This window comes from Botryllus schlosseri, chromosome 13 (genome assembly GCF_051294905.1).
Source record: "Botryllus schlosseri isolate E-star chromosome 13, Bs_hap1, whole genome shotgun sequence".
Taxonomy (NCBI): Eukaryota; Metazoa; Chordata; class Ascidiacea; order Stolidobranchia; family Styelidae; genus Botryllus; species Botryllus schlosseri.
In genome coordinates, this window is record NC_137248.1 from 9,022,969 (window position 1) to 9,281,688 (window position 258,720).

General features: G+C 40.6%; 14 protein-coding genes, 2 long non-coding RNA genes and 1 other non-coding gene across 26 annotated transcripts; 9 read left to right on the plus strand and 8 right to left on the minus strand.

Moving 5' to 3' along the window:
- Positions 1 to 9,870: 9,870 nt before the first annotated feature.
- On the plus strand, positions 9,871 to 22,893 carry LOC145454057 (mini-chromosome maintenance complex-binding protein-like). The gene is made up of 16 exons (XM_080332042.1): positions 9,871 to 10,000; positions 10,147 to 10,229; positions 10,831 to 10,971; positions 11,028 to 11,069; positions 11,435 to 11,530; positions 12,315 to 12,420; positions 13,585 to 13,644; positions 13,715 to 13,821; positions 13,883 to 13,961; positions 14,026 to 14,163; positions 15,109 to 15,220; positions 15,281 to 15,401; positions 18,975 to 19,157; positions 19,240 to 19,368; positions 20,005 to 20,160; positions 22,604 to 22,893. Exons 1-16 carry the CDS (start codon positions 9,943 to 9,945, stop codon positions 22,808 to 22,810), a joined length of 1,818 nt encoding a protein of 605 aa, XP_080188168.1. The 5' UTR covers positions 9,871 to 9,942; the 3' UTR covers positions 22,811 to 22,893.
- Positions 22,894 to 25,734: 2,841 nt separating this feature from the next.
- On the plus strand, positions 25,735 to 75,638 carry LOC145454542 (uncharacterized). Its single transcript, XM_080332519.1, has 33 exons — positions 25,735 to 25,992; positions 29,243 to 29,521; positions 35,469 to 35,867; positions 36,660 to 36,842; positions 38,629 to 38,808; positions 44,222 to 44,407; positions 44,469 to 44,645; positions 46,595 to 46,768; positions 47,850 to 48,023; positions 48,091 to 48,282; positions 48,774 to 48,950; positions 49,609 to 49,785; positions 52,005 to 52,181; positions 53,698 to 53,874; positions 56,407 to 56,586; positions 57,374 to 57,553; positions 58,709 to 58,888; positions 65,362 to 65,643; positions 66,422 to 66,632; positions 67,303 to 67,459; positions 67,524 to 67,608; positions 68,589 to 68,665; positions 68,728 to 68,862; positions 69,030 to 69,155; positions 69,219 to 69,385; positions 69,576 to 69,711; positions 71,017 to 71,163; positions 71,238 to 71,331; positions 71,389 to 71,465; positions 72,216 to 72,509; positions 73,330 to 73,454; positions 74,128 to 74,263; positions 74,326 to 75,638. The coding sequence occupies exons 1-33, from the start codon at positions 25,866 to 25,868 to the stop codon at positions 74,398 to 74,400; spliced, it is 5,643 nt and encodes a 1,880-aa protein (XP_080188645.1). The 5' UTR covers positions 25,735 to 25,865; the 3' UTR covers positions 74,401 to 75,638.
- A 1,369-nt stretch (positions 75,639 to 77,007) lies between these two features.
- Positions 77,008 to 77,089, plus strand: Trnas-cga (transfer RNA serine (anticodon CGA)). The gene has a single exon. It is a non-coding gene; the product is annotated as a tRNA-Ser (tRNA).
- A 13,921-nt stretch (positions 77,090 to 91,010) lies between these two features.
- On the minus strand, positions 91,011 to 92,744 carry LOC145453743 (ATP synthase subunit beta, mitochondrial-like). The gene has a single exon (XM_080331726.1). It carries the CDS (start codon positions 92,670 to 92,672, stop codon positions 91,128 to 91,130), a length of 1,545 nt encoding a protein of 514 aa, XP_080187852.1. The 5' UTR covers positions 92,673 to 92,744; the 3' UTR covers positions 91,011 to 91,127.
- Positions 92,745 to 95,894: 3,150 nt separating this feature from the next.
- LOC145453411 (protein GrpE-like) lies at positions 95,895 to 98,203 on the minus strand. The gene is made up of 3 exons (XM_080331385.1): positions 97,995 to 98,203; positions 97,210 to 97,366; positions 95,895 to 96,888 (listed from the first exon to the last, which is right to left on the minus strand). Exons 1-3 carry the CDS (start codon positions 98,066 to 98,068, stop codon positions 96,457 to 96,459), a joined length of 663 nt encoding a protein of 220 aa, XP_080187511.1. The 5' UTR covers positions 98,069 to 98,203; the 3' UTR covers positions 95,895 to 96,456.
- Positions 98,204 to 106,318: 8,115 nt separating this feature from the next.
- Positions 106,319 to 111,056, minus strand: LOC145453413 (protein phosphatase 1 regulatory subunit 3B-like). Its single transcript, XM_080331386.1, has 4 exons — positions 110,613 to 111,056; positions 108,352 to 108,465; positions 106,563 to 106,627; positions 106,319 to 106,506 (listed from the first exon to the last, which is right to left on the minus strand). Exons 1-4 carry the CDS (start codon positions 110,846 to 110,848, stop codon positions 106,463 to 106,465), a joined length of 459 nt encoding a protein of 152 aa, XP_080187512.1. The 5' UTR covers positions 110,849 to 111,056; the 3' UTR covers positions 106,319 to 106,462.
- Positions 111,057 to 111,367: 311 nt separating this feature from the next.
- Positions 111,368 to 117,772, plus strand: LOC145453402 (uncharacterized). Its single transcript, XM_080331377.1, has 4 exons — positions 111,368 to 111,735; positions 112,180 to 112,972; positions 114,338 to 114,753; positions 116,374 to 117,772. The coding sequence occupies exons 1-4, from the start codon at positions 111,508 to 111,510 to the stop codon at positions 116,803 to 116,805; spliced, it is 1,869 nt and encodes a 622-aa protein (XP_080187503.1). The 5' UTR covers positions 111,368 to 111,507; the 3' UTR covers positions 116,806 to 117,772.
- A 3,058-nt stretch (positions 117,773 to 120,830) lies between these two features.
- LOC145453409 (uncharacterized) lies at positions 120,831 to 123,625 on the plus strand. Its single transcript, XM_080331383.1, has 6 exons — positions 120,831 to 121,119; positions 121,524 to 121,700; positions 121,825 to 121,963; positions 122,115 to 122,176; positions 122,420 to 122,495; positions 122,929 to 123,625. Exons 1-6 carry the CDS (start codon positions 121,019 to 121,021, stop codon positions 123,097 to 123,099), a joined length of 726 nt encoding a protein of 241 aa, XP_080187509.1. The 5' UTR covers positions 120,831 to 121,018; the 3' UTR covers positions 123,100 to 123,625.
- A 42-nt stretch (positions 123,626 to 123,667) lies between these two features.
- Positions 123,668 to 127,303, plus strand: LOC145453414 (uncharacterized). Its single transcript, XR_013919754.1, has 2 exons — positions 123,668 to 125,125; positions 125,475 to 127,303. It is a non-coding gene; the product is annotated as an uncharacterized LOC145453414 (long non-coding RNA).
- LOC145453393 (ATP-dependent translocase ABCB1-like) lies at positions 126,925 to 158,485 on the minus strand. Of its 5 annotated transcripts, none has more exons than XM_080331359.1 (25): positions 158,275 to 158,485; positions 151,042 to 151,117; positions 150,523 to 150,728; positions 147,833 to 147,941; positions 146,996 to 147,129; positions 146,766 to 146,937; positions 146,574 to 146,698; positions 144,718 to 144,931; positions 143,897 to 144,079; positions 143,720 to 143,836; positions 141,657 to 141,869; positions 141,414 to 141,594; positions 140,044 to 140,220; positions 139,907 to 139,942; positions 133,695 to 133,874; positions 133,453 to 133,631; positions 132,570 to 132,780; positions 132,010 to 132,125; positions 131,657 to 131,796; positions 131,455 to 131,595; positions 130,662 to 130,818; positions 129,731 to 129,928; positions 128,857 to 129,063; positions 128,102 to 128,248; positions 126,925 to 127,709 (listed from the first exon to the last, which is right to left on the minus strand). In XM_080331359.1, the coding sequence occupies exons 1-25, from the start codon at positions 158,400 to 158,402 to the stop codon at positions 127,500 to 127,502; spliced, it is 3,957 nt and encodes a 1,318-aa protein (XP_080187485.1). In that variant the 5' UTR covers positions 158,403 to 158,485; the 3' UTR covers positions 126,925 to 127,499. The 5 variants fall into 5 exon arrangements, with proteins under 5 accessions (XP_080187485.1, XP_080187484.1, XP_080187483.1 ...); XM_080331358.1 differs by lacking the exon at positions 144,718 to 144,931 and adding an exon at positions 145,791 to 146,004; XM_080331357.1 differs by lacking the exon at positions 147,833 to 147,941 and adding an exon at positions 148,703 to 148,817.
- An 11,772-nt stretch (positions 158,486 to 170,257) lies between these two features.
- On the minus strand, positions 170,258 to 174,939 carry LOC145454175 (phosphatidylcholine translocator ABCB4-like). The gene is made up of 5 exons (XM_080332193.1): positions 174,868 to 174,939; positions 173,566 to 173,763; positions 173,046 to 173,252; positions 171,161 to 171,307; positions 170,258 to 170,737 (listed from the first exon to the last, which is right to left on the minus strand). The coding sequence occupies exons 1-5, from the start codon at positions 174,937 to 174,939 to the stop codon at positions 170,528 to 170,530; spliced, it is 834 nt and encodes a 277-aa protein (XP_080188319.1). The 3' UTR covers positions 170,258 to 170,527.
- Positions 174,940 to 176,260: 1,321 nt separating this feature from the next.
- Positions 176,261 to 181,448, minus strand: LOC145454526 (protein phosphatase 1 regulatory subunit 3B-like). The gene is made up of 4 exons (XM_080332512.1): positions 181,213 to 181,448; positions 177,634 to 177,747; positions 177,094 to 177,158; positions 176,261 to 176,622 (listed from the first exon to the last, which is right to left on the minus strand). The coding sequence occupies exons 1-4, from the start codon at positions 181,446 to 181,448 to the stop codon at positions 176,579 to 176,581; spliced, it is 459 nt and encodes a 152-aa protein (XP_080188638.1). The 3' UTR covers positions 176,261 to 176,578.
- A 1,557-nt stretch (positions 181,449 to 183,005) lies between these two features.
- On the minus strand, positions 183,006 to 184,118 carry LOC145454390 (uncharacterized). Its single transcript, XR_013920111.1, has 5 exons — positions 183,710 to 184,118; positions 183,491 to 183,650; positions 183,362 to 183,423; positions 183,229 to 183,289; positions 183,006 to 183,141 (listed from the first exon to the last, which is right to left on the minus strand). It is a non-coding gene; the product is annotated as an uncharacterized LOC145454390 (long non-coding RNA).
- A 54-nt stretch (positions 184,119 to 184,172) lies between these two features.
- Positions 184,173 to 205,158, plus strand: LOC145454389 (uncharacterized). The gene is made up of 4 exons (XM_080332387.1): positions 184,173 to 184,913; positions 185,351 to 186,137; positions 188,524 to 188,939; positions 204,125 to 205,158. Exons 1-4 carry the CDS (start codon positions 184,686 to 184,688, stop codon positions 204,554 to 204,556), a joined length of 1,863 nt encoding a protein of 620 aa, XP_080188513.1. The 5' UTR covers positions 184,173 to 184,685; the 3' UTR covers positions 204,557 to 205,158.
- Positions 205,159 to 210,517: 5,359 nt separating this feature from the next.
- LOC145453407 (uncharacterized) lies at positions 210,518 to 215,539 on the plus strand. The gene is made up of 6 exons (XM_080331381.1): positions 210,518 to 210,723; positions 213,513 to 213,689; positions 213,811 to 213,949; positions 214,094 to 214,155; positions 214,424 to 214,499; positions 214,920 to 215,539. The coding sequence occupies exons 1-6, from the start codon at positions 210,623 to 210,625 to the stop codon at positions 215,088 to 215,090; spliced, it is 726 nt and encodes a 241-aa protein (XP_080187507.1). The 5' UTR covers positions 210,518 to 210,622; the 3' UTR covers positions 215,091 to 215,539.
- Positions 215,540 to 216,279: 740 nt separating this feature from the next.
- LOC145453394 (ATP-dependent translocase ABCB1-like) lies at positions 216,280 to 240,701 on the minus strand. 5 transcript variants are annotated; one of them, XM_080331365.1, is made up of 25 exons: positions 240,501 to 240,701; positions 234,575 to 234,650; positions 234,056 to 234,261; positions 231,943 to 232,051; positions 231,103 to 231,236; positions 230,873 to 231,044; positions 230,681 to 230,805; positions 228,836 to 229,049; positions 228,004 to 228,186; positions 227,813 to 227,929; positions 225,634 to 225,846; positions 225,391 to 225,571; positions 223,921 to 224,097; positions 223,784 to 223,819; positions 221,924 to 222,103; positions 221,682 to 221,860; positions 221,071 to 221,281; positions 220,526 to 220,641; positions 220,200 to 220,339; positions 219,998 to 220,138; positions 219,191 to 219,347; positions 218,271 to 218,468; positions 217,427 to 217,633; positions 217,076 to 217,222; positions 216,280 to 216,646 (listed from the first exon to the last, which is right to left on the minus strand). In XM_080331365.1, exons 1-25 carry the CDS (start codon positions 240,626 to 240,628, stop codon positions 216,437 to 216,439), a joined length of 3,957 nt encoding a protein of 1,318 aa, XP_080187491.1. In that variant the 5' UTR covers positions 240,629 to 240,701; the 3' UTR covers positions 216,280 to 216,436. The 5 variants fall into 5 exon arrangements, with proteins under 5 accessions (XP_080187491.1, XP_080187489.1, XP_080187490.1 ...); XM_080331363.1 differs by lacking the exon at positions 231,943 to 232,051 and adding an exon at positions 232,810 to 232,924; XM_080331364.1 differs by lacking the exon at positions 228,836 to 229,049 and adding an exon at positions 229,897 to 230,110 and having other exon boundaries at positions 240,501 to 240,700.
- Positions 240,702 to 250,121: 9,420 nt separating this feature from the next.
- On the plus strand, positions 250,122 to 254,450 carry LOC145453191 (insulin-degrading enzyme-like). 2 transcript variants are annotated; one of them, XM_080331169.1, is made up of 5 exons: positions 250,122 to 250,320; positions 252,426 to 252,494; positions 252,561 to 252,697; positions 254,071 to 254,174; positions 254,238 to 254,450. In XM_080331169.1, the coding sequence occupies exons 2-5, from the start codon at positions 252,460 to 252,462 to the stop codon at positions 254,349 to 254,351; spliced, it is 390 nt and encodes a 129-aa protein (XP_080187295.1). In that variant the 5' UTR covers positions 250,122 to 250,320; positions 252,426 to 252,459; the 3' UTR covers positions 254,352 to 254,450. The 2 variants fall into 2 exon arrangements, with proteins under 2 accessions (XP_080187295.1, XP_080187294.1); XM_080331168.1 differs by having other exon boundaries at positions 250,122 to 250,309; positions 254,238 to 254,446.
- Positions 254,451 to 258,720: the final 4,270 nt, after the last annotated feature.

Consider the following 258,720-nt stretch of genomic DNA (forward strand, 5'->3'; position numbering starts at 1 on the left):
AATTTTACAGCAGGCCGATACTCTTTATTTTATTCCGCATTTATCGGCCGCACGGCCCATTTCTAGGCGCCTAGATAAAGCACCAATCTCGCCACGCTAGTGTTCTATATAGCCTTGTGTTATTGACGCTGAGATACGACTGATCTGACCGAGGTTTCGAGCACCCAGCCGTAAAAATAAATTAACTTTGTTGAAATATTGCACCTTGTTGTAGAGCAGGGGGTCTGAAACTTTTCTGATCGTGGACCCCTTACACTTACAGCATGGTTCTCAACCGGTGTGCCGATTGGACTGCCCAGGGGTGTCGCGAGAAAATGTGACCAATGCCGACGTGTATCAAAAATTAAGGATTCCAAATTCTGGTCGTGACATAATATAGGTGGTTCTAATATTTTTACCCGCTCAATACACACAATGTAGCCTATAATGCGATTTAGTGAACAGGTAGGCCTATAGGAAGATTTTGAAATCTGCATCCCCTCAGCATAATCTCCAACGTTACAGTCTTCGATATTTATCTTCCTAATTTAGAGATTCTCGCTCTTTCCGTTCTCTTCCTTGAAATTGTATTTCATCGGGTCTTTCTAGGGTAGTGATTCTCAACCATTTTGTCTTCGCGGACCCCCTTTGAACCGTTACGGACCTCCACTGATCCCCCAAGTTTTAGTTCAAATTTAGCTCTATTATCTGTCTTGTGCAAATATTAACTGTAGTCTATGGTGATAAACAGCAACAAAATGACCCTTCATGAAAATATTATCATACTATTTATGTAGAAGCTTGAAAGGAAACTTTATATTATTTGAAACCGATTTCTGTAGATGCATTTCTTGAAATACACTGCCGTGTCTCGAAAATCCACGCCGTCGATTTGACATGAACGAGTGCCAAAAATCCATTAATTTCCACAATGATAGGTGGTTGCGAATAAAATAATAACGCATAACGCTGCCGACGACACCTTTGGGTCTGATCGCAACATGTATGGAACTAATGGTAATGTCCAGCCTAGTCATTTCTATCTAGCAGCTCATCTTGAAGTTATTCTGGAATAGCTGAAGAAAATGGGGAAAATGGATTTTTCTGCAAGCGAATTTGTTCCAAAACCACAACAAAAGATCTCTAAACATCAGCAGAGGTGGTCAGTAACGAAGTACTTCTACTTTTTGTAAATACTCAACTAGTTTTCTTCTACTTCTGATACTTACTCAAGTATATCTGATTTTCTCTACTTCTACTTCTTCCTCGTAATATTTTGTGATCTACTTACTTACTTTTCGCTATTTTCAGTTGATCAAGTAGAAGTAGTTTAATACCCCAATACGAAAGATTGGCTGACTAGTCCCGGGGCTGCTTTCACAGAGTACCAACATTTAATATTCATAAAAATCATGTAAAGCCCAGAAATATTGTTGCGCTTCGCGCACAGTAGTTATGGACTGACAAATATGTTTTCATGAAAGTATGAGTGAATATAATTTAGGTACCGGATTTCTTGGTTCCGCTCACACCACATTGTCGTCCATATCAAATATTTCGTCACAGTGACTATGGCCCACCACAACGTTTGAAACTACCGTTTCGCAATCTAGCAATTATCTATCATTTCGTAATCTAGCAGCCCATGACGTGTCCTGCCAATCTAAAAAAAATCCGGCTTTTTTTAACATTACGCCTGTTTTAGCAGATCACCTTTGAAGCTTTATGTACAAGAGACATGAAATATATTTTCCGCTTTTTAGAAGTGGTATTTGAATTTCACTTTCAATTCCGAGTAGGTGAGTATCATACTTTCAGTTCTAATTACTTTCACTTGAAGCATAAAAGCAAGTGTTGTAATGCCTCTATTTCCGAAGATAAAGCTACATTAAATATAACTTTTACGATCCACACTATTTGTTATTAACGTTTACGCAGCGCAAAGTGTTGAAACCGTATCCGATACATCTTTTCCGTATTACTCTTCGCCTAAACTGGGGCCTTATAATATGGGGTAGGGCGCCATGCCATGATATTCTCTAAAACGGGGTCGGTCTTCTAGTAAACAAAGGGTTAATATCGCATTTTCATATCAAAACTATAATTTGCATCCCATGATGCGAATGAATGCTTATTCTGCCGAAAATTGATACCTCCTGGGATGCATCAATACGAATCAAGCTCTCTGCACCTGTCGCATAGCTCAATTTGCAGCTTTTGACAGTCCATGCAAACGAATTAAGACTGTTTTCAAAAGTACTTACTCACTATAGTAGATTTAAAGTCAGTCAATTCTACTTCTACTTCAAGTAGTTTTAGGTGGCTTATGGAAGAAGTACTTCTACTCGTACTTGAGTAGCTTTTTTGTCACTAGTTCTACTTCTACTTGAGTAGCTTTCTTGACCACTTTGACCACCTCTGTGTATCAGAGGCTATTGGTAATTTGACGATTAAATAGAGTTTGCATAGAAGAATATTTCACCTCAGAGGGCCACTCTGTTTACGTGAGTCCCAGAGCTTTCGCATTTATTAAGTCAAACTGCTTCGTGAGTTCTCTAATTAGAACAAGTACAAATTAGGTTAACACACATTATGAAAATTTAGAGATTTCGCGGACCACCTGAAATTCCTTCGCGGACTTCCGGTTGAGAACCACTGTTCTTGGGAATTTTATTTTGTAACGGCGCTGCGAGCACAGCAACGTAGGGGAGGAGAACCTCATATAAACCTCAGATAATTAGGAACTTGCTACTGCTGAGAATCATATTCGCATATTTTGCACTCAGGGTAGCCTATATAGCCTACTCGTTGCTTATATATTACTCATGACATTTCGATATCCATGGTCATTTTACACCAGAACGATAATTCCTCAGATGCCAACTTATAGCGCGGCCCACTTTCGCTCCGCACTTTTTGTAAGACACCGATTACGCAGACGGGTGGCGAAGAGGAGCCTAGTTAAAACCACTGTAAACTCTGGAAGGGATTACGGTGTCGACATCGGTCGGACTGGTACTCCCGACGCATTTGTGTTGCAGCGGTGTAACGTACCCGCACACGCTATGCTCGCAGGGTTGGATTTAAACAAATGGTTGTTTAAAAAACTTTGTTTAGTATTGCATTTCCATATCAATACTATCATGTATCATTTACATCCAATGATGTGGACGACTGCTCATTCTGTCAAAGATTGACTCCTCCCGGGATGCATCAATATGAATCAAGCTATTTACACCTTTGTGTAGCTTCATTTGCAGCTTTTGACATTCGTCCATGTGAAAGAATTACGATCGTTTTCACATCTACATACTTACTTGAGTAGATTTAAAGTCAGTCAATTCTACTTTCACTTCAAGTAGTTTTAGGTTGCTTACGTAAGAAGTACTTCTACTTGTACTTGAGTAGATTTTGTCGTCGCTACTTCTATTTCGAAGGTTTATTGCTTATAAAGGCCTAGTGCAGTATACAGTGCTGTGCTAGATCGGTCACAGGCCCTCCTAACACACATGTAAGTGACTATAGTCCTAAGCATGCCTTATTCGCTTTCGTTTTGCAAGAGCATGGGAAAAGCTTAACCCATAATTCGCGTCGGATTCTTTGGGGCTTCGTCACCCTTTCGGGCAATTCATCGTCTATAACGCGGCCTTCGAGCAATTCCGGAGGTCTGGGACTGTCATGTCCACAGATTTGATCAGTTCTTCCGCGCTTCTCACGTCCCAGGATCCTCTCCAGTCCAGCACTATACCGGCGACACGTATCTCCTCCATCTTTGTTCGTGATTTTACCCATTGCACGATATGTGTAGTCTGGTATTTCTCCACTTTGCCTTTCCGCTACAGAAGTACTTGAGTAGCTTTCTTGACTACTTTGACCACCTCTGATTGCGAGTGACCCATTTGTAACGCTGAAAGTGCCAAATACCACCGGGTTTACCGGATTCGGACATGCCCTGGAAGAGTATTAACAACGATTTTATCCACTGCGCACTAGTCACTCTCTGTCGATTTGCCCTCTACATCTTTATTCCAATGAAATTACAATACGGAATTCTTTGCCGGGGTGCTGTCAGTAAGGATGCCATTGGTCCACTGCAAAAACTACAACATGTGGTTCTCCATATAATTGCCAAGGCCCCAAAAGGGCGTGGATATGCAATTGAGAAATCGCTACTCAAAATATTTGATGTAGATATAGAAGATGAGGAAGCAAAAAATTGCAAATCTTATGTATCAGTTCCATTACGAGGACTGTGTCTGTCCTAAAAATTTCAACGATCAATTCACCTCGTAATTTAATCCGCATGTAGCCTACAACACGTGCGCGTGTATGCCCGTTGTAGCCATGTTCGTCCACGTGGTTGCGAGATAGCGTAGTCGTATAATCCACAGCCACAATACCAATGGGTTGTGGATTCGAGTGCGACCGAGGTCGACTTCAGAATTCCAACCTAAGTGTTGGAGGTTTATAGGCTTCTCCTCGCCATCTCATCCGCTTACGCGGTGCCTAGAAGTGGGTCGTGCTACAAGCAGAGGTGTCACATATAAGTAAGTAGGTATTATACGCCCAATTTTGCCTAAAAACTGAAACCTGTCAAGTAAGAGTATAAGTAGTCTAAAATCATAATTACTTAATAAGTAGCTCAGTGTGAGTAGGCAAAATCTACTTCAAGTAATTCAAAAAGTAGAAGTACTTCGTTACTGACCACCTCTGGCTAGAAGTCGGCAGTTACGGAATAAAAAATATAAGGAATATCGGCATATGGTGTAAATGAGAGAGAGAGAGAGAGATATGATATTCTTTTTCGCCTGCACCACCGAGATGCTTTGACGACGGAGTTGCGATACGGCCCCATGAGGTCATCTAGTCTGCGCACCCGTTTTTTTTCTCCTCCATGCTATCCGTGATTGCTGAGCGCCTATAGCAGGATAGCTGCGGATACCAATTTTCGAGTCCTTGGTATGACCCGGCCGGGGATCGAACCCACGACCTACCGCACGAGAAGCCGGACGCACAACCATTACACTATCTCGCACGTTCATAAACGACCATTGTGGTCGACAAAGACCATGGATACCACAAACGACAACAATAATGTTCGTCCACGTCGTCAAACTACCATATGGCAGACAAAAAATATCATCGCTCTATCAAATATGCCGGACCTGATTTGTGGAACAGATCTCGCCCGCTATACGAGAGTCATCGAGCATGTTCAAGTTAAAGTTCAAGTTTATTCATAAAATTTCATCACTTCAAAACATCACAAGACTGAAATACAATGAATGATAGGAAGATGCCAAAACGACTAGGAATAGTCTTAAGATCAGACACCCACCTGGGCCTAGGCGATGTAAAGAGGAGGCATATGTACACTGAATGAAAGTAAAAGAATATAATATATAGTAGCTAGGCTTACCATATTTTGGAAATCTAAAAAGAGGAAACTTTTTCAGAAATTTGAGACTTGCAAAACCGGAGAAGAATTCTCAAAAATCGGTGAATTTTTCCCACTTTGTGATCGGTTGACTAAAAAAAAGGTCAACTTTCCCGCTCGGAGCCCGAAATACCGTTTCTTCCTCCACGTTGCCGGGTGGTTGACTAATAAAAAAAATAGGTCATCTTTGCGCTCAGAGCTCAATTTGCGGCATCTCACTCGCATTTTGCTCTAAATATAGCCTAAATTTTCAAAAAAGAGGACAAAATCTCAAAAAAGAGGACAAAAGGGCGTCCTCCGAGGACACTTTCAAAAAAGTCAAAAAAGAGGACAAATCCACGTATGGTAACCCTAATATCTATAGTTGCAAGAGGCGGAAGGCGAGATCGATATGTCAGGTCGTGGTCCAGTAAATGGTGATAGGGCTGACTAGTATTCATTCAGCAGAAATTGCTTGTATTTCGACTTGAATGTGGACATGCTCGACGACTGTCAGATAGCCGGCGACTTCCACACTTCAGGTCCGGCATATTTGATAGAGCGATGATCTTTTTTGTCAACCATAAGATAGTTGGACGACGTGGACGCGCGTGTGTCTAACTTATGCACTTTTGATCAGGGCTGTGGAGTCGGAGTCGGAGTCGGTGGAGTCGGAGTCGGAGTCTGGGTAATTTTCGCTTGATGGAGTCGGAGTCGGAGTCGTAAAAACTGTAATAGATGGAGTCGGAGTCGGAGTCGGAGTCGGTGGGAAAATACTGACTGGAGTCGGAGTCGGAGTTTGTGAGAATGACCGTGACTTCGACTCCGACTCCGACTCCAACTTCTCTATCATGAAAACATTTGCTTTCAAATAATTTTCAATAGAATTTTTATGTACCACCAATCACTGTTATTAATGACCATACAGATCAGGTGCGGCCAGCCCGTGGCACACAGGCCAAACTTGGCACATGAGAAGGTTAGGTGTGGCCTGCGAGGTAATTCTCGAAATTATTTATCACATCAGGTACAATTGCAAGGTCAACCGAAATTTAATTAGCATGACCACGAAATTTGATGATGACGAAAACAACAGTTATGACGCATTGACGTATCCAGGGGCCAGCCCCATTTATCCCAAATCTTCGTATATGACCATAAAGTAGAATATTTCATAGCAGATGTATTTGACTTGAAATTATTCTCCGTACTTCGCATGATTCATTGTCACTAGATTTCTTGCATTCAGTATTTGAGCCCCCTTCTGAAAATTATAAATACCTAGGCTATTATTCACAGAATTGAGTCTAACTATATTCGCAATTAGGAGATAACGTGTCGTCCAACAAGCGACTTCGCTTGTGCACTCGTAGCGAGATCGTCGACAAAACATTTGCACAAAATGATAGAGGCATGTTCACTGATACCGTCGATTTTGCTGTGTCTAAACGTCGAATAATCCTGTCCTTGCCAAATGAGCCCAGTGGTATACGGATGCGACCCCCAATGTATGTTAGCAACATATTTATTGATATAATTCAGTCATTATCTTACAAAAAAATTTCGCGCTTCGCGCGACCAGAACCTGAGGCTATACACTGCACAGTTGCATGACATATTGTTATCAATTTTAGAGCGTATCAATATAAGTCTTGTTTGCAATGTTACCTAATTCGGTTCGCTTCTATCAGACGACTAAAAAAGGTTATCAACATTCCAGTTGCCCGCGCAATGGTTCGTAAATCTCATGTGTCCCTTTGGCCGAAAAAGTTGCCCACCCCTGATATAGATAAAATTAGACATTACTTGCAAATTAAAACTCAGTTGCAGAGGGGAAGAAAATCGCAATATGCGTTTTCGCGATGCAGTCAAAATTGATGCAATTTTTGGAATTATACCATGATACTGTGACAGAGCAAACGCATCGGCTGGTTTTGTAAAATTGCAAAAATGATGTAAATATGACCAAACGGTGCTTCCCACTTGACAAAATTAAAAATATTAGTTGTGTAGCTTAGCTGTTTGGGTCGAACAAATGATTAAGAAAGACTGCAAGTCCCAATCCTTGAATACTTGATTAAGTACATGTAGACTAGACATAGGCTATGGTCTTTGACTACTTAACTAAATTCCATTTATGACCAATGTCTATTAGTAGTAAGAGTGTGTGTGCTTGTAATCAGGACAGTGTGCAATGACAAAATTAGTAAGTTCATTCTCTTTATTAGTTGCTGAATCATACACAAGAGCTACACTAGGATTTTTTATCTACATTTTTATTATGCAGGATTGGATATCTGCCATATATGAATGATTCATACATTTCAGTATATTAGAGAGTCCATGTTATAAAAACTTGAAAAGGAAGGATATTTAGCAAATCTTTATTTCATGTTAATTGCATAGTGGATAATTCGAGCTGTTCCACAATGAAACAATTTAGCATCCCACCGTTAATCATATGTTTGCATATGTTTAATGGTTGTATGATAGTCATTCAACCGACAATGTGGCATATAATTTTCGAAGTAAATTGGTAATAATGCTGGAGTCGGAGTCGGGAGTCGGAGTCGGAGTCGGTACGTTTAAAGACCCTGGAGTCGGAGTCGGAGTCAGAGTCGGTGCGTTCAAAGACTGAGGAGTTGGAGTCGGAGTCGGTATATTGAAAATGTGTGGAGTCGGAGTCGGAGCCGGAGTCGGTGGTAAAATTTACCGACTCCACAGCCCTGCTTTTGATACCGAGGTTAAGAAGTCATTGAAGTTTTCGTTTCGCAGCAGTGACTGCAGTGGAACTGATACATAAACTTTGCAATTTCTAGTTTCCGCATATCTTTTATGTTTAGGACAGCGAATTTTTTGAGCAGTGATTTCTTGGACACACATGTCCACATTCAAGTCGAAATACAAGCAATTTCTACTGAATAAATACTAGGAAATCCTCTAGTTTACCGGCCACGACCTGACATATCGATCTCGCCTTCTGACAACCGACACTTGCCACCTTTTTTGTCACCTATCCTTTTATATTATCTTCTTTTGCTTTTCATTCAGTGTGCATGCTATAACGCAGAGCGAATGTTTGTAGTTGTATAATTGACTCCAGAAGGTTGCGTTTACAATTCGCTGCGTGTTTCTTCTTTCGTTCGACGGACCGGCGTAACCGCGCCTTACGGCCTTGTTGGCTGACGTACCACGACCTGTCTATTGCACACGTATTCGATGGATCACACTGACGAATATATTTTGTTTCTGTCTCCACGACTTGTAACTTTATTGAATCACGTACGGCAATGCAATGAACTTCCGAATCAGCGAATAATCATGAATGAATTGAATGAATATCTCTACGTGGTATTACCTACGCATATCTCTCATATCCACGAGAGAGAGTACATGCCCAAATTGTTATCTACGTTCACACGACAAAATATACAACTCACAAAGGTCTTATCGGGTCTCAGTTCAAGGAATTACGTAAGGTCTACCAACTCCTTATTTAATATTATTAAAATGGCGTTATACCAATATACTTCGTTAAACATGCCTCCTTTTTGACATCGCCTCTGCCTGGTGGGTCTCTGATTCTGATGAATACTCAAGACGTTTCGACACCTTCCTATCTCTCATTGTATCGCAGTCTTTCGGTGTATTGAAATGATGAAAATTGTAGCAATAAATTGAATTGAATCTTGATCATTCTTTCTGATGCGCTCCTTGCCTTCGTTGGTTTATCTGTGTGTGGATTTCGTGGACTCAGAATGTCAATAGATTTAATTCCAGGTATTTCCTAATGTTTTCATGGTCTAATATATCTTGAGCAATGCATGTTTTCGCGCTGCATAGCATGTACTTCTACCTACTTTTCCCCCTGACGGATTTTCCCGCCAAAACTGTCACCTGTATTATGTAATGTCATCTTATTTGGCAGATTGTTGACGCCCATTTTGTCAATGGAAGGTATAAATGCATGTATTTTATGCACTAGGTATAAATACAAGTTTTGAAATTTATTATGCATTCATTCTGCAAGAACATTGTACACACAGCTTGAATTTTGATAATACAGCAGATATGATTGGTATAAAATCACATGCTATTAGCTTGGCAATATGGCAAGAAATAACTGGTATAAATTGTTTTGATTGATGTCCGTAGACTGCCTACTCGCCGTGAAGCCAAATATTTCTGCAAAGTGCAGGACTAGGAGGGAGTGTGGATAGTAGGTGTTGAATAAATTCACACGTATCGGTAGATATGTGCCTGGGTCCACAGTCTACACGCGTTGTGTGTGACGGAGCGTAGCCGAACTACTGTAAGCAGAAGCTACTCATAGATTTGATTTGAATGAACTCATGAGTCATAAATCAGTTTCATTAATATTTCCATCATTTCAAAATATCACAAGACTGCGAAACAATGGAAAGATAGAAAATTGTCGAAACAACTTGGAGTACGGTAGTGTAGTAGAGTCGTGATCATTTAATGTCAATCTCTTTTTCACAGCTGTTATTACCGTATTTCTGTGAAAATTTAGCGATATCCACACCATGCCCTCTACTGATAGTTGGCAAGAACGACCTTTGGCTTTGGTGCAGCACATTTTTGGTTAGTTACTCTATTCCTACTTATTAAAAACTTGGATTTCCTCAATTTGTCTTCTACTTATAATACTCAAATTCTGTAAAGTGTATATGTGTATGCGTAATACGTATATCATTTACCTGAATATGAATACTAATGTATCTCTTCAGACACACAAAACGGCAATGACTGGATGAAGGCTGCGTTAGGTGAATTTGAATCGAAATTGAATTCACAAGAAGTGTTATCTGCTGTAAGTAAGCCGGTAGCCTCAGCTCAGGGTACTGATTCAGTAAATAAAAACTCAAACGCGTAAACTATAACAATGCGACTGATAAATTGTAAAGACTTCTTACCAGTGAGCCTGTATGGAATCAGTGTCCTGTGCTCACACTATGTTTTATTTTTTAATTATTTTTTATTGAATTACTTTAACTTGGAAAATCATCGCTGCTCACGTGTTATATATATCAGGCTCATAGATTCAGTAGCAGTGAGCAAGTGGCAGTGAGTGAGTGAGTGAGTTGATCATCTCATCTGCTCATCTGCAGGCTGATTGAATGTTTCGGTTACTAAACCGCATTGGTCATGTATGCGGAATGCTTCTTGATGTGGTACTTAGTAATTAGGAAGTACCAGTAAGCAAAACTGAAATGGAAGGGCTATTGATTCATGTTACATGTAACTTTGCTATACGATTACGATTAACTTATTGTTCAAGTACTATAGTGCATGGCATATTTTTGATTTGCATCTTTGGGATAGAACTTGATGGCTTACTTCATATTTCGGTACCAGTCTTGCAGCATGGTATTATTGTCATGGCCAATTCGAATTATATCTTATCGACACAGATTCCTTCATTGAATAATTATCCAATTCATGAGCTGTCGCCCAATAGTCTCGTACGGTTCCGGTGCATGGTTCAGGACTCCTACGATAATGAGTTATTTATGGAAAATTACATTCTGCTCAATCATAATACTGGTGAAACGGTGGGTACTATTAAACATTTGTCATGATTAGCTTTAAATATTCATTCTGAATTTAGATTCGAAAAACATCTTCTTTCAAGGATGTCATAGACTGTCCGGTAAGGCCTTGCTGTTAGATCAAAATGTGATAGCAATATTTCTTTACGCTACCTTGAGATTCATTTTTTGTGTTAGCACATTGCCATTAAACATGTCTCACAATCACAGTGATTCCAAGTTTATTGATTGTTTTTGTGCTGCTAATTTTTGATTGGAATTGATATAGTGATAATGATTGAAATCCAGCCTTCGGGCTTCGTGCACGGATGTGTAGCCAGAAAAAAATATGGAATAAATTAACAAGAATAAGAGTCGATGTCATGACTTTATTGTGATACCAGACCTCTCAATCTATAATTTTATTGGTGTTAAATCCAATTCTCACAATCAATGTTTTTGTTCATTCATAGCATATAATTTGCAGAATGACTTCGAAATACAGCAAGATTCATCAAAGTTAGCAATGCGTCAAATTCTGTACTGCGTATCTGTTCCTGCAGAATGTGAATGGACCCAGAAAGTGAGAGAATTCGTTAGTGTTCTTGATCTTGTAAGCTATCTAATGAATTACAAAATGATTAGCTAAAAATAGTACATTCATCTTAAGCGATATCATATTTGGTATTGGTGATGTGATTGTCATCCATTGTCCTTTTCCAATTCTCTACTAGATGCTGACGATTACCCCTGGCGAGTGTCAGCCAAAAATATTCGGGTTCATTTCAATACAAATGTGATCATTATATGACGATCATTACATGGAAAATCTCATGCCATACATCCCATCCCACAATAGGCCCATCACCCATGTAATAGGTAAGATCTTAATCTGTAATAAACATTCAAACTAATATGCAAACCTTGTACAGTTAACTGTTGTTGCTTTTCCTTTCCATCTTCCATTATCAGTTTATAACATCATTTGTGAAGATTTGTTTTCAAGTATAAGACATTAGCATAATGTGATGCTAATTAAACGAAAAATTGAACAAAACATTGAATTATTCTGAAAGCTCCTACTTCCAGGAATCAAATATAAATAATAACATCGCTATTAAGATAAATAACGTTGGTTTAGTAAAATTGCGGTTGTGTGCCAATGAGTGTGCCTTCAGTAGGACTATGGGTATTTTGTTATTGAGGATCACCTCTTGATTGAGAAACAACAATTAATTATTTTCCGCTATGGTTATTGACCATGATACACACAAGCAATGATATATCAACCGAACATTAATAGATGTTTTTGCCAAATATCGCAGTCATTGCTGAAGATGTATGAATGATTCATTTATATATTGCAGGGATGGAAAGATGCAGGAACATTAAAACTTAATAAAATAGCCGATAATACGCCTACGTCAAAACGAAAACGTACAGCCGATGACGATATGGAAATTCCAGCCTGTGGTATGTGTGCACACTGCACAGTGCACCTGATGAAATTTTTGGTGTATTACTGTTGTCTTATATTTGACATCCTCATCCTGGGTCTAAGTTTGAGATAGTTTGGTTGACAATCCTTGGTAAGTTGGCAACATTTGTTTTTAGGGAAAATAATCAACACTCAACAGGTCATTGATTGCCTAAAAAACACCCCCCCCCCCGAAGTTGTCAAGCCGATATCAAATAGTTATATAGAATGTTATCACAGTTGATGATTACCAACATACTTCAATATCTACTCGAGATGACTTAACAGATGTGTATTTTATCGACTGTGAATTTTAATGTAAGTCGGGTTAGTGCAGTATTTTCTTCTCAAAATCTCACTAAACGCTGCTCAGTGCTCATGCTCTTGTGTGAGCATATATATTATCACTGATTCCCTCACTTTGACCCTCTGAAATCCCACCGAACCACGGGGAAATAGTGACGCCTTGATGTTAATGTATATGTATGCTAGTCTATATCAAATTCAAAAAATTTTTTGTAAATATTTCACTTTCTGTTAATCGTAATAGTAACGTCATTTATGAATTCAAGTGCCACTGCGATTGTCGGTACGTAGAGAGAACTTCCAAACGGTTGCGGGACCGTATTAAAGAACACGTCCCACCGTCTGTCAAATCTTGCTCGAAATCGCAGCATAACAATCCGCTTGTTCTCGAACATAACCAGGCCATGGGTCAAAAATGTTCTATCGGCAAACATTTACTAGAAAATCATACATGTGCTGCTAACTACCACGAGGACATGTTCTCTATATTGGCTGAGGGTCGCAATTTATTTCATTTGTCTGTTCTTGAGTCCACCATCATCACTATGAGTAAACCTAGTCTATGCCAACAGAAAGAATTTGTGTATCATTTGAAAATCGCGCATTAACTTGTTTTGCTTCGCTATCTCCATGCCAACGCTTCAGTTCTCTCATTTTCCTAACTTTGTATATTTTGTGTGTGACGTCATAATTAGCGATATATATTGTTGTTGAGCATAGTTATTCCAATTCTCGCAATATTGCTGACGATATCCCTTGACGAGGGTCAGCCGAAAAGCTTCGGGAACAAATATGAATATTTTATTCAAATGTGTTATAACACTGATTTTCCATTCATTTTTGTGTGTTGATAGGGAATTCATCCGATCGAGTTGAAAAAGAAGAAGGTAAAAGAACAAAGTTCACACATCAGAGTTAGTAATTGTTTTGTGGCAAAATCCGTGAGTACACGGATCCGGTATTTACCTTCACCATGTCATTCAGGTCAATCCAATCAGCCGGAAACTGTGTTCAACAAAAACCATCCGTTACCCAATGAATCGGGTCCCGTATGCCTTGTAAAAGTCTACGATGAGTCTGCCACTTTCAAGGTTAATTTTCTCCATCGCAATACCATCTGCATGTGTGCGCTCATCTTCTTGTGAACTGCAGGTCAACAATTTGTACGAGTTTTACGGGATTCTGTCCGTCGATCCGTTTCTTTCTGATGTCTACGACACAAATGACAACGGTAGGCGCAGGCGGTCTGCTCTGGTCTTCCGTCGACTAGATCACGCCCTGGTGCTTTTATTAAGAAATGGACGTGGTGGATTCGGAAGAAAGAAAAGCCCATCACCCCCCTGCTTCTATTGTGCCACGGTTGCATGTTGTCTCCTTGAAGCATCTTGATCACGTCAATCCATTTGTCAAGCAAGATATTTCTGCAGGTCTTGGTAAGTTTATTCTATATTTCATATCGCAATGTGTCTTTTATAGTGAAATTCGTGAGAAACGGAGGCTACGGCATAGTCACTGCTATGTTGAATTGTACCCATTTACTATCCAGCACTGCGTAGACAATGTGCCACCATGTAGAGCAGTGGTTCTCAACCTTTTTAGCTTAGTGAGCTGGTATAATTTCAAAACAACTTGTTACAAACATGTGAACCTTGAAAATTAACACAAAATGTAATTATGACAAATGTATGTAACTCGAGCAAATAATGGAATGTAATCCATTTAATGAGCAATATCGGTGCTGATATTCTAAATTTCTTGGTCCATTTAAAATTCATTGTGCGATTTCTCTAATGGAGAAGCTTCGGAATCTTGCAATTGAGTTGTAAAACTGTGATATATGTGGTGAACCAGCAGGAAAATTGACGCGGACTTGTCTCCATCCTCATTTTGCTAGATAGCCTTCTGAATTATAATCAATGTACGATTCCTCTGTGACTGAGTGCTCTCTTGATGCCTCGTTAGCTGGCATCCCGAACATAATGCCGTAGGTTAGGTACATCAACATTTTTGGCACAATACCAGCACAGCTAATAAAACTCGAATATTAATGGGTATATAATAAAATAATCTTATTAACAATAATTTTTCAGTTGCTAATTTAGCAACTCAATCTTGACAAGATCAGACAACATCTTCATTTTAATGGCATGAGCTTGTGCACTTTAATTGGTCATTTCTCTTGCGTAAGGGATATTTAGAGGTGCTGCTCGAACGCTTGACAAGGCAAGTACTACTCGACACCAAATAGTACACCGCATTCATTTGAATATACGCAATCCTTGACAACCTTGAAGTTATTTGTAGGCTGCAGATATTTATTGAAAGGAAAGTCTGATTCATTCACATTCTAACATCTCGTATATTCGAACTATGTACAGACACTGGATGTGCTCTTTCCTCAACCAGAGATTGTCTCTTGGAGATACTGGAGAAGGCAACTCTGGGGGACTCACTCGTGGCAGAATACCTGCTGATGCATTTACTGTCAAGGTGATGTTTATGCGGGTGTTGTTTGCAACTGCATCACTTTTCATGTGTTTCAAATCTCAGGGTTTATATGCGACGGCCCGCGCTTCCTTTGGGCAAGTTCTCACTGAATATTTGCGGTATTCCGCCTGGGTCCGATTATCCGAGAGTACTTTGTAAATTTCTGCAAGACTTGGTGACGAAGGTACTGTGACAATCTATTCTACATGGCTATTTCTGCCGCTCACTTCCCCACAACATTGGTTTGATATCAGGCAAATCCAGAGGTGGTCAGTAACGAAGTACTTCTACTTTTTGAAGTACTTGAAGTAGATTTTTTCTACCCACACTACTTTTTGAATTACTTGAAGTAGATTTTTTTCTACCCACACTACTTTTTAAGTAGTTATGATTTTAGACTACTTCTACTTCTACTTGACAGTTTTCAGTTTTGTAGGCACAAATAAGCGTAAAATACCTACTTACTTACTTGTGAACCACCACTTCTACTTCTACTTGAGTAGAAATTCCGGCGTTACTTCTATTTCGAAGGTTTATTGCTTATAAAGGCCTAGTGCAGTATACAGTGCTGTGCTAGCTCGGTCACAGGCCCTCCTAACACACATGTAAATGACTATAGTCCTAAGCGTGCCTTATTCGCTTTCATTCTGCAAGAGCATGGAAAAAGCTTAACCCACAATTCGCATCGGAGCCTTCGGGGCTTCGTCACCCTTTCGGGCAATTCATCGTCTATAACGCGGCCTTCGAGCAATGCGGTAAGTCGACTTGCTCCACATGATGGAAACCTCCCTCGCATACAATAGCTGCGATTTTCCGGAGGTCTGGGACTGTCATGTCCACAGATTTGATCAGTTCTTCCGCGCTTCTCACGTCCCAGGATCCTCCCCAGTCCAGCACTATACCGGCGACACGTATCTCCTCCATCTTTGTTCGTGATTTTACCCATTGCACGATATGTGGAGTCTGGTATTTCTCCACTTTGCCTTTCTGCTCTTTATCCAATTCGGTGCTGTCAGACACCATGGTGACATCCATTATCGTTGCCACTTTTGCATTCCGGTTCACAACTATTAGATCAGGTCTCTGTCTCTGATGTCTTGATTGTGGTCTCGACCCAGACCTCGCAGCCTTTGCGTTCAGCTGTGCTTTTCACGTAACTGACAACCCGATTGTGCCTTTTAATGCGAGTGCCATAGGTACGTGGACATACTTGTAAAATATGCCCCAGCGAAGCTATATTCCCACAGCATTCGCGCCTGGGGTTCGTGTTCGGCCTCCCCCTTGATTTTCATGATGGGGTAGGCATCAGATTACCTCTGATTTTAATTGCGCCGATATAGTTTCGGCCATCTCTGAGCAAATCACGATAAATAACAATGATATATTGTAACATGATTAACGCCTGCTGACAAGGGAATCTGTATCTTTGTTGCATTCCAGGTTTAAATGTTATCGGTAGTTTTTTAGATCAATATTGATACCAAATTACCTCACTCCCTTCCTCTTAGAGCAGGGGTCGCCAACTCAAAACGGGTCGCGGGCCACTTTTCAAATTTCGTAGCGGCCGCGGGCCGCACGAACTCAATATCCATATAAATAGGCAATCGCGGTCTAAAACTCTACTTCGGCACAACTATGGGCTACCTAACAACAGCATAGTGACCCTAAAGAAGTAATATTTTGTTGAAGGAATACAAATATTTTTGATGCGATTGTTGATATACAATGTTCTTTCCATTTCTCTACTAGTTGCTAAGGATGGTGTGAACGTGAGGTTCACGTTCGCGTTCTGTGTGTGAACCTCATAAATTTAGAGGTTCACGTTCACAAACGAACCTTGATAGGTTCTGCACTGTGAACCTTTTTGATATATTACAATTTTCACTTCATTATATAACATCTTTGGTTGAAATTTATTGCATTTCAACTGCGGCCACTCTATGCATGGCACTGGAAGCATAGAAAATCAACACTAGACTACTAAACGAGCATGCACCTTGATCATCTCAAAAAGTTTACTTGCTTTGTTACAAAAGTTTGCTCGAAATATCCAGCTTTCCGTTCGTGAATATTTAGTGACTCTCGGCTGTAAGCTTAACCCGCAATCACACAACATCAATAATACTCAGACGCCGAATACATTGTCCGGTCTGGCCTAGACCGTTAAGGCGTAAGCTTATATTCCGTTGCAAGTCCTCGTCGAAATTGTTGGCAAAGCGACGGAAGAAATTGATTTTCTGGGATGATTATATCAATTGATAGCCCCAGTTGATACATGTGTAGAGGTTTAAAACGTCAATATGTACTTGAGCAATGCTGCAGTATGTGGCCCGAGTCGTCGCTACGTATCGCAAGGCTACCTCTTCACTGAAATGTAGAGTTGTAATTAGCAACACGTGACGTCATGAGGTTCACACCATCCCTACGTAGTTGCTGACGATTACCCCTGACGAGTGTCAGCCGAAAATATTCGGGTTCATTTCAATATGAATATACTATTCAAATGTATACTGAAGTTCTGTACCACCAAGAAGCTCTTCAAATATAACAGAAAATCATTATCATCAATTTTATTTTGAACTCTGCGCTGTGCAGGATACCTGGACACGCTTTTCAGCTACTAAGGAATCGATATTTGGGTCAGCAAGATACGTTACTTGCTGAAAGACTATCTCCACATAAAGCTTGAAATTGTGGGGAAGCCCGCAGCCAGTGGTTCTCAAACTTTTTTAGACAGCCCCCATTTGTGATACTGAAACAATTCGTGCCCCCCCTTATCGTCATATCACAAAATGCAACCAGAATGCTAGCAATCCCAACGAATAGTTTGACGGCACGGAAGGGACTGTTGATGAGAGTTCTATAATATGAATTCTGGACTATACACAGAGCAACAACTACGAAAATGAGGTAAATCGCGCGAAAACAAATTCAGCTGGGCGTGGCTCCGTCAGAGGCTTTCACGCTCCCACAAGGGGTATGCGTCCCTAGCTTAAGAACCACTGCCCTAAGCCGTTTTCTAAGTGACTCGGTCTTGCCAGTGTTTGGGCCATTGCACGTCAATGCAATAGCTCATTCATATCACCTGATTCTCCCTCGATGGAATGATGTTGCCATCACCACAGCCATTTTAGCTATAGTGACGGATAGTGATGTTGGGCAACGGAGAATAGCTTATTTGGAAACAACAAAAACTGCAATTTGTTGAACGGTAGTCAATTTCAAAATGGTTTTCTTAGATTTCTTCCGAAATCTCAAATCAAGTCGCGGGCCGCGTGTTGGTGACCCCTGTCTTAGAGTATTCTCAGATAGTAAGAGATGTAATCTATATTTTCATCCAAGCGAAATACATACAGAATAAAAAGCATAAATGATGACACGGAAGAAAAACTCATGCAGTATTTGGTAGGGTTACTATGTTTTGAAATCCAAAACGGGGGACACTCTTTATAAGTCACAAAATATCTAACAGCTGACAAGACAATGGGTAATTTGAAAAAATCACTACCATTGAAATCCAGATTTTGCATCATTTATTGTGTATTTTTCGTACTCCCTGTACAATTGTCTTGCTCACAAAGCTATAAAGGAGGACATATGTCAACCCTATTATTTGGTATCAGATTATAATCATCAATATGACCTTATACGTCAGCTATTCTGATCACTACATGAACTTGAAACATTGTTAATAAAAATTGAATAATAAGTACACTATGCAACAGAGTTTACATTGCAGTACCTGCTTTTACTTTAGATGCATTATTTGCCGATGTCTTTGGACACTTTCAACTCGGGAAACTTTATTCCGACAAAGAATTACAACACAAACCGCCTCGATACCGGGATCTTACAGCTATCGGACGGGACTCATCTTTTTCTGGATGAGACTACTCTAAAAGCCGGAAATTTGAACGAGCACGGCGTGAAAAATATTAAGGTGAGGGAAATTATTTTCGTGGCCGCTCACTACGTACGGCTTTGAGTGATGCGTTAATTTGTAACACTTGCCTGTTGTTTAGGCGTTGAAAGACGTGATGTCGTTCCAAAAGGTGGACTACAACTTTCAATTCAGCGAAGTCTCATTTGAAACCGATATTGCCTTTATTGTTCTGTCGGAAGGAAAGTCCATTCTACCCTGCGACTGTCAGGTCAGAAGGTTAAGTGTTACGTCTTACGTGTAAGAATAACCAAAAGAAAGAGAGAGAGAGAGAGACTTTATTTTCATCCAACCGAAATACATAACATACAAACTGTACAATTATAGTACAAAAACACAAACACAGTATTGTATGCAGCACTGTTTTACGCATTGGGTAAGAATGATAGATGATATTTTGTGGTCAACCAGCCTGATCCAAAGTCTGAAAAATGTTGCAGATGAATTTCGAATTTAGTGTCCGAAAATATCCAACTATTATCCTGCAACATCCTGCTAATTTTTATACTTTTTTCCAATTTTCAATAATCCACATACCAACTTTCGAGGTTGATTGCGGAACATTTTCAAATTGTAAATGTGGTCACAAACATAAAAAGGTTGGGGACCACCGCCATATACACGAACTGACTGTATCATTGTTAGTATGAAGTTGAATAATAATAATGCTGTCCTGTGAAATGGCTAGTAGCAAGTATATAAAATTGGGAGTGACGAATCGCTGCAGCATTAATATTTTCGCTCTCTATTTACGATGTCGCAATCAAACATTGTCATCGAATCATTGTAGATAACTAGTGTTTCATTTGATTTGATTATATTTTTACCGTAATATATATTGCCTCAGATCAAATTGAAGCCTACATCAGAGATCCCGAAGGATGTCGAATCTTATTTTTCATCGTTTTGTTCGGCGGTTTCGACGGAATTACTGAACAAGTGTCGGTGTTACATCACGGCGTGCAAGTTTTCTGAATATGAACTCGGCGACGAGATGACTAAGGTGCGTTTCTCTTCGATTTCGTTTGACTCGGTTTGTAGTAGGGATATGCGGCAAGCCGCTTCATATCACAGATATCATCTGCCAACCATGTATCAGTTTTAACGGATTATCTGGTTGGTCGGTTCATGGTCTGTGGACATAGGGTGGAGTGAAAATGACTTTTTTTTTTCAAATCGAAAAAAGGGCTTCCTCAATCCTGACAAATGACCTAAAACTTCAATAAAAAGTGACTTTAGGGTATTCCCCCCATTTTCCAGCCGGCAACCCCCCAATTTCTGCGCGTGGGGGGGTAAAATGGCCCATCTCGGCAACCGCTGATCGTAGAGTCATGATATATAGCTCAAAATTTGCGGAAACATCATGTTTCTATCTGTCTTAAGAAGAAAGTTTTCTCTATTGTGAACACAAAATGAGTTATAGCCAAAAAACTGATATACGCACATTTTTGTTGAAATTCAGCATTTATTCGGACGAATTGTGATCTGTCATCAGTTTTTTTTGAAAAGAAATGTAACACACTGACAATAGTGAATATTGGGCCCATAATACAAATATATTCACAACACAGTCCTTTTAAAATCGGTTCAGAACATCATAATGAAACACTCACATTTAACGACTTATTGATTATGCGCTTTTGTGTCAAATTTTTTAATCAGTTTACGAGACTTAATTTTTTGGCGAATGAGGCCATCTCGTCTTTCAAATCCCAAAACTTGCGCTGATCCTTCTGCTACGAGCTTTACATGTCGTTCCATTGTTCGATTGTGGCATGGATGGAACAAAATCAGAGGCTTCTCGCGGCATTCTTTCAACTCTGCATCAGTTAAGTGCTCAATCGCAGGAGGAAGTATAGTTTATAAGGTTCAATATCAACCTAATCGTGGTATGCATTTGGTTCCAAGTTGAACTTTGGGACACAGAATAAACGAATAGGACCGCAGTTCAATTGGTTGGAACTGCTATGACTTTCAATGTCCGTAAGTGAATTTTGTTCAGCGGCATGTTTTCGAATCGCAAGCACCTTGGTCACACCCAATTGGAAAAAAACTACATGGAAGTGTATCTTATTGGCCAGTTACTCAATTCAGAAAGCTCTCGCCACCACTTTTGACTTTTCCAAAGCTCCCATCCGAAGTTGTGAATGACTCAAGTACGGACCAGTTATATACTTATAAAATGTCCTGGGCAATTATTCAAGTAAATGTTGATGATGATCTGGCTTATTGGGAGGTTGGACCAGTTGTGCATTCAAGATTGCTAACTTTGGGATGCAGATTTACTGTATTATGTGACAGTTGATGAACCGCCTTTGAACCTGGAGATTCTGGTTCGTTTTTGCCTTGAAGTATATTTTCCGACTTGGTTTGAGATCAAGCTAAACAAACATATGACACATGGATCAAGAAACTTCTTCAATTTGATTCAACGGGTTTTGAATTTCTTTGACCAAAACGTTCGGAAAATTGCTTTGAATGTGGTGATAAGAAACGGTTATTTCGCACACCCCGAAAATATTATGATTGCAATGCTGGCAGATGATAATGAAGGCATACGAAATAAGGGTGTGACCAAGGTGTTTGCGATTCGAAAACATGCCGCTGAACAAAATTCACTTGTGGACATGCAGTGATAGCAGTCATGTCAGTATGATATGTAGTCATAGCAGTTCCAACCAATTGAACTGCGGTCCTATTCGTTTATTCTGTGTCCCAAAGTTCAACTTGGAAGCAAAGGCATACCACGAGTTGGTTGATATCGAACCTTATCAACTACTTCCTCCAGCGATTGAGCACTTAACTGATGCAGAGTTGGAAGGATGCCGCGAGAAGCCTCTGATTTTGTTCCATCCATGCCACAATCGAACAATGGAACGACATGTCAGGTGTCAGCATGCAAGACTTAGGCATGTGGGTTAGGGTTAGTGTTGTCGTCTGGGTTAGATTTCAGGTGATAAAAGTCACATAAAGGCAAGTATAGAATATAGTAATATATGTTGGAATGTCTGGCAACCATGAAATATACATCCAAATGTTTTTACAAGTCCAAGTCAGTGAGTAGAGGGGCGAGTCCGAGTCATGGTGTTCACTGTTCAGTTTTGAGTTCCACCCACTTTTTTCAACTCTGCTCTAGTGATATAGAATGGCTCGCATTCATAATATCGTAATTTTACTCATTCCTAACAGTTTCTGGCCCTATTTTCCAAGTATCAGGACTGATAAACGAAAGAACAATGATGTGGTGACTTTACTATTCTTCAAAGTTACAATAAAACTTTTGTCTTGGCCGTCCCAGTCTCGAGTCATGCACAATGACTCGTGTACAAGTCAAGTCACCAAAAATCGTGACTCCGTTCAGACTCTAGTCGAGTCATTACAGCCCTGCGACATGTTATATGTCAAATGCTTATGTTGTAATATGTCTGCCACTGGATGTGTCTTAGGTTATTCAAGAGGATTTTGTGTCGGAGCGAAGACGCAATGCGGAGGTGACTGCGGAAGACCTGCATTCGTGGCTGGTGTTGGCTCGATTGATGAACGCGAGCTTCTGCAAGTCGAACCTCACGAAACAGACGTGGGACCGCGTGAAAGCGACGGAGACGCGCCGTAAGGCGAGGTTTTCCGTTCCTGCGATGCAAAATGGTCACTGACTGCAGTATGTTTCAGTTTGCGGAGTTTTGATACTGGGTTGCTGAAATTTTCCGAAACCTAATAAAATTTGTACTTCGTTCAATTGTCTCACATGTTGTCGGCTCAGCAATTGTCAAATGTCAGCATTCGTGTGTATCGGCTGGGATGCGTCAATGCACGTGTAAGGCTGAGGGCTTGAGGACAGATTGCAGGGCTTTTATCGCAATCGTCTGCTTTAGAGGTACTTACACGGGGAATTGGTGTTGTGGTGAAATTGTCAGCCATCCACGCTGACGTTTCTGGTTTGATTTTCGCCAGTAGCTGAAGAGTCGGTAGTTTATCTGGGCCCCATCATTGCGATGGCATAAAGACCCGATGAGTGAAATGAGAAAGAGCGTCTAACTCTAAAGAAAGACAGTCCGAAAGATGAAGATAGAACACAGTTAGAACTGGCACCAGGCCGAGATCGGTACCAGACCAATGCCATCTTGGTGGTCTCAGTATCCTATCTGTACATTATATCGCATTGTGTCTTGTGCATCTTCATGATGACCGGTTTCGGCGATCTCAGGTTCACGCACGGTGCATATGTGCGTTGGTAGGGCTGGGCCGGACGGGGTGCGTGCACAGCACATCTCCATCGAGCCACAATTTTGGGCTTGCGGAGACTCATGTCAGCCCGGCTGTAATTGCGCAATGCGCACTCTTACATTATCGAATGTGACATGACATGTCACATTCGGTACTTACATGCTTTGCTTTTCATTCATTTGTCTGTTCCTTTAATCCAGGGGCGGGCAACTTCTCCAATCTCCAGTTGGCGGGCCGGATATAGGAAAATGAAGTACTAGGCGGGCCGGATTCCTAAATCGATACAGTAATCGTGTGTATTTTTTCACCTATACATGAAATAAATCGTATATAATGCGAATTTAAAGTTGAAAGCATGGATGCCAACAAACAGTATTTAATGAATACATTAACGTAAATGCTTGAATAGCTGTTTAAGTAGGCTTACCATACGTCCTCTTTTAAGAGGATTTGTCCTCTTTTTTGACTTTTTTGAAAGTGTCCTCGGAGGACGCCCTTTTGTCCTCTTTTTTGAGATTTTGTCCTCTTTTTTAGGATTTAGAGCAGATTTAGAGCAAATTGCGAGTGATATGCCACATATTAGCACAGACGTGAAGCTCCGACGGGTGAAAAACGGTGATTTTAGCTCTGAGCGAAAAGATGACCTTTTTTTTTTTAGTCATCCACCTGGCGATGTGGAGTAAAAAACGTTATTTTGAGATCTGAGCGGAAGAGATGACCTTTTTTTTTTAGTTAACCAGTCACAAAGTGGGAAAAATTAACCGGTTTTTGAGAATTCTACTCCGATTTTGAAAGTTGGAAATTTATGAAAAAGTGTCCTCTTTTTAGATTTCCAAAATATGGTAAGCCTAGTTTAGTTTAAGTCAATGTGTTCTGTGATCGATCAAAGTTGTCGACAAGTTCCTTGAACTCTGGTTGCATGTCGAACGTAGAAACCCTCGGTAATGACTGCACGTTAGCATAAGTTGGATTGGAAAGCAGCTTTGTCTGTTCATTTTCATGGTCGAAATACTCGCAAATGTATGTGAACCCGAACAGAACAACTATTTTTATGACCACCTTTCTCCGCCCGGTGGCCGCATTATCATGTAAGACCGGAAACTCTCTGCGGGCCGCTTAAAATCCCTTCATGGGCCGTATGTTGCGAGTTGCCCGCTACTGCTTTAATCCTTTCAATCACAAGGATGTGGCCGCATGTGAAGATGCGAAGAAGTCGTAAGGAACATATATGCCAGTTTGTTTGCTCAGCATGCTTAATAAATTGAAAGATTTATGTAAACATAAAGACGAAGGCTGAATGACATGTTCGAATCACGTCCAAGTCGTCCATGTCCTGTCCAATGTCCATCCGTTTTGATAGATCGTTCTGGCCGCTGGTGGGGCTAAAGTACTGCAAGACAAGATTATCAACTGGATAGTGGATACTATACTAATAGTCGCAATAAGCATTCAAGTAGAATGTGGATGGGGGTATTCAGTATCGAGGAATCCTGTGGAAAGCTCGTTGTGCGAGACAACTGGTAGTGGTAATTAGTATCGCTGTATCGAGTGGTCATGTGGAAAGCGTAGCTCACCCAGAACATAGCTAATTGCGGTGTTTAATTGGAATATATGGTGCACCGCATGAATGAAGGTTTGCTGAATCGACCATACAGATATTTTAGTATATGAAGACAAGTGAAAGATATACCTTTCATATGGAGATTTGCTACGACGGATTTCTAATTCTAGAAATCCAATTCAAGGTTCAGCGCTAAACGGTTCGCTCGTGATGATACTATTCCCTATATACATACAGTCGAGCGTTATGGATTACATAACACTATAACAGTCTGATAAGTACTTCGACTGATTCTATGTTAAACAATCGTATTTATACAGGTCAGATCAGAAGAAACCTATTCGTGGTACCAGTGATAGGTTGAACTGACATGGGAAGCAGCATGTTAATACATCATAGTATTTTGAGTATTGACAATTTAAACTATTATATTTGGCAATCGAGGATGATTTGTTGCAAGTGCGACTTTATGTCGATATAGGAAACTCGTAATTAGGGGACCTACGTCTCAATCTACATATTGATTTCCCGATTTGATATGTGTTTTTAGATGAATATAATCATATTAGACCTATGATTGTACTTGATTTGATAGCTTGAAATTATCTTTTAATCCGTATGTACTTTGTCAAATGATATTGACGTTAATGAGGTAGTCTACATAGTGATGGTGCAAGTGTGAGTGCAGTATAGGGGCATGTAGGGGTGAAATACTAATAGTAACCCTTCGATATTTCCTCTGCACCAAACAATATTGCTTCATAAGAATAGGCTATAAATTGTACATGTTTTAAGAAGTATATTGATGTATTTCAGCGAAGTTTTCAGTTTTTTTGACAGTTGTTATGAAACTTATTTAGAGAGATATGGTGTGAAGGTAGCAGATGATTCAACCATCGAGGGATTGAAGTTTCCACGCCAAAATGGAGTATCAAGATAGGAATAAAATGATGAAATTTTGGACATTACTTTTACTGTTTCATTATACTCGGGAAGCCGTTGGACAATCAATTAAAACTAACGTCCCCAATGAAATGGATATTCCTCCTGGTAAGTTACTTTTGTTTGTTCCGGACGGACTGAATTAGGCCTACATCATATCTCAATGATTTTATGCAATTCACCATCTGTAGCCCTCGTGATGACATTCAGAACCCCCATATGATGCACAATTGCACACTGCACAGTGAAGAAAAATGTTTTAGAGCTATGAAACGTTGATTACTAACGAAAACTGGAAAGTTCTCTTTTATGTGACCTTATTACCTGAAAATAAAATTCACCCCATGACTCTGCAACGAATCGCCGGCTATGGTCAAGCACTGTTGATTCATATTAGCTTTGAAAAGGTTGTGGATGTGGACCTTATGCAGTAAACCAATAGCCTAAAATTTGCAATGTTGATTAGGCCTATCCCATGTGCGCAATTGGAGTGCAACAGGGCGATAGAAAGTTATGATTCCGTGATTTGTGTGGATCAATTAGATTCCACAAAATTTATAAATGTACACCATTAGGCTATATCATATCCATGTGTCTACATCAGGGGTTCTCAACCCGCGGCATCTTTCGATATAATCACTGCTGGCCCTGTATTGTTATGGAAGACCGATGTGTCACATTTATCGAAGAACGGTTGTTGTAACAAAGCCTAGAAGCTTGAAATGATAGCACGATAGTTTCATCTGGAGTTATACATATCAAACGTTGCTAGCTTGGTTTCAAGCCCAGCAATCCATATTTCGAATCATTTTTAAAATTGCCGACGACGTGACGGACGCATTGTTCAAAACTGCTTGGAATATCGCTAAACCCAAGAATCTGCTAGAGAAGGTATGACTTCAATAAAACTTTAACGCACTGTGCGAATATTCGCTGTTTCCGGAACTTAGCAGCAAGTCCTACATCACCTGACAAATTTCGAAGCTACAGTTGTCTGATTCAACACTCACCAGAAGAGTAACAGCGATCTCAGTCAATCTTTTATCGCATGTTCTGTAACACGTTGCCGCGTAGACTACTTTAGCCTAGCATTGGACCTATCCAGCGATGCACACAATGCACACACATTGCATAGCTAATTATCCAGGTGATTTTTATCAGAGTGGGCATGGGCATATTTCCAGAGGAAATGCTGACGGGGCAAACGTGGGAAGGGGACCAGGGCATCAATTTGACAAAGCTGACTTCTGTAACTTTTGGTGTAGGGCTCCTGCCATGGAAGGAAAAGAGAAGAGTCGATTGATTTGCTCAGAAATGACCCCTAATGTCTCAATTCTTCTCATATCACTGAGAGCTCAAAGTGATAATGACCTCAGTAACGAAAAAGTCACCGTAATTTTATAATTGCTCGCTCACGCATTGACACAGAGAGTTTGGTTCTCTGGTGGTGGAAGGGTTTGAAGGGTGCATATACTATACCGACATGGCAACGGATGGAATGTACGCTCCATGAAGGGATTTACTTGCGCCACTTGATGATCAATATTCTCACAAAAAACAGCAACTGCATATTCTCACAAAAAACAGCAACTGCAAACTTACGAACGCTCTCCATTAAAGCTTTAGAATACATAGAAATGTACCAAATGCCCGAATAAGACTGATAAATAGGCATAAATTTAATAGTAGCCTACAAATACATGGTGATAATGTTCTGCGGCCCGCAGCGTCTTTTAGTGTGAAAATGCGGCCCGTTATACGAGGGAAGTTGAGAACCCCTGGTCTACATAATGGTGCTTTTACTCTGAAGTTGTGTATCATGTAAACAATATTAGGGTTGCAAAATAGTGTTATTACCTGGTGCAATTGATGCTGAATTACATAGTGTCACAATTCTTTGAATAAAAACACTGGCATGAATTACACTCTGTCTTCTTTACTGCTATGCTGTCTATTTGCAATTTATTTTACTTGCTTGTAAAATCGGGCAGTTGCAATGAATCACATTCACTGTCTGCTTAGTCAACAATAATTCTGATACTGAAAGCTTGCAATGGGTAGTTTCACGTAGTAATCTCAATAGTTAACACATTTGCCAAAGTGCTGCTTCTACTTGGAAATTATGGTCATGTCTTGCCACCAGTATTCAGTTTATTTTTAAATGAGCTAAAATAATTGTCAGTTGTTTGAAATGTGCATGATTTCAAGAGAGAAGAAGCAATAAATATGGAATTTTGAGGTTTTTGTGACTATGTGAAGGTGGACAAATTGTTTTATAACTTCAACTTATATTATATTGAATGTCATATTTGCACGAATGCAGGCGTCAATAGAAATATATTTTCTTCAAGTTACAAATTCTATGGCGATTTAATGCCATGTATCCAAAATTTCACTGTTAATTCTAATTTACTTCAAAGCATGGTGCACTTCAAGGTACTGTGCTATTATGATATTTAATTACATCATAGACCTAGAAAATTGCCAGAGAAAAGTTGAACCCATTCCCAAAAAGAAAGTGAATGCGTCATTTTTAAAACTTACCATTATCATTTTATCGTTGCAATACATAGTATGTTACTTATTAGTGTGTAAATTGCAATTTCCATTTTGTATTCGGTTGAAAGAAGAACCCGCGTTATTTGAAAGTAAATGTAAGATTCTATATCCCTGGATTGAGCAGCTCTAATCCCCGCTGAACCTAATCTCGTTCACTGGCTTGTTAACTTCTCCCAGGTAACATTTTGTTATGTTGGCAATACTCTGCCAAACCAGTTCACAATGCTTAACATTTGTAGATATAATTATCATAGTTTTCACGCTCAACCTTAAATGTTTTCAAGGGTACTTGATGTGGTAGGTCTATAAGATGTGGTTCTATACCAATACCGAGAAAACCATTACCGAGAACGGACATTACCGAGAATACCATTACCGAGAATGGACATTACCGAGAACGGACATTACCGAGAATGGTCATTACCGAGAATGGACACCACCGAGAATGGACATTACCGAGAATGGCCAATGTCAAGAATATAGCTTACTGGGACTGACGTTGTCGAGAAATTGATACCTGAGCATCGATACCGAATGTGGCAACGCCGTGATGCACTCGCACGGCCTGTGCATATGCATAACATGCCTGCATGGCATATATTGCATTCTCGGTAATGTCCATTCTCGGTGGTGTCCATTCTCGGTAATGTCCATTCTCTGTGGTGTCCATTCTCGGTAATGTCCATTCTCGGTGGTGTCCATTCTCGGTAATGGCATTCTCGGTAATGGTTTTCTCGGTATTGTCCGGACACCATAAGATGTACCACTTCCATATTCAATGATTATGTGTTTTATTCAGGCAAGGAAAAATGTGTGTGTTCTTGGTCGGAATGGATGAATGCAGGCGGAGTATCAGAGGATGGTAGCGAGGACGAAACCTACACCGTGCTTCGAGGAGAAGGATATAAGTTTTGCAAATCCCCAGTGGATATACAGTGTTACAATCATGAGTTAGAGCGACTTGTGGAGTCTACCAGCAACATTATATGCGACGTAAATTTGGGAGCCAAATGCACTTTTCTCTGTGATGATGTCTCCGTACGAGTTGCATGCTGCTATTGCCCACCAGATACTATAGGTAAGGTCTCATTTTTGCCATCACGGGTTTGAGATCCAAAGTAGGCCTAATGACATGAACGTTCGCACCCAATCATTTATTGTAACAAGGCCAAGTTTGTATACAATCGTTACGTGCAATAGAGATCAATAGATATTTTCAAAATTGCAAGAGCAGTTCAAATTGATGGCTGCAGCGAGAATGGCCTCCTAATTGCAATAACTTTTTATTGCACCCGCTTATCATTCCTGTGAGTTATTATAAGCCTTCTAGCAATCATTACTGCCCAGATGATAATTTTAGTAATTTGCAGGTGGCGAAGTATTGATTGCCAGATATTACCTGGTGCTGGGAACTATTGACTCAATTACACATATGTTTGTAATTGTACTGGGTCAGTCCTAGGGATAGGTGTCACACTTTATGATATAGGTAAACCCTATGAAACAGTTCAAATGAATTGTCTCATATTTGTAAGGTTTGATTGGTGCAGTTTATCAATTGCCGATGCAGACAGTGGGGGCACTTTGTGCCCTTAAGCCTATTGAATAATGCATACACGGCAAATGCTCTCGAAATCTGGTTTATTATGCCCATATCGCAATAGTATTTCTGTTTGAGCCATATCGAACATTCCAGTTCTCTTGATCGGATTTATGAGAGTAATAATAGCGACACTTACCGTCTCAAACATTGTGGTGTTGGGGGCGTAGAAATCGGCGCCTAAGCAGTTGTCATCGGTCATATCACGTTGCAAAGATCGCACTATTCGCCATCGCACGGTACCTTACGAAAGCCGCAATCATTTTGATTCGTATCAAGTCCCGCCGCGATCTAATTATCCAGCTGTCACTATGAAATAGTTTATTCCATGCGTCGTTTATGCTATTTTGTCGCCGCTGTCGGTGGGTAGTAAAGAGGTCACCCAGTTGCGGAAATGGTCCTCTCCTATTTCGCACAGCAAGACGCCATGTAACAATAAAGCATCGCTGAAATTCTCGAAATATCGTTTTTTGGCTGGTACGGATATGATTCCTTTATGCTTTCGATTGTAAACGGAAGAGTATTCTAATATCCTATCGGCGGGTATGTTTCTTCAGCTGGGTTCTTATGGTGACTTTGTGAGATTACAATCGCGGCGCGTTGTGATTTCGAGTTAAGGCAGTCGTAATGTTGTAGTACTGGACGGTTGTCGGACGATCAATAGTTTTCCTGAATTTGTAGTCTTAAGCCGGTGTTTATACGGAGTTTTTGTGTAAGTTTACGCCGCGGTTACGCCATCTCTTGAAAGCGATCGTGATTCACGGACATATTCCTACGGGCGGCTTTGCGATGAATGCCCGGAGTATTGTGAGGCGTAAAATCCTGCCTGTAGCATTTAATTTGACCCGCCAACCGTGTCGCACGAAACGCTGCCCGTACGCCAATATCAATACGAGCCGTACGCAGAACAAATACATCGGCGAATTATCGCCGCTGGTCTGAAATCAGCTTATAATATATCCGAGATGAAGTTTTGTGTTTACATCCGTAAGTTCTATCTCGAGTGCTATACGCCCGCCGAGTTGTGGCGCGTAAGAGATCACTTCACGTTTTTGAATAGGCCCGCTCGTAAACTTTGTCGCCGTTTCCCGATCCACGCCCGTCGGCCAAGTGATTTTCGATGATAACCGTGCGTGCAGTATGCATGGATTATAACACCAGCGCTGCTGTGCCGGGATATTCGATGACGGATCGTGTCCTAATTTTCAACGTTCGCCTTGTACGTTCGTGTTTGTGGTTGTGGTGACGTAAATAGATGGAGCACACGTTTCAACGTCCTCGCGCTTGCAACGATTCATCATAATTTGGCCGAAGTCTGCCGATTAATTTTCGCGCGGATTATGCCCCCGTGTTCTAGTGGTCTGCGTTGGGCTAGTAATTACGGCCTGGCAAAATCGAATGTTCGAGGATCACTGAACATAGCGCCATAACGGTAATAAAGACTTGATAAGTTCAAACATGTATACTTCTCTTTTGTGGCCACAACCAAAATGATGTAAGTTTCACGATGTCCTAAATAACTTCGCGCTTTTGAACCATGACTTGCGCATCGCTTTATGGCCGTTGTGAGGTTCGACCAATACTATCGCTCCGTGAATATTCGTAACATGTTTTTAGAGACTAATTAAATATTTCTCTTGGCTTAAACCCGTATATTTTCGAGTATCGAGTTTATCACGCTCTTCATATCAAATATACTTTATTACTTTCTTCCCGTCGTGGGAGGCTTTGAGGTTGGAAGTTGGAACCTCGAACCACGGCATCCAAAACATTTAGCATGAGGCTACGAAAATTCGTCTGATATTTGATTCATTTTCGTCTGTTATTTGGGAGACATCAACCCGATACGCGGTAGAAAGGCCTTTGGGCATCAAGAGACCTTTGAAATCATTAGTCGAAACTCTCGTTAAACATAATGCAGTCACCAACATCATGACGTCGTCTTTGAACACTTGAACAGTTACGTATTCTCGTTGCTGAAATATTACGGTGCGCCTCCAATCTCCATGTTTTCCTATGGCTGCTCTGAGCTACTCAATACCGTTATCGCCGTGAAGTTATCTGTTTCCTATCGTGTTTCGAACATCGGAAATTTATCGCGGTCATTAATTTCCGGGCGAGGAAGGCAATTAACCGGTCGGCGATGGAATATTTGCGTTTGCAAGCTCGCAACTCCCCGGAATTTCTCGATTTGTCGCGTAAATCGCGTTCGCTCATTTTCGCGAAACGGTGCGATTTGTCGAGCACTCTCTGCGACAGAATCAACGCTGATTAAGAGGTCGAAAGTGAATTCGGTATATGAATTTGGCGCCGGCTAAATTCGACACTTGGTAAAATTGAAACTTTGTGAGTTCGGCATTTTTAAAATTCGGCACTTGGCGAGTTTGGGTCACCTTCGGATCTGTGATGACCTCCTTATATCACAATTCACGCTATGAAGAGACTCTATGACTTACATAACTTCAATATACAATTGAGTACCGTAATATATTCATATTGAGATATACCCGAATATTTTCGCTTGTCAGGGGTAATCATCAGCTCTCACGCTCGCGTTCAGTGAAACATTCACTTGTAATTCATTATTACAATATTGATGCATCGCTCTCGTACATTTATAATGACGAATCGAACACATGCAGTCAATACACAAAAAGTGTCGAGTCCCGAATTCAACATGCCGTAGTCACCAAATGCAGTATCTCACATATTCAGTCAAAATGTTCATTTTCGAATTTTTCCATACAACATTGATGTATCATATTCATTATAATAAGAGTTATTACATTTCTAATGACGAATCTACCAACTGCCGCATTCACTGGCGACCGTTTCAGTACGTCAATTCCGGTTGTTTGCATTGATTTCCATCCGCACGGCCTCGGTCGTTGACCTGGTGGCTTCGCGACTTTAAATCCCGCCGAGAACAATGCAGTTTAGGCCAGTTTGACCGCCGCATCGAAAGCCAACTTCCGGAATTAGCGAGTCACCGCGTCGCTATTTTCCGCGTCGAGTTCCGCTCGGTCTGACCGCGCAACGCGACGAGTTCACGCGAAGTAGCGGGCGACAAGGTTTTCGCCCGTCGTCAGACGCCAGTCCATCGTAAACCGCCGTTCACGATCGCGATATTTGTTGCGTGGGAAATGTATGTTAGGCCACCAGTGAATTTGGCACTACAAATGACACGGATTCCATTATTTTTGAAGGGATGCATTGAGTTGATAAACTCGAGAATGAATGTTTTACTGAATATGAGCGTAAATTTTGATATACGTCACTTGATGAATTCAGCAAGTGGTATGTATGTATTAATTAATGTGTTTGGGGCATTGGTTAGGGTCGGATTAGATTAGTATTAGCATTAGTGGCCGCCAATTGTCGAATTCAACAGTAAACTTTGACAACGAATCATTCCCGTTTTGCGGTGTTCGACTTATTTTCAAGGAAAAGTCAAGTATCTGTGTGATTCGAGTATGGAGTATCACTTATTACGACGCAATAACAGTGATATTTACTTTACTTGTTCCAAGATGTATATCTTTTCTTTGGGCCACACGCCATGCAAAATCAATTTGTATTTCTAGAGCATGACTATTTCGTAGCGCTATGTGGTCGATCTTTGCTATACGGAAATGTCGTTCCGTGAATATTCGCAACCTTGTCCTACATGTTTGTCGGCGCTGAGATGCGGTTGACCGAGGTTTCGAGGCTCCCACGGCGGAACTAAACTTTTTGAACTACATTTCTCGCCGTTAAAGTACCGGTACTATTGGTGTGAAACCGTGTATTTTCGTTACTCGCAAAAGTATTCACTCTAGTACTCAATAGTTGTTCGCAGCCCTCATTTTAAGCTTGTTTCGTTTTCGTGCGTTCCGCGCGACACGATGCCGTCCTGTTACGCGGCGTTGCTTTTTCGACAAAGGCCTGTCTGGGAATGAACGCGGCATGAAATATCAGTTGGCTATCGCCGGATAGCTCCGATTTCCGCCCATATCCAACTCTCCGCATGCGGTACTTGCGGTTGAGTCGTGATTCCTTCACTTTTCACACCCGCGATCAATCCACGGCCTCCACAATAGCGCTTTGTGTGTCTACGTCAGAACCTCCTTTGTTAAATTTGCGTTGGAAATATCGCGCTTCTGGCCGAGCCGTTAGATTACACCGACGCGTATTACTTATCGACGGGAAACGGCGTTAATCGCGAGTCCGATAAATCCCACTGTGGAAGACTCCGCAGATTATGACCGCGGGACGCAGATTATGTGGCACACTGCGACTTGTTGATGGCGCTGATCAAAGCGGGATTATTCTCATTACGAGTATGGCCGCTGGTTTTTCAGCTACAAGGAATATGATCCTCGGTAACGCCCTATCTTTGCGATTGACAATGTGTTGCGCTATGTAGCAGTGTTGTGATCTATTTCCTTGGTCGGCTTTTCAGTGACACGGATAACGTCCTTATAAATGCTTTCAAAACAGTGGGCACATGGGTTACTAAAATAGGTCCATTCAAGTTGAGAGTCCCTGTATTTTCCAATAATCTTCTTCCATAGGGCAGTGCGGTGCAGGTTTGGGAATAATCTATTTATACATGAAACAATGGAATTGCAGTATCCCATCATCCAATTCTTTCAAAGTTGATCAATTACAATTTGCGATATTTCATTCTTGAGGTATCGTAAGCAGACACTAAAGAATAGCTGTGCTTGGTTGGCCAAATCTGTGTCACCTGGATGCAAATTTTGCATGTCTGAATCTAAATTTCTGCTCAACCTCGCGGGGTATACAATTTCAATTTATGATAGGGATACGGTATTAGTTAGGTACGGTGCCGTGAATAGAGCGAATTGAACACTCCCCTTCAATTTGTCACCTTTTTTCCACTCTCAATGAAATGTAGGTTCTAGTGTGACTTTGTATTGGAAAATTGATTCAAAATAGAGCATGTAGCTTCCTCAGAAGCAAATGAGGCAGAGTGAAACTCCCAGTATCATATTAGATTGACAAGTTACGAACATTATTCCGTTAAAGGGCTTGAATATATTGTCACTCATTCAAATTTTCTTTTTTATACTACACATTCACACTTACATAGCGCCGATTCAAATAAAACACAATTCGGCCCTGGTATGACGGCTTCAACTACAGCAGTAGCCGACTGACAAATCAGCGCAGAATATATGTCCTAGAAATTTCCGGACCGAAACACTGGACATTGATGTGTAAATTCCCATTGTCCGCATAGATGCGGGTAACTCGCAAAATGACTCAAATTCCTATAGTTGTTGGAAGATCCTTGAATGTCTTCCCCCAATTTACTGTTTCATAGCCTGTATCAGATTGACTTGAAATGAGATTTTCCTGAAGATAAATTGTACCTGATATAGCCGCAGTTAAGTTTTTCACATTTTCCTACTTACCACAGGTCCTGAATTTCTTATCGCTTCACGGTCCTCCTCCGGTGGATGTTTGTCGGCGCCTCCTTACGGAAACACGTCAGCCGTCGTGGTCGCTGACGATTGTGATATAAATAACAAGAAACAGCAGTGGGCTTGGGTTTCGAGCAAGTCTATAAAAAACGTGGCGACCCAGCAGTGCTTGGCCTTCGTCGACAATGGTGTTTCGCTGCAAAACTGTGAAACTGGCTCTCGGACACAAAAATGGAAATACATTGATCGGAACTCGCTCATTCAAATATACGACCGCTCAGGGTCTTACCTTCATAAGTCCGGAGGCTCTGTCGCCATGATGTCAAGCCGAGATCAGGACAGCAAATGGATCGCGCGAGTGGCGGAGGGTGAAACCGGCCTAAAGAATATGCGCTGTGAGTGTGACTGGGTGTCTTGAATTGAATAAAGTCTGCAGATTGATATCATTTGACTCGACCACTGTTTTAACTCTATGTGGTAGGCCAACAGACTGTTTAAATGCATAATGCAGTATTTTGAAATCAGATTTTTCATCCAGTAAATTCACAATGGATATCATACTATTGCAGGGGTTTTCAGCTTTTTTATGGTAGCGACCCAACTTCCAATTTGAAAATGTTGATCGACCCACTTCTAAAGATGTTGGAAAAAGAGAATCAGCACCTTTGCCAAGACCAAGTATTTGGTGGGAAGCTGATTAATAAAAACAAAAATCAGCACCTCTGCGACCCCCAGGTTGACAACCACTCTTCTAGCGGACTTGTAATGAATTTTTGTTCCGTCAATTCAAAGTCTACTTGCCCTGGTACGCGGCTAATTTTATTTCACTTGCATTTGCAAGCAACATCTGTTCCTTTCCTGGTGAAATAAAGACGGCACAGGTAGCGTTAATTCAATTAATAGTAGGCTTTATCAACCATAATATTGGGATTTTCAAAGGTTTTCGCTGCTTGATGTGACTGCATGAAAGATCATCGTTGCTGTTAGCGTAGTTGATTCTAAAACCGGGGGGGCCATTACGTCAACGTTTTCATTGACCTTCTCTGTTGTTCTCATCGTATCTTCTCAAAAGTTCACAGACGTCCATTAAAACGATGACGGTAGTTGCGACCATGTCATATCTCGTCTATTGCATGTCAATTGCCTTGTATTACTTCCTCTGTGACGGTTATCAATTACTTGTTCAGATCCGAAGTGTGCTTCTCTCACGAAGCCGACTGACGGCAACTATTCATGCACTTTGGGAGATCACGTGTCGTCTGAATGCACATTTATATGCGATTATGGATATCGCTTACCGGAAGGTGCACCGGCTGCGTCGGAATGTACCGAGGACGGTTTCTTTCCGGAAGAGCCTTCCAACTGCAAAAGTAAAAATGAATTCATCATTTAATGTATTCGTTTTAATATCGTGTGTCAAGTTATCGCACTCGTGGCAATTTCCAGTTTCTAGATGAATAGTTTGAAATTTTGCAGTGTTGAGTTAAAGTAGAAGTATAAAATGATGCATAGGTCATAAGTTTCATGGTCAAGTCGTTTCAGATCATGCGATGCTGGCTTGTGCTCTGCAAATGTCAGCAACGATGTTCGGAAATATTTGTGATTAACAGGAATAGTGCCACAAAGATTATTTTTGATTATTTTCTATCTCAGTGAAATGGAAGAGCTCTATGATGAGTAGTTGCCATGGTAACAACACCCATCAAGGCCGCTGATTATCTTTGACTAAATTATCTTTCACTTCATCAAATCAGACAAAATGATAACTGGGTGCCTAAATCCGGAAATTGGATGAAATAAAATAATGCACTAGTCAAAGATAGTTGCACCAGCAGTAGAAATGCAAGTTAATTGCTATATTACTTTGTCCTGGGTTGCTAATATTGTATGTGAAGAGCTTCTTGGAGGTACAGAACTTCAATATACAATTGAATGATATATTGATATTGAAATGAACCCGAATATTTTCGGCTGACACTCGTCAAGGGTAATCGTCAGAAACTAGTAGAGAATTGGAAAGAACATTGTATATCAACAATCTATTACAAAGTATGACATCACAGCCCACCGGCATGAAGTTTTGAAATAATCATAATCGAGGCGAAGAGAGCGCTAAAGCTCTATGTACTATTTTCGGGTGGTACAAGAAGTCCTTCTGTTGGCACAGACTAAGTAGGCTTATTTTGATAAGAGTCTATTCCAAGGCACCCAAATGAAAGTGAATGAACTAATATGTGAATGAATGAATGTTAGAGTACTGGTATATGATTGTTTACTTACTTCATGGAATATTTGTAATCATCAGGGATATTCATAGTGTTGCATAACTTTGACTACTGACATGAAGGTGTTTATCATTAGTAGGCCTACCAGTATGCATTTGTTCTTTCGTCTCATGAACGTTTGATCCAATGAATTCAGTGCTAAGCTCACAAATGGAAGTCTAATGTAAAGAGGTGGTTTTCCCCTCTCAGTTCTGCTCTGGTGCCTGCTGTTTTGTGAACAAGTTAATATTTGCTAAAGCTATAGGGGTACAGGTACATAAATGCAAGCTGTGGAAATTGGTTGTTATACACAGCCAGCGATGGAGTGTCAAAATATACATAGTAATTTCAATGTTTGACTTTTGAAATCACCGTATGTGGAAGTGGCAGAATATCTTGTGATAATATCAGGACATGCTGTCTAGTATGATGTCATGTGCAAAAAATCAGATCTACTGTAGATAATGTTGCTAGGTCACTACATTCAGGGCTATATAACAAGGGAGAGTTAATATCTTTGCAATATTTATCGTCCATCATTATCCATGAAGGCAGGGGATTAATATTATCATCCTTGCTGGGTTACTGGTGAATATGATAATCTCCACCTAATCACTTTGTAGGTGTAGTGGGTGTGTTGTACCTCTTTGTCCCTAGTAATAAGGCAGGCTTGGTTAACATTCCACAGATTTTTAGAGTTTATACCGCTCTCTGATCGTTTCTACACCATTGTATGCATGGCGACTGAATTCTTTGTGAAAAGAAGTTCAGTATATTGGATACTTTGCTTTTTCTGGCGAATGCTCAGACATTCTGTACATCAATATTTATTGCCAAACAAACACTAAATTCTTAAAGACGCTGTATCTGATTCATTTGTTTGCTTTTGAAGGAATCGAATGTCTGCCGAACGTCGACACTGTCGAACATGGTTCGGTGACATGCTCGAAGAAAAACCACTTGGATTCCGTCTGCACCTTCAGCTGCGGTGAAGGTTATGCTCATATTGGAAGCCAGGAAATTACTTGCAAGCAGGATGGTCAATGGAACCAGCCGATGCCCATCTGTAAACGTAAGTTCCTTGACTTCCGTGCAAATCTTGTCGAAAACTCCGTTTGTCACTGTAAAACATGACTACTTGAGTGCTTGTGAAAAGTAGAATTGCTTTCGTTTTGCCAGAATCAGTTGTTTTTCCTACAAAACAGAAAGTCAATAGACAAGTTAAACTAAGTTGCTTATCTCAATGGTACTTTCCTCAGCCTGGTGTTCTAGGATTAGTGAGTCAACCAAAGATTAACATCTTTGGAAATCCTGAAGGTGTTTGATGTTGTCTTAATATAGTATTATGTCATAGGGTATTTTATGTGTGTGTGTTTAATATATATGTTACTTACTTTTGATTTAGTATGTTATACTGACTTTTGGTATGAACTGCATTAAGCTTTGGCTTATTAGTTGTTAAGTACCTAAATATGACACTGTCATTGTTTTACTGTATAAAACAATTGAGAGAAATTGTAGATTGGTAGAATGCTAAGCATCCATGCTTCTGAAACATTTGAAGTGAATGGGAGTTGGAAGCATTTGGAATCGTCTTCATAACTGTATGTTTGAAATTTGAATGAACATGTACAAATATTACATTTACGAAAAAATTCGCAAATCAAGAACTCTGCTTTCCATTCGTTCTTACCTTTTCGAAGCATCGATGTTTTATCGATGATTTCATATTTTGCACAGCTTTTTTTTACTCAACAAGACAGTATACAATATAATCAAACAACACAACACATTAATGAATCCAGTCTACCTTGGTATGAATGGGTTGTAATTTAGAAATACTGTTTTTGTATTGATCACGATCAAATATCAATATTCAAAGTTACCCCACAAGTAACGGTAGACCGTAGTACCAGGAGGCCACAAGTCCAGAACTCGGGACTAGAGCATTGTGCACCACATGTTGGCTTCAACATAACACAATTTTTGTTCAAAAGTCATAGAAACAATTTTTCAAGGATGTGTTAGTAAAGTGGAATAGAGTTTAATCTAGAAATGTTGTCCTTATTATATGAAGTTACTGATGTCAATATGACGTACCTAACTTGAAATGTAAAGCAACTGATGTCCTGTAATATGCTCCAGGGCATTCTTAATGAAACATTGTATTCCCATCAAAGTACAAGTAGATGCTTTCATAGATTACAACAAGTCTGAATAGGTCTACTTCCGATATGTGTCAGATATAATCTACCGCACAATCACAGTGTCCGCTCAATTTGTATGTGTAATTGTTTGGTCTTGTTGCAATGATTGTAAGATATGCAAGGCCCACAGAAAAGTTGTGGGAATTTATAGCAACAAGGGCATCAAGAAGAGTACCTTTTTATTCAACTTAGTGGATCTTGTGTCAACAACTTGAATGCATCCGGTTGGGTTGCTCTGTTGTATCGGTGGAGGAATTTGCTTGAAGAGTCTGTACACTGCATGCTTGAGTGTACTTGTTCAAGAAACGATATACAGCGAGTCAATAAATAATCTTAAAACCGTGAATCACACTCACCTGTTTGAGTTGACCCGTGTAAAAGCGGGAATTGAAGTCGGTGGTTGCAGAGTAAATGAGCCTGCTGATTTTACTTGTTGTGGTTGGCTAATATTTCCTGCCGTTACTGAACACAGTGAACAGAATGAAAAATTCTGCTGTACACATTTTTGTATATTCAACAGTAGGCTACCATCAAATGTTATTCACAATGTGTGTTTTATTGTGTTGGCAGCATTGTAAGCAAGTTTGTTCGTACCATGAATGTATTCTGTTGATAGCACCTGAATTGGTTTATATTTTTTAACTGTGCCATTAAATGGTGGAAGAGTAATGTATTTTCAACAGTTACTTTATTCATTTTATCAATATATACTAGTTAAGATATTGGGTAGCTTCTTTTGTGACATTATACTTCAGCTGTTCTTGTGGCTTAGTAAATAGGTGATCGGTTGAAAGTCTTTCATTTGCGTAAGGGAAATCTGTTGATATCTTTCCTGCATGGTGTTGGAAAATATATCGGAATCAACCACATTGCAGAGATAACAAGCTCCTATCATAGAGCTATGTGTTATTAATTCTCAAACAGTCTAAAATACGTATATACTTGAATTAGATGTGATATACCCATTGAAACGCATCGCATGTCTACGTGACTTGACCATGTATCAAAACTACTTTGACATGCTCCAAAGCTATATCCTGGACTTGTTAGTACTGAAAAAGCATGATATATAATTAATTTATGTATAATTATTATGAACTCATGATCAAAGATTGTACTGTGCAGCACCCACTGACTACACTCTGAAACTCAAGCACCTGCAAATGTCATGATTATTCAGAAGGGGATCAGATAATATTTCTATTTTTCTATGGTAATCATAAAATTCTGAGTGACGGGAATGAACAGAATTTAGAGCTGACAATAAGCCATGTTGCTTTCGTTTTATGCAGAGATCATGGGTGAATTTTGATTCTTGTCACGCACACACACAACATGATATTGTTACCAGTGTTAGGCCTATCCAAGACCTCACTCTGTCCATTGACGATTGTTATGATGGAGTCTTCGCTTCTCTGAGATAGATGGCTAGGAATGGACAGAATCGAGTGCCTGGGAATTTCATTCTGGAATTGTTAAATGTATCGACTCGAGACAGTAACCTATTTATGGAATTGTCTCTCATTCATTAAATACCGATAAGGGCCATTGCTGTATTACATTGATGCAGTTGATTGTTTCCGTACATATAAATATATAATCTTAATACTGTTGTTATGTGAAACACAACAGTCGGTGGGGGTAGCCTGCATAAAAGACTTGATTCGGCCATTCATGAATTAAATATTTATCTGGTATCGTTGTTAATTTGTCACAAACCTTCCGTCGAGACAAACTAATCTAAAGAACTATGGAATCCGATACTGGATTGAGGCGATCATAAGAAACAATACCAGCATGTTATTGTAACCTACTTGACAAGGCGTATTCAAGAGCAATGTCCGTGTTTGCCACTCCCGATAGTTACCTCTCAGTAGGTATGTTACAAGCACTAAATTGCCTACTAGACCCATTGTATGCATGAAATGTAGGTACGCTTTGATGGTTCCCTTATTTTTGTATCACAACTATTGTTTATTTAGTTGCTAATAGATTCAGTGTGGTAGTATCCTTTCTTGTCCCGAAATGGAAAATATGCTATTGATAGGTAACTGTGTGAAGTCATTGTTCCTCTAAAATCATTACCACTAATTAAATTGATTGTGTTTCTGTGATATTCTATTTTAAGAAGCCATGCTCTGTTAGGCCACAACTCAGCAACCCTGTTGCTTCCTTCCCATTACCGCAGACCGTTGATAGATTAGGCTGGGCTTTTCACACTATGTCGCAATTACATCACACAATTCTGGTCGATCCAAAGTTTGCTTTGTCTCAATACACCTTCTGACCGACTCTGTCTTCATTTGTTTTGTAAAGTAAACATTATTATCCAAGCGATCCAGAGTTTACCATGCATGTGGTTGTAACCATTTTCGCGGTTATTGGAGGACATAGTAGTTACCGATTTGGTAAATTTGGTTTCTGGTAAATTGCAATTCCATTTTTCGATATCATTAATGCCAGATAGTGTCTTGATACTCAATACGATGCGTCAATTGTCTGTAGATTTTATGGCAAACACTGATCATAACTAATAATTGCTTGGCGACTAGCACCAAACCCAATCATACACAATTAGCCATTCTTATCAGTCTTCGCATTCCTTGTTGTTGGCACGGACGTATAGGATAGGAAGATTTATTGACATGAGGCTATCTCAAGACAGGATTCATGCTTGGCGGCATATACAAAATTTGACTTTACCCGTCAATTTTCAGTTGCTGAATCATCGTTATCTTGTAAAATTTCTTGCTACTAGTTTTAGAGCGATTCTCTTGGTAGCCTAGGGTAGATAACACACTCTTCAACACATTATCCAGTGATGGAAGCTCCAGTCATAACATGGATTGATTGAATCTCTTCCAGTGAGTTCCACCCACCTTTGATGATGCAATTTCGTGCCTACATCTTCAACGTTGCTGAACATTCGTATGTGTTTTCATCTAGCTGTATATCTTCACAAACTATTGTCTATTTGCTTCTTGTTTAATGACACGATGTGTAACTTGTGAAACATTAATTCCACACATGCATTCCGGGATCGGTATCCAGAAAATGTCTTCAAATACGGTATTTGAGAGTTGTAAAATCTTTCACATCACAGGTCGTTACATAGTTTAACGATAACTGATACAATCTCACTTTGACTTCTGTAGAGGGGCTTCAAAATAGAATATTGTTATATGTGGGATGCTACTGTGAGGTAAATCTATCGTTCAAGTAGTTATAAAGAGACGCTTGGGAGTACAGAACTTCATGACACATTTGAATAAAATATTCATTTTATTCCCGAAGCTTTTCGGCTGACCCTCGTCAGGGGGAATATCGTCAGCAATAATACGAGAATTCGAATAACTATGTTCAGCAACAATATGTATCGCTAATTATGACGTCACAGAGATAATATACAAAGTTGGGAAAACGAGAGAACTGCAGCGTTGGCATGGAGATAGATATCATTACTATGAGCAAACCTAGTCTATGCCAACAGAAAGAATTTGTGTATCATTTGAAAATCGCGCATTAACTTGTTTTGCTTCGCTATCTCCATGCCAACGGCAGGTAGATAGATAGATAGATACTTATAAGTTACAAAAACTGGGGAAATGTGATCGATTGCTAGATTTTGAGTTGTATTCATTATTGCTTAAGTGCAAAACACATGTATAAAAACCATAATGATTACTAGAAAGATGCTACAGGCTTATTAATAGGCATTTGGAACCACCAAATCATGTACAAAGATTGTGGTCCAGATACTTTTAAGCCTCTTGCTTCTGTTTTTCTACCTCTTTGTTGACTAAATAATATTATCTTCTAGTTAGCAGTACCACGTTCACGCTCCATATGTCGCCTCTCTAAACCATAGATTCCTTATCTTAAAGATTTTCTGTAACCTGCACTCTGCGACTCACTCTGGTATGCCCGACGTCATTTGATACAGGGTTACGTTGCTTGTTTAGGCATTTTAAATGCCAATGCCCGTTCCCTGAAGATTCGGTCTGTCTGACTAAAGGGCATCATGGATTCATGGTTACTATTGTTTGTGAACATTCGGACTTCCCGTGATACTTTTGAAATATTTTCGAAATTACTGCTAAAGGCGCTATAATGTACTTTTCCAACAACGTAGACCAGGAATTTTATTGATGTTTTAAATGTGTATTAACATGGACCGTGAATTGAATTGTGCACACATCTGTCAGGTTTGGTATCTTATAATGTGTAATCGCGACTTTTGTTCAAATCCCATCGTAAAAGTATATATGTATATTCCAGGTGTACGTTGCGCGCCAGATTTGAAGAATTCTGGTATTGAAAATGGCTCGGTGAACTGCACGGACGGTGTGTACTATCGATCGAGATGTAGCTACATGTGTCAAGAAGGTTATGAAATGATCGGAAGCGAAACTACCACTTGTCAAATCGACGAGACATGGGATCAGGACAAGCCTGTTTGCAACAGTATGTTTGCGTTGGTACTTGGTGTAATGCTCAGTTTACCTTGACCTCATGCTTTTTACAGAAATTCGATGTCCGGCCATCACGCCGAGTAGACACAGTCTTATGACATGCTCGAAAGGAAATGATTATGCTTCTGTCTGTGAATTTTCATGCTCTGAAGGCTATGATATGATCGGAACCCCGACTGCGACGTGTGCCGAGAGTAAAGTGTGGAGTAGCGATGTGCCCAAGTGTGAAAGTAAGCTTTCATCGTCAAAGAAAGTGATTTAAATATAGGTTTAGTCGGATAGGCCAGCACTCTGTGTATTAGGTAGATCGGTTAATCCAATGATAGCTAATTACTTGCAAGTCAATTTTTAAAATGTGAATTTGTGGAACCCGTTGGATTGTGAAACGTGTGCTGTGCATCCTGTATACAGGATCAGCGAATATATCCATTCAAATACATTACAACTATTTCTATGTAGCTTTCCGCCAATGTTTATTCGCTTATGTCATTTAGACTGTGTGCGAGGGTAGGGTTGACATGCATGAACGGGAAAATTTGGTTTGTAATAAATGTGAACATTGTGTGTGACCATCAAATTTTATGAGGTTTGATGTTATGGTTGAGCGATTTATGATATTTGATGTCAAGCATATTCATAGCCTCGTGACATTCTCCGGAGTGGTTAATTCCTTTTAATGCAAATCCCTGGAAATATTGCGACATCATCCACTGCCCACTGGTTATGAATCATCAAATCCATCTATGAGTTACACCAACGATTTAGTGCCTTGTATAGTGTGTGATGGATTTCTTGAAAGAATTTTCTCCTAACATTCATGGCATTGTCAATATATCATTGTTATTTTGTTTAGTACAAGATTTATATTCACCTTTACTTGATGATTATGATTATTCAGTACAGCCTTTCGTTGGTTACAATCATTCCCAGAGACTATATCCCAAATAAAGTTCAAGTCATTAAGCTTTGTCTCTTGGGAATGGGGATCCATGATAGTGAAGGTTTTAATCAATGCTGTTGAGGCCTACAGCCATCCCTGCGGAGCTCGACTACCACCTGTAATTTGTGAATTGTGTCATAATCTGCGAGAAGTTGCTCCCAACGGCTTGCTAGCTTACTGACTTTTCCACCTGCCTTGTGATAGACGAGACTTGTAACACGTGTCACGATATGGGAAAGGTATATGCTGCCATAGCTTCGTAAGTGCCACCAGTGAAGTTGGACTACTGTCTATTGTTGCAGTATGTAGTCTGACCGTAAGGCTTGTAATGCTACGTTTTTTACTCTAAAAGAGCTTCTTCGAGGTACAGTACTTCAATATACAATTGAATAGTATATTCATACTGAAATGAACCTGAATATTTTCGGCTGACACTCGTCAGGGGTAATTGTCGGCAACTAGTAGAGAATTGGAAAGAACATCCTATATCAACGATCGTATCACAAAATATGACGTCACAAGCCAATACCTTTGTTGGAATTCATTTAGTCCTTGACGCAGAAAAATCAACCTCGTAGGCACCGTTGTGCATAGAGCATTGATGATATGTTAGCGTAACAAACTGAGTTTAGAACTTGACAACATCCGCAACATCTTACTTGATAACGGTTACCCTGAACACGTCATCAACCGCGGTATAGAGAAGAAATTAACGCAATTCAGCGCAAAAAATCAAACACAACCCACCGAACGAACAACCAAAGCTGTTTATAGCCTATCCATCTACCTTCGATTGGTCCTATTTCCACCCGCTTTGAAAAACAATTGCTTTCAACGGTCAGTAAGTGTTATGACACAGTGAAAACTAACTTGATTTTTAAGACAACGCAACTGCTCCCTTCAACATGTAAAGACGTGCTTGCTGCACTTCAACAAAGCAATTTTTTACTCTACGAGACAAGACCACAGTCTTCATTCGTGTCAATACGTTTATGTTTTGTTGCACAGATTTTTAATTGCGATCTAAGGGGTTCATTTAATTGCTACCTTAATTGTCACTGGTTGTTTGACGTTGAGATCTGTTTTACAATATAAATTATCAAGGGGTATCGACAAATAACTATCATTCTTTTGTGTTGCATCTCTCTCAGTACATATTGTCTACTTAATTTTATAGTGTGCCTACTGTAAATATCGTCATTCTGGCTTCAAACCCTGAAATTACCGTTTGTAATGCAGGGAAGACGTGCAACTCGCTTGGATTCCCGGAAAATGGAGGTATGTCGTGCAACGACAGCCACTTCTACGACTCTCGATGTTCCTTTACGTGCGACCGAGGCTACAACTTGGAAGGAGAAAGGTCGCTGAAATGCACCGGTGAAGGATGGGACTATGGCGCTCCGACCTGCAAACGTACGATCCATATTTTTCCAGGCTTATGGTTGGCACGTGCAGGACGCAAATATAATCTCTCGGGGTTTTAGTCGAAAGTTTTTAGGGACAAACTTGATAGAGTAAATGCTCAACAAAGTACGGATCGCTAAAACGTGTAAAACATAGTGTTGGTTTGTCAATAATTACAAATATGGAAGACTGATTTATTGCCCGGTTCAAAGAAATTATCAAATACCTATGGACTATGGTGTAATTGATGGAAAAGGCTTTTTTGCAATGTTTTTAAGCATACTTTTCTAGACCTTTACAGCCCGGATTGAGACAGAAACCAATAATCTCAATTCCGTCCTATCTGAATCTCTTCAAATCTTCATAAAGCCACATTTTGACCGTTCAGTGTTCGTATTAATTATCATTACGTTGAGTGGATGACCAATTTTGCCACACCGCAATACAGTTCTAATTAAAGTAAAAAATGTGGCGTACCGCATTCGGTTGTTATATATACCTTTCGATCTTCGACAAGTCATTATGAGTTCCGTTTGTGCTTAACTCCACGCCTACTGACCCCGAGGCATCAAATCGGACTGATGTTTTGTGTTCAAAGCCTCGCGATTTCGCGTTAAAGTATACCTCGTCTTTAGCAAACTATTGCAGTCACAAATTTATGCCCTTCGTGTCGACAGCAGATTTATCGCGTTTTGTCAAGAATATTGTGTTTTGAAAAAATAATGCCGCACTGAGTTTCAACACGTGGGATATTATGACATCTTCCAAGGTCGTCCTCTGCTTATTTTAAGATAACACAGGCTAAAACCAGAAAGGGGAGTCATGTGAAACACCGGGCCTTATTACTTACCAAGTAAATTCATGGAATGCGGCGTACTGTATTATCTCCTTAACACAGTGGCCGATACCAAGTCTGGATACATCTGATCCACAGTCTTGTAGTAATGAGTGATGCGATCAATTCCGTAATTGGTGCTCAATCACTGTGAAATCGCAAGCGCATTTCGTAGACTTCTTAATGAATTTACAACCTCGTAAAATTGTTGTCATAAATGACATACTTACGCAGTCCGTGCTCTTTTGTCTTTAGAAATCACGTGCAGCAGAATCGGCAGTGTCGTAAACGGCAATCTGAATTGCTCAGATGGAGAGGTGTACGGATCAAAGTGTTCATTTTCATGCGCTCGTGGGTATTCGTTGAACGGAGATGAATCGATTCAATGCATAAACACCGGCTGGTCTAAATCCATCCCCACGTGCAAACGTAAGTCAATTAAACGAAGATATTTTATGTGTTTCCAAATTTGTACTATGTCTATCTTGTTTTTAAGAAATCACCTGCCCGGCTATTTCAAATCCAAGAAACGGCAATGTGATTTGCTCTCAAGGCAATGCGTACGGTTCTGCCTGCTATATGATGTGTCAAACGGGCTTTACGGTGTCGAATCGACTTCAGGGCGTCCCAATCATGTGCCAAATTGACGGCACGTGGTCTGTGGATGTCGATAATTTACACTGTAAAAGTATGTGTCTTCTGCGTGAGAATAATGCTGTGCGTATGGGTTCTCAGGGATTATTCGATCGTGATCCCAAACTTGCTCTTGAATTAAGCTGATCGAATCAGTCTGATCCTAGATTAGGTTTGTGAATTCGAATGTTCTTATCTGAAATTTGAGATCATAGTTCAAACCAGCACCATTGCTATGATATCTGAGTTTTGTCATGCAGAATGTTGGTGTCTATGTGACCGGCACTGATGCTAATTAGTGCAAGAGCTTACATTGTATATAAACGTATTATATGAGTACGTTTGCATACGAGTATTGTTAACCAGATATGGATTAATGCGGATTCACAGAGAATCTGTAGGTAGCTATTTGAAAATTTGCTTTACGTCCGTGTCAGCCTGCTATGTATTCCGATTGTGAAAATTATTACTATGACCTCTCGAGCCTGAAGTGGATTGCGTCGGTAGCGTACATACGTACACTGACCTATCGATTTATACTGACAGAATTTCAATGCCGCCCGATAATAAATGTGAACCATGGATTCATCTCGTGCACGTCGCTAGATTATGAGTTTAATTCGTCGTGCAACTTCACGTGCAAGAAAGGTTACAACCTTCTTGGCTCGCCGGAGACCGTCTGCACTATGAACGGATGGAACTCACAGTCTCCGACTTGCAGTCGTGAGTATAACATCGACCTCTATTAGTGATGCTACATTTTGTTTAGGATTCCCTTAGACACCATTTAGTAGGAGGAGAAAACATGTGTCGGCACTGTCGCAGGCCTGGTTTTCTCCAGTACATAGCATTGATTGTCTGGATTGTGATTCCTCGACTTCGAGTCTGTAGTGTTCAGCAAATTCACCCTGAGTCTGGGTTATTCTAGTGCAGTGGTTCCCAAACTTTTTATGTTTGCGATCCAATTTTCAATTTGAAAAGTTTTCATGACCCTCCTAAAAATTTCCATATACATCTTCCCGGGTAGCACCTACAGCTAGTTTAGCCAATTCTCAAGTGTTTTACACAGTAGAAATAATAAGACAAGCTTTTATCGCAATGTATCAATGCATCAATGTTGTTGGTTTAAACCAGTGGTTCCCAAAGTAGGCCTCAGCTACAAATTGGGCAATTGTTGAGTGCTTCGTCGCTAGCTGTCGTGCTCCTATGCATAGGTGGTACCTGGTCCGCTGTGTAAAATAACTTTTGATACGGGAAACACTGGTTTCAACAGGCCTGCGAAACGACAAAAATTTTCACACAAGCGATACGCTGCCCATGTATGACTAGGGATTAAGCCTATCGGACATTGCCTACCTCATTTATGACCCGCCTATTTCAGGACAAACGTGCTCCCCGCCGCTGGCAAGGCCTTCGAACGGAAAGATCAAATGCGAAAGCGACGGTCCGCCTGTTTGCACGTTCTCGTGCGACAAAGGCTACGAGCTGAGCGGCGAGTCTGTCAGCCGGTGTCAACCCAACGAGAGGTGGAGCGTTGAGGAAATTCCAATATGTTCCAGTGAGTTTTGAATTGCATGTGTCGGCGTAGGTGGTCAGTAACGAAGTAGGCTACTTTTTTTTCTGACTACAACTACTTACCCAAGTGGTTATGACTTTGTAGTACTTCTACTTCTACAACCACAGTTTTCAGTTTTTAGACAAAACTAGGCCTAGAATACTTAAAAACCGCTACTTCTACTGACGAACATATTTCAACGTGTACTTGAGTACCTACAATGACTACCAATTAGGTCTGTCGGACAATATACCTAACTCGGTTTTGTGGCTTGGTACAAAATATGCACGACAAGCTCATTACCTTACTGAGGTGATGTAACTGTGTTGGTCAAAACACTATGAGCTAGTTTTCCGGGCCATGGCAGAGTTGAGCAACACCTCTGTGTTGAAATCGCCAAACAAATAGTATTCAACAGAACAACGTTGGCTGCATCAGTCTTGCAGTGAATCGCCATCATGATATTGATAGACACCGTACTCGTATGGTATTGGTCCTTGTGACGTTCAATACAGTTTTTTAATCGAAAAGCCAAGATCACTGATAATCGGGACATCTATTCTTATGCTACTTTTCACGTAGTAAGATCTCTCTGATATCAGCATGGAGGGCATTTCCAGTCTCTTAAGAATTTCGGGAACATATTAGAGACGTCATAGAGCCCCTAGAGCAGGGGTCACCAACCTTTTTGCAACCAAGGGCTACTTTTGGGTACTGATTGAAGCGACGGGCTACCATTTACTCCCACCGTTTATCCGTGTCAGACACAATTTCCGCTTTGATATTCATAGCATTGGGCAGGTATCGCATAGCGGTAAGACTTCTAAGAGATTCTTTTAAATAAAAACATCTCATTTCAACCAGCTAGCCACTAAGACTTTTTAAGAAATCACGAATTACTTCGCACCGTGTTTATATAAATTATATAACAACTGTAAGCTCAGATTTTAAAATAAATATCGTCACACGTTATACTGGACATCGTGTTATCTGTTTCTAAACCAGTCAGTGGGAGGCCTGGCATTGCATGCTATCAACTAGTGCGCTGTATACTCTTGTATGTAACTTACACTGCAACTCTGAGTGAGTGTTCCGGATGTGCATTAGTGAGGCGTGTTCTGTGTTTGTTATTTGATGAATGTCATGTCCGCAAAGGCTGATTCACAACGATAAGTTGAACCAAACACGCTTGCAACCTTCATAGCTGCTGCGCATTCACTACTGTACTTTTCCGTGTCAACAAGGCACCAAAAGTTTGCTGCAGCCTTGTGGGCTTTGAGGTGGAGGTGATTTTGCAGTGGTACAATTTCAATCTCTAACTGTTCAGCATCCAGACATGACAGATTTCATTATACCCGACAACAGCATCGATTACAGAAAGTTAGATACATGGTACTATAAATTGCGTTGAGTGTAAAAGAGACAAGCTGTGTCAAAATATGCAATACACATTGGCCATACTGCATCTTCTAGTACGTCACCGCCATTTGCTACCGGATAGTAATGTTGTTTACTACTTTGGCATTGTCCGGGACGTCGAGCTACCATAATGAAACCCCCCACCCTTTCAAGAAGACCGTGGATCGCATGCCGTCATATCGCCCGTATGGGCAGTACGCAGTAGTGCTATTCTACCTCTTCGATATCTTGTTATTCTACTACATCTTGGTATATTACTAATTGTAATTGGGGATATTTGATATCATCATTTTAAGTGTTTATATATATGTATTGTCATTTCTAAGTCACATGTTATAGTGTGATTTAAACAACAATAGCTAAATCACTCAATTTATCTATTTAAAAGCTCACTGGTGATAATCTGACGAACATTGGCAAATGCTGCTATTCGATCTATTTTTAGAACAGGCTCGCGGGCACCACATCTGGACCTCGTGGGCTACCTGGTGCCCGCGGGCACCAGGTTGGTGACCCCTGCCCTAGAGGGTTTCGCATATATTTTATCAATATTATAACTATGTACCGGTATACATCTGGTGACCAGTATGTGCACAGTTCAGAGCGTAGGATATTAAGATTACTTTGAAATTCACTATGATTATAAATATTCATCGGAATAAAGCCCAGGGACACGTATTGGAGTCGTTTTCATGTTAAGTTTCTTCTCTCGGGGGAATTGCAACTGGCGAAATGCCAAGGGGATAATTATTCCGAGCAATCCCCTCATCTATATTTCACGATGCGATGTTATCTCGTTTCAGTTGTGAGATGCCCGAAGGATCCGGACATTCCGCGGCACGGGAATATGTCTTGCACCGGTAAGACGTACGAGTCGCAGTGTCGGTTCAAGTGCGAGATCGGGTACAATTTGGTGGGGAGTGAAACCACGACGTGTGCGGAACTGCGGACTTGGGACCAGGAGTCACCCACTTGTCAAAGTATGTCCATGAGTTATTTCGACCAAGCATTCACTTATCAAAGCGTAATGGTGGAGCATCCGATTTCTTGATCGGTAGGTCCTGGGTTTAATCCCCGGCCGGGTCAGACCAAAGACCTCATTAGTAACACTGGTATCCATGACTTCCCCACTTAGCGCTCAGCATTACTGGGATAGCATGGAGGGGTAGTGCAAGACTTAAAAGGCCTTACAAGACTATATCTGTACCTTCCGTATTCAGCGGCATATGCATAACATGCACTCGTGGTATATATATATATGCACAGATCGTGGCCTTCAGATCGTGGAACTAGGCCCAGAATACTAGTCTCTTTACAAGTTCAGTACAAGTCTTTTAGCTACTGGGAAATTGGTACCTTTTCCTTGCTTATTCCAACAATGAAAAGTTTGACTTATTTTCAATGAAAATGATAGCACTGACAAGTGATAAATTCAAGGATGCTAGATGCCATGCCTATGATGCCTGTGCCTATGCAATGCATAATAATGAATAACAAAATAAATGCAACAAATAACTAAGAATATTGGTACCAGCAATATGCAATGGATTGTGTCGGTCAATATATTTTTCGGTAATAATAACACTGGAGTAATACCACTATTGTCGTGATTAGAATATGACATTTACGAGACTATATCTGTACCTTCCGTATTCAGCGGCATATGCATAACATGCACTCGTGGTATATATATATATGCACAGATCGTGGCCTTCAGATCGTGGAACTAGGCCCAGAATACTAGTCTCTTTACAAGTTCAGTACAAGTCTTTTAGCTACTGGGAAATTGGTACCTTTTCCTTGCTTATTCCAACAATGAAAAGTTTGACTTATTTTCAATGAAAATGATAGCACTGACAAGTGATAAATTCAAGGATGCTAGATGCCATGCCTATGATGCCTGTGCCTATGCAATGCATAATAATGAATAACAAAATAAATGCAACAAATAACTAAGAATATTGGTACCAGCAATATGCAATGGATTGTGTCGGTCAATATATTTTTCGGTAATAATAACACTGGAGTAATACCACTATTGTCGTGATTAGAATATGACATTTACGAGTAAGAGAAACAAACATAATGATAGTAATCGGTATAACAGTTCCTATGTGTTTGCTCTGTGGCAGTGGCGTTTGTTTACTTTGGCCGATGGTTCAACTGGTGAGTGCAATTTTTTGAAACAATATTCCACGCTCGTGAGACAGGGCGCTTCGTAGTTATGATATGATATCTACGCTGGTAAAATGTGACGCAAATCTGTCCAAAATGTATTGCCACTTAGCCAGTCAAAGTTTTGAAACTTGAATATAACTGGTAGGTGCTTTGGTTTCGAACAGTGCCATAGTGGAAGGGGCGGTTAAACAAAATTAGTACCGAGCAGTGAGAAAATATTTAATCTGCAATGGAAATGAAAATGATTTTACAGTCTGTTTTTATAGCTAATAGTTATATTATTACGAACTAAAGTAAATGTTCATCAATTTTTCACAGAAATATCATGCCCTCCTCTGGAGAAGGTGGAATTCGGCAAGGTTACTTGTTCGGAGGACTACAATTATAAATCGGAATGTCGGTTCGAATGCGACAGCGGATACAAGTTAATCGGAAATGCAAAGTTGCAATGCCGTCACAACGCGACGTGGGACGTGTCTCCGCCATATTGTGAAAGTACGTCTAACAGCTTTGTGTCACTTATTGTTTGGATATGACAATGCAGAGTGTTCTATTGTGAAAATGATACTGCATTTGTTCCGGAGCTACAGTGTCGGCCCTACATACCGTATATTAAATTTAGATTTGAGATTTTTTTGTCACCCTGTGATTTGTGACACCAAATTATGAAGTGTCCTAGTTAAAGACCCTGCTCTTTGAGAGATGGCTCCTATGTGAACTTCAAGATTACAGTAATTAACAAAACGGCCCCACCAAGTGTCCTAGTTAACGACCTCTTTCGAAGCTAGTTCTTACGCAAACTTCAAGATCACGTTTATTAACAAAACAGTCCCACCACACTCTACACATATATCAGTGTAAGGAAAGTAGAGGACGTTATGTATTTTTGTCCTTGATGTTTTTGCGGCATATACACCTTTACTTTCGCAGAAGCAATCTGCTTGAGCTAGCAATCTTCATACTTGAACCACAATTCTGTGCCAAAAAGTCGAGGTTCCTTTCTAGATCGTAAACCCTTCGTGATCAATATCAATGAGGTAGTCACTCTCGAAAAGGCAGGGAGCATCTTTTGTGACTTCTCACATGACTACTAATGGCACTACAAATAGGTGCAATTTTCGTAAATGTAGGCTGTTTATAGGGGGCTTTTTCACCCATTTGTTATAACAACATCGCTCATAAAACGTGTGCAGACATATGAAGAAAATTACTTTCCAAGCTGCATAAATCAAAACACCTTTTTTGCTAAAATATTGTTACCAAGTAATGGACATCGTCTAAATCAGAGGCCTCAAACACGCGGCCCGCGACGGCATTTTGGAATTTCAGGTATTCGACAATATATTCCAGTGCCACATAATATCTTTTTTAGATATAAGAACTTGAAGTTCACTCTAAAACTATTATAAAGCACTGAAATCTCAACAAACTACACTATCACATCACTTTTAAAAGCTGCCATGCGGTAAAAGATCAGCTATTACGTCGCATTTCTAGTTCAATATGATAAAACATGACCCGTTGATGACTCGTGACTGAAAACTGTGATTTGGTTTTGTGTGATCTTTGATAAAATTACTCGATTTCGCATTGACTGGGTGATTAAATAAAAATGACTCGAGTTGAGTCGAGTCAAACGTTAAAATCAGAGAAGGACTTGTGACTCGGAATGGTGACTTGACAATCCTACGGATGCAACAATCTATAAAACTGTCATGGGGAATAGTAATATATCAAAAAGTCGTAGCTTGCGTTGCGTAGGGTATATAATATATAGCTATCTCATCAGGTCAGGAATGCAACCATCGGCGTTATGTGACTCCCGTGACGTATAGTTGGTTACATGCTGGGTGTTGCCTGATCTCTTTATCCATGTTATTATCGGTGGTGAGGAAGGTAGTAGTACGCTCCAAAGCTGTAACACCATTGAATTCATCGGTGACTGGACAAGTGGACATTTCTATTCCAGGGGTTCTTAATCAGGGTACTTAGACCCTTTCGGGGTACGGAGCACAACATCATGGCGAACGAGATGCATTGTGGAGTTAAGCCTAGATGCTGTGGAATATTTTTTTGACCAATTTATCCAACTGGAAAATGGTCTTCGCGCTACGTGCGATTTTACGTGTATGGGCTTTCTAATTTTATCATAGGTACAATCAGAAATTGTGTTGAAAATGAACAGCTGGGCTACAAGAAATTTTCGTGGAAGCACGAGGGGTGCGATCACTAAGGTTAAGAAACAATGCTATTACTATGGCTCAATCATGATTATATTCAAGTTGTTATTGATATGTTCCAATAATAATCGAAGGCAAAATCTGACGCTGATTTAATTTGACTTTGGCAATGACATAGTAACAATAGCCTACTTATCACGACTATATCATAACCTGGATTAGGCTACACCGCTCAAATGCTCTGACATCAGATCAATCTTCAGCAGATTTTAAAATATTCTACATAAAATTGTGGTACGTCAAAGGTCCACTAGCTGCAATATTATAACTCGACAGTTTGACGATGTCATGACTCATGACGCAATCCTCTCGCATGGTGTCTATAACTCATTATTTGAACAAATAATGTCCATAAAAACAATTTTATTCAAATATTTGAAAACATGAATTTTTTTTCAGTGTCAAGCGTGAATAGTACAATAGTAAATTACCTTTTCATGGTGTTTGTGGAATGCCTGTCCTCAAGCTCCCGTCAAATAAGGCATACTTGGAAATTCTTCGTTGAATATCCATTGGTGGTGCGGCCCGCGGCGTCATCAAAACTAAGAAATTGGCCCGCGAGCACATTTGAGTTTGAGACCTCTGGTCTAAATATATAACCAGTCTGTAAGTTGTCCAAAGTACGCAAAACATACTTGAGTACTGTGAAAAAACGGAAGTACAAGCACAAGCAATTGTGTTGTCCAAGTCGTTAGGTAGGTCACCGGCCTGCACCTGCATACTCATCGCTACCGTCTTGCATGTAGCTTGTCAAAGCCCGTGAAAGCATGTCTTATTTATTCGACAGGAATCACTTGCGCTACGAGTTTCTCGAATCCCAGCAACGGACGGGTCCAATGCACGGACGAAAATAACTACAAGTCGGTCTGTTCTTTCTCGTGCGAAGACGGATTTTACTTGGAAGGCAGCGAAAGGTCAAAGTGCACCGAGACGGGTTGGACGAAGGAAAGCGCTCCCATGTGCAAACGTGAGTGCTTTAGCTTCTCTTTTCCATGTTGACCGGTTGTGGTCAAAGCAGTCTTCGTTGGTACTCACTGTCACCTTGTTTCGAGGTCACGACGCTATGACACGGTACAGAGACGCTCAATCGCTTACATGGTAAACACAGCTGGGAAACTCCCTCGGTTGATTTGAGAGCAAAAGCTTATCTTGGTTCCGCCAGGAACACTGTGATATTAAATTTTTACTATTATATGGCAACGCGTCTTTTCCACTCAGACAGTTATGTCGATAAACATGGCTTTATTAGAATAGGCTTTGTTCCATTAACATAATCAAGTTTGTAAGATATCAATAATAATTTTTCATATTATAACGAATGGTTGACTAGCTGTACTAAACTTGAATATTACTTTCAGGACTACATTCATTGCAGTAATTGCCTATTGTCGATTAGCGATTCATAAAATTTTTGTAAAGAACATATGAAAAATCTCACGGCCACACCTGATCACCAGTTAGAGTACAATTATTAGTGTTCGTATCGTCAGTGACGCTATCGTGAACTGTGGTGAGCACTGAAAATATGGACCATGGATCTTATATATAAGGACAGTGTAATTAGTTTTATAGTTTATAGCTATAGTCTCAACATTGGCCTTACACGGACCCCTGAACGTCTGATCGAGGGCTTAATGGATTGTAGCTTGCGAACGTCTCGTTTGCACGTTGAGCTGAATAACACGCCTTGCTTGGCTCATGCGGGTAGCCCACCTGCGTACCCTTACTTAAACCGCTTCCGTATTTTGCTTCAGAAATCACGTGCCCGCTGGAAGCAGAAGGAATTCCAAACGGGGCTCGGGCGTGCGACAGATCAAATTCTTACAAGTCGATGTGCTCCTATTCCTGCAACAACGGCTACGAGTTGAAGGGCTCTCACATTATAAACTGTACCAATTCGGGCACGTGGAGCAGCAAGACGCCAAAGTGCACAGGTATTGTACGCATATTCAGCCTTTCTGTTGTGAAATGAGCCGTGTCTCTAATGCCTGTAAAAGGTGTTGAGCGTTTCAAATCTTGACATTGAAAGGAGTGTTTATACAGAGGTGGGAACTCAATAATTTCAAACAGTGCACCGCACCTATTCGCATTGTCACCAATCACTTTTTATTGGCCGCGACGGTACATCTTTCAATTCAAAGGTAGCCTCCTGCGATTGACTACAAAAAGTATGCAACACCGCAACCAAAACTACTTTCTGGAACTGCTTACACGAGTGCTTTTGAGTTGTACTCGAGGCATTTTTGTACGTGTTGGAAATTGCTGCTTCAACTTGTACGTCAGTGACTATTTATGGTAGCACTACTTCTACCTCTGCGTATATATCGTTGGTGTGGTGTTCTTGGCAAAACTTCTAGTGTGAAACATGTCATTTCCGGGGATTATGTTTTAAAATTCCAACCTTGGAGGTATGCGTAGCTATATAATCACAAAGATTTATCGGAGCGTGGTAAAAACGAAATAATTTTGATGAAAATACCTGTGAATATTACTCGAGCGTGTCTGTCGATTTCGCGGAGCTGTACTCTTCCAAAGATGCTTTGTGTTTATAACACCATTCAACTAAGCCTGTGTTGTTGATTCGCGTGCGAAAAATCACCAGTAACCTTGTTGATTCGGCAATTTCCGGTGTTCAGAAGCAAAGGTGGTCAGCAACATTACTTTTTTATTTTTTGAGATTACCGTAGTGGTTATGTTTCAGACTACTTTCACTTCTATTGGAAGAGTATTAGAGCACAGCTACTTGCTATTCACAATTTGGATTTTGAAAAGTAAACAGTAGTTTGGTATCAGTTTGCATCATCACTTATGCATGAAATTGTCATAAGAACAGGTCAAATAGCCCCTGTATCACGGTAGCTGAATAAATTCATCGAAGATCCCACCTGTATGTAGTGTCGTTAGTGATTTTGTCTTAGTCGTGAAGATACATCTTGTGATATCAAAATAGCCTCCTGCGATTAGACACTGAAAGTAGGCGGCCCCTCGACCAAATATATTTTCTGAAACTACTTCCCCTCAAGTATTTTTCAGGCCTTTCATTTTCATGCTTGAGTAGCAACGCTGACTGCTTTGCCGTCTCTGTTCAGAAATCGAGTGTCCCGAGATACCGGAGATTCAACACGGGCTGGTGAAATGCGACAAGGCCAACCTTTACAATTCGGAATGCGAGTTTCAATGCGACGAAGGCTTTCATAAGAGCAACGAAGTGCGAACCGTGACTTGCATGTCCAATCAGAGGTGGCGACCTGCCGGGTTTCCCACATGTGGTAAGTGCTATTTTCTTATCAATAAACGGGGGCTAGCGGGGTATCGTTCGGGCTGGGCGTAATTGAGTATCCGAGTGATTCGATTCCAAATTGAGTATCGAGTTTTCAGTCGAGTATCACCGATTATGACGTTTTAACAGGATATGCTACTTTAAATTTTCGAATCATGTCACTGTATAATCAAAGTAGCCTAATGCTCATTTTACAGATTTCGACAAAATTAACTTAATGCGAAGTTGCCATATCTTGGCCGGGGTTAACTTTGAAACAACGTGAAACATAAAAAGGGCCGAAAAAATATGAAAATTTCAGACACACTCAATTTTATATCAATTTGAAAAATGGATCTCGAAATTTGAACAAATGGACATCAGCTACTTTGATTCCACCGCGACGATATATGCACCTTATATGCAACTGTAAAGTAATTCATGCTATAGTTACGTCTCATAAATAATACTGTGATCTTTTGTGATAATGCTTTGTGAGGATGGCTATTTCTCTTCGCACGTGTGTCGTGTGTGTCTTTTTTCTACAAGTTTCTGAGGCTGTTTCACCTATGAAAATATTCCTGTCTGTAGGTGTCGCTCAAGAGCCTGTTTTTGGGTGTATTCTGTCAATATGTTGTGGCGGTAAGTTTAGGTGGAAAAGTAAACTGAGTCACGGCACGTAGAGAAGGAGAATGGACCGAATATTTTGTTAATTTCCCGATGATCTAGCGCTGAAAACAGCGTTATTATCGGTGTAGGGAGGTTTAAGGATTTGTCCAAGATTTTCGATCAGGCAACGCGATTAGGTATCACAGTCAGGTCTTCGACATTTGGAAAGTTGCCCTGTGCCGATGGTCAGTCATAGCTGCAGAAGATCGACATGCTCATGTTCCCGGCTGATTGTGAATTCATTTATTCAGGCGAGCCGCGAGGGTAGACAGAGGAAATATCAGTACTTTAGTGATGTCACCATTTCAAGGTTATGTCATGTCATCGGAGTACCGGTGTAGTGGTGGATTTTCTCTAATTGACTATTGAGCAGAGGTGGTTGTTGGTCGTGGTGTTCGTTTGTACTCGAGCAGAATTAGCTTCGTATATTTCTACCTAGGTTTAAGTAAGAGAAGCTAATTCCAAGTGCAGTAATTGAAAACTAAGTAAGAAAGGCGTAGCTTTGCCTGCAAAACTGAACACTGTTACTTAAAAGTGTCAAAACCTAGTTGTGTACTCCGAGAAAGTACTTCGTTACTGACCAACTCTGTGTATGGTTGGTTTTCTCGCAATGTCTAACGAGACGGATACCCCGTGACTTAACAATTTCTATGAAAATCACCGCGGTAAGTGATCAACTCATGTTAATTGGCCCAAGGTGATCTTCGTGGCGTGATCCATGCCGTGGAATCCAGCGAACACGCGTAGAAACGATAAATCTTTCTGTTATTTGCTGGTTTTCAAGTGGCGCTAGACTATCGCTGATCGCTTCGATGGGATTATCGTAGGCAAACATGTAGATTGGTGGTTACTTTGCCGGGCAAGTTTTAATTCAGTCGGATATTTCAGTTTCGGCAGCCCATGCCTCGATTTGTGTTTCGTTCTGTCGTTTTGAAACGATAACTTTGGTATGGTCTGGATTTTGTCTAAGCACGAGGCAGTGAATTTACAACAGTGGCTCTTGATCTTAACCACGGGTCCCGCCAATTGTATTTCAATTTTATTCTCAATTGCAAAATGTACGAGATGAATGCTTATCCCTTAATTAGAAAAGTCAAACACCAAATTTTATACCGATTTAGAGCGTAATTCAGAATGCTGTTTGACGTGGTGTAGACTGTAGAGTTCCTGGTCAACTTTCGGTATATCATACATCACAATACTTCAAATGTTGTACCGAGGAATATAAAAGCAGCCCATAACTCGTTTAAGATCAGTCATGTGCGGAAAAGCTAAGTCTTTCTTAACGAAATTTTAAGGAATTCCACTGTACGATTTATCGGCTTTGACAGTATAATTGAATGTTACAAACAGCGAAGTCGAATTTCTTTCAAAAGAGACCCAACAGTCAGAAACTTCAATAGAACCACGCGTTACATGTGTGTTGTCGAAACGACAGTGGCATATTTATAATTGAAATAAAGTTTCAATTCTTTGTTTCGAGTCGCGTGCTTTTGTCGTATTACATTCTGGGTGGATTCTGATTTTTGAAAGTTGATTTGAAATCTTAGTGGTCCGCAAGCGGGAAAGGTTGAAAACCACTGATTCTGTAGTGCATTTTAGGCATTTCTGACGTCACAATATCGCCACGAGCTCGGATGTTCAAAATGTAGAATTTGCTAGGTTCAATACCGCGGAGATCTCAAGCTGGACGTCTGCAGTGGCGTCCCTTTCCTTCTCAATCGAATCGACCATCTTGTCAACCCATCAGTCGGCACCGTGTGCATTCGCAGTGCCGCTAATTAGAAACGGCATCCGGGTTTATTTGAGCCTGTTTCTAATTAGCATCTCGCCCGCGTTGAACCGAGAATATCGATCGGCAAATTTGACACCTAGGCGCGTTTTGTAATTGAGCCGCGGCCGTAATAGAGATTTGCTGCAGTACGACGGGGCGATTTTGCTCCCGACGCAGTACAAGATGGTCCTGCCGTTACGATTATATACAGAGGCTGTCATATTAGTGGTCGTTAGCGCCCTTATCGTAGAAAGTACAAATTGAAATAGCGATTTCGAAGTTAAGTAAAACGTTAAATATTGTAGGCCTAGTTTTTGCCATAAAACCGAAGACTGTTAGCGATTTTGAAGTAGATTAGTAAATATTGTAGGCCTAGTTTTGGCCTAAAAACTGAAACTATTGGCGGTTTTAAAGTTGGTAATAAATAAAATATTGTAAGCCTAGTTTTTGCCTACAAACTGAAAACCGTTAAGTAGAAGTGGACGTATTCTAAAGTTATAACATCTTGAGCAACTATTGCTTGTAGGTAAAAAACCTGCTTGTGTACTCCGTTACAGACCGCCTCTGGTTTTATGGCGTTTGAAAACCACCGACTTTGTACGTACATGTTGTTATTCGCGCATGCAAAATTCATATCGCTCTGTTAATGTTTGACGACGGTTTGTTTAGCCGCGACTGAACGTCGTGATTGCGCGTTTTAAGTTACAAGCCGTAACGACACTTTGGATTAGATAGTTTTTCGGAAAGCGGTCTTTCTCGGGCTTTTTGTCGGGATATACGCCGAGACGCTATGAATATCACGACTCCAGGTGAGTTTGAGATTGTCTTCTGATTTGTACGTTGTGATATCCTTGTAATGCGATTGCGCAAGTTGGCTTTGGAAATTATGTGTTGGTTTGTAGTCTGCCAGTGTCACGCGAGTCAAAATAGCTGGATTGCGAGCTAGTTTGGACTCGCAGATTTCGCTTGATCGCATGTGCGAATATCAGTGTCATTCGCCGTGATATACTAGACTGGTTGAACTGTCGGGGTCATTTTCGATCTCGATAAGCGAATATTACAAGTTCGCAGGCTGGTGTTTTTTCGCTGTGATACGGACGCTAATTTATGTGCCTTCAGCTTGACCGCATGATGTCGCATGCTAAAAGTAACATTGTATCTTTCTACTCAAGTACGTCTAGTAGTAGACCTTTTCAAGTACGCAAAAATTTCGTATTCTAGGCATAAGAATGTAACTGTATACTGAAGTTAGTACCTCTAAGAAGCTCTTCAAGTAGAATTGCACCTACTTCGTTACTGCCCACCTCCGGTCGCCTGTGACGTCACAGTGAGTCCGTGGGTTGATTTAATGAAATGGTAGTATCCCTTTGAGTGATGTAAACGCTTATGGTTTCAAAAATAAGTCGCGTCCGGTTTCAGCGGTCAGCTGTTTGCGTCGAATAATTAGGCACCCTTGAACGATGTGTCGATATATCGAGAAATATGACAGTCGCGAAAGAACAGCCCGGTGATGATTTTATAAGCGCAGCGGACATCTGCCGTCTATCCGTATTGTATGCGTAGTAATCGATAAAGCTGGCGTCGGAAAATCGTTTTCGCCGAGGCCCGGAACAGATTCAGGAATTTCGCAACGGCGTGCGGTCGACTCTCGAAGTTCAACTCGTCTCGTGTGTGTTTGTATTTCCGCGGGGTATGGCTTTCTCGAGCGATAGAAGTGCTGGCACTGCGCTGCTGTGATTTGTTTTTGTACACTTTTAATATTAGAGTGTACGGCTTGGTCACGGACAGGCGGTGAGTGGCGTTGAAAGGGATCGGGTTATTCCTTGTGTTGTTGTGGAGTACCTAGTTAGCGCAATGTGAATTGGTGTCTCTCGATTAATGTCAGTGTAATATCTGGTGGCTGTTAGGCGAAACTGAGCCTTCATATGCGAGCAGGGTTATTTCGTGTCTGCGTTTATATTGATTTTAGATTCGATCTTGTCAGAACATGGTAGGCTAGTTTGCTGAAGTCGACCCATTACCCTCGTGTGTAACAGCGTGAAGTATAGTCGTGTTTGCGGCTGTGGTAAACAGCCAGGTGTTGACATAATCGGTAATCGCGCTAGTAACACCGTTGGTCGTGAACCATATTTGGTTTATTGAGGGTTTTTTCGAAGGGGATTGGAAGCTATTCCTGCCTAGCTAAATGAGGATTTGATGCGATGTGGATCGATTGTTATTTTGATACGAGTGATTTGAAATGGATCAATCTTAACTGCCCGTGGCTTCGTAATTGTTCTTATTAGTCATGATGGTGTAGCGTCACAATCAAATCTGCCTTGCGTCGTCAATTTTGATAGGTCTTGTTTAATTTAGTATCATGTACCTAATTTCAATGCCACCGGATTTAAATCTCGAAGATTTTAGTGAGATATTGTGGTTTAAACGAAATTTGTAACACTCTATCGGATGTAGTGGATATTTATTTCTCTTTGAGTGATTCAAACCGGCGCAAACACATTTGATGTGTTTGGAATATATTGGATACTTCTTGATCACGCAGTAATCTTGTAAATCTATATTTGGCGAGCCTGGAGACATTTCCAAATGAGTGACGCGTTCGATATGATGGAAACCTAAATAGTGTCTTTTGAAATTGCATATCCGCCCCTATCGAGCGAGACGCCAATCCCTCGCGAAGTTATGAAAGTGAAATTTTGTTTTCCCGAAAACAACGATCACCGAAGCGATCGGCAGCCTGTGTTCGAACACGAGTATTTTTGATATGCGTTGTCTGTTAAGGCTTCGCGGGGGCATCTTCGTAAGAACTTATATCATTGCAGGCTTCAGTTGTTTTAGCTGGTGGAAAGCCGAGGTTTCGAGGAGGTGTTCATTACGCAGCGCTGAGACATCGTCGTTGCTAACGATAACGCGTGATTTTGCGTCGAGATATGCGCGTTTGTTACGAGATATTGTGAGAAATGGCTGTCGCCTGATATAATCGCGGTGGGATTTTAGAAATGATTGTGTTTCAAGGCGTTGCTTTGCAGACGCGGTACCGGGTCGCCGTAAGTTGAATATTATAACAGAACAATCCTACATATGTAATCCTCCTGTCGTATCATTGCCGCTTCCGACAAAGAAATATTTTTCTTATTGCTGGCTCTGTCGATAGCCCCCGAATCCCTCTAACATACCGCACAAATAACGGGCGCCTATAAGTCGGGAATATTCGACTGAATCGGCCGGCTGATGAACTTGATGCTATGTTTGTTGTGGCGACCGATCGGGTTGTTTACAAATTGAAATGCTCGTTTCATCAGATGATCGATATCTTTAGAAATGGAGGCGAGGTTAGGACGAAGCATACGCAGCTCGATCGATTAAGTGTTGGTGATATATATCAGAAATGAGTTGATAATTATCGTATTAGCCGAATGTCAAGGATTGTATGTAATTAAAATTATTTTTTTCTGGATGTGAAATGTCAATCTTATAGTTAGCCTGCTAGAGTCGATGCTGTGAGCTGTGTAGTTGTTGAAGTGTATTTCCAATGTATCTATTCGTACCATCGCTATAGTCATCGTCATTTTGTTGAAATATTTATCAAATCAATACACCACAAGATTGCAATATGGTGAAAAGATAGGAGGGTGTTGAAACGACTTGGAGTGGTCTTTTAGTCAGACACCCACCGTGGCCTACAGTATGTAAATAACAGGCATGCACACTGGATTTAAGAAAGGATAATGTAAAAGGAAACGACGAAAATGAATGCGGCATGTGTCGTTAGGCGAGGTCGATATGTCAGATTCTGGTCCGGTAATCTTGAGGGCTGACTAGTATTGCTTCAGTAGAAATTGCTTGTATTTCGATTTGATTGTGGATATGCTCGATGACTTTCGGATAGCCGGCGAGATGCTGTCCCACACTACAGGTCCGGCATCCTTGATTTAGCGATGCATTCTTGTATTCCGTCCTGATCATATGGTAGTTGTTCTTCGAGGACGCGCGTGTGTTGTAGCTGTGCTCTTTTGCTGAAATCCATGCATTTCGTTTAGAACCTGATAATGCCACGGTGCTGTCCACGCTTAAAAGTACCACGACTACAACAACGGTGAAGCCGTCAACCGCCGTATCGTCGACGGAGGCGCCGACAACCCCGTTGAAGCCAACTACCACTTCAACGAGTGCACCTACTACTACATCAACCACAGAAGCTACAACAACTCCAAAATCAGTGGTACAGACCACCGCCGCCAAGCCCATGACCTTCAAACCCCCGTTGGAGTTTTGGTCCACAAAAAAACCTACAGCAACCACAATCATGACGACCACAACGGGTATGCATTGAAATCGTTGTCATAGCTTTCCGCTATTGTCAATTCTGCTTTGAATATTTAGCCTTGTTATGTCACCTTTGTGCATATAGTTCTAGTATAGTGTAGTTCTATGTAGTAGAAATTGGATATTAAACTGAGGTGGTCAGAGTAGACTCATCGTTTTAACTCAAGAAGAAGTAGAATAACATAAGTTTCCACTTAAGTACAAGTAGAAATAGCCTTTAGCCTTCTTATGTCACCTTTATGCATATAGTTCTAGTAAACTGTAGTTCTATGTAGTAGAAAATGGATATTCAACTGAGGTTGTCAAAGTATACTCATCGTTGTTACTCAAGAAGAAGTTGAATAACATAAATTTCCACGCAAGTGCAAGTAGAAATAGCAATTTCCGAGCAGGCCAAGTAAAAAAGTAAGAATTCTAGGTCTAGTTCTGCCTAAAAAAACTGAAACCTGTTAAGTAGGCTACACGTAAAAGTAGTCTAAAATCAAAATTTATTTAGTAAGCAGAGCAGTGCAAGTAAGGTAAACCTACTTGGAATACTTCAAAAATCAGAAGTATTTCGTTATCTACCACCTCTAATAATAAACAAGTGTTGATTAGCCTGCACGTCATCAGAACGAAGTCGGGATTCTGTGTGATCTTATCTATGATTGTAATATTTTTATTTAGGAACTGCCGGGCAAAGGTGCGTCTCCTCTGTTGCTTGTGATAATTGTCACAAGCGTGTGTCATTTGAACGAAGTGTTGCCCTATTTTATTTGACGGTATCATTTACAGCTAAGCCGAAATCTACGGGCGGCTTGACATTCCCGGATGGCAACTCTGGTAAAAACGAGCCCGCTACCGGCGGGATACCGCTTTTTGTGTTTATCGCCATTGGTGTGGGCGTGGTTATCGTGCTGGTTGCTATCATCGTTTTCGTCGTGTGGAGGAAGAAATCGCGTCAGAAAACGAAGTATCGCAATGGAACGCTTGCACCGTACAAAATGTGAGTTTACTAAGACTGTCGACTGGGGAAAATCCAGTATCTGATTGATTCGATTCCAAATTGAGTATTAGACCTCGAGTCGAATATTTTATTACTACTCATGGCATCGTCACATCGATAATGATTATGTCAGTTCAAATATGCTCTTACTATGCAACAACAAAGAAAATAATGCCAGTAAGAGTATCTCTAGAGACTCTTGGAGGTACAGAACTTCTATATACAAATGAATAATGTATTCATATTGAAATATATCTGAATCGGTTAACACTCGTAAGGGTTAATCCTCAGCAACTAGTAGACAGACAGACATTGTTGCTGACAATTACCCATGAGGAGTGTCAGCCGAATATATTTGAGTTTATTCCAAAATGAATATGTTATTCAATTGTAGATGCCATTGGCAAACTTGAAATTATGTTTGATTGAGTTTAACTGGCATTATTTACTTATGACCGAACAAAGTGTACGTGTTTGAACTCTTGAATTCTATCTTTCTGCCATGTCGCCATGATGAAAAGTATTGGAATACTCTCCACTCAAAGAATAGCACTCTATTCAAAATAGAATGACCCAGGTTCTCGATTTTGTCCAGCCCAAGCTGTAATGCCGCGACACAAAAATTTACCAATATTATGCGCCATCTTGTGACGCCTGTTGTATTCCGTAGGAGCAGCAGGGCTGACCACACTGAGCTCGGCCCACTGATACCGAACGGGCACAACACGGGCCCCAAGAAATTCGGCTCCATATCCATGGACCGACTGGAGATGGAATACAATCGGAAGCACGCAGACGACGATAAGCTGTTCCGAGAAGAATACCACGTAGGGCGTCTCTTGTTTTGAGACGCAGCGATTGCTTGTGACGCGTGATGCTTTTTTTCGACAGGCTCTGGCTGACGGTACGGGCAGCAAGGAGGCCGGTTGCAGGGCGAAAAATAAAAACAAGAATCGATACACCAACATTCTTCCATGTAATTATGTTGCTGCGCTTATTGAATCCTTACTAGGCTGCGTGTGATTATGATAATCTGTCTTTAGTCTTGGGTTTCAAGTTGCAGTAATACAGCTATTGTACGGTCAATTACATTACTATTAGAATTACATTCCCAAATTTTCAATTAATATAATAATTGCAGAACTTTTTTCAATCCAATTCTAATTACAAATACGTGAATTTTTTGCAGTCGCTTACGATAAATTACTTTGCAATATATAGTATCCGAGGTCTTCGGTTTTCGTCCGGCTTTAGATGCACTGCTGTTTTTAAAGTAAGAATGCTATTCAGTGTTCTACATGATGCTAGTATACAAGATGTTTGTCATTAGATATCTGTGTTTGTGATCCAATGCGCAGCAGATGGATGTGCGGCACAAGTGCATTGCAAGACTATGGGATAATTATTATAGTCCAACCCAAGGTTTGCGGGTGATGTACTTACAATGGAGCTCAGTAGGCAAATCTTCATTTTCCTATGATAAACAAGCTTATTAGATTTGCCATTGTGAACCCTCCTGAGAGTATACTAAAATTCAGCCTAGATTTACTTGAAATTCCAACTTCCATTATTTCTATACATCGCGTTAACGGAATAAGAAAAATCCATTATCACTTGAAACTAATATTCAGGAAGTCGCTTTTGGAGATGGATAAATACATCACCAGTGACGTGCAGTAGATGCGAGTAACTCATTGCTTATCTTGTGTATATATTCTGCGCTGGTGGTTCTCGTCCTGAAATTGTCCCCTCGCACTGGCCTTCCACTTGTGTACCCCCTTGTCTAACAGAATAAAATTTAGTGACGTTGTTTCCACAAAAATAGCAAATGAAACGTATATTCTTCTTGAAATGAACCCCATAAGACAGTATTCGACTTTGACTCTGCAAAAATAGCTCTAAAATCTTAATAATTTAAACAGCACTACTAATGTCTCGCTTGTATTTTATTTTCAGTCGACCACTCCAGAGTCATTCTGCCGAAAGTGGGAATCGACGCAGACTCCGATTACATCAACGCTTCCTTCGTCGACGTACGTCTCACGCTCGGTTATCAGTTTTCGTGTCAATATTCAATTCCGTCGCCCGTTCTCAGGGCTACAAGCACAAGGGCAAATTTATCGCGGCGCAAGGACCGAAAGAGAACACCATCGACGATTTCTGGAGGATGATCTGGGAGCAGAACGTATCGACCATAGTTATGGCCACGAATTTAGAGGAGAGGAAAGAGGTACCACGCATTTGTGTTGGGTTAGAAAAATAGGATTTTCACTGTTTTTCCATTTGTGAAGTCAATAGCTCCTATGCTGCAAAATAAAGCGGAAGTACTCTGTTACTGACTACTTTTCGGTATCTCAAGGTGACCAATCACCATTGATCTCTGGCTGCCTATTCCAGCTCAAGTGCGCGAAATACTGGCCGTCGGGCACCAGTGAAAATTACGGAGAACTGATGGTCCATACGCTGGGAGAGAATCACCTGGTCGACTTTACGATAAGGAAGTTTACGATACAGCGGGTCGCGGTACGTACCTCACTGGCTCTGCCTTGAATGCTTCTTAGCTATTATCCTGCTCCATTTCTTCAGGCAAACGTGGAAGCCAGTCTTAGCGTGAAGCGTAACGTAACGCAGTACCATTTCACGAGTTGGCCCGACTTTGGGGTGCCAAAGTCGCCATCCGGCATACTGAAGTTCTTGCGAAAAATCAAACACAGTAGTCCGACTGGGTTTGGTCCGATTGTTGTCCACTGCAGGTAACTGGCGGCTTCGTTTGATTTTTCAAAATATGAAGGGAAAGGATAGTAGCTTCCCCTTAAAAACTGTTAAGTAGAAATGAAACTAGTTTAAAGTATAATGTTGCTAGAAGATAAAAACCTACTTCGAAAATGTGTGACATACCTCTGTGTATTCGCGGAATTAATGCGTACGTTTTTGCTTGCGCAGTGCGGGCGTCGGCCGGACCGGCACTTTCATCTGCATCGACGGCATGATGGACATGATATCGCGAGAGAACAAAATCGACGTGTTCTCGTTTTCCTCGCAAATGCGTCAGCAGAGGCCGGAAATGGTGCAGACCGAGGTGAGGCTCGTGTGCGATAAGAAAGTTTGCTTGCGCGGATCGTCGCTTCCTAAAATTCAGAGTTTTGGACATTGTTACGCAGCAAATTACTAGAGGTGGTCGAAGCATTCAGCTCTGCCACTCAAGTAGAAGTGGAAGTACAGTCCTGAGTCCTGACTTAGACCTAATATCCAATGGCTAGGAACGTAGAATGCCGAGTCCAATATTACTTTAATGTTAGCGACACATAAAACGAATAAGGAATACTCGTACCAACGACCGCGTTGCAATATAAGGTAACGTGATAATAATTTAGTTTTACCTAAATAACAGGAGGTTTTTTTTTTGAAAAAATCAAATACTCAAATACAATACGCAAAAATTTTGACTTCTTTTTACCTTGAAAAACTTAATTTCGACCTCATGCATGCAAATTAGGTGTTTTCGCACATACTGTTAGAATCGTACTACTTATGTTCGTTTCTGGTTGGAACTGTCTCTCCTTACGAAATAGTTTATCCTGAAAAAAACTTTGACTTGAAAACTGACAAATTTTTACATCGAAAAAACTTTATTTTATCGAAATTTTTACCTATGAAGAATTCCAGCAGTTACGTCACACATTTTGGTAGAAATACTTAAAATTTGTTGTAGTACAACAAGAGATACGTTCCTACATTCTAGGGTAGAAAGTGTCTATCTTTACTAAGCATCTTGCCAAGCATGGTGAAAGAACGTTCAACAACAGCAGTTGTTGGCTTCATTCTGTCAATGTTGTCTACATCACAATTTTTCGTCATGCGCTCCTTGATATAAGAGCCAATGCCACACAGTCTTGCTTCAGTTAGGATATTGTGGTACGTTCAGCATAACAACATGTCAACCTATTCGTTTCATTTGAGCGTTTATGATTCACAATGAGCTGACAATGGGCTGTCTACAATGGTACGCCTATATAGTAGGCTACAAGCTGTAAAATGTCAAATGATAAGTTCACCGACAGTGCAAACATCTACGACACAAACGAAATGCAGGTTGCAAAAACATTTTGACTTTGCAAACAATTTTGCCAATTTTTTAACCTAACGCTACAATTTTGACATGTCCAAAACAGAATCGCCCTACTGATAACTCCTCCTCCGATTAACTTCCTAAAGTATTTGACGCCTAGACCAAATCAAGTTTTCGAAACTGTTTTGAGTACTTTCATTTCCTACCTTTACATGAGTAGCATTGCCGACTACTTTGACTGGCTTTGATTCTCGGTGGATTCCACGTAAGCCTAATATGAAAACGCGCTTTAATCTTATTTCTCAAACATCACAGCAACAATACATCTTCATATACCAAGCCGTACTCGAGCACCACCTGTACGGCGATACAGAAGTGGAGGCGTCCGAAGTGTCGGCTCACATAGAAGAGCTGATGCAGAGGCTGCCCGGTAACGTAACGGGCATGGAACACGAATTTAAGGTAAGATTCCACGTCTCTGTGCCTGGGTTTCGGGCAGGTTAATTCTTACATCGCATTTCGTGTCTCTCTCTCAGAAATTAACGTCAATCCAAATTCAAAAGGAGCACATGCGTGCCGGCAATCATCCCGCGAATATGCGCAAGAATCGAGTTTTGTTAATTTTTCCATGTGAGTCGGTTTGGATTTTCTCTCGTCGACCCGTTTGCAAATGCTTGCTTCTTGCAGATGATTGGAACAGGGTTATGCTGCCCATGAAGAGGGGGCAAGAAAACACAGACTACATCAACGCTTCATATATTGACGTGAGTGTATTTTGTGTTCAATACAATGTAATTTCTATTGTGTCTGAGTAGGAATCGCGAATTTTTATATCCTCGATCAGCAACAATGGGTGTGGTTCTCAATTCAGCAAACTGTAATCTAAATATTCGTTCTGCAGCAGACTCCGGCAATTTATTTATCTTTCAAGTTGTTTTCAATAGAATATGGTGCTCAAAATACGGTAACCTAAGCGTGAGGCACTTGGTTTATCGCTGCAGACTACTTTATATGCAGAGGTGAGCAAAGTAGCCTGCGTTGCTCCTTGACCAGAAGTAGAAGTTACTCCATAAATTTGTGCTCGGTTACATGTAGAAATAGCGATTTGCAAGACACGTCAAAACCGCTTCAAGGGGTGGCAGAAAATGAATTGAAAAGTTGGTGCATTTGGTCGAGACGTTTCATACTTGTAGCATATTATCTTAGATGGGTAATCTGGAAATTTTTAGATGCGTCTTCAATGCAAAATGACTAACGAGGCTGCAAATAGGTGCGATCTTCAAAAATATATCCACTTATCATGACACAGGGTTATTTCACTGCAAACTTATCCCATAACTACTTTCTATTAATCAAAATCCTGAGTGAGACAAAAATAAATGTTTTGCAAGAAGATCTAGTAGACAAAACCTGGGTCTGTACTATTCCGCAAGAGTAAAAGTACTTCATTGCTGACTAAGTCTGTTTGTATGCGCTCTTCAATTTGACAATGTCTCCAAATTACATCGCTGCAGGGTTACCGACAGAAAGACGCCTACATCGCGACGCAAGGTCCTCTGCCGCACACAACGGAAGATTTCTGGCGGATGATCTGGCATTACGAATGCGCGTCTATCGTCATGCTTACCGAGACGGTGGAGCGAGGCCAGGTGAAATGCGCGCAGTACTGGCCCAACGAAGGCGTCTCCACGTTCGGGGACATCGACGTCGAACTGGTGACGAGTTACGAGAACGAGTATTATACCGAGAGAGATTTTAAAGTCACGAACTTATCTTCAACGGAACGTAAGGAGCTCATTGTGAAACAGGTAAGGGAAGTGTGCGTCGAAGGCTTACGAAAGCTGATGGTTTGGATGTGTGATTTGTTCAGAGGTCAAAGTCAGAGTTGTAACCAAGTCACAAGTCCATCTAACTTTTTAGTTTTGACTCGAGTCAAGTCCAAGTCAGTTAGTAGAGGGTCGAGTCCAAGTCATTGTGTTCGCTGTTCAGTTTTGAGTTGAATTCACTTTTTTCCACTCTGCTCGAGTGATATAGAATGGCTCGCATTCATAATGTAGTATTTTTCCTCCATTTACACAGTTTCTGGTCTATTCTGCAAACGCCAGTAATGATAGACGAAATACCAATAATGTGGTACCTTTAATATTCTTCGAAGTTACTATGAAATGTCTGTCTTTGCCGTCCTTGTCTCGAGTCATATGACTTGGTTCGAGTCATGCACAATGACTCGAGTACAAGTCGATTCTATACAAAAATTGACTCGAGTCAAGTCGAGTCACCGGAAAATCGCGACTCGAGTCTGACTCAAGTTGAGTCATTACAACCCTGGTCAAAGTAGCCATTGTATGTCCTCTAGTACAAGTGCTAGTGGAAATAGCAATTTCCAAGTAAGTAAAAGGTTCAGAGGAGGCAACATAGTCATCGTCGGCACGTAAGTAGAAGTAAAAGTAACCTTGTAAAATTTTACTCAGGTACAAGTAAAAGAATCTTATCTTTAAATGTGCCACGAGTTAGAGAGTTTACCGGCGAAATGTAGTCTCCACTGCCCTGCCCTGCATAGATCAAGTCCCAGTCCATGTCCCATTCATTCTGTTGAGGCGATATTTGAATTCTATTCCGCGTTTGCAGTTCCACTATCACGACTGGCCGGAAGTGGGCGCTCCTGTTTCCGGGTACAGCATGATCGAATTAGTGGACGCCGTCCAGAAACAACAACAAAACTCCGGCAATCACCCGATCGTTGTGCACTGCAGGTGAAGTATACAGGATTTTACATCATGTTGATAGACATTACGACTGGTCACCATGGCCGTATCCTCATAACAAGCATCTGCAACTCAGCTCAACAGCGGTACCATTACTTTGGCTTGAATCGTTTCATTTGGATTCGCTGGCAAAACAAGGCCAAATTTAGATTTTATCTTGTGTCGTTTTTCCGAACTTTATGACCTATCTGTTTTAACTGTTAATACTGTTTATCTGTGGTCACTCCTCGCGTTACTTCCCAAGTGGGTATCTGATTTCAAGTCATTTCGTCGCCTTCCCCTCTTTTCATTGCATCGCAGTCTTGTAGTGTTTGGAAATGATGAAATTCTTAGTAATCTAATACTCCTGTGAATTAAATTGTCATAACAGATAGACGAAGCAGCCTCGATATCACTGTAACTGAAATATATTTTTGACAATTGACTAAATCTAGTTTTAACTATGCGAGTACTTTTTAGACGGTTTATTTTTTTCTGCATCCACTCGACATGTGTTAGAAATTACGACATTGCAACTACTTCTACTTGAGTACCAACGTTGATTAGAGTGTGGCAGCGTAGATGGCGATATATACAAAACCGTTCTGTCAAAGTGGCCCTATATATTTTCAAATTTTGCGCATCACCGTATTTTTGGTAATGATGATTTCCGTGATTACAGTGCTGGCGGTGGCAGGACAGGTGCGTTCTGTGCGCTGTCGACTGCCCTCGAACAAGTCAAAGCCGAAGGCGTCTTGGACATGTTCCAAATCGTGAAGTGCCTGCGCATGCAACGGCCGCATATGGTGCAAGACTTAGTGAGTGCCACCGGCAGGATTGAGCTGGTCACAAATTTCATGAACTGTCTTCTTTTCAACAGGATCAGTACGAATTTTGTTACCGAGCCGTGCAGGAATATATTGATTCCATGAGTGAATATTACAACTTCAAATGACGAAACGCGAGAAAAAGAGAATAAGTTCAGTGTGTGAAACGCGGGCCGCGCGACGACACAAATCCAGCTACGCCGGCGTCGCACAGAGTGGTACTCGTGAAAATATCGTCGCAACCCCGATTTCCAGTGTTCGTGTTATCGTGCAGAACATGTGTTATTGCGAATCTTGCCCAATCGGGAACTATCCGATTGTGACACGACTATGGTACCGTTATTTGTTATCATGATTGGCAACTTCTGTTTTCGGCATACTTCAATTTCGAACAATCCAGAAAATCTCGGCCTACGCAATGTACAATAATGTACCAACATCCAAAGTATCGAGAGTCTCTCTACGTTCACGTTATACTGTGGTAATAGCGAGGGGGTTTGTTTTTCTGCACTTAATCGAAGAGTTGATCCGATTGTGAAGTTCTGCCAAACTATATATGATGAGAGGATGGTTGATTTTTACGGCGTATCGCCCTTTTCCTTTGTCGAATTTACAGCGTTTTATTGTGTGCGTTGGGCGCTCGCTTCTTTGCAAGCATTTTTCTTGGTGTGCGTGTTACTATCCTACTTCATCGCGATCATGTTTATGAATTTGTTTTCGAACACTGCCGTGAAGAAGCTCTTTCTGGGGCGGTCAGCAGTGTACTTCCACTCAAATTCAAGTACTCGAATATTTTGTCTCTTGTACTAGATGAATGAATGAATTTCTACCAGAGTTCTTCTAATGCTAATGTTATCTGTGGGTTTATATTGATTTTACCCAGGACTGGGTATTCGCACAAATTTTCATTTGACTCTGACTCCAACAAATTGAAAACTCCTACTTCAAACCCTGTTTTAAGAGTGAAAGTGACTTTGCAATAACTCCTTGGGTACATGAAGTTGTCCACTTCATAAAGTGGTTTCGGCCACCTTTGCGATCACTACCTCTACTTAGTGACATGAGCGTTTACTCTCACCATCTCTGGTCTCGATTAGGGACGAACTGATTTATATGCACGTCTTGTTTGGATCTGGGTTCTTATATGCCGGAAAACGGATGGTATTTGATAGCATATAATAGTGGAGTTTTTAAATATGATTGCGTCTATCCCCTGTTATTTTGTAAAGATGTTAAAGTTTTTATGGAATGGTGCCATTTTCCTAACCTTGCATACATATTTTTTCTCTTGCTTTTATTTCCTATTTCTCATCACTTCTAATAACTAAGTGTATTGAATGAATTAATACAATTTCTCTTTCGTAAATTCTGTTCCGCGGTGTGGATGGTAGTAGTCAGAAATGCCAGATTAACAAGTCAAAAACTGCAGGCAGATAAAATACAAGGATATGCTTTAACCCGCAGCCTCGTCCTACACGCGCGTGTTCGTATCTCCATTACGCAGTGATTCGACCAATCGAGGCCACGGTATTAGTATGGCACTGGGACCAATCGACCCAAATGTATTGTTTGTGGTATTTATGGTGATATTCTACTATAATGGTCTTTTTTATGACTCCGTAGCTGCCGACTTGAAGCACCTCCCGCTTCTAGGCTCTTCTAAGAAGATATGATTAGATAATCTGAACAAGACACACACAGTGCGATGAAATGAACAGGTAGGAAGATGCCGAACGACCAGTTGCGGTCTCTTAAAATGGCATACACCTCGTCCTAGTGTCCGATGTCACAGATATTTCTTCGGTGTTTGTCCCTATTCGACGGCTCTTTGTTGCCCTTCCCGTTTCTTGTAAGTGCGCTCTTTCATCGGGTATTTATCTGGGCCTTTTTGTCACCGTAAGAACAGCAACGCGACGGAAGATGAGCCCAGAATAACCTCCGTCGCGGAATCGAACCCCGGGCGTCAGGCGCTTATCGTCACCACTACACTATCTCCCCCGTAGACACCGCTTCCGCAGATCAGATAGCGAGGAGGAGCTTAGATAAACCTCCAACACTTAGGAAAGGAGTCGGACTCGAACCCGGACACAATAGTGTTGCAGCTGTGGCTCATACCACTACGGACTAAGCGCTACCTCGCCACTAACCCAAATGTGTATTGCATGGTACAACGAAGGTAGCGTACTAGAAACTAATTGTAAGGCACGAAAAAAATCCGTGATACGAGTAACAATAAAGTCATCCACCGTACCAATTCGCTAGCTGCTGAGGAATTGCAGCCCAATAAACAATCATACTCCAATGGTGATGCGTCCGGCCTTTTGATCGGTAGGTCGGGGGTTCAATTCCCGGTCGGGTCAGACCGAAGACTCGAAAACTGGCATACGCGTAGCCTGTATGTATGTTCCATAGAGCCTGGAGCTACTGTACAGTGTACACTACCAGTATTGGCTACCGAGCATTTCAAAACTATTGCCTATCCTAATTATAGGCACCTTTCGTGGCTAATGTGTAATATTTCCGAGCCAACAAAAACAATTTTGCCATGATTCGTCCTAGGTTTCAGTCCAGTTCGGTTAATCAAAAATTTGATCATTTCTAAGGCGAGCATGAATCGAAAATTTATTCTAAGGTATACCCTATACAAGTATACAGTGTTAATATTGTTCAGTTGCACGTGAAATAGTTGCACATAGTCGACATAATGAACACCCCAACTTTTACCCATGCGACGTGCTGCGATGGCCGAGTGGTTAAGGCGTTGGACTCGAAATCCAATGGGATATTCCCGCGCAGGTTCGAATCCTGCTCGCAGCGTATATTCTTTTAACCTAATTTCGAATATAAAATACTAATAAACCAAGAAGTCACGTACGTGTGTACATTAGTACTAGTTAACCAGAACAACGCTCACTCCATGCAGTGTTCCCGTCACGACAGAGCTCTGTAAAGAAAGATTGTTGGGTCCGTATTCAAAGACACGCCTCGGACTCAAACTAGAGATCGAGATCTCTGCATTCCTGTTCGGCCACGAAAAAAAGGTGGAATATGCCAAGCTGATACAAACAAAAGAGATGGGAGGATTGGGCCTGGTAGACATACCGACGCTGACGGATTTCGCATTCATTAAACCGGCGCTACAATACATATGCAGAGAAAAAGGGATACCAGAAGATGACTGGTCAAGAACACTGGAGAATCAGCTGGCACTAATACTTAAAAGGTATGTCCACGATCCAATTAAGAATAACATACCACATGCATTTCAGCCGCTAACACACTGGCGCGAAAGCAACAACGCAATGAAAGATCTCGGGGTAACGTCGAGCAACAAGAAAATCAAGCCAAAAGACCGGTACCGCATGGTGGTTGCGAGCAACAATGCGAGGGAGGTGGCGTCAATGCAGGGCCTTATAGCTGGAACAACATTAACCATCGATTCCTTACAAACAAACAACGAGAAACCAATTGGAATATCGCCCACCGAACGTTGCCAACGAACGATAGACTACAGGCGTGAGCTGCAGCAAAAACCAGAGACAGCGAGATGTGTCAGCTAAGAATTGAAACTCACGAACATTTATTCGTAAATTGCAAAATTGCCAAAACTGTCATGTCTTACATTCTAGAAACGTGGAGCAAAGCAACGGGACAAGAGGAACAAGAACCATCCATAAGAACCATCATGAGTATGGACCCAAAGGGAACGCTCCCCGAAGATGCAAACTCCACGTTAATGAAGTTGTTGTCGATCGCAAAAGAGGCCATCTGGACTGGAAGGAATCTGCGAAAACATGAAAAAAGGAACATCGAGACAGAATGGGTACTCCGATCATGTGTCCTGAGATTGGAAAGAAGAAGAAGAAGCGACCAAGATCCGCGAGCAGAAGCAATGCTAGACGAAATCATAAAAACGATGAAGTAAGCAAAAGATTACGAAAACCTTTATTTTGAGCAGAACTTCAACTGCCAGGACAGTAGAGGGAAACTGAAACTGCCGGCGAAGAAGCTATGCGACCAATATCAAATGTTGACTCAAACTCAAGTGTAGTCATCAGCTGCTCAGGCTAAGACGAACTCCATTCGAGGGGGCGTTTGGTATTCGGTGAAGATTCCGAGCAATGCTCATTGCTCGGTTTTGAGTCTGTATAGCCTACTCAATACTAGGGTTACCACACGTCCTCTTTTAAGCAGACATGCCACTACTGGGTTTTTCCACCCAGATCTGGGTTTTTCGAGCATCACCTGGGTTTCTGCGTTTTTGTCCTTGAAATCTGGGTTTTTTCATAATCATGTTCGCCAGGTTAATTTTATGTTCGAAAATCAATTATATTAGATCAGTAAGATCATAATGTTTAAAAATGCACGCGAGCTTCAGTAGTCGATTGACTGCTTGATGATTGCTGCATTGTCGAGGAATTTTGTTATAGTGACCGCAGAGTCTCGAGAAACGGTTTGGAAGGCCGTGAGGTGATGAAGCGTTTTCTTACAATTTATATCGATTCAAGACTTGACTGCTAGTATCAATAAATAAAATAAGATCTTGATTGCTTTCACAGCTTATTTAACGTCCACTTGCCAAGTGAAAATTTTATTTATCACATGAGCTTACGGAGCAACGCGCACCAATTATTTTCCAAGCAATGCGTCAAAAAGAAAACAACGCATATTTTTTCATATTTGCATTGTTAACCGAGCAAAATGTATAGTATGAACTGTTATAGTTTCAATATCAAGGGCTAAGACTTGGTTCTATGTATATGACTGTGTTTCCATTTTCTCAGCTTTCGCACAGGAATTTGAGTGAAATATAGGATCTGGGTTTTTTAACGTCCACGTCTGGGTTTTTCCGAGATATCCCAGTGGCATCTCTGCTTTTAAGGGGATTTGTCCTATTTTTTGACTTTCTTGAAAGTGTCCTCGGAGGACGCCCAAATTTTGTCCTCTTTTTTAAAGGTAAAATTCGACTGAGATACAGTAAATCAGCACTGAAGTAACGCTCCAGCGGCTATTTCGGGAGCTGAGCCGGAAAGTTGACCTATCTTAGTCAAACAACGGAGATTTCGGCAACAGTGTGAATTTCAGGAGCCGAGTCATAAAAACGACCTTTTTTTAGTCAACCAACCATAAAGTCGGGAAAATTTACCATTTTTTTCCGGATTTTACTCAAGTATTGTAAGCAGGGCTTTGAAGCCGGAGCCCGGAGCCGGAGCCCTGGAGCCGTGCATTTTTACCGGAGCTGGAGCCGGAGCCGGAACTCTACATAAAGTTCAGCCGGAGCCGGAGCTGGAGCCAGTTATTTCAGGGGTAGCTCCGGCTCCGACGTATTTCATAACATGTTATTATATATGCAACAACCATATCTGCTGAGTTCAGATAATTCAACAGCAGGCCTTCGTGAAATTAAGAATCTTTTCCTCTTTGGCGCTACCTTTTCCGACTAACCATGTTCCTGGGGATTTAACATCAGAGCAGCCACATGTACAATGTTCAATTTTCATACATGAGTGCCGAACCTCGGTATGCTAAATATGCGTGTGAATATTGTGGGTATTCGACATAGGCCTACCCGCAATTTCATCATCACCACAACCTTGTTGGCCAATTGTACGGTTCGAAAATAATGATCACTATGTATTACGCGAAATGGGAGATAGGATAAAAACGTGATTTTGTTGCACATGTCGATATGACGAGCACGAGCCGAGAAATTCCATCTCATCGTTGCTATCAATCGGGTGAGCAAATACTCGTTCTTTCGTGATTGTTCTTTAATCGGGCCCCGAAATTGGACAGTGTTATTGTGTATGCAATTATGCATGCGAATTGGAATTCATTACTGCGCATGATCGTCATTCACTCCTATGAGGATTTTCGAGCGTAAATAGGGGTGGAAGAAGAGTAGACCAAAACGCCGTTACACTCAGCAAACAATTGTCGCGGTGCGAGCTACTCAATGCGATGTCAGGACCCCGTGGTATCTTATGTTGGAGACAAAATTACTGATTTGATACGCTATTTCCAATTTGTAATCATCTGTTTCGTAAATTCATTCTTGATGTCTGCTTGATACTCTAGTATTCCCGGATTATCGCGCACTGTGACTTGTAAATGTGCAATGTAGATTGTACATGCTGCATAGTGTAATTCGTTATGGGCATGGCGCAATGTGCATGACACAGTGTTTAATTCGATTTTTCGATTCGTTTAAAAGGGAGAATATTATATTCCGATATACTTGATCGACACCGGATGGACTGGTCGCGAGTGCACCATTACTAGGCCGTGTTATTTTTGGCATTTCAGGAGCCAGATGCTAAAACTGCCAAAAATAAAAATTTGAAAATGCCAAAAATAACTAATTTTTGGCATAAGCCAAAAATAACACGGCCTGCCAATAGTGTATTTCTTTGATGGTGTTGTGTTAACAGGACCGCATTACAAGCGAGAAGAGCGTGTGTGAAGGGCAGGTTTCTTACTCTATGGGTCCAGCCCACCCATTAGGGGAGAAAGCATGGTGTCCTAAATGGTGTGGGCACAGCGAGATTGAACGACTGACTGCATTTGGTTTACGTCATACTTTCCATTTGTCCAAAGGCAATTTTACGGCCATTTTTGACCGGCTTGTCGAGCGCTAAATTTGATAAAACGGGTATCAATGGAAAGCTGCCGCTGTACTGATTACTAAAATAGAAATTGTATTCTGCTCATGGATCTGGAACCCCCAAATTCAGTCACGATTTTTGCATTGTGATCGAGTTGAACATTGTGACACAGCAAACAGTCCGGCTATTTCTGAGCTGCAGTCTCGTTTTGCCAGACAGTCTTGTTGCGTTAATGTTCTTAAACAAGCTAACCTTCCCAGGACTCTTCCATGTGAGTTGGTAATATTAAAGCCATCTGACGTGACAAAAGTCCTCCTAAAATATATCGGTAGACTGATGGAGATGGGATGGTCGCGCTACAAAATAGAATGTGTTGAGAGACAACAAAGGGAATTCCTGGAAAAGTATCGGGAAGAAAATTCTTTCCGCGATGAGATCGATGGCACTAGCGCAGTGATCTCTTTTTATGATGCTTAGAAGACGGATCTGCCCTCCGAAATTTTGAAGCTCTGAAAACCTTTTGTGGAGGAATGGCAACATTCTTTCCCTCAACGGCTACTGTTGAAGCCGATATATCCCAGATTCGTTGCGCGAAAAATTAATTCAGGAAAAACTTTGCTGACCTGAGTTTGGAAGCACTGTTACATTGCAAACAATTTAAGTCTATTCAAAAGCTGTAACAATTAGGTGTTGAACGTGTTTGTTCTCATTCTTTTTGCTTATTGGCACCGATTCCGAATGGATACTGCACATTTTGTGGTTTCGTTTGATATTATTAACCTATGTAATCGCTAGGTTTTTTCTTCTTATTATGGTTTGTTGGTACTGATTATAAGTGGATGCTGCACATTTTTGGTCTCTATTGATAAACTGACTCAAATAAAGCGTTTTTATGACTAATTCGAGTCTGAAAATATCTACTTAGAGGTCGATGCCAAAACTGCCAAAAATAAAAATTTAAAAATGCCAAAAATATGCTATTTTTGGCAGTTTTGGCATATGCCAAAAATAACACGGCCTGACCATTACCGAACGTTAAACCATTGGCCATTTGGTGCAAATCGAATTTGTATTGATGAGGTCGTGATATCTGCCCATATTGCTCTTACTACAGTTACAGTTGAATAACAATCGCACATTTAAAGATTGAATTGAGCTGTATCGCACGAGTGCAGCGCCAGTGTTAAAACACCGCATCAGAATTTTAATGCTGTACACAGCAACGGCCTGGATTAAAGTGCGTTCTAGTAGGGATGGTGTGAACGTGAGGTTCACGTTCGCGTTCTGTGTGTGAACCTCGCAAATTTGGAGTTTCACGTTCACAAACGAATCTCGGTAGGTTCTGCACTGTGAACCTTTTTCATAGATTACAATTTTCCCTTCATTATAACATCTTTGCATGAAATTTATTGCATTTCAACTGCGGTCCACTTTGTGCATGGCGCTGGCAGCATAAAAAATTAACACTTGACGAGCATGCACCTTGACAATCTCAAAGATTTTATTTGCTTTGTTGCTAAAGATTGCTCGAGATATTTAGCTTTCCGCTTGTGAATATGTAGTGACTCTCTGCTGTGGGATGGACCTGAAATCACACATCATCAAGACCGAAATACACTACATGCAGTCAGCGAATTATGCTTATTCAATCAATCAATCAATGAAATTGATATCGTTGTCTGATGTAAAAAATCTAGCAGGCGTACAGGGTCAATCTTGACTTTATATGTTTATTGTATCATAAAAAACAAATCCGTTCGATTGGGTTGTTGGTTACTGCTGTATAACTTGTTAATGGGGTAAAATATAGGTAGTAAGTACAGAAACACGTTTTACACTCTGCTCAATATCAACGTAGCAATACTCAGACGCCGAATACATTGTCCTGTCTGGCCTAGACCGTTGAGGCGTAAGCTTATATTCTCTTGCAAGTCGTCGTCGAAATTGTTGGCAAAGCGACGGAAGATATTGATTTTAAGGGATTAATATATCATTTGATTACCCCAGTTGATACATTTGGCGACTTTTAAAATGTCAATATGTACTTCAGCAGTGTGGCATCATGCGGCAAGAGTCGTCGATAGGTATAGCGTACTGTACGTTGATATATGCCAGTGGTTCTTAACCTTGCCTCCAGCGCCCCCCAAGGGGCGCTGGCGATTTTGAAGGGGGCGGAAACGCTCAGGGGGCGATATGGGGGGGCACTGGGCTCAGGGGGGCGCTGGCGAAAAATGGCTTCGCAGTAGATGATGTGGTAGTAGGACATATCCTTAATGAGTATTCAGAGCGAATTAACACCGAAAACCTCCTTATATATAGCCTATACAAAAGACATATAGGTTTAATTGTCCATAGGCGCCTAAATGACTGGCACCGAATGTTCCTGTCTTGGCAATCTGAACCTCAGAAGACGAATTCCATCTGGCAGGGAAAAATAATATGCCAGTGAAGAACTACCAATTTGAAATCGTGTGCGTCTTTTAGTTAAGTACAATTGGACGACAGGGATATATAGAACTAGATATCCCCGTTGGGCGATATCCCTGTTGGGCGGTTCTATATTTTTTGATATAGCAGACAGAAGGTCACGAAATAACATCATGCTACGAAGTCATATCAACGGGTCCGCCCGCCCGACTATGTTTAATTATTACTTACGGGCCCTACAGTTTCCAAGACACCTCACAATGTTCCCTCTACGTTTTGACGAGTCTGCGCACACTCACAAACTCAATCCGCAGACCCTTGGACAACAGTGCGTAACGACTAAAAAAAGGTCATAACTTCGGATTTGTTGTGCGCAACGTATATTTTCTGTGCGCAGAGACCGTGTCCGCACTGCGCACGTGCGCAACTTAGAGGGAACATTGCACCTCACTCAGCTCTACCGGTAAATCTGGTAACGTGAGCAGAGAGGACAAGAAATTGATAGCAATATATATGCAATTCCCGATCTTATTGACCGATTTTATCATGAATTATCGAAAACTTTCGCGCTTCGCACTGGCTCGCTAAACAGTACAGCTGATTTCGTGGCAAAAGCAAACAACGTGATGGGGGGCGGTCGGTTTATCACCCGATGGGAGCCCAAGACTCAAGTTCTTTTTGGCGGGCCTGACGAAGTGTCGTTTCGTTCCTGCCAACAGGTATACGCCCGAAGATGTATAATTATTATTGAGGGGTCCTACATTTTCAATCACACATCACTCAGCTCTACCGGTAAATCTGTTTACGTGAGCAGAGAGAGGATAAAAATTGATATCAATATATATGCAGTTCCCGATCATATTGACATATTCAATCAATAATTATTGAAATTTTTCGCGCTTCGCGCGTCTAGGCGAGAATAGCTGGCTCAGTAAATGCATAGTTGCACACCCAATGTAGATGACCAGTATCAACAAATAGCGGACAACCGAAGGGGGTTCTGGGGGCGAAGCCCCCCGGAAGTTTGGTTTATCACCCTACGGGCGGCCAAAGACCTACGTTTTTTGGGGGGCTGACGAAGTGCTGTTACGGCCCTGGTAACGAATTAATTGTACCTACGAGCACGCCCGAATATGTTTATTATTAATTACGTGCCCTTTATTTTCCAATACAACAGCTCACTCAGCGCTACTGGTAAATATGATTACGTGGGCTGAGAGGATAAAATGTTTATAGCGACATATATATGTAATTACCATCTATTCATTCATGCATTATAGAATATTTTGGCACCTAGGGCGACCAGACCTAGGTCACACAAAATTTGCTGACCATCGAAATCACGCTACGGGGTTCTTGGGGCGAAGCCCTCGGAAGTTTGGTTTATCACGCTATGGGTGCGCAAGGCAATCGTTTTTAGGGGGTTGACGAAGTGCTGTTACGGCCCTCCCTCTTACTCATTGTCTTTGTTACATTCCTTACAATATGAGGTTGGGGGGCGATGGAGCACGATAATCTTTGAAAGGGGGCGCTGGAGGAAAAAAGGTTAAGAACCACTGATATAGGCTATCACTTCACTGAAATGTAGGGTTGGAATTAGCAATATGACGTCACGTGACGTCATGAGGTTCACGTTCGCGTTCACACAGAACCTTTCAAAAAGGTTCGTGTTCACACTAACCTGAACCTTTCATAGGTTCACACCATCCCTGGTTCTAGTGCAACTAGCCAACTATGATGTTGTATTCATTATGACGTCACAGGTCGGCACGGCGGCACCTATGTCTTCGTTGCTGCATCCGATGCTACAGACTCTAGGGGCCGAGGCCAATTCCTCTCCTTAACAAAGCAGTCCTTAAGTGCGATTCTCTACTCAACTAAGTGCAGATCGATACTCAATCTTAAGTGCGCGTCAATTCTTGTCACTTAGTTGAGTAACGATTTTCAGACGTCATTTTCGAGAATCGTGTTGCCAGATTTTATTTACTTCGAACCTGATATGCTTGATTGGTTTCGTCATGACAACAGGAGGCTGTCGTCCGAAAATCGCCACCACAGCGTATGGTGGGCTACACACAGATACAACGAATCAGCAATATCGCTGTGCTTGGGCAGTGTTGACTGTTAGCATACGTTTCGCTAGCAGCTGTCGGCGAACGTAGTGCAACTCTCAACGAAACTCCTGGTACATGTACCAATCCAAGGACCCTAGGCTCTCACAGTACCTCATATTGCAGCAATCTGCAATCTCACTTTTTAACGATACCCTGTTATCAAAACTTTCAGCAAGTAATAGTGTACACCTGTATTTATCAAAATGAACTTCAACGAATGTGAAGATCCAATTGAAATTCTGGAAATACTCGAACAGCGAAACCGCCACCACACTCCACAGAATTATTTGAAAGATGTTCACAATCCATTAGAAATATATACAGACAAGAAGTTTTACAAGCGCTACCGCTTTTCCAAAGATTCCGCTATCGATATTTTCAGGATTATCAAACATGAACAGTCATTATCTGTCCGACCCCAATGCCTGCCCCCACTGCTCCAATTCCTTACGGCGTTACGTTTTTTTGCCAAAGGTCACATACAGCAATCGGATGCAGACTTGATGGGTGTGTCACGCAGCACAGCAAGGCGCAGCATTCACAGAGTAGCCTACGCCATCGCCACTCAGAAGCCTTCCTTCATCCAGTATGAAGACTGTGAAAGCCTCTTGGACCATATAATAACCAATTTAAGTGACATAGAGCTGTCTCCAGCCATACTATGCCATGATATCTCTGACCATTTTCCTATCTTATGTGAATTTGGTTTAAAACCTATTACATCTCGTCCATCTCATGCACTGCAAAGAGACTTGAGTAACCTGAACAACGACAACCTCTTGCAAGATACATATGAAAAATTTGAGCAAGCGGCTACAACACCATGTGTCAACAGTAACGAATTGAACAAGAAATTCAGTAACTTTATTGAGGAAATCAAGAATGTGTTTGATTCACACGCTCCTATCAAAAGACTTTCTCAACGACAGAAAAAAATCAAATTAAAACCATGGCTCACACCTGGCATTCTTCAAGCAATAAAAACTAGAAATTTTTTGTATCAGAAGTTTATTAGAACAAAAAATGTGCAAGATATGCTACGTCACAAAGAGTATGCCAAAAAGTTGTGCTCAATCAAGAAAAAAGCAAAAGAAGCATATTTCCGAAAATTATTTTCAAGCTGTCATGGAAATCAAAGAGATACTTGGAAGATCATAAAAGGGCTAATCAATAACAGCAAAACTTCTGCATCCCCATATCTGAAATGTGATGTAAATGGTAGTACCATCAAAGAACCAAAGAAGGTAGCGAACGAGTTCAACGGCTTCTTCGCATCAATTGGTCCAAAGTTGGCTTCTGCTGTTCCACCATCCGCAACAAAAGCGCAAGATTACTTGCGAAGAAATACGTCGTCAATGTTCCTGGAGCCATCAACAGCAGATGAAGTGAAACGTACCATACATACTCTTAAATCTGCTAAAGCAACGGGACATGATCAAGTACCAAATAACCTCCTTAAGATAATTGCAGGTCCACTGAGTGTTCCATTATCATATTACTTCAACAAATCGCTGGAACTCGGATGCTTTCCGAACTCCCTCAAAATAGGTAAAATAACCCCTGTCTACAAAGGAGGTTCAAGGTTCACGACAAACAACTATAGGCCTATTTCAGTTCTACCTAGTCTAGCAATTGTATTTGAGAAACTTTTACAAAGTAGGCTCATTGACCTCAAAAAGGCATTTGATACTGTCGACCACTCATTACTAATTGATAAGCTAGAATGTTATGGTGTACGCGGTACTGCTCTCGAAATATTTCGTAATTATCTTACTGACCGACAACAATATACAGTCATCGGTCAAGAGAAATCTGACTATCGTGCTGTCTCCTGCGGTATACCACAGGGGTCAGTTTTGGGGCCAACTTTGTTCCTATTGTATATTAATGATATAACTGCCTGTTCACAATTTGCCACTACCCTTTTTGCAGATGACACACACTTACTGCTATCCTCATCCAATAGTCAAAATCTGATGATATCATATATAGCTCAGTGATATCAACTGACAGCCAACTTGAACTTATCAGCAACTGGCTCACATGTAACAAATTGTCCATAAATGCTAGTAAGAGCCAAGTGTTACCCATAGGTAAAGAAAAAAGGAGAACAGAACTCTCCAATATTAATCACAAATTAATGATGGCTGGTCAAGTGATGTGCTTTTGCAAATCAATGAAATATCTAGGAATATTTATTGACAATGACCTCAGTTGGAATACCCATACAAGTCATGTTTCGTCGAAGATCTCTCGCAATACTGGTGTCCTGTGGCGACTGAATAGAATTGTTCCTAGGCCTATGCTCAGAAGTCTTTATTTCTCCATCGTTCACTGCCATTTGCAATATGGTATTATTATGTGGGGATCTGCAACCCAAACTATTTTGAAGGCACTGCAAGTACTGCAGAATAAAGCCATTCGGGCTATTGCTGGACTGTCCATCTATCATCGCTTATCTCCATATTATAAGAAACTTCGCATTCTTAAAGTTGAGGACATATATATTTTTGAAGTAGCAAAGTTCATGTATAAGTTTAACAAACAAGAAGTTCCAAATTCACTTGTAAACTACTTTGAATACTGCATGCATATACACAGCTACGGTACTCGATCTAAGAGCTCTTCCAACCTATTTATGTCTAATTCCGACAATGCTTTTCCTCCCTTGAAGCGTGCTGGAATTGATGTGTGGAATAAATTACCCCCGCGACTGAAAAGTATGAGCTTTCCGTCATTCAAGGCGGAGTTCCTTGACCTACTTCTCAGTAAGTACTAATCACCATCGGATGTATTCCCCATCTGCTATCGCATCAAGGCATCCACTGTGTAGTTCGTTGTTGTTTTTCTGTTTTCGTTTTTTTACAAACCACCATATCTAGTAAGCATGATTGTATGTATCTATATACTTGTTTCTAATCTCCTAGGTTCCGGCTTGACATGAAGATCGTAAGGATCATATCGCCGGCACCCGTCTATACCGTTATAGAGGCAATTACACACTATTATTACTGTGTATGTGTTTTTCATGCTTACTCATTCTGTTTATTCCGGTTGACGAAGAAATAAATCTCTCTCTCTCTCTTATTCTTATGCTGACGCTCAAAAGATCAAGGAAGGCTTCTATAAAATTGCTGGTTTTCCTGGAGTAGTGGGGGCAATCGATTGCACTCACATACCTATAATGTCACCAGGAGGTAGCGAGGCCGAAATATTCCGGAACAGGAAAGGATACATGTCGATTAATGTACAAGTTATATGTGACAGTGATCGCAAAATCTTGAACATAGTTGCAAGGTGGCCCGGCTCCACTCACGACTCGCGCATATTCAACAACAGTGCATGTGCAATCAAGAGTGATTTCGAGGAAGGCGTGATTGACGGGATCCTTCTCGGTGACAACGGCTATGCCTGCCTCCCATATTTAATGACACCATTAATGAATCCAACATCAACACAGGAAAAGCGATATAATAAGAAGCACATCTCCACGAGATCCCGCGTTGAGCATTGCTTTAGAGTGCTGAAACGGAGATTTCTGGCGCTGAGCATTCCTTTGCGCACAAGGTTGGACAATAGCCTCACCATAATCATCGCCATCGCTTGTCTGCACAATGCAGCGATCACCCGCAATCAGATCCTGGAAGAGGAATTCCAAGAAACTATCAACGAGCCTCATGTTGATGCAGGAGATACAGCTTCAGGGAGGGCGGTAAGGCAGAGCTTCATCGCGAGATTTTGAGCTTTGCCTTGAAAAATTGTGCCACAGTTTAGGACAGCGGCGGGCAACATACGGCCCGCAAGGGGATTTTGTCCGGTTTGCATTCCAAGCGCGTTACGAAAGCAAGGTCATATGAAGATGCCGAAAACATGATTTTACAGGTCAATTTCACATCAGCAACCGAGTTTTAGGTTACAATGCAACGCTGCCATCCATGCTCTAGTTCGGAATCTAGATATGGCTCCATTTTGTCCACTAATCTGGTGTTGCTTCCCAGGCTGAATGAAGCACGATATCGACATACGACGTCGAACCAACCCTTCCCCGAGTATCAGCTGTATGCTATTGTTGATCCAGACATTGAACGGCCCGTAGCCCATCGCGATGGAACAGTCCCACAAAACTGGGACTGAAGAATACTGTAATACCCTTTCATTTTAAGCTCTAGCTTTTAAGCTATTACCATTAAGTGGAAAACTGCAGATAAGTTTGGAACTATTCAGCTAGTGTGACCGAAAGGGGCATTAAAGGCAGCAAATAGCCAAACATTCGCTTGTCATGTGACCAAGAAATGACGCAATCGACTAAGGTTACATCACAAGGCTAGAACACCAACCCGATCATAGCAACATTCATTTCACGCGACCTGGTTTCAGTCAACGCGCCATCTAACCGCGTTACGCACTGCCAATGATCGAAAAGCGACCTTGACGTCGGCGAACGGAGAGTAGTCGTCCTAGCACCCAGCATATACAATCAAATTCCCAGTGAAATACTGGATGTTGCCTATATCTCTATCCCCTAAATACCCATAGAATGCTTATTCTGCCACAGGACATCACCATTGAATCTGCTTTCCTGCTTCTATACCAGTGGTTCTCAACCTTTTTGTCTTCACGGCCCCCATGAAGATTTAGTTCAAATTTAGCTCAATTATCGTGCAATCGTCATAAGTCTTGTGCAAATGATAACTGTAGGCTTAGCGATAAACAGCAACAAAATGACTTTTCTTGAAAATAAGATCATTTCCACAAATATAGTGGGGCGAATGTAATAATATCGCGTAACGCTTCCTACGACACAATTGGGTATGATCGCAACTAATATGGCACCAAAATTGACAAAAAACATTTTCAATGAACATATAACGTCAAGCCTGGTCATTTCTATCTAGCACAGCGGTTCTCATAACTTTTTAGACACGCCCTCTATGATAGTGAAATATTTCGCGCCCCCCTTATCGTCATATCGCAAATTGCAACCAGAATGTTAGCAATCCCCCATAGACATATTGACGGCACGGACGGTTGATGAGATAATTCTCAAATATGAAATTCGGACACTACACAGAGCAAAATCGATGAAATATCGGTAAATCGCGCTAATTTCAGTTTACCGCAGCTTCACGCCCCCCAGTTTGAGAACCACTGATCTAGCAGCTTATCTCAAGTTATTATGGAAAAAGGGTTATGCATATCACATGAGAAAATGGATTTTTGTAAACATTTCGAAGCCACCGTGATTGACCTTACTCATCCAGCTTTTCTTTTCCACAATCGCCAACACAACATCTCTAAAGAGCAAAATGTTTGTATCAGTAGGCTATCGGCAATTTAGCAATTGAAATGAGTCTGCACAGTAGGATATTTCATCTCAGACGGCCATTCTGTTGATGTGAGCTCTGGAGCTTTGCAAGTAATGAAGCGAAACTGTACCTCGACAATTTCCGAATTAAAAAAAATAAGAATTAGGTTATCCACTATTTTGAGGCTTCGCGGATACCCTGAAAATGCTTCGCGGACCCCCGGTCGAGAACCACTGTTCTATACAATTCTGCCAACCCACGTACAAACACCAAATCAACCACATCATAAATTCAAATAATCGATGTTGCTCGAACCCAGTTCTGGACTTACATCAACAGCAGGTATATCGTAATAAACATGTTACCGAAATCAAATTTGACTATATTCAACACATCATTCAATTTATTCCGCGGTGTCGATTGCGAGTTGCTCGGCCTTCGCTTGGACTTCGTCAATGTCTCCAACCATGTAAAAAGCAATCTCCGGAATGTGGTCCATTTCCCCGGCCAAAATCATATTAAAGCCTTTGATGGCGTCTTTCAAGGACACAAGCTTGCCTGGTGTTCCAGTGAAGGTCTCGGCAACGGTGAAAGGCTGGGTCAAGAATCTTTGGATCTTCCTAGCGCGGGTTACGGTCAGTTTTTCCTCCTGCGACAACTCGCCCATTCCCAAGATAGCGATAATATCCTGGAGAGATTTCAAATCTTGAAGAATCTTCTTCACTCGACGGGCACAATCGTAGTGTTCGATTCCTACGATGTTAGGATCCATAATACGAGACGAGGACTCGAGTGGGTCCACAGCTGGGTAGAAACCCAATTCGGATACCTGTCGGGACAACACAGTGGTGGCGTCCAAGTGAGAGAAAGTGGTGGCTGGGCTAGGATCAGTCAAGTCATCAGCAGGTACGTAGATGGCTTGTACCGAAGTGATGGAACCTTTCTTTGTGGTGGTAATTCGTTCCTGCATAGTACCCATGTCAGTAGCCAAAGTAGGTTGGTAACCCACAGCAGATGGAATACGACCTAGCAAAGCGGATACTTCCGAACCGGCTTGGGTGAATCTGAAAATGTTGTCAATGAAGAGCAGCACATCTTGGCCTTCTTGATCACGGAAATATTCAGCGACGGTCAATCCGGTCAAAGCAACACGGGCTCTGGCACCTGGGGGTTCGTTCATTTGACCGTATACAAGCGCTACTTTCGAGGTCTTGTCCTTGAGGGAAATAACACCGGATTCTATCATTTCATGATACAAATCATTACCTTCTCTGGTACGTTCACCGACACCAGCGAAAACGGAATAACCACCATGAGCTTTAGCTACGTTGTTGATCAGTTCCATGATGAACACGGTCTTTCCAACACCGGCACCACCGAACAATCCAATTTTACCACCCCTAGCATAAGGAGCAAGGACATCGACCACCTTGATTCCAGTTTCCATAATTTCCTGGGCGCCTCCAGTTTCGATCAGTTCAGGGGGGGACGCATGGATAGACGAATACGTTTTGGTCTCAACCGGACCCCTCTCGTCAATCGGTTGGCCGATAACATTGATGATTCTACCTAAGGTTCCTGGTCCGACAGGTACTCTGATAGAATCTCCGGTGTCAACGCATTTTTGGCCACGAATCAATCGCTCGGTTGAATCCATAGCAATGGTGCGGACGGTGTTTTGTCCAAGATGCTGCGCTACTTCAAGAACCAATCTCGACTCTCGGCCTTCCACTTCCAAGGCGTTAAGAATCGGAGGTCGGCCATCTTCAAACTGGACATCGACTACAGGGCCAATGACAGCAACAATCTCGCCGACTAATCCAGTTGGGCTTTTGGATGCTGGCGCATCGCCCGCATACCCTCTTTGGCTACCGACCGCCGAAACTTGGGCGACATTGTTTCTTGCGGACTGCAAAGCCCTCAAACAGAAACGCGCAGGATTAATCATGTTTCTCAGCCAAAATCAAAACCGTATTGAATCAAACCACGCGAAGACAGCTAAGTTTGAGCAGCAGAAGGTGACAGAAGGACGAAAGGAAACGTGTCGCACCTTCAAGTGGTCACCTTTTACCCTTTGCCGGTTGGTTGGCGTCGTCCATCTTAGCTAAAAAATATCTGACGAATATCGCACCCGTGTGACATGTTAATCACTTTGGTCGTTGGCTGCTTGTCAAGAATAACGACAGAACCATGTAACATATTGCATTCCACTGCCAATGGATGTATATGTAGCTGCATCTAAGCCGCGCCCTTGCTTTGCGGTGGTGTCTGATTTCAAAGACTACTCCAACAAATCGTTTCGACACCTTCCCCTCTTTTGATTGTATCCCAGCTTTGTGGTGTTTTGAAATAATGAAAATATTAATAAACTGATACTGAAGCTTGACAGCTGTAACTTGCTGTCGTGCAACGCGATACCCGCGCAGGTATCAAAGTTTGTCAAGCATATATTTGTGAAATACCGTATGAATGGGTATGGCGATTGGTTGTTCAACCCAATTTTGCGTCAGTATTCTTTTAAATTTAGTTCCTACTTTCGAATATATATATATATAATCGATGCATAAACTACTTACCTCTATCGGGAATTCACAAATCTCTAATTCCCGTATAAAACTGCAATTCTACATCGGTAGCAATTAGCAAACACTGGATTTCCAATGTAGGTGCAGCAGAAGTTTTCTACAATTTTTTGGTTAACGTGACTCCTCGAGTCGATAGATCGGTTGTTCCTAAACTAGTGTTGGAATGATTCGAGTTATGATGGCTAGACGATCGAGACAGTCTCATCTAATCAGTTGACTCGACTGGAGTCGCTGGCATGCCCTAAAATGGCTTGACTCGGATGCGACGTATGAAAGATGTGAGATGACTCGTGACTTAGCTATATTAGACCTCACAGCCGCCTGAAATGTTCACCTCATAAATACTAATCCATTTACGTTTTCAATATGTCAGCAGCTTCGTCGGGATAGAGTAGTGGTATGATCCACAGCTTCAACACTAATGGGTGGCGGTTTCGAAATTCCTACCTAATAAGGGTTGGAAGTTTATCTTGGTTTCTCATCGCGATCTGCTCCGTGTAAGCCAGTGGTTCTCAACCTTTTGGCTTCGCGGACCCCTTTTGACCGTCACGGACTCTTGCGGACCCCCTCAAGATTTAGTTCAATTTTAGCTCTATATGGTGCAACCTTCATCTGTTTTGTGCAAATATGAACTGTAGGCTTGTGATAAACAGCAAAATAATAATTATTCTTGAAAATAACATGATGCTATTTATGTAGAAATTGGTAGCCTTTTATTATTTTATTAATTTTGCTGCTGTATTTCTTGAAGTAGCCTACGTGGTCGTATCTTGAAAATCCGCGTCTTCGTTTTGATATGAACGAGGAGTGCCGGAAACCATTTCCGCAAAGATAGATGGAGGCTAATGCAATATTAACTCATAGCGCTTCCGAAGATACTTTTGATGTGATCGCAACATTTATGGCACCAAAATGAGGAAACATATATTTTATGAACATATCACACCCAGCATCTAGCGCAGCGACGGGTAACATTCGGCCCGCGACGGCATTTTGATCGACCCACAGAGAGTTTCTACCGTCAAAGTGAAATCCTAATCTAAAAGTATAGACAAATTTTATGCGCCAAAGAATGGATCCAAGTTTTCCAACCTGAGAAAGACTGTCATGAAACGACTTGTTCTGTTCGGGTTTACATATATATATTTACGAGGAAACATTTTCGACCATGATAACAATTAAACATTAACAAGACAAGGCTGCATACCAATATAACTGGTGATATGAATGACAGGGTTGGAGCGTAATGCTTTGATAGCAACGAAACACTCCTTGTTCATCAAAAAACCAGCCTTGTCGATAGGGCATCCGCAATAAGAATGCACCAAATCTGATAGCCAAGCTTCAAGAGCTGGTATATCATTGTCCGATTTATGACGAATGTCAGCCGAAAATATTCGGGCTCATTTCACTATGAATATATTCAATAGTATATTGAAGTTCTGTACCTCCAAGAAGCTGTTCAAATAGTGGTTATGTATATTACAGGATATGATGGGTTTGGTGGCGAGGTTTCAATTCCGGCAATGGGACAAATTAGGGAAATGCTTCGGACATTTTTATTTCAAGCCACTGTTCACTAATTTGATAAGACTGACAACTTCAAATCGAGAAGGTTTCGCAGACATTACAAAGTCACCCTGATTGACGTTACTATCTCCATATTTTTATTTTTTCCACAAACCCCAACAAAGCGTCTCTAAACAGCAATATGTTTCTATCAGCAGGTTATTGGAAAATTGGCAATGAAAATGAATTTCGACACTACGATAGTTCATGTCAGACGATTATGATGATGATATGAGTCATGAGGTTTTAGCAGTTGTGGTGCGAAACTGCCTCATGCTTTCTCAAATTAAAAAAATAAAATAAAAATTAGGTTATCAACCATTCTAAAAATTTAGAGGTCTCGCGGACCCCCTGAAATTGCTTCGCGGACCCCCGGTTGAGAACCGCTGGTGTAAGCGGTGTCTTGAAGTACCATAGAAGTGGGCCGTCGTATTAATCGGAAGATATGGAATTATAGTAGGGTTACCATATTTTGGAAATATGAAGAGGACACTTTCAAAATTTTCAGACTTACAATACTAGAGTAAAATCCGGAAAATATGGTAAATTTTTCCCGACTGGTTGGTTGACAAAAGAAAAAAAAGGTCAACTTTTCGGCTCTACTCCCGAAATACCCGCCGGAACGTTACTTGAGTACTGATTCACTATATCTCAGTCGAATTCCAAACCAGAATTTCCAAAAAAAAGAGGACATTTGGGCGTTCTCCGAGGACACTTTCAAAAAAGAGGACCGAGGACGTATGGTAACCCTAAATTATAGTACAGAATATGTCTGGTGTAAATGACCACTGTAGTCGAAAAATTTCATTAATACCACAAATAACGACTTCAGCCTGCCCTTAGCTGCCGTCATAATAACTTCAACTAGCATTTTTCAAATTGCAACGCCGCTGTTGTTGATATCGCTTTGCGGTTAGTATTAGGCAAATGCCAATCGCGCAATTAATGGTGATCGCTGGACACCCATTTTCCATGATTTCCCGAGCAATTAGTATTATGAAACGACGACGACAGTATTGCAAATGAGAGATTTATTGGTCACTATTCTAAGGAAACATAAACTGTGTCATAGACGATAGACTGAGCTCCGTGAGGATGGAAAATCCATACCAGAGGCCTCATGGACATAGGTTAATTAAGGAAGCTTACTTAAGACCGGTCTCACTCCAACGTCTCCCAAGTAGGGGAACACTGATACATCAAAACCATTACAAATCATTAATTGATGCTATAGATTAGAAACATTCTCCTTCGTGACTCGCATCTAGTTATTTTATTGGTAACATAATTCATAATCATCAAACAATGTGAAGTACAACATCAATACGTCTTAAATTTAGAAATTGTGATTCAAATCTGAAATTCCATGACCAGATCAAGTACGTTGCACAGCAGAGAACTCGGATCTGTAAAGTGTAAATGCACACTCATTGCACAGACATGAATCATCAATTACAAACAGTCCGGCATCTTCTACATCTGGAGGAACGATTCTCTACAAATCACCAGGTTGGATTTGTGATATTCAGTTGTCATGCCACACACCACACAGGTGGCAGTCTTAGTAGATTGGTCGGCCTACTTTGAGACACCAACTTGGGCTGGTCTGAGCGTTCTGTCGTGCAGTAAGTAGCCAGATGTTTGAACATGAGCAATAAGGCCAGGTTGAAGATCTGGAACTGGGGCTTGAAACATCGCTTCATGTATATTTGGATCGAATTTGTCACCCTTTTCAGGAGTGAATTGTACCAAACCGTGTCTCTTGAAAACTGATAACAACTCTTGCTTCGTCATTTTGACGCCATCATAAAAATCGTTCCACATTTTATCGTTTTCGGTGCTTGTCGATATATCTTTTGGAACTGTGTCTACCGCAGTTGACAATATGTCAGCAACTGTCAGAAGATCCTTACAGAAGCCTTGAACGGCAAATAACTTGGAGTCACTTATTTCCTTCCTCAAACGCTTCCGCACATTTTCATTCTCCGCTAGTGATCGTTGGTACTTGTCCTGTCAAATCACAAGATAATAAGGAGTTTAACCACAACAAAATAGTGAAAATTGGATAGAACACTGCTTACTGCTCCAAGATAAATACCCCATTACAGGATATATTTGCCTTGCATAGGCCTATGGATTATTAGAATCAACAAAGCATCACACGCATTTTCAAACTGTAGCAAATGGTATCATCATGTTATATACATCAAGACTTATCAATGGATAAAGTTGTGTAGCATGAAAGAATTTCATCAGTCAAATTACATCACAATTCTTTCGTGATGTCACTACTAAAATATGATTGAAACATCCAGAATTTGTGTCGACTACCTTCATATCTTTCAGTGCATCGTTCAGCTTCAGAAGTTCTTCATTCTCTTCTGTTTTTACACTGTCGCCCTTAAGCTCTGCTGCACTATCAACTTCAGATTTGCCTTCATCATTTTTGTCCGGTGATACAGATGCAAATGATCGTTTGAAGAGTATCCTGGATATGAAGTAGCTATTCAGAGTTCAGACCATAACAAAAGGGAAGGAATATGAATGCTTTTATTCTTTCTCAACACGTTTCGGATGCTGTGACGTAACCAATCAGGGTTTTCAAGTGGGAGAAAGTGGGAAGAAAATATCGAAACTATATCTTGGTAATGATGTAACTCAATGGTTGGAAGGGCAAATAATTTGTGGAAAGTCGTCGAGACAAGAACACAAGACATAACTAGCTTAATGAGACACTTTTTGAAGCTTCAGTTCTTGGTTCAAGACGTATTTTGCTAATCAAGAAACATTATGGTCCATTGTCTTGAAAACAAGTTGTCATGAGATAAGAACATAAGACACAAGTGGCTAATTGAGACAATTTTTGAGGCATCAGTTTTTTCGGACAAGATTGTGTTCGAAACGAATTTGGCTACTAAGCAAATAAACGTAATTGTCTGTTACCTTAAAATCAGACCAGAAAGTCGTCATGATCCAGCTAGGAGCACAACTGCACAAGACATAACTAGCTTGTTGAGACTAATTGGTATATATACAAACTAAGCATGTCAATTCCACACTTGAATTACAAACCAATAACAAATACATACGAATACGGGAATGCCTATATACTGTACCTTCGAGAAATTGGAATTATGTCACCTTGTAGCTGGAAAAGACGCCGCGAAAGCCGACTTATCACTCCACTCATAATACTATATGTCAGGCGACTCCACTCTGGCAAAACAATGTCTTCTAGTTTATCTTGTAATTGTGATTCTGTCGGTACCCAAATATCAACATACAAAATGCAAAGCACAGTACACACGGTCAAGCGGTCACGCTACTTTTGATTTTGCAAGGATGTCGCAATCGTTCACTTCTACCACAACATAATTTACACTGCGCGCATCGAGCTCGCATTCAGAATTTCCATAAGGTACTTTATTTTTTCTTGGACTTCTGATAGATGGTTGCGGTGTATCTATTCAATACTCGATAAAATATTGATTACTATTATGAATTCAGTTCTCACTTCACCAACTTAACCATACTAGTGGTGAGCCTGTGGCAGTGAAAGTACTAGCGTAGAAGCAGTGCAAGTAGCGAGGCATAATTCCAATTAAGTAGGGGTATAAATAGTTTTTTTCGAAGAAGCATAAAACTGCTTCAAGTATAAGTTCACGTTGAATTTGTTGGCTTCGACAACTATTGAAGTGAGGAAATAGTTTTGGAATGCAGTCATAGACTTTCGTGGACCACCGAGACCCGGGAACTGACATAGGCAGAGAGCTCTACTGCTCTAGGTTCGTGTTGCTACAGCCGACGAGATATATATTTTCATTAGTATTCGACGCATCATGTCATATAAAAATTAGCTTTGCTATAAAATAGTGGGGAGGATCGCAATGGTGATGCGTCCGGCTTCTTGATCGGTAGGTTGTGGGCAAGACCGTAACAGCAATTCGTCACCCCCCCCCCCCCCCCCGAAAAAAAATACGTTGGATTCGGGTCATTCGGGTCCACTTAAAAAAGAAATTTGAAATTTTACTGGCAACCCCAGGAAATTGTCCAGTTGTCTACGAAAGCGATACAAAAGAAATTTGACGAAATTCCGACCGCAAGCGAAGTTAATGGAGTTTTTTATTGATAGTTCTGGGATTTCCCACCATCAATGCTATTTTTGCAATTTCAAGGGTTTCAACTGCAATAACTTCGCTTCTACCGGTTGGAAGTCAGCAAAACTTGTTATGCATCGTTCTTTTAAGATTTCATGGGGGTGACAGTAAATTTTGAAACAATTTTTTATTTTTTTTTCTAATAATTAATAAATTTTCAATAGGCTCAGCGGCGGTTTGTACTGGTTGGAATTTAGCCAAATTTGGTGTGCAGCGTTTTGTTTTAGGCAATCAGCGGATCTCCGGAATCCGAAAGAAAAGTTATTTTTGAACAAACCTATGAGCACTAGGGCTGTTCAAAAATAACTTTTTCCTCCGAATTCCAGCCATTCACTTATTAAATTGTCAGGTTACCCTAAAAATCGCTGTACACCAAATTTGGTTCAATTCTAACAAGTATAGGACTCCGCAGATCCTATTAAAATTTTCAATTTATCAGAAAAAATCGAAAAAAAAATAATTTCTAATTCTTCTGCCAACCCCATGAAATTGTTGAGCTGTCAGTAGTATAGTAGATCGGTCGTGAGGTGGCAGGGGTTCTTATGGGCCCGCTGGTGACTCGCCGCGAAACTCGTGTTGGTGATTCGCCCTTTTCGAGCGTGCGACCAATACTCAATTACATCCACACTCTCTGTCGTAGGCGCTAAATGTAAAAACATTACAAGGTTACACTTCAAGGCTTTTATCACCACAGAAGCGATCTGGAATATCTTCAATGGGTGCACCTTATTCTACTACACTTGGATAATATACAAAACTCATAGCGGTATTAAAATCGAAATATGTCCTACACTGAAATCTATAAAAATCTGTTTGTTTTGTCGTTCATAGTAGTGATACCGATTTGAACCGCCTAAAATAATTGTCATCATCTAACCAGACTACTGAAAGTCGTTGTCATCACAAAAACAATTCGCATGCCGTTTGCTAAATGTGTCCTATAGCTAGGCGTACTAGAATTATTTGTAAAACACACACACACGATCAGAGAAATTAGAAATCTTCCTATTGTCATTCGTCAAAGTAGATGTAATTACTGTCACTAAAAGACCTCACTTGTATGTGATATAATCCCTAGCAATTACCCCACTAAACCGGATTTCAAAGAAATTTTACTCACTCGACGGATATGAAACAGCGTCGCGTAATCGGTGTAGATCGTTTTTCTAAAGGTAAATCATATATGTCCAGCAGAAAACAATTTTCACTCACCCGGAAAGAAACCGAAGTGTGGGTCTTCATTCAATATTTTGTTTGTGTCAAATACTTTGCAATGAACACATTTGAGTGATTGAGCTTCACATCATCAGGCTGTCATCTGTAAATCACGGTTACATCATTCTTGTAACTGTATCGTTTACCTAACCGAGTTGTATGCACAGTTTGATATTTTTGCCATTTAGTGATTGTTGAACATACCACTTCGAAATACTCCATTGATTTTAATTCCCTTTGTCGTGATAACCGAAGTACATTTTTTTTTCGAATTCGTAACAACCGACTATGACATGACGAATTTTTGAAAAGTTTTACTCAGAAGGTTGGTTGCATATCGCGAAAAATAATATACCACTCATATTGATACTGATTCTCACCGAACTCGATTGTGATCAATGTATGCTTTATGCGTTCGGATTCATTTCGGTATGGTTAAACATTCAACCTCGATAGATACGAATTGACACCCGCCCAGCTAATGTCATACCAAGTAGTTATTTACAACAACCAAGACACAGAAATTTGTTTTGTCCGTTTCGATTTGTTTACTAGAGGTAGCCTACTCATCACTTCGGTTAATACGATCTAAATTTAAACTCCGTCTATAGTTTCGCTGGATAAGAATTATGTTAGTGTAAATAATTTTCACTCTCTTGGATTATGGACTCAATGTGTTAGCGCACATTCAATATTTTGTTGTATCAACTAGTTACTTTGTAGGATACGAATGATCATCCCTACAACTCTTACAAAAGTACGAAGTATATTTAGATCACACAAAGTAATCAACTTTACTCGATATCCTCACACTACGAAACTAAATGTTTGGTTACACTCTACAAACTGTTTTGATGTCACAAGAACTTTTTTTACATGAATGGTCACGCATCTAAATATTCAAATAATCCAACACACCTTACAGAAATATCATAGTTCTTGTAACAAAGTTGTATAAGTATAATGTTTATCGTGAGTCCTACACGTTCATGATATATGTCGAGTTTGACTTTTAGAAATTATTATATCGATATCGCGACATCTTTCAAAAACAAATCCATGGCCACTGCTTGAGAGACCTACCAATGTCATCGCAGTAATCTTGTTACTTCCGCAAAAGACTGTGTATTCGACTCATGTTCCACAAATCTAACGCACAAAACAATCTACTTTGCTACCGAAAAGTCCTGAGTCATCACATGATTGTCCTCACAACAAAACAACCAGTAGATGGAGCTGTATTAAAATTTTCCTAACCCTTTGCACACCAGTGACAAATTGTTTAGTGAATCGAGTTGTTGTTCAGCGTCATGTCTCCATGCTGAAGCGTACATTAAAACAGCGCAATTCAATTAAAACCACGAATCTATTGTCATTTCCTCACAAACTGCAACATACAGAAAAATGAATTTTATTTTCCCAAAACATACTTGTAACCAATTGCTTTCATTAAACACACAACACCATAAAAGTATTTACTTTCTGCAACATAGACATTCCGATGTAATCAAGAAATATTTATATTATTCAAAATCATCAACTTCTGTTTACGGCGTTAGTGTGTGCATGTCATACATGTGGGGGCCCGTATTGAAATGGACACGACACGACTGAATGTAAGGAGATAGAAGTCTATCGCATGGATCGGGACCGAACAAGTTAGTTAATGTATTCACGGTCATGATTGTGTTTGTCATATACGAATGATAGGGTTACTGTCAAATCTACATACAACAACCTTCTGGCACTCATAATAACAATTTCATTATCCCCCTCCGTAATTGCATACTCACGACAAGTATATTGTACAACTCGACAGCTACGTTTAACAAGACCAACGACACTGAACCCACGACGTTTACCTATGTAAAATTACCACTTTCACTTGGCAGTCCGTCGTTTACCTGAGTAAACATATCATTTTCCTTTGGAGATCTGTCGTTTACCCAGAATGGCAATACATTTTTACTTGGAAATATATTTTCCCCCCGAGCAACAAATCATTTTCACTTGGAAATATATTTTTTCCCAGAATAACAAACCTTTTTCACTTGAAAATATATTTTTTCCCTGAGCAACAAACCATTTTCACTTGGTGGTCCGTCGTTTACCTGAGTAAAAATATCATTTTCCTTTGGGGGATCTGGCGTTTACCCAGTGTAACAAAACCATTTTCATTTGGAAATCTGACAAACACACCTGACAATTTAGTATTTGTTGTATTGACGACAGTTTGAAATAGATTACAACGAACAGTGACAAAATATACACCAACAACGACTCCGATACATTTGTGTAATCGCGTATTCACTTGTTCTGGTGCATCCCATCAAAATCATCGGTTGTCCACATGCAATGTGCTCTTGTATATCGAAATGCATGTTTGGGAAATTGGACAATAGGTTTCGATAGGTCTGTGATGTCCGGGTTCGTGCTTTGGATTTTCCAGAGTCAAAATGTCTGAATAAAACACCTCCTCGACGATGGTTGGTATGTGGATAACGGTGTTCGGAAAACGGTTAGATTTATGTCACCCATCGCGATAACAATCCCAGGTCGAGTTTTCCCCCCGCATGTTTACTATATTGTGTCTTTATTGGTCAATGTATGTCTCGACATTCAGTTTGAAATCGGAAACCCTGATAAAGTACGTAACTGGATCCGGATATCAACTCTGAATCGATAAACCAATGAACAATATTCAAAGTAAACATGTTACACCCTGTGTTTCCACGAAAAAATACCATCCAGACATACGTCGCGCTTGTTTGCCCACACCAGTATACGCGTAAATGGAGGTGTGTGACATTGCATGCAATGTGTTGGTATACAATCATCGGGGAGTAAGCCTTCGATCCACAGACATTATCATAGCCGGTAATTTTGATGCAGATCGAATGTCATCAAGCACACCCGAAGTGCTAGTACAGGGGTGGGCAAACTACGGCCCGCGGGCCGCATGCGGCCCGCAACACCGATCTGTGCGGCCCGCGAGAGTCTAAAGAAACTTATCAAAATTATTGATAAAATGTGTACTAAATCGAATTAATGCAGGGACTTGACTAAACTTTTCTTAGTATATTTCATCGTGATATTTCTAAGGCAGTGGTTTTCAACCTGGGAGACGCGTGCCCCTTGAGGTCGTCAAAGCATCTGAGGGGAGATCGCGAAGCTGAACTCGGCTGAAAATTTTTTTCGCGCTCTGCGCGATTACTCCCAATTCATTATTGCTCTGTATTTAGTATGAATTTCAAATTGAAAAATCTCTCATCAAGAGTAGTAACCTCCATGCCACCAAACTAATGCCATAGCATTCTGATTGCGTTTTGTGATATGACGATAAGGGGGCGCGAAATCTTTCACAATCATAAGCGGGAACATGTCTTAAAAAGTTCGAGAACCACTTTTCTAAGGTAACCTACTTCCTATATTATTTTTCATGTTTCATTTCTGGCGCGACTGCCCGATCTCAAAGCCCACGCAGTTTGAAAGGTTTCAACTGCTAAACATCACAGAAATCCTAAACGAGATAGACGTAATTCGGATCACGACAGTGATTTCAGATTGGCCACTCCAGTTTTAATTATTTCAGTGATGTGCCTATAAAAACGATTTGCGCGTGTCTTAAATAGATTCGTTCTCTGTATGCGTGGAATTAGAGTATTTATATTTTATCTACACATATAGTAGAAGCGCGTTTGCAGCTAAGATGGTTACGATGCCGTCAGCATTGTGTGTCCTGGAACTGAGCCAAAAGTGGAATTAGTAAATCTATGAACAGATTACTGCTCACAGATTTAAATTTGAATCCTGTTCTGAGAACCGGGACAACAGACTTTCATCACTATAGTTTTGACAAATTGGACTAATCGACCAGCCTATGAAATCTCGCCATTGTTTCTGGCGCGTGTACGATATCATCATAGCAATATTTGGTTTGTTTTAAGTAAGCATATATATTATCTCCATGTCCTCACTATGTAATCAAATACCATCAATATTGCTTTTTGGTATTTAATCCCAATTTTACATAGTGCGGCCCGCGAATGGATTCAGATGTTGAATGCGGCCCGCGAGCTCAAAAGTTTGCCCACCCCTGTGCTAGTATGTGAACGCAGCTATTGTCGATATTTGAGTCGCCGTCTACGTCGGCTCTGCGGCAAACTAATTACCAAAATATTACCACGCAAGTGATTCTTAGATTTAGCAAACTATTTCACACCCATTTTTGCTAAAAGTACGACATGCCACTCGCAGTCTACACCCGAAAGTACGAATCACCGCCGCATCCATAAGACGCAATAGCCGCATGCCACCCCCGCCATAAGAATAACGATATATTGAAGTCGTAATCACCGTAAACGTTGGGATTAACTCGAATCGGACATATTTAATAATTTGGGATATACTCATTAACTAAGGACTAATCACGTGGCTATTTACCATACCTGATACTTCTTCAACACCGGTCGAGTAATGCATATACCCGAAAGGGCGATTCATGACCGCACCCATAAGAACACATAGCGAATCACCAGAGACCTCGTAAAAATACATGACAGGCGAATCACCGCCACAGCCTATATCAAAAAAGGCGAATCACAACCACGATTTTCACGGCGAATCACCGCCACGAGCGAATCACGGCCGCACCCATAAGAACGCATGGCGAATCACCAGCGATAGACAAATTTGATTCAATTCCAACTAGTAGAAGCGGAGTTATGTGAGTTTTTCGTTGATAATTCTCAGATTATCCACCGATCAAGGCTGCACTACAAAACGCGCTGTGAAGGTATTAAAAACCGACCCTGCTTACCTGCTATAGGCTAATATAAACTGTATATTTGTGTTTCGGTTTTAACCGGGTATGTGATACTGAGATAAGAGCCAGCCACATAACTTATAGTAAATACAATGGTATACAATATGAAAATCTCATTATATCATACAATACATCCGTCCACAATATTTAGACCAGGGGTCGCCAACTCAAAACGGGTCGCGGGCCACTTTTCAAATTTCGCAGCGACCGCGGGCCGCATGAATTCAATATCGGTATGGACTAGGCAACCATCGTTTTGAAACTCTACGTCAGTACAACGCGGTGCTACTTAATTTAGGCAATGGGCGTAGTGACCACAAACGAAGCAATATTTTATCAAAGGAATACAAATACAACAAAAAATCATCATTAATTTCATTTTATTTTGAAGTCTGAGCTGTGCACGATACTGGAAACGCTTTTCAGCGAATAAGGACTCGATATTGGGGCTAGCGGGATACGTTACTAGCTGAAAGACCATCTCAACGTAAAGCTTGATCTTGTGGGGAAGCCCTCTAAGCCAGTGGTTCTCAAACATTTTCAGACACGCCCCCCTTAATGATACTGAAAACGTTCGCTTCCCCCTTATCGTCATTACAAAATGCAACCAGAATGCTAGCAATCCCAACGGATAGTTTGATGGCATTAAAGGGTATGACTGTTGAGTGTTGATATACACAAAATACACGGACCACTAAGCAAATTTAAATTCGAAGTAAAAAAATTTTGCAGTTGACCGCAGCTCCGCGCCCTCTTCAGATGCTTTCACGCCGCCAGTGAACTACTGTCGTATGCCGTTTTATAGGCCTCTCGATCTTGGCAGTGTTTTGGCCATTGCACGTCAAGGCAATATGCCCAGCCCATTATTTTCAGCGGATTATTCTTCCTCGATGGAATGCCGTGCCATCTCCGAAGCCGTTTTAGCTAGTGATGAATAATGATGTTGGGCACATAGGAGAATAGCTTATTTCGAAACAACAACAACAACAACAACAATACTTGAAACTGCATTTCAAAATGGTTTTCTCAGCTTTCTTCTGAAATCTCAAACCACGTCGCGGGCCGCAAAATATGACCACGCGGGCCGCATGCGGCCCGCGGGCCGCATGTTGGTGACCCCTGATTTAGACCAATATGATGATGCATTGCTGCATCGAATACACTCTGATTAATGATGATGAATGACAAAATACACTTATTTCGTATATAAAACGAAATCAAGTACTCAAATTCCCACCAAGAATAAAAACGACCAGGAACTTTTTTTCTTGAGTTTTAGAACGTGGTAGAAGTTCATCTATGACAATCTGACATGCGAATATAGAAGCACAGAATTCGAGAATGTCATATATTCCAAGTTACTGTCTCAAATCCTGTATATAGTTAGTTAATCTACATTCTTCATGTTGATTGTACATTCCCGGATGGATTCTGAAATGGAACGATAATTGTTTTGCGCGTACACGAAAATGTGCTCCACGACTCACCTTCCAAAATTTCGAGGAATAAATCGAAGCTCCGCGGAATATCCGTCACATCATTGATAGTAATCCTGCGTCATAGTGAAAAAAATACACTCGTGAAAATTGTTTTGTAGTCGATATGTTTGTTGTTTTGTATTTAAAATAATTAATATTTTATCTGGATTAACTATCAGCACCTGACTGACTATCAGAGGCGGTCAAAGTAGTCAAGAAAGCTACTCAAGTAGAAGTAGAAGTAGCGACGAAAAAATCTACTAAAGTACGGGTAGAAGTACTTTTTTGATAAGCAACCTAAAACTACTTGAAGTAGAAGTAGAATTGACTGACTTTAAATCTACTCAAGTAAGTAAGTAGTTGTGAACACGATCGTAATTCGTTCGCATGGAATAGGACTGTCAAAAGCTGCAAATGGCGCTATGCCGTAGGTGTGGAGATTGCTTGATTCATATTGATGCATCCCAGGAGGTGTCAATTTTTGACAGAATAAGCAGACGTCCATATCATGGGATGTAAATGATAGTATTGATTTGGAAATGCGATACTAATCATTTGTTTACTCGAACACCCGGTTTTAGAGAATATCATAGCATGGCACCCTCCTCCATATTATAAGGCCCCTAGTTCAGTCGAAGAGCAATACAGAGAAGTTGTGTCGGATACGGCTATAGCACTTGCGCGATTAGTAAACGTTAATTAAAAATATGTCAGATCGTAAAAATGGCATATAGTGTACACACTGTACACTGTATAGCTTTATTTTCGGAAAATATAAGGCATTACTATACACTTGTTTTATACTTCAACATGTATGTTCTCCAGACAAAAGAACTATAACTATAATTATAGAAGTCAACGTATAATACTCGTAATTGAAAGAAAAATACAAATACTACTTCTAAAAAGCGGAAAATATATTCCATGTCTTCTGTCCAGAAATTTTCCACGGTTATCTGCTAAAACAGGACTAACGTTGAAAAAGTCAAAGACCACTTTTCCAGATTAGGACACGCCATGGGCTGCTAGGTATAATAGGTAATTGCTAGATTGCGAAACGATAGTTTCAAACGTTATGGGGGGCCATACTTACTGTGATGAGATATTTGATAGGCGACAATGCGGTGAAAACGGAACCAGGCAACCCGTTATCTAAATTATATTCAGCGATACTTTCGTTAAAACATATTTGTCACTCCATATCTACTGTGCACGAAGCGCAACGAAAATTCTGGGTATTACATGACTTTTATGAAAATTAAATGTTGGAACTACGTGAAAACAGCCCCGAAATTTCCAAGGCTATCCTTCTTATTGGGGGATTAAACTACTTATGCTTGACAAACTGAAAATAGCGGAAAGTAAGTAAGTAGATCACAAAATTATGAAGTATAGCGAAAAAAAGATGTACTTGAGTAAGTACCAGAAGTAGCGGAAAACTACTTGAGTACTTCTAAAAAGTAGAAGTACTTCGTTACTGACCACCTCTGCTGACTATCTATGTGATCCACGGATACGCAATTACGCATATACCTATGATTGGCCATGAAAGATAGACACGAATTCCGACTCCCTGATCATCACATCACCAATGTTATGTACGTTTTTTTTTTCACATTTGATACGAGTATATTATGTTCAAATTGGTAGTCTCAATATATTGTGCTACAAAATTATATGCGTAGGCTATACATATATTTAGGAGTGCGTCATTAGCCCCTAAAATACGTAGATCCAACACTAGTAATATGCTGATAAGTTACCAAATCCATTACATGCGGAATGCATAGTGGCTCACCCGTGCGGCATCTTGTCGGGAATGTTTTCAAACTTGTAGTACCTTCGGTCGTTATCGTCCCATATCTTTTCCCCCTGCTCCTCGCAACAAACGGCTAGCTCCACATGCTTAATCCTGTAGCAAGGATCAAGAAAATACGTTTCGAAAATGCAATCGTACACAACAGCGCGCACTCAAATACGGCAGCTTTTAGGGCAGTCAAATTGAATTTTTTTAACTATAATTATTTATCTATATGTCAAGTGCTTCATAATGGTAGTGTTGCTGCTGTGAGATCAGATGCATCCCAAATTCCCCCGAGGATAATTTTAGATGCATCAGTCGTACCGCACATCCCCACTGCTGTATGTGGGGCTAATGTTTCTTTCACACAATGCTGTATAGCTGTGTGTATACCAGAGTTGGATCAATTACATTATTTCAGTTCAATTACAATTACAATTACAATTACTTTCATGCATGTTTCAATTACATTACAATTACTCCATGCTAAAAATATCAAATTACAATTACAATTACAATTACTCCTTGCATGCTTCAATTACATTACAATTACAATTGCAATTGCTGCTGTTGAACATGAATAATCATAAATTCAACCGTGCTCCTTGACAACCGTATCGTCGTAATTAACAACAATTCAAGTATTCATGTTTCATTCATGATGCGCAAATACCCGTTAATTAATAAAAAGAAAAAACGTGTTCGAACTATTCCAGTATGCAGTATGTCGTTGAAAAAAGTATTATAATATATGCACATGTTGGATTTGCGTATATAGTATATAATTAAAGAAATATTAGTATTTTTATCGAGGGACGTAGGAATTAGGATGAGGGGTAAAAACAAAACCGTGCTTTGTCAGATAAGACGTTATATAATATCCAGTGGTCTGGTTAGTTAGCCAGACGAAGTAACGATGCAGCATCGTGATCTGAAATCGTATTGTAGATTGCCAACCCACGGATAGATGCGCAAGATGTGAGTCACGGATGAATGCACCGACAAACGTACTGCAGAGCCGGCTAAAAGCAGCAAACTTTGTAGTCCTAGAGCTGGCGATCCATGCGCCCAAATTTGATGCATCTGGTCTTTATCGTAAGCTATTGATGCACTAATTCCGAAAATACAAATTAAAATCTCGCCAGGACAATGTAACTGCTCCAAAATAGCCGTTTAAGGCCGACTGTTCTGAAAAGTGAGGACGCTGCAGCAGCATGACCACAACAATGACCAATTACGCCCAGCGATTGTTCAGAACAATGCCGATTCCCATACTTTCACGACTATTTTGGGATGGTACCATTGCCTGGAAATATACTTTTATTGCGGAATCAGTGCGATTAGGACCATACATATCAAATTTCGACGCTTGGATCGCCAGCAATTGGACTATCAATTCTGCTGCTTTTAGCCGGCTCAGCAGTTCGCTTCTCGGCGTATTCAATCGTGAGTCACGTGTTGCGAATCCATCCGTTGGTTAGTAATCTAATAATTGTATACAATTGCAGCCGAGGCCAGCATAGCGGTAAAAATAAAAAACTTCGCCTGCAAGGGCGCAGTCAAGGGCTTCCGCGAATGGATCCAGCAAATTCCTTGTCGACATTTAAAGAGAATGCATTATAAGTCAATTATTTTATGTTGTGCTTGTCAGGTCTCAATAGCAATTTAATGTAATTGAAATTGTAATTGAGCAAAATTTTTCTCAGATTACAATTACAATTACACAAAATAAAAATGCTTCAATTACAATTACATTACAATTACATTGAAAATGTAATTAATTACATTCAATTACAATTACAAATTACAATTGATCCAACTCTGGTGTATACGGCCCATACGCGAAATCAATTGGTCAACGGTCAACGGTCACAGATTGGTCAGTGATAAGATTCGATCAGTTCACGGTGCCATTTATTCACGAGAAGTTATTCGAATATTGTATTTAAATGTTCTTGTTCTCTAGTATTATTATTGAATATTAGGTGAATTTCACCACGCATATGCGGACCTCGTTATAAACTCAGAGTGTTGTCCTGTCATTCGTGATAACCCTTATTATTTTACACTCGTGCAACGAAAATAACCTAAGTACAAGTTGACGGGAGCTTCGAGTATTACGACCGATTGGCCTCGGTCAGAAGAAGGCTTGAGTGCGTCCTCATTACACCAAAGTTACTGCAAAAATCGTCATTATTTCATACCGGTACAGTATTCATCAACTTAGAAATATCCACACGATGCATTCCCACACCCACCTTTTGTTGGATCTACTAAATTGAAAGCAGTAAACTCTCAATTCTGCGTCCGAGTTTGCTTTCATAAGCCTTGCTGGAATATCAGTGTAATCTTTCCACCTATTTGAGGTAACGCGGACAAATACTTTGCGGTCGATCACAGGGCCTCGACATTCAACGTGAACTACGCCACAAAAGTTACTATCGTCAACCATGTCAAATGATTGTAAATATACGGAATTAACTTTCGATGACATTATTCACAGCACCTCAGGTCAGCGAAAAATTTCAACGCATTTACCGATGCCGAACCAAATAGCACTCCAAGCCAACAAGCCATGTTTGAACTTGGCAGTCAATGGGTCGCATATGAATTTGATATGTGACGTAACAAATAGTTTTACGAGCCTAATGCCGAAACGAGTGAACTCTTGTACCATAAATGTACAGTACAGGAACAGGATCGGTTACATTCAATTTAATCGTTCGTACGAAACAAGCTAAACGCATTTGCCTACTTAAGGCAAGTTGAGGGTGTACCGCAATTTCGAAAGCTCTTTACCGGCACTTTTAGCCTGTTCTACTAACAATATCGTATTTGGAAAAGGGTAACTCCTTTTTGTTAGATGGATGGTGAAACGAATTTAGAACTTGCCATATATGCCTTCGAACAGGCTGAGAAAGATCGTTCCTATAAATCCAGGCAACATCAGAACCAATTGCTTATATTTTACACTGGATTTTATCCCCTATATGTACCTTATAGATATCTGACATCATGAGGTAATTTAATAATTTGTAGGTGTAGCAGATGCATATTTCGAAATTGCGAATATTCAGCGTAGTTAATTGATTGTACCAGGACTTGTTGCAACATCAACATCTATGGAAATCACGCGATGAAATAATTTGATGAATGAAATACCAAAATAAACGCTGCGAGGATTCAAAGAAAGATAATATGACAAACACGGCAAACCTCTTTGAAAATGAAACAAAAGCGACCCCTATTGTCATTTTTGACAATAGTCCAGTGGCTGCCGAAATCTCCGCAGATCCAAGCACAGAATCTTCGGAAGCAGTTCAGCAGAGCGCGGTCCAGTCGACGAAATTGGGAATAACTTACGACCATCCAATCGCCGAGGTAAATGCTTTTGTTTCACTATACGATAATTACGGCGGTATTGACGCGGCATGCATATAACTGCATATGCTCTTGAATAAAATCTTGGTATATTATCAACATTACGACAGTTTATCTACACTCGAAAGCATGACTTCATAGCATATATAACCACGAATAAATTTTGACCTGGAATTATGTCTAATACTCTAAATAATAAATTTACCATCAATATCCTATTAGACACATCTTTTGAAAGATCATATCACCAGGTTATATCATGTAAAGACATCTTAAATATACATATCTTTTTAGCTGATGTCACACATGAAGGTCGTGTACCAAAGTTTACATAGCGTCTTTACCACTTAAGATACGGATGTATTGGTAGCAACCGAGCACGGTCAATACCCATATCCACACGAATGTAGCTAATCCAACCGATCCATCTTGTATTCATTTTAGGCTGACATCCACCGAGAAGGTTCACGATTGTATGATATATCTACGACAATAAAAGAAACTGAGAGTTTTACACTTGAGGATACGACGCGAAGCATTTTTGATTTGAGTAAAAACGAAAAACACAGCGACTCTCATCTGCTGCCACAGTTAGTCACGGTATTCGCGTCGCAAGAGGATAAGAAAGTTTTTGAAAAAGAGCCTAAAAATTGCATATTGCCCGACATACAAGCGGCTCCGCAATCGCAGAACTCGATTGGAAAGGACAAAAGAATTACAACTGCTGGAAAAAGGGTGAAAAGAGGACTCTTTGATTTCAGGGCACGGGCCGTTCAGGAGAAGGCACGGAAAAAGCATATTCGCCGATTGCAAAGACGCGCTGGGTGCGAAGCGCAAACGCACTCTGATTCGAGCCCAAGTCGTTTTATTTCAAACCCGTACGAAGGAGCTGTGGATGCCGTTGGGCTAATAACTGCAAAGAAAAATAAATCTGTAGCCCCGCTTCGAAAGGAATCATCGGCTAAAAACAAAGGCTCATCCAGCAGGCTTGAATTCAGTCCGCCGGCTGACGAGACAACGCTCGCAAAAATCGAAACCGCGTTTTCGGAGTGGAGGGCGCGAAAGAAAAAGTTCGCCGAAAGAGATAATTTCCCGGTTAGAAGACGTAGCTCATCGCATTCGCCGATTAGATCAACAGCGGAAGTTGGTTCGGGCGATAAATTGCAATCGCACCTGTGGTCGACGAGTGTTGATTTTCTCAATCTCAGCGGGAATATTCGAAGGCCGAGAACCCAGGGTATGTGTATTGTGGATTTATTGTGGAATGATATATGACTACGACAGATTTCGCAACATCAATGTGCAATATGCATTGTACAAATTGTTTAGGCTTGTGGCCATGGCCATGTGATTTATTTCCAAAATGTTCCTAGATATCTGCAGTAGAACGTAACTTCAAATTGTACAGTATACATTATTCGATTCTGCAATCGCTGCTACATTGGCGAGCGCATTTCTAGTTATCAATGACGCGCAACAGTAGCATATTCACATTCACACACATGATATTGTCGTAGCTATAAATCTTCAGGGCTGTATATGCGACAATGCGTTACATGCAGCAGGAGTGGCCAACCTGCCGCCGTAGAAGGAAATTTGTGCGGCCGACGACACGTAATTCAATTAGTGTGTTGGCGGCCGTCGACATGCAAATTGAATTTACAAATTGACTCCCGAAATTTAGAGGGATTTAAATTAGTCTTGAAATCTTCTTCGCGCTGATTCAATGGGGTTTCTTCTTTTCTCGATTTTACTATAGTAGCGCCCTTCCCAATCTGAGCCCTACAATACAGATGCGAACAGCCCAATATAAAAATACCAACTTGAAATCGTCTGTTCCTCACGAAAGAAATTTGTCTTGGATACGTTTGGGTGTTTCCAATGCCTATCCTGCTATCCACTATACCGACACTCCTGATGGGAGGTCAAGGAATAACAGCAAAAAAGTGACTAATAACAATTGATGCATCATCCTTCATCATGTATAACTTTTGCCCCAAATTTTCGAAAGAGCTCTCCATCAACTCTACTGGTGAATCTGGTCTGGTCTGCATTTGATAGCATTGTATGAAATCATACTAATATTAGACGAAATTCATTATTGAATCTGAAAAAATTTTCGCGCCTGGCGCGACCATGACGAATCGCAGTGTCTATAGTCAGGAGTTAACCGAAGATAGATATGAACACGAACAGTAAACATGGTTATTTGGGGCCCAGTTAGTGCATTACGGATATACCGGGAATGCGGCCGCATGCCATAAGTAATCGAAATGTGGCCGTGAATAGCAAAAAGGTTGGCCACCACTGTGCTAGACTTACACGCCTATTTTTGCATTGGCGTTAGTGGCGTATATATCAACCGAACAAAATGCGTCCTTGAAACTTCTCAGATGTTACGAGGTGATATTTCTTCGTTCTATCATCACATTGTTAAATATTCGTGCCTGCATATCTTTTTTCTGGGGCGTGATTTGTATTATATTTGATCTTATCCTATTGATAGTATCCTTCTACCTGGAATTATTTTAGATCTCACGTTCAGACTACATGAGTCAATCTGTGCATGTTATTGAGATATATTGTTTTTAACATTTGATAGATTTGGTGAAAAAGTCGAAAGCTGTAGCTTCTCCAGCAACGCCTCGCACATCATCAGGGCTTAAAGCTCGGGGACGCGGTAAAGATCTCAGCACTCTATCAACGGAACTAACCGCCAAGCAACTTTTCGAGGGAAAGTCCACGTCACCTAGACCGCCTGCTAGACCAAAACATTCCAAACCAATTTTGCATAGAAGGCTCGCGGACATTCAATCCGGCGAAGCAACATTCGCAGCGTCATTACCAGATTTAAATTCGGTTTCGTCAGATATGGAGACGAACGCGTATCGACCACGAGCATCCAGTTTCAAGAATGGCAAATCCTCGACACCGGGCAGATTTCCACATACTCGAAGGGTTAATTCGACTGATTCCCTCAGCTCTATAACCCCTCATAAGGAAAGCAAACCAAAAGAGGTTGGCACTTCAAATATTGATCAATTGTAGCGTAAGGTTGAGGAGCGATCAAGGGCTAAGATAGGCTTCCTTGCCAGTTGCCATAGTGCTGTGTAGTCTTCACATCACAATGGTTGCTAACTTTTAGTAGAATTGCCAGCAATAACCCTACCATCACGAAACCAGCTGTTAACCAATTTACAGCGCAGCATCAACTAAAGGAGTGTTTCCAAACATTTTTGATTGATTGTTTGGTGACGATTTTCTATTGAATGTACAAGTACATTGTACAACACATGGTGTGACCGTGAACGACGTGATCGGAGTCTGAAAGGGATTTTGGTTAGTATTCCTGAGTCTCGACGCGGAGATTGGCGCTTATTTGGAGCCCAGTGCGGCAACGCACTAATGCCGAGCATAGACCGGAGCCGGATTGGATATCCGGCCGGATTTTGCAATTTTGTCCGGACCAAATCGGAGCCGGATCAGTACTTTTTTGATACGGCCGAAATCTTTATGGATAAGCATGACTTTTGTAACTAAATAACTATCAACCAACCACACGCAAGTAACCGCCAAGACAGTGCAAAAATAAACGAACCATATTTAGAAATTAACGGAACCACCGTACCGTGTAGGGCCGGATTTCCGGCCGGACTTTTTACTTCTGGCCGGAGCCAGATCAGCACTTTTTCCTGATAAGGTCGGAGACGGATCGGAGTCGGACCAGAGAATTTGTTGATCCGCTCCGCACTACAACGCACACCCTGCCCAGTACTAAAAATGTCAACATAAAGAAATTCAATCAAGCGCGGGTAAACAGCATAAGTAACTGGCGCCCAAGAAGTTGCTCTTCGTTTCAAAAAGTCGGGTGATCTCTGTTATATAGACTACAGTTTCTATATATATTCATTTGATCATCATAAGCACGCGGATTCAGAAATTCTTCGAATCCGGTTTTCCACATCCAAAACTAGGGTTGCATTTAAAACAAACATGCTTAAAACAAGGTCCTTGTTCAAAACATGTTTTTTTAAAGGCATGACGTCACAAAGATCCAATTGTGACGCTATAAAGGATTGACATTGAGAATTGAAAATACAGCTCCTTTTACGAAATATCTACGTACTATAGCTGTTTTAGGGTACCAACCATCCCATATCGTATACGTCGGCAATATCGGGTGGTTCGTCCGTGGGCTCATACAATATGTTTTTGGGAGGTATTTACACAATTATGGCATAATTACACAACTTGAAAAAGACAATTTTTTTAAAGGCCTTTGTTTAAAAAACACTGTTTAAAACATGTTTTATACAGCCATTTGCTTTAAATGCAACCCTATTTAAAACTATGCTCATTTCGTACGTGTGTACTGTGTATGTAGGCCTATATTGTACATACACTACGGTTGTTCAAAAGTATTTTTCCCGTTCATTTTCATTTCTAGGTTAGAATTGAGCCGATTTTTGTGTGCAGCGTTTTCTAGCCAACCTAATTTTATAGAATAGTCAGTGATATTTGAAGAAAAAAAAATAGTTTTGAACAACCCTAGTGTATATACAGATACTTCTCTTTTCTCCGTTTTGTACTCTTGAAAATGTATGATCAGGAAAAAAACGATAAAACGAATATTTTTAGGTCAAGGCTGGTGCACTGTCGCGACAACGACACGTAACGGTAAATATTACTCTGCCGACGGGATCGCCAGCGTTTCAAAGAGCAATGAAAACAATGCAACTGCCGGATAAAGAATACTCCGAGATATTCGGAAAAAATCGGAGGGACAGCATCGTGCAGAAGTATATGCTTACTGAGAGCGCGTTGAACAGTTTCAGAGACGACAACGACATGAAAACATTGGATTCGAGCTCGCGCGCTCTCGATCGAGTCACTGTGAGGTTCCAGAACGATTTCAAGCTATACAAAGATGAACGTTTCGGATCTGATAAAAGCACAAAAGTTAGAAAGTCAATATTGAAAAAGAGAAGGCAGTCCGTTGATGACATGGACATCGGAACACGGAAAAATTTGACGAAGTATCTTGAGTCCAAATTGAAGTCGAGTGAATAGTAGCGTTCGGTGCTCGCCAGATATGACAAGGAAGAACGAAACCGTACGCAATAACTCGGACAGAGTGCGCAGCCAAATTGCGTCACAGCCATGTCACGTAATGTGGAATACTAAGCAAAGTGTTGCACTCAAGTGACAGTTACACAGTTGTAATATACATTGATTGAAGTCGAAGTAATTCAATTTAAATATTATTATTTATTTTTACCTTATTTGTACTGATGACTCTTCCTGACGAGGCTTAATCGTAAAGCTGTATACGCAAAGAAATATATTGCGATGGAACTTTTATTACGATTAATTTTCAAGTTCTGTACCACCAATCATGTAATCCACAAAGCCAAGTTTTAGCGCCTTTCGGCCCGTAGGTCTGCACTCACCGCCTAATCTCTCCAGTTTACACCAAGCATTTTTACTGCTTTTCACTTCTACGATGGTATTGGTGGTTAAAGTAGTCAAGAAAGCTACTCAAGTAGAAGTAGAAGTAGCGACGAAAAAATCTACTCAAGTACGAGTTGAAGTACTTCTTCCATGAACAACTTAAAACTACTTGAAGTACAAGTAGCATTGACTGACTTTTAAACTACTCAAGTAAGTAAGTAGTTGTAAAAATTATCGTAATTCGTTCGTATGGATTGTCAAAAGCTGCAACTTGAGCTATGCGAAGGTTGCAGAGCTTGATTCATATTGATGCATACAGTGAGGTATCCAATTTTCGAAGGCATAAACATTCGTCCGCATCATAGGATGAAAATGATAGTATTGATATGGAAATGCGATACTAATCCTCTGTTTACTCGAACAGCCCGTTTTAGAAAATATCATCGTATGGTGCCGTCCCCATATTATAAGGCCCGTATTTTAGTCGAAGAACAATACGGAGAAGTTGTATGTATCGGATACGGTGTAAACACTTTGTGCGATTAGTAAACGTTAATAAAAAATATGATGGATCGTAAAAATGTCATATTGTGTAGCCTTATTTCCGGAAATTGAAGGCATTACTACACTTGCCTTTACATTTCAACATGTATGTTCTCCAGACAAAAGAACTGGAACTATCCTGAACTCAAACTATGATACTGCGTGGGAATTGAAAGAGAAATACTACTACTAAAAGCGGAAAATGTATTTCGTGTCTTTAGTCCAGAAAGTTTCAAAATTGGTATGCTAAAACAGGTCTAAAGCTAAAAAGAAGTCAGAGTCCAATTTTCCAGATTAGGACACGTCATGGACTGCTAGATTACGATATGATAAGGAAATGGTAGATTGCGAAACATCAGCAGTTTCAAACGTTATGATGGGCCAAATATACTTGTGATTAAATAATTCATACGGGCGATAATGCGGTGTGAACGGAACCACGAACCCCGCTACCTAAATTATATTAACCGATACAGTCGTGAAATCAAATTAGTCTACTGTGCGCGAAGTGCGACGAAAATTTTGGGCCTAAATGTTGATACTCCGTGAAAACAGCCCCGAAATTCCTCAGGATATCCTCCTGATTGGAGGATTAAACTACTTCTACTTGACAAACTGAAAATAGCGAAAAGTAAGTAAGTAGATCACAAAATATTGCGCAGTAGAAGTAGAAGTAGCGGGAAATTAGATATACTAGAGTAAGTAGCCTACCCAAATAGCGGAAAACTACTTGAGTACTTCAAAAAAGTAGAAGTACTTCGTTAGTGACCACCTCTGGTATTGTTGAAGTCGACGACATATGTAGGCCTACATAACCGGTCGTTATAACGACAGAACTTGCGCATGCAGTATTGCAATTGCAATCTGACGGATTTTACAGTATACCCTGATATTTTTGAATTATTTTGCTGAAATACATAATTTCGTTGTAAAGTCGTATTCTTACAAGTTATAATACTGTTGGCTAATATGCTACGTAAGCTGCGCGCGTGCGCAAAGTCGCCGCGCCCAGAAAAATCTGTGATGATCTTTTTTTTTTAGTCGTTACGCACTGTCGTCCAAGGTACCGCGCAGTGAGTTGGTGAGTGCGCGCAGACTCGTGAAAAATTGGAGGGAACATTGAATATCAGTATCAGTAAAAATTTTCATCATTTCAAAACACCACAGACTGCGATACCAGGAAAGCTTCGAAACGACTTCAGGAAAAGTTTTTGATATCAGATCATCATCCATACCACTCGTACTCCTTGAGCTTCCATAAAATGTTTCTCGTACCCCCTATCCAGGATCGTCACAGAACTATGTAAGGCCGTACCAAACGCTGGTCTTGATCCCCAGTAGGGTTTCAAAACAACTTATGTGGAGTTCACGGATAGGAGTCGGTTCAGCGGTTAGAGATGTCAATATCGAAGGTTTCGCCAATGTGCTGTGTTTTAGGGTACAAATGTTTAACGACGCCGATCTCTTTAAGGATTTATTTTACTCGGACGCGGTGCACCTAAACGTCATAAGCTTTGGTAGGGCGGAAATTGCGGTCGGTGCGGAAATGCCCCAAAAAAGGTTATAGGGCCAATTGGCATAGCCATGAGGGGGCCAAGGGGGCCATGGCCCTCCCAAATTTTTCGTATGGTGGAGTAATTTTGAGCAGATGTATTCAATTTGAGATTTTTCTACGCGCTTTTCGCGATATACAATTTCAATAGTATTTTGATTGTTGAGTAACCGTCCCTCGATAAATATGAACAAAAAAATAAGCCGGAATAAAAATACACATGATGTGCAGAATTGAATCTAACTGTAGTCGTGTGTGCTGCCTGTGGTTGCGGGACTATTAGACACCAGATTTTCGGCGCCAAAATACACTTAAGGCAGATTGGTTTTAGCCAACAGAAAGATCGCCGGCGATGGAAGTTTGACTGAATATCGCGCGGAATGACCCGGTCCTTGCAACCTAAGTCCCACGGTACGAATGCGACGAGCAGAGGCAAAAAATATCGTGACCCGTGAATAAATGCAAATTGGGAATCGTCCGCATCTCGCCAAAGATGTTACTCTTTTAATTGGTTGTGGTCAATGTTTCCCTCTAATTTTTGCCGAGTCTGCGCACACTCACCAACATAGGCCTACTGCGCAGACCCTTGGACAACAGTGCGTAAAGACTAAAAAAATGTCATCACTTCGGATTTTTTGTGCGCAACTTGGATTTTCTGTGCGCAGAGACCGTGTCCGCACTGCGCATTTGCGCACGTGCGCAGCTTAGAGGGAACATTGGTTGTGGTACGTGTGAGCGATCTTTTAAGTGACTACAACTTTCTCCGGACGTAACGGAATAACAACATGCTTCAACCAAGTAAATAATTACAAGTGAGCCGTCCGACGCTCACCCTCCAGAAACTCATGAATAGTCTTACCGTGTCGTATGAACACGTAGCTTAAGATGACTAATTGCGTGACTTCTTAATCTTTGAAGACACCACTTTCTATAAGCTCTACCGATAAATCTTATAATGATAACGTGTAGCCTATATATGCAGGACCGTAACAAGAGTCGCACTCCAAACCCCCAATTTGGGGGGTGGGGTCGAGCTCGAATGAGGGTCCAAAAATATTCCGTAAATAAATATAAATTTATGGAGTTTTTTGGGTAGAATCATCAAACTTGAATTTTTTTCTTCGCGCGATTTAGTGTAGCGCTACCTATCTTGATTTTAATGTGATTACCCTATCCCCCAGAAAAAATCGTTTAATATATAGAAATAGGCATTTGGGCGCCGTCGTATGTCCAATTGTCAGTTGTTCATATAGGCCTTCGTACCAGGGATATATAGAATCATAGCAATTTACAACGTTGTAAATTGCTATGATAGAACTATAACTCTTACTTTTCATTCAGTCTGCATGCCTATTTTTTTACATCACCAAGGCCAGGTGGCGGTCTGATTTCGGAGACTACTCCAAGTCGTTTCGGCACCTTCCTATCTTTTATGTATCGCAGTCTTGTGGTGTATTGAAATGATGAAATTGTTAGTAACAAATTGAAAACTCTGACTCATGTGCGACGCACAATGTTCGAAGTTACGACAATGGCGCCAACAAAGTCACTCAACTATGAGTTGAGTGACTTTGGGCGCCAATCGGGAAAAATACGATATAAACAAAAACATTAGATGAAGACTTTAAAGATGAAGACTTTGAAGTCCCAAAAAAATACGGAATAGCATGAATTGAAGCCTATATTTTGTATAGACTTCGTCTAAACGCCAAGTCGGTAATATAGTGCTGTGATTCCATGGCAATGATGAGCAACGGGGAAAAGGCTGTCGGAAATGGGATCTCTCCCACACGGAGGACAACTGAAGAAATCCTTTCATCCATCAGTCATCTAACTAAGTAAGTTGTGATATACATTACATTACGTACACGAAACCAGTGTTTTACTGTCGTCTTGGTCTTGTAAGAATGTAACAAGTGCGATAATAATTATACGTCTAATAATTTCAGTTTTCACCGCTGCATAGATCATGTGATCGGAGTAGGAACCAAATTTTCAAGTCTCAAAGCTATACCTCCTGTTGATTTGAGGAGCTCTGCTATAGAATATATACAGTAGGGAGTGTGATGAATACTATAGTAAAAAGGCAGTGTGTATTTACCGGCATCATTGCAACACAATCGGATCATCACATTCATAGAGCATGACATAACAATTGCTTTCGATTGTAATCTGTTGCATTGAATTTTTCGATTGGTAGCCAGCTATAAAATTACAAAATTTCCGTATAATTCTGTTACAGACTTCGAGAATGGCTCTGCAACTTGAACTGTGAGCGTCTTGTGAGTAATGCAGCATCTAAACACCCTCCTTCATTCTCAAAGGACGGCGCTAATCTATCTCAAAGCATTGAAGACACACGAGCAAAATATATTTCACGGAGAGCCAGTTTGAACCTTCAGAGTGAAGTGCTTCAATCGTATGTCTGTTTGTTTATCACGTCTTGCGCAATACGCATATCATCTATTCGTTAATTTATCATATTTTGGCTATAGTATATCAATATTGCAATATCTTTAGTGGAATATTTGTTAAAACCCTAGAATGAAGTCTTCGGATGAAGTATTCAAAGCTTTCCATCCCACCATCACTGAACTGTCCACAGATGACCCAGAGCATCACAAGACACAGCAGCAGGCCATCAGAGAAAAAATATGTCGTATGAACATGATTTCCAAGAAGGTACCGGTGGTTTATTATGCATCACTTAATGCTTGTGTCGAATTTGCTCATTCAACATGGTATTTTGAAATAGTTGATGCATGTGAATACTGCCAATTTGCTGTTCGATGTATTGATATTGTTATATAATGTAGGCATCTTTGTTTTTAAGATATGTCAACTAACTGAAGAAAAGAGGGCCTTGAAACTGAGGAGTTTGGAGTTAGACGAAGAGTAAGGCTCTCTTATCGTTTATGTTATAATTTTTCATGTTAAAGCAAAGCAGAATTGCAATAGAAGTAATGATAGCACGCATTGTTATCTACATACCCAGATGTGTCACATGTTACATTTTGGATGCAGACACTTTGCGATTCACAATCATCATTTGTGTAATTCTATTGTGAAATGTAGGTACGACGCATACGGACAAGTTCCAAAGTTATATGATATAAACAAACATGTACCTCTCAACAGGATACAAGATCGTGTATCCGTTAACAGATGGGATGTATTGGCACTTGACGATCATGTTATCGATAGAAGCTCAAAAGTGAGTAGCCTAATGAGTAGGGACTAGTCCTGTGTTAGAGTCCATTGCTCCCACAGAAGGCTCAGAATAAATGCTGCACATGTTTGTATACGCCCGACATCAAAATGCTACCCTTTTATTGTTCTTGATGAAAGTTGCACTATGTGTCAGCAGTCTTATGAGTGAAAACACATGTTTTTTTGTTCGATTGGAAAAGTGTTTACTGTCCTGATCTCCTTTTGAACGCCCTCTTGAAAAACAACCAGCAGCATTATCGATTGACCTGCTATGATCTCTGTCAAGTATTGACCGACGATGTCACACGGAAATGTGATGCAAACTTATGCATTGCATTTTAAAAAGTAGTTTTACTGTAAAAAAATGCAGTAGAAGTACTCATTACTGACCACATCGGACATAATTGAACCATGACAATGGCCCTTATATTTCTTAGGATTACGAGAAAAAGGAAAAGGAGCTTGCTAACATCCGTCGGATTAAGCATGTATATCAGTATCTAATACTGGCGAGCGGCTTGGAGATACACGACGACCCAGAGTTGAGGTCACTTGTTATGGAACTGGAGAAACCCGAGAGTATGATGCTTACGGGCCTTGACGAGTGATAGAGCCATTTGTGATCACCGGGTAACGGCAATAGACTGCCTGGTAATCATCAGACCCGATTGTCACTCAAATATGTGTCGATATGATGATGTTGTTGACATTATATGCAGATGACGAGACGAAACTATACAAGATATAGGCAACATTGTACATTTAGTTTGCTCATCTGCAACGCTCATATTGTTGTCACTTATCGCTATGTTATTAATTACAGTATTGCTTGATAAAAGAAAAGGATGCATATGAAATGAACGCCATTGAGCAGAATTTGTCTTTTTCTGAGTGCTGGATAGAAAATGAATAATCGTTCATCCTTGCTGGATTTGCATGAGCTTATGCTGTTAGAATGTCAGTAGCTCGGGTGTTGATTGACTGTTGGACGGAAACATTGTGTATTTATTAGTCGAATGACTGTTGCTATCTGAAATTATTGAATTCGGCTACTGGTAAATACATCTACATCCTAGATTTTATTGCACTGATAGTGATTCATTAAACTGGCAAATACATTTCTGAGAGGCCTTACCTGGAATTTATTCTAGACAGAGATCTGCAATGCGGGAAAATTTTTCGCTTGGTATCGTCGGGAAACAACACACAAGAAATCTTTGACAATGAATGGGATATACTATACACGCAACCCCCCTCCCCTTGCAGTAATTACATTATAAATCGGTAGTGTTCATTCATACTTCAATCACAGGTACTGACTACAATTGCAGACACGCACCGAGTTGAAACAGGGATATATAGAACTCCGGGATGGCTGACTGCGTCAATTGCGTCATCGCGGCATTACCTAAGTAGGTCCGGATTCACGCATTCAGTTTTGATGCACGTTCCAGTCAGCCGCTTCATCTGTGTGTAATTTCAAGTTTTTGAGAGCGGTAGGGGCATATAATATTCATGTTTATGTTCTTATATAAAGCTATAGGTTAACTAGGTTATGAGATGTTCAGGTAGTCTGAAACTTTGCGGTATTAGCCCTATTCCTTCAGCAGAAATTTAACGGTATGCCGGTACGCCGGGTTGGAATCCCGGTACGTTTAGCGTAATATCTTTGGTGTACCGGTCATTTACTCGACTTCGGAATATCTCTGCTTCTGTAGTATCTTATGTAACATGTTTTGCTGCGCTGATAATCGTGAGAAAATAACAAAATGTAGAATAATTAACGTTAACATTGATATCCGCAGTATGATTTAGATTACGCCTTGCGGTATGTTTTTCATTTACCGGTATGTTATGCGAATGTATGTCACCATACCATCCAAGGCTGTACATTGTACAAGTACAAGTGTACGTTTACACTGTGACGTGTGAGCTATTAAGGCGACCGTTAGGAGGGATCTTCGTCAGTTAAGATCTTGTGCTATAGATTAATATGTGAATATGCAGGTAGTGCTGGTAGCCTATTGCAGGCTTACTGGTATTCCAGATCATTGCTTGATTATTCTTAGTAAGAATTGGAGCCACTGAGTACACTACCGATGTGCAAGATTCAAGAGGCATTTCAATTAAGGATAACCAAACATTTGAATCTAATACAAACACAACACGTCAAGGTCGTTGCAGTTGTAAGTGTCCATAACAACTTTTGAATCCAATCTCTTGTTACAGATACTATTCATCAGTTACATGTCTAGTAAATCAAGACAGTTATATGTTTGTTAATGAATGGCACCTTAATGCTACAGTACTGGAATTATACTTCAACAGAAATGCACTGTTGTGAACTGCCAATGGCTGACTTCCAGTACAGTATATGGCCACAACATTTTTTGACCATTTGCTCTTACTGAAGCCATGAAGATGCCCACTCCCTTGAATGGATAAGCCAACACAATCGTCAGGACACGATACGACCCTGAGATACGGCCTGTCTTTACCATATAAACACTTATAGCCTATAGGCTATAGGCCTGTACGACGAAGGAAGAGAAAACTCTGAGGATTGCTTTCAATTTGCAAGGTTTCGTCAAATCGTCGCAATAATGCATTGGAGCTCTCCTCGGTAGGCCAAAGGTAAGTTAGGCTGATTCTAGTAATACGTTATTAAATGAGCGATTTACATTAATCCTGATGTGGTTAAAGTAGTCTGCGTTGCTACTCAAGTAATAGTTGAATTCCCGGGCGTACTGGTATTTAAACTTCCTCAAGTAGCTGTAGAAAGTGAAATGCATGCAAGGTACTTGAGTTTGGAGATGGCTGCTTCAAATTTACAAGATTTATCTTCGAAAATAGGCAACACCTACTTGAGTACTACAATGAAGTAGAAGTTTTTCACTATAGAACAACTCTGCATACATCTATATATATATTCTTAAGGTTAATTTGTGTCTCTGAATACATCATTTGTTCATTTTTGTTGCAGATTCCGGAAAAACAAACGCGATGTTCCAGCATTTGCATCACGTCAACAGTGGATATCCTGATATATTATACTGGGCACATCCCATTGAAATCTTGGCAAAGGTGGCCACAATCTGAATATTTGGATCTCGTGCCTCCTCACCGAGATGTTTTTTTTTGACATGGAATCATCTATCGCTCTATCGGAAAATCTGCAAGACAATGATACTGAATATTTCTTAACTGATAAATGGCATGAAATGCTTCAGGACGCCCATTCGTGATGTACCGTTAAGCCACGGTTGTAATTTCTTCACTGCGGTCATGAATCTATTGCTCGGTGAACAAAATATCAGCTGAATTCAACAACTGGGTCTACCGAATGCTTCTCAAATTGATAATGATATGTACCAAACTTCTACCCCCCAGGCTGCATTTGAACCTGAAGAGAAGTATCAATTGTGTGTTGATTTCTTGATCAACTTTCATTGAGTGACATAGAAGATGACAATGCTGCTGTCACAATTTCGAGTCCTTACAGGCCGTGCTATCTTTTCGTTATTGGAAATGCTCCATGGTAGGGGTGCATTTAAAATAAACTGTGTTAGAAACACAATGTTTAAAACATGCTTTAAACAGTGTTTTAAACAAAGGCCTTTTGAAAAAAATTCATTTTAAGTTGTAAAATTATGCCATAATTGTGTAAATACTTTCCAAAACATGTGTTGTATGAGCCTACGGACGATTACCACCCGATATAGCCGACTAATATCAATATGGAATGGCTGGAACCCTCAAAATAGTTGGTTCAACAGCAATAGCACATATATTTCGTCAAAGGAGCTATATTCACACTATATTTTCAATTGTCAATGTCAATCCAATATGACGTCACTGTTGAATATTCTTGACGTCATCGCTTAAAAAAAGTATGTTTTATACAAGGGCCTGGTTGTAAACATGTTTGTTTTAAATGCAACCCTATACTTCATGGTAATTGTCGATTAACGCTAATTGAAATGGTTGATTTAATCAATCCTATTACCGCCCCCCCCCCCCCCTTCCCAGCTGCATGGTTTCAGACAATGGCTTGTAAATAGGTAGAAGACGCTGATATTATTCGTTATTCACTCTGTTATTTATGGCCTGATGCAGATTATATGATGTGTAGAAATTGAACACATTCATGATTTACTGAAATTCAGAGTTGTCATAGTTTACTTGGTTGGCTATACAGCAGTGTCATACTTTACCAGGTTGGCTATACAGCAGTAAGGTTGTGATATGGGAAGAATGTCTAGCTTACTCACTAACTATTCTGCAAAAGGGTGAGGATCATTATTCTAGAAACAGCTGTATCGCTAGCTTGCAGAAAAGGGGATATTTCGAGGCAGATTGCAGGTAACTTTCTGGACCTACTTAGGTAACGGCCAAAATGAAGTCAGCCATCCCGGAGTTCTATATATCCCTGGTTGAAACTAAAATACTTTATTTCGTCATTGTCAGTAACAGAATCAACATGACTGTCCCATCAGGGTACATTATTCTCCAGGAACAGACGATATTAGACAGCCAAACAAGATTGTTGACATCCCAAAAAATTAGAAGTGCTGGAAATAAAAAATTGGAACTATCCACTAGGCTACAGGTCATTCACATATGTTCTACAGTTATTATTGATGACAGCCTGACTTGATAATTCCTCATTCTCATGAGGCAAGATCACATATACAACAATAAATGGTTTATAGGAAGAAAAAGTAATTGCAATCCATCCCCATATAAAGTCACCACACGATAGTGTGGTAATTAAGTATGCCAAAATACGCGCTTGTAGTTTGAAAAGGCAACTATTTCAAAGATAATATTTCACGGTTTAGTATAATGTCATGAGGTCGATAATGTAAACATGGATGCAAACACGATTAGGTGTGAGAGAAAAGTTTGACCGGCCCCAGTTAGCTAACAGGCTAGTCTTGTGTCTACCGCCGGACAAGCATTTAAATTAGGACCCGAGTATTATCTCCCAGTCTCTCTTCCTTCACGATCATGATGCTTCCCCTCCGTTGAGCTGAGCGTTGACCAAGCTGTAGTAGGAGCCCTTCATTGCCAGCAAATCTTGATGCTTCCCGAATTCGACGATGGTGCCGTTCTCCACGACGGCGATGTTATCTGCGTTACGCACTGTGGACAGCCTGTGGGCTATCACGATGCAGGTACGGCCCTGCCTGGCAGCATCCAGCGCCTCTTGCACAATCTGTAAAAGCAATTGTCATTGTACGGGTATCCAGATATGGTCAAGTACTCATCGTTGCTTCGGTAGCGTAAATTTCTACTACAAGGACATGTGACAAAACTGACAACCATTTAGGTAGAAGAAAAAGTGAAGGCTTGAAAAGCAGTAACATAACCAATTTAGTAGCTATTTGAATGCTTCGAAAAGTAGATCCACTTCATAGTACACATACAGCGATGGAGACATGTCACATAATTTGGTCTAAAAAGCAAGTCGTTTTTGTCTATGTAGAAAAGGAAGCGGTCTGAGAACATAACCACAGAAGTAAGTAGTACAGGTACGTAAAACCACCAGGTACTTTGTTACTGACCACCCCTGCCAGTACCGTCAGGTAAAATATCATTGCACTCTACCTTTTCGCTTTCCGTATCAAGCGCAGAAGTGGCCTCGTCGAGAAGCAAGACTTTGGGGTTGCGAAGCAAAGCTCGGGCGATTGCGACTCTCTGCTTTTGACCACCCGACAGTTGCGTGCCTTTGTCGCCGACGGATGTTGCATAGCCCTAGTGAAAAATATTGTTAGGACCTGAATAATATGTATTCCAATTTCAGGGTAAAAGAGATGAGAGCTGGTCTTGTTTCGTCAATGACTATCACTTATAATATATATGGTTTCACGAGGACTGAAACTCTTCAAGTCTTATGACACCAAGTTGTGATCTGAAAGTAACAGAATTACACGAGGAAATGCAAATAGTATCACAGATTATTGATAATTACCAAAAAATTTACCTTGAGTTCAATATCTAACCAACAAATCATGTAACAACGTCTTCGCTCAAGATTACGGACAACGCTCTGATATCTTGACTTCTACCAACCCGACACATGCCGGTTTATTTTCATCACTTGTCCTTTTGAAGTTACTTTTCAGAACGTGCCTCTTATTTACATGTTCAAGGCATGGGTGTCTGATTGAAAGGCTACTGCAAGTCTTGTCAAATCCTTCCCATCTTTTCATTTCATGACAGTTTTTAGTGGTTTTCGAATGAGCTCATTCATAAACTGAACACAAGCTCACAGCAAATGACTTAGGTATTATTCGAACCAAATTCTAACCAGACCAGTCGAAGGATCATGAGATTTCATGCAATGCAAATCCCGTACTCACATCGGGAAGCGTCTCGATGAAATTGTGGATATTTGCCGCTTTCGCGGCCTTCACGACCTCTTCCATAGACGGTATGTAGGTGTTGTCGCCGTATCGAATATTGTCGGCGATGGAACGATCGAAAAGAACGGGTTCTTGCGAAACGATACCCAACTGTCGCCGCAACCACGCTATGTTTAAAGTCTTGCTGTCCACGTCGTCCAGGGTCTAAAGTTGTAAAGTATTCTCGGTAAGAAGAAACTCAAAGACAATGAAGATGGAAATGTGCGGATGCTCGCGAACCATTTTGCGAAAACCACCATAGACTCGAACGAAACCACCAATGGGCGGCATTCAAGTCATTGATGTTACACGAATGGAAGCAGGATCGTGGATTACAGACTGAAAGTATCAATTTCTGTGACAGGTCAAACTTACTACAGGTAATATGCTGAAAATGTGTTCGAGTAGCTAAAAGAAATAGTGTTGTCCAGGTATTTGAAAGTCGATCTCAGTTACAAATGCACACGACTGCCCATTTTCTTACAAATACGCTACTTCAATTAACGGAAAGGTCAATACCAGGGCCATAACATCGGGAGATGTCCCTGATGATTACTGGTAAAGGCCAGAGGTGGTCAATAACCAAGTATTTCCACTTGCAGTATTCAAGTATGTTTTGCATACTTCCACGAATTACTCAAATGGTTATGATTTCAGATAACTTAAGTTTTGTAGTCAAAACTAGATCCAGAACACTTACTTTTACATACTTCGAAATCGTTACTTCTACCGGTAATTGTACAACTAGAAATTTCAGGCACTTCTACTTGAGTACGAAAGATGACCTACTTCGACCACCTCTGATAGAGGCAACACAAAAAATGATACGCACAACTTTCCCATCAGTCGGATCGTAGAATCTCTCGATAAGCTGAACGCATGTCGATTTTCCGCATCCGGATTGGCCGACCAGGGCTATCGTCTGTCCCGGTTCCACAGTCACCGACAATCCTTTCAGAACCAAGATGTCTGGCCTGGTCGGGTAGGTGAATTTCGCGTCAATTATCGCCGTCTTTCCCCTTGATGACTCCTGTCGAAATATACATAATGATGGGTCCAGCCGACATCCGTCTCCATATAACCAACTGCGGTCAATGATTACCTGCCTATACTTACTGACATCATCAGTGCAATTGTTACCAGACGGTACCGGTATACAATACAGTTGGATTTTATGACTTTATGAGGACCATAGGCATTTCTGTTTTCGGTCCTAATGGTGAAAATGGATCTCCTTGATTACATTGACGCATGCGGCGTTCATCATGAATGGATGTGTTTAAATGGCATGTATTCTACAAATTACTGCCACTAGTTCCAAGTTCTAGTTGATATATGTCAGATTTAAATATCGGCTTCATCGTCAAAATATTGATGCTGTTCTAGTCACACAAAAGAATTTGTTACGTACTTTGTGGAATTATGTCAGACTTTTCTTATGCGTTGAGGAAAAGCAAATCTATTTGAAGTGTCTGTCTTTCACCAACTTAAACATACACGGAACAAACAACTCAAAAAAGTGACATTAAACAAACAAATTCAAGCATGGTATGCAGCAATAGAAAAGTAGAGGTACTGTCTCGGTAAATTAACTTATGTATTTATTTAGCTGCTGGCATTGCGACCAATTGCAGAATTTATGCCGTATCAATGCTGCTATGCAGAGGAACATTACCGAGTGAAACCCACATAAATATACACTTCATCTAATGTCCTGTCTGATAACAGCCATACTTCGGCCCGCATTGCCTACAAGTTCTTACAGGTTGAGCGCCTTCTTGACTGTAAGCGTCAATCTCGGGCACACGGTCCAGCAGCTTGAAAAGTCTGTTGGTGGAGATCTTCGCCTGGGCGTAATCCGGGGCGAACGAGCTTGTCTGTCCCACCGCAAAAGCTCCGAAAATGACAGCCATCAGAACCCTAAAAAATTTATAATTATTTAAATGCTATAATCCAGCAACTAAAGGCGTTCACTAGCAAAGTACTTCTACTCATTTTTTGGAGTACTCAAGCATATTTTGCGTACTTGTACATCAATGATCAGTTTTTAAAGGCAAAACTAAGTCTACAATACCCACTTACTTACTTTGAAATCTCCACTCTACCCTTCACCGATTAACTGCTAAAAATATGTAAACCCTCGATTAAATCCACTTTTTAAAACTACCCACTTGATAACTATCCATTTTCTAACTTCAATTCAAGTAGCTTTGACAATTCTTGTAACCCGATACTTTTACTTGGAATTGAGTAGAAATTTATTACTTTAATTCTATTATATAAAGACCTTCTTGGAGATACAGAGTATAGGGTACAATTAAAATGATATTCATATTGAAGTGAACCCGAATATTATTCAAAATTTGAAGCCGGTGACGTCATATTTTCTGAACGATTGTTGATATAGGCCTAGAATGTTCTCTATCATTCTCTACTAGCTGCTGACCATTACCCCTGCCGAAAATATTCGGGTATATCTCAATATGAATATAACATGAGTACAAAGAATGGCTACTTTGATCACTTCTGGCTACAACACACAGTGTTGCAACTTACTTGTAAACATCCTCGTACGGCATGATTTCCATTTCCACGAGGTATGCGCCGTATCTGAACGTAGCCGCGTATGCAAAGAACACGATCGACTGTGAGAATCCGAACGACACCCCGTAAAACAAAGCCTTTTGGATGGACTTGCTGTAAAGCAAAAGGCGGATTAGACTAACGTTTCGAAAACAAAAAATAGATAGCCACTCACGAGAACGGCAAGATCAGAGCGTCTTTGTACTTCTCAAACAAGTAATCTTCCTTAGTCAGCGAAGCGACTGTGCGAATATTCAACGTGGCTTCTGTGGCAATACTTCCGGCTTTTTCGTACGCCTTGGACTCGTCACCAGACTGAAGAACATTTCATTTTTTATACTTTTACATCAACAGCTGGTCTGTCGACATATGAGCTTGCGACACTTCAGCATCATCATGTAGGTCAAAGTTTGGGTTAGCTTGCGGCAAATTACTCGGTCAAGTGTTGTTTTTCATTGTGTTGCATGCTCAAATGTGGGGCAGCTATTACTCTACCATCGGTTATGTTTGTCAAGCGACACAACCTACCTGGCCCGTCAGCAATTTCATCATGATAAATCCGGCGATAATCATAAACGGTACAAAAGCGAGGGTCACCAGAGTCAGCTGCCATCCGTACGCGAACGCGATTCCGAGCGCAACACCTGAAAAGCACAAATTCGGTCAGAACAAAGTGGGCACTAGTTACACGAGTGAGCAAGCAGCAGAAGTGAAGTCAATAATTTCCACTGAACTACAAGTAGCACTCGATTAGTTTCAAAAAGTACGTTTGGTCGAGGGCATCGTATGAGTTTAGCGGTGACTACGTTCAAAATTGCAAGTTGCATCCTCGCGGCTTACGCAAAATGAATATTTTCGCGACAAATGTGTGGAGTTTTAAAAATATATTCACAAGGCGAGCATTTTGCCAGATTTCCACTCAAACTGCAAACTTGACAATAAACGACTTTCAACTTTAAAAATCTTCAGAGGTACATCGCAACTGTGAAGTGGTCTAAAATTTATTGACTATACTGAGCAGTACCAGTCGGCAAAACCTACTTGAGTACTTTGAAAAAGGAGACGCGACAAACATTAGGAGATCTCACCGAGAGCAAATATGTTCTGAATCATAACGCCGGCCCGCACTCCAGTGCAACCCTGCACTCGGGACGCGTCCGTGGCCAGCCTCGTAGTCAGAGCCCCGGTACTGTTGCGGTGGTCGTCGAAGAATCCAATTTCCTGCCTCACCATCGCTTTGAAGCCGGCCGCACGCAGTCTCGAAGTCAATTCCTCGCCGGATTTCGCGAAAGAAGAAGCCTACGACAAAGGAGACACAAAAAGTAAAAAGGCAGCCAGCTGGAGGTAACAAGAGCGATCGAGTGCTCAAATCTTAATCGAGCATATTCATTTTAATGTTTCGAGTCGAGCAGTGAGACTGGACTTTTTCAAGTAATGAAATGATACGCTCCTTGGAGCGATTATGAACGAGAATCATAGTTTCGGTTCTATTATCCACTGTGGGAAGCTCTTTAGTCGTATCGCAGCGTACGAAACAAAGCTATGCATATTGGCGAAAATTACATTTAGCGCCGTCTTTTAGACAGCTACATTATTTTTTATTGCTCATTTCATCATTTTTTTAGAATTTTTCGGATTTAATCCTTTACAAACTCATCATTTTATGATTGCCTTCGAATTTTTCAGTTTTTCAAATTTCATTTTAAATTCCTCAGTTTTCCATTTTCCATAAATTCATCAATTTATCATCTTTTTGAATATTAATTTTTCGAATTGTTCAATTTCCCTCTTCGACGAAACTTCGAGATTATTATTTTTTCCGAATTTATCATTCAATTTTTTCAAATTCATCAATTTTTCGAATTTCACAGCGATCTCGCTAATCCTTCATTCAGCACTTCCCATACCCAAACCTCGCCAATCGATTTACATCAACACCCTGACCCACCCCCGAAATCCAACACGACCCACCTGAATCAAGTTCGCCAGAAAGGCCGCCCCGCCGATAGCGACAAACAGACAAGAGTACAGAACGATTTGATTCTCGCGTTCCGGGCCCGGGGGCTGTCCGAAAACTCCCAAAATCTCAGAGAACAAAATCGCAAAGCAAGGCTGTATCCCGCCGTTGATGGCAGCGGCAAAACATCCCACTGTAATGAAAGCATCTCAGTTTCAACCGAGGACCCCACAGAGGTTAAGAATTGATTCCTTACTTATAATGAAAGGCAGTTCTGGTTTGTTCAAAGCAAGTACCCTCGAAAACGGTACTTCGGGCAGATCCTCATCTTCTTCTTCCACCTCGCCTTTGTCGCCGGACTTCACGCTGGTTTCACTGACCAGACGCTTACGCTTGGTGCTGGAACGGCTTCTGATCGAGGATCGTTTCTGGTCTTCTAAAATGACAAGAGCTTTGTGTACCACAGATCACCCTCATCAGAGACACCGTAGTAAGATAAATTTCCCGATTTCCATGTGCTTAACTAGATATCACTATTAGATCAGTAGCCGAGGCTCCTACTTTTTCAGACTAGTGTATTAAAGTAGGTTTTCCTACATCATCCTTTGACCACCTCTGATCAGTAGTAATGCGACAACAACGGTAGAGTTTTAACGACATAGACACAGAACACGAGGAAATTCATCAAATAAAAAGAAATTACCGGGCAAGAGCCAACACGGTTTTACGCACACGATTTCGAAAACGAATCACAAAATATTCCTCTCCCTTACTCATACAGACTGTAAACCGCCTGTTTGGCCTAGGACAAGTCTGGAATTCTATTTGAACTCATTTTTGAGTTAGGCAGGAAAGTAGGATACTGTTAGTTGAATTCAATCAAGTAGAAAAAACGTGTATCGACAGGTCTCATGCGAAATGCTTGCAAGTACGTAGCAACATAAGGACACATTACCTCAAATATTTTAACCAGAAAACATTCAAGTACCGTAAACCGGGGTAACATTGGACAATTCTCAACAATTCCGCTTTGTATCTTGGAAATGTTAGGGTGTAGGGGAGGCAAGTTTTGTGTTTTTTTGGAGTCATGGAGCAAAGATTAGAATTAACTAGTCCAAAATCTTCATGGTCATAAATAAGTACCTTATTTTTGTAAATTATCCGTGTCCAAAGTTACCCGTGCATGTGGGGTAACTTTGGACAATGTAGTTTTTTGTATGCCTTTACCCTCTATTGTTTATGAAACCTCGTAAATTAGGCTTATTTGGTAAGAGTTGATGAGAGCAGTGACTAAAACTGAAACAAAATAGTATATGTCTGGCCTATTGCATGATTTTTATCTAATCCCCCCCCCCCCCCCAAAAAAAATAGGTAGTTTATGAAGGCTAATGCCCCCTTATTCATCCCTTTACTCAATTTTCCCTCATGCCTTCACCAATTGGGACTTATAATAACGTATGGTGACAATGGGGTATCCCACTGGCAGTGTCAGCAACCTACAGCAAACATTAAGTACCGTATGTTAGCGTGATTTATTGCCGATTTCGAATATATTACTGTTCTAGAAAAGATATACTTTCCCTTTCCTATGTCCTCTGATGGATATATTTGTCGTAATTTACGATATCCCATATTCAGCAGGCGCATCTTTAGGAGTATGTGATAAGTTTTTCAAGTAGCTTACACCCGATTACAATCTCTCAGCTCATTGCCAAACCAATTTTTTCATATTTTGGCAAACTCTTAATTTATTAACCTTCTCATTCCATTTTAAGAAGCCATCAGGCCGGTCATAAGGAATATAGTTGACGATACCCTTTGACACAGATGAAGCAGTCACTTTCCAGAGCTCTAAATATCACATTTTTCACTGTCCAAAGTTGCCCCGTTCGGATAAAATTTGACGGGGTAACTTTGGACATCACATTTTCTCGTATTGATCTAAGGGTGAGTCCACTGAGATTTTGGCCATGGATTAAGACTACTTAGAGGTATCTGCTGCCAAGTTTTGAATCTATGAATCACATGCTATCTATGTTTGGCTGTAAGAAGTTTATTGGCCATCAATTTTGTCGAAATTGACCCCCTCCATTAATTTATCGATGTTGGGTCAAGTTTATCTGGTAGTGAAATGAATCCCACTTTTATAGAGACTACTTGTAGTGCTGTTGCCTCATGAAAAAGAATTGGACATCCAGCGGCAACCCTTTTTCATCAATAACCATTTAAATCTTTTACTGCTTAGTGTCCAAAGTTACCCTTAAGTCCAAAGTTACCCCGGTTTACGGTATGTGCATTAGGGTTGTTCAGAATTGACCGACTTTCAAAAAGTCTAGGTTTTCAGTCCGTTTCCCATGCCTTATACCTTAAAAACGAATTCTGGCTACTTTTTTTTGTAATTCATCCCCTGCATCCGTGTGCATTTTGCCGTTTTTTCATGCACCAAAAAAATTCTTCGGAATTTGGGGATTCCCCCGCTGTGAGTGACTTGACAGCAATCGCATGTGTTCTCATTGACGTGAAGCGGATGTTCTAGCGTTGATGACGCGCTAGGCACGGCAGTGAAATGGGGATCATTGATTACTCAGGTGTTTTGCTGCTTTGTTGTTGAAGAACTATGTTTACGATTGAGGTGCAGGACTTACCAGGTAGCTTTTTGGCTCATGCTGTTAGCGAGTCTAGCGCAGGATTAGTGATTATAGTATTGTAGCAGTATTGAATTATTCGATCTAATGGACCTGATACTCTTTCTTGTCTACTGAGATAGAAAACAAAGCTTGTAAATGTCTTTTCCAGTGACTGTGGAAAACAGCCAATCGGTTACTCTGAATTTTATGTTATTTCCTAAGATAGCAATATACTGGTCGGAGTATTTCCAATTTAGGAATCATTATCTTCCAGAATCAATAACTGGATCTAATCCGACTATTCTTGCTCAAGTTGTGCAGTATGTGTTTGACCTTAGAGAACTGAAATGTTTCCAACTATTCTTTGTTGCTTGACTGAGTTGATGTATATTTATTTTTCTAGGATTAGCTCTAGTGCGAAATGTCTGAAAAAAGGAGAATTGCCATCTAGTGATATAGTATCAAAGAAAACTAGAAGATCACGGTTGCAGACACAGCATTTCCTAGCTGGGCCATCTGAGGAAACATTACGAGATCGAAGCTGCTTACTCTTAGGAAAGTTACGCAGTATGTGTTACACCTAAGAGAGCATGCATATGCGAAAAATGAACCAGTAAAGTTACACATCCAGGACGTAGGAGATGAAGTACGGAAATAGGTTTTTGGTTCCTGGCTGCCACAAAGACCATCACACAAGTCAATGCCATTGAAAGATTAGAGACAGTGTGAAAACAGAAACCAAATGGCTGTCACTAAAGGAAACTGCAGGCCAGCAATATGTATCAAGAAAACAAAGTGACTTTGAAGCCAAGTTGAGTAAGCTATGGGCATAGAGGAGCTCCTGACGCGATGACGACAATTGAAGCAAGTACACTTCTGTCCGGCGATAAGAAACATGAATACAAAACATTTTATCAGGATCAAAGGGGTCCGTGATTAGCAACGATTGGTGGCAAAGATACAGTGTTGAAAGTGAAAACCATGCAACAAAAGACACGGACCATGAGTGCGAGAGAGTGCACCAGCTTCAAGTAGCGAAGGTGAATTTACAGAGAGCTCATCTATATTTTCGCAGGTAGCTGACACTTCCCACAGCAGTGATTTTGAAGTGGCGCAGTCGACATCGGGTCATTGCTTTAAATTTGTGACTCTAAAAGCGCCTGTAAACCTGTTCAACGACAAAGACATATGCCAGGTTTCCGATCGCTTGAAAGTCAGCGATAATGCTGCTACCATGATAACTTCAGCACTGATTAAAGCTTACGATGGTGACCCTAATGACTTTCATCTTTCAAGATCTGGAACCTATCGACGACGCATTGCAAATCGTTTTAAAATTTCTGAGTCTATTGTTGAAAAAATAGCAAACGATCCACCAAAGCACATCACATTGCACTGGAATGGAAAGCTCACTAGGAGTCGTTTAGGAGAGCAATTTGAGGCCTTGGCAGTGCTGGCATCGTCTACGTGTTGTAACGCATTTGAGAAGGGCAAACTTCTTGGCATTCGAACTCTGGAGAGTGCTACAAGAAAAGCACTGGCTGATCCGTCATTTGAACTGCTGGAACTATATAATTTAACAAAAAATGTCAGAGCTCTTGTGTTTGACACAACATCCTCAAACAATGGAAAAAATTGTTCTGTTACTTGAAGAATTGATAAACAGGAAAGTTTTCTACAGTCTTGTCGCCATCATATTCATGAACTAGTCATCCGGGAGATTTGGAAGTGAAGTGTGTATTTGGATCGGCGACCACAGGCCCTGAAAACACAGATTTTAATACCTTCCCAGAAGTGGAAAGATATTGATCAATTAAGAAGCTCTAAAACACTTCAGTTTGATGAAGGCAGCGGGTTGGCGATGAAAGCTGATGAAGCAAAGCAAGAATAATTCCACTGATTAAGCCATATAATGGAAAGCAGAAAGAAGTATTGATAAGAGATGACTACAGAGACTGTACAACAGGCGCCTTGGTGATTTTAGATGACCAATATGTTGATAATCGTTTTCGCAAGCCTGGTGCTACTATAGCACTGGATGGACGAGTCAAGTGCTGTACTGTCAAAAAATGTTCATGTGGAGTGAGCACATGGGCTATTCTGAAGAGTTCATTAGAAAGTTGGTACGAATAAATATTGCCCAGTTTTCTGTCCCAGCTTAAAACTAATATTGCATGTGACGCACAGAGTAATGATCTCAAATTCCTTCATGACATGACAGACTTTACATCATGCGATTTCACAGTTGCTGATGTGGCATATAAAAAGATGTGAAAACATCATTGGCATCTCACCGAGGAAACGATGGTATCTACAATGTTCTCGGCTAAACCAAAGATTCCTGACAAAGTGAAGGAAGCGATGGCTGCTAAATTGCTGCAAATGCCAATTCTTGAACAATTTCGCAGAGGTATACCTCTGAGTCTAATCTCTGACTCTGTCTCTGAGTCAATGAGTATGGTTGCTTTAATTGGACCGGAATCATGGTTTCTATTCGATGCTATACATGCCGAACATGAGTTGAGTCTTCCAGTTTCGGAATGGCATAGAGATCCGCATTTTGTGACTGCTCAAGAATTTGTGAGTGGTGTTGAAGTAGTTAAAGACGCAGCAAAGCGTTTGGTAAAATTGAATACCGACTTTGATGCTTTAAAAACAGATGACAAAGAACAGCGGACGAGCCTCTTACAAGCCGTGGAAGATCACGGGGACAGATATGCCGATTTCTCTAAAGCAACCATTTCATCCACCTGATTTAAGTAGTATTGGCCAAGTTGATCTATTTCTTTTCCTTATTGTTTCGTTTCTTTTGAACAATGTGATGTTTAAAATGTGGCTGTGAGTGAATGATACATTCACAGTTGTATTCTTGCACATGGTGATCTCGGAAATTGATGGACAATCTCAGGTAGGGTTGAGGAGTGTAGGATATGTGATCCAACAAAATGACTATCAGTCTTAGGCAGTTTTGAGGAGTTCTAAGGGAGTGTAGGACATGAAAATGGTGTCCTGAACCGGCAATACTTTCTATAATAAGGTTATGTAGCACTCCAAACCGCAATAGCTGCATAAACCCAGCTTATATATGACGTTTACTAGCCTAGTCCGAATGGCGACACTCAGATTTTAGGGGAATCCCCTATTTTTAGCCGATAATTTTCCAGCTCAAAATGCACACGGATGCAAGGGATGAATTACGAAAAAAAGTAGCTAGAATATGTTTTTATGGTATAAGGCATGGGAATCGGACTGAAAACCACGACTTTTTGAAAGTCGGTCAATTCTGAACAACCCTAATGTGCATGCTCAATTCCTATATGCGCATTCTACACATTGGCAACCTTGATATCGTTACAGTCCTAGGCCAAGCACAGTTTTCATTCTGTATAGTTTCGCTTTCTCGTATCGAGCCAAACCATGAGATGAGTCTAACTGGCGCACATGACTTTAGTTGTGAATACGATCAGGAAATAACGTGCGCAAGGAAGAATCCAACATTTCCTCCTACAGAAATTGAATAAGGCGTCCTGAAAGTCAAGCAAAAACACCCTACTCTCAAAATGTCAAAAGTTGATAGCTTCTCATACATTATTCAATCAGAAACGCAAGACATAGGCTACATCGTATTGACAAAATTTGAAGGCTGAAATTCCATTCGAGTCATTGTTGCGCCACTCGCATGTGTGAGGCCATTATTAATCTCTCACGCCTAACTGTAGTTAAGTCATGATTTTCTATAATTAACGAATTAGCTTCACGGGATATCCAATCACGGAAAGTACCTATGGTTGGATAACAGAAAAAATACGAGTGTCACAATTCTCGAACACAATTATCTCACCAGCCTTCTTCAATTCTTCTTTCTCGTTGGTAGGACCTAAATAATGAGCACAGGTTAATATTACGCCAGAGAGAAGCAACCAACGTGCCCGAGGGCATGCGAGCGTAACTCATAACAAAAGCGTTGCAGAAAAGCACCTTGGTCGCCGCCTCCGTAACTCTGCATGTGGACCAGGTTTTGGTAGACGCCGTTTTCGACTTTGAGCAATTCGTTGTGGCTGCCTTGTTCCATCACCTGACCTTCGTTGAATCCGATAATGACGTCAGAGTTGCGGATGGTCGACAGACGATGGGCGATGACCAGGGTGGTCCGTCCTGAGGGCAAAAAAATCATGATCAATGCGATACATCAATGTAGCGTTTGATGCTACTTATTGCTCGGGTGGAAGTAACAAGATGTTTTATACGTCCCTTGCTGTCATAGTTCTTTTATCAATGACAATTATATTGTTTTAATACCTTACTTCTTTCCCATTATGGGAGCATCAAAGCCTCATTCGTCTGTACGATATCTTTCAAAACATTTTGCTAAATGCGAAACATGTTCCTGGCTACAAGACTTCTGTAAAGTATTGTTCGATCTACTGTAATTTTTCAGAGCTACATGTCATAGTTGAGTTTGAAAATCTCATTTGAGCAAGTTCAACAGGTGTTATTCACTTTCAGGTCACATAATACCAGGGTTGTAATGACTCGACGAACAAGATTTCGAGGAATAGTAAAGTAACCACACTATTGGGATTTTGTCTATCGGTACTGGTACTTGAAAATGCGACCACAAACTGCTAAAAGTGAGGAAAAGTGGGTCTAACAAGACTTCAACTGGTAACCGGGCAGTCAACACAATGACTTGGACTCGAGTCATAAAACCTGGACTCGACGCTCTGCTCGATGACTTGGACTCGACTAGACTTGTGACTCGGAGCCTGATTTGGTTGCAACCCTGCATAATACACACATATTTGAACCCGTGTTACTGGTACGCCCGCATAATGAGTGGTTCGCAAATACTCGAGTCACTTGATTTTGCCCAGCCCAAATTCGAGGAAAATATCGAAATTTCAAAGACATGTCAAAACCACCACGAGTGGAAGGATCAAATTCAAATTCGTTTGAAGATTGAGACAAGGAGTTACGGTATTCATTAGTAAGTATTCATCATTGTAAGATGAAACTAAATGCAGTACAACTAAACTGGTGGTTGAATTAGGCGCAATTTACAAAGTACCTCCCGCCACGACTTCCCTGGTACAGAGATCTATATCGACAAGTTTTTTGGGGCAATCCAAAACCAAATTTTTACTTGACAAAACCCACAACTTGAGCAAATAGGTCAAGTAGGGAAAACTACTTAGCGACTGACCCCCTCTGCGGAAATCGGAATTCTGTTGTGATACGGCTGTAGCACATATTCAGCTTTATTATGGTTCAGAGTTAGGTCACAATGACACAATCATCAGTCATAATCTTTTACATCTCGGCATCAGTTACAACAACCGCCCACTCACCTTGCGATGCCTTTTCTAGAGCTGCCTGCACAACAGATTCGCTCTCTGTGTCCAAAGCGGACGTGGCTTCATCTAGCAGCATCACTTTCGGGTTTCGGACGATAGCCCGCGCGATCGCAATCCTTTGTTTCTGCCCGCCGCTCATTTGCGCACCACCTTCGCCCACCATTGTTTCGAATTTCTATTCGCAATAACGTTGCTAGTGATGTCATTGTATTGTAAAAGGATGTTAATGTATCTCACATTTGGTAGTCTCATAATGAAGTCATAGGCGTTTGCTTGTCGGGCGGCCTCATCTACTTCCTGGTCGGAAACACCGTCCCTGCCATATTTAATGTTTTCGCGGATTGTGGTGTCGAATAAAATGGGTTCCTGCGACACGACGCCGATGTTTTCGCGAAGCCATTTGACGTTGAGACTTCTCAAGTCGTGACCGTCGAATTCAATCACACCGCTCTGAAAGACGGAGATAATGCATTCATGAATTCATTCGTTTCGTTAATATATTCATTATTTCAAAATATCACAAGATTGCGATAAAATGAAAAGATAGGTAGGAGCCAAAGTGACTTAGTCTTCCAGACGCCTTAGAACAATGGTTGTCGAACTTTTTGTCTGGTAACTGTAGGCTGACGATAATTCCTAAAATGCTGATTTCGTCAATTTTAAGACATCGTATAATGTGAAATTTGGGGAGACTTGTATTTTAGAGTGGATTCACTTAATATTTCTGCTGCTGCATGTCATAAGCAAATCTTGAAATAAGTGGCATTGGACTATGCATCTCGTTACCTAAGGTTGATCATAATATTGAGAACAATTGTCACTTAATATGAGATGATAACATGGCCTATTGAAGCAGCATTCAAGTTTTGGCAATCTTTTTATCGATGATGTCTTGACTGGATCAGGTGGTAAAGTGTAGGACTACACAACCCGGGTGTTAACAATAAAATAAAAAAGACATGGTTTCCTGCAGTCTTCATGTCATGCAGTAGCTAGTTTACATTTGCAGCAAATTGCAACGAGAGTGTGAGGTAAATACCACCGGCCCGTTCACTCGTAAACGTAACGTTTTTTTTCTCAGGTGCATCACATAAAACCAAAAAAAAACACTGCAGATATGCACGAGTGGCGGTCTTTGGAATGAATTTCACACATTTTCATCTCAATCCATCTAATAAATCTACGTTAGACTTGCTTGGTTGCAAGCAAAGAATTTTAAGCAAGCTTTTCATCACACTAACTCGGCAGCGTAACAGATCCCAATGAAAAAAAATGAGACGTCACAAAATGAGAAAATCACTACTATCTATCAAGTAATGTTATGTAACAAACGTTTGACCTCCGTCTTAGGAACTTAGACAAACATTGATCACAATACAGTGCGGTTATTACCTTACCACTCGGTTATTACCTTACCACTCGTGACACAAAATCCTATTCAAACGCACAGTCACCAACTCATTTCGCAATGCTGACCTTTGACATACATACCGGCATGAGTCAAATCTGCTTGTTATGAAACTTATTGACACAGTACTATGAATAGGTGGTAAAGCTGCTGTATAAATAGAGCAGGCCTATCTTTGATGTTGACCAGCTTGAATGACCATCAGTTTATTGCATGGTTTACAGTTTACTACTACACATATCCTGTAATCGGTGTGGGATATGGGTTAACCTATATCTATTACTTCATATCACAAAAAACAATAGAACGACATCAGCTGACAGATTACCTTAGTTTTTACAGTAAGGTGAATGATTTACAGAATATATCTATCGAGTTTATACTAGATCTTGGTGATGTGAAGTATTGGTAGATAGTGACTCGAGTTATACAAACGAAAATGGCAAAGAATCGTCAGAAACAAAGTCCTAGTACTAATATTCTACTTAACACTGAAGCCGGATGCCTCTATTAGCACTGCTATGATAATTTAGCTCTAGAACCGATGCTTATACAATGGGAACAGATTTGGATCATTTTTATGAATGAAATCACCAATACAATAGAGACATAACACTTTAGTCCTCCAATTACAAGCTGCACCTCTTGTAAAACTATAGGCCTAGCACTAGTGGCACTACTAGTAATTTTGAAAGCTACATCGGAATAAATTCAATAGTTATGTGGATTACATCCATATATCTGTTCTCCAAGAAACATTTTAAGTTACAATTCATAACAATAACATAATACCAAGTTTCGAGCACAATCAAGCTACCGTATGTAAGATGAACGATATATTACACAGCACACGCATGTGTGGTAATTTGCTCAAGAAATACAGTAAGCATACCTGTGGATCGTAAAATCTTTGGATCAGTTGAACACATGTACTCTTCCCACAACCGCTTTGGCCACACAAGGCCACTGTTTTCCCTACTTCCGCTGCGAAAGAGACGCTCTTCAGCACCTTTGGAAACGTAGCGAACATGAAATGTGTGCCTGTTAACCGAATGATTGGTTATCATACCTGGACGTCAGGCCTGGACGGATAAGTGAAGTTGATGCCCTTGAATTCAATGTGTCCGTTAACTTTTTGTGGCTTGTGCCCTTCGGTCGAGAGCGAATCAATAGGGGGCTCCCGATCTATGATTTGAAATATTTTCGCAGCCGCTGCCGAAGCGTTGGAGAAATATTCCATGTTGCTTCCTGACTGAAACAAGTGAAACATGAAAGAAATCCGAATAATCCTTGTTTACGGACTCCATATCGCTCTTGATAATTCCTCCCAATTTTGACAGAGTGAGACATACATAGTGTCACGTTAACACATATATCTCATCAACCTAGACTTGGTTAAAATATATACCATATTCGATGTATTGCATATGCAAGTCGGGACTGTGCATCAGAACAGCATGTATTCGTCTGGCTGCAAGGCTGTTGACAGCACGCACTTTACAAGTTAAATATAATATCTACAAACCCCCAGTTAGATACAGATACAGTTAGTACTGGGTGAGAATAGTAACAGTCTTGCAATGACCTATCCCATTTCAGAGGGAGAAAACACTGGGCACAACAAAACTTTCGCATGGATTACAAGCAGTATTTCATCACAGGTAGAAAAACGAATCATCAAGTCAGCACTGAATCATGACATAGTAAACTGACTTCTTCTTCAGCAAGATCTGACCTATCAATCTTCAAGTAATCAATAATAATATATACCGGATAATGTTTAGGATACGGGCAGCCGGACACTTATAAAGGTCATTTCCCAACATCAAGCACTTCTAAAGTCATCGATTAGCAGGTCGTAAGTGAAAACGTAAGTGTTCCAATGCATACTTGTCCCAAAGCAAATGCTCCGATTAGAACACCGAAGAAACAAGTCAGCATATTTCCCACCGAGAGCTCCCCAGAGAACACCAGTTCACTGCCGTACCAAAAAGCAAGTCCGTACGTACTGAAGAGGATGAACATGACAGCACCGATGCCTGATCCTGATATGACGCCCTTTCTGATGCCGGTCTCTCTGGCCGGTATCAGATTTTCATTGTATCTGGGAAGTTGACGCCGTTGGTACGTGAATTTTTAGAAGAACCCCAATTATTAACGGACTCGAATTGAAAGCTCCCGTACGATTGGAAAATTAATCAGTTTGAAATTCCCAAATACCAAATTATTGCAGTTAGGTTTTGCGTTTTGTTTCCTATCGACCATAGCGGTCAATTTTGAGAGAAATTTCACATCAGCAGGAAGAGAGAATTGTTTGTGAAATTGCCATTGCAACACTGGTTGATCAACCATCATCGATAATTAGGTTAAAAGAATCAACGGTGTGGTGACGCACAAGACAGCCTACCTTTACATATTACTTATTGACATAAAGTTGACAGAGCTGTTATATTTGTACTCTCAACTCAATGCCTTGATATCCAATTTTTGAATGAACCAACCTTTCAAATTCTCAGTGACATCATAATATACGTTGCTTGTCAATGATTTACTATCAAGATTTCGTGCCCTTACCACTGATGATGTAGGAGGTTAGTTCAACAACAGCTATTTGCACTAACCCTTTGGTGCCACAAGTCATTATAAAATAGGACTACACAAAGAGTGTCCGTAGCTAGGATGCCGGTAGCATAAAACCACCATAGACTATTACTTGAAAGTAGATTGAACTGTGCCCACTGCCCATACTAATCTAACATTTGTGAAATCAATTACCAAAGTGACCGTTTACATGTAAATGACAGTGAACAATCCAAGTGGTGCAAAATCAATTCATTGGCATAAAATTACATTGAAATTGTGTATAGAATGCATTCTGTACACAGCTGATCCAATATGCATGTAATTACTGCAGTAATTAAGAACAAGGTCACAGCTTCAGAAATACAGTATGATTAATTTACCTGTCCCAAAGAGAAGGCGCCAATTAGGACGCCAAAGAACGCAGTGAGAAGATTGCCAATGGTTATTTCCTCGGCTAACACCAGTGTGGATCCGTACCAGAAAGCCAGGCCGTAAGTCCCAAACATAACCAGAAAGAGGAATCCCAGCGATGCTCCCGTAACCACTCCTTTCTTGATACCGATGCCACGCGCACCGGACAGATTCGAGCTATACCTATACCATGCAGGATTAGAAAACCGTAAATCATGCAACAAATCGAATTTCCTTGGCGAGCAAACAGCTCATGATCATTTAAATGGCGGCAGAGTTGAAATCAAAGGCTTCGTTGTTGTGATGACTTCCAATTAACATACGGGGAACGCCGTTTGGCACATTTTAGGGGTCAAAAAGGCACTTGTCCAGGTTGAGGTTACAATCGATTCAATGTTGACATGTGGTAAGTTTTTTTCAAGGTAAAGTGAACAATTATCGAATCTGCACATCACATACTGCTGGTACAATTCAAATTCACCAACTGCAAATAATCTTATTCGACGTAATCCTTACGTTCTCACCAGCACAAATCTCTCTAGTAAATATTGTGTGAAATTGATTTTCTTCACACATATCACAGGAATGTCAGCTCAAATGAAAGTCCATGGCGAAACCGAAATGATTCAACTCTGCAGTCCAGTCAATGCCAAAGTACAGTGATAATTGAGTCGCAATAAATTGGAACAAAATTAACAGCAATGTAAAATTAGTGAACAGCAAGTAAGCTGATGATTCAATCACAAAATCACCTTTCACATTCCTTCATCTCTCCACCAAAGGCCACAACCGTCCTTATGGAGGAAAGTACTTCCTCGGCCACGCCGCCGGCCTTGGCATACGCATCCAATTCCCTTTTCGTGAATGCCGTAGTGATCTGGAAATTGAAAATATCACGCCTGCAGGTGACAACCAATACACACGAGCAAGAAAACAAAACATACCTTGAACAACATGGCTGCCGATATCCCTAACAGCGGAGACACGGCCATGATAACCAAAGCTAATTTCCAACTGTACACAAATCCGATGACCAGACCAGCTAGGGCCCGCGCTACCATCTGTATTGAAATCGATACCTTATCGCTGATGCCATCTTGTATCTTTTGCACGTCGCTGTAAAGATGGGAAGACATAGAAACACACACATGCGCTAATTGCAGAATTCACTCACTCCGCAAGTCTCGTGTTCAATTCCCCGGAAGAGTTCAAATCAAAGAACCCGATATTTTGACGCAGAATGCTCCGGAAGAAACTGACCCGGATTTGACGCACTTGGCGGACGGCTTGTAGCATCCAACAGTAAACCTGGATCGTGACACGTTATACTTGAAATTTGAAACAAAAGAAAGATTCGAAACAAAAAACAGTTTCGATTGACACACCACAAAAGCTACTATGTAACATGCATTCATGCAGCTGTCAAATCACTTGAACCATAATGGTCATGCAGGAAAATGCAGAATGTAGAAACTTTCGTTGAGAATTGTTCAGTGTTCAACGCTTCAGATCTCGTCCACCTTCACCATCGGCGTGAAGAAGATTTTCAAATACCAAACGTGACGAATCTCTACTTCAAAAATTATATTCCAAAGAACATGGTCACAATCACCAATTACCGGTACATAATTTTTCATCGCATATTAAAATAAAGATACTGAAAAATCGCGGGCACACCAAACCATTAATATTGCAATTAAATAGTAGGCCTAATTCATTTTTAATTTGGTTCCCATCCATTATCATGACTCGCCTCGAAATACCATTTTGATTACACAAGTCAATTGCGATGAATGATGCCAGTATGCCGTACTGCAACTATCCACTGGTTACACTGATTCTCACAATCACACCACGACAAATTAAATTAAATATAATGATGCCGCAATATTGAAAATTAGGAGAATTGATGGGTCAACATATTTTCTACAAATCATTTACGATCATTTTTGAATTGTGAATTGCATTGTCGATTACAGTTTTGACAATATCTTAATGGTGCTCGGCCCACCTGAGTGCTGGCACACACTATAATAATCAGTGCCAGGTAAACATAGTACAGTGAGTACTTTGCCATTTCACTATTGAGGTCTGATTCACTCAGCATATCCGTGAAATTCCTGAAGTAAAGCAAAGATATTTAGAACAAGAAAAACATTAAGGCAAAAGGTATAGGCATGAAGGGTGAAGGCCAGGAAAAAATAGGTCGAAGAAATGACCATAAAAGAATGTTAGTATGCTACATGCTTGTAATAAGAACTCTACGTATCATATACATTGGCTCTATCGCTTGATATTTCGCAATGCCAAACCGTCTCGTAGACATACTGCAAAATTTCATAGTCGTGTACAGAATGTTGTAAGATAGTTATGATAACAATCACGTTTCAGGTACATATAAAACAGCTGGTTACTGAGTTTTTCCAAGTAGATCTAATACAGGACAGCCTGCTCATTCGTACATTTAGATGACAATTCTTTTCCATCAACTGCGTAAATGGATACGAAGCAACTTACTTAACAATAAACGCATGCTATATTTATCCAACATACGCATAACTTTTAACCTGCTACGAAGAATTTCAAAGATTTCAATACAGTCTATATTAACTTCAAATGATCCCCCAACCCCAACAAGATCGATTTGCATTACAAAATTGTTAGGCTACCTACGAATTTTACTAGTCACTTGTGTTATAGTCTATAAGCAAATAGCAGACATGCGAGAGTTGAACGCTTCGCGTACAGTCATACACTCAAAGGCGTATACAAGCAAAGAAATGTAATCTTAAAGATACCCAAGAAACGCCACAATCGGCATATACATGATACTTCAATGCATGCATGAGTTATCATTCGCGCAGCTCTCACAAAAGTATACCTGCACTGCCCCAGTTATCCACACTGCTACCCCGATGATGGTAAAATATATTGCGAAATCGGACATATCATTATTATATCCAGCAACTAAGGCATCTTTCCTTTGGTTAAATGCCCTGAACAAATGTAATTCATATGTTCACGTAATTCAACGAGAACTAATTCAACTAACACCCTTGGGCGCAGTGTGCCCATTTTTAAAACGTCATGACAGAAAATGGTGTTCACCACTTATCTGACAACACCCAGAGTCGTCTCAGATACCAGTACGGTATACAAAGTTGGAGATAAAACAAATATCACCATCTACTGTCCTATATCTATCCTCCCGTGTATAGAGATTGTGTTCGCAAAAATTGCTAATTTCCGGCTTACCCTGTCACCTCACAAAATTGACTATTGCATACAAAACTTCAAATATCACATCACATAGTACGGGGTAGAGTATTCATCTCAGCCAGAAAAAAAGCGTTAAGAGTGCGTGAAAAAGGGCGAAAATATGAATTTTTTACTCTTCAGAACTTTTCAACCATCAACTTCAACATTTTCGTGGAATTTTTAGAATTAGGATCTGTCTCTAAATCAGTAGTTCTCAAACTTTTATCAACACGCCCCCTCGATGACAGTGAAAAATTTCGCGTCCCCCTTATCGTTGTATCAAAAAATATTAAAAAGAGCAATCTGAATGTTTGCATGGAAGGTATGATGACTGTTGAGACACTTGTCAAATATGGAATAATGACTATACACAGAGCTATAATTGTGAGACGGAGGCAAATTGCGCACCGCGCGAAAAAATTTCCAGTTGTATATTTTGTCAAACATATTCTTGTGCATTGGTAGCTCTTAGTAAATGGATATTTTAGCAATTTTGGTGCCTAATCCCTTCTGTTACCCCTTTGAGATTAGCTCAAACATACCTGACCACGAGCTAAATCAAAACCATGGCACAGATACACCCATTCACCAGTGAGCCTACAATTCTTTCAGGGACATCTTCTGATTAGTTCAAGGTTCGGTATAAGTCAAAATCTGACATCAGTCTGTGGATGGTACGACGCAATTATGATATTTAAAATCGAAATATAATTAAGATTACTGCTTTCACGCCACCAAGGGGGAGCTCGCCCCCCCAGTTTAAGAACCACTGCTCTGTAAAGAACTTATATTCATTCAGAAATCTAGTTCTGCACCACAAATCGTGATAAAATGATCACTTTAAAGGTCAAGGTAAATTCATACCATACTTTAGAACAATTTCATATTGTAGTAGGCTAGGAGTAAGCAAACTCGCAAGAAACAAACTTACTGACCATCATAGTTATATTTGTCACTTAAATATCTACATTGCTACTGTTTCACTTATATAAGTCTGCACAGTGCACATGCACATACATTGATATTCATGAAAGAATTTTTCACCTGGAAAGCTTAGGCCTATAGATTACTTGGACAGAGTCTTCCTCCAAAAACTGTTTAGTTTCTAAAACTTCCGATTCGTCCGGTGGCATTGCGCAGTCGAAGTCGCGTTGTTTACAACACCAACAAAGTTATACTTCAAAATGATACTTGAAACGAAGGCAATGATGACATTTTTCATCAGAAGTTAATTCCTTTACAACTTAAATATACTGAACCCAATTATGATATTTAAAATCGAAATATAATTAAGATTACTGCTTTCACGCCACCAAGGGGGAGCTCGCCCCCCCCCCCCCCCCCCCAGTTTAAGAACCACTGCTCTGTAAAGAACTTATATTCATTCAGAAATTTAGTTCTGCACCACAAATCATGATAAAATGATCACTTTAAAGAACTCACTGCAAGGTTGTGGTGTTGTCAATGATGTTCATGCTGATACATAGCGTGTAGTTGAAATTGCATTGTTGAAATGATCCATAACCGACGAAACTGTCAGTCATATCGCCGAAGAAAATGAACATCACAGGCAGCGACGCACCATGAATGATGGCGCTGATTGTACCCACAAGTATCAACAGGTAATCCTGCCCGGTTGCAAAGCGAAACTGAAAAACAAGATGGAGTTGTGGCAAAGTATGGGCTACTCTACGGCTGCGTAAATGTGCTACAGTCTTCATACAAATTTCTAACAGTGACCCAATCTCTACCGCAAACGCTGATGAGATATTTCCAGACATCTTTTTTGTAGGGTAGGCTACAATATGTTAGGATCTATACAATAGATTACGGTCAGGCCAGCTACCGATTTCGGATTTTAGATTGTTGGAGCAAAATAAAAGACCGAAAATTCACGAGAAAGACCAGACAAAACGCATACCAAATTGCTCATGACAGAAATAAGTAAACATTGCTACTTACAATTCCCGAGTATGAAACCTCAGGAATGTCTTCAAGCTTTCCTTCAACTTGCGTCTCATGTCCTTCTCCTGATTTTCTGAATTAGATTCAAAGATCAGCAAATAGCATACCGTACATCAGAACTTTTACTCGTAGGCCTACCAGAAGTATTTCGGCAAGTACCATGGTACCCTATGACTGGAGGTGGAGAGTCACTGCCGTAAAATAATTTGACTTGACATACGGTATGAAATATACGGCGATAGGCCGAATTATCATTACAACCATAGGCTACATAAATTGATTGTGTGGATTTTGTGAAACTGTATCACGCATGTCTGAATCCGTCTTGAGATATGATAGAGATTGCAATTAGGATTTATTGAGTACAAGTATACGCTATTTATTGTTCAGAATAACAACATACTTCGTGCGATGTCATGAATTTGAGTCTACAATAAAAGTTCAAGTTTGCATTGATTTTGAAGATAGATTTCAGTCATAAATGTTGCACATACTAGTACGACTAATATCGTCCTTCAATTGAAAAGTTTGAAATTACTTGACTCTAATTAAAATTGCCAGTGACTCTTGATGATATGTGACCCCGAAGGTAATAAATTGATCCCAACATTGAGTTGAACTATCAAAACTAACTGGACTTTGAAAACATATCAGTGAAAGAAAAAGGGGGTATGACAAGGTTTCTGCTTTGTGCCGCCCGCCCCTTTGACACACCTCCTTAACGCCTTAGCTCGGAAATCACACCTTTTCCTAATAAGTGTGGCATATTCGTAAGCCCCAAACCTAACCCGAGTCAGTGACATGAATCAATCGAGCCTTGTGGGTAGCCTAACATGGAGGGTCAATGGTCTTCTGGAGTGGAGTTGGTGACATCGCGACGTGCAATGTTCCATTTTAATTGCATCAATATTTACTGCGAGAAACCCTTCTGTCACGAAAATCTATTGTCAAAAACAATCATTGTTCCCAGTCTGGCTGTCTGGGTAGTCATGGGCGGCGTGTGTGTCGAATGAGTGCCAGATTTTTTTATAAACCTGTAACTATGCATGAAAAATCAAGGTGTAGACCATAACTATAGATTCTATATGATCTTTGAAGTTGCTACCATCACAATGGACAGTAGAGTCACTATAATCTGGGGTACATTTGAGAATAGTTAAATAAAGAATAGAGAGAAAAGCTATCCTATAGATGGATTATAAAATATAGGTCAAGGTAAATTCATACCATACTTTAGAACAATTTCATATTGTAGTAGGCTAGGAGTAAGCAAACTCGCAAGAAACAAACTTACTGACCATCATAGTTATATTTGTCACTTAAATATCTACATTGCTACTGTTTCACTTATATAAGTCCGCACAGTGCACATGCACATACATTGATATTCATGAAAGAATTTTTCACCTGGAATGCTTAGGCCTATAGATTACTTGGACAGAGTCTTCCTCCAAAAACTGTTTAGTTTCTAAAACTTCCGATTCGTCCGGTGGCATTGCGCAGTCGAAGTCGCGTTGTTTACAACACCAACAAAGTTATACTTCAAAATGATACTTGAAACGAAGGCAATGATGACATTTTTCATCAGAAGTTAATTCCTTTACAACTTAAATATACTGAACCAAATACCACATCAGAAGCTAATTCCTTTGTGCGCTTTCTACTCAAGCATACCGTGCGCGGTGCATCTTATTTCTAGCATCGCAGAACCACTCTTGGCTCTTTCCCATTGACAAATTGGAGCTGAACGGTCGGCGATCGATACTCGCGCTCAACGATTGTAAATCGATATAATACTAGAAGAGCAGTGGTCCTCAACCTTCTTGACCTCGCGGCACCCTCCAAGAATGAAAAAATAGCTCGCGGTATGCGGCCCCATAGCGCAGTGGTTCCCGACCTATATTGCTTACGGCACCCTGCAAACGACCAGGAGAGTTGGCAGATTCCACAGCCATACTTAAGTGGTCTCAGTACTTCTACCTTTTCGGAGCACTTAATTAGGCTTAGCCTGCTTGAACTACGTAGCCAAGTGGGTACGTTTTTAGACAACTAACAGTTCCAGTTTTTCAGCCATAACTACTTGCTTTCTATAGTTCGGATTTGGAAAAGTATATTGTAGTTTGGGGATAAGATTGAACACTTTTACGAGTGAAATTATCATAAGAACCGCGTGAAATAACCTCTCTATCACGGACGGTAACTGAACAGATGTTCGAAGATTGTATCTATTTGTAGTGTCATTAATAAGTCATATGTGTTAGTCATGGAGATGCACTCAGCAAACCCTAAAGTGGCCATCTTAGATTACCTTTCAGAGGTATATGACCCCTCGACTAAATCTACTTTTTGAAATTACTAACTCGAGTCCTAGGACTAGGAATATTCGACGGTAACATAACGTTGCGCTACAATCCTACATTTCACGACAACGCATTTCTGGTTCGTGATTACGAAGACAGCGAGGATTTGAAAACTGCATTGTCATTGTATTTGGTCAATCGACGTATCGTGCGAAATTAATTAAGTCTTCAAGGCATGCGATATGTTGGGGATTGATTGCGCGCATGGTAGCAATTTTCATTTAGCGAATATACGAACTTCACATCGCGCCCGAACCAGTGGATTTTTAAACTTTTTAGATCGCGACCCAAATCTCGATTTTAAAGACATCTCGCGACCCAAGCCCCGCAGATTGAAATGAATTCATTTCTAATGTTGGCAGGCTCTGTTTTTAAGGGCCTTGTGAAATAGAGAAAGTGCAGTCAACCAATTATAGGCAACACAACGCAGTGCTATGAGTTATGACACGTGATTCATAGCAATAAAGTCATTGATTCGGCAAGGTTGATGTCACATGAACTTTATCCTTCATAAAATTATTATGCACGGCTCTTTTATATTGGGCTATATATGCGTAGGCCTATATCAAAGAGTTCCAACATTCTTCCATTCCCCATTGCATGGGGACCCCCTGCCTCATTGAAATTGACGATCAAATTTTCGAAATCGAGCACTGAAGCGCATTTCTATACAAATACATGATTCACAAGCACACACACACACACACGATATTTCCGTAGTGAACTGAGTCCCGTATCACGCGATTCACGAACGAGCCGAAATAGGTAGGTCAGATCGAACTACGAACCTGATCGGCTACTTATTTATTTGCTTCCATTGGCTTAATACGCACGCACCAAAATCGCAAGTATTAGGCCTATTGCATGGGTTCTTTAGACGCGAGAAGAACGAAATTTTCATGAATGAATTATGTCAATAACAAAGTTCTTGCTTAAATTACTATTATTAAGTGCTCTCTCAGCCCACATGGATAGATATAGCAGTGAAGATGATGAAGATATGGTGCCTTCGAAAATATTTTTGCTCGTAAATATACAATAATAATACATCCTGATGGAGTCATGTTCAGCGTAACCACTTTTCTGCGCACGTCGCTTATTGGCAGTAGTAGTGTAGCACCCAACACAGCGCACTTGGATAATCAAAAATCCCCCACACGAGATCGCACGATGCGCGAAGAAATTTTCTTGTTGCAAAAATTCAGCAAATATCAAATATATATTAAACGATCGCTCTGGTGCAGTCGCGACCCAAATTTAGACCCTGCGCGACCAATACTTTAAGAACCCCTGCTATAGGGAATAATTTCAAATTTTCTAAGAATTCTTTTGCGGGACCCTTGCGAAATGTAAATGGCGCAATAGGCTGCCGCGGCACCACGGTTGAGAACCACTATACCAGAACAAAGCACCACATCAGAAGCTAATTCCTGGATGCATTTTCTACACAAGCACACAGTACGCGGTGCGTTTTATCGCTAACATCGCAGAATCGCTCTATTCCCGTTGACAAATTGGAGCTGACATGTCGGCGATCGATACTCGTGCGATAGGCCTACGAATATAAATCGATACGGCACCGCACGGCGCACATGTGTTAGGCCTACTAGACCGAAACGTCTGCATTTACGCGCCTTCATCATTTCAACATATTTAACGATAGAAAGTCAAATTAGCAAACGCCATACGCTGATCAACCGCAGTGAAATATCATAACAATATTTTGCGATTTTAACTGAAATAGCATATTTATGACAATAAACGAAAGATGAGCAAGCACTTATTCCGCAATGACTGGCGCGCATGATTTAATTGTTGCATATAAATGTTACAATGAAACCGGACGCGTGACGTAATGATGTTTCTATCATTAATTGAACATGAACAATCGCTGCAAAACACGCGTTTCCGTCTGCAGTGTCTCGCATCATCAGAAATCTAAAAAAGTGACTGATTGCGAGCACAGTAACTCCGCCACCCTCAGTCATTCTTATTAATGGTTCAATTAATGGCGTATTAACAGTTGTTTATATGGTGTATTTGTTTTATGTCTATAGTATGTAATATTATATTCATAACGTAATTCAAAATATATATTATAACATCGAAAAGGCTGGGAAACGGGCGATGTGCACTTGAGCACAACTGGAGTAAATATATTGCATGTGGTGTTCAATAGAATGAGAATGAGAGATAGAATGAAGTGAACTTTTTGATCCAGACAGGATCGAAGAGGAAAATCCAATTGGTGCATGCAATATACATTATGTATTAAAATGTATATCAGTGTCGACATACGATTGTGGTTCCTAGCGATCGCCGAGTTCGAACCATCACTATCCTTACAAGTATCTTTTTTAGTCAGTCTATCATAACAGGCAAAGTTGCCAGACGCAATACTCTCTGCGATACACATCACTTTATAGTTAATGCACACAATAAGAGAGCAATGCGTACGCATGCCCCAATCTCGAATTCAGACATTGTGATGTCGTGTCGTCATCTTAGGGTTTTGTGTGGGAGCCTGTTTAGCGTTGATATCGCATACATTACGGTACACGGTACCAAGAATTGACAGTGTGTCATTAGATGACGTCGTGCATTCGTCCTGGCGAATAGTGATATGGCGGCCTGACGGGTCTCGGCAGAATTATACAGTTCATCATGAACAATAATAATTATTGAAAGCAAACCAGTCCGCCGGGAGAAGGTTGGAGTGGAGTCCATTGCTATCGGTCACTATTTGGAAAATTTTTGATCTGGGCATTGATATCATGAAAAGTTCATTAAACAATTCCAAGCAACAATGATTTTTATTGTTACATTTATTTCGCCTGTTTCAACAACTGATAAACATAGTACGGGACATTTGGCGGTAAAATCTCAAAGGAACGTGAAGGCCTCGCAGCACACTTCGAGACCCTGTTATCTACACCTGCACCGGACATCGATGTGCTCGTTGCACCGCCTTCACTAGCAGCAAATCCTCTAGCGATCAATACAACCCTGATCACGCTAGGTGAGCTCAAGACAGCCATGAGTGGAGTACCACAATTCAAGGCCACCGGCACGGACGGCATCCTAACGGCTGCTTACACCTCGGGCGTTGCACCTGTGCTCCTCGACGTCATGAATGGCGTCCTCGAAGGCGGCCCGGTGCCCCCCGAGTGGCTCGAGAGCGAAATCGTCCCTATCTACAAGAAAGGCGCTGCGAGTGACCCAGCGAACTACAGAGGCATCTCCCTGATGCAGACCGCTGCCAAGCTGTTCGACCGAGTACTGCTCCTTCGCATACGTGAGCAACTCTCTACCAAGCTCCTGAATGCTCAGAATGGATTTCGACCATCCCGCGGTACAACAGAGCACATCCTGGCACTGCGCACAATCATTGACACCTGCCGCTCACACAAAAAGAATGTTGTGGCCGTTTTCGTTGATTTCGCGAAAGCCTTCGACTCGGTCTCGCGCCCAGCCATGGCGGAGATCCTCAGATTCTATGGAATTCCTGAGGTGATAACGTACGCCATTATGGCCCTCTACACTGACACACGAGCGCGAGTCCGAACAGATGACGGCCAAAGCGGAGATTTCAACACTTCGGCTGGTGTGCTTCAAGGTGACACCCTGGCACCATTCTTGTTTGTGGTCATCCTTGACTTCGTGCTGCGAACGGCCTTCCCGGATACTACGAACTTCTTCGAATGGCGGCCACGGCAAGGAACGCGCACGCGTACGACTCGCGAGGCAATCCACGTAGGTATTCTTGCCTACGCAGACGACCTAGCCCTGCTTGCCCCGAACACCGCATCGGCACAGCGTCTCATTAACCAGCTAGAGGCCGCCGCCGCTCTTGCTGGCCTCCAGATCAACGCTAAGAAGACTGAGGTTCTGGCCATACCAGCTCTACCGGCGAACGCGACACCAATTCAACTGGGAGATATCGATCTCAAGTATGTAACGAGTTTTGAATACCTCGGTATTGACGTCGCTGACTCTGGAAAAGCGCTCAAGGCGAGGCGAGCAAAGGCCTGGGGCGCGGCAAGACGGCTACATAGCCTCTTCCACTCAAGTGCCTCAACCCAGCTCAAGACCCGCATCTTCCGTGCCACTGTCGAGCAGGTTCTTCTCTACGGAATAGAAGCACTCACGCTGACAGAAAAGCTGGCTAAGACACTCAACGCCAACTACGATGCACTCCTCCGCTACGCACTCGGCATCCACCACCCGGAGCACATATCCACCAATGCTCTGCGCAAACTCACAAAAACAGTCCCATGCCGTTTGCTGGCTGCTGAACGACGCTTACGCTTAATCGGTCATCTAGTGCGGCATCAAGACGATCAACCAGCCGCCGCCATCATCAACCACATTCCGACGGAGCCATGGCGCAGAGGTGGCTGGAATAGAACCACATGGCGCTCAACAATAGAGACCGAGCTAGCGCAACGCGGGCTATCGCTCGAAGACGCCCACGACCGCCCACGATGGAGGCGCTTAATAAGGGCCGAAAACTCATTATCTTGATGTTCGTTTGTTTCCTGTTTTCTTTTGCCCTTTTATTTAATTGAAAGACGATATATATATAACGTGAAGGCATTCAATATCGCCAATAATCGCCCACATCATTAGTTAATCTCAATAACGAATGTATAACATGTCGTAAAGCGGAAGAAGAATGATGAATATGATGCGTGATCGCTAGATTGCCGCGTTGCAGTTTTGTTGGCAGATTTGTCGCATAAAGTCGAATAAAATAAATGATCATGAAACCCCTCACCAAAATATCCCGAACAGGCCAAGTACCAATGCGTTGCGATCGATGCGAAGGTAAGTTACATCTGAATTAGGAAACAAAATCATACGAACTTACTTTCCATTGTTGGCGCTAAATCCAGTTACCTCTTCGTACATTGGAGGCGGGGTTCTGTCCCCATTCAAAGACTTGACACCAACGACTTCAACTTGGATGCCGTCGTCATGTTCGCGATACTTGTCCATAGCGAACTAACACCTAATTTAGGTTGGTTTGTTGCGCTATTTCTTTACCTGGGCTAAAAATTATGTTCTGAACAGCGAACATGCAATCGTTAGAAAGAGTAGCGCTGATTTTATCAAATGCAAGTTAATCGCTGCTCCATGCAAGTTGTGGTTGTATGGGTACAACAGCGCTAGTAACATATCCTTCCAATATCTTTCCCTTTACCGTAGTGACAAGGTTGGCTACATTGATACAATAGTTGTTCTTAACCGGCAGGCCATGGCCAATGGCCATGGTTCATTTTGGGGTGCTGGGCCATAGAGCAATTTTGATACGAAGATCCTGAAAAGTTTAGTTCTGTTTGCCTAATTATCCAAAACAATACACAAATATCCATAGCATCATGACTCCCGCTATATTCTGCTTCACGATTTTTGGCAATAGAATTCGAAATACAGTAGGAATTTCGTCACTGTGACGTAATCATGCCAAATGTCGTATGATGAGGCCGTTCAAAATTATATTTATTGTTTATAGTTGTCACGAATACGTCACAAAGATAGAATTATTTCTGTATGTCGAGTTTAACTTTAATAGGTCATGGATTTCTTTTCTCTTACACGGAACGGTTGTAAAAAGATTGATAACAACTGCAATATAGGCTTACAGCCATACGCCATACTACTATACTTCTAGACCGGAGATGTCAGCAAAGTACTTGTACTGAAGTTGATTAGGCATGGTCATGGTCATGCGGGGTTGCTACTTGTGCTACACGTACTATGGCGTTTTAGACTATAGCCTATATTACGATATATACATTAGGGCTCTTCAAAAATGACTTTTTTTCTCAAATCGTACTGGCTACTTGATAGAATTGTTAAGTTACCTAATTTAAGCCTACACACAAAATTTGGTTCAATTCCAGCCGGTAACCGCTTTGCTACAGGAGAAGAAAGTTTCTATTTATTATATAAAAATAAATAATAAAAAATTTGAAAATTTTCTGTTCACCCCATGAAAGTGTTAGGCTGTCTATAGAAACGATACTCACCAAATTTGGTTCAATTCCAAGCAGTGGAAACGGAGTTATTGCCGTCGAAAAATTTGGATTTGAATAAAATAGTATTTACGGTGAGCACAACTATAATAAATAAACAAAGAATCGGTCACCGTAAACACTATTTTATTCAAATCCAAATTTTTCGACGGCAATAACTCCGCTTCTACTGCTTGGAATTGAATCAAATTTGGTGAGCATCGTTTCTATAGACAGCCTAACACTTTCATGGGGTGAACAGAAAATTTTCAAATTTTTTATTATTTATTTTCATATAATAAATAGAAACTTTCTTCTCCTGTAGCAAAGCGGTTACCGGCTGGAATTGAACCAAATTTTGTGTGTAGGCTTAAATTAGGCAACCTAACAATTTTATCAAGTAGCCAGTACGATTTGAGAAAAAAATTCATTTTTGAAGAGCCCTAATATACATTTACCACTCCACAACAGCTTACTTCAAATTCCAGTTGTCGGCGACACTTTCAGCTATTCTGGCCAAGGCATGGTCACGGTGTGTGCTCTAATTTTCAATTTATGGCGAAGCGAAGGGCGATCATTATATACGACGACTCGATGGTCGATCTGAATATTCATATGGATGTGTTTCGCGCGAATCCGGACAAGCAATCATTTCACGGTAGGTAGGTCCATGTCGTGCCATACCATGTTGTGTTTATACCCAGATTACACTTACACATTACACACGTTGTCGTAACCGGCCTGAAAAACCTCGTACCTCACGTACCGAAACTATACACAATAGAGTAGCAAGAGCTGTAGCATGTCTCTACAAATGCAAGCCCTGAGTCACACCAATCCCGCTAAAACTGACGTTACCAGATAAAATTCTGTACACATTCGTGTTGGTACTTCTACGAAATATCAGATGCCTTTATTCTCTACTGGACCGTTCAAGCGTATACTGTAATACTTTTGCTATACAGACACGTAGTAACGTGATACGCGCATCGATCAAGACTCAGTGATAACTGCAAATAGTAATCGATACTGCAGTGATGGAGATCTTGAAAACTGCGAAGTCATGCCATGCTGCACGCCCATCGCCGGCCTTCTCGCAAAAGCGGCGTATGTGACTATACTGAATCATACCTGCCGAAGGTGTGTTTTATATGATCGTGTGCACTTAAGTGCAACGGTAACTTTTACTTCCCTTGGGCAAGATTCGAGAGATTCCGCAAAAAGTAAACATTTGAATATGGTCAGTTTGGTCACTGTATGTTTGCTCTAGTCCGGTCACGATAAGACAATGGCGGTGAGTTTTGCGGATATTGATGAAACGTGGTGCAATGTTCTGAGCGAAGAGCGTTGCGTCATGTAAGGCGTCACTTGGTGACCAAATAAGGAGAAAGACTGTCGTATGGTTGATATCTTTGATTTCAGTTGTCAGATGAACGTGGATCACTCTCATAAATACATTTGTCAACGCAGCAAAATGTCCGATTACATTATCACTTGCAATTGCCGGTTAGATTACGACTTTGACTTCGGATTATGGACTCTTCATTCATCATTATTAATATTTTATCGATACAAAGCACAGCAATATTGCGATACAATTAAAAGTTAGGAGGAATCATAGGGGCCTAAGCGATTTGACATAGTGTATAAATAAAACACTAAACATCTCTGAGCTCGATACAGATAGCAATAAATTTGGCAGGCACGCACAGTGAAAATATAATAATAGTGGAAGTAGTATGCACAAATTGGTCAACCAATGTAAATGAAGAGACATGCGGTGGCGATACAAGGTATATATAGGTGATATCGATGTTTCAAATCGTTATCTGCTATAATCTCAAAGCGTAGGCTATACAGTTCGTATTCTGTATAGCTGCTCCAATTTGGTTCTGGAAATGGGCAATTGAGCATGAGCAATGAGCATACCCGAAGTGTTCTGCGATGGCCAGATTTCCTTCAATAGCTCAAAGGAGATCAAGTAGCCGAGAAAGCTACTCAAATAAAAGTGGCAAACAAAGGCTATGAGTAGAATAGTGCTTTTAGAAGCAGCCCAAAATATCAGAAAGTAAGAGAGGCGGAAAATGATATTTGCTTTAGTAGGTGTTGAAGTCTGTATGTAGGGAAAACTACTTGAGTAGCATTCCCCGAAAAAGTAAAATACTTAGGCTACTTCGTTACTGACCGAGTGACCGTCTCTGCAATTAGGCTACTTGACAGAGCATTGTGTTATCCTGTAATTTGCGTTGATCGTATGATATATTTCAAGGTGTGGATGTGGAACTCGACAACGTTATTATTGCATGCTTTACCAAAATACATAACAAACAGACCGCAATGATGGTGGTTCAGAAAATATGCATGCGCTGGCACTGGTCAGCACGAATCAGCCTGTATTTATCGAAGATATATGAAACACTACAACGTCTACGAAATACTCAAAATTACCATAGTTTAGTTGTGATATGATGATATCAGACCGGCCTTTGCTCAAATAATGCTGTGTCACATAAACATTGTATTCGGATTCTTAGTGACCAAAATTGCGACTATGAGAACGACGCATGACTCAAATGAATTTATAATATGCTAGAATTGACGTAGTTTGTTGATCGACCCCCATAGCTACCGAGAGACTGCGATTCTAGTCTTGGCATTATATTTATTATGCATAAAATCACGTATCGGCTGCAACACGTTGCGAAGTGTCGGAGGGCTAACTGAACTCCTTCTGTCTGGGTGTCGCTGTTCAAAAGACGCCCAGAGAAAAAATCCGATGAAGGACCACTGCATGATCAACATCGAACACTAGCTACTATATCGGGCATTATTACTAGTAATTAGAAAACGTGGTGTATTACATCACATTGTGTCTTGTATCATATTGTGTCTTGTGTATCCCATTGTACATGCTACAAATGCTACATGTACGACGCACGTAGGCCTTCGCCCTTCGTACATTGTACAATGTACATTGCGCAATATTCATTGTTACTTGAGCGAATCAAAATAATCGAACCACTGTTTATGTATAGAGCATGTAGTATCTATAGTTTATTATTGGGAACTGACTCCTACTCCCGAGGAAATTTGGACTCCGACAACTCTCTACTGATGTCAATAAAATCAACGCATTTGAGATACGACAGCAGCACATCATTCTATATAGCGAGTCCGCCATGCCCCCAGATCTTGCATTCGACATTAGCAATTATAGGCTACAACTTACTATCGCTATCCAGCAGCCACTACAAAATTACGGGGAACATGGTGAAATATATCCTTTGTGTCTAAGCTTTACCGTTTCCATAGTCAAATTTACTTGAAGACCTCCCGTGGAAGTATGGAATTTGTAATCCACCGCCAAGAATTTCAAATGGTGCAAGAACGAAACCGCGTCACGTTGTTACAACTAATCTGTCGGCGCGTGCTACAACGACCTCGTTCAATCTCCCGAATTAATGACAAACGTTTGTTCGATGACCTCTGGGCATGATTTGATTTGCGGGACTGTAGACAGGATGTTGACGCATGTATGGCATTTACGCCACAATGATACAAATATCAATGGAATTGTCTTCAATCCTGATTCCTGAATCCCTATATACAGTTTTGTGCAGAGAGAGAGAGAGAGAGAGTCTTTATTTTCATCCAACCAAAATACATAACACACGGCAGTGATGGTGGTACAGAAAATATGCATGCACACTGCACAGTATTCGGTATTAGATAGGAACGATCGATAAGACCGTGAAGGTCATCTAGTCTGATCACACCAGCATCAAACAGGTACACTTGACTCTAAACCAGCGGTTCCCAACGTGGGCGATATCGCCCCCCAGGGGGCGATTTGGCGGTCTAGGGGGGCGAAAATAACGAAGGGGGCGATAGGGGGGCGAAACTGGAAGAAGGGGGCGATGGGGGGCGAAAACAACGAAGGTGGTGATGGCGCGTTAAAACGGCTATAGTGGAGTCGGGACCGTAACTACCGCACCCAAAACCCCCCAATTAGGAGTGGGGGCCCGAAATCGAAGGAAACCCTAATTTATTTCGTGAATTAACATGAATGATAGAGTAATTTTTTAGAAAATCATGCGACTTTTTCAAAATTTTCGCGCTGTGCGCGATTTAATATCTTCATATATCTTGATGTTGGGGTCCCCGTCATCCAACAAAAATACGCATGATTTATGGAAATGGGATACTTCGGCGTCGGCCATTACTGCGCCACGACGCACCAAGACATATGAAGTTGGAGGCCATGTAACATGCGACTCCGAGAAGTGTGCCAGAACGATTAGCAGCGAGAAGACCTTGTCCGAAAGGAATGCCCTTGTGCTGACCGAAAACTTCGATATATATACGTATATGTTTAGTTGTCTATAGGCGCCTCAATGGCTGGCGTCGAATGTTCCTGTCCTGGCGACCTTAACCCTACAGGACAAATTCCATCCCGCAAGGAAAATATTATTTGACAGTAAAGAAATACCAATATGAAATCATGTGCGTCTTTTAGTTTGGTACGTTTTGACGATTTCCATATCTTCTGATATAGCAGATATAGGAGGTCACGAAATAGCATCATGTAAAGAAGTCAATATAACAACGATTCCGCCGAAGATGTTTAATTATTATTTAGGGGTCCTACTTTTTCCAACATACCACATCGACCATATTGACCGATTCAAACATGAATTATATAAATTTGTCGCGCTTCGCTCGTTCAGGCGAAATACGGTGACTCACCAAACAGTACATGAAATAGGGTATAGCTGATATGTAGTGACAAAACGCCCACTGGCTGAGGGGGTCTGGGGTTTGGTTTATCACCCTATGGGGCCAAAGACCAACGTTTTTTTTTGGAGGGGGGGCTGACGAATACTGTTTTTCGGTTCCCAATATCTGGGGGGCGATGATCGGTGTGAAGCTTCAAAAGGGGGCGATGAGTCGAAAAAGGTTGGGAACCACTGCTCTAAACAATCTGGCTGTAAAAAATGTTAGTTAAAAAAGTAAAATAGAAGAAAAATTAAACGATGGTAGCAAATGATCAATGAAGCAATGTCTGGGCGAGGTAGGGCAACAATGTTAGTATAACGACAAGAGGCAGAGATGAGCGGATTTGAAATTTCTATGTCCTAATCCAATCCAAATCCGAACCTTCAAATCCTAATCCATAACTTTTTCATATTCAAGTCCATGTCCAATCCTAATCCGATTCCAACTGGAAATTCAGAAAAAAAACCTAATTTATGCAATGGAGGGATTCGAAAATTTTCTTTTACCACCAACGATTCACTTGATTCAGGCTAACCTAGTAACCATAAGTTCATTAATAACTGATTTGAATAAAGTTTGTCGCCATTCGCCACACGACATTTCAATCTCCTAGAAAATAGATCAATCCAATCCAAATCCGACAAAATTTCACAAATCCTGTTTTTTCAAAACCTAATCCTAATCCATGCTCATCATCATCATTGGTTTATTAGCAATTTTATCAGTTCAATACACCACAAAAATGCGATACAATGAAAAGACAGGAAGATGTCGAAGCGACAAGGAGTAGTCTATGGAATCTGACACCCACCTTGGCCTAGGCGATGTAAAGAGGAGGCATGCACACTGAATGAAAGTAAAGAAGATAGTATAGAAAAAGAGGTGATCAAGTAGGGCTTTTTTGAATCTATTATAAGGCAATTCACGGATATGTGGTTCCAGATGATAGGTCCCGAGTAGTCGATAGTTAGGTTGCTATTGGGTGGGGGTAAGTAGATAGGCTATTTCCTTTAGACGAGTATGTCCACATTCAAGTCGAAATACAAGCAATTACTACTAAATAAATACAGTCCATCCTCAAGATTACCGGACCACGACTGACCTGTCGATCTCGATTCCCATGACATGCCGCCCTATTTCTTGTCGCTTTCTTTTTCTATACTATCTTGTTTACTTTCATTCAGTGTGCATGCCTCCTCTTTACATCGCCTAGGCCAAGGTGGGTGTCAGATTCCATAGACTACTCCTTGTCGCTTCGACATCTTCCTGTCTTTTCATTGTATCGCATTTTTTGTGGCGTATTTAACTGATAAAATTGCTAATAAACCAATGATGATGAAGATGATCTCGTGTAATGGGAGTGGACATTTTTAGCAGGCATGAAAAAGTCATCAAACACAGGAGGCAAACTATTGGAAAAATATTTGTGAATGACTTTTGATACTTCGAAGCGATATAGTTCGTCAACTTGCAAAATTCGGTGCTTGCGGTAGTAAGGCGATAGTTTGGTACGTAAAGGTACAGATGAGATCAGCCGTATCGCACGGTTTTGCAGGGTTCGAATTGCTTCTTGGAGGTACAGAACTTCAATATACAATTGAATAGTATATTCATATTGAAATGAACCCGAATATTTCGGCTGACACTCGTCAGGGGTAATCGTCAGCAACTAGTAGAGAGGAAAGAACATTTTATATCAACAATCGTATCACAAAATATGACGTCACCAGCATGAAATTTCGAATAAATGTTAGATAATCCGATTTGTGCGAATAATTATCGAGACGACCGATTTCGAATCGTTGGGCGGGGCCATTCACAATTCCATTTGTGTGCCTTGGAGTCGACTTTTATCAAAATACACCAACCAAAACTCTGCCAACAAAAGGAGTTCGTGTAACACCTAAAAATAGTACATTGAACGCTCTCTCATTCGAAATTTCATGCTGGTGACGTCATATTTTGTGATACGATTGTTGATATACAATGTTCTTTCCAATTCTCTACTAGCCACCACTGGTGATTACTAGGGCAAGTTTTTGCAACTTTTTTTTACAGCTTCCGGCAGCTTCCTAAATACTCGTAAGATATGTAGAATGCTGTTTTAAGCTGTTTGAAGGAATCTTATAGTGCAACTTTTTGCAACTTTTGTCCATTTTTTCCATGCAACTTTTTGCAACTTTCTCGATTTTTCATGAAAGTATTTTCGATTTTGGTAAAATACACGGCCAAATTCGACTGAAACACCGTAAATCAGCACCGAAGTAGCGCTTTTACGGGTATTTCGGGAGCTGAGCCCGAAAATTGACCTTTTTTTTTTAATCAACCGAGCAAAATGTGGTCAAAATGCAACTTCTGCAACTTTTCAACTTTTTTCAAAAATAAATGCAACTTTCCACGGATTTAACTGCAACTAAAACTTGCCCTAGTGATTACAAAATAGCCGACCCCAGGGCTATGCGCGAGCCGCGCGTCGCATGTCAAAAATTTTAGCTTTTAAAGAGACCCAACACAAAATACGAATTTATTCCGTCGAAATGATATCGAATGAAGTTTATTATTGTGTGATGCGGCCGATGCGCGTCCAACTGGGCTGTCATGTGTTTGAAATCAGGCTGATATGACCTCAAAGCAGTGCGAAGCAGTTCCTTCAAGTGCTGCTGAGATTTTGGCTCGGTAATCTTATTACGTAACTCAGTCTTTGTTGGGTAACTCTTGGTCTTGGTTTTGTAGTTATTGAGCGAATCTTGATAGATAAAAGGCATACAGTGGCTTTGCTCCATTTATCACCAAATGTAAACTCTTCCTCCCATTCTCTTTTATTTTCCTGCTGTTGAAACTTTCTTTTCTTGTAATTAGGCCATCTCTCACCTAGATTTTATTGGTCACACTCTGCAGTTATTGCAGCATTTACAGTACAAATGGAAGAGCCGTATTCACCATTGTTTGCCCGGAAATGATCGAGACCTGCGCTATAGTAATTAATTACCAAGTTCATTGTTGAACACATTGATTTATCATTGATTGCTGACCATTCATCATTATTGCGGGTGAAGCGTTTATTGGAACTCGATTCAAGAGTTCAATTGAAAAGTTCTAACCATGTTGTAGTGCTCACCTCCCCTAAATTTTACAAGTGTTACGTAAGTCACAAGCAAAGAAACAAAACGAAAAGAATTCGCTTATTGTTAATAATCGTGATAGAATGCATCAGTTTATGATCAGGTTTAAATCCTCTAGCAAAATGGCAAAACGCATGTGCAATCATTATAAAGAGCCACAGTTTGCCCACCCCTGGCCTAACCTTTTCACCCCAGTGGGCTACTCCTTTCATAAAATGTAACGATATATATGCATATGGCGCCTCTCTCGTATTACAAGCCCTGTAGTTAATGAGACTATGGGCGATACGGATAAGTTGTACCGGATACTCAATACCAGAGGTGGTCAAAGTAGTCAAGAAGGCTACTCAAGTAGAAGTAGAAGTAGCGACGGAAAAATCTACTCAAGTACGAGTAGACGTACTTCTTCCATAAGGAACTCAAAACTACTTGAAGTAGAAGTAGAATTTCCTGACTTTATATCTACTCAAGTAAGTAAGTAGTTGTGAAAACCATCGTAATTCGTTCGCATGGATTGTCAGAAGCTACAAATTGAGCTATTATGCGACAGGTGCCGAGCTTGATTCATATTGATGCATACCAGGAGGTATCCAATTTCGGCAGCATAAGCATTCGTCCCCATCATGGAATGAAAATGATAATATCGATACTAATCTTATGTTTACTCGAGTAGCACGTTTTAGAAAACATCATGGTATGGGGCACTCCCCTATAATATAAAGTCCGTAGTTTAGTCGGAGAGCAATACGGAGAAGTAGGACAGCATACACGGTGTAAACACTTTGCGAGATTAGTAAACATTAATAAAAATATGGTGGATCGTAAAAATGCCATATTGTGTAGCTTTATTTCTGGAAATTAAAGGCATTACAACACTTGCTTTTATACTGCAACATGTATGTTATCCAGACAAAAGAACTGATATTAATTAGAACTCAAAGTATATAATAATGGGAATTGAAAGTGAAATATAAATAGGCCTACCACTTGTAAAAGCGGAAAATGTATTTCATGTCTTTAGTCCAGAAAGTTTCAAAGGTGGTATACTAAAACAGCTCTAAAACTAAAAAAAAGTCAGAGTCTCCTTTTCCAGATTAGGACACGCCATGGACTGCTAGATCACGACATGATAAGTAAATGCTGAACATCAATTTCAAACGTTATGATGAGCCATATATACTGCGATGAAATATTTCATATGGGCGAAGGGCGACAATGCGGTCTGAACGCCAACCAGCTACTGAAATTATATTCACCGATACTTTCGTGAAATCATACTGGTTACTCCGTATCAACTGAGCGCGAAGCGCGACGAAAATTCTGGGCTTTACGCAATTTTTATGAAAACTAAATGTTGATACTCCATGACAACAGCCCCAAAATTCCTCAGGCTATCTTCCTGATTGGAGCATTAAACTACTTCTACTTGACAATCTGAAAATAGCGAAAAGTAAGTAAGTAGATCACAAAATATTATGAAGTAGAAGTAGAAGTAGCGAAAATCAGTTCTACTTGAGTAAGTACCAGAAGTAGAGTAAAACTACTTGAGTACTTCGAGAAAGTAGAAGTACTTCGTTACTGACCACCTCTGCTCAATACTCATTCATCAAGTATTATTGCGCAAAATGTAACAGAAGTGCTATACTATATATGGTTCCCTCTTTGATTAGATATCAAAGACCTATGTGATTAATTACATTACATTACAATATTTATCCGATCATTCATCATTTCTGCCGGTCCGCCAAATATGTTAGAATTATATGTCGCATCTCCAAAATGCAAGAATTTGAACCCTCGTCCATCAATTAGATAAATAAAACATGAAATTTTAAATTGATTCAGATCTTTGAAACCTATATTTTTTCTCGTAATATATATAGTTCATGGTGTACAAATGTCACAATGGTGCAAGTGTTGTACGAAACTGCGTCAAAGTTGCATACAACTCGTTTCGGACAAATTGTATGTAATGGATACAGATACTTTAAAAAGAACTTTGTTCGATTACGACAGTGCAATTAAGCTATATACTTGGTAGTATAGTAGAGCCTATAGTAAACAAAAACGTCGCACTTCTTTCAAATGACACCGAACAATGTCAATCAAGTTAATGGTCTTTAACAGTACTTCGCGAGCTGCGCCTTGCAAAAACTTCAATAGAATCGCGCATAGGCTACATATATTGGTTGAGAACTTCTGATATATGAACGACAGAGATCTGTGCCAGGTTTTTGATCGTTGATTTGCTTGAGACGACTTATTCGTTCACATTGATGGTAAGGTGGTAAAACACCATTGGGCGAGTCTTCCAGTTTCAGAATGGCATAGGTATCCGCATTTCGTGAGTGCTTTGGAATTCGTAAATAATGGACAAGTATACTTAAAGATCCAGCAGAACGTATGATAAAATTCAATACCGGCCACGCTATGTACACGACAGAAAACAACAAGCCTGCCTCTTACAAGCCGTGGAAGATCTCCGCTGATTGGTATTGGATTTTTGTCAAATAAATCTACTTCTTTGTTATGTTGCTTCGCCTCGTTAGCCATTTCCCAGCTATGTTCTTACGTTTCTACAATTGCAGACACGCGCCGAGTTGAAACTGCAATATGATTTATTTCGTCATTGTCAGTAACAGATTAACTGAATCAGCGGGACTGTCTCATCAGGGTATATAAATCCCCAGGAACAAACAATGTAAGACAGCCAAACAAGATTGTTGACATCCCAAAAAATTAGAAGTGCTGGAAATGAAAAAAGAATTGGAACTGATTACAAAAGATATCCATTACAGGTCATTCACAAACGGTCGACAGTTATTATTATCGATGACAGCCCTAGTATTAATAATTCCTTATTCTGATGAGGCAAGATGACATATCCAACAATAAATGGTTTATAGGAAGAAAGAAGTCATTGCAATCCATCCCCCACATAAAGTCACCACACGATAATGTCGTAATTAAGTATGACAAAACACATGCGTGGAGTTTGAAAAGGCAACTATTTCAAAGATAATATTTCACGGTTTAGTATAATATCATGAGGTCGATAATGTAAACATGGAGTCAAACACGATTTAGTGTGAGAGAAAAGTTTGCCTGGCCCCAGTTACATAACAGGCTAGTCTTGTGTCTACTGTCGGACAAGCATGCACTTAAATTGGGACGCAAGTATTGTCTCCCATTCTGTCTTCCTCCACGATCATGATGCTTCCCCTCCGTTGAGCTGAGCGTTGACCAAGCTGCAGTAGGAGCCCTGCATTGCCAGCAAATCTTGATGCTTCCCGAATTCGACGATGATGCCGTTCTCCACGACGGCGATGTTATCTGCGTTACGCACCGTAGACAGCCTGTGCGCTATCACGATGCAGGCACGGCCTTGCCTGTCGGCGTCCAGCGCTTCTTGAACAATCTGTAAAAGCAATTGTCATTGTACCAGTATCCAGAGGTGGTCAAATTAGTCATCGCTGCTTCAATAACATAAATTTCTTCTACACACAGAAATAGTAATGTCAAGGACATGTGAAAACTACTTGGGCAGAACAAAAAGCGATGGTCATAAAAGTAGTAACGTAACCAATCAAGTAACTATTTGAATACTTCGAAAAAGTAGAACCACTTCATTACTGACCACTTCAGCGTACACATACAGCGTTGAAAACATATCACAAAACTTGCAAAAAATAATTGGTCTACAAAGCAAGTCGTTTTGCCTATGGAGAAACTTAAGCAGTAGGAGATATAACCACAGAAGTAAGTAGTATAGGTAACCACCAAGTATTTTGTTACTGGCCGCCCTGCCGGCATCGTCAGCAAAAATGTCATTGCACTCTACCTTTTCGTTTTCCGTATCAAGCGCTGAAGTGGCCTCGTCAAGAAGCAAGATTTTGGGGTTGCGAAGCAAAGCTCGGGCGATTGCGACTCTCTGCCTTTGACCACCCGACAATTGCGTGCCTTTTTCGCCGACAGATGTTGCATAGCCCTAGAACGAAAAAAATTTATTAGGACATGAGGAATCGGTATTTCAATTTCAGGGTAACAGAGATAACGGCTGGTCTTGTTTTACCAATGACTATCACAGTAAATATGGTGTCACGAGACCTGAAACTTCAAGTTTTATGTCACCAATGTTGGTAGCTGATTTACCTTGAGCTCAATATCTAACCAACAAAGTCTATGCTCCAGATTACCGGACAGCATTCCGAGATATTGACCAGTTGACCACCTACCCTACACACGCAAGTTTATTTTCATCGCTTGTCCTTTTCAAGTTACTTTTCAGCAGAGGTGGTCAGTAACGAAGTACTTCTACGTTTTCGAAGTACTCAAGTAGTTTTCATCTACTTCTGGTACGTACTCAAGTAGATCTGATTTTCGCTACTTCTACTTCGTAATATTTTGTAATCTACTTTTCGCTATTTTCAGTTTGTGAAGTAGCAGTGGTTTAATCCTTCAATCAGGAAGATAGCCTGAGGAATTTCGGGGCTGTATTCACCCAGTATCAACATTTAATTTTCATAGAAGTTAAGTCAAGCCCATAATTTTCGTCGCGCACAGCGGATACCGAGTGACCAGCATGATTTCACGAAAGTATCGGTGAATATAATTTAGGTAGCGGGTTGGCGTGGTTCCGTTCACACCGCATTGTCGCCCTTCGCCCATATAAAACATTTCATCACAGTATGGCTCATCCCAACGTTTGAAACTGATGTTTAGCAATCTAGCATTTACTTATCATATCGTAATCTAGCAGTCCATGGCATGTCCTAATCTGGAAAAGTGGACTCTGACTTTTTTTTTTAGTTTTAGAGCTATTATAGCATACTACCTTTGAAACTTGCTGGACTAAAGACATGATATACATTTTCCGCTTTTAGAAGTCCGGTAGTATTTATATTTCACTTTCAATTCCCAGTATCATATACTTTGAGTTCTAATTGATAGCAGTTCTTTATAAAAGCAAGCGTAGTAATGCTTTAATTTCCGGAAAAATAGCTACACAATATGGCATTTTTACGATCCACCATATTGTTTATTAACGTTTACTAATCGGGCAAAGTGTTTTTACACCGTATCCTATACAACTTCTCCGTATTGCTCTTCAACTAAGTTATGGGGAGGCGCCATACCATGATATTTTCGAAAACGTGCTGTTCGAGTAAACAGAGCATTACTATCGCATTTCCATATCAATGCTATCATTTTCATCGCATGATGCGGACGAATGCTTATGCTGTCGAAAATTGGATACCTCCTGGTATGCATCAATATGAATCAAGCTCGTCACCTTTCGCATAGCTCAATTTGCAGCTTTTGACAATCCCTGCGAACGAAATACGATCGTTTTCACAACTACTTCCTTACTTGAGTAGATTTAAAGTCAGTAAATTCTACTTCTACTCATACTTGAGTAGATTTTTTCGTCGCTACTTCTACTTCTACTTGAGTAGCTTTCTTGACTTCTTTGACCACCTCTGCTTTTCAGTTCATGCCTCTTATTTACTTGTTCTAGGCACGGGTGTCTGAGTGAAAGACTGCTGCAAGTCGTGTCAAATCCTTCCCATCTTTTCATTTTATCAATTTTGAGGTGTCTTGAAATAATGAGCTTATTCATAAACTGAACACACGCTCACAGCAAATTACTTGGGATTATTTGAATTGAATTTCTAACCAGGTCAAAGATAACGAGATTTCATGCTATGCAAGTATCGTATACTCACAGCAGGAAGTGTCTGAATGAAATTGTGGATGTTGGCGGCTTTTGCGGCCTTCACGACCTCTTCCATAGTCGGGATGCAGGTGTTGTCGCCGTATCGAATATTGTCGGCGATGGAACGATCGAAAAGAACTGGTTCTTGCGAAACGATACCCAACTGTTGTCGCAACCACGATATGTTCAAAGTCTTCCTGTCTACGTCGTCCAAGGTCTGAAGTTTGAAAGTATTCTTGGTAGGAAGTAACTCGAAAAAAATGAAGATGAAAATGTAGGCCTACTCGCTAAAAACTATCACAGAGTCATACGAAACGACTGGTGGGGGTCACCAAGGCAGTACCTCCACTTGGAGTAGGTTCGCGCACTAGCACCACTTACTCAAGTGGTTTGTTTGAGACTACTTCCAATTCTACTCGGCAGTTTTCATGATACCTGTTCCTAGGCCTGGAATATTTACTTTATACATACTTGAAAATCGTTGCTCATACTTGGAATTCAGTGAAGATAAAAATGACAGGCCTACATACAAGTTTGCCATCAGTCGGATCGTAGAATCTCTCGATAAGCTGAACGCATGTCGATTTTCCGCATCCGGATTGGCCGACCAGGGCTATCGTCTGTCCCGGTTCCACAGTCACTGACAGTCCTTTCAGAACCAAGATCTCTGGCCTGGTCGGGTAGGTGAATTTCGCGTTGATTATCGCCGTCTTTCCCCTCGATGAATCCTGTCGATATATATGTGACGATGAGTCTTAATTAGAGCACTGCCAATATATGTCTCCATAGAATCAACTTGAGGGTACCCGTGCACAATACAGTTCGATTTTATGACTTTATGAGGACCATATAAGTATTTCTGTTCTCTGTCCAGATGCTGAAATGCATTTCCATAACTACTGTGACGGACGCTGGATTGGAAGTGTTACTTTCTTACTCGCGCGGCGTTTATCGTGAATGAATGGGTTTATATGCCATGACTCATAGGTGCCGACTTTTATTTTTGCATGGGGTGGCGGCAGGCGCGTAGCCAGGGGGGTGCCGAAACTCCCTCTTTTTGAAATGCAAAACCCCGTCCTTTTGAAATGACCATTCCGGCGCTAATATTGAGTTGCAATTCAACAAGTCGTATTATCAGTGTTACGCGGGCCAGCGACCAATTAGAGAGATTCGTCCGTGCGCGAATATCGCATCGCACAATGTGACGTGACGCGATCTCCTGCTGAGATGCTTACGAAATTAGGTCATTGTTTGCTGCGCGATCGGCATTCGTCGCTGGACAGAGCAGTAACACGGCGCGACAATTCTGGAAGACGAAAGACAGACAAGAATTATGATTACAAACGCGCTCGGCCAATCAGTAGTTATCCGTTACCGCCAACACAATGGGTTCTTACTTAGTATTGAGCAGGGAGTATTGAGTAGCTCGCATCGCGACAATTGGTTGCTGATTAAAACATCGATTTTGATGGATTGCAGTATTTCCCGATTTACGTTCGCAAAGCATAATCGGATTAATATTATGGGCACTGGAATAAATTCCAACTAGCAGGCACACACAATAAAACACTGTTCAACTTTTCGCTCCGAGAATATTTATCACAAAAATGGTTCACAAAATATTTTAAACGCGGCTCGCGGCCCTCATCAATGCAAATAATGCACTTTAATTTGTAGTAGGTGAACGTATATTCGGTCGTCAAATCGCGATAGGAGAAGGTGTTTCTCAGGGCGCTCGATGAAATCTACGTTTCTAACGTGTGGTCGAATTTGTACATCTAATAAAGATCGTTAGTTTGCTGAAATCAGCATCAGTATGCTTTTCAAAATACATAGCAGTGATCAATTTCATCGGACTGCACAATCGGCTGGCAAGGTTGCGCTGATAACGAAATTGCAGACATGCCGCAAACCTGAAACAATTAAAATTACAGGGTGACTTACCTAAATACCCAGATTCGGCAATGGCAACGAGCACAATTTGTTTAGACGCGAGCATAAGTTTTCATCGAAAAGATACATAAACACAAACAATATTGCACTCAGAGATTGTTACTGTTTGGCGAAAGTGGTTCTGCGGACGGTAGCAGGCCTGCACGCGGACGCGCTAAATCAAACCATCGCCAATAGTGCACATGAGATATCATACAATTGGTTCTCGCTAATTTGCAGTACGCAGCATCGATAATACGAATTAGTGAATTGGCATTTCAAAAGGACGATATTTCTAGTTATAAATGAGAAACTCTCTGGCTACGCTTCTGGGGTTTTAATGCCAACAACGCGCTGGTTAATATCAACCCGGGGCCTATACGGCCTACGTAGGCCCCGATCAGTCAGTCGAATTTGATCGTAAAATGGTGAACTTTTAATTGTCCACGTGTTATTGCAGTAAGAGCAATATGGGCGCATGCCGCGACCTTATCAATAGAAATACATATCCCAAAGGTCTGAAAGTCGATCCGCGATTTGGTAGGCTCGATAGAGTCCGTCCAGCAATGAACTTTAACCGTTCAAACTAATCGAATAAATTCAGAATTTGCGCCACCGAGAATCTCGTGTTGCATCAATATTTGGCAACATAATTCAACGCCGTGCACTGCACAATGCGCAGTATAAATAACAAATCAAACACTGACAAGTGACACCAAGGGAATACGAGTGTACAAAGCAGACAAGAATTAGTAGCCCACAGATTATAGCAAACGAGAAATCGCGCATCTAATCAGTAATTCCTCAACTTGCGTACAGCACAATGGAGTTCCAAGTCTGACATCGCGACCGGATGCGGTCCGCGCGCCGTATGTTTGACACCACCGGATTAATAAGGTAAACAGAAGTGCGACCAAAGATATATGAATTATATCCTTCGTGTATAGCTCCATGTATTTTACAACGGTTTCGCATTATCTTTTCCGCCTCTGTAAATACTATTATTTAGTCCATTTTCCAGAAAACTCGAAACTCATTTTGCACTAATTTACCTCCTCAGAATGTAATGTGAATGTCACCGGCTTGTTCCTGATGGTTACTTGGGTTAGAACTCAACACTGCCGACATATGGTTATAATAATATCAACTTCTGTTAGAAATGTGCTGGATTATACAACAATTTTTCAATTTGCTCAGAATGGCCTCGCGGGCCGGATGAAATGGTCTGGCGGGCCGGATGTGGGGCGCGGGCCGGATGTTTGACACCCCTGCCCTACAGCAAATACAATGCCACACAATATGAAAATGTATTGAAAATCTCATTATATATCATACAATACATCGGTCCTCAATATTTAGACCAATATAATGATGCATTGCTGTCTTGAATACACTCTGATTCATGAATGGCAAAATACACTTATTTTGTATAAAACGAAATGAAGTACTCAAATTCCCACCAGGAAAATAAAACGGCCCGGAACTTTTTTTCTCCAGTTTCAGTACGTGACAAAAGTTCGTGACTATGACAATCTGACATGCGAATATAGACGCACAGAATTCGAGAATGTCGTATATGCCACGTTACTGTCTCAAATCCTGTAGTTATAGTTAATCCGCATTCTTCATGTTGATTGTACATTCCCGGATGGATTCTGAAATGGAACGATAAATATACATTTCTTTTGTGCGTAAACCAGTGGTTCCCAACCTTTTTCGACCCATCGCCCCCTTTTCAAGGTCAACACCAATCATCGCCCCCCAAATTTTGTGTACCGAAAGTTGGGCATACAAACTGTAATCACCATCGGGTTGACTAAAAAAAAAAAAAAAAAAGGTCAAATTTTCGGCTCGATGTCCAATTTGACACACTTTTGCAACCTAATTTCCGTGGGTTGACTAAAAAAAAAAAAAAAAAAAAAGAGGTCAGCCGTTTTGACGCGTCATCGCCCCCCTATCGCCCCCTTCGCTATTTTCGCCCCCCGTCGCCCCCTTTGTCCATTTTCGCCCCCCTGTCGCCCCCTTCGTCATTTTCGCCCCCCTACTCCGCCAAATCGCCCCCTGGGGGGCGATATCGCCCACGTTGGGAACCACTGGCGTAAACGAAAATGTGCTCCACGACTCACCTTCCAGAATTTCGAGGAATAAATCGAAGCTCCGCGGAATATCCGTCACATCATTGATAGTAATCCTGTGTAATAGTGGAAAAATACACGTATCAAAATATTTTGTATAGTCGTTATGTCATTTGTCTAGCAGAATTCGAATTTTGTATTCAAAATAATAGGTAATTTATCAGGATTAATCATCAGCACCTGACTGCCTATATGTGATCCACGGATATAGGCCTATGCACTCATGAAAAGATAGACACGAATTCCGACTCCTGAAAGGTGAGCTGGTTCAGATGATCACTGATTGTTTTAAAGTCATGTATCACATCACCTATATTCTGTACATTTTTTCACATTTGCTACAATAGGCCTACATGACCAAATTGGTACTTTCAGATTGTGCTGCAAAATTCTGCAAAAAACGCATGCGTCGTATTAGGTTAGGCTATACATATTCAGGAATGTGTCATCAGCCCCTAAAATACGTAGATCTATCACTGGCACATACTGATAAGTTACCTAATCCATTATATGCGGAATGCAGTGGCTCACCCGTGCGGCATCTTGTCGGGAATGTTTTCAAACTTGTAGTTCCTTCGGTCGTTATCATCCCATATCTTTTCCCCTTGCTCCTCGCAACAAACGGCTAGCTCCACATGCTTAATCCTGTAGCAATAGGATCAACAAAACATACGTTACGAAAATGCAATCTTACACAGCACAGCGCACTCAAATACGGCAGCTTTTAGGGAAGTCAAATTGATTTTTTGGCTATAATTATTTATATATGCCAATGCGGAGTGCTTCATAATTGTGGTGTTGCTGCTGTGATATCAGGAGCATCTGAAATTCCCCGAGGATAATTTTAGATGTAGCTCTAGCTGTGAAATATATAAGGCCCAGTGGCGGCTCGTGACAATATCGGGTGGTGGGGCAAGGGCTGCGAGCGACTTTTATCAACATGACGTCACAATGGCGTTTTCCAACGTAAAAAAGTAACTTTAATATGATGGTCACATGAATTTCCCGACAACAGTGATTTTAACGTAGGTGCCGCGAGAGGTTTGCCGGTGAGCCGTGACTTGAAGTGTGGTAACAAATGTTTTATTCATTTTTTTTTAATCAAAGGATTATTTTACATAATGTACGTGAACTAAGAATCGTCCCTATGCCACGAATCAATTATCAGGTCATCCTTAGTAGCATGCGTTATGATTTCATGGTAGAGTTAGAGATTACGCAAATCGATAGGCCGTCCGAAAGTGTTTCGTACACGATCCTGGTGTGTTACGACCACTGAGCTGGTGGTTACGAGTTACGACCAGGTGATAGGCAACCAAAGCGGAGGTACCCGGCGTACGATTGGATCAATGGACTGGACAATTTCTATCATCATCATCATTGGTTTATTAGCAATTTTATCAGTTCAATACACCACAAAAATGCGATACAATGAAAAGACAGGAATATGTCGAAGCGACAAGGAGTAGTCTTCTAGACCTTTAATTTTCGCTCTAAAGGCAACTGCGTAAACTAGCCTACGTACGGAGCAAAGATTCAATACGATTCATGTTCGCACTTGACTTGACCAGACTAATTCCAATGACTAGAACTCGAGAGATTGCGTAAGCCTAACTGCAAAGGTCAACGACTTCGGACACATACGCAATTGTTATCTCATAGATTGGGCCTGTCATATTGAATCCAGAACATCAATTTGAATGGTCTTTGAAGAACTAAGGACAGCAGCCCCGGAACTTCGGTCTCGGAACAACATAGTACATTTTGCCCTTGAAACTGGAGATTGTGACGCAACACATACGGCTTACTGTCTGCTGCCAAATCGCCGTTGGAAAATATATTAATCAATAAATACATGAATGAAAGCCGTAAACTTAGCATACTGTTACATGAAATCATCGAGAAGTAGCATTCGCAATCTCATAACCCATTCCGGCATGGTACACTGTCAAAATCAATACAAACAGACGAACACCGAACTTTGAGTAAAATAGATCGAGGAATAGGCTGATCAAATGATCAGCTGTTAGCCGACATCGAAAATGAAATAGCTATCGCATTTGACAGGGGATTGTAAGCAAATGGTTTGAAGGCCACAATTTCACAGTGAAATGCACATTGGCGAACATAAAATTATGTGAATATTTGAATGCAAACCGAGAATCTTAGTTAGCTGTTTCATGCGATCATCGAGATATACCATTGGAAATATCATCACCGATCTCGTTATGGAACGCAGACTAGATTAGCACAGACAGACACCGGCTTTTCCGTGAGATCCGCAATGATGTAGGTAGGCTAAGTATCAGATCAGCGCGCTTCTCTACCATACTCGACCTCGAAAACGAAATAACTGCCTCAATCATTGAGTGTCAACTTTAAGACTTGGCACCGCGTTCGATACTAAAATCAAGACATACCGTGCAAAAGCTCATGACAGATCTAGGTATGGAACATCGTTAAAATCAATAGAGACCAATAACGGCTTTTGCGTAAATTTGTTAGCGATAAATGAAGAGTCAGCTCTTACTCGACTTTGGAAACGAAATTACCACCCACATAGTTCAGTGACAAACTTAAAACTTGTTACAGCGGTCGATACTAACACTTACCGTGCCAAATGTCATGACCGATCTCGGTATAGAACATCGTCAAAATCAATGGAAACCAATACTGGCTTTTGAGTAAAATCTGTTTGCTGTACTATGTACAATTGTACATGATAGATCAGCACACACTGAACTTCGGAAACGGAATTACTACCCTTATCTTTAAGTAGCAAGCCTGAAACTTGGAGCAGTGTTAAATACTACCTTCACGACATATCATACCAAGTTTCAAGAATTATCATGGTGCGAAACACAGTCAAAATCGACCTATACCAGCAAAGGTCGACTCAACGCATATTACGGTAACCGAGTTCAGATATAGATACGATTGTTACATCACACCTTAGGGGCGACAGGCATATTTGCCCCGGTTGCTCGGCCATTTTACGAATAGGAGAGAGTAAATCACCGTTTCTTTATTGTGCGCGGCTTTGAGAGAATAGATAGTGAAAGCTTGTTATGAGCGCTACCGGGGCAAGCCCCGGCTAGGCATTCTCAAAGCGAAAACACAGAAGAGAATTCGATTTTCGCAGAGACTTCGCTATGTATGGGCATTTGCAAGCGAAAGCACAAGAAGAACGCGGGTTTCGCTGTGATCTCGGTATGTATTGATTGCTGTGCGTCTATAAATGGTTAAATTGTTATTGAACAGAATTTTAGGTGGGGCAATGCCCCAGTTGCCCTATAGGACGAGCCGCCACTGATAAGGCCCGTACGCGAAATCAATTGATCAAGGGTCACAGATTGGTCTGTGAAAAAGATTAAGTTACAATATTTTGGAAATCTGAAAAGAGGACGCATTTCAAAATTTTAAAACTTGCAAAATCGGAAGAAAATCCTGAAAAAATGGTAAAAAATTTTCCCATTACCAACTAAAAAAATCAACTTTCCGGCCCACCACCCGAAACAGACGCCGGAGCGTTACTACAGTGCTGACTTATTGTATCTCAGTCGAATTTGGCCCTATATTTAACCAAAATTCTCTCAAAAAAGAGGACATTTGAGCGTCCTCCGATAGTCCGAGGACACTTTCAAAAAAGTCAATAAAGAGGACAAATCCTCTTAAAAGAGGACGCGTGGTAACCGTGATTTATATGCTCCTGTTTGGGTTATTATTGAATTTTAGGTGAATTTCACCTATAGCATGCGAGCCTCATTATAAACTCAGAGTGTGGTGTTGTCCAGTCATTCGAAATAAATAACCCTTACTATTTACACTAGGGCCAACGTAAATTAGCTGAGTACAAGTTTACAGGAGCATCGAAATCTTTTCAGATGTGAATACACTAGGGCCAACGAAAATTAGCTGAGTACAAGTTTACAGGAGGTTCGAAATCTTTTCAGATGTGAAAAAAGTATTACGACCGATTGGCCTAGGTCAGGAGACGGCGCGAGTGCGTCATCATAACACCAAAGTTCGTGCAAAAATCGTCACTATTTCATACCGGTACAGTATTCATCAATTTTTAGAAACATATACACGATGCATTCCCACACCCACCTTTTGTTAGATCTACTAAATTGAAAGCAGTAAACTCTCAATTCTGCGTTCGAGTTTGCTTTCATAAGCCTTGCTGGAATATCAGTGTAATCTTTCCACCTATTTGAGGTAACGCGAACAAATACTTTGCGGTCGACCATAGGGCCTCGACATTCAACGTGAACTACGCCACAAAAGTTACTATCGTCAACCATGTCAAATGATTGTAAATATACGGAATTAACTTTCGATGACATTATCCAGTCAGTGAAAACTTTCAACGCATTTACCGATGCCGAACCAAAAAGCACTCCAAGCCCACAAGTATAGAATGTAAACATTCTATACCACAAGCCTTGTTTGAACCAAAGAATGTAGAAGGACAAGAAGTGCGAGGTCATTGTGTCGTCATTTCATTGTTACGTAGGGCGTAGGGCGAGCGAGATAGTGTAATGGTTATGCGTCCGGCTTCTCGAGCGGTAGGTCGTGGGTTCGATCCCCGGCCGGGTCATACCAAAGACTCGAAAAATGGTATCCGCAGCTATCCTGCTAGGCGCTCAGCAATCACGGATAGCATGGAGGAGAAAAAAAACGGGGGCGCAGACTAGATGACCTCATGGGGCCGTATCGCAACTCCGTCGCCAAAGCATCTCGATGGTGCAGGCGAGAAAGAATATCATATCTCTCTCTCTCTCTCTCTCTCCGCCATTTTGGTCCTGAAGCTGCAGCCGTCTATCGTTAATTTGCCTATTGCCCCGCTCTTCGGTTCTATTGAAATTGACTTTTCGAACGATTTCTCCCTCTTTATTCATAAAATCCAAGATATACTGTTTAATTTATAATCTTAATAATATTCTGAAACGAACCCTAACCAGAAAATATACCCAAATTAAAAAGCAGGCTCGTTAGAATAAGTTGAAGATTTGTATCACGACAACACCCACTACAATAATACATTTAGTGTTTGAGTAGTATTAAATGTGATATTACAATAGATGTTGTGATAAATAAATTAAAAAGTATTGCAATATAACATAAACAACAATCATGTAAATTATTTCGAATATAATGCCACGCCAGACACCCACAATTGCACGCCAGACACCGAATTTCCCGTAAAATAATACGCTGTTAAAATCAATATGCTATTTACCTCGGATGCGCATTTGATTGAACACAAGTAGGCCTATTATAAATAGCTACCTATTACTTGCTTCAACTTCATGGCGAGACCTTTCAGCATGAAACACAAAGCGTGAGACGCGAATTTTTCTCGTTCGCCCGACCTAAACTCGGGGCTGACGTACCCCACGAACGATTTCAACCCGGTGTCGAATTCCACGCTCTCGGACAGCTGCATTTCATCCAGGGCTAAAATGCAGTTCCTGTCCCAGTCATGCAGGCTGTCTACTTTTTTTGCAATCCAATCCAAGACAATGTACTGGATTCCAGCAGCAAACTTGAGCGATACCACCCGTTCACATAGCGTGCGATAAGACGGGAGAGGAAAGGAGGATTTCCTCAGGTATTCATATCTGAAGATCGGTTAAACTGTTGGCGCTCTAAGACTAAAAACCTCCTTTAGCTATCTACCCATGTTTTCCAGATGAAAACCTGATTTTCAGCGCTGACATAATTGTATCATCGCTCTATTTGTATCCAGAGGCCTGCCCTTCTCTTTTCAAAACTTGAATCTGATCCTCGTTAAGAAACCTTCCTACCACATTCTCCATTCGTTCCGTGGTATCGGAGTTCATATTTAACTACCAAAATGATCGTAAATGATGTACAATTCCGTTATAGTCACATTTGGATATCTTGCATCATATGGTTCTCGTTGTTTATTTGAAACGTTTAAAAGGGGCTACAATGAATTTGACAAGGATTTCGCATTACTTGCGATTTCAACCGCGCAATTTCTGCATCTTTCTCCCGACACTGGCCTTGGAGCTGCAATTGATAAGATGAGTGACTTTACATCCTAGTCGGTGCTATGCTGCGTAAAGTTATGGACCAATCGGCAATATTGAATCTTACTAGCTCCAGCTCCTGCTTTAACAGGACGCAATCCTTGCAAGAAGCTTTTTTGGTTGAGATTCTAAATAAAGGGATTAATTGTACAGACTTGGGTATATCGGCAAATCCTGTGAAAGAGGCAATGTAGGCCTACCGGTGATTCTCCGACAATTTGTATTTCATCAAGCAAACTCACGCGATCATTGCAATCCGTTTCTGTGACAACATGATTTTATAGGTCAGGAGAATTTTATCTACCTATATATGCAATGTCATCTCGTACCTTCAGTTGATACCGGTATTGATCTTTTGAGAATCCGCCGAGTACCTTCCAGTTTACGGGGAGGATTCGGTACATCGAATAACGTTGGGATTGCGTTCGGCTTCAATTTCACGCGACCGTCAATGCGCTTCCTTTCAAATTGATTGGCTTCGAAGTGTTTCTAGAGTTTACTTGAGTTCATCAAAAGCTATTTTAAATCAAAATTTCAATATAGCAAACTTCGCAAAGTCGAGAACTCTGTGTTGGCGTCCGTTGATCTCGCCTGCAGTTAATTTTCCATCTCCGGCTCCTCTCTTCATCCGCTGGAAAACGGTATACAGCATCGCGGGATGCGCAATTCGGTGCAGCACATAAGGCATTTTGTTGTGGTAGTCCGGGTAGATCTGAAATAAAAACGACCAGCAGACAACAAATATAAACAATTTCGCCTTGGTGTCGATGTCAAATGTCCAAGCTTCCAAGCGTAATCCCATGAATAGTACTGTCAATAACGCCGAAAGAACTGCCGCAGTCCAACAGGTCCAGGTCGTTTGTTGTGGTCTTTCAGGACCAAAATGGATGCCGCTGCGTTACAATGCCGTGACGTAACAATGACCTCGCACTTCTTGTCCTTCTACATTCTTTGGTTTGAACTTGGCAGTCAATGGGTCGCACGTGAATTTGATATGTGACGTAACAAACAGTTTTACTTGCCGAATGCCGAAACAAGTGAACTCTTGTTCCAGAAATGTACAGGAACAGCATCGGTCTAATTCAATTTGAATCGTTCGTACGAAACAAGCTTAACGCATTTGCCTACTTAAGGCGATTTGAGGGTATACCGCAATTTCAAAAGCTCTTCACCGGCACTTTTAGCCTGTTCTAACAGTATCTTATTTGGAAAAGGGTAACTCCTTTTTGTTAGATGGCTGGTGAAACGAATTTAGAACTTGGCATATATACCTTCAAACGAGGCTGAGTAAGATCGTTCCTATAAATCTAGGCGACAGCAGAACAAATTGCTGTATTCTAAATTGGATTTTAGGCCCTGTGTAAGTTATAGATATCTGACATCGGGATGTAACTTAATAGTTTGTTGATGTAGCAGATGCATATTTCGAAATTGCGAATATTCAGCGTAGGTAATTGATTGTACCAGGACTTATTGAAACATCAACTTCTATGATGGAAATCACACGATGAAATAATTTGATGAATGAAATACCAAAATAAACGCCTCGAGGCTTCAAAGAAAGATAATATGACAAACATGGCAAACCCCTTTGAAAATGAAACAAAAGCGACCCCTATTGTCATTTTTGACAATAGTCGAGTGGCTGCTGAAATCTCCGCAGACACCAGCACAGAATCTTCAGAAGCAGTTCAGCAGAGCGCGGTCCAGTCGACGAAATTGGGAATAACTTACGACAATCCAATCGCCGAGGTAAATGGTTTTGTTTCACTATACGATAATTACGGTGGTATTGACGTGGCATGCAAAACTGCATATGCTCTTAATAAATTTTTAGTAGGCTAATACATTTCGACAGTTTATCTGCACACGAAAGCTTGACTTCATATAACATATCCACGAATAAATGTCGTCATGGAATTATGTCTAACTCTAAATAATAAATTTACCATCATATATCTTATTTGACACATCTTTTGAAAGATCGCGTCGGTTGGTCATATCATGTAAAGACATCTTAAATATACATATCTTTTTAGCTGATGTCACACATGAAGGTCGTGTACCAAAGTTTACATAGCGTCTTTACCACTTAAGATACGGATGTATTGGTAGCAGCCGAGCACGGTCAATACCCATATCCACGCGAATGTAGCTAATCCAACGGGTCCATCTTCTATTTATTTTAGGCTGCCACCCACCGAGAAAGTTCACGATTGTATGATATATCTACGACGAAAGAAACTGAGAGTTTTACACTTGAGGATACGACGCGAAGCATTTTTGATTTGGGTAAAAACGAAAAGCACAGCGACTCTCATCTGCTACCACAGTTAGTCACTGTATTCGCGTCGCAAGAGGATAAGAAAGTTTTTGAAAAGGAGGCTAAAAATTGCATATTGCCCGACATCCAAGCGGCTCCGCAATCGGAGAACTCGATTGGAAGGGACAAAGGAATTACGACTGCTGGAAAAAGGGTAAAAAGAGGACTCTTTGATTTCAGGGCACGGGCCGTTCAGGAGAAGGCACAGAAAAAGCATATCCGCCGATTGCAAAGACGCGCTGGGTGCGAAGTGCAGACTCACTCTGATTCGAGTCCAAGTCGTTTTATTTCAAACCCGTACGAAGGAGCTGTAGATGCCGTTGGGCTAATTACTGCAAAGAAAAAAAAATCTGTAGCCCCACCTCCAAAGAGATCATCGACTAAAAAGAAAGGCTCATCCAGGCTTGAATTCAGCCCGCCGGCTGACGAGACAACGCTCGCAAAAATCGAAACCGCGTTTTCGGAGTGGAGGGCGCGAAAGGATAAGTTCGCCGAAAGAGATTATTTCCCGGTTAGAAGACGTAGCTCATCGCATTCGCCGATTAGATCAACAACGGAAGTTGGTTCGGGTGGTAAATTGCAATCGCACCTATGGTCGACGAGTGTCGATTTTCTCAATCTCAGCGGGAATATTCGAAGGCCGAGAAATCAGGGTATGTGTACTGTGAATTTATTGAGAAATTATATAGACTACGACAGATTTCGCAACATCAATTTGCAATGTGCAATGCGCATTGTACAAATTGTTTAGGCTTGTGGCCATGGCCATGTGATTTTTTTCCAAGATTTTCAGATGTCTGCAGTAGAATGTAAGTTCAAATTGTACAGCTCATTGTTCGATTCTGCAACTGCTGAGTGCCGCTACATTGGCGAGCGCATTTCTAGTTATCAATGACGCGCAACAGTAGCATTATTCACATTCACACACATGATATTGTCATAGCTATAAATCTGCAGGGCTGTATGCGACAATGCGTTATACATGCACCAGCGGTGACCAATCTGCGACCGTAGAAGGAAACTTGTGCGGCCGACGACATGAAATTCAATTAGTGTGTTGGCTTGGCGGCCGTTGACATGCAAATTGAATTTGCAAATTGACTCCCGAAATTTAGAGGGATTTAAATCAGCCTTGAAATCTTCTTCGCGCTGGGTCCGATTCAATGCGTCTTCATTTCTCGATTTTACTATAGTAACGCCCTTCGCAATCTGAGCCCTATAAGACAGATGCGAACAGCTGAGGAAAATGATGCGCCATTAAATAATATCAACTTGTAATCGTGTGCTCCTCACGAAAAAAAATGTTTTGGGTACGTTTGAGTGTTTCCAATGCCTATTCACTATACCGACACTCCTGATGGGAGGTCAAGGAATAATAACAGCATGAAAGTGACTAATAACAATTGATGCATCATCATTCATCATGTATAACTTTTGCCGCAAATTTTCGAAAGAGCTCTCTCCATCAACTCTACTGGTGATTCTGGTCTGGTCTGCATTTGATAGTAATGTATGAAACTACTAATATTAGACGGAATTAATTATTGAATTTAAAAAAAATTTCGCGCATGGCTCGACCATGACGAATCGCAGTGTCTATTCAAAACATGATTACTCGCGATTTCGGTGCGTATAGTAAGCCGATGAAGACTATAGTCAGGAGTTAACCGAAGATAGATATGAATAGTAAACGTGGATATTTGGCGTCCAGCTAGTGAATTATACGGATATACCCGGGAATGCGGCCGCATGCCATAAGTCAGGGGTGGGCAAACTTTTGAGCTCGCGGTCCGCATTCAACATCTGAATCCATTCGCGGGCCGCACTATATAAAATTGGGATTATAATCCAAAATGCAATATTGGTATTTGATAATATAGTGAGGACGAAGAGATAATATATATGCTTATTTAAAGCTAACCAGACATTGCTTTGATGATATCGTACACGCGCCAGAAACAGTGATGAGATTTCATAGGCTGGTCGACCCCAATAACCAATTTGTCAAAACTATAGAGATGAAAGTCGGCTCTCCCGATCTTAGAACAAGACTGAAATTTAAATCTGTGAGCAGCGATCTGTTCATAGATATACTATTTCCACTTTTGGTTCAGCTCCAGGACGCACAATGCTGACAGCATTATAACCATGTTAGCTTCAAACACTCATCCACTGTAGATAAAATATAAATACCCTAATTCTACTCATACACAGAACGAATTTACCCAAGACACGCGCGAATCGTTTTACTGAAATAATTAATATTGGAGTGGTCAATCTGAAATCACACTCGCGATCCGAAATATGTCGGCATGGTAGGTTACGACTTACGACTGTGGATAAGAGATTTTTAAGTATGAGATTCCCCCTAAATACAGAGCAATGACCATGAACTGGATGGGAATCACGCGAAAATATTTTTCAGTTGAGCTCAGCTTCGCGCGCGCCCCCTTCAGATGCCGTCACGCCCCCGAGGGGGGGGGGCGCCCCCCAGTATGAGAACCACTGCCTTAGAACTATCATGGTGAAATATACTAAGAAAAGGTTTAATCAAGTCCCTGCATTAATTCGATTTTTAGTACACATTTTATCAATATTTTTAATAAATTTCTTTAGCCTCTCGCGGGCCGCACAGAACGGTGTTGCGGGCCGCATGCGGCCCGCGGGCCGTAGTTTGCCCACCCCTGCCATAAGTAATTGAAATGCGGCCGTGAATAGCAAAAAGGTTGGCCACCACTGTGTTAGACTTTCACGCCAATTTTTGCATTGGCGTTAGTGGCGTATATCAACGGAGCAAAATGCGCCCTTGAAACTTCTCAAATGTTGTACATTACGAGGTGATATTTCTTCGTTCCATCACCACATTGGTAAATATTCGTGCCTGCATATCTTTTTTTCTAGGGCGTGATTTGTAGTATATTTGATTTTATATCCAATTGATAGTATCCTTCTACCTAGAATTATGTTAGATCTCACGTTAAGTCTGCATGAGTTAATCTGTGCATGGTAATGAGATATATTGTTTTTAACATTTGATAGATTTGGTGAAAAAGTCGAAAGCTGTAGCTTCTCCAGCAACGCCTCGCACGTCATCAGGGCTTAAAGCTCGGGGACGCGGTAAAGATCTCAGCACTCTATCAACAGAACTAACCGCCAAGCAACTTTTCGAGGGAAAGTCCACGTCACCCAGACCGCCTGCAAGACCAAAACATTCCAAACCAATTTTGCATAGACGGCTCGCGGACATTCAATCCGGCGAAGCAACATTCACAGCGTCATTACCAGATTTAAATTCGGTTTCGTCAGGTATGGAGACAAACGCGTATCGACCAAGAGCATCCAGTTTCAAGAATGGCAAATCCTCGACACCGGGCAGATTTCCACATACTCGAAGGTTTAATTCGACTGATTCCCTCAGCTCTATAACCCCTCAGAAGGAAAGCAAACCAAAAGAGGTTGGCACTTCAAATATTGATCAATTGTAGCATAAGGTTGAGGAGCGATCAAGGGCTAAGACAGGCTTCCTTGCCAGTTGCCATAGTGCTGTGTAGTCACCAGTAGTATAGTAGATCGGTCAACCGGTGGCAGGGGCTCTTATGGGTGCGGTCGCACATCGTATGGAAAACTCGTGGTGGCACATCGTACTTTCAGACCCCCCCTCTCGGTCGCACATCGTAATGCGTTCTTATGGGTGCGCTCGCACATCGTACTTTCAGGTATGCGCATCTGTCGCATATCGTATTGAAAACTCGTGTTGGCACATCGTACTTTTAGGTATAGGTATCTGTCGCACGTCGTACTTTCGCATGTCGTATTTCGCGTATAGGTGGTGGTGGTGATTCGCCATGTGTTCTTATGGATGCGTCGGCATATCGTACTTTCGGGTATAGGGTATCTATCGTGCGGTGGTTTATGGTTGCGTTGACATGTCGTACTTCGTGTTGAATATGTATCAAGTAAATAGTCATGTGAATGAACCTTTGTTAATATGTATATCGTAAATTATTATATATGATGTCATAGTTTAGTCGTGACAAATGACCGATCGTGTTCCAACTCAAGTCTTTTCGCGCTGTGCCTATTGATTCCTACGTAACCTGAATAGTACTTTCAGATCGGATTATTCACACCTTCAGCTGTTTCACATCTACAGAATAGTCTGCTGTTCAAACTAACACTCCAAAAAGGTGTGAAATATTTGTAAAATCCTACGAGCGCTCACAAGATAACACGCCAGACATAGCCATCTCTCATGGTTTGATGTTACAAAGGTAGGAATTACGCACAAGGTAATATTTCCGCAATAAGTTTGTCACAGAGCCGTCGCACAATATCCGCGTTCACAAACTAACACTCCAAAAAGGTGTGAAATATTGGTAAAATCCCACGATCGCTCACAAGATAATACCTAAGACATAACCATCGCTCGCGACTCGCTGTTACATACATGCCGATCGTTGACAATGTAATATTTTGGTAATTGGTTTGCCACAGAGCCGGCGTAGACGGTGTTTCGAATATCAACAATAGCCGCGTTCACAAACCAACACTTCAAAAACGTGTGAAATAGGTTACAAATCCCACGATCGCTCACAAGATAACACCAAAGACATAGCCATTTCTCGCGTCTTGTTATTACATACATCCCAATCGCTACAGTGTAATGTGTCTATGGTTGTTACTATCAAGTAATAATGAATAACAGTACCAGCGCACACCGTGATTCGAAAACCAACAATTTGACACTTGCCCGCGATCGCTATATGTTTCACGCCTCCCGAATAGTGGCTGACTTTAGTTGCGTGATAAGATCCATGAAAATATTCAATCAATGTGTTAGTTTGTCAACTTGAAATGTAACTCACTACACAAATCAAGTTGAATCGTATTTGAATGTATTGACTCGACCCAGCTCAAATCCTTTGACAAATCCTATTAACGCAATCTGTTGAATCGAACGAAACCTGAATATTACTGACGCCAACATTCACCCACATCGGATCATTCACACATTCCACGCCGCTGTTTTAACAGTTATAGAATCAATACCAACTATCTCTAACCCGATAATATTCAATCATTTTGGTAATTTACCAACTTTAAATCCATTCGCGGATGTACTAAAGGTAAATCCAGATAATCCAAAATGAAATATTTGGACTTTGACATAGTCTGAATTGAAATAGATTGACAAACATGACTAACAACTTTCAACCCAGTCATATTTAGAGATTATACGCACATTGATTCGAAACAAGTAATGAAACATTACAACTCTATTCGCGATCCGACTTTTCAATTGTCAAAGCGACATTTTAACATCTTACCATACTCAAAAGAATTATTCACAACATTAACAAGTGTTAAAAATCTAGTTTTCACTTACTTGATTATATCACTACAACTCACAAACTTGAATTAATTCATCCTGGTTGTATTCATATGACCGATAATTTTTATTCAACTGTAAAGGTCGTTACTATTCTGTTAAACAAAGTATTTACTAATCGGTCCATATACGACTTGACATAAACCTATTACATTTTGAATATACGATATTTGAATGTCTGAACAATATCTGAGAAATAATTATCACAAGTGAATCCATATACGACAGCGTAAAAGATATTGGAATGTCAGCAACTCTTTACGGTCGTAGTTACTACCACATTAACTAATTTACCCGATCAACTCGTCATGATCATTCCTGAAAGCAACACAAACATGCCCCTGCCTTCAGTTACCACAAAACAGCATCAAGTTTTAAATCCACTTGTAGCTGACGGATTATTTGATTGCATCGATAGAGAATATTATTGAACTCGTCGGTATTGTTACTACAACAAATTTTCGCTTACACCGACTGCGAAAGTTAATATCGAATGGTAAGTCTTGACCGCATATTTGTTGAACACAGACATGACAAAGAACATTACCGAGATTTTATAAACTAGTCATATTACTTTTCACATCTATCAATATCAGAATACAAGTCATCAAACTTTTTGTTAAATGTAACATAACACTTTTGGAATCGGATTCGTTATAGTCATACAAATTGTATTAAACCCAACACCAAAACAAAAGGACTTTTAAGTTCATTGAAATCAAATCATTCGTCTTCGACTTGCGCTTTATTAGATTGCACGCAACAATTCGTTACGAATGAGCTGTAACCAAAGTTAAGAATTCTTTGTGTCCACAGATATAGAAGATGAATATAGCTAACAAAATCACGAATCGACGTTTCAGAGTATTTCACGGATGTAATAAAATTGTTAGTGTCGCCTATCTAAAAGTATGCATGCGTTCGATTTCCATACCGACTGTTGCGATGTTTAGGATTCGCTTACAATGACCAAGAGTGAGGATTTAACATCAATGTCGTTACTGGTGGTATTCACAACAGAGAATCGAAACATTACACAGTGTGAAAATATATCTTTGATATCAAAGCACTATCCCAAGTACACGATTAATACTCAACTACGTTCACACTTTCTATAGAACGTGCTAAATGTAAAATATCACGAGGTAGCAAGACTTTGATCATTACAAAAGTAAATTGAATATGTTTGCTCGATGCATTCAATTCAACTAGAAATGTGTAGTGCACAACAATCGTAATATTAAGGAAGTACTTGCTACACTCTAATTCACTAAACGTGTTTTTGCATTGTTGTTCATTTGTAGCATTGATTGTTTTTGAACCCTCAAATAATAATTCCCGACATGAAACCAAGCCGCTGAAAGTCGTTACCAACACAAAGAAACACTTTGTACGATGTTTGCCAAATGTATCCTATATGGTTAGGTGTACTAGAATTATTTGTGTAACACATACACCGACAATGTAATCGAAAATTTTTCCGTTGTCATTCGCTAAAGTAAATGTCATCACAATACTCTGTCACTAAAGACGTTACTTGTATGTGATTGAATCACCGATAATTAACTCACTAAACCGAACTCCAAAGAAATTTTACTCACTCGACAGCTATGAAACAGCGTCGCTTAATCGGTCTATATCGTTTTTCTAAAGGTAAATCATATCCATCCAATAGAAAACAATTTTCACTAGCTTGGTAATGAAACCGAAGTCTCCATTCAATATTTTGTTTGTGTCAAATACTTTGCAATAAACACACTGGAGTGGTCGAGCTTTACATCAGCAGACTGTAATCTGTAGATCAAGCTTACATCCTACTTGTAACTGTATCGTTTACCTAACCGAGTTGTATGCACAGTTTGATGTTTTTTGTTATTTGGTAATTGCTGAATATACTACTTCGAAATACTCCCTTGGACGTAATTTCCATCATCGTAATAATCGAAGTATATTTGTGTCGAATTCGTAACAGCCGACTATGACGTGATAAATTTTTGACAAGGTATGCTTGGAAGATTGGTTGTATATCACGAAAAATAATTACCGCTCATATTGATACTGTTATCCATTGTTCGGTATTTTCAAACGAGTAAAATTTATTACTTGAGTTACTCCGCTTAATGCAAATGTAAACACAACCGTCTTTCAACATCACAAAGACATCGATACAAAGTATACAATCAAACGCAACAAGTTTACTTTTGTAGGTTGTGTATGATTATCCTGCATAACTCATTTCTTACCAAAGCCATATGAAATATATTCATGTTACACGAAAATATTCCCATGCTACAAACCTATACAATGATTGGTGTTGCTTTCAAAATGTTACGATACCTCAAGAACTTTATTGTCTCAATGGATGTTCATGTATCTTAATAATCAAATAGTTCAACACAGAACTAATACGAACAGAAACATCAGAGTTGTTTACACAAAAGTTTGTATGTGTACAGTATGCGAATACCGTGTGTAAGCCCAGCACAATTGTGGTATCCACCCGAGTTTAGTAAACACAATTTACGACACCGAGGTTGCGTCATCTTTCGTAAGACAACAAACCAAGGCTTCAGGGTATGTCCATGTCATAGCAATAAATCAGCTACTCCAACAACAGAGTGCATATGTTTTCTAGTTACGGTGCTTACATCTTACACACAAATCAATCTACTTTGCTAACGAAAAGTGGTGAGTCATCATAGGGTTGTCCTCACAACTAAAACATACTATCATACAAAATGGTCGTTATAGTTTGCATACCAACGATACATCGTACAAGTAACAAGTCTCGAGAATCCAGTTATTCAAAAAACGTGAAAGTATTTCTACACCAAGTCGTTATGTTGACGAGGGCGTATATTGTAATATCATGATCGATTTGCATTCGTTGGTCACAAACTGTCACTACTCTAAATAATTCTTTTTCACTCAAAGCCTACTTGTCACCATTCGTTTTCATCAAGCACGAGTTCAAGAAACCTGCTACGACATGAATTTTTATTTTTATGTTGTGTAAATAGGTAATAATTAATTCAAGTAACACTGTATAAACATCATCGAGTTGTGCTAATAGATTTACATGTGGTCTTGTGGTTTTCGTCGGGACATACAGCACGAACTAACTGTAGACTCCTCTCTGTTGTACAGCTACTCGGTGATCGAAATGCATTAACATGTAAACAACGATCTTGTTTCGTCACACCAAAAATATGTTCACTGTCGCGATACTCCGCACAAGACGTGCATAGCCTTTTCACACTCGTAATAGTATACCAACGTCAAGCGATAACGTTTAACAAGACCAACGACACTGAACCCACGACGTTTACCTATGTAAAATTACCACTTTCACTTGCCAGTCCATCGTTTACCTGACTAAACATATTATTTTCCTTTGGAGATCTGACGTTTACCCAGAGTAAGAAACCATTTTCACTTGTAAATATTTTTTTTCCTCGGCTAACAAACCTTTTTTCACTTGGAAATATATTTTTTCTCTGGGTAACAAACCTTTTTCACTTGGAAATATATTTTTTCTCTGGTTAACAAACCTTTTTCACTTGGAAATATATTTTTCCCTGGGTAACAAACCTTTTTTCCCTGAGCAACAAACCATTCTCACTTGGTGGTCCGTCGTTTAGCCGAGTAAAAATATCATTTTCCTTTGGAGATCCGGCGTTTACCCAGTGTAACTATACATTTTCGCTTGGAAAAATACTTTTACCTAGAGTAACTAATCATTTTCTCCTGGGTAACAACCCCTTTCCGTCTGGAAAACTATCATTTAACTGAGTACCAATACCGTTTTCACTTGGAAATCTATCTTTTCCCTGGGTAACAATATCATTTTCGTTTTGAAAACTGACAACCACACCGGACAATTTGATATTTTTGTATATTGTTACAACGGGTAGTGACAAAATATACACCAACAACGACTCAGATACATTTGTCTAATCAAATATTCACTTGCTCTGATGCATCCCATCAAAATCATTGGTTACTCACATACAATAACAATGTGCTGTTGTACATCGATATGTATGTTTTCGGAATTGGCGAATAAAGGGGTTTTCGATATGTCTGTGATGTCCGGGTTCGTGCTTTGGATTTTCCAGAGTCAAAATGTCTGAATAAAACACCTCCTTGACTTTGGTAACTGGTTGATACACGGATAATGGTGTTCGGAAAACGGATGAATTTATGTTCCCCATCGCGCTAATAACTCCGGGTTACTTGTGAGTTTCCTCAGGTCTGTTTACTATATTGTGTCTTTACTGGTCAATACATGTCGCTCCAGTCAACTGAAACCGGATCACTAATATGAGAAAGTGTGTGGGCCTGATCCAGATATTCACTCATGAACCAACGACCAATATTCAAGTGAACATGTTACAGACCGTGTTTTGGCTCCATGAAAAATACCAATGCATACACCATCACATCAAGTACGTCACGATTGTTCACAAGTATTCGCGTAAACGAGGTGTAGGCTACATACAATGTGTCGGTGTACAAACATCATGGAAAACAAATTCATGTTCTCAAGTCTCATCATGCGACGACTCTGTACATTCAATGTGGGCATAGATGACTTGGAGACAGACAAACAGCCATATTTGGACGTAACATGGTCTTAGCATGAACCAGCCTCCGCCCAACTTGTGAAAAATGAATCTCACACGAGTACAATCATTTAACGGGTTCACACCTTGATTTTGCAAGATTGTTTGGATTCTCAGATAGACTTGCATCGTGATCCAGACCTCGACATAATCGGGTTGCGTAACTCACTCAACCCCTGCGTATCGTTGGTCATAACCTGCTAACTTTTTCGCTGAGACCGCAGTGTTTCACCTGGTTTTATGTATTCGGCGATTACCATCGTTATCAATCTTTCACGCGATGAATATGTCGGATGTCGCTACTCCCACATAACGACTCCAGCTAAACATCGTGAGCAGTGATTCCGGATTGAAATCGTAAACAGAGACTCTGTGTGTGTGTGAATCTCGAGTTCGATTACGATTAGATAATGTAATCCAAGGTGTGTCTCTGCGGGTTGAAGACTGATTTCGTGTTAACCACTCCGCAAGATAGTGCTGTCTCGTAATTCTACATGTCGTTATAAAACGCGGTTGGAAACTTTCGGTCTAGTTGATCCAGCTACGTATTGAAACGGTGCACCCACGCAGACCACTGAGAAAACGTTGTCGTTACCTGACCATATCCACGAGTAATTATGGGACTACGCGTAACGTTCCATAGATTCCTCTGGCCCCATACCGTGGTTTTACGACACAGACAAGATGCAGCAGTGGAAATATTGAAAATGAAAAACGATACCTTGGTGACATTTGATTTGGATTTTACACCTGATGAACCATGCACTCGATTGGTACATTGGGATGACAACTCTATCGTCGAGGTCAAGGGAAAAGAAATGTACAGATTTGTTGGTGTTGTAGATATTCAGCGAAAATCAGGGTATATGGTTGTGTATGGTTCGCATATTTGACTGAGAATATATCGGTATGCATAATGCACTGTCCATTGTATCATGTCGTGTGTCATCTATGCCCACATTGAATGTACAGAGTCGTCGCATGATGAGACTTGAGAACATGAATTTGTTTTCCATGATGTTTGTACACCGACACATTGTATGTAGCCTACACCTCGTTTACGCGAATACTTGTGAACAATCGTGACGTACTTGATGTGATGGTGTATGCATTGGTATTTTTCATGGAGCCAAAACACGGTCTGTAACATGTTCACTTGAATATTGGTCGTTGGTTCATGAGTGAATATCTGGATCAGGCCCACACACTTTCTCATATTAGTGATCCGGTTTCAGTTGACTGGAGCGACATGTATTGACCAGTAAAGACACAATATAGTAAACAGACCTGAGGAAACTCACAAGTAACCCGGAGTTATTAGCGCGATGGGGAACATAAATTCATCCGTTTTCCGAACACCATTATCCGTGTATCAACCAGTTACCAAAGTCAAGGAGGTGTTTTATTCAGACATTTTGACTCTGGAAAATCCAAAGCACGAACCCGGACATCACAGACATATCGAAAACCCCTTTATTCGCCAATTCCGAAAACATACATATCGATGTACAACAGCACATTGTTATTGTATGTGAGTAACCAATGATTTTGATGGGATGCATCAGAGCAAGTGAATATTTGATTAGACAAATGTATCTGAGTCGTTGTTGGTGTATATTTTGTCACTACCCGTTGTAACAATATACAAAAATATCAAATTGTCCGGTGTGGTTGTCAGTTTTCAAAACGAAAATGATATTGTTACCCAGGGAAAAGATAGATTTCCAAGTGAAAACGGTATTGGTACTCAGTTAAATGATAGTTTTCCAGACGGAAAGGGGTTGTTACCCAGGAGAAAATGATTAGTTACTCTAGGTAAAAGTATTTTTCCAAGCGAAAATGTATAGTTACACTGGGTAAACGCCGGATCTCCAAAGGAAAATGATATTTTTACTCGGCTAAACGACGGACCACCAAGTGAGAATGGTTTGTTGCTCAGGGAAAAAAGGTTTGTTACCCAGGGAAAAATATATTTCCAAGTGAAAAAGGTTTGTTAACCAGAGAAAAAATATATTTCCAAGTGAAAAAGGTTTGTTACCCAGAGAAAAAATATATTTCCAAGTGAAAAAAGGTTTGTTAGCCGAGGAAAAAAAATATTTACAAGTGAAAATGGTTTCTTACTCTGGGTAAACGTCAGATCTCCAAAGGAAAATAATATGTTTAGTCAGGTAAACGATGGACTGGCAAGTGAAAGTGGTAATTTTACATAGGTAAACGTCGTGGGTTCAGTGTCGTTGGTCTTGTTAAACGTTATCGCTTGACGTTGGTATACTATTACGAGTGTGAAAAGGCTATGCACGTCTTGTGCGGAGTATCGCGACAGTGAACATATTTTTGGTGTGACGAAACAAGATCGTTGTTTACATGTTAATGCATTTCGATCACCGAGTAGCTGTACAACAGAGAGGAGTCTACAGTTAGTTCGTGCTGTATGTCCCGACGAAAACCACAAGACCACATGTAAATCTATTAGCACAACTCGATGATGTTTATACAGTGTTACTTGAATTAATTATTACCTATTTACACAACATAAAAATAAAAATTCATGTCGTAGCAGGTTTCTTGAACTCGTGCTTGATGAAAACGAATGGTGACAAGTAGGCTTTGAGTGAAAAAGAATTATTTAGAGTAGTGACAGTTTGTGACCAACGAATGCAAATCGATCATGATATTACAATATACGCCCTCGTCAACATAACGACTTGGTGTAGAAATACTTTCACGTTTTTTGAATAACTGGATTCTCGAGACTTGTTACTTGTACGATGTATCGTTGGTATGCAAACTATAACGACCATTTTGTATGATAGTATGTTTTAGTTGTGAGGACAACCCTATGATGACTCACCACTTTTCGTTAGCAAAGTAGATTGATTTGTGTGTAAGATGTAAGCACCGTAACTAGAAAACATATGCACTCTGTTGTTGGAGTAGCTGATTTATTGCTATGACATGGACATACCCTGAAGCCTTGGTTTGTTGTCTTACGAAAGATGACGCAACCTCGGTGTCGTAAATTGTGTTTACTAAACTCGGGTGGATACCACAATTGTGCTGGGCTTACACACGGTATTCGCATACTGTACACATACAAACTTTTGTGTAAACAACTCTGATGTTTCTGTTCGTATTAGTTCTGTGTTGAACTATTTGATTATTAAGATACATGAACATCCATTGAGACAATAAAGTTCTTGAGGTATCGTAACATTTTGAAAGCAACACCAATCATTGTATAGGTTTGTAGCATGGGAATATTTTCGTGTAACATGAATATATTTCATATGGCTTTGGTAAGAAATGAGTTATGCAGGATAATCATACACAACCTACAAAAGTAAACTTGTTGCGTTTGATTGTATACTTTGTATCGATGTCTTTGTGATGTTGAAAGACGGTTGTGTTTACATTTGCATTAAGCGGAGTAACTCAAGTAATAAATTTTACTCGTTTGAAAATACCGAACAATGGATAACAGTATCAATATGAGCGGTAATTATTTTTCGTGATATACAACCAATCTTCCAAGCATACCTTGTCAAAAATTTATCACGTCATAGTCGGCTGTTACGAATTCGACACAAATATACTTCGATTATTACGATGATGGAAATTACGTCCAAGGGAGTATTTCGAAGTAGTATATTCAGCAATTACCAAATAACAAAAAACATCAAACTGTGCATACAACTCGGTTAGGTAAACGATACAGTTACAAGTAGGATGTAAGCTTGATCTACAGATTACAGTCTGCTGATGTAAAGCTCGACCACTCCAGTGTGTTTATTGCAAAGTATTTGACACAAACAAAATATTGAATGGAGACTTCGGTTTCATTACCAAGCTAGTGAAAATTGTTTTCTATTGGATGGATATGATTTACCTTTAGAAAAACGATATAGACCGATTAAGCGACGCTGTTTCATAGCTGTCGAGTGAGTAAAATTTCTTTGGAGTTCGGTTTAGTGAGTTAATTATCGGTGATTCAATCACATACAAGTAACGTCTTTAGTGACAGAGTATTGTGATGACATTTACTTTAGCGAATGACAACGGAAAAATTTTCGATTACATTGTCGGTGTATGTGTTACACAAATAATTCTAGTACACCTAACCATATAGGATACATTTGGCAAACATCGTACAAAGTGTTTCTTTGTGTTGGTAACGACTTTCAGCGGCTTGGTTTCATGTCGGGAATTATTATTTGAGGGTTCAAAAACAATCAATGCTACAAATGAACAACAATGCAAAAACACGTTTAGTGAATTAGAGTGTAGCAAGTACTTCCTTAATATTACGATTGTTGTGCACTACACATTTCTAGTTGAATTGAATGCATCGAGCAAACATATTCAATTTACTTTTGTAATGATCAAAGTCTTGCTACCTCGTGATATTTTACATTTAGCACGTTCTATAGAAAGTGTGAACGTAGTTGAGTATTAATCGTGTACTTGGGATAGTGCTTTGATATCAAAGATATATTTTCACACTGTGTAATGTTTCGATTCTCTGTTGTGAATACCACCAGTAACGACATTGATGTTAAATCCTCACTCTTGGTCATTGTAAGCGAATCCTAAACATCGCAACAGTCGGTATGGAAATCGAACGCATGCATACTTTTAGATAGGCGACACTAACAATTTTATTACATCCGTGAAATACTCTGAAACGTCGATTCGTGATTTTGTTAGCTATATTCATCTTCTATATCTGTGGACACAAAGAATTCTTAACTTTGGTTACAGCTCATTCGTAACGAATTGTTGCGTGCAATCTAATAAAGCGCAAGTCGAAGACGAATGATTTGATTTCAATGAACTTAAAAGTCCTTTTGTTTTGGTGTTGGGTTTAATACAATTTGTATGACTACAACGAATCCGATTCCAAAAGTGTTATGTTACATTTAACAAAAAGTTTGATGACTTGTATTCTGATATTGATAGATGTGAAAAGTAATATGACTAGTTTATAAAATCTCGGTAATGTTCTTTGTCATGTCTGTGTTCAACAAATATGCGGTCAAGACTTACCATTCGATATTAACTTTCGCAGTCGGTGTAAGCGAAAATTTGTTGTAGTAACAATACCGACGAGTTCAATAATATTCTCTATCGATGCAATCAAATAATCCGTCAGCTACAAGTGGATTTAAAACTTGATGCTGTTTTGTGGTAACTGAAGGCAGGGGCATGTTTGTGTTGCTTTCAGGAATGATCATGACGAGTTGATCGGGTAAATTAGTTAATGTGGTAGTAACTACGACCGTAAAGAGTTGCTGACATTCCAATATCTTTTACGCTGTCGTATATGGATTCACTTGTGATAATTATTTCTCAGATATTGTTCAGACATTCAAATATCGTATATTCAAAATGTAATAGGTTTATGTCAAGTCGTATATGGACCGATTAGTAAATACTTTGTTTAACAGAATAGTAACGACCTTTACAGTTGAATAAAAATTATCGGTCATATGAATACAACCAGGATGAATTAATTCAAGTTTGTGAGTTGTAGTGATATAATCAAGTAAGTGAAAACTAGATTTTTAACACTTGTTAATGTTGTGAATAATTCTTTTGAGTATGGTAAGATGTTAAAATGTCGCTTTGACAATTGAAAAGTCGGATCGCGAATAGAGTTGTAATGTTTCATTACTTGTTTCGAATCAATGTGCGTATAATCTCTAAATATGACTGGGTTGAAAGTTGTTAGTCATGTTTGTCAATCTATTTCAATTCAGACTATGTCAAAGTCCAAATATTTCATTTTGGATTATCTGGATTTACCTTTAGTACATCCGCGAATGGATTTAAAGTTGGTAAATTACCAAAATGATTGAATATTATCGGGTTAGAGATAGTTGGTATTGATTCTATAACTGTTAAAACAGCGGCGTGGAATGTGTGAATGATCCGATGTGGGTGAATGTTGGCGTCAGTAATATTCAGGTTTCGTTCGATTCAACAGATTGCGTTAATAGGATTTGTCAAAGGATTTGAGCTGGGTCGAGTCAATACATTCAAATACGATTCAACTTGATTTGTGTAGTGAGTTACATTTCAAGTTGACAAACTAACACATTGATTGAATATTTTCATGGATCTTATCACGCAACTAAAGTCAGCCACTATTCGGGAGGCGTGAAACATATAGCGATCGCGGGCAAGTGTCAAATTGTTGGTTTTCGAATCACGGTGTGCGCTGGTACTGTTATTCATTATTACTTGATAGTAACAACCATAGACACATTACACTGTAGCGATTGGGATGTATGTAATAACAAGACGCGAGAAATGGCTATGTCTTTGGTGTTATCTTGTGAGCGATCGTGGGATTTGTAACCTATTTCACACGTTTTTGAAGTGTTGGTTTGTGAACGCGGCTATTGTTGATATTCGAAACACCGTCTACGCCGGCTCTGTGGCAAACCAATTACCAAAATATTACATTGTCAACGATCGGCATGTATGTAACAGCGAGTCGCGAGCGATGGTTATGTCTTAGGTATTATCTTGTGAGCGATCGTGGGATTTTACCAATATTTCACACCTTTTTGGAGTGTTAGTTTGTGAACGCGGATATTGTGCGACGGCTCTGTGACAAACTTATTGCGGAAATATTACCTTGTGCGTAATTCCTACCTTTGTAACATCAAACCATGAGAGATGGCTATGTCTGGCGTGTTATCTTGTGAGCGCTCGTAGGATTTTACAAATATTTCACACCTTTTTGGAGTGTTAGTTTGAACAGCAGACTATTCTGTAGATGTGAAACAGCTGAAGGTGTGAATAATCCGATCTGAAAGTACTATTCAGGTTACGTAGGAATCAATAGGCACAGCGCGAAAAGACTTGAGTTGGAACACGATCGGTCATTTGTCACGACTAAACTATGACATCATATATAATAATTTACGATATACATATTAACAAAGGTTCATTCACATGACTATTTACTTGATACATATTCAACACGAAGTACGACATGTCAACGCAACCATAAACCACCGCACGATAGATACCCTATACCCGAAAGTACGATATGCCGACGCATCCATAAGAACACATGGCGAATCACCACCACCACCTATACGCGAAATACGACATGCGAAAGTACGACGTGCGACAGATACCTATACCTAAAAGTACGATGTGCCAACACGAGTTTTCAATACGATATGCGACAGATGCGCATACCTGAAAGTACGATGTGCGAGCGCACCCATAAGAACGCATTACGATGTGCGACCGAGAGGGGGGTCCAAAAGTACGATGTGCCACCACGAGTTTTCCATACGATGTGCGACCGCACCCATAAGAACCCATTACGATTCGCGACCGATCTATACTACTACTGTCACCACATCACAATGGTTGGTAACTTTTAGTAGAATAGCCAGCAATTATACCATACAATCACGAAACCGGCGGTTAACCAATTTACAGCGTAGCAGCGACAAAAGGAGTGTTTCCAAACATTTTTAATTGATTGTTTGGTGACGATTTTCGAATGAATGCACGCACATGCTGGTGTGACCGTGAACTACGTGATCACATGTATTCATAAATCTGACTTTGGTGCACAGAGAGAGCTCGTCTTTGTCCCCGTGGAGTCCGAAAGGGATTTTGGTTCATATTACCGAGTCTCGACGTGGAGATTGGCGCTTATTTAGACCCCAGTGCGGCAACGCACAACCTCCCCAGTGCGCTAAATGTCAACGTAAATAAATTCAACCAAACGCGGGTAAACAGCAAGAGTAACTGGCGCCCAAGAAGTTGCTCTTCATTTCATAAAGTCGGGTGTTCTCTGCTATATACACCTATGGTCAATTGATCATCATAAGGACGGATTCAGAAATTCTTCGAATCAGGTTTTCTACATCCAAAACTAGGGTTGCATTTGAAACAAAAATCAATTTAAAACAAACATGTTTAAAACAAGGTCCTTGTATAAAACATGTTTTATTTAAGCCATGACGTCACGAATCTCCAATTGTGACGCCATAATGGATTGACATTGACTATTGAAAATACCGGGTAAATATAGCTCCTTTGACGAAATATCTACGTACTATAGCTGTCGAACTTACTACTTCTAGGGTACCAACCATCCCATATCGCATACGTCGGCAACATCGGGTGGTACTTGTCCGTGAGCTCATACAACATGTTTTTGGAAAGTATTTACATAATTATGGCATAATTATACAACTTTAAAAAATACAAATTTGTTTTTTAAGGCCTTTGTTTAAAACATCGTTTAAGGCATGTTTCAAACAACTATTTGTTTTAAATGCAACCCTATCCAAAACTATGCTCATTTCGAACGTGTGTACTGTATATGTATATTGTGCATACACTATGCGGTTGTTCAAAAATATTTTTCTCGTCAATTTTCATTTCTAGGTTGGGATTTAGCTGATTTTTGCGTGCATTGTTTTCTAGCCAACCTAACAATTTTATAGTATAGTCGGTGAAATTTGAAGAAAAAAATTTTTTTGAACAACCTTAGTGTATATACAGATAGTTCTCTTTTCTCCGTATTGTACTCTTATGTATGAAATTTTGAAAATGTATGATCAGGAAAAAACGATAAAACGAATATTTTTAGGTCAAGGCTGGTGCACTGTCGCGACAACGAAAGGTAACGGTAAATATTACTTTGCCGACGGGATCGCCAGCGTTTCAAAGAGCAATGAAAACAATGCAACTGCCGGATAAAGAATACTCCGAGATATTCGGAAAAAATCGGCGGGACAGCATCGTACAGAAGTATACGCTTACTGAGAGCGCGTTGAACAGTTTCAGAGACGACAACGACATGAAAACGTTGGATTCGAGCTCGCACGCTCTTGATCGAGTCACTGTAAGGTTTCAGAACGATTTCAAGCTATACAAAGATGAAGGTTTCGGATCTGATAAAAGCACAAAGGTTAGAAAGTCAATATTAAAAAAGAGAAGGCAGTCCGTTGATGACATGGACATCGGAACACGGAAAAATTTGACGAAGTATCTTGAGCTCAAATTAAAGTCGAGTGAATAGTAGCATTCACTGCTCGCCAGATATGACAAGGAAGAACAAAACCGTACGCAATAACTCGGACAGGAGTGCGCAGCCAAATTACGTCACAACCGTCACGTAATGTGGAATAACCAGCAGCAAAGTGTTGCACTCAAGTGACAGTTACACAGTTGTAATAAACATTGATTGAAGTCGAAGTAATTCAATATAAAAATTAATATTTATGTTTACCTTATTTGTACTGACGACTCTTCATGACGAGGCTTAATCGTAAAGCTGTATACGTAAAGAAATATACTGCGATGGAACTTTTACTACGATTAATTTTCAAGTTCTGTACCACCAATCATGTAATCCACAAAGCCAAGTTTTAGCGCCTTTCGGCCCGTAGGTCTACACTCACCGCATAATCTCTTCAGTCTCCACCAAGCATTTTTTACTGCTTTCCACTTCTACGATGGTATTGTCGAAGTCGACGTCCTATGTAGGCCTACATATAGCCGGTCGTTATAGCGACAGACCATGCGTATTGCGCATGCAGTATTGCAATATGAAGCTGGAGGATTTTGCAGTATACCCTGATCATTTTGAATTATTTTGCTGAAATACATAATTTCGACGTAGTCGTATTCTTACAAGTTATAATACTGCTGGCCACTGCTACATTTCATATGTCCTAATCTAAAACGCGGGTAGACTTATCAATATCGGCAATGTTCCCTCTAAGCAGTCTAAGCTGTGCGCGTGCGCAAAGTCGCCGTGCACAGAAAAATCTGCGATGATCTTTATTTTTAGTCGTTACGCACTGTCGTGCAGTTGGTGAGTGCGCGCAGACACGTGAAAAATTAGAGGAAACATTGAATATCAGTATCAGTAAAAATTTTCATCATTTTAAAACACCGCAGACTGCGATACCAGGAAAGCTTCGAAACGACTTTTGGAAAAGTATTTGATATCAGACCATCACCCATCATACCTTGGCCTAGGGCCCTAGCGCTCGCACCCCTTGAGCTTCCATAAAATGTTCCCGTACTCCTATCCAGGATCGTCACAGAACTATGTAAGCCCGTCCGAACGCTGGTCTTAGCCCCCGTAGGGTTTCAAAACAACTTCTGTGGAGTTCAGGAACAGGAGACGGTTCAGCGGTTATGTCAATGTCGAAGGTTTCGCCAATGTGCTGTGTTTTAGGGTAAAAATGTTTATCGACGCCGATCTCTTTGGTGATTTATTTTACTCGGTCGCGGTGCACCAAAACGTCATAAGCTTTGGTAGGGCGAAAGTTGCGTTCGGTGCGAAAATCCCTCAAAAAGGTTAGGGCCCATTGGCGTAGCCAGGAGGAGGCCAAAGGGGCCATGACACCTCCCAAAGTTTTCGTATGGTTGAGTATTTTTGAGCAGATGTAATCAACTTGAAATTTTTCGACGCGCTTTGAGCGACATACAAGTTCAATAGTATTTTGATTGTTGAGTACCCGTCGCTCGATAAATATTAACAAAAAATAGGCCTGAATAAAAATACGTACACATTATGGACAGAATTGAATCTAACTGTATTCGTGCGTGCTGCCTGTGGTTGCGGTGACTATTAGTAAAACCAGATCTTCGGCGCCAAAAAGGCAGATTGGTTTTAGTCAACACGAAGTGCGATCTCAGAAAGATCGCCGGCGATGGAACTTTGGCCGAATATCGCGCGGAATGACCCTGTCCTTGCAACCTGAGTCATACAGTACGAATGCGACGAGCAGAGGCAAAAAATATCGTGCCCGTGAATAAATGCAAATTGAGAGTCGTCCGCATCTCATAAAATATATTACTCTTTTAATTGGTTGGTAGCTAGGGATGGTGTGAACCTCTGAAAGGTTCTGGTTCGTGTGAACGCGAACCTTTTCGAAAGGTTCTGTATGAACGCGAACGTGAACCTCATGACGTCACGTGATGTCATATTGCTAATTTCAACCCTTCATTTCAATTATGTAATTGCCTATACATTATGTATATGTATTGTACAATATATGTACTGTACAGTGTACACGATACCTAGCGACGACTCGAGCCACATAATGGCACAGTGCTGAAGTAGGCTACATATTGACGTTTTAAACGTCGCCAAATGTATCAAATGAGGCAATCAAATAATATATTAATTCCATAAAATCAAGATCTTCCGTCGCTTTGCCAACAATTTCGACGAGGACTTGCCAGGGAATATAAGCTTACGCCTCAACGGTCTCGGCCAGACCGAGTATTGCTACATGGATATTGAGCAGAGTGTAAAACGGGTTTCTATACTTGCTACCGATATTACCACACTATCAATAGTGGCGAGATAGCGCAGTGGTATAATCCGCGGATGCAACACCAATGGGTGCGGGTTCGAGTCCGACCGAGGTCGACTTCCGAATTCCGATACCTAAATGTTGGAGGTTTACCTAGGCTCCTCCTCGCCACCTCATCCGCGTCAGCGGTGACTTACAAAAGCCTAGAGGTGGGCCGTGCTCTAAATCAACAAATACGGAAAATAAGAAGAATATCAGCCTGGTGTAAATGACCATAGTAGTCGACAAACACCATGAATACCCCGAAGCAAACAAACAAAACCACGCTACCAATTTATACAACAGTAGGCAACACCCCAATCGCACGGATTTGGGATTTGGTGTTTAAGATACAGTTTACATATGAAATCACGATTGACCCCGTACGCCTGCTAGATTTTTACATCAGAAAACGATATCAATCTCATTGATTGGTTTAATAAGCACTGTTCGCTGAGTACATGCAGAGAATTTCGCTCTTGATGTTATATGATTGCGGGTTAAGCTCACAGCAAAGAGTCACTAAATATTCACAGACGGAAAGCTGGATATTTCGAGCAAACTTTGCAACAACGGAAGTAAAATTTCTCAGATTGTCAAGGTACATATGCTCGTTCAGTCGATAGTCAATTGCTTATGCTGCCAGCGCCATGCATAGAGTGGCCCGCAGTTGAAATGCAATAAATTTAAACCAAAGATGCTATGATGAAGGGAAAATTGCAATATATGAAAAAGGTTCACAGTGCAGAACCTACCAAGGTTCTGTTGTGTACGCGAACCTCAAAATTTCCGAGGTTCACACACAGAACGCGAACGTGAACCTCGCGTTCACACCATCCCTATTGGTAGCCTTTGTGTGAGCGATTTTTTAAGTGACAACTACTTTCTCCAGAGGTCTCGAAATAACAATATGCTTCAACTAAATAAGTAATTACAAGTGACTCGCCCGACGCTCGCTCCCCAGAAACTCATGAATAGTCTTACCGTGTCGTGGTATGAACATAGCTCAAGATGAATAATTGGGTGCTTTCTAAATCTTTGAAGACATCGCTTCTATCAGCTCTACCGATAAATCTTATAATGATAATGTGTAGTCAATGATATATATCCAGAGGTGGTCAGTAACGAAGTACTTCTACTTTTTCGAAATACTTGAGCAGTTTTCCTCTACTTCTGGTACTTACTCAAGTAGATCTGATTTTCGCTACTTCTACTTCTACTTGGTAATATTTTGTGATCTACTTATACTTACTTTTCGCTATTTTCATTTTGACAAGTAGAAATTGTTCAATCATCCATTCAGAAAGATAGCCTGAGTATTTTCGGGGCTGTTTCCACGGACTATAAACATTAAATTTTCTTAAAAGTTGAGTAAAGCTCAGAATATTCGTCGCGCTTCGCGCGCTGTGGATACGGAGATACCAGTATGATTACACGAAAGTATCGTTGAATATAATTTAGGTAGCGGGTTGGCGTGGCTCCGTTCACACCACATTGTCACTCTTCGCCCATATGAAATATTTAATCACAGTATATATGGCTCATCACAACGTTTGAAACTGATGTTTCGCAAACTAGCATTTACTTATCATTAGGGCTGGGCACAATGATTCGAGTACTCGAATCTGAATCGAGTATTAACTTTAATGATTCGAGTCGAGTAATATAATACGATTTTTCGAGTACTGCAATTATACGCTCCTCGCCAATGAAAGATAATTTACTAACGAGAATTAAAGTATCGATACTATTTTACACTGAGCAAGCCTTGAAACCATGATTGGCCGTATCGTAGCATACGAAGAATATAGTACAAAGCTACGAACATTACTGGAAATAACACATTTCCGAGGTCGTGATCATCCCACAACATTGTCACCAAGTGCAATGAAATCGGTATGGTCGGGAAAATACCAAATTATCTTTAATATGATGGATAACAGGAATTATAGTCTTTGTGGTCGCATAAAAGGTACATATTTGAACTTTGACATATTACATTCTGTTGTGACGTCATAATGAGTGATACTCGATTACTCGACTCGACTCGAAGCATTTTACGTGATTCAGAATCGAATCACTCAGGTACTCGATTTTGCCCAGCCCTACTTATCATATCGTAATCCAGCATGTCCATTGTCCATGGCGTGTCGAAATCTGGAAAAGGGGACTCCGACTTTTCGTATAGTTTTAGAGCAGTTCTACCATACCACATTACCACCTTTGAAATTTTCTGGACTAAAGACATGAAATACATGTTTCGCTTTTAGAAGTAGTATTTATAATTCACTTTCAATTCCCAGTATCATATACTTTGAGTTATAATTAGTATCAGTTCTTTTGATTGGATGTTGAAGTATAAAAGCAAGAGTAGTAATGCCGTTAATTTCCGGAAATAAAGCTACACAATATGGCATTTTCCGGTTCACCATATTTTTTATTAACGTTTACTAATCGCGCAAAGTATTTACACGGTACAACTTCTCCGTATTGCTCTACGACTAAACTACGGGCCTTATAATATGGGGGACGGCGCCATACCATAATATTTTCTAAAACGAGCTGTTCGAGGAAACAGAGGATTAGTGTCGCATTTTCATATCAATGCTCTCATTTTCATCCCATGATGCGGACGAATGTTTATATGCTGTCGAAAATTGGATACCTCCTGGTATATGCATCAATGTGAATCGAGCTCGACACCTTTTGCCTAGTTCAATTTGCACCTTTTGACAATCCATGAGAACGAATTATAGGATTGTTTTCACAACGACTTATACTTACTTGAGTAGATTTAAAGTCGGACAATTCTACTTCTACTTCAGGTAGTTTTAGGTTGCTTGTGGATGAAGTACTTCTACACGTACTTGAGTAGATTTTTTTCGTCGCTACTTCTACTTCTACTTGAGTAGCTTTCTTGACTACTTTGACCACCTCTGTATATATCATTGCGTGTAGCCTACATGCAGGACCGTAATAGAGTCGCACTTCAAACCCCCAATTGGTGGGGGGGGGGGTCGAACTCGAATGAGGGCCTAAAAATATTCCGCAAATTATAAATTTATAGAGTTTTTTTGGGTAGAATCATCAAATTTGAAATTTTTTCTTCGCGCGATTTAGTGTCGCGCTACCGATTTTGATTTTGATATGAGTAATGAGTATCCTATCCCTCCAAAAAAACGTTTAGAAATAGTATCGAATGTAGTAGCATAGCAATTTACAACGTAGTAAACGTTGTAAATTGCTATGGTAGTAGTATCGATAGAAATAGGCATTTGGGCGCCGTCGTATGTCGTAAGTTGCTCATATACGTACCAGGGATTTAGAGAACTATAATTTTTACTTTCCATTCCTTGTGCATGCCTCCTTTTTTACATCACCTAGGCCAGGTGGGGTCTGATTTCGAAGACTACTCCAAGTCGTTTCGGAACCTTCCTATCTTCTCATTGTATCGCATTCTTTGGTGTATGGAACTGATGAAATTGCTAATGAACCAATGATGACGATCTTTCATGTATCGCAGCCTTGTGGTGCATTGAAATGATGAATTGTTTGTAACAAATTGAATCTCCCGTCTCATGTGCGACGCACAATGTTCGAAGTTGCGACAATGGCGCCAATTGGAACAATATTGTGTAAACAAAAACATTAGATCTCAAGACTTGGAACTGGAAGACTTTGAAGTCCCCAAAAATTACGATATAGCTTGAGTTGGAGCCTATACTTTATGTAGACTCGTCAAAACGCCATCGGTAATATAGTGCTGTGGTTCCATGGCAATGACGAGCAACGGGGAAAAGGCTGTCGAAAATGAGATCTCTCCCACACAGAGGAAAACTGAAGAAATCCTTTCATCTATCAGTCATCTAACTAAGTAAGTTGTGATATACAATACATTACGTATTGCAACACGAAACCAGTGTTTTACTGTCGTCTTGGTCTTGTTAGACTGTAACAATTGCGATATTACTTAGGTCTAATAATTTCAGTATCCCTACTGCATAGCAGTGGGGTAACCCTAAAAGGAGGGAACGCGGAAACTGCGGAAAACGCGGAACTCGCGGAAATGGCCCCTAAAACGCGGAAACTGCGGGAAAAGCGGGAAACCTCGATTCCTAAAGCGCTGAAAACAGAGGAAAACGCGGAACGCGGAACAGTCGGTCATTGACCTCTATAGAGCACAAAGTAGGCACTAAAACGAGGAAACAGCGGAAACGGCGGAACGCGGGACAGTCGGTCATCGACATTTGTAGATCTCATTGAAGGAACTCTAAAGTCTAAAGCGAGGAACCTGCGGGACATCAATTTTAGAGTGAGGCGATTTAGGCCTCATAAATAGCAGAGAACTGTCGTAATAGTTGAAAATTGAAATTAATTGGTATCTGAGAGTCAGACAGTCGTTCACTAACAATTATACACCTGGCCTCGCGGAACATACCTTGAAAACGCGGGAGCTGCGGGACACCCTAATTTTCGAGTATAAGGCAGATTTAACCTCACAAACGACCGCAAACCGTCGTGATAGTTATAAATCGAACTTATGAAGTATCTGAGGGTTAAGCCTTCGGCCACTGACCCTAATAGACGCTGAACATAGCCTGGCGGAATATAAGAAAACGCGGAAACTGCGAACACCTAAATTTTCGAATACAACGCAGATTTAACCTCACCACACCATCGGCCGCGAACTGTCGTGATAGTTAAAAATCGAACTTATGAAGTATCTGAGGATTACACATTTCGGTCACTGAGGTCAATGACCGACTGTTCCGCGTTCCGCGTTTTCCTCTGTTTTCAGCGCTTTAGGAATCGAGGTTTCCCGCTTTTTCCGCAGTTTCCGCGTTTTAGGGCCATTTCCGCGAGTTCCGCGTTTTCCGCAGTTTCCGCGTTCCCTCCTTTTAGGGTTACCCATAGCAGTGTTGGGATCAAGTCACTACCTTCGAGTCACGAGTATAGGGCTGGGCAAAATCGAGTACCTGAGTGATTCGATTCTGAATCATGTATTATGCTTCGAGTCGAGTATTCGAGTATCACTCATTATGAGGTCACAACAACATGTACTATGTTAAAGTTCAAATGTGTACCTTTTATTCCACTACAAAGAACATAATGCATGTTTATATCCATCACATTAAAGATACTTTGGTATTTTTTCAACCATAACGATTTCATTGCACTTCTGGACAATGTTGCGGGTTGATCATGACTTCGGAAATGTGGTATTTCCAGTAACGTTCGTAGCTTTGTGCTATGTCTCGTATGCTGCGACACGGCCAATCAAGGTTTCAGGCTTCCTCAGTGGAAAATAGTGTCAAAACTATAATTCTCGTTAGTAAATTAACTTTCAGTTGCGAGGAGCGTATAATTACAGTACTCGAAAAAATTGTGTTTTACTACTCTACTCTACTCATCCAAATTAATACTCGATTCAGATTCGAGTACTCGAATCATTATGCCCAGCCCTAGTCACGAGTCATTGCACATTTTGACTCGAGTCAAGTCAAGTCTCTCGATTTTTGAAGGTGACTTGAGTCAAGTCGAATCAAGTCAAGTCAACTCAAGAGTCAAGTCACAATTCAAGTTAACTTGCCTTTTCAAAGTATGAGGCATGGCATGATTACGTCATTGTATTTTGCTAGCTGTCTGAAAGACAGATTGAGTGGTCATTGATTCCGAACCCATGAACGAATATAGAGTTAAATATACACACAACGAGACGCTGTATCGCTCATATATAAGTAGAACTGTTATACTACATAGCCTCAGTTTATAGTTACCAGCCAAAATAGAGAATAGAGAAACGAATTGGTAAGATGCAATACAGTGCCCATTTACAAAGTGATATGATAGAATTCGAGCCTGTGCCAATGGTTGAGTAGGCCTACTATGTAAACTATATTCAAATTCAATTTTAATAAAACAAGAGGTTTGGTTAAGGTAAGAACAGAGAACAGAAATAGACATTTTGCTATTTTATTACTCTACTGCTAGTTTACGACAACGTAAGCTGTTAAGCTTCGATCACTTCGTTTGCGGTCAATTTATTTATGAGTAAACAATGGAGGCTCAATGAAACACATGATCATTGAATGATTGGTCGCTCTCACGGTTTACACCAGCGTTTCGCGAACAATCCGAACATATGCAAGATACGCTGACTTTTATCAACACCGATTACTTGATGACTTGAAATTGACTCGTGAATTTTGCTTCGAGTCACGAGTCAATCCACATTTCAGATACGTGGAGTCAAGTCATTTTAGCAAAGTGACTCGAGTCAAGTCATACAAAAAAGGTGACTCAAGTCAATTCATGACTCGAGTCATCCCAACAGTGCTGCATAGATCATGTATTCCTTATACTAACATTAAGTCTGAAGCACGGTAGTTATTTTGGGACCCAAATTTTGAAGTCTCAAAGGTACACCTCCTGTAGATTTGAGGAGCTCTGCTTCAGTAGCAATATTAGTAGTAGCATTGGGAGTGTGATGAATACTTTAGCAAAAAGGCAGTGTGTCTATACCGGCATCATAGCGACACAACCGGATCATCACATTCATGGAGCATAACATAACAATTGCTTTCGATTGTAATCTGTTGTATTGAATTTTTCGATCGGTAGCCAGCTATAATATGACAAATTTTCCGTATAATTCTGTTGCAGACTTCGAGATTGGCTCTGCAACTTGAACTGTGAACGTCTTGTGAGTAATGCAGCCTCTAAACACCCTGCTTCATTCTCAAAGGACGGTGCTAATCTATCTCAAAGCATTGAAGACACACGAGCAAAATATATTTCACGGAGAGCGAGTTTGAACCTTCAGAGTGAAGTGCTTCAATCGTATGTCTGTTTGTTTATCACGTCTTGCACAATACGCATATCATGTATTCGTTAATTTTAATCTTGACTATAGCATATCACTGTTGCAATATCTTTAGTGGAATATTTGTTAAAACCCCAGAATGAAGTCTTCGGATGAAGTATTCAAAGCTTTCCATCCCACCATCACTGAACTGTCCGCGGATGACCCAGAGCATCACAAGACACAGCAGCAGGCCATCAGAGAAAAAATATGTCGTATGCACATGATTTCCAAGAAGGTACCGGTGGTTTATTATGCATCACATAATGCTTGTGTCGAATTTGCTAATTCAACATGGCATTTTAAAGTAGTTGATGCATGTGAATACTGCCAATTTGCTGTTCGATGTATTGTTATATAATGTAGGCATCTTTGTTTTAAGATACGTCAACTAACTGAAGAAAAGAGGGCTTTGAAACTGAGGAGTTTGGAGTTAGACGAAGAGTAAGGCTCTGTCATCGTTCATTTGTTATAATCTATCATGTTAAAACAAAGCAGAATTGCAATAGAAGTAATGATAGCACTCTCATTGCTCAATCATATTTTCTGATGTTTATCTACATACACAGATGTGTCACATGTTACATTTTGGATGCAGACACTTTGCGATTCACAATCATCATTTGTGTAATTCTATTGTGAAATGTAGATACGACGCATACAGACAAGTTCCAATGTTATATGATGTAAACAGACATGTCCCTCTCAACAGGATACAAGATCGTGTATCCGTTAACAGATGGGATGCATTGGCACTTGACGATCGTGTTATCGATAGAAGCTCAAAAGTAAGGAGTAGGACTAGTCCTGTGTTCGGGTCCATTGCTCCCACAGAAGGCTCAAAATATATGTTGCATATGTTTGCATACACCTGGAATCTAAATGCTACTTTTTTATTGTTCTTGATGAAAGTTGTGCTACGTGTCAGCAATCTTATGAGTGAAAAACAGTTTTTTTTCACTTGGAAAAGCGTTTACTGTCCTGTTCTTCTTTTGAGTGCCCGCATGCAAAATAACCAGCAGCATTTTCGATTGACCTGCTATGATTTCTGTCAAGTATTCACCGGCGATGTCACGCGGAAATGTGATGCAAACTTATGCATTGCATTTTAAAAAGTAGTTTTACTGTAAAAAATGTAGTCAAAGTACTTTATAACTGACCACGTTCGACATCATTGAACCATGACAATGGTCGACTATATTTCTTAGGACTATGAGAAGAAGGAAAACGAGCTTGCAAACATCCGTCGGATTAAGCACGTATATCAGTATATGATGCTGGCGAGCGGCTTGGAGATACACGACGACCCAGAGTTAAGGTCACTTGTTATGGAACTGGAGAAGCCTGAGAGTATGATGCTTACGTGCCTTGACGAGTGATAGAGCCATTCGTGATCACCAGTTGACGGCAATAGAGTGCCTGGTAATCATCTGACCCGATTGGCAATCGAATATAAGTGCCGATATGAAGATGTCGTTCCATTTTATGAATTTGACGAGATGAAACTATACAAGATAAAGGCAACATTGTTCATTTAGTTTGTTCATCTGCAACGGCCATAGTGTTGTCACTTATTGCTATGTCATTACTTTGTTGCTTGATAAAAAATGAACAAACTGCATATGAATGGAACACCATCGAGCAGAATTCTTCGAGTGCTGGATTGAAAAAGAATTTTGGTTCCTCCTTGGTGGACTTGCTTGAGCTGATGCAGCTGTAGTTAGGGTGTTGACTGTCGGACGGAAACATTGTGTATTTATTAGTCGAATGATTGCTGCTATCTGAAATTATTGAACTATACTGGTAAATACATTTACATCCTAGATTTTATTGCACTGATAGTGATTCATCAAACTGGCAAATACATTTCTGAGAGGCCTTTCCTGGAATATAATCTATGCAGAGATATGCAATGTGCAGGGAAATTCTCGCTTGGTATCCTCGGGAAACACACGAGAAATCTTTGACAATGAATGGGATATACTATACACGCACGCAACTCCCCTCCCCCTTGCTGTAATTACATTATAAATCGGTAGTGTTCATTCATACTTCAATCATAAGTACTGACTACAATTGCAAACACGCGCCGAGTTGAAACTGAAATATTATTTATTTCTTCATTGTCAGTAACAGAATCAGCATGACTGTATTTATTTCTTCATTGTCAGTAACAGAATCAGCATGACTGTATCATAAGGGTAGATTAATCATAAGTAACAGACGATGTTAGACAGCCAAACAAGATTGTTGACATCTCAAAAAATTAGAAGTGCTGGAAATAAAAGAGAATTGGAACTGATTACAAAAGATATCCACTACAGGTCATTCACATACAGTCCACAGTTATTATTATTGATGACAGCTTGACTTAATAATTCCTCATTCTCATGAGGCAAGATCACATATCCAACAATAAATGGTTTATAGGAAAAAAAAGGTAATTGCAATCCATCCCCACATAAAGTCACCACACGATAGTGTGGTAATTAAGTATGACAAAATACATGCGTGCAGTTTGAAAAGGCAACTTTCAAAGATAATATTTCACGGTTTGGTATAATGTCATGAGGTCGATAATGTAAACATGGTTGCAAACACGATTTGGTGTGAGAGGAAAGTTTGCCCGGCCCCGGTTAGCTAACAGGCTAGTCTTGTGTCTCCCGTTGGACAAGCACTTAAATTAGGACCCGAGTATTATTTCCCAGTCTGTCTTCCTTCACGATCATGATGCTTCCCCTCCGTTGAGCTGAGCGTTGACCAAGCTGTAGTAGGAGCCCTTCATTGCCAGCAAATCTTGATGCTTCCCGAATTCGACGATAGTGCCGTTCTCCACGACGGCGATGTTGTCTGCGTTACGCACTGTGGACAGCCTGTGGGCTATAACGATGCAGGTACGGCCCTGCCTGGCGGCATCCAGCGCCTCTTGCACAATCTGTAAAGCAATTGTCATTGTAGAGGTATCCAGAGATGGTCAAGTACTCATCGTTGCTTCAGCAGCGTAAATTTCTACTACATACAGAAGTACTTAAGTCAAGGACATGTGAAAACTACTTAGGTAGAACAAAAAGTGAAGGTTTGAAAAGCAGTAACATAACCAATTTAGTAGCTATTTGAATTCTTCGAAAAGTAGATCTACTTCAGTGTACTGTACACATACAGTGATGGAGACATATCACAAAATTTGGTCTAAAAAGCATCACAAAATTTGGTCTAAAAAGCAAGTCGTTTTGCCTATGGGGAAACGGAAGCAGTCTGACATATAACCGCAAAAGTAAGTAGTACAGGTACGTAACACCACCAAATACTTTGTTACTGACAGCCCCTGCCAGTATCGCCAACTAAAATATCATTTGTACTCGACCTTTTCACTTTCCGTATCAAGCGCAGAAGTGGCCTCGTCGAGAAGCAAGACTTTGGGGTTGCGAAGCAAAGCTCGGGCGATTGCGACTCTCTGCTTTTGACCACCCGACAATTGCGTGCCCTTGTCGCCGACAGATGTTGCATAGCCCTGAAATGAAAAATATTGTTAGGACATGAGGAATCAGTATTACTATTTTAGGGTAAAAGAGAAAACAGCTGGTCTTGTAATGATGAGATTAATAAACTGGGTATTTGAACGTAATGATGAGATTAATAAACTGGGTATTTGAACCTAATTTAAAACCAGACCAGGCAAAGATAAGATTTCATGCTATGCGAATCCCATACTCACATCAGGAAGGGTCTCGATGAAATTGTGGATATTCGCCGCTTTTGCGGCCTTCACGACCTCTTCCATAGAGGGTATGTAGGTGTTGTCGCCGTATCGAATATTGTCGGCGATGGACCGATCGAAAAGAACTGGTTCTTGCGAAACGATACCCAACTGTCGCCGCAACCACGCTATGTTCAAAGTCTTGCTGTCCACGTCGTCCAGGGTCTAAAGTTTTGAAGTATTCTCGGTTAGAAGCAACTCAAAGACAATGAAGATGGAATGTGCGGATGCTTGCTAACCATTTTGTTAGAACATGATGATACATGAAGGGAAGTAGGATTGAGGATTAGAGACTTACAGTATCGATTTCTGTGACGAGTCAAACTACTACAGTTAATATGATGAAAATGTCTTCGAGTAGCTAAAAGAAATACTGTTGTCCAGGTATTTGAAAGTCAATCACAGTTACAAATGCACACGACTGCCATTTTCTCACAAATACGCCACTTCGATTAATGGAAAGGTCAATACCATGGCCATAACATCGGGAGATGTCCCTGATGATTACTGGTAAAGGCCAGAGGGGGTCAATAACCAAGTATTTCTACTTGCAGTATTCAAGTAGGTTTTGTATACTTGCACTAATTACTCAAATGGTTATGATTTCAGATAACTTCTACTTAAACTTTCAATTTTTTAGTCAAAACTAGGTCCAGAACACTTACTTTTACATACTTTGAAATTGTTACTTCTACCGTTAATTGTACAGTGCAACTAAAAATATTAAGCACTTCTACTTGAGTACAAAAGATGACCTACTTTGACCACCTCTGATAGAGGTAACACGTAAAGTGATACATACAACTTTGCCATCAGTCGGATCGTAGAATCTCTCAATAAGCTGAACGCATGTCGATTTCCCACATCCGGATTGGCCAACGAGGGCTATCGTCTGTCCCGGTTCCACAGTCACCGACAATCCCTTCAGAACCAAGATGTCTGGCCTGGTCGGGTACGTGAATTTCGCGTCGGTTATCGCCGTCTTTCCCCTCGATGACTCCTGTCGAAATATATATAATGATGGGTCCAGCCGACATCCGTCTCCATATAACTAACTGCGGTCAATGATTACCTGCCTACTTACTGACATCATCAGTGCAATTTTTACCAGACGGTACCAGTATACAATACAGTTGGATTTTATGACTTTATGAGGACCATAGGCATTTCTGTTTTTGGTCCTAATGGTGAAAATGGATCTCCTTGATTACATTGACGCACGCGGCGTTCATCATGAATGGATGTGTTTAAATAGCATGTATTCTACAAATTACTGCCACTAGTTCTAAGTTCTAGTTGATATATGTCAGATTTTAATATCGGCTTTTATCGTCAAAATATTGATGCTGTTCTAGTCTCAACAAAACAATTCGTTACATACTTTGCACAATTATATCAGACTTTTCTGATAGTTTGAGGAAAAGCAAATCTATTTGGAGTGTCTGCCTTATCCGGGACAAAGAACTCGAAGCAAAATTAAACAAACAAATTCAAACATGGTGTGCTGCAATAAAAAAGTAAAGCAACTGTCTCAGTAAAATGAGTTATGTATGAATGTATCTATTTAGGCGGTGGTCTTGTGCCCACTTTCAAAATTTATGCTGATTCAATGTTGCTATGCAGAGGAACATTACCGAGCGAAATCCACAGGACTATACACTTCATCTAATGTCCTGTCTGATAACAGCCATACTTCGGCCCACATTGCCTACAAGTTCTTACAGGTTGAGCGCCTTCTTGACTGTAAGCGTCAATCTCGGGCACACGGTCCAGCAACTTGAAAAGTCTGTTGGTGGAGATCTTCGCCTGGGCGTAATCCGGGGCGAACGAGCTTGTCTGTCCCACCGCAAAAGCTCCGAAAATGACAGCCATCAAAACCCTAAAAAAATTTAGAATTATTTAAATGCTATACTCCTGCTTCCAAAGGCGGTCACTGACAAAGTACTTCTACTCTTTTTTTGGAGTACTCAAGCATATTTTGCGTACTTGTACATCAAAGATCAGCTTTTAAAGGCAAAACTAAGTGTACAATGCTCACTTTTTTACTTACTTTGAAACCTCTACTCTAATCTTCACCGATCAACTGCTAAAAGTATGTAAACCCTTGATTAAATCCACTTTTCAAAACTACCCTCACTTGATAACTACCGTATTTATTTTCTAATTTCAATTGAAGTAGCTTTGACAATTCTTGTAACTCGATACTTTTACTTGTAATTGAATAGAAATTTATGACTTCAATTCTATTACATGAAGACCTTCTTGGAGACATATAGTACAGGGTACAATTGAAAAGATATTCATATTGAATATTATTCAAAATTTCCAAGCCGGTGACATCATATTTTGTGATACGATTGTTGATATAGGCCTAGAGTGTTCTCTATAATTCTCTACTAGCTGCTGATTATTACCCATGACGAGTGTCAGCCGAAAATATTCGGGTTTATCTCAATATGAATATAACATGAGCACCAAGAATGGCTACTTTGATCACTTCTGGCTACAACATACAGTGTAGCAACTTACTTGTAAACATCCTCGTACGGCATGATATTCATTTCCACGAGGTAAGCGCCATATCTGAACGTGGCCGCGTACGCGAAGAACACGATCGACTGTGAGAATCCGAACGACACCCCGTAAAACAAAGCCTTTTGGATGGACTTGCTGTAAAGCAAAAGGCGGATTAGACTAACGTTTCAAAAACAAAACGAAGATAGCCACTCACGAGAACGGCAAGATCAGAGCGTCTTTGTACTTCTCAAACAAGTAATCTTCCTTAGTCAGCGAAGCGACTGTGCGAATATTCAACGTGGCTTCTGTCGCAATACTTCCGGCTTTTTCGTACGCCTTGGTCTCGTCACCAGACTGAAGAACATTTCATTTTTTATACTTTTACATCAACAGCTGGTCTGTCGACACATGAGCTTGCGACACTTCAGCATCATCATGCGGGTCAAAGTTTGGGTTAGCTTGTGGGAAATTACTCGGTCAAGTGTTGTTAGTGTTGTAGCTATTACTCTACATTTATGTTTGTCAAGCGACACAACCTACCTGGCCCGTCAGCAATTTCATCATGATAAATCCGGCGATAATCATAAACGGTACAAAAGCGAGGGTCACCAGAGTCAGCTGCCATCCGTAAGCGAACGCGATTCCGAGTGCAACACCTGAAAAGCACATATTCAATAATTTCTATTGAACCACAAGTATATGTAGCAATTTCAAAGATATGTCAAGCCGTCGTTGAGTACTACTCGATTAGTTTCAAAAAGTGGGTTTTATCAAGGGCGCCGCATGCGTTTAGCGATGACTACGTTCAAAATTGCCAGTTGCATCTTTGTGGCTTACGCAAAATGAATATTTTCGCGTCAAATGTGTGGAGTTTTAAAAAGATATTCACGAGGGGAGCATTTTGCCAGATTTCCACTCAAACTGCAAACTTGACAATAAACTACTTTCTACTTAAAAAATCTTCAGAGGTACACTGCAACTGTGAAGTGGTCTAAAATATATTGACTATACTGAGCAGTACCAGTCGGCAAAACCTACTTGAGTACTTTGAAAAAGGAGACACAAAAAACATTATGAGATCTCACCGAGAGCAAATATGTTCTGAATCATAACGCCGGCCCGCACTCCAGTGCACCCCTGCACTCGGGACGCGTCCGTGGCCAGCCTCGTCGTCAGAGCCCCGGTGCTGTTGCGGTGGTCGTCGAAGAATCCAATTTCCTGCCTCACCATCGCTTTGAAGCCGGCCGCACGCAGTCTCGAAGTCAATTCCTCACCGGATTTCGCGAAAGAAGAAGCCTACGACAAAGGAGACACAAAAGTAAAAAGGCAGCCAGCAGGAGGTAACAAGAACGATCGAGTGCTCTGAATTGAGCATTATTGCTAATGCTACGAGTCGAGCAGTGAGACTGGATTTTTTCAAGTAATGAAATGGTACGCTCCTTGGCACTAAGAGTTTATTTATCAACGAGAATCATAGTTTCGGTTCTATTATCCACTGTGGAAAGCTGTTTAGGCGTATCACAGCGTACGAAACGTGCAGTACAAAGCTATGCGCATTGGTGGAAATGACATTTTTGTCAACCACAGCGCCGTCTTCATTCAACACTTCCCATACCCAGACCTCGCCAATCGATTTGTATCTACACTCTGACCCACGCACATTTCCAAGCCCTCCCCGAAATCCAACACAACCCACCTGAATCAAGTTCGCCAGAAAGGCCGCCCCGCCGATAGCGACAAACAGACAAGAGTACAGAACGATCTGATTCTCTCGTTCCGGGCCCGGGGGTTGTCCGAAAACTCCCAAAATCTCCGAGAACAAAATCGCAAAGCAAGGCTGTATCCCGCCGTTGATGGCAGCAGCGAAACATCCCACTGTAATGAAAGCATCTCAGTTTCAACCGAGGACCCCGCAGAGGTTAAGAATTGATTCCTTACTTATAATGAAAGGCAGTTCTGGTTTGTTCAAAGCAAGGACCCTCGAAAACGGCACTTCGGGCAGATCTTCATCTTCTTCTTCCACCTCCCCTTTGTCGCCGGACTTCACGCTGGTTTCACTGACCAGACGCTTACGCTTGGTGCTGGAACGGCTTCTGATCGAGGACCGTTTCTGGTCTTCTAAAATGGCAAGAACTTTGTCTTCAACAGATCATCATCATCAGAGACCATGCAGTTGGACAAATATCCACGCGCTAAACTACATATCGCTATTAGATCAGTAGCAGAGGGTGTCAGAAATGATGTACTCCTACTTTTTCAGAGTATCAAAGTAGGTTTCGCCCACTTGCACTGTTACTACATCAAGTGATTGTGTTTTACACTACCAGATTAGTTGTAGAGTTTTCAGTTTTTCGGTAAAACTAAGCCTGCAATAAGCTACTTCTTTATTGATTTGTAAATTGCTACTTCTGGTTGTGCAAATGTAGAAATTTATTACAGTACTGCCTTGCTGGAGTACCAATAATGACTGCGTTCGCCACCTCCGATCAGTAGTAATGTGACAACAACGGTAAGAGTTTCAACGACACAATATACGAGGAGATTTATCGAATAAAAAGAAATTACCAGCCAACATTGATATCACACACGGTTTCAAAAACAAATGACTAAATATCTCAACCCCGTACTCATCCAGGCTGTCAATCTCTCGCTTGGCCTAGGTGAGTGGTTCCCAACCTTTTTCGACTCATCGCCCCCTTATCAAGCTCGACACAAATTTTCGCCCCCCCCCCTTATTTACGGACCCGAAAAACAGGGAAACATAAACGGGAAATTTATACACTAAACCCTGATTGCCAAGGAATTGACTGAAAAAGAAAATTCATTATTTGGAGTAGGTGCCCGAAAAACCAATTTTCACGTCTACTTGACCTTTTTTAGTCAACTTTCGCACCATATGCAGGATAAGCCGTCTTCACATGCATTTTTTGACTGTGTTAGTTAAATATATCTCACTGGAAGTTCTAACATTTGCGCCCCCCCCCCCCGGCGCCTCCCAATCGCCCCCTTGGGTATTTTCACCCCCTTGTTTCTAAAAATTGCCCACTGGGGGGAGACATCGCCCACGCTGGGAACCACTGGCCTAGGACAAGTATGGAGTTCTATTTGAACACTTTTTCGAGTTACAATGAAAAGTAGGTTGATGCTTTCCATTTCGTTTCTAAAGTAGAAAATAGTTTAGTGACAAATCTTACGGGTAATGCTCGCAAGTACCTGGTAACATGAGGGCACAATACCTCAAATATTTTGAAAACATTCAAGTCAGTGCTGTGCATGTTCAATTCGTACATTCACATTCTACACATTGGCGACCTTGATATCGTTAGAGTTCTAGGCCAAGCACAGTTTTCATTCTGTACAGTTTCACTTTCTCGTATCGAGCGAAACCATGAGATGAGTCTAACTGGCGCACATGCCTTTAGTTGTGAATACAATCAGGAAATAACGTGCACAAGGTAGAATCCAACATTTCCTCCTACAGAAATTGAATAAGGCGTCCTGAAAATAGAGCAAAAGCACCCCGCTCTCAATATGCATGTCAAAAGTTGATTGCTTCTCATACATTATTCAATCTGAAACGAGCGACTTGCAAGACATACATCGTATTGACAAAATTCCATTCGAGTCATCGTTGTGCCACCAGTATGTGTGAGGCCATTATTAATCTCTCACGCCCGTAGTTAAGTCATGGTTTTCTATAATTAACGAATTAGCTTCACAGGATATCCAATCACGCAAAGTACCTAGGGTTGGATAACAGAAAAAAGACGACACAATTCTCGAACACAATTATCTCACCAGCCTTCTTCAATTCTTCTTTCTCGTTGGTAGGACCTAAATAATGAGCACGCGTTAATATTACGCCAGAGAGAAGCAACCAACGTGCCCGAGGGCATCCGAGCGTAATTCATAACAGAAACATTGCAGAAAAGCACCTTGGTCGCCGCCTCCGTAGCTCTGCATGTGGACCAGGTTTTGGTAGACTCCGTTTTCGACTTTGAGCAATTCGTTGTGGCTGCCTTGTTCCATCACCTGACCTTCGTTGAATCCGATAATGACGTCAGAGTTGCGGATGGTCGACAGACGATGGGCGATGACAAGGGTGGTCCGACCTGTGGGCAAAAAAATCAAGATCAATGCGATACATTAATGTAGCGTTTGATGCTACTTATCGCTCGGGTGGAAGTAACAATATGTTTTGTACGTCCCTTGCTGATTTTGATTATCGTTCTTTTATCAATGAGAATAATTTTGTTTTGATACCTTACCTCTTTCCTATTATGGGACCATCAAAGCCTCATTCGTCTGTACGATATCTTTCAAAACATTTCGCTAAATACGACCCATGTACCTGGTTACACAGACTTCGTGAAGTATTGTTCGATCTACTGTAATTTTTCAGAGCTACATGTCATGGTTGAGTTTGAAAATCTCATTTGCGCGAGTTAAACAGGTGTTATTCTCTTTCAGGTCACATAATACCAGGGTTGTAATGACTCGACGACCAAGATTTCGAGGAATAGTAAAGTAACCACACTATTGAGATTTTCTCTATTGGTACAGGTACTTAAAAACGCCACCAAAAACTGCTAAAAGTGAGGAAAATTGGTATATTATAAATGCGAACCATTCGATATAACAAAACAGAGTTACAAAAAGTGGGTTTAACAAGACTTTAACTGGTAACCGAGCAGTCAACACAATGACTTGGACTGGGACTCGAGTCATAAAACCATGACCTGGACTCGACGCTCTGCTCGATGACTTGGACTCGACTCGACTTAACTCGAGTCAAAACTATCATATTGAGATTGACTTGTGACTCAGAGCCTTGTGCTTTGGTTGCAACCATGCATAACACGCACAATGAGTGGTTCTCAAATACTCGAGTCACTTGATTTTGCCCAGCCCAAATTTGAGGACAATATCGAAATTTCGAAGACATGTCAAAATCGCTACGAGTGGAAGGATCGAATTCAAATTCGTTCGAAGAAGTAGATTAAGACAAGCAGTTACGGTTTTCATTAGTGAATCGCCCCTTACAAAATTGTAAGATGAAACTTGCAGTACGACTCAACTGGTGGTTGAATTAGGCGCAATTTCCAAAGTACCTCCCACCACGACTCCCCTGGTACAGAGATCTATGTCGATGAATTTTTTGAGGCAATCCAAAACCAAATTTTTACTGACAAAACCCACAACTAGAGCAAATAGTTCAAGTAGGGAAAACTACTTAGCGACTGACCGCCTCTGCGGTCGACGACGGTTGCCGGTAATTCTGTTTTGATACGGCTGTAGCACATATTCATCTTTATTATGGTTCAGAGTTAGGTCACGATGACACAATCATCAGTCATAATCTTTTACATCTCGGCATTTCAGTTACAAAAACCAACCACTCTCACCTTGCGATGCTTTTTCTAGAGCCGCCTGCACAACAGATTCGCTCTCCGTGTCCAAAGCGGACGTGGCTTCATCTAGCAGCATCACTTTCGGGTTTCGGACAATGGCCCGCGCGATCGCAATCCTTTGTTTCTGCCCGCCGCTCATTTGCGCGCCACCTTCGCCCACCATTGTTTCGAATTTCTATTCGCAATAACGTTGCTTGTGATGTCATTGTATTGTAAAAGGATGTTTATGTATCTCACATTTGGTAGTCTCATAATGAAGTCATAGGCGTTTGCTTGTCGCGCGGCCTCCTCTACTTCCTGGTCGGAAACACCGTCCCTGCCATATTTGATGTTTTCGCGGATTGTGGTGTCGAATAAAATGGGTTCCTGCGACACGACGCCGATGTTTTCGCGAAGCCATTTGACGTTGAGACTTCTCAAGTCGTGACCGTCGAATTCAATCACACCGCTCTGAAAGACGAAGATAATGCATACATGAATTCATTCGTTTCGTTAATATATTCATTATTTCAAAATATCACAAGTTCGTGATAAAATTAAAAGATAGGTAGAAGCCAAAGCTACTTAGTATTCCAGACGCCCCAGAACAGTGGTTCTCGAACTTTTTGTCTGGTAACTGTAGGCTGACGATAATTCCTAATATGCTGATTTCGTTAAGTTTAAGACATCATATAATGTGAAATTGGGAAGACTTGTATTTTAGAGTGGATTCACTCAATATTTCTGCTGCTGCATGTCATAAGCAAATCTTGAAATACGTGGCACTGGACTATACGTCTCGTTACCTTAGTTTGATCATAATATTGAGCTATGCTAGTTACACTGCTCCAAAATCTTTATTACTGATAATGGAGGTAATTACTTACAATTAATTACAATTGTCACTTAATATGAGATGATAATATAGCCTATTGAAGCAGCATTCAAGTTCTGGCAATCTGTTTATCAATGATGTCTTGACTGGATCAGGTGGTAAAGTGTAGGACTACACAACCCGGATGTTAACAATAAAATAAAAAAGACATGGTTTCCTGCAGTCTTTATGTCATGCAGTAGCTAGTCTACATTTGCAGCAAATTGCAACGCGGCGAGCGTGAGGTAAATACCATCTGCTCGTTCATTCGTAAACGTATCGTTTTTTTTCTCAGGTGCGTCACATAAAACCCCCGAAAAAACACTGCAGATATGCACGATTAGCGGTCTTTGGAATGAATTTCACACATTTTCATCTCAATCCATCTAATAAATCTACGTTAGACTTGCTTGGTTGCAAGCGAAGAATTTTAAGCAAGCTTTTCATCACACTGACTCGGCAGCGTAATAGATCCGGGTGAAAAAAATGAGACGTCAGAAAATGAGAAAATCTCTACTATCTACCAAGTAATGTTATGTAACAAACGTTTGACCTCCATCTTAGGAACTTAGACAAACATTGATCACAATACAGTGCGGTTATTACCTTACCACGTATCGTGACACAAAATCCTATTCAAATACACGAGAGATACGCACAGTCACCAACTCATTTCGCAATGCTGACCTTTGACATACATAACATAATGGCGACCTTTGACATACATACCGGCTTGCCGAGTATGCGCACATTGCAGTAACATGAGTCAAATCCGCTTGTTATGAAACTTATTGACACAGTACTATGAATAGGTGGTAAAGATGCTGTTTAAATAGAGCAGGCCTATCTTTGATGTTGACCAGCTTGAATGACCATCTGTAATATTGCATGGTTTACAGTTTACTACTACACATATCCTGCAATCGGTGTGGAATATGGGTTAACCTATATCGATTACTTCATATCACAAAAACAATAGAATGACATCAGCTGACAGATTACCTTAGTTTTTACAATAAGGTGAATGATTTACAGGATATATCCATCGAGATTATACTAGATCTTGGTGATCTGAAGTATTGGTAGATAGTGACTTGAGTCATAAAAATGAGAATGGCAAAGAATCGTCAGAAACAAAGTCCTTGTACTAATATTCTACTTAGCACTGAAGCAGGATATGCCTCTATTAGCACTGCTATGATAATTTAGCTCCAGAACCGATGCTTATACAATGGGGACAGATTTGGATCATTTTTATGAATGAAATCACCAATACAATAGAGATATAACACTTTTGTCCTCCAATTACAAGCTGCACCTCTTGTAAAACTATAGCACTACCAGTACTACTAGTAATTTTGAAAGCTACATCGGAATAAACCCAATAGTTATGTGGATTACATCCATACATCTGTTTTCCAAGAAAAATTTCAAGTTACAATTCATTACAATAACATAATACCAAGTTTTGAGCACAACCACAATCAAGCTAGGCAAGATGAATGATAAATTACACAGCACAAGCAGGTGTGGTAAAATGCTCAAGATATATAGTAAGCATACCTGTGGATCGTAAAATCTTTGAATAAGTTGAACACATGTACTCTTTCCACAACCGCTTTGGCCACACAAGGCCACCGTTTTCCCTACTTCCGCTGCGAAAGACACGCTCTTCAGCACCTTTGGAAACGTTGCGAACATGAAATCTGTGACCGTTGAAATAATCACTATAACCGAATGCTTCGGTAATATACCTGGACGTCAGGCCGAGACGGATAAGTGAAGTTAATGCTCTTGAATTCAATGCGTCCGTTGACTTTTTGGGGCTTGTGCCCTTCAGTCGAGAGGGAATCAATAGGGGGCTCCCGATCTATGATTTGAAAGATTTTCGCAGCCGCTGCCGAAGCGTTGGAGAAATATTCCATGTTGCTTCCAGACTGAAACAAGTGAAACATGAAAGAAACCTGAATAATCCTTGTTTACGAGCAAGACTTCATATCGCTCTTGATAATTCCCCCTAATTTCAACAGAGTCACGTTATCACAAATATCTCATCAACCTGGACTTAATTAAAATATATACCGTACCATATTCGATGTATTGCATATGCAAGTCGGGACTGTACATCAGAGCATGCATTCGTCTGGCTGCAAGGCTGTTGACAGCACGCAGTTTTCAAGTTGAATATAATATCTACAAACCCCAGTTGGATACAGATACAGTTCGTACTGGGTGATAATAGCAACAGTCTTGCAATGACTTATCACATTTCAGAGGGAAAAAGGACTGGGCACAAGAAAACTTTTGCATGGATTACAAGCAGCATTTCATCACAGGTAAAATAAGGAATCATCAAGTCAGCACTGAATCATGACATGGTAAACTGACAAAATGTAGAGACTTCTTCTTCAGCATGATCTGACTGATCAATCTTCAAGTAATCAATCATTTTTTGATATAATATATAGCCTACAAGACAATGTTTAAGGATATGGACACCTGTAAAGGTCATTTGCCAACATCAAACACTTCTAAAGTCATTGATTAGCAGGTCTTTAATGAAAACGTAAGTGTTCCAATGCATACTTGTCCCAAAGCAAATGCTCCGATTAGAACACCGAAGAAACAAGTCAGCATGTTTCCCACCGAGAGCTCCCCAGAGAACACCAGTTCACTGCCATACCAAAAAGCAAGTCCGTATGTGCTGAAGAGGATGAACATAACGGCACCGATGCCCGATCCCGATATGACGCCCTTTCTAATGCCCGTCTCTCTGGCCGGTATCAGATTCTCATTGTATCTGGGAAGTTGACGCCGTTGGTACGTGAATTTTTAGGAGCACCACAATTATTAACGGACTCGAATTGAAAGCTCCCGTATGATTGGAAAATTAATCAGTTTGAAATTACCAAATACCAAATTATTGCATTTAGGTTTTGTATTCTGTTTCCTATCGACCATAGCGGTCAATTTTGAGAGATATTTCACATCAGCAGAAAGAGAGAATTGTTTGTGAAATTGCCATTGCAACACTGGTTGATCAACCATGATCGATAATTAGGTTGAAGGAATCAATGGTGACGCATAAGACAGCCTATCTTTACATATTACTTATTGACATAAAGTTTATAGAATTGTTACATTTGTACTCTCAACTCAATGCCATGATATCCAATTTTAGAATGAACCAACCTTTAAAATTCTCAGTGACATCATAATATACGTTGCTTGTCAATGATTTACTATCACGATTTCATGCCCTTACCATTGATGATGTAGGAGGTTAGTTCAACAACAGCTATTTGCACTAACGCTTTGGTGCCACAAGTCATTGTAAAATAGGACTACACAAAGAGTGTCCGTAGCTAGGATACCGGTAGCATAAACCCATTATAGAATAATACTTGAAAGTAGATTGAACTGTGCCCATACTAATCTAACATATGTGAAATCAATTAACAAAGTGACCGTTTACATGTAAATGACAGTGAACAATCCAAGTGGTACAAAATCAATTCATTGGCATGAAATTACATTGAAATTGTGTATAGAATGCATTCTGTACACAGCTGATCCAATATGCGTGTAATTACTGCAGTAATTAAGAACGAGGTCACAGCTTCAGAAATACAGCAAGATTAATTTACCTGTCCCAAAGAGAAGGCGCCAATTAGGACGCCAAAGAACGCAGTGAGAAGATTGCCAATGGTTATTTCCTCGGCTAACACCAGTGTGGATCCGTACCAGAAAGCCAGGCCGTAAGTCCCAAACATAATCAGAAAGAGGAATCCCAGCGATGCTCCCGTAACCACCCCTTTCTTGATACCAAGGCCACGCGCACCGGACAGATTCGAGCTATACCTATACCATGCAGGATTAGAAAACCGTAAATCATGCAACAAATCGAATTACCGTGGCGAGCAAACAGCTCATGACAATTTAAATGGCGGCAGAGTTGAAATCGAAGGCTTCGTTGTTTTGACGACTTCCAATTAACAAACGGGGAACACCATTTGGCACATTGCAAGGGTCAAAAAGGCACTTGTCCTGGTTGAGGTTACAATAGATTCAATGTGGACATGTGGTAAGTTTTTTCAAGGTAAAGTGAACATTACTCGAAACTGCACATCACATACTGCTGGTACAATTCAAATTCACCAACTGCAAATATTCTTATTCGACGTAATCCTCACGTTCTCACCAGCACAAATCTCTCTCTAGTAAATATTGTGTGAAATTGATTTTCTTCACACATATCATAGGAATGTGAGCGCAAATGAAAGTCCATGGCGAAACCGAAATGATTCAACTCTGCAGTCCAGTCAATGCCAAAGTACAGTGATAATTGAGTCGCAATAAATTGGAACAAAATTAACAGCAATGTAAAATTATTGAACAACAAGTAAGCTGATGATTCAATCACAAAATCACCTTTCACATTCCTTCATCTCTCCACCAAAGGCCACAACCGTCCTTATGGAGGAAAGTACTTCCTCGGCCACGCCGCCGGCCTTGGCATACGCATCCAATTCCCTTTTCGTGAATGCCGTAGTGATCTGGAAATTGAAAATATCACGCTTGCAGGTGACAACCAATACACACGAGCAAGAAAACAAAATATACCTTGAACAACATGGCTGCCGATATCCCTAACAGCGGAGACACGGCCATGATAACCAAAGCTAATTTCCAACTGTACACAAATCCGATGACCAGACCAGCTAGGGCCCGCGCTACCATCTGTATTGAAATCGATACCTTATCGCTGATGCCATCTTGTATCTTTTGCACGTCGCTGTAAAGATGGGAAGACATAGAAACACACACATGCGCTAATTGCAGAATTCACTCACTCCGCAAGTCTCGTGTTCAATTCCCCGGAAGAGTTCAAATCAAAGAACCCGATATTTTGACGCAGAATGCTCCGGAAGAAACTTACCCTGATTTGACGCACTTGGCGGACGGCTTGCAGCATCCAACAGTAAACCTGGATCGTGACACGTTATACTTGAAATTTGAAACAAAAGAAAGATTCGAAACAAAAAACAGTTTCGATTGACACACCACAAAAGCTACTATGTAACATGCATTCATGCAGCTGTCAAATCACTTGAACCATAATGGTCATGCAGGAAAATGCAGAATGTGGAAACTTTCGTTGAGAATTGTTCAGTGTTCAACGCTTCAGATCTCGTCCACCTTCACCATCGGCGTGAAGAAGATTTTCAAATACCAAACGTGACGAATCTCTACTTCAAAAATTATATTCCAAAGAACATGGTCACAATCACCAATTACCGGTACATAATTTTTCATCGCATATTAAAATAAAGATACTGAAAAATCGTGGGCACACCAAACCATTAATATTGCAATTAAATAGTAGGCCTAATTCATTTTTAATTTGGTTCCCATCCATTATCATGACTCGCCTCGAAATACCATTTTGATTACACAAGTCAATTGCGATGAATGATGCCAGTATGCCGTACTGCAACTATCCACTGGTTACACTGATTCTCACAATCACATCACAATGTTCAACCAAATTGAATCTATTGATGCTGCGATATTGAAAATGAGGAGAATTGATGGGTCAACATATTTTCTACAAATTATATACAATCATTTTTGAATTGTGAATTGCATTGTCAATTACAGTTTTGAAGATATCTTTATGGTTCTCGGCCCACCTGAGTGCTGGCGCACACTATAATAATCAGTGCCAGGTAAACATAGTACAGTGAGTATGTTGCCATTTCACTATTGAGGTCTGATTCACTCAGCATATCCGTGAAATTCCTGAAGTAAAGCAAAGATATTTAGAACAAGAAAAACATTAAGGCAAAAGGTATAGACAAGAAGGGTGAAGGCCAGGAAAAAATAGGTGGAAGAAATGACCACAACAAAATGTTAGTATGCTACATGCTTGTAATAAGAACTCTGCGTATCATATACATTGGCTCTATCGCTTGCTATTTTGCAATGCCAAACCGTCTCGTAGATATACTGCAAAATTTGATAGTTGTGTACAGAATGTTGTAAGATAGTTACGATAACAATCACGTTTCAGGTACATATGAAAAAGCTGGTTACTGGGTTTTTTCAAGTAGATCTAATACAGGACGGCCTGCTCATTCGTAGATTTAGATGACAATTCTTTTCCATTAACTGTGTAAATAGATACGAAGTAACTTACTTAACAATAAACGCATGCTATATTTATCCAACATATAGATAACTTTTAACCTGCTACGAAGAATTTCAAAGTTTTCCATTCAGTCTATATTAATTTCAAATTATCCCCACCCCAACAAGATCGATTTGCATTACAAAATTGTTAGGCTACCTACGAATTTTACTTGTCACTTGTGTTATAGTTTATAAGCAAATAGCAGACATGCGAGAGTTGAACGCTTCACGTACAGTCATACACCCAAGGTGTATACAAGCAAAGAGATGTAATCTTAAAGATACCCAAGAAACGCCACAATCGGCATATACATGATACTTCAATGCATGCATGAGTTATCATTCGCGCAGCTCCCACTAAAGTATACCTGCACTGCCCCAGTTATCCACACTGCTACCCCGATGATGGTAAAATATATTGCGAAATCGGACATATCATTAGTATATCCAGCAATTAAGGCATCTTTCCTTTGGTTAAATGCCCTGAACAAATGTAATTCATATGTTCACGTAATTCAATGAGAGCTAATTCAACTAACACCCGTAGGCGCAGTGTGCCCATTTTTAAAACGTCATGATAGAAAATAGTGTTTACCACTCATCTGAAAACACCCAGAGTGGTGTCAGATACCAGTATACAACGGAGATAAAACAAATATCACCATCTACTGTCCTATATCTATTCTCCCGTGTGTAGAGATCGTGTTCGTAAAAATGGCTAATTTCCGGCCTATACTGTCATCTCACAAAATTGACGATTGCATATAAAACATCAAATCACATAGTATGGGGTATAGTATTGTTCTCAGCCAGAAAAAAGCGTTGAGAGTGGGTGAAAAAATTTAAAAATATGAATTTTCTACTCTTCAGAACTGTTCATTGTTCAACCATCAACTTCAACATTTTCGTGGAATTTTCAGAACTACGATCTGGCTTTAAATCAGTGGTTCTCAAACTCATTTCGACACGCCCCCTCGATGATAGTGACAAATTTCGCGCCCCCCTCATCGTCACATCAAAAAATATTTAAAAGACCAATAAGAATGTCTGCATGGAAGGCATGATGACTGTTAAGACACTTGTCAAATATGGAGTTTGGACCATGCACAGAAAAATAATTATGAGCTGCAGGCAAATTGCGCAACGCGCGGAAAATTTCCAGTTGTAAAATTTGTCAAACATAATCATGTGCATTGGTAGCACTTAGAACATGGATATTTTAGCAATTTTGGTGCCTAATTCCTCCTGTTAGCCCTTTGAGATTAGCTCAAACATACCTGACCATGAGCTAAATCAAACCCATGGCACAGATACACCCATTCACCAGTTCGGCTACAATTCCTTCAGGGACATCTTCTGATTAGTTCCAGGTTCGGTATCGGTCAAAATATGGCATCAGTCTGTTATTGGTACGACGCAATTAGGATATTTAAAATCGAATTATAATCAGGATAATTGCTTTCACGCCACCAAGCGGGAGCTCGCCACCAAGGGGGAGCTCGCCCCCCCCCCCCCCCAGTTTGAGAACCACTGCTCTGTAAAGAACCTACATTCATTCAGAAATCTAGTTCCGCACCACAAATCATGATAAAATGATCACTTGAAAGAACTCACTGCTCGGTAGTGGTATTGGGAATGACGTTCATGTTGATACATTGCGTGTAGTTGAAATTACATTGTTGAAATGATCCATAACCGACGAAACTGTCAGTCATATCGCCGAAGAAAATGAACATCACAGGCAGCGACGCACCATGAATGATGGCGCTGATTGTACCCACAAGTATCAACAGGTAATCCTGCCCGGTTGCAAAGCGAAACTGAAAAACAAGATGGAGTTGTGGCAAAGTATGGGCTAGTCTACGGCTGCGCAAATGTGCTACAGTCTTCATACAAATTTCTAACAGTGACCCAATCTCTACCGCAAACGCTGATGAGATATTTCCAGACATCTTTTTTGTAGGGTAGGCTACAATATGTTAGGATCTATACAATAGATTACGGTCAGGCCAGCTACCGATTTCGGATTTTAGATTGTTGGAGCAAAATAAAAGACCGAAAATTCACGAGAAAGACCAGACAAAACGCATACCAAATTGCTCATGACAGAAATAAGTAAACATTGCTACTTACAATTCCCGAGTATGAAACCTCAGGAATGTCTTCAAGCTTTCCTTCAACTTGCGTCTCATGTCCTTCTCCTGATTTTCTGAATTAGATTCAAAGATCAGCAAATAGCATACCGTACATCAGAACTTTTACTCGTAGGCCTACCAGAAGTATTTCGGCAAGTACCATGGTACCGTATGACTGGAGGTGGAGAGTCACTGCCGTAAAATAATTTGACTTGACATACGGTATGAAATATACGGCGATAGGCCGTATTATCATTACAACCATAGGCTACATAAATTGATTGTGCGGATTTTGTGAAACTGTGTATCACGCATGTCTGAATCCGTCTTGAGATATAATAGAGATTGCAATTAGGATTTATTGAGTACAAGTATGCGCTATTTATTGTTCAGAATAACAACATAGGCTACTTCGTGCGATGTCATGAATTTGAGTCTACAATAAAAGTTCAAGTTTGCATCGATTTTGAAGATAGATTTCAGTCATAAATGTTGCACATACTAGTACGACTAATATCGTCCTTCAATTGAAAAGTTTGAAATTACTTGACTCTAATTAAAATTGCCAGTGACTCTTGATGATATGTGACCCCGAAGGTAATAAATTGATCCCAACATTGAGTTGAACTATCAAAACTAACTGGACTTTGAAAACATATCAGTGAAAGAAAAAGGGGGTATGACAAGGTTTCTGCTTTGTGCCGCCCGCCCCTTTGACACACCTCCTTAACGCCTTAGCTCGGAAATCACACCTTTTCCTAATAAGTGTGGCATATTCGTAAGCCCCAAACCTAACCCGAGTCAGTGACGTGAATCAATCGAGCCTTGTGGGTAGCCTAACATGGAGGGTCAATGGTCTTCTGGAGTGGAGTTGGTGGCATCGACGTGCAATGTTCCATTTTAATATCAATATTTACTGCGAGAAACCCTTCTGTCACGAAAATCTATTGTCAAAAACAATCATTGTTCCCAGTCTGGCTGTCTGGGTAGTCATGGGCGGCGTGTGTATCGAATGAGTGCCAGATTTTTTTATAAACCTGTAACTCTGCATGAAAAATCAAGGTGTAGACCATAACTATAGATTCTATATGATATTTGAAGTTGCTACCATCACAATGGACAGTAGAGTCACTATAATCTGGGGTACATTTGAGAATAGTTAAATAAAGAATAGAGAGAAAAGCTATCCTATAGATGGATTATAAAATATAGGTCAAGGTAAATTCATACCATACTTTAGAACAATTTCATATTGTAGGCTAGGAGTAAGCAAACTCGCAAGAAACAAACTTACTGACCAGTCGTAGTTATATTTGTCACTTAAATATCTACATTGCTACTGTTTCACTTATAAGTCCGCACAGTGCACATGCACATACAATGAGAAAGAATTTTTCACCTGGAATGCTTAGGCCTATAGATTACTTGGACAGAGTCTTCCTCCAAAAACTGTTTAGTTTCTAAAACTTCCGATTCGTCCGGTGGCATTGCGCAGTCGAAGTCGCGTTGTTTAAAACACTAACAAAGTTATACTTCAAAATGATACAAGTTTGAAAAGAAGGCAATGGTGACATTTTTCATCAGAAGTTAATTCCTTCACAACTTAAATATACTGAACGAAATACCACATCAGAAGCTAATTCCTGTGTGCGCTTTCTACTCAAGCACACCATGCGCAGTGCGTCTTATTTCTAGCGCCGCAGAACCACTCTTGGCTCTTTTCCCATTGACAAATAGGAGCTGATCGGTCTGCGATCGATACTCGCGCTCAACGGTTGAAAATCGATATAATACTAGAGTAGTGGTCCTCAACCTTTTCGACCCCGCGGAACCCTCTGAGAATGAAAAAAATAGCTCCCAGTATGCGGCCCCATAGCACAGTGGTTCCCAACCTATATTGCTTACGGCACCCTGCAAACTACCAGGAGAGTTGGCAGATTTCACAGCCATACTTAGTGGTCCCAGTGCTTCTACCTTTTCGGAGCACTTAACTAGGCTAAGCTATCTAGCCTGCTTGAACTACGTAGCCAAGTGGTTACGTTTTTAGACAACTTCCAGTTCCAGTTTTTCAGCCAAAACTACTTGCTTTTTATAGTTCGGATTCGGAAAAGTATATTGTAGTTTGGGGATAAGATTGATCACTTTTACGAGTGAAATTATCTGTAAGAACTGTTGAAAATGATAATTTTATAATGCTTGAGACATTGTTAGACTGTTGTGAATAATGTTCGCTGTACTAGTGTTAGAAGTGTTTAGGAATATTGATTGTGTTGTGTCGTCATAATGCCGCGTAGAATCTCTGGCCAGTGTGCTTACCTCGTGGAAAAAGTTTTAAGAAAGTTCGAGACGTCGCTCGCTGTTTTGAACAGGTACGCTGTAAAATACTCTGCTGTGTGTTGGACTGGTGTTTGAATAAGAATCTCAAGCCGCAGGTAGATCGGAGAAGGTTCCTAGTTTTTCATCAAGAACCGCGTGAAATAACCTCTCTATCACGGACGGTAACTGAACAGATTTTCGAAGATTGTATCTATTTGTAGTGTCATTAATAAGCCATATGTGTTAGTCATGGAGATGCACTCAGCAGACCCTAAAGTGGCCACCTTAGATTACCTTTCAGAGGTATATGACCCCTCGACTAAATCTACTTTTTGAAATTACTAACTCAAGTACTTCTCACCCCTTTTGTTTTCTACTTCAACTTGAAGTAGTTTAGACTGTTCTTCGACTTCGCTAATTATACTTTTAATTGACTAGGAATATTCGACGGTAACATAACGTTGCGCTACAATCCTACATTTCACGACAACATGCACATTTCTGGTTCGTGATTAGGAAGACAGCGAGGATTTGAAAACTGCGCATTCTCATTCGACGTATCGTGCGACATTAATTAAGTCTTCAAGGCATGCGATCTGGGATATCTAAAACTCCCTGTGTTGATTCCTGGCATGCGATATGTCGGGGATTGATTGCGGGCATGGTAGCAATTTTCATTTAGCGAATATACAAACTTCACATCGCGCCCGGACCAGTGGATTCAAATCTCGATTTTAAAGACCGCGACTCGCGACCCAAGCCCCGCAAATTGAAATGAATTCATTTCTAATGTTGGTATGCTCTGTTTTTAAGGGCCTTATGAAATAGAGAAAGTGCAGTCAACCAATTATAGGCTACACAACGCAGTGCTATGACACGTGATTCATTGCAATAAAGTCATTGATTCGGCAAGGTTGATGTCACATGAACTTTATCCTTCATAAAATTATTATGCACGGCTCTTTTATATTGGGCTATATATGCGTAGAGTTCCAACATTCTTCCATTCCCCATTACATGGGGACCCCCTGCTCAGGGACCCCTGCCTCATTAAAATTGACGATCAAATTTTTGAAATCAAGCACTGAAGCACATTTCTATACAAATACATGATTCACAAACACACACACACACACACACGATCTTTCCGTAGTGAATTGAGTCCCATATCACGCGATTCACGAACGAGCCGAAATAGGTAGGTCAGATCGAACTACGAACCTGATCGGCTACTTATTTATTTGTTTCCATTGGCTTAATACACACGCACCAAAATCGCGAGCCTATTGCTATGCTATCAAAAATCAATAGGCATGGGTTCTCTAGACGCGAGCAGAACGAAATTTTCATGAATGAATTATGTCAATAACATATGTTTTTGCTTAAATTACGATTATTATTTTAGTGCTCTCTCAGCCCACATGGATAGATATAGCAGTGAAGCTGATGAAGATATGGTGCCTTCGAAAATTTTTTGCTCGTAATTATACATCCTGATGGAGTGATGTTTAGCGTAACCACTTTTCTGCTCACGTCGCTTATTGACATAGTAGTAGTGTAGTACCTAACACTGCGCACTTGTATAATTAAAAATCCCCCACACGAGATCGCACGATGCGCGAAGAAATTTTCTTGTTGCAAAAATTCAGCAAATATCAAATATATATTAAACGATCGCTCTGGTGCAGTCGCGACCCAAATTTAGACCCTGTGCGACCAATACTTTAAGAACCCCTGCTATAGAGAGTAATTTCAAATTTTCTAAGAATTCTTTTGCGGCACCCTTGCGAAATGTAAATGGCGCAATAGGCTGCCGCGGCACCACGGTTGAGAACCACTATACCAGAACGAAGCACCACATCAGAAGCTAATTCCTGGATGCATTTTCTACACAAGCACACAGTACGTGGTGCGTTTTGTCGCTAGCATCGCAGAATCGCTCTATTCCCGTTGACAAATTAGAGCTGACAGGTCGGCGATCGATACTCGTGCGATAGGCCTACGAATATAAATCGATGCACCGCTCATGTGTTAGGCCTACTAGACTGAAACGACTGCATTTACGCGCCTTCACCATTTCAACATATTTAGCGATAGAAAGTCAAATTAGCGAACGCCGAACGCTGATCAACAGCAGTGAAATATCATAACAAGATTTTGTGATTTTAACTGAAATAGCATATTTATGTATGACGATAAACGAAAGATGAGCAAGCACTTATTCTGCAATGACTGGCGCGCATGATTTAATTGTTGCATGTAAATGTTACAATGAAACCGGACGCGTGACGTAATGATGTTTCTATCATTAATTAAACGTGAACAATCGCTGCAAAGCACGCGTTTCCGTCTGCCGTGCCTCGCATCATCAGAAATCTAAAAAAGTGACTGATTGCGAGCACAATAACTCCGCCACCCTCAGTCATTCTTATTAATGGTTCAATAAATGGCGCATTAACAGTTGTTTATATGGTGTATCAGTTTCATGTCTATAGTATGTAATATAATATTCATAACGTAATTCAAAATATAGGCTACATTATAACAGCGAGAAGGCTTGGAAATGGCAATGTACACTTGAGCACAGCTGGAGTAAATATCTTGCACGTCGTGTTTAAAAGAATGAAGTGTTTTTTTGATCCAGACAGGATCGACGAGGAAAATCCCATTGGTACATGCAATATACAATAGAATATATGTATTAAAATATATATCAGTGTCGACATGTTCAATACGATTGCGGTCCCTAGCGATCGACGAGTTCGAACCATCACTATCCTCACAAGTATCTTTTTTAGTCAGTCTATCATAACAGGCAAAGTTGCCAGACGCAATACTCTCGGCGCTACGCATCACCATAGTTGTAATGCACACAATAAGAGAGCAAATGCGTACGCATGCCCCAATTTCGAATTCAGATACTGTCTTACGGGTTTGTGTGGGAGCCTATTTAGCGTTGATATCACATACATTCCGGTACACGGTACTAAGAATTGACAGTGTGCAATTAGATGACGTCGTGCATTCGTCCTGGCGAATAGTGATATGGCGGCCTGGCGGGTCTCGGCAGAATTATATACGGTAGTTCATTAATGAACAATAATAATTATTGAAAGCAAACCACTCCGCCGGGAGAAGGTTGGAGTGGAGTCCATTGCTATCGGGCACTATTTGGAAAATTTTTGATCAGGGCATTGATATCATGAAAGGTGCATTAATCAATTCCAAGCAACAATTATTTTTATAGTTACATTTATTTCGCCCGTTTCAACAACTGATCAATATAGTATACGGGATATTTGACGGTAAAGTTTCATTGGAACGTGAAGGCATTCAGCATCGCCAATATTCGCCCACATCATTAGTTAATCTCTATAACGAATGTATAACATGTCGCAAAGCGGAAGAAGAATGATGAATATTGATGCGTGATCACTAGATTGCCGCGTTGCAGTTTTTGTTGAGAGATTTGTCGCATACAGTCGAATAAAATAAATGATCATGAAATCTCTCACCAGAAAAGCCCGAACAGGCCGATTACCGATGCGTTGCAATCGGTGCGAAGGTAAGTTACATCTGAATTAGGTAACAATTCCATACGAACTTACTTCCCATTGTTGGCGCTAAATCCAGTTACCTCTTCGTACATTGATGGCGGGGTTCTGTCCCCATTCAAAGGCTTGACACCAACGACTTCAACTTTGATGCCGTCGTCATGTTCGCGATACTTGTCCATAGCGAACTAACACCTAATTTAGGTTTGTTTGTTTCGCTATTTGTTTACCTAGGCTAAAATTATGATCTGAACAGCGTTAGAAAGAGTAGCGTTGTTTTCATCAAAAGCAACGTTAATTTCTGCTGCACACAAGTTGCGGTTGTATGTGTTCAACAGTGCTAGTAACATACCCTTCCAATATCTTTCACTTTATACCGTATTGGCAAGGTTGGCCGCGACCATACAAGTTGCTTCCCTAATGCAACAGTTGTCCTTAACCGGCGGGCCATGGCCATGGTTCATTTTGGGTTGCTAGGCACAGAGTAATTTTGAAAGATATGTAGATCCTGAAAAGTTTAATTCTGCCTTATTATTCCAGAACAATACACAGATATTCATAGCATCATAACTAGGGTTGCATTTAAAACAAACGGTGTTTTGAAACACTTTGTTTAAAACATGTTTTAAACCAGAGTTCGCCAACTCAAAACTGGTCGCGGGCCACTTTTCAAATTTCGTAGCGGCCGCGGGCCGCATGAATTCAATATCGATATAAAGTAGACAACCACGATTTGAACTCTATATCAGTACACCGCTATTATACTTAACATAGACGATGGGCAAAGTGATCGCAAAATAAGTAATATTTTATTAAAGTAATAAAATACAACAAAAGATCATTGTCATCAATTTAATTTCATTTTGAACTCCGAGCTGTGCTCGATACCTGGAAACGCTTTCGGGGTCTAGATACGTTACCTGCCGAAAGACCATCCTCACGTAAAGCTTGATCTTGTGGGGAAACCCTAAGCCGGTGGTACTTAAACCTTTTCAGACATGCCCCCTTAATGATACTGAAACATTTCGCGCCCTCCCTATCGTCATATCACAAAATGCATCCATAGTGCTAGCAATCCCAACGGCATGGCGGCATGGAAGTTTATGGATGTTGATGAGAGAATTGTATAATATGAATTTCTGACTATACACAGAGCTATAACTATGGCTATGAATTCGAGGAAAATCGAAATTTTGACCGCAGCTCCGCGCCCCCTTCAAATGCTTTCACGCTCCCCCCCAAGGGGGCGTGCCCCCAGTTTCAGAACCACTGCCCTAAGCCGTTTTCTAAGCGTCTCGGTCTTGGCAGCGTTTGGGTCATTGCACGGCAATTTCGACATTTCAAAATGTTTTATTAGCTTTTTTCCGAAATCTTAAATGAATTCGCGAGCCGCAAAGCATGAGCTCGCGGGCCGCGTGGTGGTGACCCCTGTTTTAAACAGTGTTTTAAACAATGGCATTTTAAAATAAAACAAGACTGTGATTTTTGAAGTTTTGAATTTATGCCATAATTGTGTAAATACTTCCAAAAAACATGTTGTATGATCCTACGGACAATTACCACCCAATTTAGCCGACGTATATCGATATGGTATGGTTGGAATCCTCAAAATAGTCGCTTCAACAGTTATAGTACTGCTATTTCGTCAAAGGAGCTATATTTACCCGATATTTTCTATTGTCAATGTCAATCCATTATGACGTCACAATGGAATATTCGTGACGTCATAACTTAAAAAAACATGTTTTAAATTAGGGCCTTGTTTTCACATGTTTGTTTTTAATTGATTTTTGTTTTAAATGCAACCCTAATCATAACGCCTACTTCAACTACTTCACCCTTTATGGCAATCGAATTCGAAATGCAGTGGGAATTTCGTCACCGTGACGTAATCATGCCAAATGTCATTTGAGGATGCCGTTCACAAGTCTGTTTATAGTTGTTACGATTAGGTCACAAAGACAGAATTCTAACCGTGTGTCGAGTGGAACTTTAATAGGTCATGGATCTTTTTTCTCTCACGGAACGGTTGTAAAAATATTAAGAACAATTGCAACACAGGCTTACAGCCACTACTAGTTCTAGATCGGAGATGTCAGAAAAGTACTTGTACTGAAGCTGATTAGGCATGCCCATTGCCCATGCTCATGCGGGGCTGCCACTACTTGTGCTACACGTACTCCGGCGTTTTTAGACTATAGTATGATGTATATCTACTACTACAGTTCTGAACAGTTCAAATTCCAGCTACACTTTCAGCTATTCTGGCCAAGTCATGGCCACGATGTGAGCTCTAATTTTCAATTTATTGCGAAGCAAAGGGCGATCATTGTATACGATGACTCTATGGTCGATGTGAATATTCATATGTAGGCCTATGAATTTCGCACGAATTCAGGCAAGCAATCTTCTCACGGTACGTAGGTCCGTGCTCGTACCTCATATACAAATATACGTAGGTCCAAACCTCGTAACTCATATACAAAAACTATACACATTCGAGTATCAAGAGTTGTTGCATGTCTATGCAAACGCAAGCCCTGATTCGCACCAATCCCACTATAACTGACGTTGCCAGAGAAAAGTCTGGGTACATTCGTGTTTGGTACTTCTACGAAATATCAGATGCCTTTATTCTCTACTAGACCGTTCAAGCGTATACTGTAATACGTTTGCTATACAGACACGAAGTATCGTCAGACGCGCATCGATCAAAACTCAGTGATAACTGCGAATAGTAATCGATACTGCAGCGATGGGCAATGGGCATTGTAAAAACTGCGAAGTCATGCCATGCTGCACGCCTGTCGCCGGCCTTCTCGCAAAAGCGTCCCATATGTAACTCTACTGAATCAATCCAGCCGAAGGTGTCTTTTATATGATCGTGTGCACTTATGTGCAACGGCAACTTTTACTTCCCTTGGGCGAGATTTGAGAGATTCCATAAAAAGTAAACATTTGAACATGCTGTATGTTTGCTCTAGTCCAGTCATGATAAGATAATGGTGGTGTGTTTTGCGGATATTGATGAAACGTGGTGCAATAGTCTGAAGGCAGAACGTTGCGTCATGTAAGGCGTCACTTAGTGACCTAATAAGGAGAAAGCGTATCGTATGGTGGACCTCGTCTTCATTCATCATTACTAATATTTCATCGATACAAAGCAGAGAGATATGATATTCTTTTTCGCCATCGAGATGGTTTGACGACGGAGATGCGATACGACCGTAAAGTCATAAGTCTGCACCAACCTATCAAGAAGCCGGACGCATTACCAATCACCATTACACTATCTCGGTTTCCTTAAATAGCTCAGAGGTGCTTAAAGTAGCCGAGAAAGCTATTCAAGTAAAAGTGGCAAGTAGGCTATTAGTAGAAGCAGCCCAAAACTACTAGGTCACAAAATATCACCAAGTAAGAGTGACGGAAAATTATATTTGCTTTAGTAGGTGTTGAAGCCTAGGTAGGGAAAACCTACTTAAGTTACTGAAGCTACTTAAGTTAAGTAGCATACTTCGAAAAAGTATAAGTACTCGTGTAGGCTACTTCGTTACTGACCGAGTGACCGTCTCTGCAATTAGGCTATGATGGAGCATGGTGTATTACATCGCACTGGCCACTGTGTCTTGTGCATCGCATTGTATGTACACTTTGTACAGTACAAGCTACAGATGCTACCTGTAAGACGTAGACCTATACGTACACTGTACACCAGGGGCCGGCAACCTTTTGTGTGCATAGCGTGGCAAAATGTCAAAAAATGTCAGATTTTTACCAGCTTGCGTGCCAAACAATCAATTTAATAATATTTAACGTTTCAAGCAACCACCAACAGTTTTTCTGCAGTTGGCAACGGAAACCGTCACGCCAGTGATTCTTGAATTATTGGTCGCGAAGGGAATACATTTTTAGTCCCTACCGCACCCGACCTAGCTATCGCTTACATGTAAGAATAATATTTACATGATTTATTTTCAGTCGCGCAATGATAGATCCTCTGTGTCCTCGGAGGACGCCCAAATGTCCTCTTTTTTGAAAATTTATCCTTTTTTTTTTATTTTGGTTAAGCGTATAGGCTAAAATTCAACGAAGAAATAGGAAATCAGTACTCAAGTGACGGTCTGGTGGGACTTTCGGGAGTTGAGCTACAAAGTTGACTTTTTTGTATTTTTTTAGTCAACCATTTACAAAATTGCAACAAATTTATCCATTTTTTTTTATTTTACTCCGCTATTGTAAGTCTGGAAATTTTTGAAAAGTGTTCCATTTTCAGATTCCCAAAATATGGTAACCCTGGGTAAAGATTGTCGTTGCTTCAGATATATTTGAATTGCTTGCAACTAGTCGAAACTAAAAGGATATCTCTGTCTGAGAGATGAACACGACTCCAGATTCGCATTTCGACACGGGGCTCATTATTTTCCTCGGCAGGTCTCATTTGATACATACGACTCAACCTGCGGGCACTGGACTATTCGGCGCTGGTCATTTTGGCGGATGGACACTGGACAGTGGACATACCAAAGTCGGTCGTTTTAGCCAGCATGTGGCAGTTATTTTGTTTCACGGCTTATCGTCGCCAATGGTTTTGGCAACGCATACACCGCACAGGAGTCGCATGTTCACCGAAACTATATGTATAGGTCGTGTCAGCGTGAAAATGCCCAGCGCCGGAATATGCCGGTTCATAAGTTGCCCTCCCGTCGTAGGCTGCACAGTGAACACTCCTAAGGCATCGAAATGGTTTCATACGGTATTCGGCTGACGTTTTTTTCATATCTGCTAATACGGTTGACTCATTTCTGTACATTATGCATAGCTTTTAAAAACATTTTCTATATACATATATATTTATTTATTGGGGGTTTCACATTATAGTCAAGACATCGAGTCCAATAAATCGCGCGAAGCGTGGAAAATAATTTCAACATATGTAAAATCTTCCCTAAAAGACTCTATTTTATGTTGATTACGTAATAATTTTTGATCGCCTACGCCAGTGGTTCTCAGCCTTTTTTTAGACACGCGCGCCCCTTTATGATAGTGAAAAATTTCTCGCCACCTTATCGTCATATCACAAAATCCAACCGGGATGCTAGTAATCCCAACAGATTGTTTGATGGCATCGAAAGTTATGACTGTTGATGAGAGAATTCAGAAATATGAAATTTGGTCTATATATAGAGGTAAATCACGCAGAGCGCGAATAATTTTTTCAGTTGACCTCTTCTTCGCGCCCCCTTCAGATGCTTCCACACCCCAAGGTCGAGGACCACTGGCCTACGCCATACGAGCTTTGTACATTTTGAAAACTTCTGTTTCATTTTTGGAAAACATGGTTATAATAGTTGGCGTCAAACATCTGGCGTGCCATGAAAAATCATTTCGCATGCCACAAATGGCACACGTGCCAGGGTTTGCCGACCCCTGCAGTGTAGGCTACATTGTTTGTGCAATATGCATTGTGTCTTGAGCGGATAAAAATAATGGAACCGCTGTTTATGATTCGGAACTGGCTCCTACTCCCGAGTAAATTTGCACTCCGACGACTTTTTACTGATGTCAATAAAATCATTGCATTTGTGATACGACAGCAGCACATCATTATATATAGCGAGTCCGCCCTGTCGCAGATCCTTTCATTCGACATTAGCATCTATATGCAACTTTTACTATCGCTTTCTAGCATTCACTACAAAATTACAGGAAACATGGTGAAATATGTCCTTGTGTCTAACCTTTACCGTTTCCACTGTTAAATTTACTTGGAGACCTCCCGTGGAAGTAGGATGGAATTTGTTATCCACCGCCAAAAATTTCAAATGGTGCAAGAACGAAACTGCATCACGTTGTTGCAACTAATCTGTCGGCACGTGCTACAACGACCTCGATAATCTCCTGAATTAATGACAAACGTTTGTTCGATGACCCCTGGGCATGATTTGATTTGCGGGAATTTAGACAGGATGTTGACGCATATATGGCATTTACGCCACAATGATACTATATAGAAATTGAAAAATAAAATAAAAATAAAATAATTAAATTAATTTCTATAATGATACGAATATCAATTCCATTGTCTTCAATCCTGATTCCTGAATCCCTATACAGTCTTGTACACTGAGTATACATTATCATATGCCATGTTCATACCAATTATAGCAGGCCTAGGGCAATCAGAATTCGCGAAATTAATAATGTACGCTCGAATAATTTATATATTTCAAGAAAGTTAGGACACAAGGAATAAGGCCGGTACGCACGAGACTTTGAGACAGCTTTCTGATTCATAACGTCACACAGCTCTTGCATCTTGCACTTAAGGTTATAGCGTTAATACTCGCAACAGAATCTCTACATTGTGTTCTTGTCAAAATTTCACTATTCTATAGCTATAATATCATTCATATCTCATGATGCGGTCGCATGCTTATGCTGTTGAAAATATATATCTCTAGCATGGGATAGCAACACAGGCCGAGTTCTCTGTACCGTTTGCATATATCAATTTCCAGGTGTATGAGGCGTCTTATGACTACTTTTCAAAACTATACTTACTTAAGCTACATGCGTAGTTTCAAAGAGAGTAGATTTCACTTCTACTATAGTAGTTTAGGACTGCGTAGCACTATTTCTACTCGTATTTGAGTAGTCTATACTTGACTACTTTGACCACCTCTGCATCGTACAAGTGCAACGTCAGTCCAGTGCCGATCGACGATCCGTGACACCATCTGGAACATTGTAACTCGATGGGCAGACCTGCTTCATACGCGAGTGGCATATCAAAATCTTAGCTTTAAAAGAGACACAACACAAAATACGAATTTATTCCGTCGAAATGGTATCGAATGACGTGGCCGATGCGTCTCCAACCGTGCTGTCATGTGTTTGAAATTAGGCTGATATGACGTCAAAGCAGTGCGAAGCAGGGCCTTCAAGTGCTACTGAGATTTCGAATCGGTAATCTTATTACTCCGTAACTCAGTCCTCGTTGGGTAACAGGCAGATGAGATTTGCATGGATTAGGATTAGGATTTGAAATACAGGATTTGTTCAATTTTGTCAGATTTGGATTGGAGTTTTTTTTTTCTTAACGGATTAGGATTTGGATTGGATTTATCGATTTTTCTGGGGGATTGATATGTCGTGTGGCGAACGGCGACAAACTTTATTCAGACCAGTTATTAATGTACTTATGGTGCACTACACTATGGTAAACTCGGTGCCAATGAGCATGAGAGAGGTGCATACTGCATAGCCCGTATTCCACGTAATCTTGAATCAAGAGAATTGTTGGTTGCGAAACAAAATTTCCAATTTCTCCCTTGCATAAATTGGTTCTTTTTCTAAATTTCCAGTTGAATCGGATTAGGACTGGACAGTGGACATGGACTTGAATATACAAAAGTTCTGGATTAGGATTTGAAGCTTCGGATTTGAATCGGATTAGAACATAGAAATTCCAAATCCGCTCATCTCTGGTAACTCGTGGCTTTGTAATTAGGCTACTGAGCGAATCTTGACAGATAAAAGGCATCTAGGTGGCTTTGCTCCATTTATCACTGTATACAAACTCTTCCTCCCATTCTGTTCAAGTTATTCCTGTTGAAACTTTTTCTTCTTAGAATTAGGCTATCTCGTAATCTTGGTCAAACTATGAAGTTGTAAAGCCTTTACAATACAAATGGAAGAGCCATCATGGTTTGCCAGGAAATGATCGTGACCTGCGCTATAGTACTAAGTGTTGGAATGACTCGAGTCATGACTTGACTCGAGTCGGACTCGAGTCACCTTTTTCGTATGACTTGACTTGACTCGAGTCACTTTGCTAAAATGACTCGACCTGACTTGACTCGGTGTATCAGAAATGTGGATTGACTCGTGACTCGGAGCAAAATTCACGAGTCAATTTCAAGTCATCAAGTAATCGGTGTCGCTAACAATCACTTTATCTTGCATATGTTCGCATTGTTCGCGAAACGCTGATGTAGCCCGTGAGATCGACCAATAATTCCATGGCCGTGCGTTTTACTGAGCCTCCATTGCTCCCTCACTAATAAATTGACCGCAAACGCAGTGATCGAAGCTTACAGCTTTCGTTGTCGTAAACTAGTATAAGTAATTTATAGCAAAATATCTATTTCTGTTGTTACCTTAACAAAACCTCTTGTTTTGTTGAAATTGAATTCGAATATCGTTCATATAGTCGATCCTCAATCATTGGCGCAGGCTCAAATTGTATCATATCGATTTGTAAATGGGAAATGTGTGGCATCTCATCAATTCGTTTCTCTGTTCTCTAACTATAAACTGAGGCTATGCAATTACTTACGTGGTTAGCAGTTCTACGTATATGTTAGCGATACAGCGCCTTATTCCTGCGTGTATAACTCTATATTCGTTCATCGCTTCAAAATCAATGACCACTTAATGTGTATTTCAGACAGCTAGCAAAATGCCATGACGTAGCCCTGCCTCATACATACTTCGCAAAGGCAACTTGACTTGAATTGTGACTTGACTCGTGACTTGACTTGACTTGACTCGACTTGACTCGAGTCACCTTCGAAAATCGATCGACTTGACTCGACTCGAGTCAAAATGTGTAATGAATCGAAATGACTCGTGACTCGGAGGTAGTGACTTGATCCCAACACTGGGAACACATTTATTTATCATTAATTGACGACCAATGACCATGACCAATGACCATTCATCATTATTGCGGGTGAAACGTTTATGTGAACTCGATTCATTAGCTCAATTGAGAAGTTCTGACCCTGTTTGCCACCTTACCCTAAATCTTACAGGTGTTACGTATAAGTCACAAGGAAAGAAACAACACGAATAAAATTCGCATAATTTTAATACGTGATAGAATGCATCAGCTAATAATTAATCAGGTTATTAAACCCCTCTAGCAAAATGGCGAAACGCATGTGCACTGTGCAAGTGCAATCATTAAAGAGCCGCAGATTGCCCACCCCTGGCCTAACCTATGGTAACTCTAATAAGTAGGCTACTACAGATAATCAAGGAAAACCGGTTTACCTTGGTTATCTATAATAAGTAATACTTGGCGGTTGTTCTGAACTGGAGATTTTAGATGCTGATGTCGATTTTTGGTCATTCTAATTTATATTTTGGGAATCAGTAAGACAGTAGCTTTCGATCAAGACCAGATTCAGTAAATTCTGCGTCCTGGATGATAACCTGTCCGGCTATCCGACAGTCGTCGAGCATGTCCAAATACAAGCAATATTTTCTAAATGAATACTAGTCAGCCTTCAGGGTAACCGGACCACGGCATAACATCGATCTCGCCTTCCGCCGCATTCCACCTCATTTTGTCGCTTGCCTTTTATATTATCTGCTTTACGTTTCATTCAGTGTGTAATGTGCATGCCTCTTCTTCACTTCTCCTTGGCCAAGGTGTGTGTCTGATCCCAAAGACTACTCCAAGTCGTTTCGACGCCGTCGTATCTTTTCATTTTATCGCAGTTTTGTGGTGTTTTGAAAATGATGAAAATATTAATAAAACAGATCGAACTTTTGGATTTCCAAAAACCTTACGGACCCTGCCTCAGCGAAGCGGAACGAAGCTGCAAAATCGGTCGTTGTCATTCCATGTTTACATTCGATTATCACTGCCTGGTCACCCTGGCGTCGTATTGTATTGTATTGTATATACTTGTCGACCGGTTTTGATTGCGCGCTGTTACTACTTATACAGTTTACAGTATATGTTTTCTTAGCGCTGTGCAACTCGAAGTGAAGCCGCGGAAATCACTTGAATTGGTTCGTTGGATGGTATTTGCCATTGGCTTCCGTCGGTTTAGCTGGGAATTTGGCAAAAGGTACCGTACATGTATGGTCGGTGTATTGCTTATATTTAAGTATTGTATGTATTGTAGCTTTTGATGATGCTGGGCATTAAGAAACTGCTAATACTTACTTTCGGATTCTATACAGTGGAATGGAATAGGGCCTAGTACCAACCAGGGTTGTAATGACACGACTCATCTCATGACTCAACTCGACTCGAGTCGTGAGATGATTCCACTTGGCTCGAGTCATTTTATACAAATGCAACTAGATGACTCAACTTTGACTCAAGTCATTGAGCGTGACTCTGCGCACCAAGTCATATGGCTCGAGTCATTTTATCAAAATGCAAAGATGACTCAACTTTCACTCAAGTCTCAGACGACCGAGATCGACACTTCATTATAATTTCGAAGAACAGTAAAGTAACCAGTAACCACACTGTTGGTATTTTGCTTATTTGGTAGCCTACTGGTACTCGAAAATGCGATTACCAGTGAACTCGACCAGAAACTGACATTAAAAGTGAGGAAATTAGTATATTTTGAATGTGAACCATTCGATATCACCAAACAGAGTTATAAAAAGTGGTTTTAACAAGACTTCAACTCGAAACTGACCAGGCAACGCAACGCAATGACTTGGACTCGGACTTGAGTCATAATACCACGACTCCGACTCGACCCTCTGCTCGCTGACTTGACTCGGTGGTGAAATTAAAAATCACTCGACTTGACTCGAGTCAAAAGTATAAAAGTGAGATTGACTTCTGACTCGGAGACTTGTGACTTGGTTACAACCCTGCCTAATACAATTGGAATGCTGAAGCACTTCGAACTCTGCACTGTTGATCTCTTGTGGTGTGAAAAAGTTCACGTACTAAATTCGGCACTATTAGGGTTACAGAAGGAGGATATTAGGGTTGGGGGAGAGGGGGATTGGAGGTGGGGTAGGGTATCCCAAGATTAGGGTTGGGGGAAAGGGGGATATCAGGGTTAGGGGAGAGGTGGGTTAGGTTCAAAGTTGGGGTTAGATTACCCTCAACCGGGTTTTAACCCACCTCCAATCTCCCTTTCCCCCAACCCTAATATTCCCTCTCGCACAGCCCTAATATACCCCTTTCCCCAACCCTAATCTTGGGATACCCTACCCCAACTTTGACCCTAACCCACCTCCAATCCTAATATCATGCTAACTCCCAACCCTAATACCCCGCCTCTCCCAACCCAAATCGTGGGATAACCTAACCCCAACTTTGACCCTAAACCACCTCCAATCCCCCTTTCCCCCAACCCTATAATATCCCCCTTCCCTAACATCCCCCAACCCTAATCTTGGGATACCTAACCCCGACTTTGACCCTAACACACTTCCGATCTCCCTTTCCCCCACCCTAATATCCGTCTCTCCAAAGGCACAAAAAACAATTCATTTTGACGTTTATAAACTATTATTCGTGTTCATGGAAAACATTCATTGGTGATCATGGTGAACACTTTAAATCTCTGACTGCCATCGAGGAAGTGCCCTAATTTCAATCTGTTACTCAAAGAAAATTCTCATTACATGCAATCAATTGCGGAAATAACACCTTGATTTTTCCCCGATTAATCAAGTGAACCAGATACAGAAAGTGATAAGCTTCTGTTTGTCACAGCATACTTAATTCAGTCAATTGTAGTCACTAATGCAACGGTCAAGTATAATGTAAATTATGTAAAGATGCACAAGTGCTCTGTATGTGGAGGTTCTTCATATCTCAGCTTCAGTTGAAATTACGAATTTTTGGTCACAGACACAACTGATGTTTTTCTTTACCAATGTATCATCGATTGTAATTTTGTTACCATACGAATCAAACGTAGGTATCATCATTCGTAACGTGTCATTAGTATCAGTAGTATGAGTTAGTATCAGTGTATGTTTTGATTATTTACGGGTAACCTGGATGGTCTTATTTCACAGTGTGTCAACACATTTCAAGAGTATGGTTTCCTAATTACAGTGAACTGATGTCTGTGTGTTCAGCCCGAAATTGATAGGTATCTTTTAATGATCATTTTCAGTAATTGAAATATATGAACGGGAAATTGTGTTTCAGACTTCCAGTAATATATCATGTCATATCATATTATGTTCCTTTTACAGAGCAAATTTTTCTACACAATACTTGGTTTGTCAGATGATGGACATGACAAAAACAGAATTTCCTAAAAGGTAGGCTACCGTGTACGGTTCTTGTTTCATTCAAATTTATTTTGGTTTTGACGAATTCCGATCTAGGGTGATCCAGTCAATTGAGAAGTCGAAAAATGACAAGAGAGAATACCGGGGCCTCATCCTCCAAAATCACATGAAGGTGATGTTGATAAGCGACCCTGACACCGATAAAGCAGCCGCCTCACTTGATGTGAATGTAGGTACGAAACATGACACAGGTCGCAGTGTAGCCTATAACATAGAATTCAGTTTATAGAGACGTTTTGTCTCGACATACACATTCCATAAACATTGTTGAAACCTGTCACATTATCTGTAGCAATCTATAGCACAAGGTGTCTGAGGTGGTCAAAGTAGTGTGTTGCCACTTAACCCTTTTAAAATCTGATTCCGTATACGGAATCGGTCAACTTCATCGGGCCCTATCTTTATTTGTCTACGTCATATAGGCTTCATTTTTGTTTGTAGGGAAAGCTAGCAATCTTCTGATTCTTGTGATACCAGGTTTATATGTATAAGTCGAATATCTTTTAAACACCAGCGATTTTACACGAGACGCTCGGTCGAAAATAGACGAGTCCAGCGCTTGAAATGCGTCAGCCAACTTTATGCGTACATCGACATACGGCTATTAGCTGTGCTCAGTCAGCCGTGATGAGCCGGCATCGCCGTCGAATAACGCACCTACCGAAATTCTGAACAATCAGCTCAGCATTCCCTACGTAATACCGAGATGAATAATGCTAGAGAATTGAGTGATGTTTTGTTGAAAAGATATTATCATAATCTCTGAAGTAGGTTATGTTCGAGAACGCAGAACGAGGCTACCATAGTTCACACCAGGTCATAAACACAAAATTGCTGATCAGAACAGACACTTTTCCATCTTCAGCAGACCATAGCACTATGATACCTCTTGTGGATAGCTGTTTCTTAGGCGTAAAACGCTAGAGGGCAATCTTCTCGTTACTATGATACCAAACACGCCTTGCTTGAGCGTGTAGATGTAACTTAATCGCAATTTTAGCAAACCGATTCAAATTCGGTGAAAAGTGCAGATTTTAAAAGGGTTAAGTAGAAATAGCAGTAAATTTCTACACATTTACAAGAAGTAGCAATTTTGAAGAGGCAACAAAACTAATTCAAGTTAAGTAGAAAATGAAGTTCTGAAAAGTAGGCCTACTTGAGTAAGTAGTAAGCTACAAGTAGGCAAAACCTACTTGAGTACTTGGAAAAAGGAGAAGTACTTCGTTTCTGACATTGTGGGAGATACTGTATCATTTTTGCCAGTTACTGGAAGCTAATGAATCTAATGCTTTTGGAAACATGTGACAAAAGTTGTATTATATTATTCTTTGTATTAGGGTCATTACAGTAGATACGACAAAAATGTGCGGCTTCATGTTAGCCGTTGCTTGGTTACAGATGTTGCTCCTCCTCAATTGCAGTTGGCAAAGTAACAAACCTATTTGAAATAGGCTGGTGTTCAGTGTAACCACATGTACTGAGTTTGCCTTCACCAATTATCTCATTGCTGTACACGAGTCATTATCTATTCCCATTTGTATTGTAGGCTTCGAGTCAGATCCTCACGACCTACCGGGTCTCGCTCATTTTTGCGAGCATATGCTATTTCTTGGAACGGAAAAGTACCCGAAAGAAGACGAGTACTCTAAAGTAACACTGGATATCTTATGTTTTAATTTCGATATCATAATTCAAGACCTCCCATTTTTTCAGTTTATTAGTCAACATGCAGGGTCTTCAAATGCGTATACCGACTGTGACCATACCAACTATCATTTTGATATCGGCCATGAGCATTTGGAAGGTGCTCTCGACAGGTTGGTATAGCATATTAGTTGTTATTGCTGCTGCACGAAAACTTTACACAATGTTTGTTTTGGTGCTGACAAAGTTGAGTGATAAATAGGTATCATATGCTCAAGTAAGTAAACTGTTCTTGCTTCACCCTGCTTGTGTTCGGTTTGATGCCTGTATAGTAGAGTTGTTCAAAAAAAACTTTTTTTTCCAAATCTCACTCGCCTACTGACTAAATTGTCAGGTTGTCCAAGAAAACGATGCACACCAAATTTGACTCAATTCCAACCAGTCAAGGCCGTGCAATCTTGAATTGAAATTTTTAATTTATTAATAAAAATAAAAAATAAAAATTTCTCAAATTTTTCTGTCAACCCCATGAAATTGTTGAGCTGTCTTAAAAGACGATGCAAAACAAATTTGAGTCAATTCCGACTAGTAGAAGCGGAACTATTTGAGTTTTTCGTTGATAATCCCCGGACCAAGGATAATCCGACAATTATCAACGAAAAACGTGAATTACTCCGCTTCTACTAGTCGGAATTGACTCAAATTTGTTTTGCATCGTCTTTGAAGACAGCTCAACAATTTCATGGGGTTGACAGAAAAATTTGAGAATTTTTATTTTTTTATTTTTATTAATAAATTAAAAATTTCAATTCAAGATTGCACGGCCTTGACTGGTTGGAATTGAGTCAAATTTGGTGTGCATCATTTTCTTGGACAACCTGACAATTTAGTCAATAGGAAAAAAAAGTTTTTTTTTGAACAACCCTAATGTACATACACTACGGTTGTTCAAAAATATTTTTCTCGTCAATTTTCATTTCTAGGTTGGAATTAGCCGGTTTTTGTGTGCAATGTTGTCTAGCCAACCTAACAATTTCATAGAATAGTCAGTGAAATTTGAAGAAAAAAAATATTTTTGAACAACCCTATAGTGTATATACAGATACTTCTCTTTTCTCCGTTTTGTACTCTTATGTATGAAATTTTGAAAAAGTATGATCAGGAAAAAACGATAAAACGAATATTTTTAGGTCAAGGCTGGTGCACTGTCGCGACAACGAAAGGTAACGGTAAATATTACTTTGCCGACGGGATCGCCAGCTTTTCAAAGAGCAATGAAAACAATGCAACTGCCGGATAAAGAATACTCCGAGATATTCGGAAAAAATCGGAGGGACAGCATCGTACAGAAGTATACGCTTACTGAGAGCGCGTTGAACAGTTTCAGAGACGACAACGACATGAAAACGTTGGATTCGAGCTCGCGCGCTCTTGATCGAGTCACTGTAAGGTTTCAGAACGATTTCAAGCTATACAAAGATGAAGGTTTCGGATCTGATAAAAGCACAAAAGTTAGAAAGTCAATATTGAAAAAGAGAAGACAGTCCGTTGATGACATGGACATCGGAACACGGAAAAATTTGACGAAGTATCTTGAGTCCAAATTAAAGTCGAGTGAATAGTAGCATTCAATGCTCGCCAGATATGACAAGGAAGAACAAAACCGTACGCAATAACTAGGACAGGAGTGCGCAGCCAAATTACGTCACAACCGTCACGTAATGTGGGATAACCAGCAGCAAAGTGTTGCACTCAAGTGACAGTTACACAGTTGTAATATACATTGATTGAAGTCGAAGTAATTCAATTTAAATATTATTATTTATTTTTACCTTATTTGTACTGATGACTCTTCCTGACGAGGCTTAATCGTAAAGCTGTATACGTAAAGAAATATATTGCGATGAAATTTTCAAGTTCTGTACCACCAATCATGTAATCCACAAAGCCAAGTTTTAGCGGCTTTCGGCCCGTAGGTCTACACTCACCGCCTAAACTCTCCAGTCTCCACCAAGCATTTTTTACTGCTTTCCACCTCTACGATGGTATTGCTGAAGTCGACGTCATACGTAGGCCTACATAGCCGGTCGTTATAACGACAGAACATGCGTATTGCGCATGCAGTATTGCAATCTGAAGCTAAAGGATTGTGCAGTATACCCTGATCTTTTTGACTTATTTTACTGAAATACATAATTTCGATATAGTCGTATTCTTACAAGTTATAATACTGTTGGCTAATATGCTAAATTTCATATATGTCCTAATCTAAAACTCGGGTAGACTTATCAATATCGGCAATGTTCCCTCTAAGCTGCGCGCGTGCGCAAAGTCACCGTGTACAGAAAAATCTGCGATGATCTTTATTTTTAGTCGTTACGCACTGTCGTGCAGTTGGTGAGTGCGCGCAGTCACGTGAAAAATTAGAGGAAACATTGAATATCAGTATCAGTAAAAATTTTCATCATTTCAAAACACCGCAGACTGCGATACCAGGAAAGCTACGAAACGACTTTTGGAAAAGTATTTGATATCAGACCATCACCCATACCTTGGCCTAGGGCCCTAGCGCACGCACCCTTTGAGCTTCCATAAAATGTTCTCGTACCCCTATCCAGGATCGTCACAGAACTATGTAAGCCCGTCCGAACGCTGGTCTTGAGCCCCCGTAGGGTTTCAAAACAACTTCCGTGGAGTTCAGGAACAGGAGACGGTTCAGCGGTTATGTCATTGTCGAAGGTTTCGCCAATGTGCTGTGTTTTAGGGTACAAATGTTTATCGACGCCGATCTCTTTGGTGATTTATTTTACTCGGTCGCGGTGCACCTAAACGTCATAAGATTTGGTAGGGAGAAAGTTGCGGTTGCGAAAATGCCTCAAAAAGGTTATGGCCCATTGGCGTAGCCAGGAGGAGGCCAAAAGGAGCCATGACACCTCCCAAAGTTTTCGTATGGTTGAGTATTTTTGAGCAGATATGTAATCAACTTGAAATTTTTCTACACGCTTTGAGCGATATTCAATTTCAATAGTATTTTGATTGTTGAGTACCCGTCCCTCGATAAATATAAACAAAAAATATAGGCCTGAATAAAAATACACATTATGCACAGAATTGAATCTAACTGTATTTGTGTGTGCTACCTGTGGTTGCTGTGACTATATTAGACACCAGATCTTCGGCGTCAAAAAGGCAGATTGGTTTTAGTCAACACGAAGTGCGATCCCAGAAAGATCGCTGGTGATGGAACTTTGGCCGAATATCGCGCGGGATGACCTTGTCCTTGCAACCTGAGTCCCACCACGGTACGAATGCGACGAGCAGAGGCAAAATATCGTGACCCGTGAATAAATGCAAATTGAGAATCGTCCGCATCTCACCAAAGACATTATTATACTCTTTATTGGCTGTGGTAGCCTGTGTGAGCGATCTTTGAAGTGACGACAACTTTCTCCGGAGGTCACGAAATAACAACATGCTTCTACTAAATAAATAATTACAAGTGAGCAGACATGGGGTAATCGTGATTAGTAATCGTAATCGATTACGACGATTACAGCATTTCCAAGTAATCGTAATCGCAATCGATTACATTCGAAAAAAATCCGAAGTAATCGTAATCGACTACTTCACATATCTAATCGATTTCTTTGTGAAAGAACGATTACTTTTCATTTGTGCAATGCCCATGACATAAACTGAACTATGAACATTCATGAGAAACGAAGAGTGTGATTTAAAACAGGATTTGGATAGCAGAAATGTCGGGTTTTCAAACGCCTCTATACTCATTATTGCGTCACAAGTATTAGCTTGGTTCTTGATTGCGTAACGAATTATCCGCACGTAGTAAATAGATATTCGATGTAAATAATGTAGTACTGTGATTGTAAGAACACCCGCTGTGGATTATGTCGCTGCACTGATCATTACACTGCACAGCACACGCCACTACCTCGCAGCAGGATAATAATCACCACACGGCCTAGTTTCGAATAGTAACGTATATGTACAAATTGTACATTGTACAATGTATAGATGTTTTGTTATGCTTAGGTAAACGCAATCTGACCGTAGCTGATTGGCGAGCGGTAGGCCTATTTACGTATACAATGCACAACGATTTGAAATTTTGTACCCGTCAAATTAAACATGACAATATCTACATCGAAGCATTAAAAACCAGGCTGCTGATAAAAAAAAATCATAACCGAGCCGTTATTTTCCGTTACTCGTCAGAAGTTGATGTTTACCTTATCATATTCTCATACGGCCCTACGTAAAACGGGCAACAATTGTTCTTTCGCAATTTTATACTCATCATTCGGATATGCCACTAGCCATCCGCTTACACACCATGTTAGCGTGGATTTCAGCTAGAATCAGTACCGAAACAGCACTTCGCCACCGCCATTCTCACAAATGGTGATCTTGTGCTCCCCATAAGGCGATCAATAAAGCTTGTGGCGGGCGAAGTCCCCCAGAACCCCCTTAAAGGCCGGGCTTTTCACAAGAACTGGTAAAACATGATTTGATGCGATGGATCCGCTGTGAA

Coding starts and splice junctions, on each gene's coding strand:
- LOC145453409 (XM_080331383.1), top strand. CDS start 121,019: ATGGCAATGATGAGCAACGGGGAAAAGGCTGTCGGAAATGGGATCTCT. Junction 122,177..122,419: donor AGTTTGGAGTTAGACGAAGA/GTAAGGCTCTCT, acceptor ACCTCTCAACAG/GATACAAGATCGTGTATCCG. Junction 122,496..122,928: donor TTATCGATAGAAGCTCAAAA/GTGAGTAGCCTA, acceptor TATATTTCTTAG/GATTACGAGAAAAAGGAAAA.
- LOC145454175 (XM_080332193.1), bottom strand. CDS start 174,939: ATGTCTGCAATTTCGTTATCAGCGCAACCTTGCCAGCCGATTGTGCAG. Junction 173,253..173,565: donor ATCCGACTGATGGCAAACTT/GTATGTAGGCCT, acceptor TTCAAACTTCAG/ACCTTGGACGACGTAGACAG. Junction 171,308..173,045: donor TCATTCAGACACTTCCTGCT/GTGAGTATACGA, acceptor TTTTCGTTCTAG/GGCTATGCAACATCTGTCGG.
- LOC145453411 (XM_080331385.1), bottom strand. CDS start 98,068: ATGAGTGGAGTGATAAGTCGGCTTTCGCGGCGTCTTTTCCAGCTACAA. Junction 97,367..97,994: donor ATAATTCCAATTTCTCGAAG/GTACAGTATATA, acceptor CTTCATATCCAG/GATACTCTTCAAACGATCAT. Junction 96,889..97,209: donor ATGCACTGAAAGATATGAAG/GTAGTCGACACA, acceptor GTGATTTGACAG/GACAAGTACCAACGATCACT.
- LOC145453743 (XM_080331726.1), bottom strand. CDS start 92,672: ATGATTAATCCTGCGCGTTTCTGTTTGAGGGCTTTGCAGTCCGCAAGA.
- LOC145453413 (XM_080331386.1), bottom strand. CDS start 110,848: ATGTCATCGAAAGTTAATTCCGTATATTTACAATCATTTGACATGGTT. Junction 108,466..110,612: donor TTTAGTAGATCCAACAAAAG/GTGGGTGTGGGA, acceptor TCCTTGCTACAG/GATTAAGCATGTGGAGCTAG. Junction 106,507..106,562: donor ATTCCTCGAAATTTTGGAAG/GTGAGTCGTGGA, acceptor GTTCCATTTCAG/AATCCATCCGGGAATGTACA.
- LOC145454057 (XM_080332042.1), top strand. CDS start 9,943: ATGCCCTCTACTGATAGTTGGCAAGAACGACCTTTGGCTTTGGTGCAG. Junction 13,645..13,714: donor AACAAAGTTCACACATCAGA/GTTAGTAATTGT, acceptor CATGTCATTCAG/GTCAATCCAATCAGCCGGAA. Junction 14,164..15,108: donor AGATATTTCTGCAGGTCTTG/GTAAGTTTATTC, acceptor AACTATGTACAG/ACACTGGATGTGCTCTTTCC.
- LOC145453402 (XM_080331377.1), top strand. CDS start 111,508: ATGAAATACCAAAATAAACGCTGCGAGGATTCAAAGAAAGATAATATG. Junction 111,736..112,179: donor ACGACCATCCAATCGCCGAG/GTAAATGCTTTT, acceptor TATTCATTTTAG/GCTGACATCCACCGAGAAGG. Junction 112,973..114,337: donor TCGAAGGCCGAGAACCCAGG/GTATGTGTATTG, acceptor AACATTTGATAG/ATTTGGTGAAAAAGTCGAAA.
- LOC145453394 (XM_080331363.1), bottom strand. CDS start 240,628: ATGGACAAGTATCGCGAACATGACGACGGCATCAAAGTTGAAGTCGTT. Junction 234,651..240,500: donor TTTAGCGCCAACAATGGGAA/GTAAGTTCGTAT, acceptor AATCTAATTCAG/AAAATCAGGAGAAGGACATG. Junction 217,634..218,270: donor ATCCGACTGATGGCAAAGTT/GTATGTATCACT, acceptor TCAAAACTTTAG/ACCCTGGACGACGTGGACAG.
- LOC145453393 (XM_080331357.1), bottom strand. CDS start 158,402: ATGGACAAGTATCGCGAACATGACGACGGCATCCAAGTTGAAGTCGTT. Junction 144,932..146,573: donor GAGATGAAGGAATGTGAAAG/GTGATTTTGTGA, acceptor TCAACTTCCCAG/ATACAATGAAAATCTGATAC. Junction 133,875..139,906: donor AGAAGAATTGAAGAAGGCTG/GTGAGATAATTG, acceptor TTGTCATTTTAG/AAGACCAGAAACGATCCTCG.
- LOC145453407 (XM_080331381.1), top strand. CDS start 210,623: ATGGCAATGACGAGCAACGGGGAAAAGGCTGTCGAAAATGAGATCTCT. Junction 210,724..213,512: donor TCTATCAGTCATCTAACTAA/GTAAGTTGTGAT, acceptor ATTCTGTTGCAG/ACTTCGAGATTGGCTCTGCA. Junction 213,690..213,810: donor CAGAGTGAAGTGCTTCAATC/GTATGTCTGTTT, acceptor TTAAAACCCCAG/AATGAAGTCTTCGGATGAAG.
- LOC145454542 (XM_080332519.1), top strand. CDS start 25,866: ATGGAGTATCAAGATAGGAATAAAATGATGAAATTTTGGACATTACTT. Junction 48,283..48,773: donor CGATAATTTACACTGTAAAA/GTATGTGTCTTC, acceptor TTATACTGACAG/AATTTCAATGCCGCCCGATA. Junction 69,156..69,218: donor TTACGATACAGCGGGTCGCG/GTACGTACCTCA, acceptor CCATTTCTTCAG/GCAAACGTGGAAGCCAGTCT.
- LOC145454389 (XM_080332387.1), top strand. CDS start 184,686: ATGAAATACCAAAATAAACGCCTCGAGGCTTCAAAGAAAGATAATATG. Junction 184,914..185,350: donor ACGACAATCCAATCGCCGAG/GTAAATGGTTTT, acceptor TATTTATTTTAG/GCTGCCACCCACCGAGAAAG. Junction 188,940..204,124: donor AGGAAAGCAAACCAAAAGAG/GTTGGCACTTCA, acceptor GAATATTTTTAG/GTCAAGGCTGGTGCACTGTC.
- LOC145454526 (XM_080332512.1), bottom strand. CDS start 181,448: ATGTCATCGAAAGTTAATTCCGTATATTTACAATCATTTGACATGGTT. Junction 177,748..181,212: donor TTTAGTAGATCTAACAAAAG/GTGGGTGTGGGA, acceptor CTATTGCTACAG/GATTAAGCATGTGGAGCTAG. Junction 176,623..177,093: donor ATTCCTCGAAATTCTGGAAG/GTGAGTCGTGGA, acceptor GTTCCATTTCAG/AATCCATCCGGGAATGTACA.
- LOC145453191 (XM_080331168.1), top strand. CDS start 250,260: ATGGTATTTGCCATTGGCTTCCGTCGGTTTAGCTGGGAATTTGGCAAA. Junction 250,310..252,425: donor AGCTGGGAATTTGGCAAAAG/GTACCGTACATG, acceptor TTCCTTTTACAG/AGCAAATTTTTCTACACAAT. Junction 254,175..254,237: donor AAGAAGACGAGTACTCTAAA/GTAACACTGGAT, acceptor CCATTTTTTCAG/TTTATTAGTCAACATGCAGG.